The 288,358-nt window shown below is 36.1% G+C and overlaps 5 protein-coding genes across 7 annotated transcripts in view; 3 read left to right on the forward strand and 2 right to left on the reverse strand.

The window, feature by feature from the left end:
* The window catches only part of LOC145686711 (uncharacterized), a 22,037-nt gene extending 11,579 nt beyond the window's left edge, over positions 1–10,458 (forward strand). The window contains exons 5-10 of the mRNA XM_081760288.1: positions 206–272; positions 3,225–3,390; positions 3,905–4,095; positions 4,893–5,058; positions 7,653–7,792; positions 10,110–10,458. Coding sequence (XP_081616414.1) covers positions 206–272; positions 3,225–3,390; positions 3,905–4,095; positions 4,893–5,058; positions 7,653–7,792; positions 10,110–10,454 — 1,075 coding nt within the window. The 3' untranslated portion in view covers positions 10,455–10,458. The remainder of the gene's footprint in view (positions 1–205; positions 273–3,224; positions 3,391–3,904; positions 4,096–4,892; positions 5,059–7,652; positions 7,793–10,109) is intronic.
* A 91-nt stretch (positions 10,459–10,549) lies between these two features.
* Positions 10,550–11,770, forward strand: LOC145685599 (uncharacterized). The gene has a single exon (XM_081757987.1). It carries the CDS (start codon positions 10,550–10,552, stop codon positions 11,768–11,770), a length of 1,221 nt encoding a protein of 406 aa, XP_081614113.1.
* An 8,209-nt stretch (positions 11,771–19,979) lies between these two features.
* LOC145686712 (uncharacterized) lies at positions 19,980–139,830 on the forward strand. Of its 3 annotated transcripts, none has more exons than XM_081760289.1 (16): positions 19,980–20,139; positions 40,185–40,404; positions 48,393–48,599; positions 61,431–61,609; positions 70,410–71,359; positions 78,470–78,566; positions 90,277–90,420; positions 97,843–98,010; positions 99,731–99,850; positions 103,690–103,810; positions 108,366–108,527; positions 114,415–114,638; positions 119,545–119,715; positions 123,020–123,214; positions 132,002–132,174; positions 138,718–139,830. In XM_081760289.1, exons 1-16 carry the CDS (start codon positions 20,122–20,124, stop codon positions 138,830–138,832), a joined length of 3,264 nt encoding a protein of 1,087 aa, XP_081616415.1. In that variant the 5' UTR covers positions 19,980–20,121; the 3' UTR covers positions 138,833–139,830. The 3 variants fall into 3 exon arrangements, with proteins under 3 accessions (XP_081616415.1, XP_081616416.1, XP_081616417.1); XM_081760290.1 differs by lacking the exon at positions 19,980–20,139 and adding an exon at positions 29,823–29,877; XM_081760291.1 differs by lacking the exon at positions 19,980–20,139 and adding an exon at positions 31,399–31,419.
* Positions 139,831–142,427: 2,597 nt separating this feature from the next.
* On the reverse strand, positions 142,428–158,536 carry LOC145684920 (uncharacterized). Its single transcript, XM_081757272.1, has 6 exons — positions 158,436–158,536; positions 155,573–155,650; positions 148,575–148,610; positions 145,010–145,136; positions 144,017–144,081; positions 142,428–142,618 (listed from the first exon to the last, which is right to left on the reverse strand). Exons 1-6 carry the CDS (start codon positions 158,490–158,492, stop codon positions 142,598–142,600), a joined length of 384 nt encoding a protein of 127 aa, XP_081613398.1. The 5' UTR covers positions 158,493–158,536; the 3' UTR covers positions 142,428–142,597.
* Positions 158,537–191,373: 32,837 nt separating this feature from the next.
* LOC145684921 (uncharacterized) lies at positions 191,374–224,523 on the reverse strand. Its single transcript, XM_081757273.1, has 7 exons — positions 224,412–224,523; positions 215,869–215,940; positions 212,719–212,754; positions 208,578–208,704; positions 205,514–205,578; positions 198,656–198,705; positions 191,374–191,790 (listed from the first exon to the last, which is right to left on the reverse strand). Exons 1-6 carry the CDS (start codon positions 224,463–224,465, stop codon positions 198,685–198,687), a joined length of 375 nt encoding a protein of 124 aa, XP_081613399.1. The 5' UTR covers positions 224,466–224,523; the 3' UTR covers positions 191,374–191,790; positions 198,656–198,684.
* Positions 224,524–288,358: the final 63,835 nt, after the last annotated feature.

The raw sequence follows: 288,358 nt of genomic DNA on the forward strand, positions 1-288,358 counted from the left end.
ACGTTGAGTTGTATTAAATATTACAGTTCGTTTATTTGCCTGACTTAATGAAACTAAACATTCACTTCTTTCTTTAGTGCCAGTGTTACAAAATTTATAAACAAGTGTTTGTTTTTTTTCCCCTCCCCAATGGAGCGTCGTCTCTCAATATTGATTCAAGCTTCTATGGGAATTGCTTTGTGAAATTTCATTTTCTGTCTTACAGGATCAGTAGACAGTCATTCATTTCAATAAGTGAGGCGATTGTACGATTGTTTCCGGCTGAAAACAAGGTTTGTGTAAAATTCAGTTAGGTGAGGGAATTCTTGTATATTGCTATTTCTTCGTTTTTCTTTGCGTTCACTGGAAAAAATTTAAAAGTCGTGGAGTATTTTATGATTCTTTGAAGAGTGTTCGGAAACCATACTGACAACTTTTGGAGATAATAGCTGATGTACTTCTAAGCAAAAATGATCCCATAAGAATATGTTCAATTTTCAACGGTCTGATAGTTACAGGTTGGTAAATATTTTATACAAATTTGTTCAGGACAAAATTTTATTACTCATCCTGTATGTACTTTAGAGAGATGACGCATGGCGTATTTGAACGGCAATGAAAGTACCTTTCCACTGATGTATATATGACGATAGTGGAGTTGGAAGGGAAGTTGTGGAGGAAGAAAAAAAACTTTCTTCATTTTAATAGTAGTAGTTCGATTGTATAATGACAATTTTATTTTTTCTTTCTGTTACTGTAGTGTATATATATATATATATATATATATATATATATATATATATATATATATATACAGGGTGGTGCATTTAAAATTTACCACCCTCTATATCTTTGAAACGACTGCGAATATGAGAAAAGGCAAAAACACGTCTATCATTATTTTAAGGGGCTTGAATTTTGAGCTATAAAAAGTCCACCCCAGGTACCCCCTATGGAGGTACGTGGGTCAACTTGAAAATTTTAAATGGTAAAGGGGGTCGAGTGATATATCGTTGGAAAGATCTCGTCAAGAAAAATATTTTGCCGAAAGTTTCAAGTCCCTATGTTGACTCTGTTCTAAATGGCGGGAGTTCACATTTTGTGTCCATAAAGTCCGTTAGCAGCCAGTGTATCTTCGAAACGACTGTAAATATGAGAAAACACAAAAACACGTCCATCACAATTTAAGGAGCTTGAATTTTGAGCTTTAAAAGGCCCACCCCAGGTACCCCCCTATGGAGGTACGTGGGTCAACGTGAAAATTTGAAATGGCAAAGGGGGTCGAGTGATATATCGTTGGAAAGAATGTGAACCCGAGCCATTTTAGATGGAGTCAACATAGGGACTTGAAACTCTCGGTAAAATATTTCTCTTGTCGAGACCTTTCCAACGATATATCACTCGACCCCCTTTGCTATTTAAAATTTTCAATTTGACTCCAGATACCGCTATATGGGGTGTTTAGGGGGACCTTTTATAGCTGAAAATTCAAGCCCCTTAAAATAATGATGGACGTGTTTAGCGTTTTCTCATATTCGCAGTCGTTTCGAAGATATAGGGGGTGGCAAATTTTAAATGCACCATCCTATATATATATATATAATATAAATTTTGCGACATTATTCAGCATAAAAATTGAAGTTGATGCGTAATTTTTTGTCGTTCCTATTTGGCGACAGTGTTGGCAACCGTGTTCCTTGAAGCTCTTGGAAGAAAGATATTTTGTTCTGAAAATTAGCTTCACGAGGCTCCTTCCAACGCAACTATCGTCACATGCCATATACCCTTGGAAAGGCCATTCTGTCACCATTCAAATGCATCATACATGACCTTTAGAAAAAACACAGGATGAGTAATACATTTTTGTTTTGGAAAAATGTACAGAATGGTTACCAACTTGTAGGTGTCACGCCGCTGAGAATCGGATATGTGTAGAAGCTTTTTTGCTTAGAATTACATTAACTATCATCTGCCGATTTCGCCGGTGTAGTTTCTGAACACCCATTGAAAATTAGACTTAATTGTATTAATATTTATTTTATCATTGTCTTCAGAACAAGGAGAAATTTACAATTTAACTTACAAGTGAACGTTTTCCATAACTTATCAGAATACATTTTTCAATGCTCATTTTTTGAAGTACTAAAGGAATCCAGAAAAAAAAAAGAAATTCCAATATGTCTAATTTACAGCATATATATACAGTGAAACTTGTATAAGACGGAACGTCAAGGAACAAAATAATTTTCCGTTGTATGCAAATTCGAAAAGTTAAGTTCTGTAACAATAACTGCTGGTAAAAATAATCTCGTAGTAGTATACCTAGGTTAAAATGGTTGAGGTGAAAGATTAATTAACACAAAAATGTATTTACAACATAAGCTCAATTAACAAAGTGAACTTATTTGAATAAGACAGACGCTTAAAGTACAAACTACAAGTATGTATTATTTTATTATGTATTTCCTCTCACATTCCTCTTTACATTTTCACCGCCTTTTAAGGATTGTTTTCATTTTCTGGGTTTCAGTGTTGGAAATTTGCGTTTGCAACATTTGAAATGAACTTTATATTTTACAAACATTGTCTCTTTTTCTCTCTTCAATAATCGTATTGTGTCCTCCAAAGTAACAATAACATTTGTTTTTGCCGTATTTGTGCACAACACTGGGCACACAAACACGCCACACTGAAACCACATTTTCTGCAGCAGAAACAATGGAAATTTTCAACAACTGGTCTAAATTTCTACCATTTTTTTTTTCAAAAATGATCGAATTCTTGGAAATGCATGTGTAATGACGGAGTAGCAAGCAGTAAGTCTTTAATTTATAAAGAAAGTTTTGACAGTAGAAAAGTGCTTATGTGTGTATCAACAAAAACAGGTAACTTAAATAACAGAAACATTATCTCCATTCTTGTTCACGGCCGAAAGATCTTAACTATTGAAAACAGAAGTTCAGTAGTAACGCCAACGCAGAGACAGACAGACACTACAGTGCCCCTACTTTTCGAGCTGGCAATCAGTTAAGAGAAAAATCTTTACCATATGGCAAATCAGACAGAGTTGCCGGGACTAAAAACTATTCATCTTCGGCAAATTTCCGTTTTATATAAGTTTCGTTTTAAACAGGTTTCCATGTATTTTGTTTCTCTGTGGAAATAATATAGTTTGATTGTAATTTTGTGTTGTGCAATAGGATATCAGGACTGTATATTATAACAGTGATTTGTTTTTCAAATAGCATACTTACTACGTCCCCTATAAAGTTGCTCAAGGGAAGAAGGTTTTGGCAAGAGGGAAACTTTGGGACAGATATTGCAACACAAGAAGGTATTTGCGGCAAAGTGGAGTTTTGCCTTTGAGAAACCGGTGTGCAGCTACAACTTCTACCGAAGTCGATTTAGATGGTGCGTTCATAGTTCTTTCTCATTTATTTACTTTCATGTTCATAAATTCTGTATTATAATTTTATCAGTAAATCACGATGCATAGTGTTTTATGCTATCTTATATTCAGACAAGGGTACAAAACTTCCTAAAAGAGATGCGTGCCGATTTTTTACAACATGGTTACACATATTTATGTATTATGGTCAATCAACAGATTCACAGTTCAAGGGCACTACCTTCATTATAAATCAACAAATTTCCGTGAATTTGTGCAATCAGTATATCTGCTGTTCATCTGTGTGTAAAACTCTATCACTGCTTTCATATATTAACGGGACGTTTTGTAAATACATGTTCCGAACACCTCATATGACAATTGTGTTCAGAAGTATAATACTGTCTGTTTCACATGTTTATTAAAATGTTATTTCTTGTACTTCTGTCCTAGAAATTAATACATATGTATTTACGTATACTGAGTATGTACGTTTCTTTCACACTGAATTATGTAGATGGTGTCCTTTATTTTCAGAGTCCACTGATGAATTTGCCGAGGAAGCTCTCACGTGGTTGAGAAATAATATAGAGCCATGGGAGAAAGTGTGTGATCTGTGGAAACAAACGACATTAAATCGGAGAGCAAATTACATTCAGTCAGAGAAGGATATCAGCTCCTACTTCAAGGAATTTCCTGCTTTAAAACAGCCTCTTGGATACACACTTGTAAGTGTAGTGATATTGCTAAGAAGTTTACATCTTTCTATTATTATTTTGTGAATGTAACCGAAGAAAGAAAATACCTTTATGGGGCGGTGGCTCAGTGGTAGAGCGTTCACCTCCGGTGCTTGGGGTTCCGGGTTCAAACCCTGCTCCCGCCGTGTGGACTTTGTGGTGGACAAACACCGTGCTCATGGGTTTTCTCGGGTTCTCCCACTTTCTTCATTCCACCATTTCATTCATCTCTCATCATCACCGTCTCCTTTAGCCTAACCGGCATAACCGTGAGACGTAAAACTCAAAGATTTCATTTCATTTCATTTTGCCATATTTCTGCTAGGTGCTATGGTGGTCGTGTGATCACGTGACTGCTGTCAAGTACTCATACGAGAAAGTAGAGAACCTTGTGGAGAAATCACTGTTGGTATAGGTGCGGTCCTTGTGTCTTTCTCTATTTCTTATTCCACTTTCGTCTTTGCATTCCTGTATGACGACTCCATAAATGCGAAAGCGCTTGGAAGTTTGTTTTATATTTGCGTGTATTTTATCAGTTCCACTCTAAGTAATTGTTTTTTACATGCCTACTTTGGGATTTCTTTTTCAATCAGACATAGTATTTTCTGAAAATGAATGCCATTGATGTTCATAACTTGATTAAAAACGCTCTGTTGAAACAAAGATTATTTAATGAACTTCAAAGAAAACTATACTACCAAACTTTTGTATAAAGAGAAGAAAGCATAGAACATTATATCATCAAACAGCGTTAGGTATATGTGACAACAATTTCTTTTACTTTTCAGATAGACATTGATTTTGGCCAGTTATATCCTGGGAAAGATATAACATTTTTTTCAACGTGGAATGCAGACTTAAAGAAGATTCAGCATATACTTACCACGACCAAACAAACAACAAATGACGGAGCCACATTAGTAGAACTTTTGCTGCAGGAGAACATCAGTGAAGGTAATTATTTTTCTTATTAAAAGAAAATATTGCACTCAGATCTACTATAACTTGAACTTCCGTATGCGAAAGGTGTATGCCACAAAAACAACGGTTTTAAACAAGAAATTGATGTGTCTCAATATTTATGTAACAACAGTTTAACAGTCTGTCCCAGAACAGCTGTAAATATATCTTAAACTCGTTAGATTATTAATAAAACTTGCAATTTTATTAAAACTCTGACTTAAGACCGTGAACTACCAAAGCAAAATCGTGTATAATAATACCGTATTTCAGATTGCGGAAATCTCACTTTTATTATAAAGGTGGGTTGAAAATTTTTGCTTGTTGTTTAATATATCGGGTTATAGTGAACATAATTTGAAGAAGAAGAAAACAAGAGCATATTGACATCTAGGGTTCAGTTCTGAAACATTACTTGTTTACATAGTCACCTTTCACTTCCACGCACTTCTCCAACTGCGCATCATACCTTCAATGGCGTCGCGGTAGAATGCTTTGCCTATAGAGCAACACCACAATCGTATCGCACGGTGGACATTGTTCTCTGATAAATAGTGGGTTAAGTGTACATTCAGTTTAGGAAAGATGCAAAAGTCACTAAGTTTAAGATCAGGGCTGTATGGAGTGTAGTGTATCCAAGCTTTAATATTGTGTCGGTGGTCAACTTTCCGGTGAAGAAAGGCTCCATTCTCAGGTCTGACGCGCGTCAGTCGAACTTTCAACTTCTTTAGTGTTTTAGTGTTCGATGTACCGCTCGTATACCTTTGGGAAGAAACTCTGTGGACAACGCCATTCACAAGTCAGTATTACTTCTTCCTCACCCTGATCTTGCATAGAGCGTCTTTTACATCTATCCTAAACTGAAGGAACACTTTAAGGAAACGTACTATTTATCAGATGAGGATCTCCAGCGCTGTGATCGTGATGTCGCTTCAAAGGCTAGGAACTCTACCGTGACGACGCTACGGGAGAATTTGCGCCATTGGTGGAAGTGCATGGAAGTAAGTTATGACTGTGGAGAAATGGTGTACACATTGTTTATTATTTCATTAAGTATTGTTCACTATAATTATCAAAACGCAACACTGTTCAGCCTACTCCCGTAAGCAAAGAAAAGATCAATTACAGCTGCTCCGGCAATTTTCCCTTGTCTCCTTTTAGTCGTAAGTCCGAGCAGAATAAATCAAAATCTAGAAGAAAAATAAATGATAATTGTAAATCGACAACATATCGAGCACTTAAAAAAGCTCTGTTATTCTTTTGTTTCATTATTGAGCTCAGATCACGAGAAATATTTCAACTGCTGTGTAGTAATTGAACATTTTTCGTTTAATCTCCCAAAGAGTCTGAAATACTGACTTCAGTGACCAGTTTACATCCCTGAAATCAGTATTTACTTGAATAACAGTATATGAAGAAGATAGATTCAGTAGAGTTAATAAGCAGATATGAAATCCCTTTTGTAGCAGTGAATGAAACTAATGTTTAGAATTTGTGACGAAAGAGCTTTTCCGCAGCCTATAGTCTTTAACTTGTTGTTAATTGTCTATTTTGATTCATTAAGCTGTTCAATTTCTCTCTTTTTATCTGTATCTGTTGCAACTTCCCAAAGAGAAATACATACGTTGACTTTAACCTTTGGTTCTTGAAATAATATACTTCATGTACAGCTTTTATACACGTACTTATAGGCGATAGATAAGTATCGTATTAAGATTAGTTTTCACCATTATTTGGACCCAATATTTGCATATAAGAAACATCGCATTATCCCTTTGCCGAATCTGGGTGTAGTTACAAAAGATGATACTTTTTGTGTGTTTTTTTCAGACTGCTGTCCATTGCTTACAAAATGTAATTTCCTTTTTTCTTTGATTATTGAATTAAAGTAATATACCGTATTCATTGCGTGTCACAGAGCAAACCTCTGCAGGTATGAGAATGAATGCAGTAAGAAAGTTAGCACTTACATTCAAATAAATTAGTATAAGGTGGTCCAAAAGTGGGCGTACCCCCTTTAGTTTCAACAGTATAGTGTTAGTTATGTTAGAATGTCTGTACACAGCTACCTTGAAGTCGTAAGAGTCATAAACAAAGGTATGATCACCATCCATGTCATAACACAACTGAATTCTGCACAAAATTCTGGCAGATGTTTTGCGGAGATAATCCGGAGTCAATGAGGGTGAAGGCGTGTTCCACAGCTGCTCGTAATTCCTGCGTTGTGTGATATCGAGTGTTGCTTCATGAAAGCCCTGGGAGCATTGTCTGATATCGTCAGATCGGGACTTCTTGGAGGCCTGGCAAAGAGCTGGATGCACAACCTCTTCCAATCAAGCGGCCAGGAAACGTCTGATTCAGGAACTGATCTGATAACTGTTACCAAGCAGAAAACAAATGGATAGCAATGTTGCCAGACAATGCAAAGGAATGTTACCAGACAATGCCAAGCAGTGTTACCAAACAAATGTAGGTAAAACCAAAAACCGTCAGAAAACACCAATTAGAGGTACGCCCACTTCCGGACCTCGCTGTATAAGCGTAAATTAATTACCTACAAATGTTCTTGATATTTCATTCTTTTCCAGATGCCAGAACAGTCGTAATATTAATACTTCTTGGAAGATATTTCCCATCTGTGACCACGTGTATCAAAAGGAAAGACGGAGGTGGATTATGGAAACCTTCCAAATACGAGGCACAGCAAGGATTCCTTTTTCATGTCAGAGTATGTACCATTATGTAATATAATGTATTAATATCTACACTTGATTACAACGAAATATGTCTTTAACATTTAATTAGTGATTGGAGAATGGAGAACATTGCACGAAACCTTATCGAACAAACAAACAAACAAAAAAAATCAGCTTTTCTGGAAAAACTGCTATGCTCGAACAAAAATATTGTGTAAGCAAACACCATTTTCATCAAACCACGATCCACTCTGACTCACCACGTGTCACCATGATCTACTGATCTACTTCGACCTACTGACCGAATATGTCGAGAGTGGATCAAAGTGGAATGTGTTATATTGAGGACTACAATGAGTCAGTTGTTATTGTTGGGTTAGGGTAGTCATACGTAACAGTGGAACATGTAAATGTAACTCAAGATCCACTAAAGTATACTCAAAATTATCCCCACGTGATCCATAGCCACTGACCCGCTCCATCTTTGATGTGCATTCAATTGATATGATTACCATACCATATCAAGAGGATCATATTGGTGGTACATGGAAACAAAAAAAAGTTTGTTTAAGAAAAGGCCCCCTCGGGAAAGCACGCCCTTGGTGGAGTGAGTTATCAACCATATTTTGCAATATACATGACTCTTCTTCATGCAATTAGTAAAGCATATATCGGTGTATGTGACACGATTTGTATCTTACGAAGATATCGTGAACCTAAGTTGTGTAGATAGAAAGGAATATGCGTAAAATAGGAAAACACAATATTCATTAGTAGCCCCACGTGACGTAGTCGCTAACGCCCTCGCCTTTGGTGCGAGCGGTTCTGGGTTCGATTCCCGGTGGGATCACTCGATCAAAGAAATGTAACAGCTTTTTCAGGCCAATCATCCTGAGTGTTTTTCCTGGGTTGAGTGAGTTGTTTTGTTTTTTAATCGCGTCGGATAATATAAACACAGTGAACGATGCTAAAAATGCCGGGATGGTACCTAACACACAGGTCCCAGACCGCTTCCTTCCCCATCCATTCCTTTCTTGCTTCCCCTCTCTCGGATTGTGTGCTCTCCGAGGGACGACATCCCTCAAACGTGACGAACTTAAGGCCGACCTAAAAGTTACTCCTTCGTTGCTAGTACACTTATCTCCTTTGTTGGGCGACTGCGTTCGATTTCCCGGGGGGAAAGGGGAGGGGATTTTAGGATGTTATTCGTATTTTCGGTTCCACTGTAGGTTTATGCCTTATGAAGTTCCAGTGATGAAACCCTATATTCCAATAACAATAGTAAACGTAAAAATGCTGTAAAACTTTCGGTGAATGCTATGTAAACTTTCTAAAACATAAGTAGAGGTTAAATATGTTTATGGTCATGGATAAAATGTTTACTTGGCTCAAAACAGCTTTTTCCCAGTGTCTTTAAAAATGTTCTTCATTCAACCCTTCAAATATTGGAACTATGATAGCACTCCTTTCTTCATTTTATGGCATAAATAAGTAAGAAGTGTTTATACTCGAGGTAATGATATGTGTGTAATATCAATCTTATAAAAAATACTAAGCAGCACGTAGGGGAACTGCACCAACCTTTTCACGATCATTATTTTAAAAACTAATTCATTGATATTGTAGCATCCTTGCTTTTCAAATTTCCGCAAAGGTTTTTCTTTCTTCTTCCTGGAGATTTGTAACGTCAAGAATTGCGGTCATTGAGGTACAGGATATAAATTTATTTTATCTTTAAAATATCCGTGCTTACTTTATGTCTGGATGTGATCCCAAGTTTGCCAAATTTAATTGAAATATTTATTACTGTAAATGTAAACCATTAAGTGTAAGCTTAGGACAATTTTATTTATGTCGCAGTTATCTATTCACGTAACTACTGTCAAGTTTATAAGTGCAATAATTCAGATTGTTTTCTTTGTGATTATTCTCAAACCTTATACTAAAGGGTAGATTCCTCTAAGGAACTTTACTTAATTTTCCCAGAACTTTTCTTAATTGCATCGGATAATACAAACACAATGAACGGTATTAAAAATGTACAACTCAAGGGGTATAATAATACATTCGAGATACTGTCATATTAACCTATATTAGTTTTCAAGACATTTCATATCGCGCAAAAGTGATTCGCGTCAATTATGACCTCATTACATTACATTTCTAGTATAGAAGAATGCCTGAAAACAGTTGGTAGCAGTTTAATTGGATTGCTATATATATTATTGGTGCACCTCGTGTTTAAAATACAAGCTCATTTTAATTATACGTGTATTTGTAGTTTTTGGAATTTGATAACGTGTTAATAGGTGTGTAACGTGATAATAATTCTGTGTACATGACTTACAGGAAGCGTCCGATCTTCAAACAGAGTTAGAAAGGCATCATCTAAAGATGCAGCGCTTTGGTGCATCCCATCTAAAGGTGCAGCCCATGCCCGTCGTTGTCGCTTCAAAAATTGATGAACCTCAAGCCTTCTACGTGAGTATTGAGGATAATCTCTACAGAGTTGAAACTCCACTGAAAGCAATCGATAGCACATTCAAGACGTTTCAAGTACTGGATGCAGAATATCCGAAGGAATCGGAACAGGTGTGGACATTTGTGCAGAAACATATGTACAAAATTGAAAATGACTGCGACAAGAATTTTCCTTCAGTGAACACGCTTATCTCTGAAATATCAAAGATCTAGTACCGTGTAATGGCGGGAAAGGTTGTTTTCCGTTAATCATTTAGTTTGTAAAATAGTTTTTTCATGTATATACGTTCTTTTTAGTTTGTAAGAAGATGCCTAAGTGTTTTGTTTGTCATAGTGACTTAAGAACGAGTCAGTCTCTGTTACTTCATTTAAAATTTTGTCACAAATTAGGTGCCATGAGCCCCTTTCGTTGTGGGGAATCATTGTGTGGACGCGAATTTGATAACGCCAATTCATTCCGCAAACACTTGCTGAAACACGAAAGAACAAGTACGGGTGGTGATGGGAACCAGCCTTTTCGTGGATACCAAAATGAGGTGTGTCACATCAATGTTGAGAGACAGTTGTCTGATAATGGTGATATACCAATTGAAACTTCTGTGGAAAGCCTTTCTCTTGAGGATTACCGTGAGGCTGTAAAGGAGGAAGCCCTTCTTTTTATTACTAAACTGTATAGTCAATGTAACTTATCCAGAACTCATATACAAAACCTTTGCGACTGGGTACACGGGTTTATGGGCGGTAGTGTGATGCAACTGCTAAGAGAAAAAATTTTACAAACGCTTCGAGGAAATCATGTTGATGATAATACAGTAACTGAAGTAATGAACATGTTTAGTATAATGTCCAGTCCATTTTATAGCTTGGAAACCGAATATAGGCGATTTGGCATGTTAGAGACAATGGGCAGTTTGATAAAACCAATTGATTATGTTATTGGACAGAAATTATCTTCAAAGAGAAAGAAAGGCGAAGTTTCGGTGGAAACATTACAAGTGCTTGGAAAGTTTGTGCCTATGCGAAAAATGCTTAAACGATTTTTGGAGTTACCGAATGTTCTGTCAACGTTACTCCACTTCAAGAACAGTGCAGATCAAGAGACTGAAGTACTTTTCAGTAGTGTGCAAGGACTGCATTGGAGAAACGAGGTAACGGTTTCTGATGATCGTTTGATATTACCTTTATTTCTTTACTTTGACGATTATGAAATTAACAATCCTTTAAGTGGGCATGCTGGTACAAAAAAGATAGGGGTAGTTTATTATACAATTGCATGTATTCCACAGGAGTTTTTCGCGAAACTAGAGAACATATTTCTCGCCTTACTCTTTCATTCAAATGATAGAAAAACTTTCGGTAATAAAGCAACCTTTTCAATTCTTATTGAAGAGTTGCGTTTCCTAGAATGTGAAGGTATATGTGTAATGTATAATGGTTCAGAAGTACAGATTTATTTTAAGTTGTGTGCTATTACAGGTGACAATCTTGGATTGAATTCCGTTCTTGGCTTTACAGTCATTTTCTGCTAAGTACCCTTGCAGGTTTTGCCTTACATCAAAAACAGATTTACAGGCGCAGTCAAGAGAAAACATCCGGAATTTGCGGGACGTTGAGGATTATGAACTACATGTAATTCTCGGAGATGCTTCACAGACAGGAGTAAAAGGGAATAGCACTTGGAACATGTTGCCGAGTTTTCATGTTACCAAAAATTACAGTGTGGACGTGATGCATGATCTTTTGGAAGGGGTGGGGAACTATGATATGATGCATATTTTGAAGTACTACATCAACGAAACACGTCTTTTCACAATGGATATTTTAAACAGTAGGATTTCGGCCTTTGCAAGCATGTCAGATGATGTAAATAAGCCGGCACCTTTATCTTCTGAAAATCTTGAAAAGAATAAATTAAACTTGTCTGCTGCTGAAATGTTATTTCTCATAAGGTACTTTGGTTTGATAGTGGGTGACTTAATCCCCGAAGAAAATATCGTTTGGAAATTTTATATTCTGCTAAGAGAAATAACAGTCATATTAACATCAAAAGTTATTCACGTAAACACTTCTGAATTACTTTGTACATTAATTGAAGAACATCATGAGATATACAAATCTTTTTTTCAGGATACATTAAAACCTAAGCATCATCATATGGTTCACTATCCACGTTTAATGCGACATATAGGACCACTTGTTTTCACATGGTGTATGAGGTATGAATCCAAACACCAACCGTCCAAGATTGCTGCCCGTATTGCTTATTGTCGAAAGAATGTTCTAGAAACTATAGGTTTGAAACACCAATTGCAGATACGTTACAAGTTCTTTCAGAAAAACGGTTTTCATATTCAACAAGAAATTGGACCTGGAGCAAAGATATACCTTTCACAAGATCAGAATTTTCCATTGTTTTCAATGTGTTTACCTCCTTCGTTGTTGAAACTTTGTCGGTCAGTAGCTTGGTGCATATACAACGGATTTGTGTTCAAGTGTTGCATGGTAGTGTTCGAAATTCATGAAGATGGTTTAAACTTTTATAATATAAAAAAAAAATTGTTAGACGAAGAGTCGCACATTTTCCTTCTATGTAAGAAAATGAAAACAGTTGGCTATGACGGTCACTACTGTTCATATCATTTGTCTTTCACGCAAGAGTGGATCTGTATACCAGTAAATTTGAATTTTGCAGGGCCTCCTACGTATTATAAGATAATCGATAATGACAACATATATGTTTCTGTTTCGGTATGATTTTGTGTTGCATGTGGGGCAGTGTTTTCTAACATAATCGTAATAGGGCTCGAGCATAAGAAAATGTTTCCTAATCCATGTGATTTTCAGTCAAAAAATATTATATCCACTAGCAAAGCATTTGCAATGAAGCATACATTCCTGTACAACTAGATGTTTTGCCTGCATGATCCTATGGCCACCGAAGTAGAAACTAAACTTTTAAAAAACATGGTTGGCTCTATGTAAATTTTATACAGATTTTTTGTTCGGAAATGAAAAAGGTTACATATCGAGTGTAAGGAAAAGATCGCACAGCTTGGACAGAATCTGACTCTACAGCTGAAATGAAACGAAAATGTCTTACGATATTTTGTCCTCCGAGGTTCCCTTTTGAAGTGACAGACGGGTAAAATTTGGACTATGAGGTAACACCTTGCGGTACTATGTAGAAACACGTGATATCGGCTTTGGAGTTTAGTTTAAACTTCTTCGTTATCTAAGGTTTTCTAAATCAGTTTTTTTTATTTTATTTTAACAACAAAATGGCTAGATTTGAAACGGCATGTTTTGTCATGATCTGGGCACAGAAAGCTTCCGTTTGTACGACATTTATTCAATTTGACATTTTAAATGTACGTTTTCATCTCTTCACATTTTCCCGCCACATTTCAGACCTTTTGCTGCATCCGATATTCCACTCTTTTATTTAAAAAAAAAAAGAAGAAAAAGAAAAATGACAAAGAGCTTTGAAGTTAGGTACCTTCGTTTGAAGTACGGCACTTTCCTCTACTCCACTATAAACACCATTCCAAAGTCGCTGCTATCAAGTCTTGTTACCGACAACCCGTGCGATATTGCCATATCGACCCACCGGTCTCTCCCTTCCAAAAGGGGGCATTAAAGGACAACTATATAAAGACATTTTCGTATCGTTTTAGCTGTAGAATCAAGTCTGTCTGCCTGTACTACCTTTTCCTTACACCCGATATATATAAAACCGCTTTGGAAAAGGAATCCGTGTACCCAGTCGCAAAAGTTTGTATGGGTTCTGGTTCCTTTATAAGAATGTAACTTGGATTTGCTAATGAAAAGGATTTAGTGTTACCGAAATGGGTTTAAAACAAAAGTTAAACAATATTGCGTGAAAGGAAGGTAAATCGTTGTCTGCCATCTTTAATTCTAAGTTTTTTTTTTTTTTTTTAATTGGGAAGGATGTCATGTGACACTAAGTTTAAACTACTAAAAAGATATTTATGAAAGCAGTTTTTAATGGGTTGCTGCAATTCTAATCTAAATGTGTCAAAGTCAAGAACCGTATCTTGGGAAGGTGTCCGTCTTAAGAAAAAACATATGATGCCATTAAATTCCGATTAATATTATATGGTAGTATGATGTGTCGTACGTCGAAAAGAATAGCTTTTATTGATTACAAATACATTGCTAGTGGTCATAATATTTCTTCATTCAAAATCTCACTGAATTACATAAACCATTTACTATAACCTTTACTGAGTTTAAACTATACTTTGTTCTAATTTTAGAGTTGAAAATATGCTATTGGACGTAAGATTGAATCCAGGACGTCAGCCTGACGATTCCTGTTCTGATCCTTGGTGCACTAACAAAATTTTTACTCCTTAAAATGTAGATACTTGCAGGAGCTGCCCCAATTTCTTTGTTATACATTTTGTCTCCTCATTTTATTTTAAACTTATAAAAATAAGGAAAGGTTCTAGGAGAAATCGAATACTATTAAGGAATAAAAACCACAGGCGTGACGTCGCGAAAATCAAATGCCATTAACTTTAAAAAGAGATAGGTACGGAAACATGTAGCGAACCTATGATTTTATATTTATATTATGTGTTACGAAACGTTACGCTAACGATGGTTCTAATTATTGTCCCTTGTATTTAAGTATTTTATTTGTCCTTGTGCCTTTTTTTACAAGTCTTATTACTGCTTAGCAAATACTTTCGTATTATTGTTAGATGCAAATAATGCATATTGTACCAAGAAAATAATTTCTGAAAATGTAAAATAATAATAATTACTTCTAACGGAAATATTCGTCGTGAAATTGTGTCGTTTGTAATCCAGTCTCTGTGGGCATCTAATGTAAATTTTTGTTTGCGTTTATCATGTTAAATAATGTCATGTGTATGATGGAGTACCCAGTTTCCGCAGTGTCTGTACAGTAAAATTCCGGCAGATGGCTCCTCGTGCATCACTTGGTGGTCAATGCTTAAGCGACTTTGTGCTAGAAGATCACGTTTAATTTTTGCTTATATTTCCACTCGTGTGTTTCGTGATGGCAGTTTCGTTTGAGTGTTGTATACTGTTAAATCCTCGGCCCTTGAAGTTGATTTCCATTCTGAAGAAGAAGAAAATGTTACACGGTGCAGAGTTGGGTAAATCCGATGGAAAGTTAGTAGTATAATTTTTTTCACAGTCTTTACAGCAAGTCTCTACACAGCCTTTACAGTAATCCTCCCATGTTCTCTTCGTGGTACAAAATCCTATGCCGATTGACGGGTATCGTGAACAGACATTATTTTCAACCGATGTTCTGACGTTTGACCATGGCCTAAAGCATCTTTTCCAAATGTTGACTTCAACATTTCATGTGTTTCTGAAGCAGATTTTCTAGCTTTACCTAGTTTCATAAATTTCGTCACCTTCAATTTCGCTGTTACTCAGCGCATAACTGGGGGAAGATACGCTTAAAAACTAAATGCAACTTCCTAGGACAAAGCCGCTTAGGGCACTGACTCACAAAGGATGTACGAGGAATTGCTTGGTGGTGTTTAATCATTCTAGCTTAAACTTCACGAGCTGCAAAACTATTCTGAAAACTTTTCAGTACTCCGTTATATACGGTACACTTTAGAAAGAAAGAAAAAAAATTGAGAGATTAAATGACATTAGAAATACGCACTACCAACTCCAAAAAGCTTTTTCAAAAATAAGTAATAATAAAATGATAAGGAAAATTCAGTTGACATAGCGAAACACTAATTCAGTTCAATCTTCTAAGCTTTATTTTATGCATGTTTCCGTATTATTTATCAAACGTAGGAAGAAACACATTTATTATGATGTAGGTATTGACACTAAAGAACTACATGGTAGTTACAAAATTTTCCATTTAAAAAAAGCAGTCTTGTAACATGTTTTGTATTTTTTTTCATATTATTTACATTTTTAATGGAAACGGTTACCAAGTTTCAAAAGAATTGTGTATATTTGTTAAGTTGTACTCATTTTTTTTTATTCTTGGTTTTCTGTCTAAGATAAAACTTAGCAGTTTTGGTTGAAAAATGATTTATTGTATCACTATTAGGAATGTGGAAAATAAATTAAAAATAAGTGCAATATGATCTTACAACAATAAAGCATTAGTGTTAAATTCATTAATAATACAACGAATCAGCCATAAATCGTAATATAATATATTCATTATCAGTAAAATAGTAAGTCTGCTTCTAATGGAATAATACATATATATATTTGTTTTCTTCTGATTCCTGTTCTGTGTGAATCAGTTTTAGCACAAATACTTGCCACTAAATTTTCAAGTTTGAATTTAGAATGTGAAATGAATCAGCATTTAATTTCATTTGATATTCATTTACATGCTCCTTAATAGAATCAATATATTTCTTGCTTGTATGCATACCGAAGTCGTAAGGAAATGAACTTTAGAACACTAACTCCTCTACTATGATTGACAAAGTTGATGTACCATATTCCGCTCAAGGGAGTAAAACTTTCAAATTTGAATATTTCATAATTTTGTGTTGAAACGTAACGGATATGGTGGAGGCGGATTGTCTTGCCAAGAACGTTTTTCTTTGTAGTTTTAAGGACTTTACGAGGACCAGGGTGTTCAAAGTTCATTTTCCTGCGAATTCGAGTTCTGAATCACCGTGTATATATGTGTATTGTATTAAGTGAATCTTGATTCTTCAAAACTTCTAGTTTATGTAATTGGGGTAATTCTTAGTATCCAAATTAGAATTATATTTTGTCTAACAGTCTGGTTGTACACCTGACAGCATCTTCAGATAGAGAAAAATAGGATGGGAAAAGAATGGATTACAAAATTGAATACTTCGAGTTCTTCTCAATTTCCTTACCCACTATTTGCCATCTTATTTCCTCTCTCTGAAGATGGTGTCAGATGTACACTGAAACTGTAAGATGAAAAATAATTCTAATTTGGACACATCATCAATATGTGTCTTCCGTGTTCAGTTACTTGGAATAACTGTTATTTAGTAACATCCACATTTTATAAAATACGTGTAAAAATATTAAGAAAGAAATGTAAATCAAAAGTATGTTAATATAATAATATATGTCTGGTTTACTATTTTTTTAAACCGTATATTTTCATTGCATTGATTAAAAGATTTATATACTTTCATAACTGCATTATTGTAAAGTTCCTTTTTTGGTATTACTGTGCTGCATTTCTAATTTTTCTGTAGTGTATACTTGATTAAAGGAAAATAAAAGTAGTTGTTATAAATGCTGTGTAATTTCTAATCTACATTGCATACCACCTCAGTTCCATTCTTATAGAAACAACACTGCATGGTTACGATAGCTATAAACACACCACCTTGATTCTGCTTCATATCAAACTTCACAGAAGATAAGACAAAAGTATTATTCGAAACATTTCCATTAACGATTTAAAGAAGTATTGAAATGGTTACTGGAACTGTTTCTAATAATACCTCTGTCTTATCTTCTGTGAAGTTTAATATGAAGCAGAATCAAGGTGGTGTGTTTATGCGTGTTGTTTCTATAACAATTCCGAAATTGTTCCACACACTATGCTAGATTGTTATCTCAACAATCTCGCATGGTAACAGCAAACATACTTTATCTTCAATATTACAATACGGCATGGCTACCATAGCAATATAATATGGTTATAGTACCTATGCAGGTTGTTCCATTTACCATCTTACATGGCTGCTTCAACAAGACGTTCTTGTTTACATAGCCATACCGTATTGTAGATATAGTCATATAATATTGCAACTACAGCAATATAGTATGGTTACATCAAGTATAAAATTTGGTGCACCTACCCTGCTATATGGTTGTCTCAATACGACAGTATTGTTAAAATAGCCATACGGTATTGTAGGTACTGTAATTTAGTCTTGCAAATACAACAATATATAATGGTTACAATGACTATACGGTATGGTTGTCCACCTGTTGTCCAACCATCTAGTATTTTTGCAATACCTATACGGTATAGTATTCGAACGAATATGGTATTGTAGGCAGAGCTATAAAGGTATAGTTGGGATGTAGCTGTATTGTAATCTGCATGGTAATATTGACTATTAACTCCGATTATAGTTAAATTTGCAATACAGAAATATGGTACTATTGCACATATGTATGGTAACAATAACCCGGATTTAATAGCCATACCTGTATGCTATTACTGGCCATAAGCATAGCTGTCCCTATATAAGCAATACTATTCTGGTATTATTAACCATTTAATGGTTATGCCAACTATACCATTTTTTAGGGTGCAGAATTCTCTGAACAGCGATACTTATTTTATGATAACCTGGCACATATATCGGGTGATTCCGTTAGTCCGTACCAGGCCTTTAAATCGAAAACGGTCCGAGATATGTACAAACTGAAAAACACGTATCCCATTATTTGCAAAGGAAAACAGAGCGAAGGAAATAATTTCGTCCCAGGGTAACCCGCAGGGTCCCAGACGGGGTCTAACTCAAAATTGTCAAATGGAAAGAGGGGTCAAGTAGTATATCGCTTGAAAGCTTTTGTAAAGAGAAAGAAGCTACAAATAGTCCCGATCCTCTACGATCACCCTATGCATAATGGCGGCGGATCAAAATGTCATCAAAATTTGCATTGAAAACAATATGGCCACCCCTATAAATCTGAAACGGGCAGCCAGACGGAAAAACTGAAAAACAAGTGTCACCTGGTGTTCAAAGGACAACAGAGCGAAGGAAAAAGTTTCGTGCCAGGGTCCCCCGCAGGGTCCCAGACGGGGTCCAACTCAAAATTGTCAAATGGAAGGAGAGGACAAGTGGTATATCGCTTGAAAGCTCATATAAAAAGAAAGAAGCTACAACGAGTCCCGATTCTCTACGATCATCCTATGCAACATGGCGGCGGGTCAAAATGTCATCAAAAGTTGTATTGAAAACAATATGGCCACCCTTATAAATCTGAAACGGGCAGCCAGTCGTAAAAACTGAAAAACAAGTGTCTCATTATTTCAAAAGTACAACATATCACGGTAACCAGTTCTAGATATCCAGGTAGGGTCCACCTCCACGTTAGCAGTTGTTTGATTGTGCTGGAATTTTGCTGGAAGACCCTGAACATTTTGAACAGCTATATTTCCTTGGTGAATGTGCTAAGGACCCCATTCCGTAATGATTTGCATCAACGTAACGCAAAATTAGAGTTTTGTTTGTGATAATAGACAACAGGTTTTGGACCTTATACAGAGTCGTTCTGACGGGTGGTTAGTGTCCTAGTGAAGAGTTCGACTAACATATCTTTCCTGTAGTAGTCATACCTTTAGTATGAAGCTAATCATACGTCAAAACGACTCTGCATAAGGCGGAGTAAGTTATTACCGATTTTTACACGTTTTGCATTGATTCGTTCCTCGTAATTTGTGCGACGGCTGAATGAGTAGTAATGGTTCATTTTATCTAAAAGGCAGCGCACCCTAGATATTTTTTTATTGATACGCCTGCAAATTATATGATCGTTCCAAATATATATTCAGTTACTGAAAATGATTGAAAGATCATTTAGTACCAATCTTCGCAAAATTATGCGTACAGCAACACAACGCAACGCAAAATATGCAAAAGTCGGGCGTTTCGTTGACGCTACGGAATTTGGCGGAATTTGTTCGACAGATTCTGTGTAATGAATGACAGAGAAATATCTGGTTGAATTTACTGTAACAAAGGTGGAGGATTCTGAATTGGCCTGGTATCACTGCCCACGGGTGGTGTTTATTTTGTTATTTGTGAGGCGTTATTTTCAAAAGTTAATTGGATATAATAGAGAAGAAATATCAAGAAAAAAGTAATATTTATATTATTAAAGAATGGATCCGTTCACTCAAGTAAGTTAGATGTTATATTTGTTCTTTTATATTATCAATATGGATTAATAGCAACTACAAGCTTAAAAAAAAATGCTAATTGTGTGTCAGAAAAATTGCTTCATCCAGCTATGTATAGGCAGTTGTGATATACTCGAGCACAATGAAGAATGTTGGAATAATTATCATTCTATGTAATTGACTATACTATTTCTAAACCAGGAAAATTGTTTTCATGTAGGTTTACTTTGACAGAGCAAAACAAGTAGCTTTTGTATGGTTTAATTTTGCAGGAACTTCCCTGTCCTTAGCGCTCTCAGCGGTTACTTCTTAACGTAAATTTGTTAAAGGGCTAATCGAAGATTCAAATATTGCAATACGTTCCCAGTGTTTACTTGCCTTACACAGACTTGAGCAAACATAATGTATAGATCTATTTTAAGAGGGTACCATTATGAGTGTAGCCTTATATCTGCATACACTCACAAAATATGATACGCTTGAATTATGGAGCAGGCAAGGTTTGATAAATCTTTGTCCCAAACCAATTACAGGTTAATTATAATCGCGGGGGGCCAATACATATCATGAAGGTAAATACGGCCTTCAGAATCTAGTACCTTGTTTTTCACTAAATTGTGGTGAAGATAGAAAACAGCGAGTCCTGTAGGGCTTCTAACTCCTTTCGCTTGCTCAGCTATATTTTGTGAAGGGTTATAGTTAAGGAGCCGTACTTCCCATTTAGGGAAGGACGAGAAACGCCATACTTTCAGGCATTATTCATTGACTATCTAGGATGTTAAAAAGTAGGTAATAGACTGAGTTCTTGCCTTTGTACTTAGGGTGTTTAGGTAGTGCAACTGTAAGATGTATCCTCGTGCACGGGAGATGAGAAGTAGCTGTTCTTAACTATTACCAGTAACTTATTTATGCAGAAGATATATATCTAACTGAAGTAGTGAGTAATATAAGCCTTACCGTTACATATTCTCCGTAAAGAATGCGTACTCGAACACTTTAAATTCACTTCCTTCACGGTGAGAACTCTCGCTCTTGCGCCTCTAGTTCATTATCTTCTCCATGGAAATATACCCAGTAAAAATTACACTTGTATACATGAAACACTGGTTTCCTACATTTGGGTTTCGAGTAGAATAATGATGACTTTCGAAAAAATAGTTAGAATTTATGGAGTATGTTTAGTACAAGGGGTCCAGAAGCACGTAAAAAACACAAAATTTACAGGAGAAATGAATGATGCAAGTACTTAGACATAACATAACGTAACCAAATCTAACCTAACCTAACATAAACTACCTATGCTAACCTGAGCTAACATAAACTAACCTAATATTAGTAGAAATAAGCGAAATTCTGTATTTTTTTGGAAAATTATGCGGGACCCCTACACTAATATAACATAAACTAAACTAACCTAACCTATCCTAAACTAACCTAACCTAATCTAAACTAACCTAACCTACCCTAAACTAACCGAATGTGAACAGAAAATACCAAAATTCTGGTATTTTTTAGAGAAAAGAGCTGGACCCCTTCTGCTAAACATAGGCCGAATTTATTAATATGTATATGAGTACAAAACAGTTACTTAACAATCTTTATAGTGATTCAGGAAGAGGCCGAGCTTCTGCTGTTTGTGATTCTCCCTTTCAGAATTTATTTACATATTATAGGATGACGGGTAAATACTTAATATATGTAGATAACATAAAGTTACATGAGGTTATAAATACTTAATTAGTTCATAGTAAAAATAATAATAATAATAATGACGCATTAACATGGTATTGTCTCAATTTTTTAAATACTCGTTCAGCTGTTTTTTAAATTTGCTAAAAGTTTGTGGTTCTCTGATACCTAGGGGAAGGGCATTCCAGGCCTTAATACATTGGTACCTTGGTTACCATTGTTATTGAGGCTTAACAACAGGGTGAGTTGATTTAAATCAAGATTTAAATCACTTGATTTTTTAAATAAAAATCGTTGATTTAAATCGAATTCCGAAATAAATTAATTTAAAGTGAAAATAAGTAAAATCCCGTTTCTGTTATGTTATTTCAATTATGGAAGTTAATAATCATAATAGAGTGAGACTCAAATGTACAGTATAGTATGAAAACAAGTGTCATGCAGAGGATGATTAGGGAAAATCCCGTTTTGAACAGGTAATGGAACAATCCTGCTTTCTTCTTTTCGTAACATTGGGTTTGGGTTTTAAAATCGTTAACTATTCCAACGAGGAAATCATCATCGATATTTAAGACGAAAATTCTTTTTTGTGTGTGTCTGTTTGTTCCCAGGTAATAGGGCGTATTTAGAGGGGTCCTATCTTCTCTCCAATTTTTTTTATTATTTTTATAATATTACGCGAAATTTATGTATTTCATGCCGAAGCTAGTTCTGAGTTTTTAAAAATAGCCCCTGTCAAATATCAGTAACTTTTGTGAAAAAAGTGTCATTTTGATAAACGTTGCTGTACTTTTTCCTTAACGTTGCTGTACCTTTTAAATTATATCACCTATTTTTAGGTGATAGCGTAGAATCTTCATTATTTGATTAAAAAAGTACCAATAAGGCTTTTTACTTCGTTTTCTTCAAGACTGGTGCATTTTAGGACATGTAACATATGCTTTCACGCCTTTCTGCATTGAGGCATAGTGTGTGATGACGTCATACATTTAAAAAGTTATTTTTTGTTATGCGTATTATTATCATTTTTTGGCTGGTTACATTTTGCATTCGGAAGACTGAAATTTTGCACACTCGTTCAGTGCACCCCTTAATAATTTTCAGATGTTTTCAGACCTCTGCGTAGAAACAGCGGAGTCCAGAGGGGCAAAAAGTTTTTAAAAAAAGGATATTTTAACAAAAAAAAGCTTTTTTCGTGATTTTCCTGCCTCAGATGGAGACATATGAATGGTATCGTTTGAAAGGCTGTTCTGTTCTGAAGAAAATGATGTATGCTCGTAGAATAAATAGGGATGTATCAGGAAACTGTTACCTGAGAGCCTGTTTTATGCGGGAACCTGGGATATTTGGGGAATATTATTTTTCGCGGGCTTACTTTTGCACCTACAAGATTGAAATTTTTCATTTACTCAGTGGACCCCTCAGTATTTTTCAGATTTGTTTCAGATCTCTGCCTTAAAACAGGGGGAGGGGTCTACAGAGGTAAAAATTTAAAAAAAAAATAACAGAAAATTTCTTTTTTCGTGATTTACCCGTCCTAGATACATGATGGAGACATTTGAAGGGTACCGTTTTAAAATTTGCTTTATTCTGAAGAGAATAATGTACAAATCATGATCCTAGGATAAATAGAGATGTCTGAAGAAATTTTTGTTACATCCGGATCATCTGGGGTATTGTGGGAATGTTCTTAGCTCAATAGTTTCCTCACCCTTACTACTCAAGATAGAAGCTTGAAATTTTGCACACACATTTAGTACACCCCTTAGTATTTCCCAGTTGATTTTGAGATCTGTGCGTTAACACAGGGGAATCCAGAGACGATCAATGTTTTTTTTTTTTTTTTTTTTTTTTTTTTAAAAAAAAAGAGAAAAATGCCGATTACTCTCAAAATTTCCCGCTTCAGGGACATGATAGGGAAATGTGAATGTTACCGTTTGAAAAGCTGTTCTATTCTAAAGAGAGTGATGTACTTGGTATGTACCATTATCCTAGGATAAACACGGATGATGCTGTAGCTGCTTGACTGAAATTCTATAATTTTCCTTTAAAAAGAGCTATAATTTAAAAGGGTTAAAAAACATTGTTTGGGATTGATATAGGTTAATGATTTGGGATAATTCAAAATTCAACCCCAATGCTTTCACTTAAATGGCATAATTAGCATTTCATACTAATTCCTAATGCTTTTTCTTCAGGTCGCGACTTGTATTATACGAGGAGAAAGATTTGATTTAAATCAAAAAATAGATTTAAAACAAAAAAATCAACAAAAATGATTTTTAAAAAAAATCATGATTTTTTTCCACTCTGCTTAACAATAATTAAAAATGTATTACGCAAAAGTAAGTTGATACCCCAATGGGGTTCGGGGTTACCATGTGGTACCTAATTTCTGCTTTTTAAAAATATTTCACAACACATGTCTCTGAAATATAAAGAACGTTACAGATATCTGTTTACGAAAACCGCACCTCGCTACACCTTATGGTTACCGAAATGTGGGGAAATAAAAGGTTACACCTTGCAGATGTGGGGTTTACTAGATGATACAACTTCGAAAAACTAATTGCTGAGGCCTAACAACAAGCTCAAAAGTAGTTTCAATCCAAAACAAACACACATCCCTATGGGGTTTGGGCTTGAAAGCCATCGTTATTTTACCCGAAGCCCAAAAGTCCATACCCGACCGTGTAGTTTACTATCCTATACAATCCTCTTTTATACACACTCACTCGTTTTTTTTTAACCGTAAAATTACAATTTTTTATGATAGGTATTGTTAATCAGTACCAAAACGGATACTTACTACTGTAATAGAACAATTGTTTCTAAAGCATTAAGGCAAGTTGTATGAACACAGTTTGGTAGTCATTATGTCGTGAAACTCAGTTTTTATCTGCGGCAGCACGATGAAGGCAGTAGGTGATTTCCTTAAATAATTACCTGGTAGGCCTGGCTAGTTCGTGGTTGCTCAACTGCACAGGAAATAATACTTTACTTTGGGTGTTTTAAGTAGTCTTGATCACTGTTCTTTCACTCCAACAATTGTTCTTCAATAAATTCATCATCAACAATAGAAATATTAGCGGAGCTATTTTACCCTTTCCATTTTCTAGATATTTATATAACAATCACCAGATACAGCTCAGAGGCCATTTTATATTGGATATCCAACAACAACAATAACAATGGAAAGGATTTGGGAAGTTTAGTAGGTACAATCTCAGCATATACCTGGTAGGACAAGGGAACATCGTGGAAAACCCCCAGTCAGGATGGTTGGCAGTGGGAATCTAACCCGTGACCTCCCAAATGCGAAGCCAACCCTTTACTACTTGAGTTACTTTGCTTTTTGTGGATCTCTGTGCTATGTACTGATTGTTGACCACCTCTACTTGTTATACAATGGATACTTAGAATTAACGAATGCTATGACCAGGGCCGGATTTAGGCATGGGCCTGGGACCAGGGCGGCAAATTTTGAGGGGACGGCAATATTTAAAAACGATAAAACTATTGGAATTACATATATTACTAACGACTCAATAAAATAAGTGAAAGCCATTTTTTTAATGGCGTTGACTATAATGATATTGTAGCAAATATTGTCATAAGTCAGTTGGTTATTATGGTGGTTTGGTCAGTTGTCGGTAGATCTGCTGAAAAGGGCAGCAGTAGGCAGTTCGACACTCGTGCGTTCACAAATTGGCGTGTATTTATTTATTTATTAACAAATACCAGATACAGCCCTGAGGCCATTTTACACTGTCATGAAATGTCACTATCACAACTTAACCGATTTCTCACATCGAAAATAAGCATTTGCCTTAAGGGGGCAGACTACTAAATATTTTTGAAAAACTAATAATTTTTCTTTTGCCCGTTTTTCGTAAGTGGAAATAGGTAATAAAATGTAACTCACCACAATAATAGATAATGTTATTCTACATCTGAAAATACGAATCGGAAGAATTTTCAGTGTGGCCATCTATAGTAATTACAGTGTGATCAGAATTTGAATTACTCAAAAATCTAGGTAAAGGTAGCGACTAGAAAAATAAACTCAACGGTAATTGATGACTGATCATGCTGTCTATGTTTCTTGTTTACTACTTTTTAAATAATATTTCTATTTATTTTATAAACCTTACATAAATTATTACAAACTAAATAAGTTATTACAAAATAAAGATAAACATTATTTAAAAAGTAGTAAACAAGAAACATAGACAGCATGATAAGTCATCAATTACCGTTGAGTTTATTTTTCTAGTCGCTACCTTTACCTAGATTTTTGAGTAATTCAAATTCTGGTCACACTGTAATTTCTATGGATGGCAACACTGAAAATTCTTCCGATTCGTATTTTGCGGTGTAGAATAACATTATCTATTATTGTGGTATTTTAAATATTATTACCTCTTTCCACTTAGGAGAAACGGCCGAAAGAAAAATTATTAGTTTTTCAAAAATATTTAGTAGTCTGCAGCCTTAAAGTATTTTTTATGTACACAGCAACTAACTGGGCGCAGGAAAGATAATTTTCTACTCTGTCAAGAATGAAAAACTATTTCAGAGATCTACTCTTTCTCAGAAGAGACTGGTTCATCTAGCTGTTTTAGCCATCCCAAATGTCTTGACTGTTAAACTTGATATTGATGATGTTATTAGTGATTTAGCCAGTGTCAAAGCAAGACGTAAACAGTTTTGATACGTAAAAGTTTCAGAAACGTCATTTTGTAAATGTTTAGGTACAATAATATAACTCGTTATATCATTTAAGATTGTTTTATATTTTACCGCCTTTTACATCACGTAGGCAGAAGCCAGGTAAGCTTTAATGAATCTACTTCAAATGCTGGCCAGATATAGGAATTAAAATATACATTACATAAAATTAGTAATAAGAAAAGAAATAACTAGTAATAGTAATAATTATAAATTAGTAGCAAACGTAAAAGTGATATTTTAAGAAGTGGATCCAGGAGAATGGAAGTTTTGGAGAACGATGTAATTGGTGTGGTTAGGGGCGGCAATTTCGCTAGGGCCTATGGGCGCAAAACACGGAAATCCGGCCCTGACAATGACGACTTTAAGTGTCCTAATTTTTATCTTTAAAAGTACTATTTGAATTTTATATATATACTAGCCTTTGGCTAGCTGGGGGCTCCGCCCCCACGCCCCGGACTTTGCTCTGCCTACGGCCTCGCTTTTCTTATCTATCGGCCTTTGCATCAACAGTGAATTTTGTGAACTTACTCTTCATCTTCATATTTCCTGAATTTGCCCATCCGGGGACTTCACCCCCACACACTGTCTTTGCTCAGCCTACGGCCTCAATCCTCTTCAACTCATAATTCTACCATTTCTTTTCCTATTTCAACTAACTAAAAGATAAGATTTTGTATCCCAAGGAAACGCCCATTTAAATAGCAAGGGAATTTCTTCATCCCCCTTTAGACCCCTAAAAAGTTAAAAATATGCATTTTTGGCAATTTTTTGTCAGTCCTGGAAGGCTAGAATCATGCCAAATTTCGCCATTCTAATCCTACCGGAAGTACCTAAACATAAGAACATTTCTCATATAAATAACATGGGAAAGATTTTTCAGTTCCCTATAAAACCACTCTACGATTGGAAATTTTTATTTCTGATGATTCACTTAGGTAAGGCTAACGAGAACGTACAGCCATATCGAATTTCAAGTTTTTATTCCAATTCTAAGTACCTAAAACATGAGTTATAGGTCTAAAAAAAGGCCCATTTAAATAACATGGTGAAATTCTTCATCTCCTCTTTAGACCCCCTGAAAAATTAAAAATATTCATTTTTGGCAATTTTCCTATACGTTTGTCCCGAAAAGCTACAATCATGCCAAATTTAATCATTGTAGCCCTACAGGAAGTGCTCAATAATTTGGGGGTGTGAAAGGTGTTCCATATAAATAACATGGGAAAGATTTTTCAGTTCCTTATAAAACCACTCGAAAGTTGGATTTTGTTTCTTTTTTTTTTTTTAATTTTTACTGATTTACTTAGGTACGAATGCGTACGAGTATACCAAATTTTAAGTTTTTATTCCAATTCTAAGTACCTATAACATGAAATTATAGGTCCAAAAAAGGCCCATTTTAATAACATAGGGAAATTCTTTATCCCCTCTTTAGACCCCCTAAAATTAAAAATATTCTCTTTTGGTAATTTTCCTGTGGGTTACTTCCGGAAATCTACACTCATGCGAAATTTAATCATTGTAGCCCTACAGGAAGTGTTCAGTAATTTTTGTCAGCTCATGTAGTTTTATATATAGTCAGGATTGTGAAAACTACACCGCTCATGTTAATTGATTAGTTGATTTGTAATTATGTCCTTGGACTAAATTCCGTTTAGCCCCACCGCAATTACTTAGATTATAGTAAATCGAAAGAACCTAATCTAACCTAACCTAATGTAACAAAACGTAACTTAATGTGTGAGCTCCTTCGTGGCTAAGTGGTTAGTATACGCGCCTTTAGTATGGAGACCCGGGTTCGATTCTCGGCGGGAGAATATGTGTTTCGAATTCTACGTTAATCAGTAGGTCCCGTCTTATATAGCTTCGCTGCTGAAAGGGATGTTAAACTCAAAGCTGGTGGGAGTTAACGGAATTTAGCCACGTCCTTCTGACAGTAGTAAGGCTACATATAACAGCCTGAACCATGATAGCGTTCGCAGATTCCCACCGGGAATCGAATCTGTGTACCCGCTAGCACCGCTACCAAAGGCATACCAGCTAGCCACTTGACCAGGAAGACTCGCTCATATTAATTTGTACTTTACATATGTCTTCCATCTCTGAGCAACGAATTTCTTCTGTATATTTCCAAATTGTTGTTCCTGTAAAATAAACCTGCATATTTCTAAATAACACTTAGTGTAGTCAGTTGTGAATATTACAAAAGAATTTTCGTCTTAAATGTACATGGTGGTTTCCCCGTTGGAATAGTTAATGATTTAAAAACCGTATGTTACGAAGAGAAGAAAGCAGGATTCTTCCTTTACCCATTCGAAACGGGATTTTTCCTAATCATCCTCTGCATGATACTCTTTTTCATACTGTGCTTACATACAATTGAGTCTCATTGTATTATGATTATTATCTTCCATAATCGAAATAACAGAACAGAAACGGGATTTTACTTATTTTCACTTTAAATTAATTTATTTCGGAATTTGATTTAAATCAAGGATTTTTATTTTAAAAACTCAAGTGATTTAAATCGTGACTTAAATTAGACTGATTTAAATCAATCCGTCCTGAATATTTAACTTAATAACAGTAGGTATAGAACAATGATGGAATAACAGTAAAATCTGGACTGACGTGAACACGAATTCCGATTTTTGTCTGTCAAGTGGAGACCTCCAAAATCTGATAATGCTTAAGTAGTGAAACGTCAAAAATTACAGAAAACAAGGTATCGTTTAGAGTCCCCTTAGCAAGTGAGGAACTGGAGTTCAAATTGCCGCTACTTCAACAGTCAGAGTTTTCAATATTATTCCGCGATTAACTTCCCAGTAGAATTTTATGTATATATATATATGTTATATATCATTCAATGGGTGCATAATCTAAGAAGCACAACTGTACTATCTAGCCCTTGCTGTTTTCTGAATCTTTCTCTGTAAGGAAAAGCAAAGGTTTAAAACTAAATTCATTAAAAGATTATTTAATATTAATTCGTTTTATAATTAGGATTCTGAGTTAGTGGCAAGGTCATTGTAATAAACTTAGTATTTTCCAAATTGTTAGGTTGTCTTTATTATCCTACTCAGAGTAATTACTACTGGTTAATTGTGTTTTGAAATCTGTGAAGATAAGCAGAGGTGATAAAGAATTTTACTTGATAAACGCATGACGAAGCAGCTGATGAATCATTTGAAAAATAGGTTAAATGGAGCAAGGAAAAGTTAAACAACAACAGCCAGAATGTTTACTAATACATTCTTGAGTTTTGTTCCCATCAGTCGTGTCATTTTCTAGTCCTACATGAACAAATTAAGTGGGGTAATTGTAGAAGTTCTGAGGAGCAAAATTTCCATTATTTTTTGAAATTAAAATTATATATAGATACAGATAGATAGATAAATATTGATATATTTATAAATAGTTATCACGTTCAAACTTCCTTTGAACTTTAACCCTAGAAAGACCAGGGGGGGGGGATCAATTTTGCCCGCGAGTTCTTTTTTATTTAGTTTATATGGATTAATATGTATTTAGGATTCTATGTTTTTTTTTCTTATTGTTCCTGTTGATGGAAGGTTCATTTTAGCTTTTTTTTTTCAACTGGAATATACTGCATTGTTTTTTGGTAAAAAAATAATAATTCATGTTGTGGGCAGATTTGACCCCCCCTCCTTGGTCATAGGTGGTACCCATATTTTTTTTTCTCCAAAATTCCTTTCATTTGTTTTATATATATATATATATATATATTTAAAACCTGTGTTACTTTTTAAAAATGTTACTTGTCTCCTTTATAAAAACTCTTAGGCTTTCATAGAACTTAGGTTATAATACTGGTTTTCTACTGGTTTTATGCTGGTCTTTTGGTTTTCTACTGTTAACTTAGGTTATAATACTGGTTTTCTGTATAGTATTGTAAGAAATTTGGTATAACATATAAGGAGTTTTACGCACCGTATTGAACCTGTTTTTTACAAATAAAGGCACGATTCCTAGAAAAGTTTCTTTTTAGAAATTTAGTTCAACTTGTTGACTCAAATTGAACAAATTTACTCCGAAGCTACTTAAAACCAGCGCAGGCAAATTTGACCCCCCCCCCCCCCGTGGTCCTTCACGTAGCACATGCGAGCACGGCCTTTCTAAGGTTAAATATATTTACTTAATTTATATTAGTAACTACCTAGTACTACCATAAGTTCTGTTCCAAATGTCATCTATATAGATACTACAAATAATTCTAGATGTTGCAATACTTGAATATTATTCTGAATACTGATATTCAACTTTATTTTGCAAGTGAAAAAGATTCAGTAGCATCAATAAATAAAATGAGGTTGGGAGCAAATGAAAACAGAACAATTACCGAACGTGACACACCAACGATATTCAAGCTCCTGAGAAAGTCTGAACTTACTAAAATTTTGTCCAGAGGACTATTGCAAGATTTAATGAAGTTGACAACCAACGGTGGACCATTGTCTGACAGACCACGCATTATGCAAAATCAGAGTTGGAAAATGAACCGGTTCTTGTGAAAACGCTCCGGACCGGTTATGGGTTATGGCTGTTGTTCAGGAACCATTCTGTTTTTTTCAGGAAGTGGTTTTCGAACCGGTTGTAAATGTTAAGAGCAGAGTGGATCAATTCTTGAACCGGTTCTGAGTTTCGGCTGTTGTTCAAGGACCGTTTTCATATGAAATGGTTCTCGCTCCAGCTCTGAGAGTTAAGACAGGAGCGTTTCTTAAACTGGTTCTGATAGAATAGGAAAACGTCAGACCGGTTCTGACAGCGGTTCTTACAAGTTTGGGAAATATATATCGAAAACGAATATGAGCCCAGTGATACTGATACTAGATTTCGGTATGTATACACTTAGCCTTGAGTGATAGCCCTTATTTTTAATATTCCACTGAATGTAATTTGTCTTCTATTGATATTATGCATCTAAAAATCAATTTTTTGCTTTATTACATTTTCCTTTCTTTTCTTTTTTTTTTCTTTTTGTACTATACATCCATGTGTTATCTCGACATTATCTTATATTAGAGCTTTATCACAAATTTACCTTTCTCAAATTACTGTACTTCTCTTTTTCAATAGTATTGTGAATCTAATATGTGTTTATTACTTCATCTATTTTCCATTAATCTTAGTTTGTTCTATTCTATAACGTTAATTCTATATTATCATATATAATAATATACAGTTAACTAATGCTTGTATTTTAATTACAGCCATTATATTATCCTATTGCACACAAATATTTCATATATTTATTTGTATGTAAACGTAAACTGTACGCCTTCTATAACTGGAGTTATATAGTCGACTGAGAGAATAATTAAGAAACTAAATAATGGAATAAATAAATAAATAAATCAGTCCATCATTGCCTACAGAGGAAACAACGTCTGGTTGAAAAAGCAACGCAAGGTAGCATTGACTCTGATTACCCCTGATGACAAGCATGTTTGAAAAATATCAATTGATCAAACTGTTTGGTTGCATATGAAACAAATATCATTCACCGCCAATAAAAGTAAGCGATTAGACCCTGTAAGCTACAGAACGTAACATGTCGTTTAGTCCTTTTGTTGGAAAGCGCGCTTGCACCCTACAAACAATCCCTTTTTTCTTCTGACTCCGGTGCTTGGGGTCCCGGGTTCGATCCCAGCCCCCGCCAAGTGAACTTTGTGGTGGACAAACATCGTGTGCTGGGTTTTCTTGGGGTTCTCCCGTTTCTTCCCGCTTTCTTCATTCCACCATTTCATTCATTGCTTATCATCACCGTTTCCTTTAGCCTAACCAGCATAATCGTGGGACGCAAAACTCAAAGATTTCATTTCATTTTCCTTTTTTCTTCTGACTTCTCAGAAAGAGCATCAGAACCGGTTCTAGATTTTTCTTACATTTCAAAACTGGATCCACTTTTACCTCACATAAAAGACTAATACAAGAACCGGTCTCTGTAGTTTCTTGACATTTCAGAATTTGTTCTGGTCATTTCTTCATATTCCAGATCCGGTTCCACAACCACTTCGTAGTAAACCAAACAGATTCTTGAACCGGTTCCTGAACCATGGTCAAAAGGCAGAACCGGTTTTGAGAGCGATTCTTAAATGTAGGAAATATGTTGGACCGGTTCTAGTACCGGGGCATGATTTAGGGGGGCAGGAGGGGGCAATTGTCCCTCCCCCAAGAGTTTGAGGAATACATATACTTTAATAGATTGTCTACTAATATACTAGTACGAAACATGAAAGTTTTATGTCGGTGGTGCTCTTGCCCTCCTCAAGCGAAGTCTTAAATGACGCCCTTGATCCTGCTCAACAATGCTTGATTTTAAGGAATGAGTTTTTAAATTATCTTCGTAGTGCACAAGTTTCCTGTTTATTGAGCTGAGCGAAGCGAAGCTCTTATACTCGGGTTAGCCGTTTGGTTGTCCGCGAACTCCTCCTAGACCGTTTGGCCGATCTCAACCAAACTTAACACGCTGATAGAGTATGTCGTGCTGAGTGACAACATAGGTCGAAATCAAAAATGCGATGTACCATCGAGGAATAATCACCGAAAAACGCTTGCATAGACTTAACATGGGGAAAAAGTTTTCACGCGATTTTTTTGTCAACAATTAAAAATGGCATTTATTATTGCATAATGGCCAGGAATGATTACGTAGTTTAAGCTCGCTCAGCTCATTTCATTGCAATCGGGTACATCCATTGCATTCCTAGTAGTAATTTAACAAGATAAAATGGTTTTAACACTTCATATCAGTACTATTCTGACAGCGTTTGTAAATAATCTTGCAGAACAGTGTGGAGAATATCACTGTTCTTAGAAAACTTTTTTTTACGGTGTACAAGTATGCTGTTTACCTACTTGAAACGATATTTTGAACGCATCACATTATGGCTTGAAAAACGGTGCTGCCACTTCCGAAACACTTTTTATCAGTGTTGCTAACGTACGAAACTAATGATTTCATGAATACCTTATTTTTCTTACCGATTCGAGAACAAACTGGGTCGTTTCTCACAAACTGTTGTTGACGCATTAAGATTTGACGATACATGTATTTGTTTCCAGGAGATTTTGCCCTCTGCCACAAATCTAGGTAACAAAATGTTCCCATTCCGAAAGTGAGATTTTCTGAACGTTTCACTCTTTGCAATTCTAGATAAAATATTAGAGCGCTTAGTTCTGCTAGTGTCTTCCGCTGGAGTATCTGTTTTTGAACCACTGTTTCGTTTTCTTTCAACCATCTGGAGCTTTATTGTAGTACATGTTAGAATTTTTTCTTTGTTTACGGGTCTCCTCAGAAAAGTTACGAGCATAGTAACAACTAATTTAATGTAGTGACTTCCAAATAAGTATATTTCCACTGTACAACAGAGGTTTGCTATATGCAGTTGTCGGAACATCCACAACTAATATACGGTTAAAATATATATATATCTGGACTTCTTGTACACCTGCAAATAAAAGAACAAGATATTATTTTTCATTTATAACAAATTAAGAAGTTTGGTGCAGGCAGATGTTGGTTTAAAGCCCCACAACCTCGTCAAGGTCTCTATCTCTGTGAGGCCCTACGTTTGACTGAAGAGGGACGTAAGATCATATGCACCATACAGTCTTACGCCGGAGAACCAGATTCTAGCAAATTCCTTGATATTTCACTTAGCAAACCCTTTAGAATTCCTTTAATGCCAAAGATTTCGCTGCGATACTTTATCAAGTAACTTGCTAGTGGATGATGATGAGATGAAGGGTGAGGAATTCTAACAAATTCCTTGATATTTCACGACGTAAACCCTTTGGTATTCTTTCAATCCCAAAGATTTTGCTGCGATACTTTACCAAAGAATTTGTTATTTTCAGGGTGAAAAAGGGGGCAGAGAATGATGAAGTAGAAGGATGCTAATTTGTGTGTATAGAGGATTGTGGAAGATGAGAAATTAAGGAAATTTTAAAGAAAGTGTTAAGTGTAAGCCCGAAGAAAATGGAAATAAAAGAATGAAGTGCTGCTATGGTTATAAAAGAATATTGTTACAACAATACTTGTTTTTTAAATATTAAATTGTCTGTATCCAAAATTGCTTATCCGCTTTTTTTTCTTCATTATCACCGTTAAACATTCTATGATATAATTATCTCGGGAAGTTATAGTAATTGTCTGTCTATCTTGCTGTTAACAACTGTCAAGATTGCGTTAAAGAACAAATTTTCCGATTTATGTCAAATATTCTCATTTCTAACGAAAGTGATTTCTAGGAGTTACAGACAAATGTTGGCAGGAAAATCTTAACAATTGGCTTTAGATTTTGTTCTTCATGTTCTTATAAAGGGTGTCCCGTAAAGAATGCAACTTTTGGAATGCCCGCTACTTCTCTTCTAGTAAGTTGGCAGCACTGAACGTTACACGATTTTCATCTGTTGTCTTTGTGGTTAGTAGTCACGGAACGCCAAATAGTGCATGATCGTCATATGTTTTCTATACGGGTAGGAATCAGTGCTTCACGACAGAAGCGCGTGTTGTCATAACGAAAAACTTATTACAAATATGGTGAGTGTTGTAAAAGAGGCGTCATCTAGGTGTGGCAGGAGGGGAAATCCCCCCAAAAGTTTAAGGAATACATATACTTTAATCGATTGTCTACTAATATACTAGAACAAAACGTGAAAGTCGTATGTCGGTGATGCTCTTGCCCCCTCAAGCGCAGTCTGAAATGAGGCCCCTGTTCTGGTATCAGCAGGATTCGAAAAGGCCATCATGAAGCTTCAGTGACGGTATAGTAGATTGTAAGTTATGAAAGAGTTACAGATCTCCATTTTTGTAAACAAATTATAAAAATATCGGCAAATGTATATCAGTAAAATGTGTTTATACGATGTTCTGAAACCCCTTAGTCGCACTCTCTTAAAACATAAGTGTTGGATTTTTCAACAGGACTCTGCTGTCGCGCACAAGGCCAAATCAACGTAACAGTAACTTGCGAACAGGTTCTCCGAATTCACCAGCTATGCGGATTGATCGGCTGGGATAATATTGTGAAGAGTCGGGGGGAAAGAAAGAGAAGGAAATTTTGGGTATATTGTTTTTTATTTTTTTACCGAGGTCTGTAAAAAAAAATGGGAAAGACGAACATTTTTAGCTTGCATATATATTTTTTAGCAGTACTTCGTGACATACAGGGCCGGATCCACGATTTTCTAACGGAAGTCTACCAATAACTACCACTAATTTGCATTAAATATGATTTTTTGAATACCTTTAGGCATCTCTGGTGTGAATGAGGAATATTGCTTTGCTTGGTGAATCCTTTTCCTTCAGCCTTCAGGAAATCTACATAAACCAGGGTTGGCAAAAACCATGTTTTATTTTTTTGTTTTGTTTTGTTTTGTTTTGTTTAAACCATTACATATGGACAGAAATAAGTTTGTTTCGCCTTGAACGGGGTTATGCTGGAAGAAGTCACATAAGCTTAAAGCGGAATCAAAACCGCTTCTCGGCTTACATCCAAGAGAAATTATCCTCCATTTGGGACACTGGGACTAATTGGCCACAAATATGATGAGTCTGCAAACTCACTCACGAAGCACTCCTAATAAAGAATACGTTGTACTGATCTCTACATACTTGTAATATAATCGTCAAGAGTCGCTTCACAAGGACGAAAAGATAAACAGATGCACAAGTGGAACCATTATAATTTTATGGAGAAACAGCAAGTCCGCCACCGTACGTCGAGTAAGTGGAGTCTAAATATTGAGTTTGTTTAGAAGCTCTGTTTTATTAAGACTACGCACTGAAGGAACTCTCTGTTTGACAATGACAAGAAAAAAGTTGACAGAATCAAAACAGGATAAGTTTGAAGGACAGGCCATATTCCATATCGGTGAGCAATATTCGATTTTAGGAGATACAAAAGCTTTGAAGAAAATACTGAGTGATTTGAGATCGCGAATTTCAATATCTCATGAGTCCGTCAAGTTAGACTCGGTATATAAATTCCTCATTAAAAATACGGGGATCAGTTGTTTCAAATTTTCGTTTTAAGGGAAGAAGAAGAGAATTTTCTATATATTTCCTTCTTCACATTCAAATCGACATTGCCTATTGTTTGTAGTCTCGTCACTGGAAAATGGTTTAGTAGTTTGAAATGAGTTTTTAAACATAGTATCTTCTTTAATCTGGGATTTTATCAGTGAATTTGCTTAAAGAGCATATCGTAAGGGAATTCAAAATTCATGCCAAAAATAGAATATCTTAGAGAGTTTTTGTTATTGCACTTCATTGATATGCGTATCAGGGGGAGACGAGACTAAAATATTTTCTATAAACCTAATTAATGTTGTACAAGGAACGGGCATTTCGGCTATTTTGGAATAAAAATCAATGCGACTACATCACCTTTGTTTTTGTAGTATGTACATACTGCCTACCTAAACTATTGCTTTTGAAAAACAACGCTTTTTTTTTAAGCCTCCAGCGGAAACAAGACGGCAGAAAGTTTCGAAAAGTTACTATTTTCACTGTTAGCTTCTCATTTTAGATAATGTATATTTACAACGAAGGGACGTGGGGTGCACTTGCACCACTGTATCTCCCCTAAATCCGGCCCTGGTGACATAGTCGTTGAAAAGCTAAGTTTGAGCAGCAAATTTTGTACAGTATTTTGGTCCTGTATATAGTTGTATATCTATTTTTATTGCTGCCAGGGGCGAACATACACTCACATGCATAAAGTTTCTATTTTTCTATTCTGGTGGTTGAATGCCATGCTTCTTTGATGTTTAGAGTTTGTTTGGTTCGTTGAAGTGTAGCCTCCCTTTTTAGCACCGAAGCTATATGAGACGGACCTGTAGCTTCAAGTGGAATCCGAACCACCGTAATGCGTTCAAATTTCAATGCACTACTACTAGGAGTCAAACTATAGTACGTTCGCTGTATCTCTGGCTCTGACAGCTATGCGAAAAAGAAACCGAGGGTTTATACTACACTGACACCCACCCCGTCCCATAAGGCCCAATGAGTGGCCGAGATGTCACCGCGCTGGCATGGAAACCAGACGTTGTTGCCGCTCCGTATTCTTCCTTTTTTTTTTTTTTTGTGCATAAAAGTGCTTTGAGATCGTGTTTGGTTATTGCAACATTTTGTTTTTTTATTTTCTTTTTGTGTGTTTGAGTGTGCTGTTAAGAATAGTGTTGTTATTAATTGTTTACAGACAGTATACAATTAATATAAATAATTAATGTAAATTATAATTAGTATAAACAAACAGTAAAATGTCTTTCTCCCTCTATTAGTTAATTACAAATTGAGTACGCTTCACTTCTGAAAATGAAATTACTAAAGATACACTTTCTCAACACTAACGGCTATCAGATCGTGAAACTCCAAAATTTTCCTTCATATTTGGTGGAGTGGATGTACAATACTATTATCTTACGTTACAAATGCCCTTTAATCGTAAAAACTAATGTAAGAAAGAAAATTGCAACTAAAGATGGGAAAGAAAAACCAATTTCCAATATTTTAGTTCTTCCAAAAAAACATTGACTTTTTTTTTTCTTTTTTAAAAAATAACGTCCATTCAATAGTTCTTGTATCTCTGCCTCCTGAATTTGACGGGACCACTACGAATAGGGCAACCCAACCCTTGTTACGACGGTGGTTGGTGAATGTTGCCAGATTTTCGATGTCATTAGGTGAAAGAAGGAACGTTAGAAACGAGTGAAAATCTTTAGGTTTTACGTCCAACGATTATGCCGAGTAGGCTAAAGGAGACGGTGATGATGAGAAATGAATGAAAAGATGGCATGAAGAGAGTGGGAGGAAACGGGAGAACCCCGAGATAACCCACGCACACGGTGCTTGTCCATCGCAAAATTCACTTAGCGCGAGCTGGGATCGAACCAAAAACCCCATTCACCAGAGGTGAACTCTCTACCACTGAGTCATCGAAGAAAACAAGTGAGAAAGACATTAGGTTATTACTTTTTGTGATCAATTAACTAAAAAAAAAAAAATCTGGAGAAAGGTTTGAGAACTTATTTTCCCCTTTCAAACCGAGGGTCTTCTATTGTTTTGTTAGATATATATAGTATGTTGGCAAGGGACAGGGCCGTGGCGGTGTCTTGTGGATTTCCAGGAGTTGAGGTTTCCTTGTTCTGAAACCTAGCATACTAACCCAGTATTTGCCTGGAATGGTTTGAGAGACTAAAGGAACTTTCAGTCACGGCGACTGGCTCAGAGGTTTGAATCTTGAGTGTGATACGGAACTTTATTTCTATTTTATTACCCACCTCTTTGTTACTCTACAAAATTGTCTACTTCCTCCTTTCTGAAAATCGAAATATAAGTGGTGCAAAGAGTGCGTCACAAAACGCGGAGAAAGTTCCACTGATTCCCTTGTTTTTGTAATTTTTAAGTTTAGTTCAATGTCTCACGATTATGCACCGAGGCTAAGGGAGACTGTGGTGATGAGATAGATTGTAATGGTGGCATAAGGGAAATGGGAGGAAACGGGAATCCCGAGATAACCCATGCACACAGCATTTGTACACGACAAAACCCACACTTGGGAGCTGGGATCGAATCAGGAACCCGCGTCAGAGGTGAGCCATCAAGATGTGACAAGAGAATTTCAGTTTTATGTGAACAATGAATGCTTAAATGGTATTTTAAGTAGAAATGTGGCTTTAAATATGCGTACAAACTTTTAATAAAAACTCAATTTTACCAAATAAAACTCACTGGTCTGTTTTTTTGAAAGCTGGGTTTTTACGCATATTTAAAGCGTACCAGCTCAGCGCTGGTATCACGAGAGGATTCGAATCTCACTCAGGGTATGAGTGTTATATGTGATCATTAAACGATTAGTTTTTCATCATTGCTCTTCTCGTTGACCTACTGGCTAATTCCCGTGCTTTTGGTGCACAAAGGCCTATGTGAAAACATCACACACATTATAATGATTCATATCCCACTTTAAGTTGCCAGTCTTGTCCCATATAGCTTTGCAGCTGACAAAGGACGTAAATACCAGGCATTGAATCATCGTGTCATTTGGCTTAATGGCCACACTTGTGAGACGGTAAAACTGAAAAGTAAAATAAACATTGGAAGTATGCAGGAGATGTATACGGTCCCAAATTGCGGGAGAAATTATTGGTGCTGCTAGTTAAGTTTTCGTGTAATAATGCAATGTGAGCGTTTTCCATGTGAGTTTTTTGCTATTGTATCAACTATGACTCCGTTCTATCACTAATTAGTTCCGTAAGTGAGTGGTACGAATCGTTGCTCCAGTCGTTAAAAGTATTGTTAGTTCCGAAGGAAGTTCAGCAGTATAGCTGGGAAACTGTTGTAGTAGGCCCAAAGATGATTGAAATATAACGTTTTTCTTCTGTAGTTTTCGTCTAAATTAAGTTGTGTTCATTTTCGATTGCATGCTTTTATATAGAATGTGTGTGTCTAAATATAGCATTTTTTTAAACAAATTAGAATCATTGATAATGTAATCAATATTCTTTCTTGTATTTAGTTATTGTTGATGTCATTTCACCTATAATTTCTGTATGTACACTTCTTAATTATTTTTATCTTTTACATTATACAGCGTATGCTTGAAAGAGCCCAAGCGAGAAGAGAGCAGCTTAAAGCCAACCTAATGAATATAGAATCACCAGAGGTTAAAAAAATGCGCAGTCCACTAAAAGAAACTGCTTCAAATGAAGGATCTAAGAACACTACAGAGGCAGTTGAGCTTTTGCGTAGTGCTTCCAAGGAAGATAATACGTCGGTCGTGAGTGACAAAATAAATGCGGTTCAGTTTAAAGGTGAGATGAAAACTTATTTTATATTTCCGATTATTTATTTATTTTATTTTTTGTTATAATTGTATTTTAAGTGCATTTTGTAAATGTATTTTACTCAAGACGATTTGGTTGATTACCAGAAGTTGGCCATATATTTCGCCGTGTTCTGTACAGTACTTCTAACGAAATATCGCCTTAAAAGGAAACATGCGTAACAAAGGAAAATGATGTTTATTTGTGGTTAACAATATGTTCTGTATTTAAAATTAAAAAGGAGAACAGTTACTTGTTTGATTCGGCTTTATTTCTTGTAAAAATTGTTTTTTTTTTTTTTTTTTTTTTTTTTGTTTGTTTATTTGATTCTATTAAAGGTTGTGTATTTAAGAAAATAACTGAGTTAACGAAAGGATTAAAGATAATTGATATTGATGCTTTTGTTAAGTTAGAAATTAAAAAGGAAGAAAAAATTGGAGCATGGTGGCAAGCCTCGATATCCTTATTATCTTTGATCCTGTCTTAACTGAGTTGCTTTCCTAGTAAACGATATTAAAATTTTAGATAGTTGATGGATAAGCTAGTGTCACAATGCCTTTTATATAGCGCAGGAATTGAGTGCCCGGCAGTTAGAACTAGGGGCTACGATATTTGGTGGAGAAACAGTACTGGAATTGGTAGGTGGAACAAACACCGTTTTTGGTGGAAATATGTTGCACAATCCTAATATTTTTGCACCAAATTCCATGCGTCTAGAGCAGGGGTGTCACGGTGACTCATTGGAAGAGCGCTTACCTTTGGTGTGTGGGGTCCTTGGTTCGATCCCCGGCCAAGTAAGTTTGTGGTGTATAATATCCTGTCATGGGTTTCTCGGTTACTCCCCTTTCCTCCCACATTCTCATTCCACCAATTCTTCCATCCTTTTCTTGTCTTAATCATAATATTCCTCAGCTTGAAGGGCATAATCGTTGGACGTTAAACTGAAGTATTTCATTTTTTTCCATGCAGATTGATATTTGATTACTTGAGAAATATGTCTTTAATTGAAAATCGAAAAATGAAATGAATATCATAATTTGACATTTGATTTGTTGACATTTCAAGACGTTGGAAGAATGAAATAGAAATAAATTGAATTTGACAGTATTATTATCTCAATATTGAAAAATTTCAAACTATTTGTTTGCCACGACTACATTATACTGCGAGAAAGAGCGTTCAACACCTATAGACACCAAAGGAGATACCTTGTTTTCCGTCATACTCCAGGCCCGTTACTTAGTTGGACCTCCTCCGTTTTTTTTTTTTTTTTTTTTTTTTTTTTTTTTTTTTTTTTTTTTAACTACTTTCAAACCTAGTTTTGCTGATTGCTGCAGTCTGTATTTGCAGCTTGAAATATATTCCATTGTTCCTGCTTGTAAACTCATTGTGCCTCCAACCAGTGAGGATTTCATATTTTCTATGGGAGAGAGGATTTCAGTATATTGGGGTGAAAATAGTATTACGAAAATACTAGGAATCCACATTGAACATAATAGAATATATAGTCCTGGAGGGGGCATTTCGTGGCTCCAAGCCACCCCTTGAAATCATCACTGCCTCCTACTTCGTTATACAGTCGAAAAGTATTTTATAACCACGAACTTCATGCAGGTTCTTACTGGTGTTTTCTCCAGTTATAAGTTTCTAAGCATTGATCATTGACTCTGCCTCTGACAGATCAAGGTTTCTAAGGAAGCCCTTTATTTTATTAGAATTTCCACAATTGAATACTAATCGTCTCATCTTGTAATAACTAGATGTGGAGGACTGGTTCCCGTTGTTTCCTCGTACATTCCCGTAACGGTGTAATGCGCATGCTATACATGTAATATGTCGCATTTTGCTGTACAGATAATTCCGCGATCTGAACGTAGGCAGCATATATATTGCCTGGTCGGTTAGGAAAAGCAGACTTTGTCACTTTAATACTTTCTGGCCATAAAATTGTTGCAAGTGTCGTTCAACCCCTGCATCACTTGTAGGATGAGTTTTATCTATACAATATATCAAAAACATTGGCGTCACCGGATCACCAGTTAAGGAAGCAACCAGAATACTTAGTACATATTTTTTCTTAGTCTGTCGTTTCGTCCAGAATAAAACATAGTGGATAGTCCCCAAGAATTGAATTGCTCAGTAATTACGTGCTAGACAAGACGCACTAAGCATGCTTTCATCTGGGAGTGGGACCGACCACTTATTTATTTATTTATTTATTTATTTATTTATTTTCGAGAAAAAAAATCTCAGTAGTATGGTACACTTTATTTTAGTATGGTATACAGCTTGCAGAATGGCAAAAGCTATATTTGTAGCAAATTCAAAATTTTCGCCGTTGAACACTAGCAGAAGAAGTCAAACATTTAGGTATGAAGACTTGTTTTCTAAATATAAAACTTGAAACATATTTCGTACTTCGTATATGGGTACTAATCCTTGAGGCTTGGTAGTTCTCGCTCATATGAATCCTTGCATTATATGGTTCATATTGTATTATTTCACAATCTGTAACAATTCCTTCTTTTTCAACTCCTTTAAAAATCAATCTTAAGTTGGCAGCCGATAGCTGAGCCATTTTAGAACGACAAAAATGCGCCGGTAATGAAACAAAACACTCAACACTTTTAAATAAATGCGCTTGATACTGCCCTATAGAACAATTCTTTCAAAGGATGTAAAAATGAAACTTTGTGTGTGTACGTTCTTTAAACGGTTTTATATATATATATATATATATATATATATATATATATATATATATATATATATATATGTATATATATATATATATAATGTGAATACATTTTACTATACTGGATCTAGAACTATAAATGAAGAATGTAAGAGTGTTAAAGAATATGTGTGTAGAGAACTTACAAATAAGGAAAAATACAAATTCATATTTAAGTCGATAGCTTTTACTTGTTTTTCTCTGCTATAAAGTTTTCTGCTCGCCATTGATTCATTTGTTATGGATGAGATTTTTTCTAATATTGACTCTAGCTTTTTTTAATATATATTTTTATCAGAGATAATTCGCGATTTTACGTGCTTTAATCTTGATTAACAAAATTTCATAGTTTCAGCAAGTTTTTACAGTGTCGCATTAATATTTACATTCTCTGCAATCTAAGAGAGGATGGGGACTTTTATCATTTCTCCAGCTCATGCCTTGAGCTTACGTATCGATATCTTTTCTACTATGTTTTTACATTTCAAGGAAAATTACGTGCTCTGTCGTAGGTAATGTAAAAACGAAATAAATGAACATTAATGCTGTCGGGGAACGAGAAAGAACTGATACCTACGTTGGTACAATTTGTAAATATAACAGGAGGGGGGCACAGTGGCTCAGGGAGGGTGAGGTAGAGCGCTTACCTCTGGTGTGTGGGAATCCCTGATTGTCGATCCTCATCCAAGTAAGTTTGTGGTGGACAACTTCGTGTCCGTTTTTTTTTTTTTTTTTTGAATACTTCCGTTTCCTCTCATCAATTCTTCCACCATCATTCACTTGCCTTAATCATCTGTCTCCCTTAGCCTAAAGAGCATAATCGCGAGACGTACAACTAAAAGATTTCATTTGATTTTATGTAAAGATGATGAATGAAAACCTTAAAATTTGGTGCTTATTTAGTGAGAATTTCTTGATTGGATAGAGTTGGTTCATTTTGGTGGACACAGATTGCTCCATTGCTCCTTTTCTGACTGATTTACAGCACGTAATATATATACTTCTCCATATATGGTGCTGGTAGTTACGTGGTAAAGAAGTCGGCCACCTTTTCCACTGGATAGACTGTGTACAATTATAGTGATTACGAGATGTAAAAATGTTACAAGAATTTCTAAAATTTCATTAAATAAAGTGTGGGCTAAAAATTATAATTTTACTAATTAATACATAATAGCAATAATAATAACAAGTACGCAAACGAAAATGAATAAGTTAAAATCATAAAATTTATTATATTTCAATTGTTTACAGAATCATCGTATTTTCGTCTATGTGCAAACTTGAAAACATTGTTCAGGAACCACCCATCAAATTCTGTGATTTGATGAAGCACTAAAAATCTGACGATCTAATTATAATAGCATATTTCACACCTCATGTTTCTAAGCTGTAAGGAAGTACCCAAAAATGTATTAGTTTTTGGATGTACGCAGAACTTCGTTAATTAATTCTTGAATTGCTAATCTTTACACTCCTACTGTGTTCAAAAAATCAACCTATCGAAAAAGGTATCTGAAAATTATATGCTGCAGCAAAAGTCAAAGGAACTTACAAGTATATTCAGTAAAAACTTCTGGATACTAGCAGAACGGCCGTTCTTTGTATAGAAGTGGATAAAATTACTGGAAGATATTTAAAAAATACACAATATTTTGGTTTTCTGGTCGAAAGTCTCTTCGAATTCACTGCTGTTCCGTAATTCGAAAATTCACCTCAATAACGTTTCTAAAAGCGGGATCTAGTTAAATCGCTTTCTAGCACCCGAAAAAGGAAAATCAGTCAAGCTTCATGGAAGCTGCAGAGGAAAATCGGTATAATCCCTAAAGATTTTTCCGCAATTCTCCATTAACGTATCTATTCCGAACTCGAGGATGTAATTTATGTATCGAAAGGAACAAGAGTGAAATACAATGTGGTAGAGGATTTCAATGCTTCCTACACATGAAGGTTTTCGGAATGAAATTAGGAACAGATTGGTTCCGAAATTAGAACCAGGTTCGCAAACCGGCACTTCTCCGCAAGATTTCTAATGTTTTGAGCATATGAGACGAAAATACGATGATTCTGGAAACATTTGAAACATAAGTAAATTTTATAAGATTTTAATTTATTCATTTTCGTTTGCGTACTTGTATGTTATTATTATTGCTATTATACATTAATAAGTAAAATTATCATTTGTAGCCCACGCCTTATTTAATGAAATTTTAGAAATTCTTCTTAACATTTTTACATCTCGTATCACTATAATTGTACACAGTCTATCCAGTGGAAAAGGTGACCGACTTCTTTGCTACGTAACTACCAGCGCCATATATGGAGAAGTATATATACTACGTGCTGCAAATCGGTCAGAAAAGGAGCAATGGAGTAACATGCCAACATTAAATTCTGTTTCAAAGTGGGTGAAAGTGCAACAGAGACGTTTCAAGTAATTCAAACTATTTACGATAGTGATGCATTGAGCCGTAAGAACTTGTATAAGTACCGGTAGTATGCAAGATTTCGTGATAGTTGGAGAGCATTGAAGACGATCTAAGACCAGAACCAGCGGTGACTGTACAAACTGATGCAAATGTCCAAACAACGATGGAGATGATATGCAACCATCCTAGTGTATCTGCAAGGCTTATTGATCTAACCGAAAATTTGGTTTCGGTCTTTACATTGTCGTGTTATTATTTACATTCTCCGCAATCTAAAAGAGGATGGGGAACTTCATCATTTCTCCACTTTGTGCCTTCTTGAGCTTATGTTTCGATATCTTTTCTGCTATACTCTGACATTTTAAAATTACATGCACTGTCGTAGATAATGTAAGGACGAAATAAATGAACATTAATGCCATCGGAAACGAGATAGAACTGATACCCACATTGGTACAATTTTTAGGATAACAAGGAGAGCAGTTGTGCAGTGGTAGAGCTCTTACCTTTAGTGTGTGAGGTTCCTGGTTCGATTTCCAGCCAAGTAAGTCTGTGTTGGACAACATCGTGTACGTAGGTTTTCTCGGAATACTCCCATTTTCTCCCACATTCTCATTTCACACATTCTTCCATCGTCGTACACTTACCTTAATCGTCAGTCTCCCTTAGTCTAAGGGTCATAGTCGTGAGACGTTAAACTGAAATATTTAATTTTTTCTACAATATTATTAGTCTTTAACGGAAAAACATGTCCAAAGAAGAGGCATATACTAATCAGTAGATCGCATCAATTTAAACAAAATAATGTAGGTAATGTAATCTTCATGCGTAGTTTTGGAGATAAATAATTGTTTGTAATCCTAAAAATTGATACTGTACGGCAATTACGCTACATAGTAACGTGAAACTAATACTGAAGTATAGTGTCATCAGAGTCTTGAATATGGCACTAGCCAAGCGACAGTATACAGCTTGGCTAATGAGATATAACCCAAAATTACAATTGACTATAAGACTAATTTCTATTCAACTATAACATTGTTAAAATATAACATTTATATCACACAATAGATCATATCGAGATGAACAAAGTAACACTTGAGGGTAAATTCTCATGCTTATTTTTCGAAAAATGGAGCAAAACCAATTTTTATGGCGCTAAAAGGTATGCCATTCATTGCCGTAATAATTCAGGGTGTCTATCGGTCACGAAAGTCATGAAAAAGTCATGAAATCAGAAAACGGTTATAAGTCAAGAAAAAGTCACGAAATTTAGCTTTTGGGTCATGATTTTTTTCATCTGTACAAATATAAGTATAGACTGGAAAATGTTGTTTTTAAAACGTCAAAATTCACAACCAAAAATGTCTATGGTCGTCTTTAGACGCTACCAAATCGCAAGCAAAGCACATTTCTATCTCATGCATGAAAATTCGGCCCAATTCGTACCCAAATTTGCTCTTGAAAATGTTACTCAATTTTATGGCTTGCGAAACAAAAGGTCACGAAATTTCATTTTAGAATTTTAGTAGACACCCTGTAATTTGATAGTTTTAATTGTGCTGGTATAGATAGTCTAATGTTGTTAGTCTTCTTCTAATGATGCGTACATCCATATGAAACAAACACAGATACTTCTAACATTTAAGCACATGGTACTTGTAATATATAAAGAACCAAAGTGCAGAAGATGTAATTAGGAAGACGGGAAATTAAGATGTCTTTCCCCTGGGATGTTTGATTTTTTCTTAATAAATGAATATGTTGCATAAAGGTGCAAGAAGTGACTCAGATTAACAAAAAATTGGTTACTTAGCAATATATCCTCCCATGGGAAAACTAAACATTCTCTAGATGTATCGGAACAACGAGCTAATTCAGTCTCCAATGGTAAGGTAACAAGGGTGAAAGCGGGTGATAGAAATATGGTAAAATAACTAACTAACTCTATGGCCTATGGAACCCGGAGGTTCAATGCCGCGTTCACAAAAGCTCTACATTGTCTTCTATCCTTAGCTAATTGAATCCAGTTTCTACTTTGTATTCCTATCTCTGCGAGATCCATCTTAATATTGTCCTCCCATCTGCGCCTAGGTCTTCCTAATGGTCGTTTTCCGATGGGTCTTCCAGTCAAGACTTTGAAAGCGTTTCTACTTCTTCCATTCTAGCTACATGACCTGCCCACCTAAGCCTCCTAGACTTGACGATCCTAACAATGTTGGGTAAACCGTATAAATTATGTAGTTCCTCGTTATGAAGTTTCCGCCATTCCCCATTCCCGTTCCTCTTGAGTCCGAATATTCTTCTCAGGATCTTGTTCTCAAATACTTTCAGTCTATGTTCTTCCCTCAGAGTAAGAGACCATGTTTCACAACTATACAGAACAACAGGCATAATTATCGTTTTATATATTTTAAGCTTCAAATTCTTCGACAGAATTCGCGACGACAAGAGATTTTGAACAGAATAGTAACACGAATTCCCTGATACCACCAAAGAGCGTAACGTAAAAATAGGCACTAAAAAGAACAAGCACGTTTTATCAGATTTTATTGATAAAATCTGGCTACATGCCTTAGATGTGTATTTGGTTCTGGCAACAGTGACATACCATAGATACCACCCTTCTTTCAATCTCAACTTTTTCTTTCTTCCACTGTACTCTGCTCATTCTTTTTAGTATCCATTTTTTACGTTACGTTCATTTGGTAATTTCACGTTACGTTTATATTGCTAATTAATATTTTTTTGTTAATGTTGCTTTCTGTTTTAATTTATTTTTTCTAAATAAAGATGTGTTAATTCTGTTGCAGGTACCACAGTGGATAAAGTTTTCAGTGATGCGCAGGTAAACCAAAGCAAAGTCAAAGAAACGGGTAAAGAAAACATGGGCGAGGAAAAGAAGTTCATGTCAAGTGGAATCGTTCCTCTGGGCAAGACCCAAGTTACAAAGTCTATTCAGGGTAGACTTAAAAGACTTGCTGCGTTATATTCGGATACAGATTCTAATTCATATTCAGGTGGGTAAAGTAAAAGTCATTTTTTTAACACTTGTATTTTCTTTTCAATTCTTGTATTGTAAATAGTGCTGGCCCATTTAATGGACATAAAGCTTTTACTTATATTACCTCTCAGCATTATCAGTATCAGTGTTACAGTATTAGTAACGCCTAGCATGCAGAAAATTGAGGTTCAAGTCCCCAACCAGATCTTTCTGCTTCCCTCCAAAACTTTGGAAAGAACATTACCCAATTTAAGAGTTATTACACGGATCCCAATGAAAAATCGGGTATTTATGAAATAAAATACAGTTGCCAAGAAAGTTACATGGGCAAAACGAAAAGAAATCTGAAAGTCCGATTAAAGGAGCTTATTAGAAATTCAAAAGCGGAAAATCCGGTGTCAAGTTATTCGAAACATATAAAAGAAACTCACAGGGAAGAAGATTAAAAAAAAAATATTTGGAGCTAGAAATAAAGTAGAGAGACTGTTTTTTGAAAATTTATTTATTCATTTAAAGAGAAAGACGAAATTAAATTTAGACAAGGGATGATTGAGTGACGAGTGGAAGGCGGTGATTACAGAATTTTCACAGTATTGGCATGACAATAAAAATAATAACATGAGTTGGCACCTTTCCAACAAGGAGCAAGAAAGGCGCACAAATTGACTCCACCATATTTTAGTCTGCATCATCTTCGTCTGGAGATTATGACGTACTTAACAACGTGTTTCCTTACTACACAGCTCTTTCCTTGGTAAGTCCGTTCCATTTTTATTCCGTGATGTTTCTGTTCTTTTTCTTCCTGATTTTAACCTTCGTGACCAAGACTCCGAGGCAGAGTCGAAAGCTTAGACGTTTAAAAGAAAATTCAGGAATTACAAAAATCTGTAAGTAGGGTTATATTTTTATTTATTTAATTATTTTTTAATGAAAACCCTCTGGTTATTTACAATGCACGAAACAATATTTTAAATCTTTAAAAATTTGAGAAAGACAATCCTTTGATGTAGTTCTGTATAAAGATTTTTAAAAGTAAGGTGGCTAAATAGGTTTTCCTAATTGGAAAGCATATTTGGCAAAAGTTTTTATTCTTGGTGAGAAGTGTGTGTTGTTCGGATCACATATTAAACTGTAGGTCCACGTCTACTAAAACTTTCAATGTTGGAAGAAGCATGGAATATTAAGCAAACAGCGAGTTTTACGAGTATTGTTTATATGTACTCAGTGGCGAAGGGTGGTAAGAGGCCCTGAGGCCCGGCCTACCCTTTACTTTCAGAAATTATAATTTATAATTAATTCATTTTCCTTGCACAGAATGCATGATATTTTCTAAGTTGAAAAAAAAAAAAAAATGTTCGATAAAAAATCATGGTTGGCACCACTGCTGGGAGGCTCACCGAGTAGTGTCTCAGGCGACAGTAGAACTACCGCCAAGCTACTCAGAAAATCCCGCGAGAGAACGTGTTGCAAATGACGTTTTCTTCACCAGCGTATAACCTGCGAAAGAGACCGGCCTCAGCGCTTATCGACTTTCGTTTCTACCTACTAGTTTCTCTCGAGACCTTCGATTTCGATTCGATATATCAAACAAATAAAGAGCAAGATAACGTGTGCTCCATTCCGTTCCAACTTTGCTTAATTTTGCGGACTCTAACGCAACAACAAGAAATTCTAAAGGCACTACGCCTATTATCGCAAACTAATGCCCCTTTATTCCGTTGCGTTGGCGCAAACCTGTACGAAATCAGACTCGTTGAGTTCATTAGAAAGAGCGTATGTTTTTGAGATATTGTGAGTGATTTTTTTTCTTGCATTTGCAAAAGTGAATGAGAGAAAATGTCAGTAAATGGAGAATATGAATATATGTAATATAATTCCTATTAAAGAACCTTCTATGTCAGTGGTCTTTTGAAAATTAATGTGTTATTAAAGGAGCTGTTCGAGTTAAAAACAAGTTTGGTGCAATAGAAAGAGAAACAAAAAATAAGAGACTTGTATTTTTTTATATCTTGATAGGTCTTCTCGTTCAGCTTCTACAGTCATTTGTTTTTGATGAATCGTAAATCGTGACGTCATGGGTGGGATACGCGAGAAACTCAATGTGAGTCAGCAACCACTCCCTTGTAAGCAGCTGATAAACCTTTAATAGTTCATTGGATTTAATAGATTGTGTTTTGGATTTGTTAGCAGTCTTGAATTCTTGAGGGAAGTTTTTGTTAGTTGTTTTTCCTATAGCATTAGTATAAAAAAGAGTAGAGAGAGAGAGAGCAGTAATTACGTTTGTTGTGCGAAACAGTGTTTCTTCCAGACATGTTTTTAGGTGGCACTGTTTCCCGGAGCTCTGAGAGATTTCCCGGAGGAGACCAAAATAATACATCTATAATGTAATAAATATAATAGTACTGTGTAAAAATAATGTGCCTCTCCGAATACTAACTGTCCCTTCCCCCCCCCCCCGGATTTTTTTTCTGAAAGAAACACTAGTGTGAAGTAGAAAACACGTGTTAGTACAGCGCGTGCTCTGTCTGTGAAGTGAAGTAGAAATGCCTAACACCTGCTGTGTTTTCGGTTGTAATTCTTGTGCAATTGAAGCTGAGGACGTAAAGTATCTTTTCCTACGTTTCTATGTCGTTAGAAATCACCAGATCGATATAAATTATAGCCCAAGAAAATCAATGGGAAAATAATGTACCAAATAAAATCACTCATGTTCCAAACATCTTGAAGAGCCTGCCTTCGAGAAGTCAAGTTTACTGAAAGAAAAGTTAATGCCAATGGCGGATCTAGGCTGAGGCCGGGGGCCTAGCCCCCCCCCCCCCCCCAGTTTTCGAGTGACAAAATTGATTTAAGCTATTATTTAGATATTTTTGACTTTTTAGTAAACATGATATGCATATCATAGTCTGGGTTCTGACTCCCCCCCCCCCTCCTGAGTTTTTACCGTCTAGATCCACTTCTGCCTAATGCCAGGAGAATTATTTACACGCAAACTGAGAAAGAATGCTGTTCCAAGCAGGGATGAATTCAGGGGGTAGCCCGGGGGAGAATCTCTCCCCCGAAGAAAATTTATTCCCCCCCGGAGAAACTCAAAATTTCAGTTACAAAATGTAGAAATTACTTCACCCAATTATTTGTTTTTCTTTCCGTGCAAGTGCAGACGAAATCCGATCTCTCAATATGCATATAAATGACGCAGACCCATTCTATATAAATATTAAACATGCAATATCTAAGATAGAATACCAAAATATTCAATAAAACCTGTATTTCTTAACACTATGACCGAGTTAGGAATAACATGAAATTGTCAACTGTTGAAGAAAGGTTTGTATTTTAATAGATACTATACTCTCGCCCTATATTATACAGTATATTAGTAGGTAGCACTAGCACAGATTGAGATAGGAAAGATCTTTCGATCAATCCATATGATCTCTGATGTCAGCAGACTTCAGTTCTTGCATTATTTGAAATAGAGCTCCTAAATCCCATTTCTCGCACCGGAAGTAACAGACGTAAATGTATTTTACGATTGTTAAAGTAAACACACCTTTAAAATTAACCAAAAATTGGCTACTTACCAATGAATCCTCCCTTGAAAAATTTAAAGATTTTTACGTTTCGGAACTGTCAGCTGGTTCCATCCTCAGTGGCAAGATAAAAAGGATTAAAACGGGAAGGAGATCAAAGGAGTAAAACCAGGAATACATACCACTATATAAAAGTAAAGTACAAAAAAGATCCTGAGATGAACAGAGCAGAGTGAAAAAAAAGAATGAACTGAATAAAAAAGAACGCGGTGTCTATGTTCGGCCACTATTGCCAGACCCAAGTTCGATCAACATTGATAACGATTCTTTAATTCCCCGTTGTTTTTTATCTTTATTTTTATCTTTATTCTAATCGTTCTTTATTCATAAGTACAAACTTGCATTGAATCTTGATACTGGCAACGTTGATCGAACTTGGGTACCTACCTTTGATGCATACTTTGGATCTGACAATAGTGGCTTAACATAGACAACACGTTCTTTTTTATTCAGTTCATTCTTTTTTCACTCTGCTCTGTTCATCTTAGGATCTTTTTTGTACAGTACTTTTATATAGTGGTATGTATTCCTGGTTTTACTTCTTTTATCTCCTTTCCGTTTTAATCCTTTTTACCTTGCCACTGAGGAAGGAATCAGCTGAGAGTTCCGAAACGTCAAAATCTTTTTAAAAAGAATCAAGGGAGTATTCATTGATAAGTAGCCAATTTTTTGTTAATTTTAATATCCCCCCATGTGCCCACGTAATTATAAACACACCTTTCTTTAACTAAAAATAAGTCAGTTAAAGGGTGAGATTCAGAGGGCGTCATTTAGAGGGATCAGGGAGGAACAGTTATCCCTCCTGGGTTAGAGATTTATATAGAATTTATCAATATAATAGTAGCATATGAGTGAAAGATTGCTATTCAAGGTGACGAAGGAGGGGCAAGCGGGGCGACGGCCCCGGGCACCGAAGTAAGGGGCGCACGATTCGGGAGGGGAAAAGAAAAGAAAACAAGGAAAGGAAAAAAGTAATAAAAAGTGCTCAAAATCAAGGAAAATCAGGGTTTACTTTTTAAAATTTTCTCACGTTTCGCAGCTGGTCTGTCGACCTCTCATATGTACGAGGGTGCCGTCGTATACTCTCGCCCCAAGCGTTGATTTTCCACGACACGGCACTAATCCTACTGAACATTTCGTAAACTAAACTATTGATGTGTATGCAGTAAAGAAACCAAGGCTAATATACTTGATTTAGAATCAGAAGTGTGAGAAAGAATAATTACTTTTTATTAAGATATTCCTATGTATGTTTTAGGACAAAAAATATTTTAGTTGATTTGAATCTTTTTAAAAACTTCTACATTAGTAACAAACAGTAACTACTGAATATAGGAAAAATAATTAAAATAGCTTTTGTAAATAGTAGTTAAAGTTTAGTTTAAAATATTTGTGCCAGTCTTTATTTAATGTTTTAGATAAAATTAAACGATTGTTTTCTTTTTTAAATTATAATCTCGCATTGAATATTTATCAGCAATTAGTCTCAATATTAGCTAAGATGTGCATGTGAATGGAATTGTTAAATATGCTGCTTTCTTGCAAAAACACAGAATCCCCCCCGAGGAGTTCGCATTCCCCCCCGAGTGAAAATGTCTGAATTCAACACTGGTTCCAAGTATATTATTAAAAGGTTTAAAATCCGAGCCATTGATCAAGCACCGATCTATGTCCAGTTACCAACGTACAAATATCGTACAAGATGGTTGTAGTCAAGACGAGGCATTAGAGGGTAATAGAGACGATGTCACTCATGATTCTGAAGATACTGCTTTAGAAATAAGATATACAATGTGAATTAGGGAGTGAAATATACCGGCTTGTAGAAGGAATCAGTGACGATGACTGACTGTTCCTCAAGACACTGATTCATCGTTTAATTTCTCTGTATCATGTGACAATGATGACGAAAAGGGTGATGAGAGTTGTTCCGCGGACAACTATGCGAATAAAAGAAATTTAACCGGTGAAGTGTTTTCGTATTCTGGCAAACTTTACAGATGTAATTTCATTTTTGCCTCATATGTTACGCTCCTGTACATACCTTGAAGCACAAAATTATAGGGTCAGCGTTAAAAATTGCAACAAAACGTGAAAATGAACATACTTATGTTTGGGAATCGCAGGGTTTGCCCAAGTTGGCCCAGCCCGAAAAAACCCGCCGGGTTTTTTCGGGTTGGACCCACCTGAAAAAACCCACTTTAAAACCCACCTGGGTTTTTGACCTTTTTGTTAGTATATTATTGGTACAACTAAGGTGATCACATTGAAAGTGATTTTTATCAGATCTTGGACTTTCCTTGGGTGAATTTAGTGATGAGTAAATGCAAGACCAAGACCGGGGTGGTCTTGGTCTTGGTCTTGGTCTTGGTCTTGGTCTTGCACATCCAGTCTTGGTCTTGGTCTTGCTTGCAAGAGTCTTGCAAGTCTTGCTTTTAACAAATCCTATGCTTTTCAAAGGCAAATTATACTCTGGATATAAGAGATAATAAATTCTACAATGTGCCAATAGTAACGGAAATATAACGTATGTTTTTAAATATAATATAGTTTACCTTCTTATAAGTATGATGACAGTGTACAACATAGACGACGACCTTTATTTATTTATTTATTTTTTTTCAATGGATGCCCATGCTTCATTACTTATAAGACAAATCACAACGTTTCGAATCTGTTTATATCTTTTAACAGATGAAGCACTCCACTTTTTCCCAAACTGGGAAGGCTACCCCTGAGACGCATAAAAGAGAATCAAGACGGAACAGATTAGTGAAATACCATGAATTGCAAAATTATTTTTACACTCTAAAGGCGTCAGATTTTTTTCTTTTCGACCACGATTTGCTAATCTTTGTATTGAACAAATTTCTAATTGTTTTATTGATTCTAATATGTACTCTATGGGGCAGACACATGGACATTACGCAAAAGCGAGAAAAATGGAGGCTTTTGAAACATGGACATGAAGAAAAAAGGAGAGAATTAACTGAGTTGAATCGAAAACGAATGAGAAGGTATTAGAAATAGTAAAAGTAGGAGAGAAAAGAATGATTTTAGTTGTAATTAAGAGGAGGAAGAGGAACTGGTTGGGACATTTGCTGAGGAGGAACTGTATTATGAGAGACGTGCTAGAGGGTATAGTGGAAGGAAACAGAGGGAGAGGTGAAGGAGACTGTATTTGGAGGAAGACATTAAAACAGAAAATTGCTACCGCCAAGACGAAGAGACTAGTTTAATGCCACCATACATCGAAGCTTTTCAGTTCCAGCAAGTAATCTGCCAATAATGGCAGAGCAGCTATGATGATGATATTTTTAGAAATATTGGCCAAAAAAGAGAGAGAGAAAATTAAAATAATAATGATTATTAATCAAACGTCTTAATATTTTAGAATAATTTGAGTGAGATCTGAAAAAGACTCAACTGTCTGTCTTTTGTGTAAACTCAATTTATATCAATACTTTTGACCTATATTAGAAATACAAGATAACGGCATCAAACTCCAATGTACAAAATCACTCTCACTTGTGAATATGGGTTATTTATTGTATAATGTTATATCGCTCAATCCCCGATGTGCCGTATACCTAAGGAGGCTAAACGTTATATTGATAAACAGTTATTCAACGTATAAGCATCCGACTATGAAATCAAACTTGTGGTCATATGCACTAAGTTTTTGTCAATGTCATGAAAATGTTATTTCGATAATAAGCACAATTCGATATAAGCACACATTAAAAATTTCCAACGTATGCTTAAGCTCGGAGCCAAGGCCATACCCATGTAGTCGGCACCTGTGTTGTACGGAATTACTGATGTTCAATACTACATTTCTCTATAGTTTTGGAAGAGGAACACCACGAACGTGTTTTGAAATGAAACAATATATCTAAAGCCTGTGACAAACATCTTGGCATTTCAGCTAAACGAATAAAACGCAAGCTTTGACTCGACGTTGCCGAATGCTAAGAGGTGTAGCTATGGCTAAGCAGACGAACTACAGCGCGATCAGGTGGCAGAGGGTAGACGTGGATGTGTACAAAATAAACGTGGCAATACCGCTGGCCTCATTTGTTAGCAGCATTTAAAAGGAACTTGGAGCGCCGCGCCGCCTTCAATTGCCAAGATTTTTTTTTTCACGCCGTTTAGTTTAAAGTTCCACGATTTTGCACCGAGGCTAAGGGAGACGGTGATAATGAGAAATGAATAAAATAATGGAATGAAGAAAGTAGGATGAAACGGGAAAACTCGAGAAAACCCACGTGCACGGTGTTTGTCCACCAAAAAGCTGACATGGCGCAATCTGGGATCGAACAAGGGACCCCGTACACAAGAGGCAAACGTTCTACCACTGACCCGCTGCGGTCATAACATGTTTTAGTTTACTTTTTGCTTATCCGCTTCTTATGGACACAACTATTCTTCGTATGATTTCCCAAAATTCAATCATGCGCTGCCGTAAATGAATCAAATGATGACCAAAGTAAATCAGACACTGAAGTTCTTATACGTTGTACAATTCATATTATGCTCTCGGTCATCCAAACGCAGGAATGCATCGTAATTGAGTACCAATGATATATTTCTTTGTGTGCAACAAGCTTTGATTAGAATGACACCTGTGTAGTTTGATAACGAATAATAACTACAGAAAACGGGAACAACCAATTCAGAAAAAAAAAAAAAAAAAAAAAACACTGGACCTATATACTACAGGAGAAGCTCTACTCACATGGGTAGCATTGCTACTGCGAACACATTCACTCTAGCAAAATTTTTACTGAAGCCAAAAAGTTCAAGTGAAAGATGTAATGATTTTTTTCCTTCCTTTTTACATCTATCTAAAAAAGTAAGTAGTATCAGTACTTGTGCAAGAGTCTTAGTCTTGCAGGTATGGTCTTGGTCTTGGTCTTGCATGCAAGACTCTTGCAAAAACTTTTGCGCTCATCACTAGGCGAATTAGATGTTTTCATGTTAAAGTACACAAAAACATTCAACGTTAGACCTATATAAGGTTCTGAATGCATTGAACGGGTAAAAAATCTTACTTTAGCTTGAGGTAATTATAGAACAAATTAATGTATGGATTGTGTTTATAGCCTACTTGAAGTAAAATACGAAATTTTATATTTTAGAAAATACTTTCCGTGAATAGTATGCTCGCCAACTCGGTGACGCCGGGGGATGTTATCCCCCATACATTTGACAAGTTTAAGGCCATAGGTGCCTATGTAAATACATTTGTATTATTTCATACATTTGATGGTAACACAAGTATTCTTACGTAAAATTTTGTTTTCCAACAACTGTAATGTAGTTCCGTCATTACTTGCTACTCTTCAAATAAGCATTCTGTAGAATCAACACCAGCAATAGCGTAAAAATTCTTGTCAGATTTATGAAGCTTAGTGCTCGGAGTTCCGAAGACAATGTAGCCCTACTATTTCAAGTGCTGAATTCAAACTTCTCTACTAGTGGAAGTGTCGATGTACAGTAAAGAAAGCTACATTTTCGGAGAAAACACGTCGTGAAAGAAGTGCTCGGGAAATTCCCTCAATTGAATGCACAAAGCATCAAAAGTGAATACTTCAACAATAAAACTATTTCTTATAAGCTGCAAGATATTTAATTTCATTTAAGGCAGTTTGAAACACTTACTTTATAAAATGTGAATTATCTCTTTGTTAATTGTTTTAAATTCATTTTCAGGAAAGAACCGTCTTACTAGTACTAGGGAAATTCCCGTAATTGAATGCGCAAAGTATCGGAAGTGAACTTCAAAAACAAAACCATTTATTTTACGCTGTAAAATATTTGCCATGAATGATATCTTTGTTTTAATATATTTGGTATTCATATTTGGCGAACGTTACTAAAGGCTCCTGGGATGATTTGATCTACACTTGTTCGTTTGTCTGCCTGTACCACACAAACATTACAGTGTACAACTTTCGGTCTTTTAAGTTTAAATTTTCAGGGTACAAGCACGAGACACACCAAATTTCCTGTATAGATTTAAGCGGTATACCAAAGTAAAATTTCAAAATGGCGGCATTTTTTTTTTCAAAATAGCGGGTATCCACATTACAAGGCGCAATTTTGGGTCTTTTGAATAGAAATTTTCAGAGTAGAAGCACGAGACACTCTAAATTAGCTGTATATATATTTTGGCGGCCACCCAACGTAAAATTTCAAAATGGCAGCCATTTTTCAGCTAGAGGGTATCCACGCTACAGCGTGCAATTTTTGGACTTTTAAGTTTAAATTTTGAGGATAGAAGCAAGACGTTCTAAATTTGCCGTGTAGATTTTCTCGGCGATTCAGTGTAAAATTTCAAAATGGCACTCAGTTTTTCAAAACAGTAGTGAACAGAATATTGTTGCAATTTGCGACAAAGACAGTCTTGAAATACAAATCAAATTTTAACACTTTTACCCCAAAGACATTGAAATATTTCGAAAAAACCCAATTAACCCGAAAAAACCCATATGGGCCCAGGTGGGTTGGGCTTTTTCAAAAATACCCGGGTTTTTTCAAACCCTGGGGAATCGGAAGAATGATTAAAGAAAAGGTACTTAGGTGTTGCAGCAATCTCGTCCGCCATCTATTTACATATTGGTTTCGATTTTTTTTTTTTTTTTTTTTTGAAACGCTGAACTCATGCTTTATAGAATACGTTTTATAATATTATAAAAACATTTGTACAGCCCACCATCAGATATCATTTTCTACATGCAGATGATATTTGTAAGTCTTTGCAATCAGTTCTGGAAAAGGAAACCGCACTTAGAACGTGCCACCGCACCTCTCACAAACGAAATGCTTAGCACTGTGTAATATGTAAGCCTGCTGTCGCTCCTTGCCCACCTATGACGTCATCACAAAATCTTTCTTCCTCTGTTACTCGCTAACGACTGAACGTATCGCGATCAAAGAAACACCATTCCTTTTAGAATTTTCAACTCTACAAATGGAAATAAATTGTAAAAAATGTATTTCTAAGTCGAACTGCTCCTTTAAGGAACGAAGACTAACGCCTGTGTTGAAAATAGAACAAACAGAGGGCAAGAGAGTTCTGCATGCATTGGTACAATATATATATATATATATATATATATATATATATATATATATATATATATATATATGTGTGTGTGTGTGTGTGTAGTTGTTGAAATAAGGAGCAGCATATAAAAATATTTAAGTCTGATTCTGTTTTTAAAGGGGAATTAAGTGACCCACAAAATATCTTGATTGAATGCTTGTCATGTGTTTTGAACAATATAATTAAAGACAAAATTTTACAAGCAGAGTCTGTTTCAGTACATGTAGACTAAATAACATATGTTTCTTGTGAAGCGCAGATAATGTGATAGTCCATCTTCCCCACCCGATCACGCCAATTAAAACAATTAAATTGCATTATGGCGAATTAAGATCATCTATGAGTCACATACGTAAATTTCATTATGAAAATTGAGATCCGGATCGAATAAGTGTTGTCAATGAACTACAAATTGCATTAAATTTATGTGAATTCGTCTTCTTGTATTTCTGTAGTAAAATATTTATGTCTAACCTGTTTTATTTTACTATTATTATTATCATTATTATCGTTATTATTATTATTAGTAGTAGTAGTAGTAGAACATTGGGCCTACCCTCTTGAAACTATCACCCTTCGCCACTGTATGTACTTACTATATAACAATGTAAGCATCATCACATATAGTAAACAAGTAGACTATAAACATTTTCGTTAAAATGCTTCATTAGGTAAGAAAGAAGAAGAGTTAAGGAAAAAGGAAACAACAATTAAAGAATAAAAAAATAGCTCAGTAAAGGAAAAGAGTCGCACAGCGTTGCATATTTTACCACAGTTCAAATTATTACAATAGTGCAGTCGTACCTATATAATGACGAATTATTTTTCATTACTAAAATTATTTTCAATCACTACACATTTATTTCACTTAAGTAATACACTATATTTGGCATTAATATTAAGTAATTTTACATTTGCACTACGTACGTCTGTACTAGGTAATGGCTGACTTAGTTATCATCATAATTAGCTATAAACACTTACATGGCAACCAACCCATTACCATAACAACAGATCAATAACCAATTGCACGTAGTAACGCAAAGATAGACATCACCAAATCAACATTATTCATGACGTTAAAAATGACATTTCTTCTCCTTCTAATATAAAGCTTGTGCTTCATAGTATTGCACTTTTGCCCTAAATGATAAATAAAAATGAACAAAATAAATACATGATATACACATTATCGTTGTAAGTTAGACGTCTTCCTCGCACATTTTGAGATTATTGTAAAATACTCTTTTAGGGTAGAGCTTAAACAATACACGGGATTTTTTGGTCTTTCCCAATCACCTTTTATTATAGAAATCCTTCCTATGTACAATAATAACAATTACAGTCTCAAATACTGTTTTTTTGAGATTCGTTGGGAGACCGAGCGTCCTAGGATGATAGGATCCCAAGACTCTTGTGACCAAGAAGTGAATATAAAATACCTCTCAGAGACCGGATGTCCTCGAGAGGAGGATAAAACTTAAAGACCAGGCGTGTTAGAGAATGGTGAGGTTATTGCGAGGACCAGATATCCTAGCGTGGGGGAACTCTCGAAGACTAGCTTCTTAGAGTGTGGTGATGATGATCAGTCGGTGAAGATTGTTGCCTTTTGTGGTACTGTGGCTTCTTTCATCCTAAAATGTCAGCTGACTTCTTTGATTTTCGTTATTTGAAGATTGTTGATGACATCTTCGTGGTTGTCGTCTGAAGTTGTTTACAGCTAGCCAGGGTGGATTGATTTAAATCAGTCTGATTTAAATTACTAGATTTTTTAAAAATAAAAATCCTTGATTTAAATCAAATGCCGAAATAAATTAATTCAAAGTGAAACAAGTAAAATTTGGAATTTTAGTAGAAACCCTGCCAATGTTCAGCTGACTGCTTAATGACAGGTTTACTACTTTCGCTCTGACGCGTCTCATTTTTAACTTTCTCTATGTTATAAATAAACATAAAAGTTACGTTTATCAATCTCTGGGGAGAGTAGATGCTTTGATCTCATGTTAAACTGTAGATCGATGCCTTATATAGCCTCAATAATTAAGAGAGACGTTGAAGTCCAAATAAACAAGTAGATATTTTATACTATTTCATCTCTAATTGTCCAATTTAATGGTAATTCTTCTGTTATATTTCGATATTACAGAATTGATCGATACATCTTCACCAGAGAAACGTCCTCTGACTGTATTGCCTACAAGAACTGAAGTTGAGGAGTGTGGTCCCGGGAAGCCTCAACCACCTGAAAGAATTGCTAAGTTTAAGGCTCTTGCATCTAGAATCAATCAATGGGAGGATTTCATTGAAAATTCCGGCGGGCAGAAGGTAAGCTGCTATTGTAAAATATATTTCAAATTGCAAATAAAGCCTTATATGGTCCCAATAAATGTTTTAAGATTCCGTGGTAAGTCCAGTTTTATTCCTAAGATTTCAGTTATTTACATAGGTTCTCGACCTATAATGACAAAACACAAAATGATTGACATCACTGGTCATTTAATTACATTGGTCCTGTTTACCCGTAGGAGGTGTGTAATGGGAAGCCTACATAACTGCGTTTTCCGATGCCAAATGTAGTTACCGTGTCATAACCAAGATGTGTAGAGACCGTGGATTTATCGAATCGAGGAGTGGCGTAGTACGTGTGAACAAGAAAGGCAGGGGGTTGGGTGATTCGTGTGTGGCAGAAATAAAAATAAATAAATAAATAAAAAAGATCATTTCCGTCCTGCTACGAGCTGTGCACAAGCTACAGGTTGACATTGAAAAACAAGGCAACCTCCGGACGTGAGGAATGTCGAATTTTGTATAATTATATATACACACTGTGTATATTTTAATAAAAAATAACTACTTGTACTGTCCTTTAAAGGAAGAGAAGTAAATCTCAAATGAAAAACAAATGAAATTTTAATGTTTAACAACTAAATAAAAAAAAATCTACAGAATTTTTGTTCAGCTGGATAAAATAGTTTCTCATAGCTACAGCGCCTACAGAAAGCAGTGGCACGCCAACGCGGTAAATTTGAAAATGGATTCCATAACCCATTCCGAAAATCCAACACTACGAATTATCGGAGACGCTAGCAAGAAGAAGAAAAATGAAATGATATCTTTGAGTTTTACGTCCCACGGTTATGCCGGTTAGGCTAAAGGAGACAGTGATTATGAGAAATGAATGAAATGGTGGAATGAAGAAAGTGGGAGGAAACGGGAGAACCTCGAGAAAAGCCACGCACACGGTGTTTGTCCACCACAAAGTTCACTTAGGCAAGAAGAATAGTAAGCATATCATGCATCCAGGAGACTACATGAAAGGGTTCAAAAGCAAAGAAAAAAAGGAAATGGATACAAGCTTATATACACGGGAAACAACAGAAGACTGGCATTGGAATTGTCTTGGATAAAAATAGGAAGAGAACTGGTGGACATGAAGAGAGTAAGTGACATAATTATTATAGTCAAGCTCGTGCTAGAAGAAACCTTGAAGCGCTTATGCCCCTCAAGTTGGGTGTAATGAAGAGAGAAACCAAGAATTTTGGATGGAGCTAGATAATACTTTGCAGAATTATTCATTACATGAGAAGCTTGTCCTATCAAGAGATCTAAATGGGCATCAAGATATGAAAGAATACATGGAGGATATGGATTGGAAAACAGAAGTAAGTAAAGCAAGAACATGCGAGAAGTGGCGAAAGCATACGATCTGGCTTTCCTGAATACCTTCTATAAGAAGAAAGAACATTTCATTACGTATAAGAGTGGCACCGCAAGATCTCAGATCGACTTCGTCTTATGGAAGAGAAAAAACCTACAAAAGGACTGCAAAATAGTACCAGGTGAAATTGCAATGGAGCAACACCCGTCTCGTAGTAGGCAATATCTACGACAAAGAAAATAGGAAGAAGACGATAAAATGTTCCTGTTGGAACGAAGTGGTGGTAACTAGATGGGACAAGTGCTGAAAAGATTCGAAAGGAAATTACCACAGTCCAAGTACTGCAAATGAAGGAAGAGTTGCTCGTCGGAAAAAGAGTGTACCATAGTATCAGTACAGGGTTCCTACTGGTCATTGAAATAAGGGAAAATGGTGCAGGTCAGGGAAACTCAGGGGAAAAGACTGGAAATCAGGGAAATTTTATAAAATATATTTTTCTAACTTTAATTATACACCAATTTCAGCTTAGCCAGCCATTAATAATCACAGTGTGGAACATTGCTCAGATTTTTATAGGTGGTAAGTGGAATGTACGTATGAGCAATTGATTATTATTTATGTCTATAGAATAAATGTTCTCATACATAAATATTCACCGTTATTTATTCCTTATTTATATATCAACGTCATCCGACATCTGTCATGAAAGTCAAGGAATTTCCTGCTAAAGGTCAGGAGAAGTCAGGGAAATAGGTTTTTCCAAATCAGTAGGAACCCTGCAGTAGCACTTAGGAAAATAGCAAAAAAAGTTGTAGGAGAAACAAAAGGAGAGACTTTATTGATAAATACACCATCGTCAAAGGAATGTAGATTCCTGTGTTTGGTTGCAGTGCTAAGCCAGGAAAAGGTGCGACTAGGGTGGTATGTGGTACTTTATTTTTCGGTAACTACGTGAAATTTGCTGAGAAAGTAGCCCCGGCAACAGAGGCTGTGTTCCACACAGCTTTGCATGCCAAAAGTTCGGTTCATGGACTATGTTCCGCGTGTTAATGAACATTTTACTATATCCATGTTCAAGTCTTTTGTGTAGATGATTAATTTCTCAGTATAAATTGAATGTATTCGTTATCCCGAGCGTATACTACAGCTCTTTTATTTGATAGATTATGATGAGAATTCGCAATTGGTTATAAACTTGTATGTGTTATGGTAGTTTCCTAAACACCTTGTGGTCTTAATAATATATTATATTGTGTATAAATTAACGTAACTGTATTTTCAGTTCTCATGGTAAGTTGAATTTACCGTTGAGAATTGCCAATAAAAAGTTGTAGAACAAGTGTCAGAAAGACAATAAAATGGTCATTGGCACTCAGAAAAGATCGGTACAAACGGGAATTGGGATTTTAGTATTAGTCATCCAGCAGTATTTTTCTTCTATTCGATCTAATTTTGATCGGTATTTGTGACATGATTGTGCAATTTAGTCACCTTAAGGTGAAATAGGGTGGTAAGGAAGGATCATTTCTGTGTAAAATAACCTTGTATGATGATCTGTGCTCGCTCCTATTGCACCAGATTCATTTCCCGACTTTCTTGTTAGGTATCCATGTAAACTAGATCCCATCCTGGATATTCTCTGTGTTGTATAAGGACTAAGGCAAAGACGTCAATCAAACAATCGATTTCATTTTATTTTAGTTTGAAATTAAGAAATTGGAATTAGCGCTCCAATACTCAAATCTATCGTAATGAATGATATTGAGACACTCCACTATGCTTGTTATTGTACAACAGGATTACCCTTCATTCATATAAAGGTATATCGATATAGAACTTACGTGATTTCTGGTCAAAAATTGTGATACGTGGTTTTCACAGGCCTCTTTTGAAACTAACTTAATACCATTCAGGGAGTTTTGCAGAGACCGAAACAAATCAGTCTGGCGGTGCCACATTCGGGCTATACGGTAGATACATTAAAACCTCTCATCCAAGTTGTCCCAATTTTTGACGGGGCGTTAAAGATGTATGCGGTCTGGTATTGTCAGCATGGTATGCGACTCCCTTTCTGTTAACCAGTTCCGGTCGTTTCTTTTGAATTGCAGGTGCACTCGCGTTAATTGTCGACAGTACAGGTCCGAGTTTACCGTTCTGCCCAGCAACAACAGCTCGTGATGCATGATGCCTTTCCAATCACACCAAACGCACAACATAACCTTTTTGGGCATCAATGTGGGTTATGCCACAGAAGTTGTCCTCGCTTCGCCTGCGATCCTTTTCGCACATTGTTGTTAGAGGTTTCGTTACTCGTGATCAACTGCTTCAGAAATGGATCGAGTTCGTTATGTTTCAGTAGAAATTGGCAGATGGAAATTCGGTTGAGTAAATGTTTTTGAGTCACTTAAACGTAACCACCTTTTTCCAAAGGATTTAACAGTGTTTGTTGATAAATGTTTAGATCATTAGTTCGTTAGGTTTAGGTCGTAAGAGTAAATGTTCATGACTGTTTACATACTAGTCTTGCTTGACTTTTCCCAGAATTTAATCCACTTTTGTTGTGATTGGTCACTCACCGCGAGGAGCATCTTGCAGATCGAAACTTCCAGAACGAAAGCGACTGTTTTTTTTTTTTTTTGGGGGGGGGGGCGGAGGGTGTTGCTTTTTATAACGTGTCTGGCCCATAACCAACACAAATTTATTCACGGGCCTGTGCAGTATTTGCACCTTTATGGAAATAAAATTGTAAAATGTAGCACACTTTTGTAGGAAGTTCACTCAACTTCACGGCGCAATATCTTATGCCTATTTATAAGAATACCAACACTTCTTGCAGGCCTACTAGTTTCAGCTGTCAAAGGATATTAGGCCTGACTCGCTGCGACTCATGCACCCTAAGATTTGGGACACTAACGTCATCACGTGCGCAAAAGATTCTAAACATTTTAGAGTACTTGATATATGCAGATAATCTGTTTTGGGTGTACTAATTATCTATGTAGTTATTTCTCCGAGATCTCTAATGAAATTATAATTACTTTCAGACTTCCAAACTATGCTATGCATAAATGTCGGAAGTCTGTCTGTCTGTCGACAGGTATCAGAGCAAAAACAGTAACAAATATCGAGATGCGATTTTTTGCAACCGATTCAGCGTGCTAAGAATAGGATTTTTTCTCCTCCTTTAACCCTCTATTCAAACCGGAAGTGGTTTAAATTAGCTATTTCCGGTTTGAACGTTCATTCCCTTAGAATTGAAACAGAAACAGATAGCGAGAAGCGGTGCTTTGTAAACGATTCAGCGCCGCAAAGCAACATACCATGACTATCCGTAACACACTATCAAACCGGAAATGAAATGAAATGAAATCTTTAAGTTTAACGTGCCACGGTTAGGCTAAAGGAGACGGTGATAATGAGAAATGAGTGAAATGGTGAGATGAAGAAAGTGGGAGGAAATGGGAGAACCCCGAGAAAACCCACGAGCACGGTGTTTGCCCACCACAAAGTCCACACGGCGCGAGCTGGGATCGAACCAGGGACCCCAAGCACCGGAGGTGAACGCTCTACCACTGAGCCACCGCGCCCCCTCTATCAAACCGGAAGTTTCAAATTTACTACTACCACAGAAAATAATAAGACAGAGGTATAACGTAAACAGCCAAATGTCTACGCGATTTTGCAAGGGATCGCAGTAATCAAGCACCAGATGGCTCTGGCAGTTTCATGTACGAGATTGAATATTACGGGAATTTTTATATTTCAGCGCTCAATCGCAAAGCTTGCTACTTTACTTTGTCATAAGGAAAATAATTAAAAGAAGTTAAGTTCCATAAAACCGAAATTCGTGAAATAATAAATCATTTCAAAAGACTGCCAGAGCCATCTGGTGCTCGATTACTGCGATCCCTTGCTAAATCGCGTAGACGTTTGGCTATTTATGTTACATTTCTGTCTTGCATTTTCTCTGCGCTACTACTTTCGGTTTCAATACTTATTTCCATAGAGGCAAAATGGTAAGAGAGATCAAGATTTCTTTATGCAATCGATTCAGCGTGCCAAAATAGGTTCCTTCTTCTTCGTCAACACTCTATACAAGCAGGAAGTGGTTCAAATCAGCGATTTTCAGTTTTAACATTAATTTACCACCAAAAAAGAAACGCTGATAGATATCGATAAAGTTTTCTGCAATGTACTAACGTTTCAAGAGAATATATTCACACTCACAGCACTCTACCAAATTAACTATTTCCAGTTTCACCATTTATTCCAATAGAACATAAATGGTAGCAGATGGCGATAAGTTGTTTCCTGCAATCAATTCAGGATCTCGAGAGAACATATCACAACTTGCAACTCTGCCGAAACCGGTTGAAATTTACTATTATTTCCGGTTTCAGTACTGATTTCCACAGAACAGAAACGGTAAGAGATATAGAGATGCGTTTTTTTTACAATCGATTAAATTTCCCAAGAGTATGTTCTATCTCCTCCTTAACCATCTATTACAATCGAAAGGGGTTCAGATTACCAGTTTCTGGTTTCAACGCTTGTTGCCGTGTAATAAACATAGTAATAAATAGCGACAAGCGGTTTTGTGCAGTTGATCGGGGTCTCAAGAGAACTTATCTTCACATCCCGCAATACACTACCGATACCGGAAGTGGTTGAAAATTACTGTTATTTCAAGTTTCAGTACTGATTTCCATAGAATAAAAACGGTAAGAGTGTGGCGTTTACTCCATAGGATGGTAATCCAAATAGAGCAAACATCACATTAGATAGCCATTAATTGAATTTTTCTTCCGAGCGTTAACGAAGAAACAAGTTATCACAAAATGATATCTTCCTTCACCGCTAACTACACATAGAAGAAATGAAAATTAATTGAACACTTTAAAAATTCACTTGTATCAATATATTGCACCATGCACACAAGGCAAAGAACATGAGGCATAATCTCACAGACGCAACTGTAGCAAATGATACACAGGAATATAGGCGTATTTCTTTTATAAAATTATAATACATATCCTATACAATGAATAGGTCTTTTATGCCAAAAAAAAAAAAAAAATGTATTGTTAATCTAAAAGGCGAGATGATAACAGATACTAATTTTTTAACTTTCAAATCAATCCATTTCAGCAGCGTTGTTTTATACAGTGTTCTTAGTTGATATCTTCGCGCCCTAATGAATGCTGCTTCCCTCTTGTGCCCGCGGTTTCTCTCTTGTTCTCGCGGTTTGCGCGAGCTACGCCTACCAGATGACGTAGTCGCAGATAGGGCTGTGATTGGCTGCCGTTGGTTGCCAAGGCCATAGCCACATCGTCTGCAGGATGTTGCTATCCGTGCGAGAATGCATAGCGCTGGTGTAAATATAGCAAGTCTTTTTAAAATGAAAGGGAATTAAATTGTCTGAACTAAATACCGTACACCAAAAATAATGTACAAATGAGTTTATCACAAGAGAAGCTGTTTTTTGTAATTGAATCAGCATCCAAAGTATAGGCTCCATCTCCTCCGTTAACATCTATTCAAACCGGAAGCAGTTCAAATGAACTATTTTGTTTCAATATTAATTTACCATCAAAAACAGAAACGCTCATAGATATCGCTAAATAGTTTTCTGCAATATATTCAGCGTCTCAAAAGAATATATTATCACACCCGCTACACACTACCGATACCGGAAGTTAAAATTTATTATTATTTCCACTTTAAATAAACTCCATGGTTCTGGATAATCACAATAACATTTTAAAACACATTTTTCTGACCAGAACAAAATGAATTATTTAATAACTATACGATTTTTGTTACAGTTTTAAGGACCTAACGTCCTCTTCATCAGACATTGAGAAAAGACAGATGACAGCAAATCTTATATTTTCCTCAGCCATTAGTTAGCATATTCCTATGCTAACTAACGGTTGAGGAAGATATAATGTTTGATGAAGAGGACGTTAGGTCCTTGAAACTGTAACAAAAATCGTATAGTTATTAAATAATTCATTTTGTTCTGGTCAGAGAAATGTGTTTTAAAATGTTATTTCCACTTTCAATACTGATTTCCATAGAACAAAAATGGTAAGAGATATCAAGAAGCAGTGTTTTGCAATCGATTCAGCGTGCCACTAGTATCTTACGTCCCCCTCCGTTAACCCTCTATGTAAACCGGAAGTAGCTCAAATTAAGCATTTTCGGTTTCATCATTTATCACCGTAGTGCAGAAACGGTAATATTTTAGATAGCGACAAAGTTTTCTGCAACCGATATAGTATCTTGAAAGTATATATATATGGTCGCAACCTGCAACCAAAACAAATGTGGTTAAAATTTACTAGTACTTCCCCTTTGAAATCTGATTTCTTTAGAGCAAAAACTATAAGAGATATCGAGAAACGGTTTTTTGCAATCGGTTTAGCGTCCCAAGAATAGGTTCTGTTTCCCACCTTGACCCTTTTAAAACCGAAAGTGGTTCAAATTAACGATTCCTTATTTCAACATGTATCGCCATAGAACAAAAACAATATGGGATAGCGAGTAGGCCTAGTGGCTTTTTGATATAGATTCAGCGTCCGAGAGAGAGATTCTATCTTTGATCTTATTACTCTATTGCAACCAGTAGTTATAGATGTACTACTTCAAGTTTGAGTATTGAATTCGTGTAGTTTTGGAAGTCTATCCAAGTTTTACGCTATGAAACGAAACTCACTTGTTACGGTTGCTTTTGATTTTAAGATCCCTTTTCAGTATTGTGGCTATATGAAATATGAACTTATAGTTTAACGTAGAATTTGGATCATGTGGGCTTCCATTGGGATCCGAATCTTTCGTATCAATTGCAAGAACCCTTAATCTCTAATGCAAGGGGTCCTTGATTCGATTCCACACCATTTATGGTGGACAACATCGTGTCCATTGGTTTTTTCGGGGGTTTCCCGTTTCCTGTCACATTATTGCTTTACTAATTTTCTGATAATCATCCTCTGTCATTAATCGTCCGTCTCCCGGACTAAAACAAGATATAATGAGCCGCGTTGGCTCAGTGGTAGCGCGTTCACCTCTGGTGCGTACGGTCCCTGGTTCGATCCCAGCTCGCGCCAAGTGAACTTTGTGCTGGACAAAGTGCGTGATTTTCTCGGGGTTCTCCCGTTTCCACTCACTTTATTCATTCCACCATTGTATTCATTTCTCTTCGTCACCGTCTCCTATAGCCTGGGCGGCATAATCGTGGGACGTAAAACTGAAAGATTTAATTTCCTTTTAAAACGATATTTAATTCCATTTTAGAATTTTGAATGCAAAATGAGAAGCTGTTTTTCAAGTAACTTCTATAGTTCATATTTTTTAATGAGATTTATAACTTTTTAAAACTGTTATATATATTCTATAAATTGCAAAGTGTGTTGTATAAAAGTTTATTTATTTATTTATTTATTTATTTTCAATATAATCTTTCAGGGTACATCACCACCCACAAAACGCCAAATTACTACACAAAAGACACAAAGTCCAGTTCGTACAGATGTTAATCAGAACACACCACCATGGAAAGTAGCGGACTCAAGAAAGAATGTAGTAACTTCACAGTCAACTACTAATACAAATTGGGTTAAGTCACCTCAGAAGACCACCAATGCAAGTTGGATTAAGTCACCACAGAAGACCACCAATGCAAGTTGGATTAAGTCACCACAGAAGACCAATGACTCACAAAAGGTACAAACCAAACAAAAACCAGAACAGTCAATGGTGTGTAGATCGGAGCTTAAACTTGAGCTGAAGAGTGACACTGCAACTGTAGTTACCGCAGCGAGGGGCGCCGAGTCTGATCCTCCTAGAGAAGAATCAAAATCGAATTCTGGTGAATCTTCAGAAAAGCTTAACTTTGTATCAAAACAACATACTGCAAGTACTCTTGCTGAGAGTATAAAGAGCACTGATACAAAAGATGTATCACCTAGAAAACGACCATGGGCAGAGTTTGGATCACCGAAAAAGACACATACAGTTCAACTTGACTTGCAACGTGAGCGCATAATAAATTCCAATGCAGTAGATAATAGCAAAATGTCAAATGTAAAAACTCCTCCAAGGAAAGACACTACTGTAAGCATGATAGCACCGAAACCATTCACGTCGAAAGTTGGTTCTGGACCAGGGCCCAAACACTCCCCCGTAAAGATGACAACAGCCAGTTTAATTCGTGCCAAAGCATTAGAGCTGCTTCCTTCAACTGCGCAGCTTGATTCTTCTATTTCTGAACCTTCGACATCCTCAGAAGATTCTCCTCGTCGCTTGTATCCTGTCTTACCGAAAGAAGAAAATTCGCCTACGAAAGAGCAAATTTTCGCCCGTCAAGAGAGGCAAAAGTTGGAAGAGCGTGTTTCTGCAAGATCTAGTACTGAAAGGTAAGATTATATGTATGCAGAGGTTTTCGCGGATGCTGGTATCCGCATCAACATAGGTTTCTTTGCGGATAAAATAGGGGATATTCGTGTCAATTCTTCTTAACACTATTAATTATTGACGTCTTTTAAAGTATCTTACTCTTAAAGTGATTTCCCTTTTGAGTAGGGTGACCATAAAATTTTCAGCTGGAAACGGGACAAGTTCCGGCTTTTTAAAAATCATGAGAAATGAGAAACAGGTCAGTGCGTAAATTAGTTCCCGTTTACTTTAACAATACTTAATACATTTAGATTGTAATGTAACAGTGTATATAAGCTATAAAATTAAAACAGCGTTTAACTTACAACATAGTAGGACATGATGCTGCTATATGTAGGGAATTTCAATTCAATTCTTGCCTTTTTGTTATTATTAATAATTAATACCTTTACAAGGAGTAAAGGAGTTGGGTTTGTTATTTACGTCTTTCACTTTCATAAAACGGGACAAATACTACTTTTTTCCATCTACTGACGGGACGGCAGGGACACGCTTCTAAAACTGCACTGTCCCGGTCAAAACGGGACGTATGGTCGCCCTACTTTTGATCACCAGAACAAAATTGTGTTTCGCTGGATTTACTTTTAATACCCTTTCAAATATTTAGTGCTAGTATGGTTTTATGCCAATTTATTTTAGGTGTCTTATTCTTCTTTCTCAAAAGCGTTTCATCATTTCACCTTTGCGTTCTCGATAAAGACACTCATGTCATATGAGTAATTGGATTTAAAAAAAAAATGAATTAAAACTGCATCTAAGGGGACATTAAGTTAGAACTGTTTTTCCCATTCATTTCGTAATTTGTATCTGCTCGAATTTTAATTTGTTGATTGCTTGATTTGAAGTTTCGCGTCTCGTTCAGCACCGAGGCTACTATATGAGACGTGGACATACTGCTTGATGTGGAATCCAAACCATGAGCTCCGGCGGAAATTTGTCTCTCCGTACCGAAGGCGCGTGTGCTAACCACGAGGGAAAAATGAAATAATCCTTAAGTTTCACTTCCAACTTTTATGCTGGTTAGGCTAAAGCAGACGGTGATGATGAGAAATGAATGAAATGGTGGAGTGAAGAAAGTGGGAGGAAACGGGAGAACCCCGAGAAAATCCACACGCACGGTGTTTGTTCACCGCAAAACCTGGGATCGAACCAAGGACCCCATGCACCAGAGGTGAACACACAACACAGCCATCGCGGCCCCTTAACCACGAGGAGTTGTACTTCAGTTTTGTTCGTTTTGTTTGTTTATTCATTTATTTAATTTTTGAGTGTAATTAACTTACAATAGGAGAGATTGTATTTGATGTTTTGCTTGATTTTACAATTGGTATGTTCCTAACTATTTTTAAAAGAATACTTGTAACAGACAACTTGTATGTATTTGTTATCTTATTATCTGCAATGCGTGTGCGGATGTGAATAAAGTATTGTGGATTCAGATGCGAAATAGAGGTTATACGAATGCAATATTTTATATCCGCGCACACCTTTAATTATAGTATTTTAAACGATTGATCTTGCGTTCCATTATGATGTCTACCTGGACGCTTCTAAACCGGGAGTTCCTTCGTGGCTATGCGGTTAGCGTAAGTGCTTTTGACGTGGAAGACCCGGGTTCGATTCCCGACGGAAGATCAAGAGATTCGGATTCCACGTTAATCAGTAGGTCCCGTCTCATATAACCTCACTACTGAAAGGGACGTTAAAACTCGAAATAAACCCAACTCACCTCATTGGGGGCCGCGGTGGCTCAGTGGTAGAGCGTTTACCTCTGGTGCTTGGGGTCCCGAGTTCAAACCCTGCTCCCGCCAAATAAATTTCGTGGTGGACAAACACCGTGTGCGTGGGTTTTCTCGGGGTTCTCCCGTTTCCTCCCACTTTCTTCATTCCACCATTTTCATGCATTTCTCATCATCATCGTCTCCTTTAGCCTAACCGGCATAACCGTAGGACGTAAAACTCAAAGATTTCATTTAATTTCAACTCACCTCAGCTTCTCAACCGTTTCTCTGCTCTGTAATTTGTTCCTCCTACTTCTTCTGTTCCCAATTTGATGAAGCAATTATAATATACTTTGAGAGTGGGGTGTCATTATGTTTTCAGTATTGTCTGGTAAGTACTTCATTATATTTCAGAACAATTTATGGGAAAATGTAGGGTACACAATTCGATGTAAGGTTACAAAGGAAAAACAGAAGTAAATAATGTTGATAAGCGTATCGACCACCTGCACGTAAGTGTCGTCTTTGATTATTGCTCCTAGAGCACAACGACTTAATGGTTTGATTTCAATTCAGTATGTGGTGGTAAATAATTCTGTACCAAGGTACAGGGTTCCATTGGCCCCCGTCCCTGGTTGTAATATACTTGTCATTATACGTATTTGTACTAATATCAATTTTGTTCAATTTATTAGGTTATATTGACAATTTGTAATTGTCTGATGTGATTCTCTTGTTTTGATTGTCTGATGTGATATATATGTAAATAATACATCTTTAATAATTCGTAAATATCTCGTATTTATGCGATTCTAAGACTTTTGTCAATTTTTTGGTTCCAAAATCAAGGTGCGTCTTAGATTTGAGTTATGCAAATTTAGGGCAAATTAGATGGAGTTTTGCCAAAAATTGCTAATGCCATTAGTCACGATTCTGTAAAGAATGTGTATTATGTGTGTATTTGGCCATAAAAACTGGAAAAGCTGGAAAAGATAGTGATGCCGATGAGGAAACAGATGATGAACAGTAACGTGTCAGTGTTGTTTTTGCGAGTGTGAATGCAAAACAAGAAAGGAAAAAAGTTTAAATAATTGCTGAATAATTGTTTCTTTGTGTGTGTGTTATACATACTGGTATAATATACTAGTATAATATGATAATATGATACCGATAATGGATTGCTATAAAACTGACGCAAGCAAGTGTTGTACTGTAATTACATTAGGAAAAAAAATTCCAGTAGATGCACATGAATATACCGTAAATTTCAGCAGTAAGTTCAATGTTTCTTTATTTTCCCATAACATTATTTGTTTCCCCATGTTTATTATTATTATTTTTATTTTATTTTATTTTTTTCATTCTTTAAAATTAATGCAGCGTAGTTCTTTTCCATTTTCGCCAAGGGTGCGTCTTACATTTAAGGATTTTCCCCCAATTTTTTCTTCAAAAATTGGGGGTGCGTCTTAGATTCGCGTGAATACGGTAATTTTTTGTTTACTGTGTAATATTTAATGTACGATTAACTGTACTGTTTCAGTGTTCCCTGACACCTTCCTCAGCAAATTTGGGCAACTCATGCGCATCTCATCTCACTTTTCAGAATTTTCTCTTGCACTATTTTGTTAATACGATAATGTAAATTCTTTGCAGTGAAGTCTTCTTTTAAATGTGTTATTGGTGTGAGAAACTTACGCTGAAGATTTTTATGAAGATTTTTGTAGATTTGCACCAGTTTGTAGAAATTTTGTAGTTTGTAGACTTTAAACAGGTACTTTGTGAAGGTGTTGTTATAATCTTAGATTTATATCAAACGTTAATCATACATTCCAGTCATTGACTGGAAGACTAATCGGAAAACGACCATTAGGAAGACCTAGGCGCAGATGGGAGGACAATATTAAGATGGATCTCGCAGAGATTGGAGAAACTGGATGCAGTTAGCTAAGGATAGAAGTCAGTGGAGAGCTTTTGTTAACGCGGCATTGAACCTCCGGGTTCCATAGGCCATAGAGTTAGTTAGTTAGTTAGAGTTAATCATACATTAAACTTCGATGATTACACACTGCTTTAATGAGTCATATTGCTATTCAAAGCTAATAGTAAATACCTTGCCAAATTATAAGTGGTAATACAACAAGCCATAATAATGCATGATGATAAGCAGAACCGTCCTGTTTTACGGAACCTGGGGCAAAAGTAAATTGCAGTGCCAGTGTAAAAAGCTGAGAATTCCATATCTAACATGAGCAAATTATTTTGCATCATTTTTGAATTTTTGATGACTATGATAGTAATATTTCACTGTAATGATGCCATTTCGTGACATCAATCGCATACATTTGTAAAGTGGTGGTTACAAGGCGTTAACGGTAGGTTCTAATAGATACAAAAAAAAGATTGATCCGTCTATATGTGTCCGATTATATATGCACACCCCTGTTCACAGAATGGACCGATCCGAATGATGCTAACAGCAAGAGGAGGCCAAAGGCATGTTCACATGTGTGTGTGTGTGTGTGTGTGTGCATCATGGCTCCCAAGGTGAACCGATTTTAGGAAAGCTACGACGTAGTACTTTTTCACACCAAATTTTCTGTGGCTTAGATTCAAAAACAGTGCAGGGAAAATGGATGTGCACTAAGGTCAATGATTATGAAGAACATAATTAATCGACATGAACACCACGATGTTCCAGCACTTCGTTCACTCAGTCAAGGGAAGTAGAAAGAGATCGTGTACTGCTGTGTGCCACCTGTAGCTCTGAAGTTGTGGCGAATGACCCTACAGGAAAACCTTCCTACACAACGTGTTACAGCAAGACGATTGCACGTTGCACAGTCAACTGTGAACTGCAACCTAGGTGGCAAATTACAATTCCAAGTGGTGTTTAAAAGTCGTGGACATGTCCTTACTGCGGCCCATCGGAGGGAGAGAAAAACTCACTGCAAGCGCCTTTACGAACGCCATCTATCCGAGGAAAAGTGTAAGTTTGTTGCCACACTTCATGAAACATGGATTTATTTATCAGATTGTGGAAAAATTCGAGCCGTAGCGTATATCCTACGAGAAAAAAAAAAAAAAAAAAAAAAAAAAAAAAAAAAAAAAAAAAAAAAAAAAACTTGTCCTGATTTCATCCGTCAGTGCAAAGCAAGTTTCTCGAAGAAATTTCTGGTTGTCTTAGAATACTGCTATGAAGGCAAGTTAACAAATCGTCAGGTACCTAAAAACTGCAAACTCAACTCCACATTGTATCAGCAACATATCCTCACACCACTATATGCATAAAATCTGCCCCGTTTGTATGAAAATGCAATAAATCAAGTCTATATGCATATGGACAAGACCTCATCACATACATCCCGTTCAATAAAGAGATTTCTGCAACAGATGGCGGCAGACACTGGCATCCAGGTTGTTCCTTTTCAGGACATACCAGTGAAGTCACCTGATGCTAGTCCCTTGATTTATTGTGGGTTTAGCCTATTGAAAAGAGCAGTTGCTTCTCGTCGTGTCACCACTGCCCGTGACCTCTGGAAAGCCTGCCAGGAGGAGTGGCTTAAGATTCCTGTTCCTGTACATCAACGGAGCCTCCTACAATGGAAGTTACGGTGAAGAGCTATTGTCAAGATATATGGTCCTCACATCGAGGGCAGCCAATGGTGGTTCCCCGTTTTTCCTAAGATAGGTGAGACTTAAAAATCTTAAACATAGGCGGATCAACCTTCTGTATGGCAGTTTAATTATTTATAAAAATGTTAAAAGTTTATTATCCAAAGACGATAGCTTTTGTAATATCAATGTACTTATAAAATACAACATTTATATTGCCGATGGTACATTGAACGATTAAGGGCGGATAGTAAGCAGATTCCCCTAGGGAAATGGGGGAGGGGAGAACTGCCATATAGTACTATTTGGCATACCACTAGTTTTATCAGAAACACAAATAAAACTATATTATATTACAAATTTTTTGCTGACTATCAAACAGGAAGGAAAGTAGAAAGAAAGGAAATATTGAAGAAAAGAACAGTAATTAAGGAACATATACTCTGGTGCTATATGTCCGAAGTTTTATAGTTTTGTCACATTGAAATTAAAGAGAGTTCAGTGGCGGAAGATAAAAGTCGTTGGTTGATTGGTAAGGAAAAATTAGAACAGTCAATGAAGAGAGAAAAGAAAATATATATTAAATCGTAATAGAAATAAAAATAAAGCCATCACATTCATGACTTCAGAAATTGAATGTCTGGAAAAACTTTTTTAGAATAGCTCTTTTACTTTCAGACCTCCCTGAGGATCTCAATAAGGAAATCCAATATTTATTAAAAAGTGGATTGGAAAATGGTTTCCAAAAGTCTTTATTATTAAAATTGTACAAACAGGTACAACAGAAGATCGTCGGCACCCACCATTAACCAACAACAGATGCCGCAACTGACAAATGGATTGGTGTTCCTTTGGTTCCACATTCTTTGGCAAAAAATCAAGATGATTCTGCAAAGACACAACATCAAAATTTGAGAAGTCCCTCCTAAATCCATAGACAAATACATAACAAATTTTAAGGTATCTTTTACTGACCCTCTACAAAGCAGTGGCGTCTATCGGGTGAAATGTCAGTGTGATAAAGTGTATATAGGTCAAACAAAAAGGAATATTTGCACTAGAATAACTGAACATGTTCGTACTTCGAAGTCTCAGAACCCGTAACAGCTGTCTGGTCTAGCAATGCATCTTAGAGATTATAATCATAACATCACGGAGTCATGTTTAATTGAGAAAGCAAAAACAGCAACGGAACGAAAAATCAAAGAATCATATTACATCCATAAAGAGAAACCCATACTTAATTTGAATAGGGGAGAAATAAATATGATTTGGAGTAATCTTTTCACTACATACTTTCGCCATCGGGAAAGCAAGAAAAGAAAACAGTAAACAGCAGTGTACAATGACAGTGAGTGCGTATTCCCATGTGTTTAATTTTTGACAGATTTTTTTTTTTTTAATATCTTAATCCTTTTAATCTTTTTTTTTTTTTTAACCTTTCCATATTCTCCTTCATGTTTTAAATCCTTTTTGAATTTTAAGTAAGCTGATAAAGGAAGAAGGTTCTTCCGAAAGCGCTATTTGTTACATGTAGAAGAAAAATCTGATATATATATATATATATATATATATATATATATATATATATATATATATATATATATTGCGGGGAATATTAGCCTTTTTGCTTGTTTTTCAAAAATTAAGCCGTTGAAATATAAATATATGGTATCAGAAATAATAAAAAAAGTGCAGATAATTGTTATAATTGACATTTATTTATTTATAATGTAGCTCAGAGGATGCAGAATCTGATATAGATCCAAAAGAGATCGGTTTGAAGGCTGCAGATGATTCTTCAGAGGAGCAGATAGAGGACGGTAGTTCTTCGGTATGTAAGAAACATTCTTTTGTAAAAAGCAATATTGTTTTCCTAGCATGTCGAATTAATGGTGTGGATGGAATGTAAATGAAAAAGAATATAAATGTAATTTAAAAGTCATTTTGTATTTTTGGACATATTAATTGTTTTGATTGTGATTAAACTCGCCTTATTCTTTAGTGTCCTACTAAATATTGTTCAAAAAATTATGCTAAACGTCGAATTTTTGCTGACGCTCTCAGCATTGTCAAGACATAGAAAGTAAAGGTTTTATTTCTGCGTCTTGTAGGACTGTTGACGATCATCAAGTTGTCAATGTTATTCCAACTTTTGTCCAACGTGCCCATGTCGAAATTTAATTTTGAATCATTCGTTCGAATGAACAAGGTCCCATGGGAGCACTGTCGTTTAGTGGTAGAGCGCTTACCGCTGGTGCGTAGGATCTCTGATTCAATCCTCGTGCAAGTAAGTTTGTGATTGACAAGAAACGTGCCTGCCTGTGGGCTTTCTCGAGGTGCTTCCGTTTCCTCCCGCATCATCATTCATTCCACCGATTCGTCCATCATCAATCACTTGCCTTAATAATTCGTCTCCTTTATCCTCAAATGGATAATCGTGGGACGTTAAATAAAAAAAAATAATTTCGTTTCATTTAAACAAGATCTCGTAGGCCTGTTTTTCTATTTGTGATGACGATCTTTCTGATCACTTTCATTTTATCGGCGTCATGCTTTGTATCTTTAATGTGTTTAAATACATCGCTGTGTTTGGGATCCCGAGTATGTTCTATCAGTCGAGTGTATGTATTCATTTTCCTCATGCTTATATAAGTGTCTTGACTTGTACGTCATATTTCAAAAAGGATTACCGCATTGATTATGGCTGTTTTGAGCTAAAATTTTTCTAAGTCCAGCTTCGGGTTATCTTCGGAAACAGTAAAACCAAAGATGCCAGGTTCGAACCTCCAAGCCAACCTTCGCAATTTCTGCAATATACAGATTTTCGATTTTAAATTTATCACACCTTATTCTTCTCGTGCGAAGAACGGACACTTCTGTTAAAATTGTCTTAGGATATGTTTGACGCTTGTATTTGAACATTGTTACAGTACTTATTTCCTCAAGCGTTTCGAATTCTTTGATCTTAATTACCCTGGATCTAATTAATAGCCAGATTAGTGTTGAAAGTAGTCATAGTTGCGAAGCTATGAACTGTCACGTTAATTAATCATTCGCTAAGAAAATCAACTGTTTCGCATCTTTTAAAAGTACCTGTATCAACTTTCGTAAATGGAGATAGTGGTTTAGTGATGCAGATCTCGTCTTTGGCGTTTAATGCAACAGACAGTTCTCCCCACTTGTCTAATGACTAACACAGGGTCGTGGGTTCGATTCCTGGTGGAAGAGTGTTGAAATTTGAACGCATTACAGTGGTTTGGATCAACCTTAAACTGTAACTCTATGTCTCTTACAGCCTCGATACTGAAGAGACGCTGAATTCCAACCTAATTAACCAAACCTAGTTACCAGACTAGCGGGAACGGCTCTATATACAGCGTGTTTATAAAAAATATTATCATACTTTAAAGTGGTACTAGCTGAACCTGCGCTCTCTACACAGCGCATCATTCGCATATGAGCATAAATCTCCTTATCATTCCTTACAACATCTGTACATGTCCCTTTACAGACACAAGTGAAAGATGTATTGATTAAAAAAAAAAAAAAGCCAAGGGGTATTATAAAGGGGAGACTTTTTTCGATTATTTTTTCTCAATATCTCGCACCGTTTGCAAGATTTGAGCCTGCTTCCGGTTGGACTTTCTAATTCATGTATTACCAGTGTTTTCTTTCTTCTTGCATGCAGTTTATAATAAGCAAATACATTACATACACAATTAATTATAATGTCAGTTATATATGGTGTTCATTGGTCAAAACACTCCAAAAAAAAAAAAAAAAAAAAAGTTCATCTTAGACTGGAGAAATGTAGCCCAGTAAATAAAGGACCAAAAAGGGTGTCGAGCTGAAATAATTTAGAAAAAGCTGAAAATTTCAGGATTTATTTTTCATGTGATCTTAAATGAAATATCAAAAGTCCCCTAAAATCTCGTGTGCGCTTCATCCTCAAAATGGCGGCCAAAGATGGCGGCCGTCCGGAATGCGCATGTCTCCCGATTTTAGCTTGTAACTCTGAGACTATTTAAGATATTCCAATTCTGTAAAAGCACTTTTGTTCTAGAAGCTCAAATCTATGACTTTTCTTAATACTTCTTTCTCATAAAGTTTGACACAAAGCCACCATTTTCCATTAAAGTATAAAGTGATACATTTTGAAAGTCCTGCTCTTGGATTGGATGTAGAAAATCTCCAAAACCGTTAGGAATTCGCAAACAATGCTCGGAATAGTTTAGATTGAACATTTAATTAGCTTTGTTTTAAAAAAAGAATCACCTAAATCGGAATACAATTAGTCGAGAAATTCGATGTTTTAAATTAAATGTAGTTGGATAAAAATTAATCGCTATTAGTCCAGCACCTAAAGTTTCTTAATTCATAGTTGTGCTGGATTTATGGCATTCATGCCTTGGATTCCAAACTGAAATTTCTAAACTGTCATAAAACCTATGTGAATTTCATACCAAAATGGCGACCAAAGAGGACACTTGTCCGATATCCCCCCCCCCGCCCCAAAAAATGGATTATTATATTTTAATTCTGTAAAAAGCACTTTTATTATGAAAAATAAAAGCCCTATTCTGTAAATTTTGTTAAGAGTAATATAATTTTAAGTACATTGAAAACAGTGGCGGATAGTTGTTATGCAACCGGTGCTGCACACAGAATAACTAAGTTTGGTTGTATATTCATAAGGATACCAAATGGTCAATTTGCATTGAGTCTACTTGTAGACACACAACCCAGTTATGTAGTGTGCCTCACTGATTACATACCAACGAGCCACCATTGTTGAAAATTAAGTATCCGTTTTTACATCTTATTTGAACTCCCTTGTAAAGTAGATTCTTCATTGTAAATACAGTAGTCAAAAAGGGAGTAAAAAAGTTTTAAAAATATGTATTACACCTACCTTCTTTAATACATGAAAATTTCATGGTCTTCAGAGTCTTCAGGAATTAATATATATTTGAACAAATATTTCCCCGACAATTGAAAGAGAGTTTGGAACAAGTCAGTCCTGCCTTTCTAGATTCACATTTGCTGTCACAGTGTTTCTGTGTTCTTATCTTACATGGGCAAGATACAAGGTTCAGCAGATTGTCAGGATCAGCTTTCAATTTTATTGCACTGGAAGCAATTTACCTTCTATTAATTGCCACTAGAAACAATTTACTTTCTATTAATTGCCACCCCCATTTTGTTGGGTTCAAATAATTCCCCAATCATTGGTGTACTTGAAGGTAAACACATACACTGTGTTGAGAGGCAGCAGCACTTGTAAGAGGGAAATTTGCCAAATTGTATTTTGAGGATAGTTTTCTAGTCATTATCCTGTTGTAGGCTTATATCGAAGTTCGTCTAAAGAAATTTGATTGTGTTCTCCATACAACCGCGTAACCAATTTTTCTCCTATTTTAATGACTGTTTGGGGATCTAAATTGGGTTGGTGGAAGACTGTGACCGCTTTAGATAGTTCTTGCTACTTCTAAAGAATTTTGATGGCAGCCTTTGTTGAAAAAAGATGATGATGTGTTACACCCTGTGATAGCATGAAGACACCCTGTGAAAGATGTCCTTCAGTGACTCTAGTTTCCTTTGGATGTTGCCAATGTGGAAGCATTTCTATTCAATTTTGTTTGTTTTCGGCCTCACAAAGTACACTGTAGTGTCTGGAATTGTTCGAGCAATTAAGATGGCCGTCAGAGTCAGTTCCTACTACTACAGCAACAAAAGTATTTTATTTACTTAGATTAATAGCTGCGCTGACAATCAGAGCATCTGCATCTCTTTCAACTTCGTACACTGTAATGCTTGAAGAGTTAAAGTGGGTTTTGAAGAAATCAATCAAACGTCTTTTATTTTCAGAGTTCAGTAAAAAGGGTGCTTGCTCAAGTTTTCTGATGTCTTGATCATCTGTCTCCTGACCGAAAGGTCTAATTTCTACATGCTGTTCAGACACTGACGATCATTTTTTACAGAAACTTTCTAAGGCTTCACTCACTTCCATTGTAACTGGAAAAGATAAGACCGAGCCAGCCAATATCCCGCCCATAGCTCAATCCTCCGGAAGCTTTCATTGCCCTTATCAAACTCTGTTCAATTACCATATCTGTTGCACTTCCACTCCAAAAGCAATCCTTCCTTCGCACATCAAAGTATCTTTCAAGTTCTGCTGGTTTCAGTTTATTTCCCAATTCTTCCATCTGTTGCAGATAAAACTGTGTAGATTTCGCATAGTTCAAACGTCCTGCTGCTTAAAAGTTTGGAATCATGCATTTCACCGTATAAATATGAAAGTCCCAGTCTCCAGGACACTCCGCTCGAATATAAAGTATTATTAATCTTACTTGTTCCAAACTTTGAAGCCACAGTTCAGCTTTGACTCGGCTAGATAGGTCATAAGTATTTTAATGCCTGGATTATCCTTTAAGTCGTTTACGGTTTTTGTACCTATGGTCAACTCATAGATACTGAAACATATATTACTCTCTTCAAGGTCCCTAACTAAACTGCAAATCTGTTGATGGTGCTACATAAGTCAAAAAGTGCTTAGTGATCTCAGTGCTCTTGCATATGTAGTTCCATTTAACATGTGTACCACAGTATTTTGCGCATACAACAAGTCCCAAAGTTCTAATTAAAGTACCAGATAATATGTCCAACGACACCTAAGTATGACATTAGAAGGTGAAATCCCCCCTGTCTGACAACTAATTTAGCTAAATCACTATCTTGTTGAGCAGATGTTTTATTTCCATTGTCTTCCAATGCAGAAACTGTTCAAAAGTAACGATACAAGAATACCATCCCGCCTTCTTGCTTTCGTCACAAGTAAATAGAAAGGAAGTGTAAATTATACAGAAATTTTATGATTTCCAGTTGAGGAAAGGAACTGCAGTTATGCTGCTCATTTCAAACTGCCGGTGGTCATAGTGATAGTGAGCATGAAACCATTCCACCCTGGCTTAGGTGAATCTTTTATGAGATGCATGAGAAGTAAACTTCATCTGTGAAAATTAGCATATCGGAGATTTTGTACTATCATATTTTCTGCCGGTATCAAACTCTGTTTCAATATTTAAAAATTCATTGTTTGTTCGTTTGTTATAAAATTTAATATTCCTTCTAGTAAGAGCGGATACCATAACTGCTGAAGGCAGTGCAGCACGTTCTGTACGTAAATCTTGTCTATTTATTTTAGGTGTGCATATTTTAATCCCACCCATACTGTGGAAAGTACCGTGACCATCTAATGTTCTCGCTGTATTATCAAAAACAAACTGAATCAAATTTTGAGAATGATCGCTTTGGATTGGAATAATAGAACACATTCTAGAATGTTCATATCTTCTTACTTCAGCGTAGCTGGCTGATATTCCAAAACTACCGTATGCAAGTATATCTATCTATATATTGACGAAATCCATAGTATCGCAAACAGTAAACTCCAATTGCTAGATGGATTGGTGATATAAACGTACGAGGCCGACACATTGAAATAATTGAATGGCAGATCATGATATGCATCCGAGATAACATATTTGAATCACCTTTCTTACTTCTAGTTATATTTTCAACAAAAAATTTTAATAATTGTGGATCCTCGGGAGTAACTTTTTCCAATGAAGGAATTGTTTCTTTTTAGGCAGACGCGATACGAATGCATTGTTGATGCTTCTATTTTTAGACATGATCTGCTTTTCTTTTCTTGTTTGCTTCATTCTTTGAGATAAGAAGGCAGGGGTTTGCTGTTTACTTTCATACCACTATGAACCACATTAGCTTAAAATTTATGTATGTTTAGAATATAATAATATATAGACTACCAGCTGTTACGCTACTAAAAAGAAAAAAAAAAAGATTTAAAGGAACACAATATGGACAATTGACTGACAACAAAGCAGCTCTGTCCACCTATATTTTTCAAAAAAGTCGAATTTCTCGACTAATTGTATTCCGATTTGGATGATTCTTTTTTTAAAACAAAGCTAATTAAATGTTCAATCTAAACTATTCCGAGCATTGTTTGCGAATTCCTAACGGTTTTGGAGATTTTCTACATCCAATCCAAGAGCAGGACTTTCAAAATGTATCACTTTATACTTTAATGGAAAATGGTGGCTTTGTGTCAAACTTTACGAGAAAGAAGTATTAAGAGAAGTCATAGATTAGAGCTTCTAGAACAAAAGTGCTTTTACAGAATTGGAATATCTTAAATAGTCTCAGAGTTGTAAGCTAAAATCGGGAGACATGCGCATTCCGGACGGCCGCCATCTTTGGCCGCCATTTTGAGGATAAAGCGCACACGGGATTTTAGGGGACTTTTGATATTTCATTTAAGATCACATGAAAAACAAATCCTGAAATTTTCAGCTTTTTCTAAATTGTTTCAGCTCGCGGTCCTTTATTTACTGGGCTAAATGGTTATCCTTCCTTTTCCATTATTATTTCACCATAAAACAAACGCCTGAGACATATACAACCCCTATATACAACAGTGTGGTGTTGGAATGTATAATGCTTAGGATGTGATGCTTTTTTTTTTTTTTTAATTTCAACACTTCCAATGTACCCGTAAAAATGTAATAAAGAAATAGTGCCCATGTTTTTTTAAATATTCAATTAGAACTGGACAATCTACATGAAATTTGCAATCGATCAGTGAAAACGTCATCTTTCTAGAGCCTGTAGTTTCCGAGATCTCATTGTCGAAAGGATTGGACACAAGCATATAAACGTAGTTTAAAAGAGCTCCAAAGATGGCAGCACAATTCATTTGCATTTATTTCGGAGAAGGCTTATTAAAGGCAAAGGCGTTTGAACAATAATTTAAAAGGATAAACCTTGTGAAAATATTTCTTTATATAATTTATTTAAAGTACACTCTTTTAAAAATATTTGACTTTGTTATAAACGTGAAATCACAAATAACCGTAAATCAAATGTTTGAAAGCTAAGGTTATAGGTTAGAGCTCGGTCGCTCTTAATTGGTACTGTAGCATTTTAATAGATAGATTACGTTCCTTTGGATAATCGTATTTAAATGAAATTGGTCACATTTGAAAGAAAAACTCCAATATTTTTTACTATACCTCATAGACATTGAATGTGGGCTTTACGAGTGGCGACGCAGACATCAAGACGATATTCCCATTCATGCTACACACGCTCCAACATATCTGAAGAAATGGACTGGATGGCAACACTGATACGAACTTGCACTTGCAGGTTTTGAGGGAATAGGGATAAATAGACACAATCTTTTACGTAACCCCATGAAAAGAAGCCACAGATCGGCAAGTGAGGCGATCTTGGCGGCCACTTGTAGAAGACATTATCATCATTTCCAGCACGTCCAATCAATCTTCCTGGAAGCCACTCATTCAGATGTTCTCCACGATCTACAAAACCACGGTACTACTTCAAAATTGACGTTTGTGTAGGAGCCTGGTGTTGAAACCTTCGCCTAAAAGCACACTGAACCTGCACCAGACTCTGTGTGCTGTGATATTCCAAAATACACCAACTTCGTTCTTGAGGTCGCCATAACTCCTTAAAACATATTCTTTAATAACAACTCAACACAACGAAAGGAAATAAATTTACGTTAGCACAGTACGGCATAAAAAAGCTTCCTAAGTGACCCCCAGCAGAAACAGCAACTGCCTGCTAAATATCCAACAATGAACCCATATCGACTAATCACAAAGTAAACATGAGTGAATTTACTTTTATTGTGTTTGATCCCGTCTATTATTGACATGCAAAATAATATTCGAGTTTGTCTTTTAACTGTGACCAATTTCATTTAAATACAATTAATATCATTTAAAGTATGATAATATTTTTATGGACACACTGTATTATAAAAATGCCGAATAGTAAGTTTGATGACAGACCAGTGCTAATTTTTTAGTCATTATAATTAAAACAATTTGATTAACTTTATGCAAATATAGTTTGATTATTAGTTTCCGCAAGTGTAAATCATATTTTTAATTTACTTTTGTGCATTGTGCTATTGTCTTATTACTATAGTGAACGCAGAAATTACTAATAAAATTAGCGCCGTTACTTTCACTATGTTTCAATAACTATTCTTGCTAGTTAGTATTATTTTTATAGCCTATGAAAAGTGAATTACTTACGAGTTCATTAACCAGTTAGTATTAACAGTTCTGCAAAACTTGTATCGTTTAATTGTGGCTAAATACTTCTTTTCTGGAAAAAATTAGAGAAAAAATCAGTAGGATATCTTCAATGGCCCAGACAAAAAATCGATTCTTCGGAACATCTCTGTAGATATTAACATTGGGTCAATCCATGCAAAGTGATCGAGAAAAAAGAAAAATTGCCGCTCGACCTTTTCAAAAAAATCTATTTTTTTCATGAATGTTTATATTATATCAAGGTATTTCAAAACCACAATTAATTATTTTTTTTACAACATCCCATGGCGACGCAACGGCTGCCGCCATTTTGCGTTTTTTCGATTTTAGGCGTTTACGTTGTTTTGAATATCGCAGCATGTATTTGTCCTAACAAATTGAAAATTGCTGGACGTCTCCAACTCTTGCAGAGCTAAAACTTTGATCTCGTAATATTTTTGCCTAAAACCTTTAAAGGGGGTGAAATCAGGGTCTACAGTAACAACATTTTTGGACATTGAAAACATGTTTGGGAAGAGGAAACAACTGATGTAGAGGTCTGAATTAGTATGTGCATGTAGTCCGGGGTCATAAGTTAATATACAAAAATTTACAGACCTGTAGCTGCTCCCAAAGGTCTGAAAAAATCGTGAAGTTGGGGAATTATGCCAATTTAGCATATTTCACTGTCCAATATCTACAATGGACCTGGATAGAAAAATCTGAAATTTTGTAGTTAGTCCTTTAGTATACCATAACACACAACAAAGCGCGTTTTGTGTTTTTGAGCAGGAGGAGGTCAAAGTATTAAGTAATGACGTCATACTCTAGGAGGTATTTTGTTCATAAAATCTTTTTTGGACATTGAAATCATGTTTGGGAAGAGGAAACAACTTACGTAGAGGTCTGAATTTGTGAGTGCATGTAGTCCGGGGGTCATAAGTTAATATACACAAATTTACAGACCTGTAGCTGCTCCCAAAGGCCTGAAAAAAACATCGTAAAGGTAGGGAATTATGCCAATTTAGCATATTTCACTGTCCAATATCTCCAATGGGTCTGGATAAAAAAAAATGATATTTTAGGAGTAGTTAGTCCTTTAGTATACCATAACACACAACAAAGCGCGTTTTGTGTTTTTGAGCAGAAGGCAGTCAAAGTACTAAGTAACGACGTCATACTCTAGGAGGTGTTTTGTTCATAAAATCTACTTGAAATTTGTTGTTGTGAAGTAAAATAAAATAGCATGAACGGTTAGTCCAGTCAAGGCACCCAAGCTCGTTTCTTTCCTCTAGTTGTAACACTGTCTTATCAGACCAACAGCAGCACTGGTGAAAAACGCCGCTATCAGCAGAAGGAGAGGAAGGTCAAAATGCACCCTTGACAAAAAGAAGTCCGTAAGTATTCCTTGCTCTTGCTGCTTGGTATATCAATGATACTCAATCATGTATTCTTGTTTTAACTGTCAACTCATACAGGAGACTGTTGTCCTTTCTTTTGATTTACGTTCTCAAGTCAGTGAACACTTACTCGCTGTAAACACTGACAAATTTCCAATAGATTTTATGAACAAAACACCTCCTAGAGTATGACGTCATTACTTAGTACTTTGACCCCCTGCTGCTCAAAAACACAAAACGCGCTTTGTTGTGTGTTATGGTATACTAAAGGAGTAACTATTTACAAAATTTCAATTTTTTTTCTATCCAGGCCCATTGTAGATATTGGACAGTGAAATATGCTAAATTGGCATAATTCCCCAACTTTACGATTTTTTGTCAGACCTTTGGGAGCAGCTACAGGACTGTAAATTTTTGTGTATTAACTTACGTCCCCGGCCTACATGCACATACAAATTTAAACCTCTACGTAAGTTGTTTTCTCTTCCCAAACATGTTTTCAATGTCCAAAAATGTTAAGAGATCAAAGTTTTAGCTCTGCACGAGTTGGAGACGTCCAGCAATTTTCAATTTGTTAGGACAAATACATGCTGAGATATTCAAAACTACGTAAACGCCTAAAATCGTACAAACGCAAAATGGCGCCAGCCCCTGTGTCGCCATGGGTTGTAAAAAATAATTCATTGTGGTTTTGAAGTATCCTGATATAGGATAAACATTCATGAAAAAATTAGATTTTTTGGAGACGATCGAGCGGCACATGCTTGATCACTTAGAATGGATTGACTCTATTTCTTCTTTTAATGTTCAAATACCTGTAACTCACTCAGAAGCATTGTTTAAGTGTTCCCAGAGACCTTTATTGATTGCAAAGTATATAATGATTACTGCGGGTGGCAAAAGAAACCAATATGATAACCAAGCTCGGGAATCGAACTTGGAATCCGTTCAACACCCATGCTTTGGTAGCTTCGCTAATATCGACCTGAATACAGATAAAGCTGTCTACACACAAATGCTGTTTCCCTGATAATTGTGATGCGATTCAAACAAACGAAGTTTTGTTCCAACCTCACCACAAACGACTGCAATGAATCACTATATTAGAAGTTATAGAATAAGTAGCAACTTCAGCAAGATACGTTCACTGGAAAGAACGTAATATAAAGAAACCTATAATAGGCGAACTATGCACACAATATACAATGAGAATCAATGAATCCAATGCATCCACAATTCAATTTGAGTATATTTGACAAGTTTATAACAACTACATACTTAAGTTGTTTGGGTTCGGTTAACAAAATTTAAAAAAATGTTATTGAGTATTAATTAAATACAAAACGTGATACGAGTCCGATTACTCCATAGATAGTTGAGCATAAAGATATGCAGGTCTTACTATTTCGTGTCCAGAGATTGAGGAATAAAGTATCGCTCTTCTCGCTTCTCTCAACAGGCCCCGCCCACGGGTCTAGAACCCAGGCGTAAAATATAATCTCGGAATTCTTACAGCGTGCAATTTTTTTTTTTTTTTTTATTCATTTCGTCTGCATATGTACTCTCATAGGCTGGAGCTTTATCATAACGTATTAGCAGTGTCTGTGAGAGCACATTATCATCTCTTTTCCTACGGATAAGGATTAAACGTGAACAAACAGCATATTGTATTGTGAAAAGAAAGAAAATGCAGAAATGAAACGAAATAAACTTTTCTAAGTCCACTGCACAAAATAAAATGAATGTTCTCAAGAATTGCTTCATAATAAAGATCACTATAAATAAAGGTAGACTTATCCACTGCCATTTTACAACCAGTTCAACATATTTTATACTACTAAAAAGTTATTTCTTCGATTTGATGTGCTACATGTATATGAATTTCGCTCTGAATTAGCTTAATTCACTGTTAAAATAAATGTATTATACTGATCCAGATTATTTGCAATATTAAGAGATATATAATTAATTGATTGCTCCTATCTTGAAGGGAATTCGTGAACTGTCTGAGGCTGAGTCAGCAGTATTAGGAGAAATAGATGAGTATTTGAATGAAGCATTGAAGGATACATCTATGTCTGAAGACGGCCCCACTCCACCAAAAAATATGAGAGAAACAATCTCACCAGTAAAGGTATAACTTTTTGCATTTTGTTTAAGATGTTCTTTCTTTTGTGATGTTTCCTCACTCTATTGTTTAAGTGAAAATTGTATCTTTGGCTTATGTGAATAAGGAAAACTCAGTAAAAAACTCCCCAGCGATGACTGGCCTAAAATAAGTTATTAAACCTTTTCGACCGAATGTCCACTAAAATGTCTCGTAGAGCTGACGAGCACAAAATTTATGTATAGTCGCTAGTAAAATTATCTGCATTCCAGGGTTTGAAAAAACCCGGGTTTTTTTGAAAAAGCCCAACCCACCTAGGCCCATGTGGGTTTTTTCGGGTATTTTCGGGTTTAATCGGGTTTTTTCGGGTTTAATTGGGTTTTTTCGAAATATTTCAATGTCTTTGGGGTAAAAGTGTTAAAATGTGATTTATATTTCAAGATTATCATTGTCACAAATTGCAACAATTTTCTATTCACTGCTGTTTTGAAAAAATGGCCGCCATTTTGAAATTTTACGTCATTTTGAAATTCATAATATATACAGCTAATTTAGTGTGTCTCGCACTTATATTCTAAAAATTTCAACTTAAAACACCGAAAATTGCACTTTGTAGCGTGGATACCCGCTTTTTTCTTTAAAGCCACCATTTTGAAATTGTACTTTGGTATGCCGCCAAAATCTATACTGGAAATTTAGTGTGTCTCGTGCTTGTACCCTGAAAATTTAAACTTAAAACATCGAAGGTGGTACCCTGTAGTATGTGTGGTACAGGCAGACGAACGAACAAATGTAGATCGAATCATCCCAGAAGCCTCAGTGACGTTTCCCAAATATGAACACGAAATATATTAATTTAACAGCGTAAAATAAATGGTTTTATTTGAAGGTCACTTTCGATATTTTGTGCGTTTAATTAGGTGAAATTCTCGAGCATTTGTTGCAAGACGTTTCTTTCCAGAAAATTTATTTAAAACAATTAACAAAGATATAATTCATATTTTATAAAGTAAATGTTTCAAAATGTCTTAAATGAAATTAAATATCTTCCAGCGTAAAATAAATAGTTTTATTGTTGAAGTATTCAGTTCCGATGTTTTGTGCGTTCAGTTGCGGGGATTTCCCGAGCATCTCTTTCGCGACTTTTTTTTCCCCCCCTCGAAAATGCAGCTTTCTTTACTGTACATCGAAACTTCCACTAGTACGGAAGTTTGAATTCATCACTTGAAGTAGTAAGTGTTACGCAGTTTTCGGAACTCTGAGCATTAAGCTTCTTAAATTTGACAATTTTTACGCTATTGTTGGTGTTGATTCTAAAGAATGCTTATTTGAAGAGTACCAACAAATAGCTGAAATAAACTGTTATTGTGGGAAAACTAAATTTTACTGAAGAATACTTGTGCTACCATCAAAGGTAAGAAATAATACTAATAGTTTTACTAATGCACTACATATTTACTGGTAGTACCGGCACATATGGCTTTAAACTCGTCAAACGTAGGGGAGACCGGGGCACGTTGTCACAGTTGCAATTCTGAAAAAAGCGAAAACATTAGCGCGCCGGTGCTGCTTTCTTGATTATTCACTAGATGTCACAACTAACTGTACTCGTTTGTAGATGCGCGGGAACAACGGTGCTGCGTCAGTTGAACTTTGTTTTCAGAGCCATTTGTCTGTAGAAGCAAATATTTTTGTGTGTGTTATGTAGGTTACAAATAGAGCTTCAAAATGTGCTACTTTGAATGCGCCTAATCTTGTCGTTTGGTATAGATATTTTGTAAAAAGAGTAATGGCGACGCGTGGGACAAGTTGTCACAAATAAGAAGGGGCATGCTGTCACTGTGACAATGTGCCCCATTTTGTGTTATGTATGATACAAACGATAGGGTTATCTCTGTTTCGCAGACGGTGAGAATATACAAAAGAAAGACAGAGAGGAAAGAGACCAATGGAAGATCTACTAGTTGCAGCAAGAGCTATGAAAAGAAATAACCCCATATCAATACGTAGGCCTAAAGCTGCTAAAGAATTTCATGTCCACTACAGAACATTGGCAAGATTTTGTGCACGTGTTACAGATGGCGAACTACAGTTCGACCAATGCTCATTTACATTAGGTTACTCTTCGTAATACTAGGAAGAATTACTAGTATCATACCAAAACAAGCTTCGCACATATAATTTGGACTCACTACAAAAGAGGTTCGCGATTTGGCTTACAACTATGCAAAAGCGCTAGGATTGAAATGCCCAGAGTCGTGAAATGAAAAGGCCATTGCTGCCCAGACTGGTATCCGGTATTTCTGAAAAGACATGGTGCTCTTGCTATAAGAACTCCCCAAGCAAATAGTTTTGCACCTATAAACAATGTCAACGAAGGTCCAAAGAAGATTACGATTCTTTCTCAGGGGACGACGATACATTGTGTTTAGTTTATGGCGATCCATACAGTGCGAGTATACATGTAGCGAGAAGTGAATTCAGTGCATTCGATGTACGGAATCGGCCTACGAAAACTGAGGGAAGCAGAACTTGTTTTACGTGTGTATTAACTGTGACTCTGACGAACTCCAGGTATGGTACTTTATAGAAGCAAAAGGATAAACATTTTCAAACTAGTTTGCGGTGCGTACTAACAAAACGCAACTAAACTTCGTAATAATATTTACTCCTCTCCTAGCTATACAGTAGTTCTATCAGAGGAATTCTTTGCAATTCATAAACTACAATCAGAAACAACTTAAATGCAATTGGCTAATTTTGTGTAGGCCTATTGGAGACGTAGGCTATGATTTGATAATTTTGTTATGACCTTTCAGTTTGTAGTTTTGATTCCTCTATGAGTTAGTTCTGTTTTCATGGCAGTTTTGGTTTTCCTACAAAGCTTGATGTAACAATAAATATTTTAGGTTGAGAAAATATAAGCTACAGGTTCCTCTACTTTCTTTCCTATTTAACTAATATAGTTTCCCATTTCATTTAATTATGTTTTGATTCTCTTTCAGACGCTAAGTATTTAATGCTGGTAACATTTATAGTCTTTTTGCATTAGTAATAGTTGCATTAATAATACCTACCAATTTCTGGAAAGTGCCACAAGAATAACATGTGACAATTTGCCCCATATATTGTGACAACTTACCCCGCATATGGGGTACATTGTCACAACTGTATTGATCATAAAACATAGAACATAAGTCCAGTTCAGAGCGAGTTACATTGGACAGAGAAATATATGCTATGCACAAGATAACAAAGTATGTGTATACTAAAAATTATAATTTTCGGCCTTACACGAGCATCACAAGAAAATAAAACGTGAAAATTGTGACAATGTGTCCCGGTCTCCCCTATGAGGGATAACGTCCCTCGGCATAGCCGAGTCGGCGAGCACACTATTTACGGAAAGTATTTTCTAAAATATAAAATTGAATTTTTTCAAATAGGCTATAAGCATAATCAATACATTAATTTGTTATATAATTATCTCAAGCTAAGGTAAGTTTTTTTTTTTTCATTTATTCAGTGCATTCAGAACTTTATAAAGGTCTTATGTAGAATGTTGTTGTATACCTTAACGGGAAAGCATTTAATTCGCCCGAGGAAAGTCCAAAATTTGATAAAAATCACTTTCAATGTGATCAACTTAGTTGTAGCAATAATATATTAACAAAAAGCTCAAAACCCCAGGTGGGTTTTAAGGTGGGTTTTTTCAGGTGGGTCCAACCCGAAAAAACCCGGTGGGTTTTTTCGGGCTGGGCCCACTTGGGCAAACCCTGCTGCATTCCCTCTACTTATTCTCTTGCTAAGAACCATGAAACGTATTGAGCAATTTGAGTGCAGGCCTCAGTACGTTCATTACAGAAAATTACATTCTATGGGAATATTACTACAGTGAAACCTCTCTAAAGCGGACAGCCGTGGGGAATCAAAAATTGTCCGCTATAGAGAGGTGTCCGCCTTAGAGAGGTTTCAATATTTTCTTACGTAAATTAGTAACCAAGGTGATATGTAATCAGAAAAAATATTTTTGTATGAATCGTGTATTTACGAATATTACCAAAATGTTATGATTCCTGCATTATCCTCCGCCATCCAATACTCTATATTCGAAGCACAACATTGAAATAAGATGCTATAGTTCTCTGCACTTTACAGTTATCTCTACTTACTATGTTTTCAGTATGTCGCTTTAATTTGTGGGTTAATTGCAGTCCAGAAGTGTCTTTTTTGAGACAATATGCATACCTGCAGGCAAAAAAATACCAAACTTGTCTTCTGCTTGGTCAGAGATTCCAGAGAGACAGTAGCATAACATGTCATCCCAAACGTCGGGCAACTGTCAATCATTTTTGTGTCTAAAATAGCTTGGGTGGGAGTGGGATGCATGCAAAGGACATGAGAGTGTTGCTAAACAGAGACGCTTCATCTGGGTTGCTGAGCAGACAGATATTGCTTCCTTGGTGACACATATATAAAAAATGAATTTTTACTATACTTTATAACTTGTTTCCAGAGAAAGTGTCCGTAATACAGAGGTAAATAATAGCTATAAAAGACAGAAAATACTGTCCGTGTCCGTACTAGAGAGTGTCCGCTTTAGAGAGGTTTGCCAATATGTTTTTTCCTATTACAGTGTTTGGGGATTACAAAATATGTCCGTTACGGGAGGTGTCCGCTTTATAGAGGTGTCCGTTAGTAGAGGTTTCACTGTACTTACTTTCTGCTTCTTTTATAGAGGATGTGCAATTTAATTTTCGGTTTGACATTCGACTTGGTTAGTTTTATTCTGTTGATCACTTCTATATCCATTTTTTTGACACGATTATTATTATACGTACTTTGGTTTAGTGATAAGCAATTTAAGTGTGAGTGAAAGAAGATTCATAAAACAAATAAATAAATAAATAAATAAATAAACCATAACATCTAGTTTATAAACAGTCTATCAGTTTTCAACATTCCTGCAAAACTGACTCGTTAAATACCGTAGCTAATTATCAAAACTTTCGTTAAAAGAAACGTAAATTAAGTTTTATCGCCATGATGCCTTGCTTTTGCGTAAATTACACTTATACCAATATCAACTTTGCTAAAATTGGTCTTTTTCTCAATAGTTTCTTGTTAGGAAGATAAGAATTAGGAGAGAAGAGGCAGTATGCATTGTTGCTGTCGAATGAGCAAGAAATGTAGTTATAAATTATTCATCGGGTTTTAAAATACTACAATTCTATTGTGAAATAATGAAAGCTGGCTTCTAACATAGTTGCACGTACTGTGAGTGAACAAAACCAAAGTAGGGCCACGGTGGCTCAGTGGTAGAGCGTTCACCTCTGGTGAATGGAGTCCCTGGTTCGATCCCAGCTCGCGCCAAGTGAATTTTGTGGTGGACAAACACCGGGGTTTCCTCGGGGTTCTCCGTTTCCTCCTTTTTTCTTCATTCCACCATTTCATTCATTTTTTCATGATCACCGTCTCCTTTAGTCTACCCGGCATGATTTCATTTCATTTTAAAACCAAGGGAAGGGTTGTTCGCCACTCACTACAGCACTCTTCACGCTGTTGTAAATAGTTGAATGTTGAATCTTATCAAATGTTTGAATTACTATTACTTTTGTTGTTTGGAAATCATATGTTATAAATGATCCTGTTATGTTGTTACAATTATAAAATTATGACTTGTTAAAAAAGTTTAACGCCAGAGCTGCTGTCTCCAATGACGTGGTAGCTCGAAAGGAAATGCTTCCCGGAGCAATGAAATTTTTCCCCTTAAGGTATTTATCCAACAGTTCTTATCATGGGCTGCCAATATTTTCGCAGTACTAACATAACCACCGTTTATTGAAATTTCCCCGGAGGAATCTGAAATCAACACTGGCTGCCTCTATTATTGCAGAGTCTTTGGTTACAACGAAGCATGTGTTTTGTCCAACTATTACTTTCTTTAACTGCACAACAATTACATGGATTGCACTCTTTTGTATTATTTATGAAACAACAACGCATAAATTTTCAAATGCTGGTAATTGCTTCCAAGAAACATTCACACTGGGCAAAACGGTTTTGTTCGAGGTTTATTTACAGGGGTTTTAAATTTAATTTGTTATCACAAAAGTTTAGAATATAAAAACAAAAAATAATTTTATAAATTAAATGATACAGAAAATTCCTTTATTAAACATATATAAGTTGTAAAACAGAAAAAAGTACGTATTTCTTTAATTGAAAATGAAAAATAAAATCTTTCAGTTTTACGTCTTAGGCGAAAGGATGCGGAGGGAAGTGTATGATTGATGAAAGGAATTAATGAAATGAGAAAGTAAAGGAAACAAAACCCTGAAAAAACTCACAGACACACTGTTGTCTACTACAAAGACCTCAACCATTGTGTCCCCATTCTTCAGTTGTAGTTAAACCAATACTCGATTTGACTTATATACAATATTTCCTCATATGTGCATACGTACTATTCTGCTTTTACTTCGTAATTCTTAAACATTGCCAGGCCAATTTGTAAGTATTTGTAATAATAAAAACCTCGTTAGAGCAAAATCGCGTTCAATGTACAGCTATTCAAAACCTGATGAATCACTTGTAAAACTTCCGTATAAGCGATATGCGCATTTTCCATGCAGGCGACTGGAACCGTGATTGCTCAGTGATAGTGCGTTCACCTCTGATGCGTGAGGTCCTTTGTTCGATCCCAGCTCGCACGAAGTGGGCTTTGTGGTAGACAAACATCGTGTGTGGTGGGTTTTCTCGGGGTTCTTCTGTTTCCTTCTACTTTTTTTATTCTGCCATTTCATACGTTCTCATCATCAACGTCTCCTTTAGCGTACACGGCATAATCGTGGAACATAAAATTGAAAAAGTTAATTTGATTTTCAATAGACATCATGTTGAACCCATTATACAGGGTGCTCATTGTGCCGCGAAAATTTTGAATAAGCCATGGATTTCATATGCCATGTAGAGCCTGGAGTAAGCCGTGAATTTCGTTACGAAACAATGAAAATCTGGATTTGTTTTTTAAATTGATACAAAAACTTATCGGAAAATAGTAAAAGTCGTTTTGAGTATTCTTTTATTGTTGTGCAGCCAGTAAATGTTATTTTTATGAACTTTCCGACTGTGAAATGGAAAAATTTTGAACCTTGAAAATCTTTTAAAAGGCCGTGAATTCGATCATTTAGTTTGAATGGGAAACCTGTTATAGTTATCCTTACCTAAATTTTAGTATTCAACTCTCTTCATACATCTGTCTAGTAGTATCCAATATTTTCTGTGTATTCGAGAAAAAACGAAAGAAAATGTAAAGGTAACCAGTATTCCTCTCTGCAACTAAGCATTATTATTTAGAGAAGTTTTAAGATTATTCTTTGAATATTTTACTAATGTTTAAAAATATGTTTAATAATTATATGTTATGGTGATTTATTTATTTTTCAGAAAATATATTCATCCAGTAAAGAGACTCCTGTTACATCAATGAATAATGGGTCTTCTGAATCTGAGACTCCGCTTCGGTGTCCAGACTTGGCATCGTATAGATCCAACAAAACAGGATCAACCCCTCTTATGCATTCGCTTAGCACTTATCGGAGACAACAACATCAGGTACGCAAATTGATTTTATATGATCCATTCTAAAATTTCAGTTAGGGGACACAATGATTTAGTGGTAGAAGGGCACTTTGGACTCAGGCCAGAATTCTCATTCTACCACTTTTTTCGTAAGCTTTCATTAATCACCCGTGTCCTTCAGCAAGTAGGATATAGTGTTATAGGTAGTAGAACTATAAATTGCATTACATTGCTTTGTCCCTTTTATTACTGCCAAGGTGAGAAAAATATTCTGTAATATTTCGGTTACTGATTTTTCTTATGCGTCAAGTTAACAATTAAAGCTTCCTAGCATGCAAAGTGGAGGCCATCATGTTGTCTGAAGCCACTTTTGGGCAAATTCTTGTTCTTCGAGGCGAAACAATTCCACATTGTATCTACCTCCTGTTGGCTTTTGAAGCTTCGCCATTGCAGGAAGTGATCTGTGCAGCAGAACAAATAAGAATCCGAAGGTGCGAGGTCCAGACTACATGCAGGGTGGTGTCAGTTCAGTTCCTTCAAGTTCCTAAAGTTCATTTCGGATCGTTCGAGAGATGTGTGGCTTTGCGTTGTCTTGCTGCAGAAGGACTCGCTTTGCCTTCACCAATGCAGGGTAGTTTTAGTTCTTAGTGACATTCATCCACTCCAACTGTTGGAAATATAGATTGGCATTGATGATTGATCCTCCGGAACTATTATAGTGAATTACCGTCTCATAATTTCAGCAAACGCAGAGCATTATCATGTGTTCGAATTTCCCGTGTTTGGCACAGGTTCGGTACCTGGCCATTGTTTAGCCATTGTTTTGCACGTAAGCATTTCAGAAATATATCCGCTTTTCGCCGCACGTTGTTCTCTTCTGGAAACGCGTATCATGCAGGTTTTGCAGGAGTTACTTGAACATATACACACACATCTATGCTTGAACTGGTGTAAATTCGTAAAACAACATGACAGCTACAGATCATTTTCATCGAGATCGTAAAGATGATGAGCCACACTGGACTGTGAGATGTCGAGCTCGCCTGATAGCCCCCGGATGCCAGTCGTCAGATTTGTCTCAACGGCCTGACACATGACGTAGGATTCATGATTTTCGGCTTACCTGGCCTTGGCTGATGGGCGAGATTCTTGCAACCCGAGCGAGAAACCATGACTCTGAAAAGTGACGCTAAACTTATACAAACGAACTGAACGAAATTTCTGAAACCATCTAGTTATTGTGTCGTGAACAGCTGAACCTTTCGCACAACAAATGTTTTGTGTTGCCTCCGTTACGTTATAGTCTACTTCTAACTTTAAAGCAAAAATTATCACATTGATTTTATTGCACCATTATCTTTGCGATTGCCAAATCACATTCAGAATTTCCAGAACACAAGCTTACTACTGCCTGTACCCGTGCTAGCGAACATCTTTGACAGCTTGATCTGCTTCGATCATGCAATATATATGCCACAAATAATGCATATATGCCAATATTATAAAACTTATGACTTACCCTTATAATTTAGTGTTTATAAAAAAATATTGTATAATTCAATGAACAGGCTTGATGAGAAATTTACTAAAATTAAACTGAATATTATATATATATATATATATATATATATATATATATATATATATATATATATATATATATATATATATAAAATATGAAAGTAATAAAATGAATAAAACCTAGTAAGCAATGTAAAATAATATTGAGTATGAATATTATTGTACATTTTAGAACATAGAGACAACTCCTCGTAAACCACGAGTGCTGGAGAATCAACCTGTTGCCGAGAAGGCCGAGAGCTTACAAATTCAGGATGATATTCCCAAGAAAATTAAGAATTTTCATCAGGAGGTAAGTGTTTAATAATAATAATTATGATGTATGGACTTCCCTGATTTTTCTGTCAAATCAAACATGTTAATGTATGTAAAAGAATAGTAGATGCACTTTTATATATACACATCCATACGCTTTGGAAACAATAGATTTGAAATGTTACGAGCAAAAGCCTCCACTGAAAGCCTTATCATTTATTCTGACTTAAGAAATCAGAAGTTCATGTAGAAGTCATGTTCAGAAGAAGTTCATGTACATACTTGCGTGGTCAAGTAAATAATGCTTGTGCTTTGTATGCGGCTAGCCGCGGCTTCGATTTCTCGTGTGATGTGCTTGCCGTGAGCACCCGCGAAATAATTCGGTTACAATGTAAGAAGTAAGTCCTTTTCATGTAGCCTCGGAGCTGGTAAGAGACGGTAAACTCTATAGTCAGTCATCAACCGGAAGTCATCACTTTAGGAAAACAGACAATAATAATAATAATAATAATGATATGTAATGGACCGGTTTGATGCATTACAGCATTTTATGTTATTTTTCTGTTTGTGCCCTTATTCTTACCAAAGTAATCTTCAGAGTAAAGGATGACATAAAATTTATCTGTACCATAGAAATGCTGGCAAAATTGACTGTGAAACTAATGCCTGTTTTTATTCTTCTTCGCATGACAGTTGAAGTTTGATCGTTTTATGTTAGAAAGAAATAGTTTTGGCATGTATAAAATAGGTGGTTGAAGTGTGTGATGCATAAGTTTCTTGTAAAGCGATAATTTTATATATATTGCTTCTGGACGAAGTGTAGTAATATAAATAATGTCCAGCTAAATCTAAACGTCCGGAATACATAAAGATTCCGTGAATGAAATATATTCCTTTCCTCGTATTCGTATAGAAACTTTCTGTTTAATTTCGAATTAGGTCAAACAAATGGCGATAGCAGTCACAGTTGTAATATCAATTCTCAGGTATTAATTCTATTGTATAATGCGTCGACTTTATGCGTTAATGTAATTTCATGTCTGACGGGCTTCATGCTATTAAAGGAGATCATCTGTGAGATATTCCACGACGAAGAGTATTAATTATAATATATAAATATTTGAAGTGAATCGATGAATCAATGAAAATATATATGAAATAATATAGCTATGATAATTATACAGGGTGGGCCATAAGTCCCTTACCACCCCTTGTAAAATCCGTGTTCTTGAAAAATAGTGAACAACAACCATGTAGTAACATAGTAGGGCGAGGGGGAAGTCGGATTGTGATGGTGACCAAGATGGCGGCCATCTTGAATTCACGTCAAGATTTTTAAATGGGAACATGGTCATGCGGCACATCATTTTAGTCTAGAATTTAAAGACAAACACAATGGTGAAATCGGTGTGTTGATATCTTAATTTGTTCCAAAGTTACAGGCATTTCAAATTGCTAATTTTACCGTACTGTTTCTGGTGTTGCAGGTGAATAATTATGCCGCTAACGACAGCAGAGAGGAAGGAGTTGATCAGGGCATGGGGAGGAAGGAGTGCAAGGGCTGTAGCAGCTGAATTCAATGTCAGGCACCCAGATCGACATCCTGTGTCCCATGTTAGTGTCGCCCAACTCTTCCAGAAGTTCATGGATACTGGTTCCATAACAGATAAACCCAGGTGTGGAAGACCCACGACCGAAACAGATGAAGCCACATCAGTAGCAGTGCCGGCATCATTTGCTACATCACCACACCGCAGTACCCGTCGTCTGTCCATGGAATGTGGTGTCAGCCGTACATCCATCAGACGTATCTTACAGAAAAGCAAGTGGCATCCGCACAAATTGCAACTTCAACGTCATCTATCTGAAGATGACGCTGATCGTCGTGTGGAATTTTGTGACTGGGCCGTTGCACAGTTGCAAACGGATCCCACATTCCACACACAAATTTTATTTTCCGATGAGGCCAATTTTTATGTCACTGGGGAAGTGAATAAGCAAAACTGTCGGTATTGGTCCCCGACAAATCCTCAGTGGGTTGACCCTTGCAAAATGGTAGGTACAGGCAAATTAATGGTGTGGTGTGGTCTATGGGGCACCAAATTAATTGGTTCATTCATCATTCCTGGTACCCTCACTGCTGAACGGTATTTGGATGTGTTGCGTGATCTCATCTTCTTTTCCATATTGTTCGAGGACGGCACATTTCTACTCTTTTTCCAGCAGGATGGTGCCCCTTCGCATTACGGATTACAGGTCCGTACCTATCTGGATGAACAATTTCCTGGATGTTGGATCGGGCGTCGTGGTCCTATTGAATGGCCAACACGATCACCAGATCTTCGGCCTTGGATTTTTATCTGTGGGGTCTTCTGAAGGCAAAGGTATACGCCGAAAAGATCCGGGATCTTGAAGACCTGGAAGATGCAGCCTGTGCTTGTATTTCACCAGAAACTCTTTTGAGAGTCATGGACAATTGGGTTGAACGACTTACCTTGTGCATAACTCGGGATGGTGGCCACGTAGGGCACGTGCTCGCCATGCGTGACAGGTAAAATTAGCAATTTGAAATGCCTGTAACTTCTGAACAAATTAAGATATCAACACACCGATTTCACCATTGTGTTTGTCTTTAAATTCTAGACTAAAATGATGTGCCGCATGACTATGTTCCCGTTTAAAAGTCTTGACGTGAATTCAAGATGGCCGCCATCTTGGTCACCATCACAATCCGACTTCCCCCTCGCCCTACTATGTTACTACATAGTTCTTGTTCACTATTTTCCACGAACATGGATTTTACAAGGGGTGGTAAGGGACTTATGGCCCACCCTGTATATATTGAGTACGTAACTTGATGATTCTCCTTAAGCACTTGATAGCCAATGATGAATGTAAACATGAGTTGTGCGTCACGCTTTCCTTAAGTATACCTTTAGCGTCTTACCTTTATTTAATCATATGTCGAATCAGAAACTGTTATCGATCTTAATCTAATTGAGCTAAATAAAGAGTAATCTATTTGTATCGTATGTTGCTTTAGCTCTTTTATTTTCCATCTGTAATATAACTGCAACCACAAGTATTCCTGATGTCTTACAATGCTTCTTCTCCTGGTGTGGCTTTCCTGCGTGGTGCAACGTATCTGCAATCGACAGTCCGATGCTTGCAGCTGATGAAATAATCACTTTGTGATATAGCATATCATCAGCCAACAGATATAAGAAATCCAGAAAGAGTAGCATTACAAATAATTAATAATAATAATAATAATAATAATAATAATAATATCCATGTCATTGCTACTGACGCCACCATTAAACTGTAATCACTTATTCGTGCATTCAATTTCCAATTTTAATATTGATCTACATAGAACAAAAATGATTTTCTTCACCTTTCTTTTTTTTTCAAGCTGGAAGTTGCAGAAATCATCTACTTCCGGTTTTATCGTTGACTGCCATAGAGCGAAAACGATAATAACTTATATAGCAAGAAACAATATTCTGCAATCAGTTAACCGTCCCTAGAATATATTCCATCCTCATTATAATATCTACTAAAATTGGTAGTGCTAGAAACCTGTTGCCACTTTCGATTTCAGTATTGAGAGAATATCACCATACAAACCAAACTCCTTCGTGAGGTGTACACGCGACACTGCTACTTATTAAAATTAAATGTTTTAAAATGAAGCCGAAGAAGAAACTTTTGTGTCCGTATCATGTTATGTCATGTCAGTGATTCACAGGTAGATTTAGATGTGTATTTTACTTTATTATTATTTTCTCTGAGAAGTACTCTCTTTCAATCACGCTAAACGTTTAGTTTCATCAACTCTTCGTATTATTTATTTCTGTTTATTGTTTGTTCTAGGTTTTAGTTCAACAGACCATAATTTCTCAGGCAAGCAAAGCTATTAACATTTGCAATGCAACGAATGGAAGCTCTGGCTCAGCGCAAGAAGTTGAAGGAGAAAGGTTGCTCCTAATAGCAAGTAAGTGTTTTACTTTATTTTTTGTTCGTTCAAAAAAAGGGTTATTTCTTTCACTTCAATGTTATATCATTTTAAATTTAACAAATATACATTTGTACTATTATAAATGTGGAAAATTTTGAATAATTTTATTTAGTAGTACTCGATAATTAACCATATAGCTTATAAAATCCGCAGAGAGAAAAGCTTGCCGCTGGCTAATAACACTCCACCTAAGATCCTCCATTCTTCTTGATCTATTCTAGTGGCACGGTGGCTCAGTGGTAGAGCGCTTACCTCTACTGCGTGGGGTCCCTTGTTCGATCCCCGGTCAATTAAATTTGGAATGAAAAATTAAAATGAAATCTTTAAGTTTTACGTCCTATGGTTATGCCAGCTAGAGTATAGAACATGGTGATGGAAGGAAAATGATTGAAATATTGGAAGAGAAATGAAGAGAGAAAATGAAGAAAGTGGGAGGAAACGGGAGAACCCCGAGAAAACCCATATGCACGGTGTTTGTCCACCACAAAGTTCACTGTGCACGAGCTGGGATCGAACCAAGGACCCCCTGCACCAGAGGTGAACGCTCTATCATTGATCAAGCAAGTTTGTGAAGAGCATATCGTGTCCGTAGATTTCCTCGAGGTACTCCCGTTTCCTTCCACATTCTCATTCCACCTCTTCTTCCATCATCATTCACTTGCCTTAATCGTCCGTCTCCCTTAGCCTAAAGGACATAAAAACATGGGACTTTAAACTGAAAATAAATCATTTTATTTTTTCTTGATGTACCCAAAAGTCTCTTTCGCAAAATAGTAACATGACAGTTCACTGATAAAACTGTCAACTCTGGTGCTAGGGGTCTTTGGTTCGATCCTAGATCATACTAATTTGTGGTGGACAACATCGTGTCCGTGGATTCTCCCACTTCCTTTCACATTTTTTCACCAATTCTTGATATTCATTTACTTTTATTAATTGTTCTTCTTCTTTAAACTAAAGGGCATACCCATGAGACATAATAGATTTAATTTTTTTCTCTCTCGAAAAAAAAGTTCTAACTAGATCTCAATACATTCCTCACGTACATTCTTTTAAAGCGGTATCGCATCTCAGTTTGTTACAGAAAATCATATAAATGCAATACATCTATGATCATAATTTATTACCGAAATGATCTATTTTTGCGACAGATACTTTATATTCTTGCCCTTTCTTCATAACAGAACGATTTTTTTTAAAAATCATGTCCCTTGAAACCCAGACCTTTTCATGTAGGTGTTTGACGAGCGTTTTCAATAGCAATTCTTATGTTTCTATCTGTTTTCATTCCCGACAAGTACATTAAAAGATGTCGAATTTTGAATGTACTTTATGTTAAATATTTACTGATACTTCGTGAAGAACACAGTTGATTTGAAAACTTCTTACCTTAGGTGTTCGTAATGAGAAAATCAGTCGATTCTTGCTGTTTTCGTTTTAACCTAATTAGTATGGATAGGTTAAATTTACTATTGTCATTTCCATTAAGTGACAGCGAATCGCTACAGTTTTACTTGTTAACTAAACAAATTATATCAGCCGTGCGTAATTTACCTTTTTGTAAGTTCTTTTGTGTTGTCAATTGATGTGCAGTGTCCTGGGAGACTAATCCAGTTACGGTGGTAACGAATTTGAACATGGAAACAATCCGTGTTCTGAAAGTTACCTAGATTAGCATTATTTTGTTTTAAATGACGATCATCAACCGAAAATTCGCGGAAGAATGTGTAGAAATTAATTAATGTGGTCACCATAATATCAACGTACGCCACGTATATAGGTAACATTTATTAAGTTGTCTATTCCAGGGCTCATAGTGAGTCACTTTTTTAACTAAAAGTTAGTTTTTTTTTTTCAAGTTGGTCACTAAAAGTTACTTTTTTTAAAATTTGTCACTAAAAGTTACTTTTTTGGGAAGTAATGTGACTTTTTCGGGTGATTTATGTTTTGCATTGGCAGTTTTCTAAGAAAGATATAAAAATAAATGGAAAAAGGCATAAACTTGTTACTCATTACTCTTCTGAAAGCTTCAGTACTTGCTGCCACATGTGAAACTGACAGCTTTATTTTCACTTCAGCTTTTATTCTTTTTAAAGCACAGTGGATGGATGGTGGATGCTTAAGCTCTGGGATTGAGAACCCTTCTGTATCTATTCTTTCTTCTATCATAATAGTCTTTTAGTTTTCCCTCGTAATAGTTAACACTCCGCTCAACTTTGTGTGTGTGTGTTTCTGTGGTTCATTATGTTCGTCTTGTGTTATGCTTCTTGTATGTTCTTCTTAAGAGTAGGTGATGAATTTGAATATTTCATGGCTTTGAGAACGCTCAATGCTAAGTTAAATATAATGTCTGAAATGAAGAAATTCGGAAATAGGCCAGAACTGGTTCCACTTATCCAGAAGCTTCTTGCATCTGCTAAGTCTTTTTACCGTAACTACAAAGCATACTTAGAAAACCTAAGAAAGGAGGAAGCTCAAAAAGAAGTAAAGAAAAAAATGGAACAAAACAACAAAGACAGAAGTGATGGAGAAATTGACAAAGGTAAAAAAAAAGGGGGGGGCATGATGAGAGTTTGGTCACTTTATGGTCACTTGTTCGTGTGCTTTTGGTCACTTTATGGTCATTTTTTCGTGTTCTTTTGGACACTTTTCAGCTATTTACAAGAGACGAGACCGCTATGAGTCCTGCTATTCTGATCTTCTAACTTTTAAGGATAATAAAAATTTATTTCATTCCGGGTTTGGTTCGGCAAAAACTTGTTCCTTTCATATTAAACTTGTACAATGATATCTGTTAACTTGGCCCCATTCTTTATGGAAGCTGCATTTTCCCATAAGACTTGTATTGCTTTTGCTCTATATTTATTTTGACCACCTATCTAACTTGAAACTTGGCTGAGTTAAAGCAATGTTATTCTTATGCTGTTAATGCGGAATTCATCTCTGCATAATGGACACTTGCGTGATCTTCATTTCTTAGAAACCCTTTCAGAACATCTTTTACTTTGTATGTTTGGGTTGATCAGTAAACCCAAGGGAGAAAGGTTATAAACTACTCCTTGACATATTCCTAAAATAAAGCAGATTGTACTGTTGTCACATGAGAAGACAGAAGGTGCTGCTAAGCCTTCCCGTTCATATTGTGCATTGCAAAATACTTTGTAATTCAGTCCAGATTCATTGAGCTATGGGTGTTGTTTGTTTTCGTCACGTGTTCGGATTCTTTTCCTTCTTGCGGGCTTGCAAGAGATTGTCAACAAATGACGACCGGATTCATGATGTAAAGTGTTGAAAAGAAAGGAAAATAACAGCATAAGTATTTTTTTTCCATTCATTCATTCGTTAGTTCGTTCTGCTCCTTGCTAGTTAACACATGTAGCAGCTGTTTATAAATGAACGCCAGAATCACTTTTGGTGTTTCTCTACTATCAGGAGTGGATAGTGCGGTTATTCTGAGTCTCTTCTGGAACTAATGATTGTGTCTGGATTTCTCGTTAGAGATGGAAGGAAGAAAAGAATAGAGAATGTGTCGTAGCATTTCGTTGTTAATTAGCGTGTCGAAGTTACATTTAAAACCTAGTCTGAAAGTGACAAACTGATACTGATATATTACATACCTTGTTTTTATATCAAATACAGAATTTTGTTATACAGGGTGTTACAAAAGTTTGTCACGATATTTTGGGAATTGATTCCTCTAATCAAAATAAGAAAAAATGTTTATATGGACCTGTGGTCGGAAGTGCATAGTTTCGTAGTTATACGGTGTCGAAAACGTGAAAAAATAAACTTTAAAGGTCCATAATCCCACTACTGTAGGACCGATCGTAGTCAAGACATCATTGAGGAACTAGTATGTGAATTATAAAATATCTATCTTTCAGAGCCCCCGATACTTGCACAATCATTTTTAGAGAGGCTGTTTGGGAGTACTTGATCACTTTCCACCTACCTCTCTAAAAATTGGTGTTCAAGTACTGGAGCATTCTTAAACATGGATATTTGTATAATTTATTAAGTGCTAAAGTTCATTTGTTTTACGTTTTTGACACCCTATAACTCCAAAACTATCAATTTTTGAGCACAGGTTCATATGAACTTATTTCTTCTTTTGATGTGAGAAATACGTTCCCAAAATAGTGACACATTTCTGTAACACCCTGTATATCGTTTATAAAACACAAACTAATACGTAGATTATAATTAGTTACTGCAGAAAGGTTAACAGTACTATCTATAGTTTTTCTTTTAAAGTTTATTTTCTGTAACTTGATCATTTTTCAGTGGAACCGATGGTGGCCAACAAACAGGTACCATTATATTTAATAAATGGCCGCAATTTCCAATAGTTAACTTACTATGGACCCGCTTATTAGAAACGCGAGTCTTCTGTAAATAAATGGTACATACAAATGTTGAATCGTAAATCCCGTTTATTGTCCGGGCAATTGAAAAAACAAAAACAAATTTAGTAATAACATTATGCTACTACTGAAATTATATAACTAATATATGAATTGATTCTTTTCAGCGCTGAAGCGTAGAGCTTTGTTAAGCGAAATCGAGCGCTTGTCAACGGAAACGGCTTCAGGAGATAGAGACATATCTAATGAGTTGTCAGAGAAAGGTTCATTAACTATCAGTGAAATCACTTTACCTCTCAAGAAGACGTACTTAGAACAAATGCATAAAGGTAAGTAGTATTAGAGAAAGACTTTTTTCAAATGAGAAAATATATAAATTATTATAGTTTCAAGATATAAATTTAACATACCAGTTATGTACTGAACACAAACATAACTAATTTTTGATAGTAAATAACGACAACTCTACGCAGTTAGAGCAATCGCTAGTTTTAAAAATGCACATTTTGATATCCTGTCCTTGAATTATTTTTAGGCGGTAGTTTAAATCTTCGCTTTGTGTGATGATGTGGTAGAAACATGCTTAAAGTGAAGCATGTGTAATTCAAATTGAATTCATGTCTTCTCCGTCAGTTCACTTTGCGGAAAGCTCCCAATCTAAAAACTTGTCTCCTTTAACACATTCACATGAAATGTAAACGCTCGTTGTTGCTATGGCATCATCTTTTCTCATAGGACTTTCTTCTCAAATGCATGGAAGAACAACCAACACTCAATATTCGGAACAATTTGCTGACGCTTTGACTTAGTTCAGTTTCAAACGCAGCTGAATTCTCGTGAAAATTCATATAATACCCATTACAACAATAGCTTAAAGTATTAAAATAGGAGTTATTATGGAACATGGTGTAAAATGCGAAGGTTTTGTCAAAATTTTACGATTTTTTTAACGTGCGTAATCGTTTCTATAACTTTTTTAAACGAAAAAGTTTGCTACTTTTGCTCAGGTTAGATGTATTAAATTCGAAATTTAATGCTCAGTAGTATGGAGTAGAAAATGTAACTCATGAATATATAAGTTTTGAGAAATGATTCTAATTATTTTTAAATTCGTAAACAATATGATTCTCATTTTGAATGAGTTATTAGTAAATTTCAAATTTTTAATCTTTTTACTCCTTGGCATATACAGCTGTCTGTGAAACGGCGGGCTCACCAGATTGATAAATACACAACCTGTTGCGAAACGGTCTCAGCCAGCTGCGAGACGATCTCAGACATCGATATCTTTTTTCTGTAGTTCTAGCTTCATAGCAATATATAAAATAACCTGTCGTATGCTGGTTGAAAGCTGAAGAAACGATCTTTCGAGTGATATACATATATACTATAAAAATAGCATGTCAAAAGTTAAAAAATAATAATAATAATAATAATAATAATAATAGTTACTTACCAATAAATCCTTCCGTGGGGAAAATAAACACTCTCCACACGTTTCGGAACACCAAGTTAGTTTCGTCTTCAGTAGTAAGGTAACGAGGATAAAAACAGATGAGAAAACAAGGTGTAGAAAATGGAATACATACCACTAAATGAATAAATATAACTTAGAGGATGCTAAAATACCACAAGCAGTGCACAATGCCAAAGAATGAGCTAAGTTGAAGGAAGGATCCAAAATATACATCTAAGGTAGGTAACCAGATTCTATCAATATTGCCAAAATCCAGATTTAAAGCTGGTTAATATTTAGGAATACAGAATGATTCTTTAGTCTCCTGTTTTTCTTTGTTTTTGCTGAACCTATCACATTAACCTGCTTTATATTGTATGTTGTTTTAAGTGAAGAGTCAGTCTAACATGCAATTTTCTTGTAACTTTTTTGATTGTATGATGAGTGATTTTTGATTCACTTAAAACAATACACATGTTGTTTATGTAGATTAAAGAGAGAATAATAATTTTTGAGTGCTTGTTAGTGCTTGTTATTTAATTATAAATTTGCGTCCTGTAGCGTTCATTACCAATAATTTTACGTAATTTAAATTCCTTGGGATGATGTCACTCTTTTCCGTCCAAATATAATTTGTGTCGGGAGAAATTCCTAAACCTTCAGATGCATTATGCCAGTGTTTCTCCGTGACTTTGTAGCTATTAACACTTCAGTGTTCGAAAATGATTCTTACAGCTAGGTACAGCACTAGACTAATGTACTCATAGGACTGCTTGAATTCAAATAGAATAGTAAAAAATTATGCTTATTTTTTAGGAATACTTTTTCAATATTTTAACTGGTTCGACAGACTTGTTCACGAAGTAAGGATAAGTTGTGGAGAAATCCAGTAAGATGTGAAAATTTTCAGTTAGTATTACTCAGAAGTCGTAAGAGTTGTAATGAGCGTTATGTTAAGATGCCTTCTTATAAAAGAGTACTCAGATATTCTGTATTGTCAATCTTGTCAATATTTTTATTGAATAATGTGAAAATTTGGTTTGTTTGTTTGTTTTCTTGTTGGAGTTTAGCGTCCCATATCAGCACTGAAGCTAAACTTCAATAGTTTAAGAGTCTTCATCCCGGCGAAATTAAAATACCGCTAATTTTACAGTAATTATGTGATATCTTCAAATAGATAAAAGATAATTGAAATTTGGAACAAGAGTGCCCTAGACAATATTATTTTGCGTGAGGTACCTTTATCACAAGTCACCTGGTGGCTTTATGTTTTCAGCTGTTTAGAAACGCGAAAATAAATGCCGATTTTCAAAATGGATCGAAATCGAAATCAGATAAGTGGGTTGTGATAACGGTTTCTCATGTAAAATGATATTCTTCCACATTTGGATTATCTTTTATCTATTTGAAGATATCACATAATTAATGTAAAATTAGCGGTATTTTAATTTCGCCGGGATGAAGACTCTTAAGGTGGAATCCGAACCATCGCAATATATTTAATGTTCTCCCACTGTAAATTGAACCAGGCACCACCTGCAACACAGGCGGGTGTGGTTCCCACTACACCAATAGATAGGGTAATACCATTATGGATAACGATGTTTTAAACTTATTATTGACAACGCTGAATTTATAATGATTATGTAAAGGAATCTCAAAGACAGCTTTTATCAGGTCTCTTAATAGTAGTCAACTGACAATTTCCCCACCTTCACAACCTCATCCTTACTTTGCAAATAAATGTGTTCAATATAGTTAAAATGTTGAGGAAATAATTTCTTCAAATAGAAGATTTAGGTTAATTTTGCATCAGTAGTGCGTTTAATGAAGACATTCTTAAAATAGCATACTCTCTATTGGAGAATAAGCCAGTAGATCCTTGGATAGACAAATCGTTTAGAAAAGCGTCGAGTTTCATATCTGAAAGTCTGTTACGTCTTCAGTTAGATACAATCCTTTCTATTGTCACGTATTATACAAAATGTATGCACATTACAGCACCAACTAAAAATATCCTTGTGAAATACTAGCACTCGCTCTCGACGTTTTGGCAATCATTGCCAAACTGTTAACAGCTCTTATGTCCAGACTTGTACACAAGTTCTCCAAACTGCTGAATATGTAATTTATAGCAGCTGGTATATTCCAATGATCACCGGATTGACAATAACAATAATCTAGCCAACTGACTGTCTCATGGATTCGAAACTCGCTCAGGGCTTGGATGTTAGTATTGATCTTTCATCCAGTCATCTCATCCTGTTTAGCCTAAGGTAGCCTAAGGTACTAGGATTCTGTGAGCCACTCGCGTGAGCTTCAGCTGCTAGCTTTACATTGTCTTAAATGTACACCTTCACACATGCGCTTCGGTGCAAGTGAGCCGCGGCTCTAAAGTGCTGTGAAGATCACCTCGCCAGTAGCTGGCTCGAGCGGGCTGCTGGGGGGGGGGGGGGATAATACGCAGTCTTATAAGAGCCCTTCACACGTGAACATAACTCAGTTGGAATGGAGAAAAGTATACTTATATTTGGTGTTGAAAATTTTCTCATTTTGGCGTTACTCTGATGAAATGCACACTTTATACTATTATACAATTTGTCAAACGAAGATATAGAAATTCCAAAGTAACTGAAAATTTTCTTTCATCTTCTCTCAGTTTAGGAAACAGACTGTAAAATGAACATTCTTAAACTCTTGATCGCTTTATAGGATGAATCTACATTGTTCTATATTTTCTCCTTTTTTCTTGCAATTTATCGCCAAGATTAAAGTTGCAGCTTATTCTGGCTCTAGCACCTCTGCCATTTTGGTATCACGATCTTTTGAGCGGCTCACTGCCTTCACACTACAGGTTCACATGAGTGGCTTACAAGATCCTAGTGTGAAGGCAGCCTAAAGGTACATAATATTCAAAATAAATTTTAAAATAACCAGATTAGTGGTTACGAGTCCTAGTTCTTCCTCAACCATAGTTGTTTGTTGGTTTGATTTGATATTCAGTTTATTGTTCCTTTCAGCAGCCAGGCTATATGAGACGTGAGCCTACAGCTTAACGTGGGATCCGAACCCCATGAGCTCCTGCCGGGAATCGAACCTGGATCTCCCATGCCAAAGGTGTGTATGCTAACCTCTTAGCCACGAGGAACCTCTGTTGTTTGTGTATTGTTCGTATTTCGTCATCATAATTGATTTCTCATCGTCCCAGTGCGTTGATGTATATTTTCAATAATAATAATAATAATAAAATATTTTTAGCACGGGACTCCAGGGTTCCATTACCGGTGGGAGCTTGTATGTTTCGGATCCCACGTTAAGCTGTAGGCCCACTTGACATACATCCTTGCTGCTGAAAAGGACGCTAAACTTAAGTCTAATTTTCAATAAAAATGTTATGAAATACGATTGAAGGAATAATTTAGCTAAATCCTAATAGTAAACGGCAAATGTCTGTCTGTCGTCACGCTAATTTCTAGTAATAAACATAATAAACAGTCACTAATAACTAACTAACTAACTCTATGGCCTATGGAACCCGCAGGTTCAGTGCCGCGTTCACAAAAGCTCTCCACTGACTTCTATCCTTAGATAATTGCATCCAGTTTCTACTTTGTATTCCTATCTCTGCGAGATCCATCTTAATATTGTCCTCCCATCTGCACCTAGGTCTTCCTAATGGTCGTTTTCCGATTGGTCTTCCAGTCAAGACTTTGAAAGCGTTTCTACTTTCTTCCATTCTAGCTACATGACCTGCCCACCTAAGCCTCCTAGACTTGACGACCCTAACTGTGTTGGGTAAACCATATAAATTATGTAGTTCCTCGTTATGAAGTTTCATCCATTCCCCATTCCCGTTCCTCTTGGTTCCGAATATTCGTCTGAGGATCTTGTTCTCAAATATTTTCAGTCTATGTTCTTCCCTCAAAGTAAGTGACCATGTTTCGCAGCCATACAGAACAACAGGCATGATTATTGTTTTGTATATTTTAAGCTTCAAATTCCTCGACAGAATTCGCGACGAGAAGAGATTTTGAACCGAATAGTAACACGAATTCCCTGCTTTTAATCGACATTTAATTTCTTCGTGAATATGATTTTCCTCTGTTAATATTGATCCTAGATATTTGAAACTATCCACTTTATCAAAAGTATTATTTAATATTTTAACGCATCCATAATTTGCTGTATTCCAGTCCCGACGCACTTCCATGTATTTAGTTTTCTCTGTATTTACTTCTAAGCCCATGTCCCTGCAAGCGTTTAATAAGTTCTCTGCATTTCTTTCTATTGTTCTCCTAACATCCCCTATTAAAACAGTCACTAATAGATGTCGTTAACTGCGACAACCTTAAGAGATGTGCTGCGTGTTATCATTTGTTTATTCAATGATTTATATGAATAATTTGTTCTGTATAACGAAGTCATTGAATAATTGAGTTTGGAATTTGGGTAAGTTGACGAGCAAATTCAAAAGAATAAATTCGTTAAATGTAAACAATAAGAGCTTTCAGTTAAGCAAGATTTTAACCTAAAGAGTACATCGGCCCGAAGACTCGTAGGGCAAATAATAATAATAATAATAATAATAATAATAATAATAATAATAATAATAATAATACAACATTCATTATTATTATTATTATTATTATTATTAGGGTGTGAAGTTTGTCCTCAACTTGCTTCAAAGTATAACTTTGTAGCGATTTGTTTTCCCATTTTGTTTTGTTAAATACTTTTTTTTTCTTTTAAATATATTTCAGACGAATTCGTGCACCATTTCGTTTTTGTTGTTACATATAAGGAACAAGTTATAGCAACGCAAACAATGTGTACGGCGTACAAAATTCACCAAGGGATGGTCACGTTTCCCGGCCAGATACAGTTAAAGGATCTGAGTAGTGACTTCAAGATTAAGCTCGATGTTTATAGTTTTCAGACAAGGAAAACTGGACATACATTTGATTCGAAATCTACTCTTAAAAAGGTAAACATTTTTATTTTATTCTTATATCAGAATTTCGTGTGGACTTTTATTCTATGCTTTCTAACTCTTTGTTTCTTTCTGTGACTGATTTTTTCTAAATAGTAACTAATAAACAAAATAATCACGTGAGATATTGGATCTTACCAGTAAACATAATTTCTTCGCAGGCTACCGTCTATTGCCATGTTCTGGTTTTTAATTTATCTATGCTTATGGATCTTTGATTAATGATTCGTTACATTGAAAGTAGATTTCCCTAAATGCTGCTCAGTCTAGCGTTGGAACTACACGATGAGGCAAAAGTCCAGCACCATCCTTTTATTTTTGAAACGGCTTGAGAAAAGATGACGAACCTTTGGAAGTTGGTGATTGGGATGGGGGCGCACTAGATGGTAGCATTTGGTTTTTATATTCATTACTGATTAAAGTTAAGTGAAAAATAACTTCAGATTCGCATTTCTGGTGAAATTCTAGCGTAAAATCATGTGTCGCATGCTCCCTTCTCATTTGAAATATTGAACCTGAACTCAAAATGGCGGATTTCAGGATGGCCGCCATGATACCAAATGACACCATCTGGTGCGCCCCTTCCCCAATTACCCACATCCAAAGTTTTGCCATCTTTTCTCAAGTCGTTTCAAAAATAAAAGGATGGTGCTGGTCTTTTGCCTTACCCTGTACGTATAATATAAATAAAAATAAAATCTGGCAATGCAAACACCTTTATTACTAATCTGTGTTAGAGTTTCGGCTATAGATCATTGCTTTTATCAGAGACATTAAAGTAATATAGTAAGGAATGCAGAAGAATTAAAGATAGCGATAGATCAAGGAGGAATAAAAAAGGGGAAAAAAACTTTGATGTTTAGTCTACGTAGATGTTAGAGCGATGTTCCCGAGCATAAAAAGATGCATTTTGAAGGTAGTGGAAGAAGAAATGAAGGATGAAAACAAGAAAGTGGAAGAAAGAAAAATGATGAAAGCCAAAAATAAGATAATGTGGCAGTAATGTAATGCCGAAACTGACAGAGGTTAATAATAATAAATGTTTACTTTGTTCAGGTTTTATTTTTGTTTTAGGTTTCCTTAATAACTGGCATATAAATACCTCCAAATTGTCGTGTTACTTCATGTTCTTATAGGCGTGCGTATAACGTGACAGCAGCAGGAATCGTATTCTTTAGTTGGTGGGCGCGAGAAGTACCAAAAGTAAAGTTGAGTTTAGTGTAGTTGTAACACTGCAGCTCATGCAATAGCATTAGCTTGGCATTACTCGCCTCATGCGCGCACGTTCTGTGATACGAAAGGTTTGCATTTTGTTTAATTTTCACTTACTCTTGTTGATTTACTACTTACACTTTTGTTGATTTTATGGAATTTGCTTCGTTTAGTTTGTTTTCAACTACATTTTATTAGCAAGATAGAATCATAGTTATTACACAATGGGCAGAAAGGTCTCATAAATTTAGCAACATACCGATACAGAAGAAGGAATTTTGCGTTAAAGAGTTATTAAAAAAAATTAAAAAAAAAAAAGTGATTCTGAAGTTACATCTTACTGTTTTCTAGCGAATAATGTGTTAACTTACATAAATTGAAAGAATTTCATGGAAGATGAAAACAAAGATAATTTCTATAGTATTGAATTGAGGCCTGTCGTATACAACGAAAAGGCAGCTTAATCTGCTTTCATGCCCGAAAGGGGTTATTTCTTTCTCGTAACACAATAGTCAAACAAACAATACCCCGATACTTTCAGTTATCTTAATTAAAGTCAAACTTCTAGTTGTGTAAAACAGTATGGTTTTGAGTATCTATTTACGATCGCATTCAATATGAAGGTAGCATATAAGTCATAATCCGTCTGTTATCGAACTCAAAACATCTGTATGTTAAGCGCGTTAAGTTTTTAACCGGTATAACGTTATATAATATGAATTTCATACTTGCCTAATCAACGTAAGGTAGTAAACATAATTGGGCGTTATATTATCAGTTTCTAGGGAAGAGATTAAGCAGGTTGTTAACACTCATGTATATTTTACTCTTCTTGATGAATGTGCTTCACAATGAACAGTTAGACATAAGTGTATATAGAAGAGTTATTCGAGGTGTTTTGAACTAAATGTAATAGTAAATAATTGAATAAAGCAAGCGAATGCTGAGGAATAATAAATAATAAACGAATAAATAAACATAGCACGCGATATTAAATTGTCAAAGCATTGCAGTAGTATGTTCGTCGGTAAGGTATGTGAGGTTAAAGAAGCTACGTTTTCTGGCATGATTAGTAATGAGATCCACTCTGTTATTGTTATAATTTCGCTGGTGAATACCGGTACTCATTTCTGGTTGAATGGTGAATGAATGGAATCTTCAACATCTTTGACTGCTGATCAAAGACTGACAAAATGAATTATGTGTATGTATCTAAATGTTACCGTATTGCGATGAACTGTAACTTCTATTTCAGGTTAATACTGTAATTTCTCTTCCAGGCTAGAAAACTGATTTGAAAATGTTCATTCCAATTTTCTGGTATAATATATGTATGTACTGTCTGTACAAAATACGTTTTTTTTCTTCCTGAATTGTTATAACATTTTTTACAGCAGAATTAATTTACTGTAATCTATGTAATCGAATGTTAAGCATAGCTTAACTTCATGGCAGAAGCTCTCCCGGGGTGTCTATTGGTCAATAAAGTCACGAAAGTCATGAAAATGTCACGAAATCAGAAAACAGTCATGAAAGTCAAGAAATTTAGCTTTAGGGTCACGATTTTTTTTTATCTGTACGAATATAAATACAGACTGGAAAATTTTCTTGCATAAAACGTCAAAATTCACCGCCAGAAGTGTCTATGGTCTGCTTTAGACGCTACCAAATCGCAAGCAAATCACGCTTCTATCGCATGCATGAAAATTCTGCCTAATTCACATAAAAGTTCGCTCTTGAGATTGTCCTACAGCTGGCATCATTAAGCAGTGGCGATGCAAATCACATCGCATCGTCGAAACCACCTACGCATCTAACCAGTTTATTCAACTGTGAGAAGATATCAATCAACCTTTTATCACTCCAAGGAACAGCCTTTGAAAGTAGAGATAAGAGAAAAATAAGTGCTGAAGAATCTAGGTACTGTTATTAAGTTTTTGAGTGTTACGAAATTTGATGGTTTGGTAAAGAAAAGTCACGAAATTTCATTTTGAAATTTTAGTAGACACCCTGTCAATTTTGATGTACATTTTATTGGGGGTTGAAATGTCCTGTACTAATCACGTGTTAGGAAACTGAAATGTAATTTTCCAGTCATTTGAATCGGGTGGCGGCACGCAAACGTGGGCCTTTAATATTTTGCTGTGCGGGAACTGGCCTCGGTCAACAAACACGTGACGGAAAATACATTGCAATTTCTGAATTCGTATGAATTTTGGAAGCCAAGCCACGTTGCATAGTTTTTGAAACAAAAACGTATTTACGTTGAATGGATAAAGTTTAAAATTATCGAGGGGTCACGCTGGCTCAGTGATAGAGCGTTCACCTATGGTGCATAGGGTCCTTGGTTGGATTTCAGCACGCGCCAAGTGGGCTTTGTAATGGACAAACACCGTGCGCCTGGGTTTTCTCGGGGTTTCCCCACTTTCTTCATTCCACCATTTCATTCATTTCTCATTTTCACCGTCTCTTTTAGCCTAGCCGGTATAACCATGGGACGTAAAAATTAAAGATTTCACTTCATTTTAAAATTATCGAGGAAGAACATGTGAGAGTTGTTCAATTGAAATATAGATTGGTATCTAGAAACTTAAACTGTATGGTTTGGACAACGTACACTATATCATGACTGATGAAATTTCGAGAAAATCGACAGGAGTCAATTCATATTAATGGTTACGTGGATTTTTTTTATACATACATTGTGTATATTATCACGTATATTGGCAGCATAAAACTCTTTCTTAAAAATTTTAATTTCAGCCCGTTTGTGAATTGCAGATATCTTTGTTGAGCAGCGCGTGCCAATTAGTAACTTCACAGACATTAGCGTAAACTTATATGTCTTAGAACCGGATTATTCAAAAGCATTGCAACGAACACTATTTTCCTCGACGCTTTTTCTTTAATTTTATCTTTAAGTTTAGTGTCGAAAAACTGTATTTTTTAAAGCTGAAGTTTATAATGAAATTTTTATTATTATTATTATTATTATTATTATTATTATTATTATTATTATTATTATTATTATTATTATTAAAGATTATATGATTTTTTTAAAAAATGAAATTTGTAATTTTTCCGCAGTTACTTTGCATGAGAGAAGGGAAACTTTGCACGAAGCCTACTCATGTATTTGCTAACATCACCGGATGAACAGTGTTACCAACTCAATATGAAGTTATGTTTTTTGAAATGGAATGACCTAAATTTGATTTCAATATTCGCACTTGCAGTACATCTACTAGTTACAATAGAATAATAAGGTCGAAGATAGAATATATTCCTCGGACGCTGAATCTTTGTCGAGAAACCATTACTTGCTATCACATACTGTCTTTATTCTTTGACGATAATTAGCCTTCTTCCTACGACGGATGCTCACTAAAAAAGTGTTCTCTTCTCTCCTACACGTTTTAAAACATCTTCGTTTGCTACTCTCTCTGTCCGTTTTGTCCTCTCCATCTTCCTCCAACACCACATTTTGTAACTCTCTTAATGTTTCTTTTCTAACTTCGCAATGTCCAAGTCTCCGAACTTGTGTTATACCTTCAGAACCTGTGCTCTCTCTCTCTCTCTCTCTCTCTCTCTCTCTCTCTCTGTGTGTGTGTGTAAAATAATAATAATAATAATAATAAAATACAATAAAAAATTGTATCTGTTGTTATTCGTTTTGGTTCTATTACAGGATTCAAGTAAACGCCACTTGACTCCAATGAGATACCTGAAACAAGATTTTGGAACACCGATTGAGAGTCCTGCTGGTCCGTCAGTTGTCCGTACACCAAGTTTTAAAGTCAGTGGTTCTGTCGTTTTGACCTTGTCACAACTCCAGGCCAAACAATGGACATTGGATAAAGTAAGTGAGCCTCTAGTATAAACACAATATTTTAATGCTTAGCAATATGATCTCTGATTCGAAATAGGTCCGTAATTCAAAATATATTGCGTTTTTAAAAAATCAATTTATATTAAGGATTTTGGGAATGTTTTGTATTTGTAATAACTTTCCTTTTCCATTCAATGATTTATATTTGCGTCTTTTGTCAGCAGTGAGACTAAATGCAACCAAACCAACCACTGGAAATCGAAACAGGCCTTTTAGTTAGTGTGGAAAAATACAGGAAAATTAATTGATAAACTAGCAAGAAATCAAACTTCGGTTTTCCTCTCATTAGGCGGAAGTGTGAAATTCTATTCCCACCAGTGTAGCTTTATTCCTTCTCTGTGTGATTTCCAATATTGGTTGTTGGAATTTAGCGTACTGTTCAACACCCAAGTCTATATGAGACGTGATCTCACAGCTTAACGTAGAATCCGAACCACACGAGCTCTTACCGGGAATCGAATCGGGGTCTCCCACGTCGAAGGCCCGTACCCTAACCGTATAGTCATGAGGAACTTTATTTTGTTCCACAACATTAACGAGACAATTTTAAACATTTTCAGTGTCCGTAATTGGATGTGATACATAGCAAAAAATACGGTGTTCGAACAAGTTCCTGAGGACCATTTGCCTGTACTATTTTATTACCCTTGCACCCGTATCAGAAGTACGAAAGTGGGAACAGAAATAACCGGAATTTCCTGATGAAAAGCATGGACTTTTTTTAAATACGTCTTTTTATTAAATACAATTTTAATCACCCTCAAAGTACTCTCCTGACATCGGTAAAACACTTGCCTTTCAAGTATCTTTCCATCCGACGGAACAGGAAGTTCGCGGGAGCCAAATCTAGCGAATCGCTGCATGTGATGACTTCGTTGAAAAACTTTGGATAGTCTGTGATTGCGTCCTTCATTGCACGACAGGCTTCCATGCGACGATCCCTTTGCTCTTTGGTAAGAAGTCTGGACACAAACTTAGCAGCCACTCGTTACATTTCCAAATCGTTGTGCAAAACGCTTAATGGAGCTCCAGGATAACCTGATAAGTCTTCGAGTTTGTCGATCTTCCTTCCCTGATGAGATCACGGAGTTTGGTGTTGTTGTCCTCGCTTCGCACACTTGAAGAACGACCGAAATGGGACTGATCTTCGATGATCATTTCCCTCCTTTTAAACCGGGCAAACCATTCGTACGCTTGCGTTTTACTGAGGACATGCTCTGTGTAAGCTGTATGCATCATCACAACAGTTTCTGCTGCGTTCTTGCCAGGTAAAAAACAAAGCTTCACAGCCACACATTGTTCCTGAGAATCTGCCATTTCTTCGTGTCACGAGTGCACTACATACACACACAGAACTGCCAGAGAAACTACACACGTCGTTGACGGTTGACGCTACTTTGCATACTGATTCCGGAGAAATTCTTCCACAGCGCCCTAACGGCACAATCTCGTAGTACAAGTATACGATGCGCAGGAGTACGATTCTGGTTATTTTTGAGTCCCCCCTCGTATCTAATTACTGACGGTGAGAATTTGCATTAATTTTTATTTTTTGCTGTGAGCAAAGCTTTACGCGGTGTAACGTATTATATTTTATGTAATCCTTCATGAAAATAGCTCTGTGAACGTATTATTTTTTTTCCAACAGCATTTACATTAGTAGAATTGCTACTATCTCATATTTATTTGTACTAGGCACGTATTCCACATAAGATGGTACCACAGATACTCATGCAAACAAGGGCGCCCATCAGGGGGTCAAGGTGGGGCGCTTGTCCCCCGCAGAGGAAATTGTACTTCAGAATATCGAAAATCCAATAGATTTTTTATATTAGTTACAGCAAAATTTGAAACTATTTTTGAAACGTCGCTTATACTTGCCCCCCCTCCCCCTTTGGAAACCACAACATGGGCGCCCTTGCATGCAAATGTCAAAAAATGCATGTTCACACTACTATTTTAATGAAGGATTACAAGAAATATAATACTCTATGCTTTTCTTAGTATAAATATCATCCATGCAATGTAAAATGTTGCTTGTAGCAAAAAATAGTAACTAATACAAATTCTATCAGTTAATAGATATTTGTGATATAGGTACAAAAGTATTAAAAATAATACAATCAAGAGATATCCTCAGGGAATTGTTTTAATACTTTTTTACTGTGTAACAAAGGAGACATACGAGTTATCAAGTTAGTAGGCGCTAATTGTTATTGTAATAGACTTGGAAATTGATATAATCACATACTGATCGTTTCCACAGTAATTACGGTTTTGTTTCCACCGGAACACATGTGGCGTTTAGTTAAACTCAGAAACCTGGTGTGTGACACATCACTACGTCAAATACTTTTCTTTTCGCATTGCTTAACAATAGTACGGTAATTTATTTTTTTAAATTTTTATGGAATGAAGGAATTGTAAGGAATGAAGTGTTATCTGTTTGTGCGGTAAATGTTTCAAATTGTACACATACAAGTGAAAACTGCTCTGTAAATAAAATATTGGTGCACATAGACCACATAATATTCCAATGTAATTCGACAAAGAAATTCCAAAGTAGTTTAATAGGGTTATAATGGATATACCAAGGATAGGTCATTTTTCGATCAAAAACCTTCTTGCATTAGACATAAATTATTTCAATAAAAATTAATCTTGTTTCTGTACTGTAATAATTAGCGTTGTAAAATGTAAATTTTTGAAAAGATAAATTAAAATTAGGGTTTTTTACCGTAATTCTAGTAGTAAAAGTTTTTGTTATAAGGAAGTTGGATATTAATTTCCTTAATTAGGATGTATCTGGTAATTAACGCGATGAAGTCAGTACTGTTTCATGTTGAAATATGTTGATACTGTGTAGTGAGTTGTCTGAATATGATTTAGTGGCTGACATTGAAAGTCAGTTGTAAGGTTGGTATCGATAGCAATCCAGAATATGATCCTAAGTTGACGTAACAGATGATGATAATATCTTGATTGGTTACTTACTTTAAGACTTGGCTTATATTTGATTCATTGCGTGTTGTTATCCTGCTCTTGGTTTCTGTCCAAACATTTTGAAGTGTGATTAGCAAAAGTTGGTTGAAGACTGTGTATAGGTTAATACATGTTTAGAAACAAAATAGGTTATATATTAATTGTTTTTGTGTAATAATCGGATAACAGTTTTTTTAATAATACTTTTAATAGTTGTACATTATTTTTCAATAGTTTTCTTCCTTTTTTTCTTCTCTGATTATCTAAACTTTCTTTTATTTGTTATTTGTAGGTGCAGTATTCTTCCCCTTTGCAAGGTTACTTATATATGAAACTGAAACCTCAAATAGATATTCACGTAGAAGAGAAAGGCTTCCTTACTATGTTTGAGGACGTTGGTGGTTTCGGTGCCTGGCAACGAAGATGGTTCGTTCTCTCTGGGCACAGGCTTTCCTTCTGGCGTTATCCAGACGAGGAAAAAAATAAGGTACAGTATGACCCCAATTATCCGAACTCCAATCATCTCGATCGACACCAGAAAAAAAAAAAAAAACTTTTTAATATGAAAACTGTATGTATACATTCGTGAAAATATTTATTTCGTAAAATTCATAAATTTTAGCATTGGTTCTAATATATTTAATCAGAATATATTAGAATCTAATATATATATATTGGAATTGTTTGTAGTAAAATTGATCTTATTTTCTACATACATTGGACATATCTTTTCACTAAACAAACTCGATTTGAGATATTTATTTATCTTACAAAATAACCTTTTTTTCTTTGATGATTTCTTCTATTATCCGAATTATCTTTAGGAACTCTTTAATGCGAATCATTGGAGTAGAATATTTTTCCTTGAATGTAACGTACAAAATTTCATAAACACCAAGACACACTGTTGTTTATATTTTTATTGTATTTTTTTCATAAATACTGCCAGAATAAGATTCACTTTGGACATGAAGTGCTAATGCGGGGTGAATTTGATTTAAACAGCATCGGAAGTGGCACTGTTCATCTCAGCGACCCCAAAAACTATGGATTCGACACTACAGTGCCCGAGAATTATCCTGGCAGTGACGTAGACTTCGCTCTTGCTCAAATGCCATCCCACTGGTTATAGCAGACGCTTCGTTCAATTCAACGTCCAATCCCAGGAAAGAGAAAATGCGCGAACACAAATACCAACTTAAAAGCATGCTCCGTTCTCTATAACAGGAAAGCGAAAGGAAATGAACCGAAATGGGAGATTCGTTTTTGATAAATATACTTGTCCTCTTTGTATAACGATAACTGGAGCTCGAGGAGACATAAATGCTACATTTTTTTTTTGCTTTTATATTTATATAACTTTCATGAAGAATATGGTTTATTTTATATATGAATTTTATATTATAAGTATGTGGAAAATAATTTTAAATGATAGCCATTTATGTTTATTCTGTTCTAACAACAATCAGATTTCAACATGCTACAAACTTCCGTTCTATTGAAGATAGACACAAATATGCAGTGGACGAAATGGGAAGGGAAGTCCAAAGTTTATTTTAAAGAAACCCCCATGTCTTTACCTATCACGGCCCTTGAGTTAGAGGATGATATGTGAACGTGTTTTCTGGTCGCGGAAACAGCGTGGGGGTTAGTGAATGTAGCTTCGAAAAATATAACATTTACCAATAGGATATAAGAACAGCACTTCCAGGAAAAAGAAACAAATTAAAAAACAAAAGCGAAATGAAATGAACTGAAAAGCGCGTGTTTTCTTTCTGTACAGTCTGTGGTGACTGGTGAAAGTTGTCAATCCTTTGTTTTATTCTCGTTCTCGAAATTTTGTGTATAAGAATGGGTGATAGTACCTTAAAGAAAGGCAAGCCGTTGCATTGTGATGCAGGAGACATTGTTTTTAATGTTTACAACTTTTCTTGCAGCAAACAATAATAAATCTGACAATGTTCATGAAACCTCCCGAGCAACATGTGTAAGTGGGAGATCCGTGTGGCGAATTGTGAAAGAGAAGGCGTAAAGTCTGGACAACCCGTTGCAACACCCTGTAAAGCAAGGCCAAATACACAGAAAAGACAAACAAATTTTTAGTACGTCTGGTACGTAAAAATATACTGCACTTTTTGATTACAATATGCCACTTCCAGGGTTTCTAGATTATATTAAAAGCAAACTTTTCAGATAGGGAGCCACTTCAAAATCAGTGTAGAACACCAAAATGGCGCCTATTCAAGATGGCCGCCATCGACTTTTTAAAATTCACTATATCTCAAGTTCTATACTTCCGATTTCAATTTTCTTTTTTTTATTTAAAAGCTTATAAAAAGAGGAAACTTTTTTGTCATTACACATTTTTTCCTAAACCTTAAGGTTTCCACACACTTTTAAAAAAACTAAAAAAATCACCTTCTTCACAAAACATATTGTCTAATAACTTTTTTATAACTCGGAATTTCACTTTTCGACCTCAGTAGACAAAGAATAACCACTGTATCAGCTTTCCATCCAAGGCATGCAAGTTCCACTTCGTTGCCAAACTTCCTGGATAATAGGCGTTTAATAGGCGTTTACTTACGTATAAGTGATCGAGTGTATTTTCTAGTGAAATTCGCGGAAGTCTTATGTTAAAGATTTTGTGCGTATTTTTATTGAACCCATTTCAGTTCAATTAATGTTATTATTATTATTTGGCACTATTAATATAACACTGATTAATTATACGTGAAAAACTTTATTATTGAAGCTTAGGTTTTCCTTGTAGTCCTACACATCTTCATCGTGTGACTCACTGCTGGACACAGCTATTACTCTTTGACAAACAATTAAATGCTTGTAATGAACGATCGTACGAATGTCAGTGAAATTCATAGCTCTTGTTGTAAGGGTTCCCACATTATTGGCCCTCATTACAGTTTGCGCAAAATAGTGTGCAAGGAACTTTGGCCTTTAAACAAGAGCATCGAGCGCGACATGACACAGCACATTTGCACTTGACCAGTTCTGTACATGCTTCCCAAATAGAAGGCAGAGATGACCAAATTGGAGTCCATTCTCCATCAACCATAGTCCATCTCCATCCTTCCGGTCCTGGAATGTTGGCTCCAACTGAGCAGGCCCGACCCCAGACTTGTCCTGCCTGATATGCTGAACGGAGACAATGTTGTCTTAGTGCCTCTTTAGTTGGTGGTAGGCTTTGAAGATTTCGACCTTTTGAAGTAAAGAGAATTTTTCTCACACGGTTGACTGATAAGTCTTCGCTTTCTTTGTAGTACAACAAAACAACGAACTTCTCCAGAAGTTTCTTCAGATATAGAATCTTCCGGAACAGAGATAGCATGAAAGGCTTTTGTAGCCTCTGGGAATGATTTCCATACATTCCAGGAAGCCTTTTTCCCTTTCATAGCAAATGATGAAGTTACATCTGATCCGGTAAATGCATGGAATCCTCGCAAGGCAACAGCTTTATCTTCACCAATACTTTCAAAGATGGCGTTAATACTGATGAATCTTTGAGACTTGCCAACTCCAAAAAGAAGCCATAACTTCTCAAGACCGGCACTTTTCAGATTAATGAAAAATGAGATTGCCAAAACAACTACATCGGTATCTACTGTGTAAATTAATATTTTCTTTGCACCATGAAGAACACTATCTTGTGCGTGTATAAATATCCTTCCATCTGCTTCTTCCTGTTGTCTGCACTCGACTCCTTCATGTTTTTTCCAATCTAGATGAACGAATGATGCCATCAATCTCAGTGATTACGTGAGTCCAGCCAAACTTCAAAAGTGCTTGTTCTCCAAGTAACTTAAATAATTCTGTCTTGTTCTGACTGCATGAGAGAAAGTCATTCCATTTCTTGGGTACCATGTTTCCTGGTGCTACTTGGCGACGAATTACAGTACCTCTCTCGTCTCTCTAACAAACTTCTTTAGGCAAACTGTTGAGTAAGAATACCATGATATATGTACTCTTTTTGCTTGAAACTTTGCAACATCATTAAAAATTCTGTTTTTGAACTCCATGCCACAGTATTCTCCGAAAGTGCGTGATACTTTGGGTGGAGGGTATGTACTAGTGCTGAGCCATCGTAAATAATTGTGTCACAGAAACCTTCAAACTGTGGGGACTCAGTACTTTCTTCTAATATCTTTCTTAGCAGAGATTTCTGACATGCTCGCAAAACTCCATTTGAGGAAAGAGAGGGTGGAGCAGAAATGTTCTCATATTCAAAAAACTTGTCCCAATCTAACTCTCTGTTTTGGCTTACAATGAAAGCTCTAGAGAAAAGTTCAACATCATTTTGCAAGTCAGAAATAATTGCAGAGGAAATATTTTTCCGAACATATCCGAATATCTTTGTTCCAATCTTGCGCAGTGGAGCATATATACTAACATTTCCCTCTGTAGACAAAGGCTCTTTCACATAATTGTTGTATAATTCTAAAGCAGTTTCCTCTGCATTAACTAGAGCTTTCACTCTCTCTGTATCCATCACAACTTTTGTGTCCCAAACTACAAGATCGGAAGCGTTTAGTTCAAAAGGGTTTCCGAAATCAAGGAAGCTTTCTTTTAAGGCTTGTTTCTTGTACTGAAACTTTCTCTGGTAAGCAGCATATTGTTCATGGTGAGCCCTACGATCGGTCATGTTCGTTTTGTTCTGGGCCTCAAACTCATTTACGATTGTAACTAATTCTGGTCCAGCAAGCATCCATCTTGTTAACATTGCTGTGTCTTGCAATAGGCCTATGGCACCACCATCGCCTTTTATTACAGCATTAATTTGCTCATGAGCTTGGTCTACAGCGAGTGCAGAAAAGGGATTGTTTGTTTTGTGAATCACAAACTGGCCATTACAAAAGTATTTGTGTATAATGGGTGCTGTGTCTTTCTGTTCTTCCAAGTCTTTTATATGGACTGGCAACCAACGTGGATAGTGGTAATGGCCCATCAAGAAAAACCAAGGTGTTATCTTCTTTAGTGTTTGGATGAAAAGTTTATAGTTTCCTTGCCTAATCGACCTAACGAAACACAAGAGGAGTATCTCCAAGTTTAAAACTAAGATCCAAAATCGGAACGTTGGGCACTTGGAACGTTTTTCTTCAATCCATTGTTCAAATGCGACCTCTGGGTTTTCGTGTGCAAATGCATCCTTCAGTAGACTGTACAAAACAGCGGCTGTAATTTGATTAATTGTTCTTGCCTTTGTTACGTGAACAACTTTAAGAATTGCTTCTGATCCTGCTTCTGTCTTGATTCCAGAGTTTACCACTACATTAGTCCAGCCACTACCCTGGAGAATCTGCCCTAGCACTTTTAAAAATGCCTGTTCAATATGGAACGGTGCAAACATGACTACAAGCTTCGATTCACCATAAACTTCAGGCCAGTTCTACTGGATGGTTTTAGCCAAAGCAAACAAAGGCTGATCCACACATATGACAGGAATTTGTCCGGGATTTAGAAATGTTGTAATTTTATTTATTTGTTCCATCGCGTGTCTCAGCATTGATGGTGAAGAACTCTGGTTGAATAGTGGTAGAAGGGAACTACGAGCAAGTTCAACGGATGAAGTTTCTTCCCTTGAAGCATGGAAAGCTGCCCAGAAAATATCTAGAGATCCATCATTTCTTTCTGTAAGAACATGGTCTAGCCATTCTTGTTCCTTTCTCCATTCAGATCCAAATGTAGAAGTTGACATTCTGGAACAGGTGCTTTCGTTTGCTTTTGGTGCAGGTGGCTGCCTAGAAGGCAATGTTACAGATTTAACAACACTGTAGCTCTCTGGAAGTTCAGGCATTTTCCTCCTCCTTTCATCAACACACGAAATGTTGGAAGTAAATTTACGAGTTACTCCAACGTTTCCTTCGGCAGGGATTTGGAATATAGAAATTGCTGTTCCGTGGAAAGACGATTCTGATGTTACGCCTATACGCTTATACGTAAGTAAACGCCTATTATCCAGGAAGTTTGGCAACGAAGTGGAACTTGCATACCTTGGATGGAAAGCTGATACAGTGGTTATTCTTTGTCTACTGAGGTCGAAAAGTGAAATTCCGAGTTATAAAAAAGTTATTAGACAATATGTTTTGTGAAGAAAGTGATTTTTTTTAGTTTTTTCAAAAGTGTGTGGAAACCTTAAGGTTTAGGAAAAAATGTGTAATGACAAAAAAGTTTCCACTTTTTATAAGCTTATATAAAAAAGAAAATTGAAATCGGAAGTATAGAACTTGAGATATAGTGAATTTTAAAAAGTCGATGGCGGCCATCTTGAATAGGCGCCATTTTGGTGTTCTACACAGATTTTGAAGTGGCTCCCTATCTGAAAAGCTTTATTTTAATATAAGCTAGTAACCCTAGAAGTGGCATATTGTAATCAAAAAATGCAGCTTTTAGGTTGTATTTGGCACGTACCAGACGTACTATTTGATTCTTTCGATGAAGTAGTAGTTCGTAGAACAATTCACAATCTCTATGCTGAAGGTATTGTCGCCACCTTAAATAAATTATTGTGCGAACTTAAAAGAAGCATTTACTTCAAAGGTTCTGAGTGAGCATTGTAACATATACTGCACAAGTTGGAATTTAGGTTTTTAAAAAAAAAAAAACTATTGGAAATAGAAAACTGCTTCTTGAAAGGAAATATATTGTCTTTTGACGACATAAATATAGGGTCTAATCTTATTTTTTCTTTCTTTGTCGTAACAATGCACATATATAGGCTATATATGCTAGTATTATTCAAATACATTGTTATCTAAATTCTCTCTAGTTCGCTACCAGCATTATTTTAAACTGTAGTTACGAACGTGACGTGCGAAGCGTTCAGTGCGCCATCTAAGCACTATTTGTGAATAGCGTAAGTTGGTAGCCTTGCAACTGAGAGCGTTGACGTCACTGCCAAGATAGTTCTCGTCGACTGTAGTATCGGTCATTTTCGATGATTTTTGTATATATCTCTCTCCCCTAAATTGCGCCTTCAAAGTGAGGTGGTGAAAACCATCCCAGGCCCGAACCTCACCTATGTTGAAAATTTGATCGAGATCGGTCGGGTGGTTCAAGAGTTATTAAGTCACAAACATAGTCACTTTCTTTGATATATATATATATATATATATATATATATATATATATATATATATATATATATATATATATATATATACCAGTTCTGGCTACCAGCTATGGCAATTCTGTACCAGTTTTCTGATGACCCTCCTACTGTTTGCCACGGAACATTAGGAGTAACCTAACCCCAGGCCTCTAGCCTGCTACGGGGCTCTGTCTGGGAATCCTAACCACAGCCATTTAACCTGCTACGGGACTCTGTTGACCACTTAATTCTCCTCTGCTTGCTACGGAGCATTGGATCCTTAATTCCCCTCTGCTTAGCCTGTAGTTACGAACGTGACGTGGGCTCTGTAGAGATCCTGTCTGCGACCTTACGGTCAAAGACTACCTTTTACTAACCTTGTATACTAGAGAGATTATTTGTACAGTATTTTGTAAAATTACTTTTATAATAAAAACCGGTAGTGGAAGTCGATTCCGGACACACTTTTTATTAACGCTCTACCTATACCTATATGGGACAAAAGTTTATATATATATATATATATATATATATATATATATATATATATGAATAAGCTAAAACTAAATTTCCCAGTGTATAGATTGATTTTAAAGTAATAATTGTAGCATTTGGTTTAATTGCGTCTATAAGGGTTTCCGAAACTGTTCCAGTCATTTATTTCGCTGGTTAGTGGCTAGTGTGTGCGTGTTTGGTGCACGTGGTCCTGGGTTCAATTCTCAATAGAAGAACATTAAAATTTGTGGTTCGCATCCCACTTTAAATTGTAGGTCTAGCCTCGATGCTGAAAACGGACGCTAAACTTCAATAAACAACAGCAATTTTTCAACATGCAACTCACCCACACGAAGATTGGTGCTTTTAATGAGAACATCTTGTACTTTTAGTGCAGGAGTATAAACATTGAAAAATTGACCTCTTTAATAACTGTTACCCCTGAAAAATTGACCTCTTTAATAAGTTTTACATCCCGCGGTTATGCCGGCTAGGCTAAAGGAGACGGTGGTGATGAGAAATGAATAAAGTGGGAGGAAACGGAAGAACCCCGAGGAAACCCACGCACACGGTGTTTGTCCACCACAAAGCCCACGTGGCGCGAGCTGGGATCGAACCAGGGACCCCAAGCACCAGAGGTGAGCGCTTTACCACTGAGCCACCGTGTCCCCATTGATTGATTGGACTTTACACCACTCACCTATAAAGTAGCACAGGAATCACTGTTCGGGTTTTATCCAATGCGGGCACCTTTACTAAGAATCGAGATACAGAGCATGCACATTTGGTCACAAATGAGCAATTCCAATACGTATCTTCATTAAAAGTTACTAAATACAAATAGACGAAGTAGTAATTCGTATTTGAGCATGATGCTTCGTTAAGAGAAAGTGGATCGCAGTTCTGTGTAATCCTACTTATAGTTCTAAAGAAAACACCTCAGGTACTTTTTCCAAGAAGTAAAATGTCATTTTTTTAAAAGGTAAAACCACACCATGATTACCACACCATGATTTTTTTATTTACATATTGCAGTTCTATTTATGAATTAAGCACTATTTCTTAATCACACATCCGAAAGAGAAAATCTGGTTATTTAAATACACAGGTAAAATTTACAATTTACGAAAATGGTAAATTATTTTTGTTTCTCAAAATGTTATTCGTCCGCGGTTATAAAAAATATATTACTTCGTTATTTCGTAGTAACATCTAGGACGGGGCCGCAACTAGCTTACAAGCGAAAGTAGAGATTTGAGTTCTCGTCAGTCCAACATTCAAGGTTCTGCGATGGTTTATTGTAAAGCGTGGGACACTTCTAAATGGTACAGCCATATGGAGATTTACGGCTAAGGTGTACCATTTAGAAGTGTCCCCCGCTGTACCTACTGTTATTGTACCTACTGTTCCAAAAGTGTTTCATAAATGTAAAAATAGAGATTTATTGTTTTCTTCTTTTCATTTCTGAGATCCATGAACCGAAAGAAGGAGTAAATACATGTTATGAAATGTCACTCACGTTCTCTCGCAGCGCGCACTATTAAAATGTTTTTATCTGTTTGATAACATTAATTTCTTAAACGGAAGGAATAATCGTCTTTAGATGTAAAAGTAGCTTATATTATTGTTTACTTATTTATTGAAGTAATGTTACTACCCTGATGTATGTTTCAGGATCCACTGGGTTTCATAGATCTAAAAATTTGCTGCACCAAGATTGTTGCTCCTGTATCCAGAGATATATGTGCACGAGCTAATACCTTTCTTCTGGAAACTTCAAGAAAACCGTGTCCACGGGATTCTGATTCATTGATCATGATATGCAAACCAACTTTCACTATTATCAGGTAAGTTTTTTCTTTCAAGGAATGAGGCTGAGTTGAAACATTTTTGGCTCTTAGGGATTGTAGAATCCGGTTTCATTTTTATCGTAGATTTTTGGTGCATAAACAATGGACTTCTGTGGACGGGAAGTCCTAATTGTATAACAGTCACCATGACAAGTGTTTCTTTTGGGCCTATTTCGATCGCGGGTTGCTAAGAATGATTGCCGCCAGAGTATTCCTAAACCTTCCCATCTTGGATACATAAACCATAAGTCGTCTAAGTTTTAGGACCGAAATAAATTACAAGTACCTACATCAAATAAATGGGGGCCACGAAGACTTGCTGATAGTGGTCACTTCTGATGCGTGGTGTCTCTGGTTCGATTCCAGCTCAATCCAAGGACTTTGTGGTGGACAAACACTGTGTGCTGGGTTTTCTCGGGGTTCTTCCGTTTCCTTCCACTTTCTTTATTCCACCATTGTCTTCAGCTTCATTATCACCATCTCCTTTAGCCTCGGTGCATGGCCGTGTGACAAGCCAAAAAAAAAATGAAAAATATGCTTTTTAAATTATTATTGTTTCACCTTCATTATTTCCTTTGTACACACTTGTTCGCACTTTTTGGATCTCTCTCTAGATATTCAGTAGTCAAAAAATAAAAACACTCTTTTCATTGAGTCCTTATTTCTGAAGAAAAAAAAGTAAAAAGAAGATGAGGAAAGAAATATAAAAGTATAATCAACTAGGGGCCAAGTCTGGCGAAAGATGGTCAAATTGTCACATTTTCAAAAGGAACGAGTTGCCAGACTTTGTTATATCCTTCTTAGGAAGTCGAATTTTTTGTAGAAGCGTTTTCGCAAATTTGTCAGAACGTTAAACTCAGTTTAGTCAGAGTTCAAACCCTGCTCCCGCCAAGTGAACTTTGTAGTGGACAAACACCGTGTGTGGAGGTTTTCTCGGGGTTCTCCCGCTTTTTTCATTCCACCATTTTCATTCATCTCTCATCATCACCGTCTCCTTTAGCCTAACCGGCATAATCGTGGGACGTAAAACTCAAAGATTTCATTTCTTTTTTTTTTCTTTCTTCAATTTTGTCAGGCTTAGCAAGTCGAATTCTTTGCTTAGTAGAAACCTTTTCATTAATGTGCTAGAACGTTGAACTCACTATTTGTCCCTGCGGAACTAATTATTTGTGAATTACACCCTGCCAGGTATAGAAAATTATCGATATGGTCTTCACCCGAGACTTCTGACGTTCTAACCTTTTTGATTACTTCAATTACTTTAATCTCACGCAGTGAAATAGTACTTGGTCCCCAAACAGGTGCTGTAATTTGAAGTGTTGTCGACTCAATTTATCCAAGAGAACCAGTGGGAACATTCAGAATTAATTTTGTGTTGTAGCTACTCCTACCCTTATTTGGATTTTGTTTATGTTGATTTGAGCAGAGATTGTGTGTATCCAATTAAGACAGCATCGTATTCATTATATTTTGTATGCTCAACTAGAATACCTATTCGTTCTTATTTTCCGCTAATATGTGGATACGAGTATTCAAGGCAAGGAGTTTAGTAGTTCCGGATCCAGGAAGGTTTCTTGGAACTGGAGATATATATATGAAGATAACACAAGATTTAATAAAAGTTCAGCTCCGGATATCATTAATAAAAAATAAAATAATAATAATAAAAAAAACTAAACATACTATTATCAAAGTAAATGCATTTTAAATTAAAATAATCAAGAGTAGTAATTCAGAGCACAGCAGACAGGAGTTTATTACGGTTAGATTTTCACACTGTCATGAATTCTATTTAAAAAAAAAAAAAAAAACTCATTCGTGTGACGATCAGTACAATTCCAATGAAATAGTTACGTAGAAGAGGTAATCTGGAACGCCACGAATCAGTTTTCAGAATGGAACACCGATTTCAGAAACGTAATAGATATTAGACGAGTATGTGATAAGATTTACTTATATATTTTCTACCTCTTTGGACATGTGTAGTGATTTATTCAGATTCAGTACAAGATGATACGAAATATATAATATTGAACACATTAATCAATATTATTATGAAGGCTAGTATGAGAGATATTCCAAAAATTCGTGCTCTTGGGAAGAAAAATTAATAATATAGGACCATTTGTTATATTTTCAGAAACCCGGTTTATTGGCTACTTCTCTGCATAATCACACGTTGCATTCACCCACACAAACTTTTGTAATCTATAAGTCCACTTAAAAAAATAGTCCTGAAATTCAAGAGGTATCTTTTTTTTTTCAGTTCTGAATATACTGCGTTGATCATGTGTTTACAGCGTCACTGTTTCTACGTCATCGAAGGGGATATTTTCTTCCCTATAAGGGGATATTTGCTACAATGCTGTTCTTGCACATGGAAACTGCAAAGATGATCTTAATCGATTTCTGACGTATATACCTCTTTCCCAGTGGTGCACCTTTCGTAGATCGGTCTATGCTTTGTTGTTACATGAGAGGGTCCAGTTTCAATAATCATGTTTCATGACCCGTAACCAGCGTTGTCAAATTTCCTAGCCTGCTCGTAAAACGCTTGAGTAAATCTTTCGTGAATTATAGACGACGTGATATATATACACATATCTTTGCGACTTATATCTTTGGTATCATTGTTTGACACTTTATCATCCACTACTTGCGTTCAGCTGTCGCCAGTTGTCTAGTAGCATTCCAAAATTGTTTCCAGAGATCGAAGATAAACTTATGTACGTAGACCGAATCGATCTGGATAATTCTGGAAAAATTACCATATACCATATTCAATGGATGATTAAGTTTCTCTAAGAAGAAAAAGAAGCTAATTTTCATTGTTTGACTGTAGTTGAACAACACAAGTCGAAATTTGTAGTATTATGTTGGATTCAAAACACATGTTCGCTGCCGACATTGCACGCAAGATTCTGTAGACAGAAAGCACGCATGCTGGCCTTGAGAAACTGTAGGTGAACAACATCGTGTTCATGGTGTTTTCTCGCGTTTCCTCGCACATTCTCATCCCACAATCCTACAATTCTTTCATAATCACTTTCTCCTGAGTTTAAAGGGCATAATCGTGGGACATTAAAATATTTCATTTTATTTCTGCGTTTTATTATTATTTTATTAGATAAGGGATTCGTTTCTTTCTGTAACAATTATTCTTGTTAGAAGGCACTAAGTTAACTACTATCCATTTCATAAAGATAGGCCCCTGACTTGGCGGTGCTGCCGTGACGTCCAGTCAAAACTCATATTACATTGTCGTACCTCGTTGGAATTGTTGGAATGTTGTCTTTTCAATACTTAAGACATACAAATTTTCTTTGTACTGTGTAGTGAGAAAAAATAGAAATTAATGAAAAAGTGCGTATTTTTTCGTACTTTTTTGGTAAAACAATGTTTATAGGACTATATCTCGGAAAGGAAATAACATGAAATAATTTCCTGTGCACGATATGTAGATGCATATATTACCTGTAAGTTCTGAAAATTTCATTACTCAACACGTAGTAATTTTCTTGTTATTCAGTAAAAAGTGAGACATCATTATCTCTGAATTGCTGCGGTGTATTTACAATCTGAAAAAAACTTTTAGAAAGATCTTAAAGTAGCTTTTTCAACCAAACTGTTTTGACTTGTTTTAAAAGATAAACAATCACAAATATGACATTATGATTTTCTCAGCTTTGCGCCCTTTTGTATCGCAGCTTATACGGAGTGCTACGTTGCCACATTTTCCTGGCGCTATACACTCTCAGCCGGACGGGTATTTAAACTTGTCATGCACACTGTCCGGCACTTTTTAGATATTTTTAAAATTTTATGTCTTCACAGATTGAACCAATTTCTTAGAAATTAACAGGATATACAGTAAATGTGCCAAGTGTTCAAAATTAGAAAAGCGAACTCTTATTTTGTTTGGATTTGCATGTGATGATCCTCGAAAATTTGTTGCTTTTTGTCAGTTTTTCACTTACTGCACGCAGTACAAAATACACTTGCACAGAAACAAATACAAGCACAAACTTTATTATACGAACCTTAGTTGATATGTAATATTGAGTTTACACTTCACAGAAAATCTGTTTTCAGATCTAGGAGTCCCAGTACATCTCTTTAGTGTTGTACATTTCGAAGCACTTTCCCACGCAAAGTCCAACTTTATATATCAGGCAATAAACCAGGGATGTAAATAAGCAACAAAAGTTTACTCGCCCAAGAAAAAAGTTACTAGCCCACATCACATAATAAAAATAATTTACTTAACTTCCATATGATATTAAATACTCGCCCGCACCGATGAACCACACGCCCCGGGCGAGTGGTTATTTGCATTCCTGCAATAAACGCTAATATTTATTAAAAACTTCCTTTCACCTTGCGGATGCTACGTACTTGTAGTTTGGATTCCACGTTTATCAGTAGGTCCACGTCTCATATAGCCTCACTGCTGAACAGGACGTTCAATTCAAAATCAACTCAACTTTTTTTTTAACTATAAAACTTCATCGGTAAAAACAGCTGAAACACTTTATATGCGGAATACTCTGTAGATAGCCCAGCATTTTGATCAATTCCCGGAACACCACTAAACAGGGGTTTTGCGTTTACTTGAATTTTATCACTCCAAGCTACATCAGAATCTGTCTTTGAATAGGAGCGACACGCTTTTTTCTCTCTTTCCCGGCGCAGCCTCAGGTTCACTTGAAACCGAGTTACTACCTTGTTCACTCCCGAATACGCCACTGAGCACAGAATAATCAATGTCATTACTATTCATTACTAAATCATAACCGTCTGAGTCGGAGTCATTCATCAGTTCTGAAATTCCATTATCGCTAAAAGTTTTGCCTCTTCTTTTTATAATACCGCCGCTCGTAAAGGAATATTCATATATATATATATATATATATATATATATATATATATATATATATATGCGTGTGTAAGTTTTTGACGCCTACGAACCGAAGGGAAGTGTTGAAGACGTAATCAGTGCGACGTGATTAGACGCAAATACAGTCCTCGTCAGCTACTCATTGCATTGTTTTCTTTCGTTGAAAGAAAGCAAAGGACCCATTCTGTGTTACTGTACATTCGGCAGGGGAATTCAGCGCAGAACTTGGGTGAACATGTGATTGCCAAGGCTACATTTCTTTTTAACCTTTAACATGTTCGTAAGCTAGAAAGTGTGTATACTGATAGATCTTGAGGTAGAAATGGAGCCATTGTTAATAAGTGTTCAGGAAGATAGCAGGAGCAGCGATGAGTCAACAAACCCATTTTGAAAGTGAATGAAGTAAATAGATTAAGAGATGAGTTTTTGGATGTTTTACTTCAACGTTTTATTTTGATTACATTGAGATGTGTAATACATTATTATTATTTTTATGATGTTGTGAAAGATTATAATAAATACTTTTTCCTATTACATTCTTTATGAAGTAGGCTTCGCGCTACAGGCTTCCTGAACGCGACAACACTGTACGACAGTGGTGCCGCACTTCCACTTACTGTATGCTGTATCTTCATATAAGCGCCAAAGCGCGGGGAATTTAAAGGTTGGGCTGCAACATGGCTCACCGCTTAACGCAGAGAATATGTTGAAGTAAAAAAAAATTTTTAAAAATAAATACTCTACCAACTAAACCTTTTTTGTTAATAGATTCAAATATTTGGAACACTAGAATTCCGAATTTTCGAATAGTGTTTTGTACGTTTCTCTACCTACCATGGTAAAGGAGATCAGAGCGTCGTACATTTGATTTAATTACTCAAAAAGTATCAAGTGATGAAAATTGAATTTTTCACAACTCACAGTTAATGGATGCATCTACATATTGTACACAGTAAATTATTTCACGTGATCTCTTTTCTGAGATATAGTCCTATAAGCATTGATCTACCAAAAAAGTACGAAAAAATACGCACTTTTTCATTAATTTTTATTTTTTTCTCACTACATAGTACAAAGAAAATTTTTATGTCTTAAGTATTGAAAAGACAACATTCCAGCAATTTCAACGAGGTACGACAATGCAATATAAGTTTTGACTGAACGTCATGACAGCACCACGAAGTGAGGGGCCTATCTTTATGAAATGGATAGTAGGGCTGAAATTATTCTATCAAATAACATGGGGACGCGGTGTCTCAGTGGTAGAGCGTTCACCTCTGGTGCGTGGGGTCCTTGGCTCGATCCCAGCTCGCGTCTAGTAGACTGTGGTGGACCAACACCATGTTCGTGGGTTTTCTCGAGGTTCTTCCGTTTCCTCCCACTTTATTCATTCTACTATTGGATTCATTTCTCATCAGAACAGTTTGTTGCATTTGTTAAAATACTACCTTGTCTCTCGGGTGATTGTAAATCTATTGATGCACACTGTTCGTACCAAATGAGGAGATGTCTCACTTAACTGCTATAAGAATACACATGAGAAGATTCCAACATTTGGACTAAACCATTTTATAATATTTGTTATGTAATAATATTGAAAACTTCAATGTTTTTATTAATAATGTTATGATTTCTTCATTCAGGCATTTGTTATCTGCTGACACCAAAGAAGAACGTACTGAATGGTGCCAGGCACTGAACAGGGCTTTAACTATTTTGAGAACTTGGGGAACTTGTTCACAGGGCAGCCAAGAGTAACACTTCAATCGTTGCTTAGAAAGAGAGGAAAACCATAGACTTGAAGCCATCTAGTCACGGTGAATAGGTTACAACTCAGAAGCTGTCGTGCAGTTCCTTCGCATAATGCAAACGCTAATTCAGTAATACATCGGGGGAAAAAAAATCAGGTATTCCAGCACTAGAAGAACTGGATAATGAAATAGGAAAGACCAACAAATTAAACTATTGTTTTTAGTATTTATCACAAACTTTGTTATATTTATAGAACATATAAACATTGCAATATTATTAATCAATAACATATTACTTCTATCGATGAAAAATTGCATATAGTTGGTACTATTATATTGTTAGAAATGCATTCTATACGTAAAGATCATTGTGTCCTTTTTAAATTTTTTTCTGTTGTAATTTTGTTATAAGTTTGTTTCACATTACGATGATTCCTTTTGCGGACACATAGTTTAGAAGTATTTTTTTTTTAAATTTTTAAATAAAAAGGGTGAAAGTAGAATAGTGTACTAAGAATACTTTCATTTGTTCATATTATATGTATATATACATTCCATATTTCTTAAAATGGCACTTGTTTTTAATCACAGTGATTAATAACTTCATTTTCTGTGACTTACTAATCATTTTCTGTATATAATTTTAGAATTTCTTCTTTTCTTTGCTTTATATATATATAAAGGTAGCGTTTTCATCGTTGTATATTATTAATATTAGATTGCGTAAGTTTTTATATCTTCCATGTAATCCAAATCCAAATTGTGCCTTCAAGAAACGCAGTATTTTATAGTTATATGGAATAATGTTCATGAGAAGATTACGAAAAATATTTACATTTTTATAATATAATGTAATATAAATTTGTAGCATAATAAGTCAAATCTTTTCTATAAAAGAGCATAATTTTATGTGTTTTATCTTCAGGGAACGCAGTTCCAATTATCTTTAAATTCTGAGATCATAATATTGTAAAAATCTTACACAATAAATTAACAAAGATAAAATTTGTTCTTTCATTTCAATTTGTGATTTTTAATCATTTTATTTTCTAGCGACTAGACTAGACAAAAGTTTTGATACACATGTTGGTAGTTAGTACGTACAAGCAAGAATGAGCATGGGCATATTCGATACAGAGATATATGTACTCTAGTCCAGTGCACAAGCGACAGGTACAGACTATTCAAAATATCCGCTGCGAATAGCCACACAGACGTGTAAACGTGTTGGTCGTCATTACGCACTACTTCTAAAGAAAACGGTGTTATGGCTCACACACACAAGCCTTCCAGGAACTTAATATCAGTATGTCGCCTCAAGCAGACCTTGGCTTCCAATTTTGACCACAAATCAATACTCTAATTAGTTGAGATCAAGGCTGTCATCAGGTTGTTCGTCTGCCGTTATGAAGTTGGGAACATGCTGGAATGCCTTATGAGCCGAAGCTGAATCCTGTTTGGACACCCAGTGGGTATTGGCAAAGAGAGTATGACAGAACTTCATCTACAGGTGTCAGAACATCAGACTGGAAGTTTCGGCACGTTTTTACTCTAGTTTCGCAGAAGTGAAGCTTTGTGACTACGATATGAGACTCACTGTCATGACCCACATCATCACTATTGTGGGATGTTGTGCTCGTTCAACTTTAGGAGTGATCGCAGTGGGTTCCATGGACAACGTTGTATACATCCAGTTGTTTTGGGCATTCAGAGTGTCCGTAAACAAGATGTGATGTAAGTCACTTGTGAACCATTGAAGAAACTGTACTCTTACGACCGTGTTTCGCTGCGGAGTTAGGAAATGTCCTTTGCATCATTTGTAGGTCCGAACCCCTAGATTCTCACGCATTATCCGAGCTATGCTCCATAGGTAGTCTCATTTATTTTTCCCCGACACTTTGCTTCCGGCGCACGTTTCTGATGGCCTCTAGATTTTTTACGGTAGGTGGACGATTCGTAATAGTGAACGCCTGCTGGCATCTTTTATGGTCCGGTAGATAAACACACAAGTAATCTCCGGTGGCTGCAGGAGGTGGAATATCTCACTTGCCTCTTTGCTTGACTGAATCAGTCCACAACCGCTATTCTATTCTCGTTTGTACCTCCTCCATTTGAAACATTACGATCTCAAGCAATTTCACTTTATATTACCTCCACTTAACATGTCGCATGTTTACTTATGTTTGTATATTTGTTTTCATTGTCTTCATTCACTTTCACAAATATTTGCTATTTATTTTTAAAATTGGGGGTAAATCTAATTTTCTTAACTTTACATCTTTCTCTGTAACCAGTTTCCCTTTAAGACAACTGAGATATTAAAAGAGTAACATCCATCTATTTATTTAAGCATTTAAAGATAAAGTAATTGGATAAGTGCATGCGTGCTAGTTACTAGAGCTACTTTATATACGTAAACTCGTATAAACGTACACGTTCAAACATCCAAAAGCACAAAATCTGCCAACTCTTTCGAAACACTCCTCATTTTTTCCTCAATACATCTAAAGAAAACCTGGCACATAAAGCATAATATATGAAGATCTTTGTTTGCACATCTTGCAGAATAGAATTGATGGGTTATGTTCGTAGTTCAATAGTAATGTAATATTTCCTTCTCTTCCTGGTTTATGGGAAATGAAAAGTCCTTGGTATGTATTTCTGTGCAAGATCACAAGTAACAAACAATAAACGATTTTGTACTACATTTATTGAACGCTCAGGATAGAATCACTCAGCGAATTGACGATGTAATACACGTATAACTAAATTGATACAATGGAGTGCATATCTATTAACAGTAGCCAGCTCGTGGCGAGTTGCCTCTGTAGTATATGTGTGGTATACAAACACCGTGTGCATGGGTTTTCACGGGGTTCTCCCATTTCTTCATTCCACCATTTCATTCATTCTCATCACCGTTTCCTTTAACTTCTACATCCTGGCCAAAAGTGGTGATGATCCATCAAATATTTCTTGATTGTGTCTCTCCTGAGCGGACACATTGAGAAATTAAATATATAAATGAGTTTCTGGTAAACCAAGCGCCTTAAAAGATAAAGAAAAGGTTTTGTGATATGAACGATGAGAGGGGTTGCTGGCTTTTCTGAGGTGAAGTAGTCAAGCTGCGTTGTTGGTCCCTTGCTTACCTGTGACAGTTGAAAATTGAGAAGCCAGGTAATTCACGTTTGCTAGCTGATGTCTGTATTTTTAGTTTTGATCTTGTTTTCAATAAATCATGTTTTTTTTTTTTTTTTTTTTTTTAAATATAACGAAAACAATAAATAAATAAAAAGTATTACCAAAGAGGTATATTAATTTGAAAATCTTAACTATTGCCCAACTATGCATTGTGCCACCTTCAACTAGCAACCAACTATGTGATATACGCTGCAGCTTGATTGCTTCAATATATTAGGGAATCCATTTAGCTACCTGTCTTATCATCTTTTGCATTTTTCCATCTTGACCAGTCTTACAGATTTTTGACACTAATTTTGGAAGCAATTAAAGTAAGATCTTTACTTGTGATTTCATTTGATATTTCAATCGGCTTCTGTATGCAGTTTAAAATGGCCATGGGTTCTAATTAAAATAATGTCTTACCAGTATAAAATATTTTATTGTTGTTCAGAATTGAGCTAATATTACAGAATAATCGGAGATGATAATAATATTCTATTATACTTATATTGTATAACGAAGAACCATTATTATTGTTAGTAGCATTATTTGTAGGGGCTAGGTCTGCTTTTCTTCTCCATCCGACCAGCTAACGCTCGTATTTGCAAATCTGAAATTACAATATTAATATAAATATCTACTTTATCAGTAAAAAGTTAATAATATTAGAAATCATTTTTCCGGATTAAAGAAAATTATATAAAAAAATTAGATCCTTAAATTTGGCTATCCTTCAAATAAAAATAAAGTGTATCACATACGAAATGTGAACATTTTATTCCCGGAGTCGTCTGTAAAAGAAATTGTTTGTTATATTTTATATGTTTGTTCTATGTTAGCTATATTTTAACAGCTGGCTGTTATCTTCAAAGAAGTACTTTTATGAAGATATGGCACTGCCGGAAACGTTCCTCCAACTAATTTTTCAGTAGTCTGCCCAGTATGTTTGTCGCGGTGCCCTGGAAGTCCAAAATGTCATTATGTGTGTGTCCTTTACAAGCAAAGTGAAATTCTGTGTTATTATTAATATGTAGTAACATGATCATTACATTACCTTTTGTTTAAACGAAATTAATGTATACGTAATTTGGTGAAGTCATAATCTTGTTGAGAAAGTCATGAATTTTACTTAAGTAATTCCAGTGTCTTGGCCATACAGTCACTAGCACTTACAGCTGTTCCAGGTTTCTGACGCTTGTTTTCCGGCATCAGAGATTACATTCCTCTGTGTTCTATGTTATGTTCTGATATGTTCAAATGTACGCTAGATTTGATAGCAAACCAGTTTGCTCCATCTTTACAGAATAGCAGAGAAACATGTACGAGTTTCACTCTTGCCTTAAAACGAGTGTCATGAATGTGGAGCAGCAGTAAGTGTTCGCGAGTTCATGACCAAGAAAATTATCACTTCACGAAACTACGTTTAGTAGTATACACCATTTCGTTTAAACTCATCACCATATTGATACTCCGTAAATAAAATGGTCATACATCGTGTATGAAATATAATTAATTGAATAATATATAATGAAGTGAAGAAATAGCAAAACATCGTTATTAAAAGTGTAAAAGCATGTAATAGCAGAAATGTTATCCATGAGCTCAACTTTGTAGTAGATGTTATGACAGAAACGGTGCTTCCGTTGTATGAATCATGGGTTCAGTAGAGGATGTAGCCATTGGTGCAAATTCTTTCTTGACTTTGTTATCACATATAGATTGAGAATAGCCCAGCATACATATGGCTACAAAATAGTACTTTTTTGGCAAAACTAATCTTGCACAGAAAGCAACAATAGACCTATAAGCACAGTTTAACATCCAGAAAGAAGACCGATTAAATCTTTCGTTGATTTAACTTAGTAGCTAAATCTTTAAACACTAGTAGCTAATTTCTTCATTTGAGGAATGAAACAAAAGTATCCGATGTTGTTGAGCTCTTCTTTTGAAATTAACAGTAAAGCTATCAATGTTTATAAGAATTATGAAGTAAATTTTGTATACTTACATCATTTAATTTCTTTTTCTTGCAAAGCCATAGATTTGTAGCGTAGTCACAGCAATCACTGTCACCTTATTAGAAGTTAAACAAGAAAAATAAGTACATATAATAAATTTGAATAAGAATAAGCAATATTTAAATAGATAATTGTAATATTATTTTTTTTTAAATGAATACTAAAACAACGGAGAAAAATAAGGAATATAACTAATAATCTGGCAATAGGTTTGGGTAATTATGGTGGAAAATAAGTACTATTCGGGCAAAAGAATTAGCATGTTTCAGATGCTGATATTTCGAACTTTCGGCAACTTACAAATTCGAATGGAAACAGTTTTCTACACATATTTATTAAAACTGTTTTGTTTATTTAGTCTTAAGTCCACTTATTGTCCTGCCTTTTAGGCTTACAAACAAACCTTCTATAATCACTCTACACTGTAACAAAGGTGTTCGCAAAAATAAAAATTTGACACTTTTCTTCGTAGTATTTTCTTCTCCCGCCAGATGGTGCTCCACAAGTCATTTTTCAACCGAGTCCCAGATACCCCTTGTCGCTCTGCCCACGGGAACCGACAAAAACTCAAGAGACAAATATGCTAACCTACAAGCCCCTTATGATGGATCAAACGTGAATACAAATAAGATATACGATACTTGCTGTTGATACTAGCCAGCAGTTTCTGCAGCGTTGCCATCTCATAAAAAAGCGAAGCGGACTACATACGAAACTGATAACGGATGGATCTTACTACGTATTTACGTTTGTGAAAAATTTAGAGGAACTTCTATTATTAAAAGAAGACCATAAGCTATGAACTTATTAATGTAAATACAGTGTTACACCTATTTACTTTCTTTTATAATATTGTAGGGCTACCGTGGGCAGATCCGGTCGTCCACAAAATAAGCTATTGCTTTTTTCCTAAAGTAAACTTGTTATTTAAAAAGTAGGTAAGTTTATTGATTAAGAATATACTTAACGTATAGAAGTCTTACCTTGTGGAGTGGAACTAAAGCACTGCTTCGTAATTTCAATCATTTTAGGTCGTAACTCTTCATTGCCAACTTCCTTTTCTAGCATTTTCTCGTAAAGATCTTGTTCAGGACAGTCATCATCGTTTAGCTATTTAATTAAAAAGTTAATCTAATTAATTTAATATATCTAATATTGTTGTCAAATTTACGATAAACATTTCTCCTCCCTATAATTTTTGTATGGATTTTTAATAGGTTAGGTTAGGTTAGGTTAGGTACACTTCTTTTATGGTAAGCCTATTGGTTCTTAAGTTATAAAATTTAACACTCTTTCCTTCATTCTTTCGAACCCTTGCGGGTATTATAATACATTATTAGTCGCAGCTGTATGAGCCTAGTCGACTTTATCGCTATTATTGTTTAAAGTAAAAATAGATTATCAAAATGACCTGCCCATATTGGCGAAATGATCGATTATGAGTACACTTGCTTTAACTAATATTTGTGAAATTAGAGGAGGTTAGAGGCGCCGAATATGATTATTCTATACTAAATAGTTTTATAATTGTATCAAACATTAAAGTGGTCGAAAAGTAAAAATTGATTAAATATAAAATTGAAAAGAAATAAGAGCTTGACGCTCAAATACCTAAACCTATCTGTCTGTCCGGCAGCCATCTTGATCCTCTCATTTAACACTCTGCTATTTTACTTTTTTTGTGTGTATGTGTGTGTGTATGTGTTATCTGTTAACAAAATGACAATTGTTACAGAGAAGCCAAAGAAGCAAATCGAGTTACCAGCTGGTGTATCAAAAGTCTGGGGCTAAATACCAACTCTGTTATGATTTAAGATGAGGAGAAAATGGAAAAAGAGGAATGTTGCTGGAAATACAAAGATAACCAAGAAAGTTCTTTCGCTTTTTGTGGAGATTTGTATTCAATCGCCACTCACACCGTGAGTTGAATGCGAATGGAGATACGGCGAAGGGTCAGTTGTTGATTTGGGTATATCCAATATCCTACCTGGTTGTGGCAGTTCAGTTACACCGTAAACTTGCGTCAGGACAGCGTGAACATGGGACTTCTACGGAGCGTCATAAGGGCGTGTATGATGTACGAGTTCAAACTGGGGTCAAATGCGGCTGAAGCGGGGCGGAAGATACGCCAGGCCTTTGGTGAGGGTGTCGTGACTACGTAGACAGTGCAGCGGTGGTTTAATAAGTTTAAGGTCGGTGACGAAACACTCGACAACGCACCACGTCCTGGAAGATCAACACATGTACAAAATGAAGATCTTCAGGCAGAATATTTGAGGCGAACATGTGAGGAACTGAGACTACAATTTAGTGTGAGTGGAGAAACTATTCGGCAGCACCTCCATCAACTTGGGAAGCACTCCAAATTGGGTCGATAGGTCCCAAATGATTTTACTCCAAGCCAGAAGGCGACACGAGCAGACACCTGTGTTTCTTTGTTGTCTCGTCTGAGGAAGGAGCCATTTCTTGACATGTGACGAGAAGTGCGTCCTGTAAGAAGCTCCACAGCGCTGTCATCATTGGTTTGCATCCCATGAACCGGTTTCAAAACAGCCAAAACCAGTACTGCACCAGCAGGTCCTCCTTGTTTTTGGTGGACTGCTCGTGTCATCGTGCATCGGGAACTGCAACCAGCTGGTCAGAGTATCAATGCAACTATGTAGTGTCAGCAGTTGAGCTGTGTTCAAGAAAAACTCAAAACTCTGGAGCAAGCGCTTGTGAATCACAAAGGGGTTCTCCTGTTACAGGACAACGCTAAACCCCACGTTGCTAGGATGACCCGGGATACCATTCTACGTCTTGGATGGGAAACACTATTGCATCCGCCATACTGCCCGGATACTGCACCGTCCGATTATCACCTGTTCCATTCCTTGGACAATCACCTTAGAGGACACCAGTTCAATTCTTTAGTAAAGGGGCAAAATGCACTTTTGACACCTTGTTCGTTTCACGGCCCACCAAGTTCTAACGCGATAGAATCCATGGCCTTCCAGAACGTTGGCAGAAGGTCGTTGATGATGATAGGAACTATTTTTGATCTTCCAGATACGTCTTAGGTAACATATCGATGTTCGAAGATGCTGGGTGAAAAAGCAACAGAATTTTCTTGCTTACCTTTATAGATGGTTTCCAATCTAAAATAGTGAGTTTTATTTTTTTCAATTGCACAAGCCGTTTGGGTTTCACACTAGTAAGGCGTCTTATGTCAAATAAAAAAAGCAATGTTGCCAGTTCAGCAGGCGGTTCAAACGGAATGTAAGATCAGTGGCGTTACAAGTCGTTTCTGGGGCCCCGGGTGCAGGACAGCATTTTTTAGGGGTCCCAAATTAGCGAATAATTTTCAAGAATAACAATTTGAAACTTGAAGCACGATAGCTATATACTTTACTGCATTAACAATACAGGAACTGATAATATAAATATCTCAAAATAACAGGATAATTTAAGTACCGTATTCAGTGTAGTGATCGCGAGCAGTCGTGAAGCTTGACCTAGATCTAACAATTTCAGCACCCAAAAGAACGCAAGGGTGTGTCCCGGTCGTCGTGTTTATTTTTGTTATCGTTATTTTATAGTTTTGATATTATTTTCACTGTTTAATTCCAACAATTGTTAGTATTCGTGGTATCGTAGTATGCGTGTTATACTTCTGTAAGTGTTTTTTTTTCGTTCGCCGTGTCTTCTGAGTTTGGCAACATTGTCGGTGCACTTAATGCTGTTTCACGTTTCCTCAAGTGTGTTCGGAAGGCAGGTCCACGAACCGTTCCGAATTCTCCCGATGCATCTCACGGGATGCCAAGTAGTTCTATGATTAGTGTAGTGCCCAGGCTTCACGAGTTACTATAGTAAACTTAAGTAATATGTGCTTCAAGCACCAGATATGAAATCTTTTCGTCCGAGAGTCCCGGTACATTGCGCCGATTGTTACGAACCTGCGTAAGGGTACGGAAAACGTGTACATTGTTAGGTGAGGAAACTTTGAATCCATTTTCCAATAATAGGGCTACTGTATTGTTGTAATGGTGAGGGCCAGGCCGGTAGCCAGCCCAAAAAATTAGGGGGGTCGATACAACCATATTATAGTTCATTTGCAAGCCTACCGTGAAAATTTTAGGGGACTAGCAAAAATTTAGGGGGAGCCGGCCACCCTAGACCCCCCGTGGATACGGACCTGGTGAGTTCCATCCAAGAAAGCCTGTTGAACTCGCAACATTGCTCTTTCACTTAATAGAGGTCGCCTTACCAATGTTGAGCCGAAACAGCTGGTGCGACTGGAAAAACATCTAAAATTTTAGATTGAAAACCGCCTATTTCCAATGACTCCATTTTTTTGTGTGTCTTCACACATGACGAAGTTGGCCTATGACCCCGGATTTTTTATACACCCAGTATATTTTCGAAAAACAAAATTTTTTCGAAAATTAGTTTTATTTTACTTATTTACTTTTAAATCAATAATAATTAGAAATTAACATTGTGTGCAAGTTGGCACATCGTATTGTAAAGTGAAGAATTTAACTTCAAAATAAATATCTTAAGACTTACCGCTTGCAATTCTTTCATCACGCAATGCACCAAACACTGTGGAGAAAAATGAGAACAATGGAGATATTACTTACATGGCAGAATATATTGAACTAAAATACACACTACACTATCTAGGTATTGTTTTCAACAGGTTATATACAGTGGCGGATCTAGGCCAGGGCCGGGTGGGCCTAGTCCCCCCCCCTCAGTTTTTGATTGACAAAAATGATTTAAACTATTATTTATATATTTTTTAAAGTTTATAGTAAGCTCATGATATACCTATCATAGTCTGGATTCTGGCTGCCCCCCCAGTTTTTACCTTCTAAATCCGCCACTGGTTATATAGACAAAAATCATAGTCATAACAAAAAGGCAAATTTAAAATTCTGTGACAGACAACATAGACCAGCAGCCGAAGTATAGATGCTGGTATCTGGAGGTGACATCTTTTGAGTTTCCAAAGAATCTACCAGTGAGGGTTCAGCATTTTATCTACCATTTTAAAATGTATTACACTACCTCTTATAGACCTCTAATCATTTCAGAATAGTTACACAGAAGCTTTTGAATCGGTTAAAGATAATGCACCGGGTGGTGCACGAAAAACGGTCCGCCACAGACAGGCAGACTACGCATTATCATCTATTGTTGCGACAACATTTTTTATCGTCTATTTTTGCAACAACGTTTGTGTAGTGTCACCATCAGTTTTCAGTCACCATCTGTAAACACTTCACGCGAGTAACTATCACGATGTGGTGGACAAACATCGTGTGCGTGGGTTTTCTCGGGGTTCTCCCGCTTCCTCCCACTTTCTTCATTCCACCATTTCATTCATTACTCATCATCACCGTCTCCTTTAGCCTAACCGGCATAATCGTGGGACGTAAAACTCAAAGATTTCATTTCATTTTTTTCACTATCACGAATTCATGAAAGATTAACGGAAGAAAGGATTGTCAGCAAAGGATTATGGCTGCCGCGTTCGCCGGACCTGATCAGTTGTGACTTTTATCTGTGGAATAATCTAAATGGAAAAAAGTGTACGAAAATAATCCCAAAACATTAGTAGACATGAAGGACCATATTCGTAATGAGATTTTGGCAATTGATGCGGCAGAGTTGCGCAAAGTATAGATTTAGGATTTAGATTTCTGAGCTTTCGGCATCTATGGCCATTTAGCCCGTCAGGTTTGAGAGATGACGTCCCTCGGCGAGCACACTATCTTGGGAAAGGGAAGGAAGAAAGGATTGGAGAAGGAAGGAAGCGGCCTGAGACCTATAAGTTAGGTACCACCCCGGCATTTGCCTGGTGCAAATGAGGAAAACCCATAATAACTTGTTAGTGCGCGCACAAAAATGCATTGGTCATTTTCAGCATCTACTGTAAAAGACAGCACTTTAGTAAATAAAGTAAGTAAAGTAAGTGTATTTCACTAACCAAACCTTTGCGCTTTGTATGTATTTTTGTATATGCTTGTGGCGTGCCGGACTAGTTTTACGTGCGACACCGGTTATAAAGAAGGAGGATTGGAACTACGGTGACTCAGTGATAGAGTGTTCATCTCTGGTGCATGGGAGAACCTGGTTCAATCCCTGCTAGCGTCAAGTAAAATTTGTGGTAGACAAACACCGTGTGTATGGGTTTTCCGGTAATTTTCCCGTTTCCTTCCATTTTCTTTATTTCACTCATTGTCATAATCATCACCATCTCATTTAGCCTACGCTGCATAACAGTGGCACAGTGGGGCAAAAACAAAATAGACATTAAAATTTGATTTTTATTATTTTTTTTTCCTGGACTAAGTCATGTGTTAGTTGCCACCTGGGGCCATCAGAACTCGAGTGTGAAAAAAGCTGTTCATTGTAAGACTGTGGGACATTGTTGCAGTATGAGACAGTGTAGGAAAATTCTAAAATATTTAGTAAATTTTCATGTAAAAAAAAAAGTTTCTTTCTATTATTTTCTTGAGTTGAGTATGAATCTGAATGTTTTGTTCTGGTCAATGTACGGTGCGCGGTGGCTCAGTGGTAGAACGTTCACCTCTGGTGCTTGGGGTTCCTGGTTCGATTCCAGCTCGCGCCGTGTGGACTTTGTGGTGGACAAACACCGTGCTCATGGTATTTCTCGGAGTTTCTTCCGTTTCCTCCCACTTTCTTCATCCCACCATTTCACTCATCTCTTATCATCACCGTCTCCTTTAGCCTAACCGGCATAATCGTGGGACGTAAAACTGAAAGAACAAGTTAGTTCATTCGCATTCTTGCCATGTAAATAATCGAGAGGACATGGAATGCATTTCTATGGAAAATCTTTCTGAGGGTACGCATAACAATCACTTGAAGATGACGGTGATGACGCTGAAGATTTAGTAGATGATGAGGAAATGAATAGATCTGCGCATAATACCATCAAAATTGATTAGTACTAAGTATTTTAATATACATGTTCATATGTTTTAATTAATAGTTTTGACAACATCGCTTTCGTTTCATATTTCGTCACATTATTATTATTATTATTATTATTATTATTATTATTATTATTATTATTATTATTATTAATTAATTAATTAATTAATTAATTAATTAATTAAATATTATTTTTATCGATGCAGAAATGGTCATTTCAGGTTAGCACCAAGAAGTAAGTATGTATCGCTCATTATCTACATGAATATTTGGTAAAAAATATTGGGTAAACGTCTGAGGAACTATTTATGATTTTTAAAAAAGATAATAGGGGAAGATGGGGTAATAAGAGGCAAAAAGTAATTTAAAATGTTAATAGTTTTCAAGTCACATTCCTATTTCGATTCTGTTACTGGGCAACACAATAGAAAATTATTTTAAAAGTATTTCTTACCAATTTACAGGAAGACTGCGTTAAGAAAAAAACAGTTGTTGTCTCTTATTACCCCACACGGGGTAATAATAAGAGACGCTGCCCAGATTTTTTTTCATGCTGTGCCTTGTTATTAAATGGGCTTACAAGGGATATGCCTACGATGTGTTCTATTGCCCTACCATTTTACATGTTTTTGTCCTTGCTACTTTTCTGTCAGTTGCCATATGAAAATTAAGGTTAGTGAAAGTCGTACTTAAAAGTTGAATCCTTTTAATTACAAACTAAACAAATTACAGCCTTTCATAATTTATGAAGTTTTTCACTCATTCTGAACATTTTGGAATGACAAAATTACACATTGTAGTCACATAAACCTTTTTTATTTAAAAAGGTAGGGCCTACATCGTAAAACAACTCTTTATGCTACAGTGACTTCTTACACAGTGGACTATATAAAATTAAATAGGATATATCAAAATTAAAAATAGTCTGCGCGAATACTTTTAACAATAATGGAATGAAACTTTAAGCCCTAAAAACAGAAAATAGGTCTAGACCAAGACTTTTAAACTAAGCATTCTCTCTTTTTAATAAAATAAAGCCTCTTAATATTGACAAGTTCTGCTTTTTTAACAATGAACGGAACATTTCCTAATAAAATTACAGGACCATAAAAGATAAACAGAATATTCACTTCCTGAATATCATCATTAGGAGGCAAATGGAATTTTAATCTTCAGCTAGTGAACCTTGAAAGACCAAATGACTGTTTCTTATTACCCCGACAAAGAAAAAAATGGAGTAATAAGACACGCATTTTCTGGCAAGCTCATTTATCAGAGAAAAAACTGGAATAATTCAATTTTGAAGTATCACTAATACTGTACAAATTTATGCAACCACATTTTTAGAAACATTTATAACTAAGTTGTAAAAAAAAAATCTTCACGAAAAAGAATTACTTAGGTAACTAAAGTTTTTGGTAGACACTTTTTGAAAGGCACAAAAGAAGGTGAAGAAGTTGTCTAAAAGCAATGAACTTTTTTAGGCTTGTACACAGAAAAGTACAGTAAGCTGTAGATTTTTTTCCGGTTTTTCTGATGAAAACCAAACTACCAGTCATTTTCTCTCTTATTACCTCATCTTTCCCTATGTGTAAATATTTTATTCTTTTAAACATAATTATATCATTTATTTTTATCATTTGTGGATAGTTTTACGATTTTTTTTCTTGGAAGGCAATTCTTCATACATTGAAGGCATCATTAGAATATTGAAAATTAATTTTGAAATATAACACGATTTTCATTCTTTTCCACATTGTTGTTTCGTTATTCAACCTTTTAATATGATCAAATTTTCTTGTCCGACTTACGCATTGGCCCTCTGGGTGAAACTAGGGATTCGAATTTTTTAAGTTTCCAGCTCAATTTCTCAAAAGTTATTTAGTTTTAAGAATTTTTTTAAAAAATATTTTTGCCCTACTGTGTTTGCGTGGAACGTAAAACTGCGAAAGATATTTCATTTGAAGTATACGATGAGTAAGTAAACTTAAGTAAGTATAAGTAAACTGAAGTGAAGTGAAATGAAGTATAAAGTATGAAATGAAATGAAGTGAAATGAAGTAAAGTGAAGTATAAGTAAACTTCAAATTAGGAGTTTTGGAAATCTGAAACGATACCAAGTTTTATTAAAATCCTGAAGTTGCAAAATGAAATTTCCAACTTGAGCTCTGAGAACAAGTTCTATACAGCACCACATCGTGAGACTTTTGCATGTCAAGTTGTTTATGGTGTAAAAGGTGCAATTTTCATTTTTCCAATTTTCGCATTTCAATAAAATTGGGTATCACTTCAAATCTCTATTCTTTTCTGGCCGAACGAAGTGATAAATGTACGATAACTTAGCTCCACTTTTTTCACATTTAGACCTATGTTTTTGATGGATCAGAGAACTACCTGAATTGCTTCATTATCTAATAATTGTTAAGACATAAATCCAAGTTACATCATGAATTCATACAAATTATTAATAGCCTACATTTTCTTACAATGAAGCTGAGAGAACGTGCTTATCGTTTTTGCACCAACAACACTCTACCAAAACTCTACATTTTGCGCATCAGTATATTTGTTGATTGATTGGCTGATCTATCAAAATTACAATTCTTCCTCTGAATGCTGCTCACTGTTGATTTCCAGTATTTTCGTTGTACTGTACCAGGCCCGCAACCAGAGGGGGGCTGGCTCCCCCTAAACTTTTCCTGGACCCTCCAAACCTTAACACAAAATGCTATTATTAATACAAAAAAAAAAAAAAAAAAAAAACACACACACACAATTTAAGTATTGGTAAGAGAATGTTTAATGACTTGGGCTCCCCCTAACATATTCATGGCCCTCCCAAATCTCTGTGGCTGGTTGCGGGCTTGTACTGTACGTACTACTTTTTACCAAAAATCTTCTGAAACCTTCACTGGCGTAAACGGCATATCCGTGAGACATTAAATAACTTGATTTCATTCCAGTTCTTTCACTGAGAGTTTATTCTGAACTTAGACAAAGTAGCTTAATTAAATATGCCCATCTCTTTTTTTTTTTTTTTTTTTTGAATTCAAAATATTGTACTTGTTTATTCTTATATTTTCCTTTTTAAGTTAAAAATGCCCCATGACATTCTCTAATTTCTTTTAAGGTTTCCCTTACCCTGCCCTTGCACCACATTTAAATAGACATTAATAAAATCTACGAATAAACATAATGAAGATTCTCTTCCAATCGACATTTTGCTCTTGACTTGAGACGTGTTTCCTTTAGCCTAAAGGGCATAAACGTGGGACGTTAAAATAACAAAAATTCCAGTTAGGACAGGTTTCGCATTTTCCGATAAATTTCCGGCTAGACTTAGCGCCAAAAAGAAGTATTTCTACATTCAAGTTGATCTATAGTTCTTACCATATCTTAGTGTCAGGAATCAGTTTCCGAACGTTGTTGTCGGCACTTTTTAGAAACATCTTGCATATACAGGGTGTTTCAAAACAACACCGACAACGTTTGGGATGTGATTCCTGACACAAGACAAGACACCGATCACCGATGTAGTTTTGCCGTGAGTTTTATAGGTCATCACCACCTTCGACACAGTCCCTTGCAACACAACCAACACACTTACGTCTTTTGTTACGCTAGCACTACATAACCGAGCATCTCAAACTTGCTCTCTTTAGAAATAAGAGATGTCGTCCATTTCACACTGTGAACGTCTGCTCAGCTCATTGCACACTGTTGTTCTATTACTCCTCACGTAGTACGGAATTTTCCCTACCACACCACATCAACAGCCTGCGCTGTGGTCGCTATCTGACCGTTGTCAACCCAGACATCTAAAATGTTTTCAACTTCAAGTGTTTCCATTAAATTGATAAATGTCTATGAATTCAGCTGTGCAAGAGTAGGTTTCAGGCTAGCCCACCATAAGATAATTTATTATGATATACGATAATTGAAGCCGTAATGCTATATACGATAATGCCCTTGCAATAATAGGTGAATATACGATAATTTTACAATCCATTTTTTTGTTGGTTTTTGAATGTGTAAATAAATTGTAGACGTGCATTGAATAATTATAAGACATGCACATTGAGGTTTTTAACAGTTATTCCCGCTAAAATAAATCAATAATGATTTGAGAATTGGTAAATGGCAACACTGCATCAATTCTTTAAATTCAATTACGTTTACAAGGGAATGGAAATATTATTTGTGTTCAGAGTAGTGTTAAGGTTTTTCTTTAATGGGGAGGACAGTAACGCTGATTTGAAACTGAAGATTACTAGATAAGTTTATTGTATGTTATTGTTGTTATTAGTAGTAGTATACCTGTTTTTATAATTATCATGTGCATATCGAATATACGATAACTTTTTTTTTGTAATATACGATAATTTTAAAGATGAAAATCGATAATTTTGTTCTTTGAGGTTGGCAACTCTGATAGATTTCATGTTTGTCCTTATCCCATTTATAACACTTTCCATTCAAATGTAGTGTATTGTATACTATTATATATGTATTGTCATATTAGTAATTTCTGAGTTAATGATAAATCTATGATGATATATCCAATTAAGAAAGCTAGATCAATGTAGTGAAATGCTACTTACTTTTGGATTATTTTTGTTACCACATTTGTTGATTATATTCTCAACGTCCCGCTCTGATTGGAAGTCGCACACCTCATTCTGGAATATATGTATGAAGGAAAATAAAAATTTCCACATTAGTAATTATAAAATATTCACAACGAATATGTAAAAATTATATAATAGACTGAGAGAATTTTGAAAATAAACAAATACAGTTATAATACACACATTTCTGTGAACAAGCAAGTTTCAGAAGTGTGAAGATGCAAATAACAGACAGAGGCTGTGGTGGCTCAGTGGTAGAGCGTTCACCTCTGGTGCACGGGGTCCTTGGTTCGACCCCAGCTAGCGACAAGTGAGCTTTGTGGTGGGTAAACACCGTTTGCGTGTTTTTTTGGGTTCTCCCGTTTCCTCCTACTTTCTTCATTCCACACTTTCATTAATTTCTCATCATCACCGTCTCCTTTAGCCTAGCCGGCATAACGGTGGGACGTACCGGTAAAACTTAAACTTTTTTTTTTTTTTTTTGGCGAATAGCAGGCAGTTATGAGTAACACCAGAAAATGTATAGCTTGCTGAGATGTAAAAAGGCAAAAAAAAAAAAAAAAAAAAAAACTAGAAGAACCTAATAATTTATTTAATAATAGTTTAGAAATACTAGGTGGTTGATTTTCTATATTTCCAATGTTATAAATTGTATTTGAAATTCATGAAAAATATCAAGCAACTAAGCTTTGAGAAGAGGGTGGTAGTTTGAAATTAGTTTGCAACCGCTTCATTGTATATAGGCCTATTCGTACTCAACCAGTGTTTACGACGCAGAAGTTTACGTGATATGTACCACACTACTCACTTGTCAGCAGTTTTGTCATATATCTGTAAAAAATTTCAAATGTATGACGAGCTTGTCGCTATACAGAAATCGTCAACTTACGGCGAAATACAACGCAATAACACAAAGTTTTTATTTTTGAAAGTTTAAAATTGCTCCTCTGTGTTTGAATATTTGACAAAGCAAGAGTACCACCATATATGAAGTTTATTAAAATTCTAGGGGAGGAGATATAGATTTGGTTTTGGTTTTAGTAATGTACAGTGCTGTTGTATTTATTTCTATGTTCCAGATTAGAATCAGCAAAACAGTGAAAATATTGACAAGACACAGAACCCCAACACCAGTAAATTCCTGTCTGACCCATAGAATTATAAAACAACCACTAGAGACACAATCGGAATTTAAGTCTGTTAAAAACAAAACTTGTACAATGAAAAATATTACAGTCATTTGGTTTCGCTTGTATGATAAAAATAAGTCGCCTGTTGTTTGTTTCAGTGTGTAAGCAATGTCATCAAGTGAAAATCAAAACAAGATTTTTCACTAGAAGTCACTTAAAACATATCGATTATTCAAAAATACAACACTACTAATCAAGGGCGCCCATCAGGGGGGCAAGGTGGGGCGCTCGCCCCCCTAGAGGAAATTGTAGATCAGAATATCGAAAATCCAATAGAATTTTTACATTAGTTACAGCAAAATTTGAAACTATTTTTGAAACGTCGCTTATACTTGCCCCCCCCTTGGAAACCACAACATGGGCGCCCTTGCTACTAATGGATTACAAGAGCGCCATATTTTCGGAGTGTGAAATAATGCAGTGTTTTAATTGTTTTTATAAATTCACTTGAAAAGCTCTTTGAAAGTGGAGTTTAAAAAAAGCTATGCACATAAACACGAATATAAATGATATAAAGACATAATAAATATGCTAGGCTTCTGTACATCTCATATGATAACACGCTGCTACGTGCAAGCAAATTCAGATTTAATTTGACTTGTGCAGTTAATCTTGATAAAATGAAAAAATAATATATTTAATTGTGCCTAAGCGAAATATGTTAGTATGTTGTGTCTACGCAAAATATAATAATCTATAAAATAATTAAATAAAACACAATCTTCTACTAAATAAAAGAACATCATTTAACGTATATTTTAACCGTCACGAATATTCTAAACTCAATGTTCAAACTACCTGGAGGATGAGAGGTATTCTCCCTTTGTAATTAATAATAATGATAATTCCTTAAAGAGTTCTACAAATTAACAATGTTTCTATTCCTAAATAGTAATTATGTCTTGTTTAGAAAATGAATTACGTCATTGAAAAAAGCGCAAGTAACATAAAAATTTTACTGGTAAGTTAATTATTATGTATATCGAGAAAACCTTGATGCATGTTAATCAAACCAAACCAGTATTTTAGCATCTAACCTGCGCGCGGTCAGAAAATAAAGTTTCTGGCGGGAGTTCATGAAGGAAGGACTGTTCCAGTTTGATTGATTGGAGGGATTAATGACAAGTTTGATTAGGAAACATGAATAGTTCTTAACTTCAAGTTTGATTAATGAATATACATTGTTTTCAGGAAATTAACTATCAAGTACTGTATATGGTCATTTAGACTACAAAAATTGGACTGCTCATGTTTCTCAAAACGTTAGTTAGAATTTTTGTGTTCAAATTCTTGATCTAAGGAGAATTATGATTTTTTTTTTTCAATCTTTAGCACGTAGAATCAGTGACAATGTCTTACCATTACTTTCCACTGAGCCGTTTATAAATAAAAACACACTATTAAATAGCAGTTATTATATACATATTTGTAACAGTGGCGCCGATACTACGTATAGATTACTGTCCGAATAACGAATAATAATTCGACTAATATGCAAAATAATAATAATAATAATAATAATAATAATAATAATAATAATAATAATAATAATAATAATAATAATAATAATAATAATAATAATAATAATAATAATAATAATACTTAATCATTAATTTATTCTAATAAAAGGAAATATTGGTACTTACAGCTGACGAAATTGTACAAAATAACGCGATTGATCCTATGAGAAAAAACTGTTTCATGGCACTTGCTTGTAGCTGAATAATGGGAATACACTGCCAAGATGTTTGGGTATAACTACAATAATGACTTCTGTTTATAAAATCTTGAAAAACGCATCAAAAGAGGGAAAAAAAATCCATTTACGTTAGTAATTGACATTGTAAGTGGGAAGATGCAGGTGGGAGGTTTTTAATTGGAAACGGAAAACCAAGATGGAAGATGAAACACGCGTCGGGTCGTCCGTGTGTGAAGGACAGTGATTAAAAGACTTCATAATTTCCTTGCGACAATAATTTTCCACTAGCAGTCCCAGACTCTTGTCTTTTTTCTTTTTCTTTCTATTAAATCCTATCCTATTACATTATGATGGTTTTCCTTTTGACTGCGGAATTTTTGTTTGTTCTGTGGCGTAATCATTGCAGTTATTACTTTAAGTTTAAACTATGCATTGTTTTCTTTCATAAAATTTCCTATAAAAAACAATCGAGATGAAATTGTTAAAGATGACATAGCAAAACATTTTTAGAAATATTCAACTAATTACTGTAGAATAGTATAATAATTGTAAAATATTCTCAAAGTTAACAAGGCACGCAGTTTAAGAATCTGGATGTTTGTTGCAAAAGAGCAAAGATTACACCAACAGTTTTTAAGAAATAAAATTACAGTGAATGAATACAAAACAAACTAATGTCTCGTAGTTGTTAAATTACAGATGCGTAAAGTAAGGTATAGCTTAACTTTAGAACGTTTCTCCGTCAGGCCGTACCGTCCTAAAAGTCCTACCATATTTATCTATAAATTAGAGTATAAATTTGTGTACATCCACCAGGACAGAAAGTTTTTTTGGTGGAAAGAGTATGAACTCTAGTTTTAGCGCAAAAAATAATTAGTACAGTAATTGAAGCTCAAATTTTAATGAAAAAGGAACAAATTAGTAACAAGTTGAAAATTGGTACAGATGTAGGAAATGATGTTCTAAACAACATACTAAAAGTCTCCTGAAATCCCAGGTGACCTTCGCCGCCATATTGGAAAATAACCGCCGGAAGTGTCAAGTGAACAATACCCAGATACAAAATAGCAATATCTTCGTTATGGTTGAACATTAAGAGATAAACTTGGTGTCGTTTTATAGAACATAAATAACACAATATTTTTAAAATAAAAACAATTTTTCAAAAAACGCATACTTTTAGCAATATTTAGCTCTAAATTCTAAAATTCCTTAAAATTTTATTGAACTTAGGATGTAATTATTAACAAGTTAAAATTTGACATAGATATTGATAAAGATTATTTAAATAACATACTAAAATCCCACAACTTCTTCGTTTGCCATATTGTAAAATGTACAAATGTCCGAAGTAATTGAAAGACAATATTTTGTTAAGTGAAATACAAAATGTGGACCGGGCTAAATATTTGAGAAACTGTAAATAGAGTCGATCCGAAGCCAATTGGAATCAATGGTGGTGCAAGGGGGAAACATTACAACGTGTTTAAGGTTGTCCCCCGCCATCTTGGAATCAACTTGTTTATTTTAAATGGCAATATGGTCATGCGACATTATACAACATCCTCGCTCGAAGAGATACCCAATGGTAAGATTATTTTTCCAAAACCTACAACTGTTTTGAAGTTGTGAATAGATTTAGGATATGTTATATCTGAAATGCTGTGAAATGTGCTATGCGAAGTTTCGAATTGAAGGATAAAGTAAAAAGCAAGCTTTGTAACATCTCACATTACGTATTCTTTAATAATCAGGAAAAGAGAGAGCTAACACATATGAGACAATTACAATCACATGACATGTTCAGCATGTCCACCGTTCTGTTCTATGCACATCCTTAACCTTGAGACACAGTGCTTGTTCACTCTGCGAAGCATAGTTGGTTATATTTGTTCACAGACAGTAATAATTCTCCTTTTCAGGTAGCCAATGTCAATAATTTTACACTGGTAAACAATAGCTTTAAAGTGCCCACAAAGATAGAAATCCAACGGAGGTAGTTCGGGGACCTTGCTGGCCACTCAACTGGCCCATGCCGACCCATCCAACAACTGGTAAAGTGTTCATTGAACCATCGATTACATTAAGACCATAATGCCGCGGTGCCCCATCTTGTTGTCAAATTTGATGAAATCACCCTTCCTCGTCCAACAAGTGGCATAACAGTGTTTTCAAGCATATCTCCATATTGTGCAGCATCCAAGATCCCATCAATGAAAACAGGTCCAATAAGTTTTTCGCCCCATATTCCACACCACAGCATTACTTTACCTGCACCTTGCATCTTTGATGCATCTATCAAATTAAGATTTGTATTATCCCAATACTGGATGTTTTGGTTGCTTATCTCACCTGTTACAAAGAAATTTGTCTCATCACTAAAAACAATGCTATGAGGAAACACTCGGTTATGAGCTATCTGGGCCAACGCCTACTCATAAAACTCCATTGGTCTATGGGGCCGCGGTGGCTCAGTGGTAGAGCGTTCACTTCTGGTGCTTGGGGTTCCGGGTTCGATCGCAGCCCCCGCCAAGTGAACTTTGTGGTGGACAAACACCGTGTGCGTGGGTTTTCTCGGGGTTCTCCTGTTTCCTCCCACTTTCTTCATTCCACCATTTCATTCATCACTCATCATCACCGTCTCCTTTAGCCTAATCGGCATAACCGTGGGACGTTAAACTCAAAGATTTCATTTCATTTCCATTGGTCTATCTAAATCATCCTCTGGCAGTTTTTGTTTCAACTTTAAATTTTAGGGGTGCCACTTTTTCCTTTTTAACATTCTTTGAACAATTTTGACACTAACATTATGTTCACTTGATAGACGTCACACACTCTCCATCAGAGCCGTAGCTAGATATTTCGGCGCCCGGGGCGAAGTAGAATTCGGCGCCCCCTACACTCACTTTATCAATCATTATATATATATATATATATATATAAAAGAAAAGCAGCTTTTGTTGTTATGCTACGCTGAATTTTTATTAATCTTGGAAAGGCCATTGCAAAAACCAAAAACGATCATTATGTATCCTTTTTCAAATAAAAGCTGTTTTCAAGTCTCTTATTTTGGACTTTTTGTTAAACTTGACAAAATTACCTTTGGTTGTCTACAAATGCACTAGGAGAACAGTTATGGAAAGTTACTACTATTTACAACGTTTCATACTAGGGATGCACGCGAGACGCGAGAAGTCTCGTCTCGTCTCGCGTCTCGTCTCGCATTTGCGAGACGAGACACGAGACGAGACTGAAAATTTTATGCGAGACGCGAGACGAGACTAAACCATGCGAGACGAGACGCGAGACGAGACTCAGTTAAGTCTCGCACGAGAAGTCTCGCGAGACTTCTCGCAGTCTCGCAACATTTATGAATTACATGTAATTATATATTTAGTGATTTTACATTTATTGAATTTTCTAAGTTGAGCGTTAATGCCTCCAGGAACAAAAAAGTCATTGGGGCAATAGACATTTATGAGATTTATTATTATTCAAGGTTGATTTTCAGAATTAAAGCCTTCTTTAGTTTCTAAACATCATTAAAAAAGAAAAGCTTTGTAAATTGGAAATTTATTACAACATCGATTTCGGACTTTATTTTGCGACACAAACACATACACGCGGGCGCGCACGAATACATGAACTTCTGTTTTTTGGTCTGAAAAGCGAATAAGACTCCCTATTGCTGCGAAATGTGACATTTCTGTTGTTTCTGTCTTTTTCACATTACTACTAGTGATTTATGTTGGGGGATGGCGGGGAAATCCCCTCTCGTCAAAGTTTATCCCGGGTCCGGCTCGCAGAAATAACATGATATTTTTACATGGAATAAGTATTTTCTTTCTATATATTTATCAAAAACATCCCCCTCTAGTTCGGAAGTTTAATTCAAACACTGGTTTGGTAGGATGGCCCTATAGGTTTGATGCGAGATGATAGGAATGGCCCTATATCTGTCAGTAATTTTATTTTCTAGATCTGGCAACACTACATAAGTTGAAAGCGAAAGTTGATAAAATGCGATAATGCAACATTGCTAAAAGCGCGAACGAACCAAAAGAATTGGGTCGTATTGTGTTGTGAGGAGTTCTTTTGTTGTCTACAAGCGCTTTTGGTGGTATAAAAACATCTTTATAATGGAAAATCACCCTTCAAGGAAACGACCAAAACGTGTAAGAGCCAAATATTGCTGGAGACCTCTAAGCTGGAAAACAATGTTGGATCCAGCAACAATTTATGCTGGTTTTGCTGTAAATTATGCTATTAATAATCCTTTGGGGATCCCATGGTACCATCTGTACCATACGGGGTGTTTCATGGTACATTGCGATATAACTCTCCTATTTGAGCGTTTTCGTCCGTTTTTTTTTTTTTTTTTTTTAGTTTTTCAAGTCCAGAGGCATTGTAGAAAACCTTACGTATGGTTTCACACCTTCCTGCGTCGAGATATAGGAGGTGATGACGTCATAATTCTAAAATATATATATTTTCTTTTAATATTGAGGGGCCGGTCTATGTTCATTATTTTTTGGCGGGCTTATTTTTACACGTACAAGATTGAAATTTTGTACAAATATTTAGTACACCGAGTAGTATTTACCAGATTTTTTTCAGATTTCTGCGTTAAAACAGGGGGGATCCAGAGGGGTAAAAATTGAAAAAAGGGATATTTGAACAAAAAATCCCTTTCTTCGCGATTTTCCCGCCTTAAATACATGATGGAGACAAGTGAATGGTACCACCTGAAAGGCAGTTCCATTGTGAATGATCCTAGGGTAATTAGGGATGTCTCAGGGAATGTTTAAAAATTTTCCTCTGTATACGGGAATATGGGACATTGTCGGTATATATTTTTTTGGCGGGCTTACTTTTGCACCTGGAAAATTGGAATTCTGCATAAACATTCAGCCCACCTAGTAGTATTTATCAGATTTTATTCAGATCTCTGCGTTAAAACAGCGGGGTCCAGATGGGCTAAAAGTTGAAAAAAAGGATATGTAGACCCAAAAAAATCTCTTTTTTCGGGATTTTCCCGCCTTAGATACATGATGGAGACACGTGAGTCATACCGCCTAAAAGGCAGTTCTTCTAAGCTGAAGAGAATGATGGGCGAAACATGACCCTAGGGTAATTAGGGATGTCTCAGGAAATTTTTTACCTGAGATCATGGTGTTTTACGGTAATTTGGGGCATGGTGGGAATTCCTGATAAAATTTCTCCCGCCCTTACTATCCAAGATAGAAACTTGTAATTTGGCACACACATTTAGTATACCAAGTACTATTTATCAATTTTTTTAGATGGCTACGTTCACACAGGGCCGCTCCAGAGGGGCCCAAAGTGCGAGAAAAATTCCCTCCGTAATTTTCCCTTTGACAACATTTTTCCCGCTCCTGGTATATGGTATGAGCATGCAGGTGGTGGAAAGCCAGCTTCATTTTCAAGAGAATGAAGTATGAACCATGATCCTAGGATAAATAGTGACGATGCAGTAGCTACTTGACTGAAAGTCTAAAACATAGCCCAAAAACCCGGGTACCGGAAAGGGTTAATTTGACGAAAATTAATAGTCCAGGAATCAAATTCCAGCACAACTTTTCTTTTAATTTGGAGCGGAGGGGACACAAGTGCGGATACCATGTTGAACTCTAGGTTCCGTCTCCTTAGGATGTTATAAACATTCATCCCATGGAAAGCAATGGCCAACCACCAAGGATTCAGCTTGCCAAGTAAGTTCTGATTACTTCAGCCCCTATTCTACAACTGTTTGAAGTTCGAAAATATTATTGTTCCTCTCGTTTACCTTTATTTTTAACATTCCCGCACAAACAGCAGCTTGAATATGTCTCTTCACTCTTCTCACTTTCATATCTTCATTCTCACCGTCACACAGTGGGGCCAAACCAGGCAATTCTTAGCAAAAACTCGAAAAATGAAGTAAAAGATTGACTCGATATAATTTGTTATAATGAAACCTTAATAATGCACACATAAGATAGTGTGCAGGAAAAGACGTGATAGCAGTTTACAATGAACTCATGGGACGTATAAATTTAGTTATCCGCCGAAGCCGGAAAGGCGCTGCTTAGTGACAGAAGAAAGGAAATTGACTTTGAATGCGACTATTCCTACATTGCATGTAGATATTCAGTGGCTGGTAAAAATGGTGACACGTCCGATATGTATACCGACATTCGTTTTGCATATTTAGAATGTTGATGTGATGTGTAGTCAATAATCATATTTGAAATGATGCTAATATCTATCATATCCCTATGATAATCCCCTACTTAACATCATATTTGGAAAATGCTGTGGTACTGAAAGCATATAAACTATGGTCAAACGATAGAATGGCGTTTTAGTAGAAAATATGACATAATATGTCTGTGGTTTTTTAATATGTCGTAGCGGAAACATTGTTCTTACTGTACGCAAAGAGAAAACCTGCACATATTTGCTTTCTTGAGAAATATAGCGCATTAAAATGTTTGAGGAAAACCGCATTCTGGATGCAATGCTGTTTTTGAATTGAGCTGGAATGAATGTGAGAGCAAGTGTTAGGTTATTAGACGTGTGATCCCCATGCACGCAGTGACAAAGTTGAATATAGATCGATTCTGGAATTTTGAACCCAGATCTCGTTGGGGGGCTTCGCCCCAGGACCCATCTTGTTTCTAACATCTAGTCATACTTCTCTGGCATTCACTAACAGAACTAAACTCTAGTCAAACGTATTTGATTAATGGTGGCGACATTTTGAAACGCCAATGCTAAACCATCTATGGCCTATAAGGTAGAACTATATTCCAAATGGTGTTGATCAATTCAGTATTGTGTTTTTTGTGATGCGTGCACAGAAGTGACATTGGAATCAACTGTAATGAGCCTACGCTCGCTCCAGCTCAGAGTGTCCCAATCAAACCCTGAAATGAGCTCACGTAATACACGATGCAATACCGGTATATGAAACAACCTGAACAGGTTACTGATGCTTGTAAATCATAATGGGCCTTATGCAGAGTCGTTCTGACGCTTAATTAGTGCCATACTCAAGAGTTCAACTAACGTATGTTTCCTGCAGTAGTCAGACTTTTAGTATGACGCTAATCATACGACAAAACGACCCTGCATAAGGCGGCATATGTTTAATATATCTGATAATATATTCATATCGAGAACTTGTGATGAGATAATTTTTATGTATTGAAGCGTCCTTGCATCTTCATTGTCATAACGAATCCTCCACAACATTGAAATAATTTTGAGAAGCAAGAACTTCTCTTCAATTTTATTACTCTTCAGTTGTAAAATGAATAAGTACACTTTTTTCTTTCATGCGTAAGAATGTAAGCCAATCGTAAATTTCCAAATCAAAGCATATTGCCCATGCGTTTGTTTATGCCAATCACATAATCTGTTATATAATTTAGGCGCGAATATAAGGAATGTTTCCTTTTATGATGTAGAACTCTGTTTCTGATGAAATAATGTCGAAATAACATTATTGTAGCCACTGCACACACCGAAATAATTGGTTTCCTTTCAATTTTCTGCTTCATATTGCGAATTCTTATTTTTGCCAAGAATTCAGTGCTTTGGCCCCACTGTGCGTCAAGATTAATCTGATTGGGTAGAAAAACGTTTTGAATTAAGCAAACTCATCACTGTCAAAACACCGAACACGACTTTGCTCGTTTCTGATTATGAAAATGCTCCTGCGTACACTATAAGTCATTACTCGGCAGCTTGTATACCACATGTCATTAAGAATTCATAATTCATATAATTTCATATCATCTACAATAACTCTTTAAGTAATAAGTAAAAACTTGTTGTGACTTATTTAAACTCTTGGATTGCGAGCGAAGCGAGCAAGAAAATTTTTAAGAAATCTACGTATTTCATTGATAACCGACAGCAATATTGATCGAATAGGGCGCCAATACTTTCTGGGGGCGACTCGTCTTTTACTCATGTCCAACACTACTTTTTCTTTCTCCTTGCTCGTCCGGCGCCCCCTTGCTATCAGCGCCCGGGGCGGGCGCCCCGCTGGCCCCCCCCTTAGCTACGGCTCTGCTCTCCATAGGACTTTTCACCACTACACCCAACACACCTGCTGATGTGTCTGGATCAGTTGCATTTCGTGGTCGTCCTGATCGAGGTAAATCATCAACATATCCCTTTGCCATGAATTTGCGGATTAGTTTTCGTACAACACTGTCTGTCACCGGCTCGCGATTAGGATGTCGCTCTTTAAAGACAGATGCTATTGCTGAACTGCGTTTTCCAGCCAAAAGGAAGATTTCGATTCTTTCCTCTCGAGTTAGCATCCTGTCCCACCTACAAAAAAAAAAAAAAAAAAAAAAAAAAAAAAAAAAATGATAAAGAGTCAGTCGGTTCCCGTCTATACAATGTTCCACACATAACAAAATTTAAGTCTAAATCATAACACATTCTAGCCTAAATCCATTCATAACTTCAAAACCCTTGCAGATTTTGAAAAATGCTCTACCGTAGGATCTCTCGGCATTGGGCAAAATGTTCGATACAGGGCTAATACAAATCTTAATTAGATAGATGCTTCAAAGATGCAAGGTGCAGGTAAGGTAATGGTGTGGTGTAGAATATGGGGCGAAAAACTTATTGGACCTGTTCTCATTGATGGGACCTATTGGACCTATTTTCATTGATGGAACCTTGGATGCTGCACAATATGGAGATATGCTTAAAAACACTTTATGCCACTTTTTGTTGGAAGAGGAAGGGTGATTTCATCAAATTGGGAACAAGATAGGGTACCGAATTATGGTCGTAATGTTACCGATGGCTCAATGAACACTTTCCCGATTGTTAGATAGGTCGGCATGGATAAGTTGAGTGGCCTGCAAGGCCCCCGACCTAACTCTGTTGGATTTTTATCTTTGTGGGCACTTTAAAGCTATTGTTTACCAGTGTAAAGTTATTGACATTGGCTACCTGAATAGGAGAATTATTACTGTCTGTGAACAAATATAACCAACTATGCTTCGCAGAGTGCACAAGCACTGTGTCTCAAGGTTAAGGATGTGCATAGAACAGAACGGTGGACATGCTGAACATGTCATGTGATTGTAATTGTCTCATGTGTGTTAGCTCTCTCTTTTCCTGGTTATTAAAGAATACGTAATGTGAGATGTTACAAAGTGATCACGAAATTATAACCATAGAGATTCAGGCAAACCAAACAACCAAAGTAGCAGAGACATATAATATAAAGAAAACAAACTGGAATAAGTTTAAAGATAATTTAAAGTTACCACAAATAGAAGAAGATAGTAATATTACACAAATAATACAGGAAATAGAGTTAGTAACCAAAGAAGCACTAAAAGATGCTACCCCAACAAATAAGGAAATTAAGAAATACGAAGACTTTTGGAACCCCAAACTCCAGAGGTTGAAACGAATAGCAACATCAGCAAGAAAAAGCTACCAATCAACACTTCATCCCATTCTGAAGGAAAGGAGATTGGAAAAATACAGAATTGCTAAAAGGGAATACAAAGAAGAACTATTAGAGGCAAAAAAGAAAAGTTGGGATTTATTCCTAAAAAAGAATATAGAATCAGATCCATGGGGAACACCCTACAAACTAATTACACAAAAAGTCAACCCTCTAATATTGAGCACAGTTAAAAAACCTGATGGAATGCTAACTACGAACAGAGAGGAAACATTAACGGCATTAGCAAATAAGTTCTTCCCAAAGGATATAAAGGAGACAGATACGGAAAGTAACATCGAGTTAAGAAACAAAATGATGGAGGAAACCATTGATACTGTACCCGAAGAAGATCTGGTAACAAATGAGGAGATGGAAAAGATAATGAAGAAACTTAAAAACAAAAAAGCACCAGGAATAGATGGACTAAAGAATGAAATATACAAAAAGGCAAAAGATATTTGAACACCATATCTAGCTAGACTATTTAACTGGTTACTTAAGAAGCAACTTTTCCCAGATTCCTGGAAAGTTTCAAAGTTAAGTATCCTATCTAAAGGACCAGAAAAGGACGCCTCAGAAGTTGGATCTTATAGACCCATTTGCTTGCTTAAAAACATTTCCAAAATTTTTGAAAGAATAATCCTAAACAGGTTACAAAAATATAGAGACGTTAAGGATGATCAATTACAATATGGTTTTAGAACTGGAAAATCAACAGAAGACGCCATAAATAGATTAGTAGATAATATAAAGGAAAAAAGGTACGAACGAAAATATGTCTTAGCACTCTTTATAGATATTGAAGGAGCTTTTGACAATCTTTGGTTTCCCTCTCTTCTAGAAAATTTCAGAAAATTAAATTTGCCTAAATGCATAATAAACTTAATAAGAAATTACTTATTAAACAGGAAAATCATAATACCGAACGAAGAAGGAGACATAGAAATTGAGACCGAGAAAGGTTGCCCACAAGGTTCTATCCTGGGACCAACTTTATGGGACATTGAGCTACAACCATGCTTGGAAGTACTAAACAAGATGCAGGAAGTAGACATAGTTGTTGCATTTGCCGACGATATTGCAATAACAGCAAGTGGAAATAGCAGAAGAGAATTAGAAATTAAAACTGCAAAAATAATAGAACAATTAGACAAGTGGAGCAAAGATAGTAAACTAAAACTATCAACGAGCAAAACTAAATACCTAATTTTTGGAACAAAGTTACAACGAAACCCAATAATAAAGCTAAATAATATAAACATAAAAAGAGAACAAAAGATAAGATATCTGGGAATAATATTAGATGAAAAACTAAATTTTGATGCACATTTTAAATATATAACAACTAGAGGGAACAGCATAGCAAATAAATTAATTACGATAGCTAGAAACAAATACAAACTACCATTGAAAATAATAAATTTGTACCAAGAAACCATTTTAGCAGCTGCAATAACATATGCATCAAGTGTTTGGATTGGGAGAACATTAGAAAATAAAACATATAAGAATAGACTAAATAGACCACAAAGAAACATACTCATAAGATTAAGTGGAGCTTTTTCATCAACATCACATAGCTCATTAAGTATAATATTAGAATATAATTGCTCGAATATTAGAATTAGCTCGATTTGAAATCATGGCCTGATTAAACTGTAAAGCGAAAGCCATGAGAAATGTAAGCCGTACTGTGGAATACTTTTAGTGTTGCTCACGAGAGAGGACACTGCTTGCATCTCATCTCGTCTCGATAACGAGAGCACAATAGATTTTTTTTTTTAAATAAAAGGACAGCCTCAAATGTCGTGAGCACCAATATATGTATATACTGTAGTTTTTACCATCAAGGATGAGACCTGCACGGTCGTATTTCTGAACCTAAGCAGAAGCCCAACCCGGGGCTCGGCTCGGTTCAACTGAGCAAACAGCTCGAGCCGGCTCGGTTGGAATGAGCCATCGGCTCGGCTCAATTGAGCCGATGACCTGAGCCGACTCGTTCGGAATGGGATCGGCCCTGGTGAGCCATCGGTTTTTGCCGTCTCGGTTAGGTGAGGTGTTTACCATTAAAATTTACCATATTTTCCAATATTTTATCATATATATCTCGAATAACCCCTCCAACCATAATTATCAACATTAAATCTCCTTGTCTTTATATATGTGACTGTGTATAGCTGTGTTGAAATGGCTCCCATTATGAATGATTAATAAAAGGGATAATTCAAAATTGATCACTTTTCTGAATATCTTATCATAGGCTATGTGGAGAAATTACTAATTTTTCAGTATTAACATATTGGTTTATTAGTCTGTTTTTCTGTTAGTATCAATCATTATAAAGAATTCTAGTGACAAAAGAAATCATATTTAACTTTAAATTATCTTCATAATACTCTTTAATATAGACAGAATATTCCTATATTGTCTTTAGCTTTATAATTTTCCTATGGTATTTTTAAATTCCTCATATTTAGAATTTCTTGCGAGAAGAATAATCGTCATCTAGTTTCTACATATTATTATTATTATTATTATTATTATTATTATTATTATTATTATTATTATTATTATTATTATTATTATTATTATTATTATTATTAACAATATTATAAAAAGCCTATTCCGGATAACAATGTTGTTATTTGTATAATATGGGCAGCTCGTGGAAACATAATTGTATGCTACATTTTCTGACTTTCGAGTAAGTATGAAAAGAAAGTTTATCATTCCTATGCAATTCGATACAATGACACATACCAAACAAGTTTCCCTTCTGGTTTAATACCAATCCGGTCCACGTAATAACTTAATTTTACCAGAAGTGACAATTAACATGATGTTCGCTAAATCCTCTCGTATCATGGTAAAAACGAAATGAAATCTTTAAGTTTTATGTCCAACGGTTTTGCCGGTTAGGCTAAAGGAGACGGTGATGATGAGAGATGAGTGAAATGGTGGAATGAAGAAAGTGTGAGGAAACGGGAGAATCCAGAGAAAACCCACGAGCACGGTGTTTGTCCACCACAAAGTCCACACGGCGCGAGCTGTGATCGAACTAGGGACCCCAAGCACCGGAGGTGAACGCTCTACTACTGAGCTACCCCCACACACACACACATCATGGTAAATAAAGTGATGACTTCGCTTCTTCATATTTTGTATGGCGTTCTCTTTTATCTTATTCATTGGAGGCAAACGTTCTTAAACCAGCCATACACTGACGTATTTTTCCGCCGTAGCCATAAAATTTCATGCGCTAGTCTTGTTAGCAGCTGTCAATACGTTAGTGTATGGGACCTCGCGTAAGTTTACGCACCGAATTTTTATACGCTGGAAAAGTCTGGCTGCTTTTAACTTCGAGCGTAAATACGGCGCGTAAAAACGGCTCAGATGAAAGGGTTTTCGAGCAGCAGGTAGTCTCTTGCCCTTTCCACGGCCTTCTTCCTGGTCTGGTCTTATTGTTTTCAGAAGAGAAAACCTGTTCTTGTGTTGTCCTCGCGAATCGTTGCTGAAGTTTGCTGGTAGACTCACCAGATATCATCATTCTAATCTAATTTCAGTCTTTCCATACAAGATACGATTTTGGCTAAACTAATATTTCCTGTTGCACAAAACGAGACATTATTTCCTAATTAAAATTCATAATTAATTTTGAGTGCACAGAGAAAAAGGTATTTAAATCCAATACTTCCTAATCTGAATTCGCAAATTATCAGAGCTCCTCCGTGGCTATATAGTCAGCGCACACGTCCTCGGTGCGGGGAGCCCTGTTCGATCCTAGGCGGGAGTTCATGCGGTTCGGGTTCTACTTCTCATATCGGCTCGCTAAACTTATCGAACCTGATGCCTTTCGACTACGAATTTAAGATTTAATTTAATATTTGGACATTAGTTTCTTTTTTTTTTCACAGGTAAAGGCGCATATAAAGATGAAGTCACACCTTCAGAGTTACCCACGTTGTGATACTGAAATGAAATCTTTGAGTTCAACTTCCCACGATTATGCCCTTTAGACTAAAGGATACAATAATTAAGGCAAGTGAATGATGAGAGAATTGATGGAATGAAATGTGGGAGGAAACGAGAGTACCCTGAGAAAACCCACGGACATGATGTTGCCCACACAAACTTATTTGCACGGGGATTGAACCAGGGACCTCACGCAGCAGAAATAAGTGCTTTAGCACTGAGCCGCTGTGGCCCGCTATTGTGATATTTAAAAAAAAAGTATGACTGTCAATAGCATTTGACCAATTCTTGCCGAATTGAAAATTATCTATAAATCATATGTTGCTCCTACTATTGAGTATTGTTCTCCTATCTGGTCTATGGCCTGCCCTACTCATTTATAAAATTAAATTCCGTAATTAATTTCTTTTTAGCCATTGTATCCTACCGAGTACCTCACCTCCGAACACTTCCAAAAAATAACGTTTTAAAATCCCTCAATATCAAACCTCCCCTAGTGAGAAACAAAATTTCTGGCCTGATATTTTTCCAAAAAATATTAAATGGCCACATAACATATGAAGAGTTGTTAAGTCAGATCAATTTTCGCGTACCCGCTAGAACAACACGGTCTAGTGATCTCTTTTACACTCGAGCGGTGAGAATACTTTTGTCCAAAGGTCCCTTCTAAACAAAATTATCAGTACCTATAATCAGTTACAAGAAACTGTAGACGTTTTTTCAAGTGAGTATACTTTCAGATCATCTATAAATAAGCTATTTGTGTAAAGTCGCTGTTGTCTTGTACCATCTTGACCTCAAATTTTTATTAAATTATCAAATTGTTAAAATGTTTCAGAGTAAAATGGCCTAGTGCTGTATCTGAATCCTGTTATAAATAAATAAATAAATAAATAAATGATGCCACGCTATTTACAAAAATGAATAAAGAAAAAGAAAGAAAAGTGAAAAATAAGGTTAGCGCATCCAGCAGCAATGTTTCTTCCAGGCATACTTGCGGGAACATGGTTGCCTCCGGCCGAACACAAATAAATCTGATCCCAATAACAAAGATAAATTACATTTCACTCTTGTGCAGGACACTTCTTCACCAACTAACGCTTCCCTGAAAGCATCACCAGCATTAAAGCTATAGCTACCTACGAAGTAAGTTTAAATAGTAGTAATCCTGACCTCGAACAAGATACTATCCGATATTTCCCTGATAACACGGAGCAAATCATTGAGTTTGAATATCGAAATTCGATTACGATTCTTGCCATTTTGACAATGTGCTGCTTGTTATTTTAAGTACTTTCTCAACTTTACAAGAATTTATAGCGAAATAGGTTCAGAAAGTAACTATTTTTTTTCACGCGATCTTGACATTACTCGTAAAAAAAGAATTAATAAACCACGAGATATAATGTTTCTTTCTTGCTTCCCAGCCGTAAAAGTTCTGGTTCAATTCGAGATACCGGCCATGTTGAATATTTTTCAACATTGTATTATATCTCATCATGATGGGGATATGTTTACGAACACTTACCTGAAAAGTACAATAGATGTAAGCCCAAAAGAGATCATAACTAAGACCAGAATTGAAAATTACATCCAGAAAATACACTCATAAATTTATATTAACTTATTAAAGCATTTCTCAATCTCAGTGTTGGGAGTACTATCAAACCTTCCTAGATAAATATCAACTTAAGGTATATTGCCATAAAATATTATGTAACACTCAATACTTGTCATTTAAATAATTTATTTCACGAACAACTCAATCGTTGTAAGTAGTATATGCATCATTATTAGGAGAATTGACATAATTGTCGCAATCCGCTACTTAATAGTGTATATTTTTCATAGACATTACATATTGAACATAGTAGAAACTCATCTTCAAGACTGCTTCGTGTGGATGTTTCCATATTGCAGGCTATTAATTAAACATTTATTTATGAAATATGAACTATCACCTAAGGCGTTTTTCAGAAATTCGAAAAAAAAATTCTTCCTCAAGAGTAAGCTACCCGTTGTGGATCTTTCCAAGAAAAAATAGTTATGTCATATTGTCCGGTTATTAATAAACCATTTATTTATCAATTACGAACAAAATTAACTGACTCGTGTTTGAGAAAATATCTCGAAAAAACTCACAGGCAAGAGTAAACTAACCTTTTTGTATTTTTACCACAGAAATAACTTATGCCAGATAATAAAAGTGGTAATGAAATATTGATATACGAGCAGAATCGTTAGAGTCATTTTCGATAAAATCGCGTTTGTCTTTTTATTTTCATCTATCAGTGAACTTCCTTTATTTTGGGGGATAGGAAGAAAATTCGAAAACCTTCCCTTGGAAATCTGATAAAAGGATTAAGTTTAGAAACTTATCACCCAAATTTAAAGAAAATTATCCGATGTTGAGTTCGCCCTTACTACTCCTCAATTGATTTGTATGTATATGTGGAAACCTTCAAGTTCGGGTGGATTTTACCCTCATGTCACATACCCGACAGCAAGAACGAAGAAAAAAGTCATTAAATGTAGGGATGCATTCGAGTCGAGTCGAGTCGAGATTTAAGCCTGTCTCGACTCGACTCGAGAAAATGTTGTCTCGACTCGAAAATATGTTTCTGTCTCGACTCGTGTCTCGACTCGACAGTCTCTGTCTCGACTCGACTCGAATTCGAGTCGAGACGTCTCGAAATTCGAGTCGAGACAAAATGTACGAGTTAAAATATACGCACACATCAGCCAGACCATCATGACTACCTACCTAATTGTCAGTATGTCGACTTTTGGCATGGATAAAAACGGCGACACGCCTTGGCATACACGCAATGATCCTTGATAGGTCGCTGGAGAGAGCTGGCACCACATGTGCTCACTCAGCTCACCTAATTCCCGTAAATTCCGGGAACGGGGGCGATGTGTTCTGACGTGACGTTCAATCACATCCCACAAGGGACATCACTCAAATGTCCGGCTCCTATTTCAATGAAACTTTTTTTGCTGATAGAAGGCATGTATGCATCATTACTTGTGATGACAAATTTTTGCCATGGTGCATGTTTTCTATTTTTTTTAAATAACTTTTAAGAGTTGTGATGTGGTTATTAGAGATTACTACAGAAGTCCCTTACTACCCTTTGTAAACGGAGCGTTAATGAAGAAAAGTGAAGAAAAAACATGTGGATACATATAAGTCCTGGGGGGAAGTCGTATGGTAGATATGACCTTGATGGCAGCCATCTTGAAATCCGAAATTTTGAATTAAGGTCAAGTTTTCAAAATGGGAATAGGGTAATATGATACATAATTTCGGGCTAGAATTTCATTAGAAAAATAATGGTGAGGTTAGTTTCAAGATACACCCATTTGGGGGAAAGTTATAGGCATATTAATTGTTTTTACTTACTGTGTGCGTAAGTCCCTTCTTACTTTCGTCTCAAAATCTGTAAATCGATCGCAACGGCAGAGCCCGGTTTCGCACTAGTGTTTAGAAATCTTTAAACTCACTTGAGGCAATATTTGAGGATTATTGTATTGTATTTTGCCTTTAATTAAATTTGAACCCACTTTATGATCTTGTGTAAAGTATCACTAAAAGAGAATTTCTGTTTTTATGGAGAACGTAAGCATAGCAATTATAAAAGGTGAGTAAGGTGCGTATGTATTTATAAGAAAGTTTATTTTACGAGTCTTTTGTGGTTCCGCCAACCTATTCTTTAGTTGTTTTTTTTTTTCAAATTACTCATATCTCATAAATAAAAGAGCTATTATAAAATCTCTTACCACTATTCTTTAATACTTATAAAATTTTATTTATTGTAAAAGCACTGGCGAGATATTTCTTATCGCCCACTAAAATTATGGTGGAGCTCCTTCGTGGCTAACGGTTAGCATACTTGCCTTTGGCGTGGGAAACCTGGGCTTGATTCCCGGTGGGAGTTCATGTGGTTCGGATTCCACGTTAATCAGTAGGTCCACGTCTCACATAGCCTCGCTGCTGAACGGGACGTTAAACTCAGAATCAATTCAACTCAAAATTATGGTTTTGACTTTATTATGATGTCATTAGTTTAAACGCCCAACTGCCCAGTAATTATAAACATTGACTACATTATAAAATTGTAATTTGTGACGACTAAAATATCAGAAATTAAAGATTATTCTTTGGGTTTTGGAACATTTTGAAAAACGTGAAAAACTGGTACTGCACCGATACAACACACCTTTTGGATTGGTCATTGTGTAAAGTGATACAAACTAAAGAAGAATTACACTTTATGAAGTTGTATTAGGACTTATTATTTAGAAATAAACACCAAATAAGTGTAATAGTTCATATCCGTATCAAATACCAAGTTTATGATGAATCAACTACACAAAGTAGGATCCAAAAACGCTCATTGCAATTTGTTCCATCCTTCAGTCGAACCAGGAACTGAAACATAAAGAGTGACATTTTCTTTTTAAAGATACTTTGTCCAGCTAACTATTGTGAAGGTTTATGTCAGTAGAAGGAATTGCATTCCATTATACAAGCGCAGTTTCACAACTTAATGTACACATTACTAAATATCGAACACCCTTGTACATATGATTAGCGTACGCGTCTTTGGTGAGGGAGACCTAGGTTCGATTTCCGATGGGAACTCCTGTGGTTCTGAACCCACGTTAATTTGTAAGTTCACGTCTCATATAGCCTTGATGCTGAAACGGACACTAAACTCTAATCTAATACTAAATACAAATATTTAAAGAAAAATGATGACGCAGCAAGATGACATGAATTTGGCTATCAAATCCATTTTGTGTTTTCAGTTATTTTCTAGTAGTAGTTTTTCTAGGCATCCTTTGAAAAGACAGTGATGCAAATTTCGTAACTGCGAATTCCTGTTAGAAGCCATGAAATTATCCGATTAGATGCAAAAATTTCTCGTCCACTAACATAGATACCGTAAATTTACAATATCTAACAATAAATAATTTTGAAACATATCGCTTTCGAGGGAAAAAATGAAGTGAAATCTTTGAGTTTTACGTCCCACGATTATGTCGGTTAGGCTAAAGGAGAGGGGAGATGATGAGAAATTAGTGAAATCGTGGAATGAAGAAAGTGGGAGGAACGGAAGAACCCCGAGGAAACCCACGCACACGGTGTTTGTCCACCACAAAGTTCACTTGGTGCTAGGATCGAACCAGGGTCCCCAAGCACCAGAGGTGAACGATCTACCACTGAGCCACCGCGGCCCCGCTTTAGAGGGGCCATGACGTATAGTTGAACTCATTCTCTTTGTATGAAAGGCATTATTTATGGCCCCTGCATGATAGGATCACAAACAAAATTTAAAAATATTATGTGCACTTTCTTTTAACAAACATTATATTGTCTTTTATGGTGTGGAAGGGAATGTTATGTTCGAAAAAAAAGTCCTTAACACGATTCTTGTTGCTACACACTGCATGTTCCTAGCCACAGAAAAGATGCAGCGATAGGTAGGCTATTTTTCAATTGCTTTACATTAGCTTGATGTTTCAAGTCTTTTGTGTGTTTCTGAAGTTCACTTTTACCACAAAAGTGCTCAATATTAACATGTCTTACATAGCTTTGGTTCGATTCTCAACACGGACTGCAACTACCCGTTAAATTGTGCATCCGAAAGGCACTCTTTGTTAAACCTAGCTTATCACCGCTCATCTTAATAATATATATAACTTCACCGCGAAGCAAATGTTGCATTTCTCTCTTTCATCCTAACACAAAACAAAACTAACCACAGCTGTGACACGAAGGAGCTATTTCGAAAAGAAACAAGCTGTGTTTCATAGAGATGTGTACCAAATGATAGAAGTATAAAGTATTGTTTTCTTTCCTGTTTATTGATATCAGTTGGTGTTCTTAATGAGTTTACTCATTAGTTTAAAAAGAGGATATATGGAATTTGGACATATGTTGTACGTATTCTCCTGAGAAATTGATGAGACCAGAAAAATTATAAGGACAGATGAAATAGGTTTAAGCGCATCTACGTGACTTTATCAAATATTTATTTTCATAATGGTACCACGCGGAAAACTTGGTATAAGCCTACTTTTATCTTTGCCTCCCTCTGTTAGCTGATTTGTATCATATATATCAGATGGTTTTGATATTTCTTCTGATCATTAAAACAACAATGGTACCTGTGTGCGTGCAGAAATGCAAAAGCACAAGGTAACTTCCTATTTGTTTTGGAAACAACAAACCCATTTCACGTGTGCGAGAGAAATTGAGCACAGCGAGATCGGGTGTTTACTCATGGTCAGTTCGCAGGAGGAGTCCATGGTAAAAGATTTGACTATCTCGAAAACACTCGCAAAACCTTACAAATACAAAAGACTTCGCTTCAAAGAAAGTTTAGACACAGATGTTTCAATTTTCTTTTAGCATCTTTCTTCAGCAAAAGAGTCGGTTCATTGTATTCGAAAAAGGGAAGGGAGAAAGGGTGAATTTATATTTTATGTGGGGGGTAACGTTGTAAGTAGTATAAACAATACATACCGCTTTCGACTCTGTACTGAAGCACTTCCTTTAGCGGTATATCACTAGATCTATCTTGACCCTCATCCCACCTCAAGTTGTAAAGTAGAAAGGGACAGAAGTATTCAACATGACTGCGCACTTGAGTTTCAGTTTACAATACTAAAACCAGTGAGCAAGTAAACAGTCTCTTGTAGGATCGTGTTTTACTTCTTGAATTTATTTTTGAACATTTCTGTGAATTCAACCATTACTTTCGCTCCAACCCAGGGATGCCACATTTATGATTTCGTACTAGATTTAGTGATTTTACTATTGAACTAGTGATCTAGTACGTACTTTGGGTAAATAGGCACATTCTAGTGATTTTTTTTGCATTTTTTTCTGATGCAGACAAATGAGAAGGAAATGGTTCTTAAAATAAAAGGAAGAAGTATATTGCAGTTCAAAACAAATGTAGAAACCTTAAATTATTTTTTCTTTTCCCTCTGACTGAATGAAACCCCTGCTGTGTAACGACCTTAGGTAAACAACGGCTATCTTTGGTCCGCTACCTCCTTTTGTTAGCCGACATGAGATGGATTACTTTTTTTTCTGGAAGAAAGTGAAGAAATAATTATCCAGTACATTTACGTTTTGTCAGTCACACAGGCGCAGTCTGTACTTGTTTCCTAACGATTTTTTTTGCAACATAACATAAATGAAACATATGTACCAGAAAATAGAGGCAGTACAAACGGAAATTTTCATCTGTGACACATTTGATGAGAAATATAGTTAGATGTCACGTGCAAGCACTCTAAACATGTCCTATCCTGTAATTCTATTCGTATGTTTATGTAGGTGAGACTGAGAAATCAAGAAACAATAATAACTGGTTTCTTCCAGGGGAAAAATCTAAATGTGAAGGGGTGTTACACTGGGACTTTAATTGCGTCCTTTGTACAAGATTAACAAGCAATAGCAATTTTTAAATTTATTTTAGTTCTTGGGGAGAGGAAGATGGAAGCGAACCCTCGTAAGGACCTCTGCAAGGAAACATGAATACTATCCGCCACTGTTTGTTACATTACACAAAATAGTTTTATATATATATATATTGAGTTTTAGTCAGGGTTTTCATTCTGCAGGAGAGGGGGGATAGTAATACCTGACGAACATTTTCTATTCTCAGAGTGTTGCAATGATAGCATTTCCTCCATTATAACTTGGCCAAGCTAGTTGCATTATATGTAAGGATTAAGTTAGCCTAAAAAGCTTAAATTTCTATGGCTGTTTTACTCTGTAGCCATGTTTCTCATTTTCGGTCTACGGGACTCTGTGTCCGGAAATTTTCGATGGCTTCCAAGTCGGAAAATAAGTGTATCAAAGGCATATATATTATATCTATGGTTATATGAGGCATGGATCTACAGTTTAACGTGGGATACCGGTAACAACTTCATGAGCTTCCATCGTAAATCGAACCAGAGTCTCCCGCGATCAAGGCGTATGTGTTAACCATACAGCCACGAGGAAATTCACATAAGCACACACACATATATATTGTTGAGTTGATTTTGACTTTACCGTCTCTTTCAGCAGCGAGGATATATGAAATGTAGACCTACTGATTAACGTGGAATCCGAACTACATGAGCTCGCGCCGGGAATTGAACCCGAGTCTTCCACGGCAAAGACGCGTACACTAGCCGCGGAGTTCACACACACACACACAGAATCAGAGCCCTCACACACCAAATGTGAGAGCTGTGCCACTGAGTCACAGCGGCCACGGGGCTAGGTCGAGTCCACTTTACGTTCATAGTTTCTTAGTACATAAATGTTACGATTATGAAATAGATTTTCCTTAATGAGCTGCATAACAACAAAAGCTTTCGAAATGCATTAAACAATTAGCTCGATTTGAGTGTGAACTTAAAGTTATATCAGAGTGTAAATACGGATACGCACCAAAGCTCGAAAACTTAATACACTATTTCTCCTATATAGTCAGCATGTATCAAGCAATCGTTCAGCTTTCATTTGAGAGGATGGAAATCGAAGGCCCCTGAACAACTATGTTACTAATGTGCGGAATGTATTTATCTTACAGTGAACTGCTTTGATGCCAAGTGGCCAAACTCCAAAATTGAAATTTTCCAGGTGTGAAAGTTGAAGTTCAACATCTCATGAACAATCCATATTTCTTTTATGTTGGGAACCAAAACCATAACGACTGTATGTAGTTCATTGTTTTATAACTTAGTGTTTACAAAAATCCTTTTTAAAAATACCTATTCATAGAAGTGAATGGTACTTATCTGCACTAGTTCTTGGCATCCAAGCAGTCCATTTATTGTAATACTAGCTTAATATACCCATTCTTCGCATGGGGGCTGTATTTGGAAGTCAACATCTGTGGAAGTGTCACCATTCATTTCAGTGACCGCGAAAACTATGTATTTGACACTAGTATAATCAATATGGGCTATTTACACATGTCTCGGTATTCCTCACCCGCTGACACCCGGCCCGCATACAGTAGTAGCTGAATTTGCAAGTCATCGCTGATGGAAGTGTCACCATTGATCTCAGCGACCGTGAAAACTATGGATTTGACACTAATGTCGATCAATTTGGATTACTTTTACTACATGTCTCGCTAAACTCCACCCTGAGACCCCTTGGTTCCAATTTTGACAAAAACGCTTTGCCTTAGACTGGGACCTGGACCAAGGTATCCGTGACCAAAATTTGGTAACTCTCGGTCAACTTGTCTGGTCCCCATGTCGGTCCCAGTAAACGCCCCCCCCCCGAGTCCCTCTGGTTCGAAATTTAAAAAAACGCTTCGTCTTGATCTGGGGCCTGGACTAAGGTACCCGTGACCAAATTTTGGGAACTCTCGGTCCACTCGTCTGGTCCCCACGTCGCACACAGACAGACAGACAAACACACAAACCAACTCTTTATTTTATTTATATTAGGTAAGATATATTATGTAAAATAGTCTCGTATCATAATATGTGATGTACAACAAATGTTACATTATATATTATCCGTAGCTCGTGATATGCTGCAACATATTAAAGCCTCAGAATAGTTGGGCAAGCGAATAATCCAGAAGTTACGTAACCCTATTGCATTCATGGGAACGAAAACACAATAATTATAACTATGCTAAATTACTATAGACTACCAACTGCTCATTCAGAGAATTTATGAAGTTCACTTTATTGCAATAGTTTTATACAAACTAGATTTAGACTACGGATAATAGTTTTATACAAACTAGATAATCAATTATTATTATTATTATCATTATATTTGCAGTACAACCAAATACAACGACATTAAATTAGTTCTAATTAACTGAATTGAGCTGAAAATTAAATCTTGATCTTTAAAGATTAACTATTAATTTTATGCGTTCTGTACCTTTCTGAAGGAATAAATGCTGGAATTGGTTTCAAGGCTGTTTCTCAGTGAATACTTTCTTCAAAATAATATTAAAAATTATAGAAAGATTTTCGAGACATTCGAGTCGAGTCGAGATTTTTAAGAGTCGAAATACGTTTGTCTCGACTCGTCTCGAATTTTACAAAGTGTGTCTCGACTCGAATCTCAACTCGAATTCGAGTCGAGTCGAGTCGAGATTCGAGACATGTCTCGACTCGAGCGCATCCCTAATTAAATGTTTAAAACTTTTTTCAATGCAGTAAATTACTAAAGACTACATTTAAAGAAAACATGAAAATAAACAGTGATAAACTGGCAATAAACGAAAACCGGAGTAGAACTGAATTTAACCTGACCCCGCATGCTAACACCGGGCGGCGGTAATTTTGTTACCGGAAAATTCGTCATGGTAATTTCATCACCGGTAATTTTGTCACCAAAATATTACCATATAGGTAATTTCGTCACCGAAAATAATGTTACAATAATTTCATCACCAGTGTCTTTTAGAACATAATACAAGTACAATGAATGAATGAACTCGAAAAAGTTTTTGAAATTGTTTTCTTTAATCTTCAACTGAAGCAAAACTATGCAGCATAATCAAAATAGATTATTATTATTATTAAATAAAGAGTCACATATTTTAGATATCGTATTTGAGACAAGAGATAAAAGTTTCCAGTAATTCTATCACAGAAATATTGTCTTATAGGAAATTTTGTCACGGTTATTTCTTCACTTTTGTTGAATTAGAGACAAAGCAAACGATGAAACAGCTTACGTTATTTTAATAAAATTTAGAAAACAATTCAGTTGGTGTTGAACTCTGCAAAATTGAGTTTCTGGTACTCGACGCAAAAACAAGCACCAGTAGAAGAAAATAATGTCTGCTTGAGCAAATGTTAAAAGAACAGGCAACATGGGGCACTAATGGGTTCATTATTCACTATTTACAAATACAGTAAAACCTGTCTTCAACGGACCCTTTATTAAACGGAAAACTGTCTTAAACGGAAATATTTCACCGTCTCATGAATTTTGGAGAACAAAACGTGTAAAAAGTCCCTTCATTAAGCGGAAACTGTGTTACGCGGACAACGGAAAGAAAAATAAACATTTAACGGAAAATTCTGAGTTCCGGACTACAGCGTTTAAAAGATGTTTAGACATTTTGTGAGACATGTACATTACACTGTCTGCGATAAAATGCTAGTTCTTTTGTTAAATATTTCTGGACAGTGTTTACCTTCCCCAACCACTACTCATTTTCACCCCCACAAATTGTCCTTAATCCCCGCAACTTAATCAAAAATCATACGGAACGTCGGAAAGAAGAAAACGAGATAGAGGAAGAAGAGGAATACGATACCGAGTTCGAAGAAGAATGTAGAATAAATACATATCAAGATGCTCTCAGAAGTTTAAAGGAACTGCAAAAATTTGCCTTACGGAAAAATGATTCTGATTCACTTAGTATAATTTCTCAGGCTAAAGTGTATGCGGAAAGACAAACAGCCAAGCAGCAATGTACACAGAAAACCCTGCTTGGCTATTAGAAAAATAAAAAAAAAAAACGTGTGCATAGTATATTTTGTATTCATTTTATTTTTTTTTTTGTGTATTTATTCGTAGAAGAAAGAAGTACTGTAATCGAACAATGTACGTACAGTAATATATTTTCTCAGTATGCCCCTTTATAAGCATGTATTTTTTTAAAAGAGGAAAGGTCTACCTCCACTAAGCGGAAACCTGACTTTAACGGAAATTTTTGCAAGTCCCGCTCGATTCCGCTAAAGACAGGTTTCACTGTATTAAATTTCGCGAATATCAAAATTTCAGAACAGAAAATAGCAAACAAATATGGGAAGATACGCCAATCTGTTAATTTTCCCGCAGAATAGACGAAAAGTTTCATCGTTCTAGTACCCTCCTCTGAGCCCAAACTCTTGGCCTTCCAAGTTAACAGAGTCATTTGAAAAGAGTGGCCTTTTTTAGGAGCTATTAAAAGAATTATATTACATTTCAACTCTGAGTAAACATTGGCAAATTGTTATTGGATATATGTGAAGAGAACAAATTTCTATAAAGGAAGAAAAACGTATAAATATTTCTGGATGTTTCCTTTAAATATAGCCTTATGAAGCTATTAAAAAGTGAAACATGGATGGTGAACGCCAACTTTTCAATGGCTCAAAAAAAAAAAAAAAAAAAAGTGTATGTTATTTGAGGTGAGACTTCCTTTACTAGGTATACGCCCTAATGTAGACCAAGACACAAAATTCATATGAAGAACTGTTTCGTGCTGTGGTGCATCAGTGCAGTGAATTTAGTGAATATCCAAACCTGTAACTATGGTAATGGATTTTGATATAGCGTAAATGCTGGCTGTAAATGCAACTTTTGGAGATTCAACTCGTTTATAGCGTTACTTTTTTCACCTGACTCAGTCAACATGGAGGAAGGTCCAAGAGCTTGGACTCTTAGAACGGTACAAGAGCAATGAAAATTTTCGTCTATTTTGCGAGAAAATAAAGATTTGCATTTCTTCCAATAGGAGATGTGCATCGATTAATACAAGTGGCTTCGGAGGAAGAGCTGGAACTTCTGGACTATTTTGATAGCACTTACGTGTCAAACACGTATCGCTCGCTCTGGGAATATTTGTTTGCGTAATGTGCCCCGTCTATATCCCCCAGATAATTGGAATATGCACCAAGCTACCTTTAACAGAAATTCTAGGATAAATAATATTTGTGAATTGTGGAACTAGAAGTTTCATAATCTAGTAGGAATGTCCCACGCAACTATTTGGAAGCTTATTCATGAAATTCAACAAGTTGAAGCAACGGTTTCAGCTGTGCTTCATCAAGATGCTGTGGGGCAACCACCCAAACAGCAAACTAGAAGAGTGTTTCAAATTTTTCAGAAACGGCTCTAGTCTTTGTGCTTAACGTATAACACTGGAACTAAATGTTTGAAAAAAATTGCTTGTTGTTTCCTATAATGTTATGAATAGTAGAAAATGAACATGTAAACCATTTATTGCATTAATACAAGTTATATTTTGTTTGCTAATTTTCTGTTCTGAAATTTTAATATTGCCAAAACTTAATATTTGTAAATAGTGATATACACCGTATAAATCAATTACTGGCCCATTTTGCCTGTGCTTTAAACATTTGCTGAAACTGACATTATGTGATTTTACTGCTGTTTCTTCTTGCTTCGAGTATCCGAAACTTTGATTTTCCAGAGTCGAACACCAACTGAATTGTTTTCCAACTTTGATTAAGATAAGGTCAGCTGTTTCGGTCGTTTACTTTGTCTCTACTTAGTTCCACAAAGGTGAAAAAATGGCCATGACAAAATTTCCTGCATGCCAATATTTTGTGACAAAATTACAAGTGACGAAATTACTATGTCGAAATTTCCAGTGACGAAATAACCTACATGCTAATATTTTGGTGACAAAATTACCGGTGACGAAAATTCCGGTGATGAAATTACCTAAGTGTGCTGACACCCAACCTTTCAATAAATAAATATTTAAATGATTTTTAACAACTAGATAAAAACTAAATGGCAAGATAAACTTTGAAATAAAAGAAGGTGGGCGGAAGAAGCGGGGAGGATCCATTCAACTTACAAAAGCCGAGGTAACAAGGATCAAACTATTTCTAAAGAATGGGGCTGGAGGTAGTTGTATAAGTCTTGTTTTTCCTTTCTGGCCTATTTTTGAGCTCTGGATAAGGTAGTAAAAATTGGTATCCCGTGAGGGGATAATTTATTCTATTTGTTACTACTATATTCTTCGTTAATTTTGTAAGAAAGAAAAAAAACGAAAGCTGCAACCATTAATTAATCATATTTTCTTTAAATTGAATTTATCATTCAGTAGCCCACTTTTTAACGACGAAAGTCAACAGTCTAAAACATTGTATAGGCCTAACAAAAAAACTCAATCAATTATTCAACTATCGGAACACTCCTTTACTCCCTTATTCTTTGCAAACTGCAGTTTCAAACAATAGGCTTATTTCGGAAGGTAAGAGGAAACCACACATCAAGCTCGTTCAGATTGTATTAAATCATCATTGTGTCTGTTTAGAAATTTAATTGTTTGCAATCTACATCGTAAAAAATTGAATATAACTTTTTCCCTGTCCTGTGTCCTCCTCATCCTTCGAAGTACGATTTATATAAATATTTAGTGATCTCACAAGTAAACCTTACGTTTGGGTGAATCGAGTTGCTGACTGAGACACATATGAGAAAGTAGTACTAAATGTGGTCAGTATTTCAGTGAAGTTGTAGGTGCGAAGCTCCAGGGGTTTAGGAGATACAGCTACCAGAACATCACATGGAAGTACAGAATAGTCTTCATACAGTTGGAGGTAAAAGCTCTGTAAGACCTCTTGTAACGACAAAAGGTGAATAAGAAATATATGGGTACATATTAGGACTAGGGGGAAGTCATATGGTAAGGGTATACTTGACGGCGGCCATCTTGAAATCCGCCATTTTGAATTAAGGTTAAGTTTTCAAAATAGAAATAGGGTCATGTGATACATGATTTAAGGCTCAAATTTAATCAAAAGAACAATGGTGACGTTAATTTTGATTTACGCGCAATTGGTAAAAAGTTACAGGGAAATTAAATATTGTTGCAGCATATGTATTAGTCCTTTATCCCGCCTTGTAAATTTTGTGTTAATGATAATAATTAAATAAAAAGCAGATGGATAAATATTAGGTCTATTGTAAGAGTTGCCTTGATGGCGGCCATGTTCAAAACCGCCATTTTGAATCAGACAAAAGTTTTAAACAAAACGCATAACAGTGACACCTTATTAATAGCAAATTTTACCAACGGTACAACCATTTTTGCTTTATCATTAACCAGCACAAAATTAAATGGGAATAGAGTAATGCAATAGATGACTTCGGGCTAGAATGCTGGTTATATTTCTAATGATAAAGCAATAATTGTTTTACCGTTGGATTTATGGTAAAATTTGCTATTAATAAGGTGTCACTGTTATGCGTTTTGTTTAAAACTTTTGTCTGATTCAAAATGGCGGTTTTGAACATGGCCGCCATCAAGGCAACTCTTACAATAGACCTAATATTTATCCATCTGCTTTTTATTTAATTATTATCATTAACACAAAATTTACAAGGCGGGATAAAGGACTAATACATATGCTGCAACAATATTTAATTTCCCTGTAACTTTTTACCAATTGCGCGTAAATCAAAATTAACGTCACCATTGTTCTTTTGATTAAATTTGAGCCTTAAATCATGTATCACATGACCCTATTTCTATTTTGAAAACTTAACCTTAATTCAAAATGGCGGATTTCAAGATGGCCGCCGTCAAGTATACCCTTACCATATGACTTCCCCCTAGTCCTAATATGTACCCATATATTTGTTATTCACCTTTAGTCGTTACAAGAGGTCTTACAGGGCTTTTACCTCCAACTGTATGAAGACTATTCTGTACTTCCATGTGATGTTCTGGTAGCTGTATCTCCTAAACCCCTGGAGCTTCGCACCTACAACTTCACTGAAATACTGACCACATTTAGTACTACTTTCTCATATGTGTCTCAGTCAGCAACTCGATTCACCCAAACGTAAGGTTTACTTGTCAGATCACTAAGTACAATGATCTAAGATTGTACCAAAAATAAATCAAATGGATTGAGCTGCTTGGACGTAATTTAGATAAATGTGAATTTTTAATCCTCTTCGGCGTGGCTCCCAGTCTGTTTCTTCTATACTTTCTTTCTATTCTTTTACTTAACAACACAATGTTTATAGCACCTGCACTTAAAACCATGGCCTTAGATAGATCGATCTTGTTCAAACAACTTGAGTAAACTGGAAAACGACCATGTGCTCAAACAACAGGCAAGAGGAAGAGCGAAAAATTACCGCTTCTTTTTCTTCTTTTACGCGCCTATTTTTACGCTAGGTGTATGGGCCAACTTACGGACCGAAATTTACGACATCATTTTACGGACCGAAAATACGCGCTGAAAATACGCTAGTGTATGTTGCCCTTAAAAACTCACAGGTCTCGAAAGCCAAGTTGTAGTGTAAGTCCTATTGCTATTATTGCAATTAAAAATATCAATATCCAAAAGTGCCTGAAGTTCTTTTTTCACTTGGTTAGATATACTCACCTCAGGTAAGTAGACAGAAACAAGTGGAAAAGAAAGGGAAATGAAGGTCTTGAAAGTAAAACAGAGACAAATTTACCAGTCTTCAGAAGATACTGTCTACAATGCAGTGAGCAGAGAGGGTCGGTAGACCATACTGAGTCGGTGGGTCGCAGTGGGTCATGGTGGGTGGTGGGTCGCAGTGGGTCATGGTGGGTGGTGGGTCACAGTGGGTCATGGTGGGTGGTGGGTCGCAGTGGGTCACGGTGGGTGGTGGGTCACAGTGGGTCATGGTGGGTGGTGGGTCGCAGTGGGTCACGGGGGGTGGTGGGTCACAGTGGGTCACATGCTGTTGACCCACGACCCACTGACCCACTCAGAAAACTTGACCCACCGACCCACTGACCCACTCCAACTCTGAACCACCAATAGAACGTCCCAAGCTGTCTACTGCCGTCCTTTCTAGCAGATCCACTCACAACCGATCAAACCACCATAATAACCAACTCACTTATTACAATATTTGCTACGACTAATCTGCTACAATATTATCGTAGTCACGGTCATTTAAAAAATGACTATTGCTTATTTTATTGAGTCGTTGGTGAAACATGTATTTTCAATAGTTTTGAATGACGCTCCTCAAAATTTGCCGCCCTGGCCCAGGCACTCTAAATCCGGCCCTGGTCGAAGCATTATTCAACTGCTTCTTTTGAGAGAAGAGACTCATTTTCTACGAATAATCCCTCAGCGATTGGGTGGAAAAGTCCGTCGGACTCTTGAAAGATAGTCACAAAATGGTGTAAATATTGCACGAAACGCACTGATCGTCCAAAAATAACTTCTCTTAAGGACAAGTTCGCTAGAATAACAAGCAAACGAAATTGATGTTAACAGCTCCGGAAGAACCAATAGAACTATAGAAGATCCATTTCCAATCGGTATCAAATAGGACGGTGGTCCAGCGTCTTCAGATCTATGATATTGTAGGTAGGATTGCTGTAAAGAAACCATTCCTTCAAGCAGGAAATATACAAAAGATGCTTCAGGGCAAAAAAATAAAATCAAGACGAACGACGAAAAATGAAAGAGGGCACTCTGGATCGACGAATGTAAATTTCAACTTTTCGTCTTTCAATGCTAGAAATTTGTGCGTGTCGTCTCGAACAGCGCTTTCATCCCGACCATGCAATACCTAAAGCAAGACACGGAGATGGTAGCATCATTGTTTGGGAATGGTTTACAAACTAACAAGTTGTTAATTTAGTTCGAATTAACGGAACAATGGACTAAAACGTGTTTTGCAACGTTTAAGTGAGACATTTAATCCCATCATGAACGCCGATTCGGGACAGTAACTTTGTACTACTACCAAATTACCATCGCAAACATTCTCCCAAGCTATGCAGTAATTATCTGCAATACATAGAAGAAGCTTACATCAACAAATACCTAGGTAGAATAGTCACCGGCTTTGTCACCCATCGAGCTCTTATAAGATGAACTTGACAGGACAGTTCATAAATAGATACCAACGAATACTGAAGGTCTTTGGAGGGTTCTTACTGGAGTCGCAGAACTTCGCAAAGTTGGATAAATTAATTTTAAAAAATACCTGTAATTTGTAAAGTTCTTAACAGGCTAAGTAAGGATCGGCATTTTATTGAACGCAAACATACTAATAAACTTCTTTGTGGAAACAGGGCCATATGTTTTAATTTTTTAATTTCTTTTATATGATATTTATTTTCCAGAACAAGTCCAACAAACTGGAGTTTGTATGGATATATATCTTTTTTTTTTTTTTTTGAAAATTCTGAAAAATCAGTAGTGTGTTAGTGTACTCAGATTTTTGACAATGACTTAACATACTGGGTGTTCTAAAAATGACGCCTACGGACAACCCAGAGCTATTCTTCAGAATAAAGCGAAAATTCAATGAAAAAATGAACTAAAGATCCATAGTTCCAAAACAATGGAACCTACCGTAGTCGGGTTAAGACTTTATTAAGGAACTAAAGCCTGTGACAAACATCTTGGCATTTCAGCTAAACGAATAAAACGCAAGCTCTGACGCGACGTTGCCGAATGCTAAGGGGTGTGGCTATGGCTAAGCAGACAAACTACAGCGCGATCAGGTGGCAGAGGATAGACGTAGATGTGTACAAAATAAATATGGCAATACGGCTGGCCTCTCATTTGCTAGCAGCATTTAAAGGGAACTTTGAGCGCCGCCTTCAAATGCCAAGATGTTTTCACGCCGTTTAGTACGTGCCCTATCCAAATATCCATTTTTCAGAATCCTGTAGTACTTCCAGAACAATTTTTATTGAGGTAGATCGCGAGTACTTCAAATTATATGTCCGTAACCAAACTGTCTGCTAAAAATTGTTGCGTGAGTACTTTAGGATTCTGAAACATGTATGTTTGGATAGCTCACATTTAAGTTCCTAAGTGAAGTCTTGAATTGACTACGGTAGGTCCCATAGTTTTGGAGCTATGGACCTTTAAAGTCCTTTTTTTTTTTTTTTTTTTTTTTTTTTTTTTTTTTTTTTTTTTACATTTTCGGCAGCCTATAAGTCCGAAAGGAAGCATTTGTGCATCCAGGTTGGTCTATACTTTTTGTCTTATCTTGGTGTCAGGAGTCAGCTCCCAAACGTTGTCGGTTGTTTTGAAACACCTTGTATTCTATAATGGTATAGACCCTCAGGGGCCTTCTTCAACCATACTATAAGGAATCAAAAGTTTCACCATATGGCAATGTCACAGATTAACTTAGAACCATTAGCATTGCTGTACGAATCCATCAAGCAGTTTCATCGATTATTATGCTAATAGGTGGTGCTAGTGTGAACGCGTATCGACTTTAGCTGCTAACTGAAAAGAATTGACGTAACTGTTTGATAGATTAGTAGATTTACTCTTTATCTGCGACGTTACCACATAGTGCAGTTCGTATCTATAGACGAGAAGCCGAAAAATATACAATTATAAACATTTTTAACTTTATTTTGACTTGGGCATATGTCTCCACTCTGGCATCACCAAAACTCCTTTGTTTTTTAGGTTATATTTTAGGTCGTATCCGAAAATGAGTGCATGCATATTTTCAAAGATCCGTACTCTAGTGATTAGCTTTAAACCTTTTATAAAATTACTTTATTTACAAACGTAATATTTACGAACCATCTTTTGTCATGGACCATATCATCATTTATTGTTTACGTGAATCAAGTACTGAAGCTCTGGTCAATTGAGCACTGAAAAACTGCTAGTGCTAAGCGACGCTGTATACAACATGTGATGCATCAGATTATAAGTATTTTGGAGTAGTTATAATGATTGAAACACATCGATCAGAACTTTCAAACATAAGAAATTAAGATTTCTGAGCTTTTATAAACATTTTATTTCCAACTCATTGGAATTTAGTGGAATATTGATACAATCATAACTTATATGTCATTCCTAAGTAAATTACAAGGAACAGGATTTGCAATGCTTCAGTGAAATTTATTCCATATTGTTATTTTAAAACACAAAGTTGAATTATTACTATACAAAGGATGTTAATATACTGTACAAGGGTCAAAGAAATATAAGCACAAAAGAGAATTATTTTATTCAACTGTTTTTTCCTAAACATAGCTTCATCTACTGCTTACGTAGTAATTACACGTAGGGATATCATGGGCATCGTGTTGTTGTTCTTAATCTGAAAATATAATAAATAAATAAATAAATAAATTCTATGTCGAAAGACGAGACATATACAACTGAACAAAATGATATGCAAGAGCATAAAACCTCATGCGTAGTTTTTGAGAAAATGGAGAAAAGCTAATTTCTTCATAAACCTAAAAATAGATGTTGTACAAGAAGAATGTTTCTTATTGAAGCGAAACTGATATAGAAATATACTCTTATTACATTATTCATCATGATGCTAGTAAGAAGACAGTAAATAATATGGTAATCGAAATAAAATCTAAAATTATTATTAACTCTTAAATTTTGATTTCTGTTTAACTGATTGACAGTCTTAATTTTGCTGGAAGAAATTTTCTGATTTATGTACTGCATATGTAGCAAAATACATTATTAACAAACATAGTATACGTTGGTGTTTGTCTCTTCCTAACGGTGACACTACACATACTCCTTTACGCGAATACTGCCTGTAAAGAGTGTCCACATGTTCCTTTTAAGATTCACCCACAGACAAAACACTAGCAGTATAGTTTCATTTAAAAGGCCTTTTTTGGATCCAATGGTCATTTTGCATTACAAAAGAGCGTTCAATAAGTTCTGCACAGATGGCTATAATATTTTTGTCAGTTAGAATATGTTGATGAAATTTTATGTGAACCTGCTTTGATTCTTTTGCTTCAAAATTGTAATAATTGTTATTTACTATTGTTTAAAGGTAAACCAAAATGAACACTGAAGTAGACATGAGGATCGGACAATGGTCAGTAATGGAATTCCTGTTCAAAACCGATGCTTCTGGTTTATGAGGATCATATATTGGACTACGCCAGTACCCAAAGTTGGTTGCAGCGATTTTCCTTTTAAAAAATTCCTTTTCATATCAGCGCAGAAAATTATGGCTCCTTTTTCTGGGACCAGTGTGGTATCATTTTCATAGATATCTTGGAACATGTCACAATTAACAAGAAGCGTTATTGTTTGTCACTGGATAACGTACGACGTGCTCTTCAGACCAAGAGACCGGAGCTACAACGTAAGATCATCGAACTCCACCATGATAATGCCAAGTCTCACACAGCCATGATGACACAGCAGAAAATCATGAAAATTGGACGGGATCCCTCAGCCTCCCTATAGCCTGGACTTGGGTCCTTCAGATTTAGTTGGTGAGTACTTCAAGTTATGCGCCCGTAGCCAAATCCCCTCTACAAAAAATGTTGCAGGAGTACCTTAGGATTCTGAAACATGTATTTTTGGATAGGACACATATTAGTTCCTAAGTGAAGTCTTGACCCGACTTCAGTAGTTCCCATAGTTTTGGAGCTATGAACCTTTAAAGTTCAGTTTTTCATGTTTTTGACAGCCTATAACTCCGAAAGGAAGCATTTGTGCAATCAGGTTGGTCTATACTTTTCGCCTTATCTTGGTGTCAGGAATCACCTCCCAAACGTTGTCGGTGTTGTTTTGAAACACCCTGTATAATATAATAACATTATTTTCTTTAAGATAAGGCGTACTAATTCATGAACTCTAATTAATATCTTAAAGTCATTGACCATTTTGTTTCGTACTACAGAAACAACGAACTCCATACGCAGGCTGCTAGCCAGCCCCAAAATGTAGGGGGAGGCAGTAGAATTTAGGGGGCCGATCTAACTATATTATAGTTCATCACCATATTATAGTTCATTTGCAAGCCTACCGTGAAAAATTTAGGGGGGCAGTAAATATTTAGGGAGGGCGGCACCCCTAGACCCTCCTGGATACGGGCCTGCCCATACCAAACATAGCAAATCCTTTGTGAACTGCTTTTAAATTCAATGTCTATCAGAATTTTAATTTGATAACATTATTATTATTATTATTATTATTATTATTATTATTATTATTATTATTATTATTATTATTATTATTATTATTATAGAGTGAAAATTGGTCATGTAACTTCCAGTATTGGCTGTATAAAGAATGGTATACCTCAGGGATCTCCTTTAGGACCACTTCTTTTTTCATTATTTATTAATGACCTGACGGAAAAGGTTAAATTCTCAAATATATTATTATATGCTGATGATTTGAAGTTATTTAGAATAGTGAATAGCGAATACGATAACTACTTACTCCAAAAAGACTTGGATAGTATTAGTATATGGTGTAAAAATAATCTACTGAAAATAAACTGTAATAAAACTAAGTTTATTTCATATACCAATAAGACGCAATACTACAGTCATAGATGGAATATTCCTGCAGAAAGTTGAAAAGATTAAAGATTTAGGCATAACATTTGACATGAATATGAAATTCAATTATCATATTAATGACATAGTACATAGAACACGAAAGACTATAGGGTTTATATTTAGACAGTGGCCTGAGTTTAAAAATACAAATACATATGTCTATCTATTTAAGGTACTTGTAAGACCCAGATTAGAATTTGGTACAATTATATGGAATAATATATCCACAACATTATGTAGCAAAATTGTATCAGTTCAAAAATGTTTCATTAGGCTATTATGTAGAAATAAGAAAAAAGATTACTACTCTCATAGTTATGATTACTGGATCGAATACTGGGGGTTGCAAGAATTACATGTAAGAAGAAAAATGATAGAAAAAAACTTTATTCAGAAAATTTTAGATAATAGATATAGTAGTGAATACTGCCTACATAATATAGGTATAAGGGTACCAAGATATAATCTTAGAAAAGCATCGGAAGTGGTTCCCATGAATAAAAATTCTATAATCTTAAGAAAACTGACAAGTTCTTTTAATATATTATCGGGATAATTGTATTTATTGAACAGACGTATAGATTTTAATAGGTATGTATATTTTTATAGTATATTTGTATGTTTGACGATATCCTTGTTTTAAGGACAATTTTAAGAAAATTGACTAACTATTTTAATGAATAATGAAGTAATTATGTTTATCCAGACAAGATACAAGTCATAAAATTATGTATATATTATAAGATAGACAATGACCTCCTATCGTCGAAACAAATGTATTGTTAATATTAAAAGGAATATAAGATGTGTGTTATAATCCTTAGTTCTATGACTAAGTGCTGTATTTTTACTATCTGGCTGTTCATGGCACTAAAAATAAATATATTATTATTATTATTATTATTATTATTATTATTATCCTCAAAGTTGAACTACACAGTATTCGTAAAAATTATTAACAGAGACTACATTCTGAATACGTATTGCACTATTACACATGCTTTTCTGAAACTTACACATTTATTATTACTATAGTTTGTATCTGTAGCAGTGTTGGTAGGTTTCCTTAAGAAAATTTCCCTAGACTGACACTAAATTTTCCTTTTTCTTATCAAATTTTCCCTGGTGTGTTCAGTGTTTAATTCCTATGACAGAAGTTGTGATTAGATTAATTTAACTATATTAGGCTCTTCGTAAACTACAACACTTAAGTGCCAACCAGATTTGTTTTATTCATTTACTTTTTGATTCTACTTTTTTTACTTTTTTCCCGTTTCTTTTTTACAAATACAAAACACATACACATAAATACACGCTGCCAACAATGGATGCAAATTATGCTACTTTGAAAAAACACAAACTATTGCTAGTGTATTTATTCATTTCTGAACAAATAATAATAATAATAATAATACAAATTTTTATTGGTCAATCAGTGGATTTTCACGTTTTGTCAAAAATTTCTCTTTTCCCTTTTTGCTAAATTTACCTACGAAATTTCCCTATATTAGGGAAATTTCCCTCAATCTACAAACACTGATCTGTAGTATGAAACTCACAAGTAAACCTTACGTTTGGGTGAATCGAGTTGCTGACTGAGACACATATGAGAAAGTAGTACTAAATGTGGTCAGTATTTCAGTGAAGTTTTAGGTGCGAAGCTCCAGGGGTTTAGGAGGTACAGCTACCCATCACATGGAAGTACATAATAGTCTTCATACAGTTGGAGGTAAAAGCTCTGTAAGACCTCTTGTAACGACGAAAGATGAATAACATATATATGGGTACATATTAGGACTAGATGGAAGTCATATAGCAAGGGTATACCTGACGGCGGCCATCTTGAAATCCGCCATTTTGAATTAAGGTTAAGTTTTTAAAATAGGAATAGGGTCATGTGATACATGATTTAGAGCGCAAATTTAATCAGAAGAACAATGGTGACGTTAATTTTGATTTACGCGCAATTGGTAAAAAGTTACAGGGAAATTAAATATTGTTGCAGCATATGTATTAGTCCTTTACCTCACATTATAAATTTTGTGATAATGATAATAATTAAATAAAAAGCAGGTGGATACATATTAGGTCTATGGTAAGAGTTGCCTTGATGGCGGCCATGTTCAAATCCGCCATTTTGAATCAGACAAAAGTTTTAAACAAAACGCATAACAGTGACACCTTATTAATAGCAAATTTTACCATAACTCCAACGCTATAACCATTTTTGCTTTATCTTTAACCAGCACAAAATTAAATGGATCGCATCTTACGACTACTGCTTTGACGGAATTGTTAACGACAAATGTGTCAAGTGTAACTCGATTGCCTTTGTGAGGTGTGCTCACTGTGAGCAGAGCATTTGTGCAAGTCATGGACTCTTTTCTGAACTAAATATTGATTGTACTAAATGGATCAAAGTGGATGACCATGGAATAAATGGATAACCAAAGTGGAAAATTAAATGGATCGCTCCTTACGACTACTGCTTTGACGGAATTGTTAACGACAAATGTGTCAAGTGTAACTCGATTGCCTTTGTCAGGTGTGCTCACTGTGAGCAGAGCATTTGTGCAAGTCATGGACTCTTTTCTGAACTAAATATTGATTGTACTAATTGAGGTCTTTTCTGGAAGAAAGACCCAAGTTCAATTATGACTCAATTCCACTTTGGTCATTTTTCCTTAAGTTAGCAACTTGTTTATGCGATAACAAATGCTGGTTAATGATAAAGCAAAAATGGTTATACCGTTGGATTTATGGTAAAATTTGCTATTAATAAAGTGTCAATGTTATGCGTTTTGTTTAAAACTTTTGTCTGATTCAAAATGGCGGATTTGGACATGGCCGCCATCAAGGCAACTCTTACCATAGACCTAATATGTATCCACCTGCTTTTTATTTAATTATTAACATTATCACAAAATTTACAAGGTGGGGTAAAGGACTAATACACATGCTGCAACAATATTTAATTTCCCTGTAACTTTTTACCAATTGCGCGTAAATCAAAATTAACGTCACCATTGTTCTTCTGATTAAATTTGCGCCTTAAATCATGCATCACATGACCCTATTCCTATTTTAAAAACTTAACCTTAATTCAAAATGGCGGATTTCAAGATGGCCGCCGTTAGGTATACTCTTACTATATGACTTCCCCCTAGTCCTAATATATACCCATATATATGTTATTCAACTTTGGTCATTACAAGAGGTCTTACAGAGCTTTTACCTCCAACTGTATGAAGACTATTCTGTACTTCCATGTGATGTTCTGGTAGCTGTATCTCCTAAACCCCTGGAGCTTCGCACCTAAAACTTCACTGAAATACTGACCACATTTAGTACTACTTTCTCATATGTGTCTCAGCCAGCAACTCGATTCACCCAAACGTAAGGTTTACTTGTCAGTAACTGAAAGATAGAAAAGATACAAAAGACGCCCAGTAAATACTTTAAAACTGGATACGTTTTAAATGCTTTTAAGTAATATTAAACCTTGACACATTGAAAAATAGACGAGTATTAAATAACTAAAGCTGTAGTAAAAAGAAAAAATGTAGGCTATATGTCTATTTCAAAACATTTTAATAAAGGTTCTCAGATTCGGAATGAGATAAAGAATTACATAAGTCAACAAGTCAAATAGGTCTCACCCAGCTAGCTTTGTGGTGGACAAACACCGTGTGCGTGGGTTTTTTCGGGGGTCCTCCCGTTTCCTCCCATTTTCTTCATTCCACCATTTTCATTCATTTCTCACCATCACCGTCTCCTTCAGCCTGGTCGGCATAAGCGTGGGACATAAAACTTAAAAGATCTCAAATAGGTCTGCTGCGTATACTCCGGAAACTATGGGGGAAAATAGCACTATAAGGTAAATCGAAATCTGTAACTTCAAATCTTTAATAGTATTAATATAAGTAATCTAGTAAAAAGATCTTAATTTCTTTATATCTAACTCAGGGATGCAAATAAGCAACACAATTTTACTCGTCCAAGAAAAAAGCTATTAGCCCACACCCCACAATAGAAATGATTTACTTACCTTCGGTATGATACTAAATACTCGCCCGCACCGATGAACCACTCGTCCCCGGCGAATGCTTATTTGCATCCCTGATTTAACTGGTACGAAATTGTAAGAAAGGAAGTGAACATTTTCTTACTCTTGAGTTCTTATAGTTTTATTTGGTTATTAATCTGACCTACTGCTATTTTTGACAGATCGCTGCTCCTAGCACAACAAATAAATTATTATTATTATTATTATTATTATTATTATTATTATTATTATTATTATTATTATTATTATATAGTCAGTGGCGTATTTACGATTTTGTTTCGGGAGGGGCTTTTCCTCTTTCGGGGGGGGCTTTGCCTGAAAACGTGAAAATTCTGCAAGATATTTCATATACTTTACTATAGTAAGTAAGATTTCGGGGGGGGCTTAAGACCGGAAACCCCCCCCTAAATACGCCACTGTATATAGTAGTTGTAGTAGTACTAGCAGTCACATATTTATATCGTACCGCCTACCCTAATGCAGAAAATTTTCTTCTTAAAGCTGTCGTAACAATTACTGCAAATGTGTACTAATACTTAACGTAAATTTAATGACCATACCTTACTTTATACGCCAAAATCTTCATTTTTCACTCCTTTTTCTTACAAATCTGAAACAAAATAAGCATAAATTAACTTCTGATGCAAGAAAGTGAATATAGTATTCATTCAACAAAGAGAAAAAGTACATTATTTGTGGAGTGTTTCGTGTTGCACTCTAGTGTTGTGGTTAACACAGGCTCGGTGATACCGATTTTATTGTGTTGAGGGATGTAAAAATAACATTGCAGCGGTGTCACAAAACTAGGTGAAGAACGCGGCACGAAAAGAGAACAGTACCACGGGAACTTTCTATAGGATACTACGCGTTGGTAGTTACATTTCAGCTAGCATGATGAATGCATTCCATTCCGATGCTAATATGAAGTACTTTATTAGAGTGTTCAATGATGTTTTTCATTTGCTAAAAACAATAACTTAGCAAAGTTTTCACAGCAACCTTAAAATTCTGTGTATCAGGTAGATACACTATATTGTAATTTAATATTGTCTTTCAAGGATATCATAAGTATCTAATAACTGTCATTAAGAATTTGTATTAGATTTTACTTTTTGCTACGCTTACAGAGTATTACGTGGTATATTTGACATTTATACCAAGTAACGAATAATATGTTCTTTTTCCTGTAATCTTTCACGAAAATAGTTTTGTGAGAGTATGAATTTTCTGGCAACACTTACATAAGAGGTGCTACCATCTGTTGTCCCTATGTTTACCATGTTCCTCTTCTTCACTGACTACCAAGTGATTACAAAGTCCTCTTGTACCCGATGTATTACATACCGTATATGTTAATGAACTGTTGTTTCTTATTGTTTCAGGTGTTGATATACATCTAAATCATGACTAATGAGTCCACTTACACCATGGAAGAACGGATCGTAACGAGCACATGGGTTCATGGATAACCGCATACAGGAAAATCGATGTGGAATATTCAGCATGATTTCACTGTAAGGTTTCAGAAACCTTTCCCTCCAAAAGCAATAGTTTTACAGCGGGAGAAATAGCTCTTTGTAACTGGTTGCATAAAAGATAAGCCCCGCTTAGAACGACTATCAACATGACTGCAAACGTGTTTGAAGGCTGCAGCGTCTGTCGAACCTTCGCCAAAAAAAGTCCATCCGTAAGCGGTTATAGGAACTGGGTGTTCCATACTTGACATTACAAAAACAAATGACGAAGGATTTGCACGTAAAGACATTTAAACCTTCGTTTGTAAATGAATTGACTGGTAATGACATGCAGAAACTTCAACAGGCTTGTGGGCAAATGTTCAATGTCTTTACAACTCTTCCTTCAAGAGAAAAAGTGTTTTTCTTGGACGAGTGTGCAAATATATTGCAGTTCAAAGGCCAGAAACGTTTATTTCTGGAGTAAAGGAAGCCCACATTTTTATGAAGAGCTTGAACACAACCTACTATATGTCATGGTCTGGGCTACAATGTCTGCAACACACTTGGTAAGTCCATATTTCTTTGACGGTGCTGTGAATCACATTAGAATCTCGCCATATTACTTGATTGGTTTATTCCATATCTGCAAGATATCGGGAACTGCTCAGTCGTGTATGGTTCCAGCAGGATGGGGCACCAGCCCATTACGTTGTTGCCGTTAGAGAGTATCTCAATGAGGTATTATTTCCTGATAAATGGATTGGACGTGGTTCTGTCCATTTGCCTGCACCTTTGGAATGGCCACTCCGGAGTCCTTATCTGTCATCTTGCGACAATGCATTATGGGGGTTCATTAAGCAAAAGATTGCTGCCACATGTTACGAGACAGTTGACGAACTTAATTATGCTGTTCGGCGTGGATTTAATGCCATCACGGCAACAATATTGAGGAGAACTTCACATTGTACATGGAGGAGAATCATACTCTGTTGGGGCGGCGCGGTGGCTCAGTGGTAGAGCGTTCACCTCCGGTGCTTGGGGTCCCTGGTTCGATCCCAGCTCGCGCCTTGTGGACTTTGTCGTGGACAAACACCGTGCTCGTGGGTTTTCTCTGGGTTCTCCCATTTCCTCCCACTTTCTTCATTCCACCATTTCACTCATCTCTCACCATCACCGTCTCCTTTAGCCTTGCCAGCATAAGCGTGGGACGTAAAACTTACGGATTTCATTTCCTTTTTTCATACTCTGTTATGAAAACGATGGTGTAAACACAGACAATCTGGAATAAATAGTAAAGAATAGTAACATTACCTAAAAAGTTGTCCTCTGCTATGATCCCACATTAATACAATGCGACCATTCATGAATATGTGGATGCGCGATATTTAGTAAATAGACTTTGTGATCACTGTTTATTTCGTTATTTGTAACCATTTATAAATAATGCATGCTACACTCTATTGTCCTTTATAACAGTAATGTCCGTTTAATAAAACAGAAAATGTGTTTTCTTTTTTAGTAGTGTTTAACAATTACCTTTGCAGGATGTTACGAAAATGAACCTACGGGACTATCGTAGGCTGGTCAATACTTTACTGAGGAACTGATATGTGAACTATCCAAATATTCACGTTTAAGAATGCTCCAGTACTTGCACACCAATTTTTAGAGAGGTAGGTGGAGAGTGATCAAGTACTTCCAAACAGCCTTTCTAAAAATGATTGTGCAAATACCGGAAATTCTGAAAGATAGATATTTGGATAGTTCACATACTAGTTCCTCAATGATGTCTTAACCCGACTACAATCGGTCCTATAGCAGGGGCGGCCGGTGGATTGTGGTTTCGGGTGTTGCAGTACGAACGATAATACACAGAAGATATAAAGTTAACTCATTGACTAATCAGCATAATTTTAGATGCAAATGCTATGTGACATGTTAAATAAAATTATGTTTTTAAAAAATAAAAAATGCAGAACATTTTATCCGATTAATCGCCTTAATTAATTAGTATGTTCATTCTCCTCTCTTTGATTGGAGCAAATCTGTCTAATACATGCTGGTTGAACTCTGGTATTCTTATTGTCAGGTCTTTTTCGATGGAAAGCATAACCAATGGTGATAACCTTTCTTCGGACATTCAATTCCTTGAAAGTGTCAATTCTTTCTCATGTGGAAAAAAAAAAAACTTTTCGTCTTTTGCTGACGCCATAGGTACCGGTACTGTTAATGTTAATTTCAAAGCTTTGTAGATTTACTAAATATTTTTTTCTAGATTATTGCGAACGATTCATTCTAGCAAACTCAGTCCTTGACAGTGATCCGAATTCCTCTTCAGCGTGACTGAAGAGAGTTCGTAGCAGAGATTAGTGTTATAAAAAAATGTACATTAAACACACTTTATTCACAGTTTATTCTGGAAAATTTAAAATAAATTGAGGAAATGTATCTGGTGCAAACAACACTACTGCATAAGATATCCTGTAAATTTAAACTGGATTTATTTTTTTCGAACACTCTCCTGAATTGCCCTTTGCTTGTTTTGTCTGTCTTAATTGCCAATTTTTCCTCAGTTGAGAGCTGGTCAATGTTTTTTGTAAGTTATTTACAGAAGTCATGATATACAATTCATTCAGAATTTGTAGGTTATTTACAGAATTAAAGCACACACAATAAAATTAAACCTAATAATTAAAAACCAAACCAGCTGATACAAAAGAGGTACTGGTATATGAATTCCGAATGTCACATATTCATACATCAACACACACACATGTGCGTAAAAGAAAAAAAACTACATTCAAAATCATCCGTCTTGCTTGTTACGCAATGCACGATGAAAACAATATACAATGCACATGAGGCGAAACAATGCTTACCAATGTGATATGTTCTGGAAAGGAAACCTCGAAACCCGCCAGATGTAGGATCAGCATGTAACAGAAGCCAAAAAAATCAAACAACATTAAAAAAAAAAAAAACAGCACTGCCAGTTCTACACCCAGAAATGTTAACTGGGAGGGGTCCAAAGTATTTGAGGGAGGTCTAATACGTCTACATAATATGGAACCTGTCTTATACTGCACCCGAAAAGACCATAAGTAATTCTTAATTACTGTCACCTATATTTTTAGAAAAAATGATAGAACGATTATTTTTATAAGAAAAGAAGAGTACATGATGAGGCGTAAAATAAAATATTTAGCCTACATCAATCGTTTCTGTGTTAATAAGGTATAGTTTATTAAGAAAGTCTACAAATGTTAGTCAAGTTTCGAAATTTTTGGGAGGTCCGGACCCGGTGGACCCCCTTGTGGCTACGCCCCTGAGCATTGCTAACTAGTCCCAAATTCAATGTGGCGTTCCCTATCATACAGTTTTATGTGGAAATTATCAAGAGTATAAAATATACTTATTTTATAAAAGAAATATCTTTATACTAAAATACTATCCATAGTGGGGGAGAGGAGGCGAGCGATTCTACATACAGACTTATTAATATTTGATTCACAAATTACTGTAGAAGAAGCCTCCATTATCAATATAAGCTAAGAATTAACTTGTAAATCCGGGTCTACTTTCATTTGTTTTCTCCTCTACTAGATATTTTCTTTCCTATTTTGTAATTTTGCAATCACTTTTTTTAATTGTCATTATATTGATTTGCTTCAGCATGGTCCCGTAATTTAAAAATATGAATGCATAAAAACAAATTCTATTTGTTAATTGCTAGTGAAAGAAAATTCGGAAATCTTATTTAGCGTGAAAAACCTTCTCGTTCACTGGAAACCGTGCTGTTGCAGAAGCACTGCAACGACCAGTCCCTTTAACTTCTGAGATAGGGGAAAGGAGACTTAACATTTCCTCCAATATCCGCGCTGAAGGAACCTGGTCGTTGCATGCTCGCTGCAACACAATGTAAATTAGAGACTCTGTGACGGATTATTTTTCGCTTTTTAAAACGGATTAACGGAACGGACAGTTACAGAAGTTAAAAAAAAAAAAAATGTTATTTAAAGTGTATATATGCAAGTATTAAAAAGTATTTTTTCTGTTCTTTACTACTATTGATAATATTTTTTTTTTCTTGAAATACTTTGGTCGTTGCGCAACGCTGCAACACTAACACTAGCCACCACTGTTCTACAGTAGTAGAACTATGAACCTTTAAAGTTAATCTTTTCACGTTTTGGATATCCTATAACTACTAACAATGCACTTCCGACCACAGGTCGATATGAACATTTTTTTCTTATTTTGATGTGAGGAATCTATTCCCAAAATATTGTTACAAATTTTTCTTGCACCCTGCATGTAAGATAGCACCAACAGTATATTACTCTCATCGTGTACGATGGTTGATTTAGCGACTACCAGTTTAATACTTTACTTCAAAGTGCGATGGAGTTGAGGTACTACCAAATTTGTGTCAAACCTTAACACTATTCGGGTAATATAGAGCCATTGTATTGAATTAACACAGTCATGTTTTTTACTATGTAGTTCTTGAAAACTTTACATTTTGCAACAAATTTTCCTTCCAGTGGTGGCAGAATAACAACAATGATAAAGATGATTCTTGATTTTGACTCATTACATTCGTATTCATTAAAAAAAAAAAAAAAAAGTACAATTTTAGGTGCAAACACATTCTTCTGGGCGTTATTTTTCTCTTCCGAGTAATATTGAAGAACTTCTCGCAATGACTCACAGATGGCAGCATTAGCTCTGAAGCGAGTAGTATGTATCCATTTTTCGTTATGACGCTTTGCACTGTTGTCAGGATATTTGTTGTTAAATTTTTTTAAAAAACGAAAATAATACGGTGGTAATTAAAAATTTGCTGAAAAGCATATAAAGGCGACAAAAATACATAATGACACGAAAATTGCTTTAGGGGAGTCAACTTCATCAATTTCAACTATTACCAAGTGGACACCTAAGTTTAAGCCGTGAAAGCCTGGAAGATGACCCGCGAAACTGATGCTTGACTAAAAACGTTTCAGAATGCAACTTTTAAAGAACAACTAAGACTGATCAAGGAATCAATAGATTTTATGCGTCTATTCGTATCCATTGATGAAGTATGGGTACGATTACACTTTAGAAGGACACTCGCCAAAACAATGTAAACATCCAAGAATGTAATATGGGTGTGAAGTCTGCTCTAAACATTGGTTACTTTATATATATATATATATATATATATATATATATATATATATATATATATATATATACATACATAAAAAGTATTTTTCACTGGTTAACCATCACTGCTGAACACTATGTGTACAACTTTTGGATAATAAGAGCAACTACATGGAAAGATCAAATCAGGGGCGGATCCAGGACGGACTTCTGGGGGGGGCGGTGGGTTGTAATACTTATACTTAGAGCTACTTTTAAGAGCTCCAAACTCTGGGATGGGTTTTATTTATATATAAAATTATTAAAAGTTTCCTTTTCTGGGGGGGGGGGCGATTGGGGCGACTGGATCAAATAAGCTTTATCAAAGAAGTAACTCACCTTGCATTAAAACAATGCTTGTTCAACCATTCTTTCCATAGCTGAAACAATACATTAATGGACTTCGAGTTTTGTCAGACGCAGAGCTTAAACTATGTGGAGAAGAATTTTGCAACCTGAAGAAATCTGTTTTTCGTGATGGCATAAAGGCTTCAAAATATAGTCGCACCAAGTGTAGAAGTATCAAAGGAGGTTATATTAAAAAAAAAAAAAAAAGTTTTCAAGAGACAAATCAATATTTTGTACCTCATTCCGAGATGTTCTCTATCATTCTCTTGTTCTTATAATAATAATATGTTTTGGACAAAATTTTATATATTTAAATTAGAATCATTCAATAAAATGTGTTGATTTTATGACGGATCAAAAAAGTTTTATGCATTTGAAATACACATTGACTTGAAATATGTATTCAAAACTAATTCCACTTACTTCTGGTAAACGCTTCTTCTTACATTCCCAAAGAGCAGATGCATAGTCACAGCAACTCATGTCACCTGTTGAAAAATAAGTAAATATAATTTAGATTGTAATAGTGAAGATTCTAAAATTAGAAGTTTCATTAATAACTTACTCCAATATTACTACAAGAATATCAGTAGAACTTTTCGTTAAAAATTTGTAGTAAAATTATAATGAACAATTGACAAGCTTCATGTCAGAACACCAATATTAAATTACAGTGAGCCATGAAAATTGATATTACACTAACTATAGTTCTATCTAATTGTATGCATTGAGATACCCAAAAAATCAATCGCCGCAGAAACATGTAATCTCCTTTCGATTAATTTAGGAAAGCGAAACTCAGTATATAAACTTGTTATTAAAAATAAGTGAACACGTCCCAGCGTTAAGAGGTCAAAGGAAAGGAGGCGTTTCACTATATTATTTTCGCCGTACTGCAAGCGGCGTTATCTTTGTGTTTGCGTTCGTTTCATGAAAAAATGATAGAACAATTTTAAATGAATTTTGATACATGACTAATACCTTCCTCGTGCTAGGTGTTATTATCATGACACTTTGATTAAAGGACATATCTAAGAGTGTATGAGATTTTATCATTACATTTTTATTCAAATGCCTATTTCAGGGAGCAAAGTTCAAATATTGCACGTAAGTCTATTCTTTCCGTGCAAAGAACGGACGTTTCCGCTATTACTAATATAAAGCTAAAGGAATTTTAGTGAACACTATTTCACAAACATGAGTAAGGTAAACGCACCGGATTTCGACAGGTTAAGGACCTTTTTCAAAATCAATTGCCTATTGTGACCATACTATTGGGCCTATTGGGACCATAAAACATAATAATAAAACATAATTGGCCCATTTTTTTCCTTGAAATGTACAGTCTCTACTAATACTAAAAGTTACTTCAAGGCTCAAATGCTAATGTTAAAATTTTTTATGAAACTGGAACTCGCCAATGGAACCCGAATTCGACACACTTCACCTGGTTTCGACAGTTGCGGTATCTGAATTCGGCACCTTCAATTATATCCATGTAAAATATTAAGTCGGCATTATTATTAGTAGTAATCTCTTCTCAGCTTCAAATATTGTTTTATTATTATGCAGAAATTATCAGACGGGCAAAAGAACACAACTTAAGTGTTCTGAACTGAGTAGTTATTTCGATGATCCTCAATTCGACATGCTGGAACCTGATTTCGACATTCCATGTCGAACTGAGGTTACAACTATCGGAGAATTATGCAACAAATAGCTTTATGAAAGACTTTGAACATACTTGTACGTTTAGATATTCAGTTAAAATTATATTTGCACTACTGAGCATGAATTCGACAACCTTGTCGAAATCCGGTTCACGTTACAAATAAAGGCTCGTGTTTTCGACAACCTCCCGTTGATGTTACATCACAACCTTTGTCCTCACAGAAGAAAACAAAACGCACTGATTGAAACTCCTTTACAACATTAAAGTACCATTATTTGCTTGAAGCAAACCTAACTTTAATAAAAGTCTTACGGAAATAGCTTGCCTTATGATTTCCTTAAGATTATTTGTTTTACTCGAAGAGTGTATCATACACACAACAATGTACTTCTTTTCTCCATACGTATGACTCATCTACTGTAAGCATGCTTTTGACACGAGAAAAGACACTCCCATAATGTTGCCACTTCTATTCACGATCGCAGGGATGACATCTTACGCTTATTTCACAACATTTAAACACAGGTATGTCGAATTCGGGTGCCTGTCGAATTCAGGCGCGTTTACCTTATACTGATGAAGTGGTATACACTGAAGCCATTTAAAACATAATAAATTTGCTTTCGAAGGGAGCATGGGTATGCTGGTCCGTATACATTTTGTTGAATAAAAGAGGTCCTTATTTGGAAAAAAACTGTAACACTGATGTAAGTGAAAGATTATGGAAAAATTCGTGGATTGAGAATGCATCCATTGTATCATGGATCATCTAAAACCGCTTTGTTGATCATGTGTTTGTCATCTTTCCACTAGAAATAAAGACTCTATCACTGGCCCCTAGATATACCTTGATTTTCAACATTTTCCAAAGTAGAGGAGACAGTAGAACTCTTCTTTAGCGTGAGGGGCCGCGGTGGCTCAGTGGTAGAGCGTTCACGTCTGGTGCATGTGGTCCCTGGTTCGATCCCAGCTCGCACTAAGTAAATCTTGTTGTGGACAAACACCGTGTGCATGGATTTCCTCGAGGTTCTCCCGTTTCCTCCCACTTTCTTCATCCCACCATTTCACTCATTTCTCATCATCATTGTCTCCTTTAGCCTAACCGGCATAATCGTGGGACGTAAAAATTAAAGATTTCGTTTCATTTTTTCTTGTTTCGGGGGTCTGGAAGGGGGAGAAGAGAAAAAGGACTTAAGTAATACGCCTATTGATTGTCAAGAAACAGGTGTGAGAAAGCATTTTTAGCTAAGTGCTGACTTTAGGAAATATCATTTAAGATGATTTTGGGAAAACTCATTTTGGAATTTCAAAAATTTTGTATAATAACACTCATGAAATAGGGTGAATGTTTCACTTTTGTGGGCAGGAAATTATCAAAACTTCGTCAGAAAATTTAATTAGTGACAATTGCTAAAATTCTCGAAATCAACCAAATTTTTAAACTCGTTTTCTATCATAGTGAATAGATAATTGTGTATTATTAATATTATTTGCTATCGATCAAAGAATGGCAACCTATTTGTTATTTTGTTTGAATTGAACTGAATTGAATCATATCTTTTTTAAAAAAACTCTAGATGACTTTATAGAACGAAAAAGCAGTTTGTTTTGAAATGTGGACATCTAAGGAATATAAAATAATGGACATTATACTGTTCTCTAAATTATAGGTCTACTTATACATTCTGCATTCATAGATTTGAAATTTTTGAACCAGAAATATTCTTGAGTATCAAGCCTTAATGTTTGGTAATTCACACACTGGAATTCTTCACTTAATTTAGTGTGTTTCATTACTATTTGTTTCATATTTACCTTTTGGTACCTCATCGAAGCAGTCATGTGTAAGCTGAATCAACTGCGGCCTCAAGTCCTCGTTTCCAATTTCTCTTTCCAACAGAGCCTCGTATAAATCAGGGTTTGGACAATCATCAGTGTCCAGCTATAACAACAAAATAGATTGTTTATTGTATTATGGATGATTTAGGACCATTTTGCTTTCAGTACCCATTATCAGTGGCGTAGCAAAGGGGCATTTCAAGGTTTTAATTCCCTTCCCCGTTGAGCAAAATATTATGCAAAAATAAGCATTTACTCATATTAAGATACGTATACAAACACTTAAAATTACATGAACTTGGAAATATGAGCCCCTTCCACTCGACGAACTTCTGCGTACGGCACTGGCCATTACAATACGTTATATAAAAGAAGAAAGAAAACGCGCAAGGTTAGACAGGTATACAGGTATATTTATTAACTCTATTAATAGATGATCGTGTACGTATTTACGGTATCATTTAAGTTAAAAACTGTACAACGATTTTAAATGGGTTTGAGTTTCAACATGACAACAGAAATATTTCGTCGATGTTTCCACGAACAGGTAAATATCACATTCACCATGAATCACGAACCGACGAATCTGCAAAATCTTGATTTCGAGAAAAACAACGTTGAAAGTCGTAAATTTTGCGCAACTTACGAATTACTTATATATATATATATATATATATATATATATATATATATATATATATATATATATATATATTAGAGGCAAACTTAATGGAAACTTCATCATACGCTGTTAGAACAAAGTACGAGTTATTCGAATATAAACAGGAACACAAAATTCAACATGTTAACTTTTCGCTCATTTGCCAGTTCGTAATGCATGATAGTTGGGATGTTCATTAATTCGTGTTCGTGAAAATATGGACGATATACACTTCCCGAGATGCTTAATTACTTTCATAACACATATTCGAAACAAGGCAGTGGCCCTGCGCGGCGTAACTCTCTTGTCTTTGGTGCGAGCGGTCTCGGTTCGATTCCCGGTGTGGTTACTCGGTCGAAAAAGTGTAAAAGCTTTTTCGGGTCAGCCATCTTGAGTGAGATTTTTCCTGGGTTTCCTTCATTCATACCAGGAAAATGCCGGGATGGTACCTAACATAATGGTGCCAGGCAGCTTCCTTCCTTCCCTTTCATCGAATAGTGTGCTCGCCGAGAAATGTCATCTCTCTTATACGTGACGGGCTAAATTACCTTAGATGATGACAACCCACAAATCTAATTTCGTAATCCTAATCCTAATCGAGACACGGCAGCCTGAAATCTTGTCTCGTAGGAAACTAGGGAACTATCACATAGCCTAGCCCAGCTTGTGTGCATATTTTAAACTCGATCAAGAAGACAACATATGATTATCGTTTGCACATATGTATTCAGGAATTTATTTCGAGGGGAGGCAAAAGCTTTTCAGAGATATCCAAATTTAATAAGAGGATAAATTATATTAAAATTTATAAAATCGCCCCTAAAACTAGACTAAATTTACAGAAAAATCGGAATTTCTGCGACTCCACCCTCTGCGTACGTCCCTGATTGTTTGCATTTTCCTCTATAATCACTTTCATTTTCCATGTGCACTGCTTTCCCTAGGTTATTTTTTTCTAAGGATGAAAATTGTCAATTTTCACAAGTGCCAACTTATAGAATAATTAAAACCATATACACGGTGTAGAACAACATCATTGATCCAGTGGCTAGCGTGTATACCTCTCGTGTACGAGGTCCTGATTTCGATTCCCGTTGGAAGAATATCATAGATCGTACTTTGAAGTACAGGCCCTAACGTATGTAGCCTCGCGTCCCGGGTTTGACTCCCGGTGGGAACAATCGTCGGAAAGAATTAATAGTTTTCAGACCAGTCATCCTGAGTGAGGTTTTTCCTGGGTTTTCCTCGTTCACACGAAGCAAATGCCCGGAGAGCACCTCATATAATTCCAGACCGCTTCCTTTCTTTCTTCCTCTTCAATTCCCTGGGCAGTGTGATCACCGAGAGACGTCATCACTCATACGTAATGGACTAACATGGCCATAGATGCCGAAAGCCCAGAAATTTAATTCATAATCCTAAATCTATGTAATTTCGCTGCTGACGAATGACGTAAATTCAAATTAACCAATCAAACTCTTAAAATATGTATGTTCCCACAAAATTATAACCAACTAGAGGTATTACTCTAAATGATATTCGATTGTCTAATTCCGTCTATTATTTTGATTTTTATATTATTCTTGGTGTTCCATGTATGCCATTTAAAGGATCCAGTTACTAAGGAGAATCGAAGTGAAATTCCAGAATTATTTCTTTCATTTCGATTTAACTAGGAGAAGACTGTCAGCTGATGAAATCACACAGTCTAACCGGGTTTAGGTACGTAGATGGACTCCATCCATTCAACACTTCAATATGTAAATCTACTATGAAAAACTATGCTAAATTAAATATTTTTTTTTTAAATAATAAAGATTCAAATTAAGGATGGTATTTGTGAGCTATAGAAAGATAGCAAAATTTATATGTTCATTAATTTAAATCAATACCACATTCAACATGACTACAATACTGTAGAAGCAATAGGTTTAAAGTTACCTTTCATTCAGCATAATGCGTCAAAGCCCAAGGCTCATCACACAATGGACAAATAGACAAACTGGAAAAGGTCTAGTTCCAAATACAGGACCAACTTATTATCCAGACACTGAGACATCTGATCAATACTTCTATCCTCGGTTGAAAATTATTTTAGGAGGTGTGCTTTTGACGCTGAGATGCCAAAATCATTACTTACACAGTAGGTCTGTAGTAGTGGTCTGCATGGGCTCGGGCCGAGCCCGCGGGTCTAAGTGCGACCTAGTCTGCAGGCCGGGCTCGGGCCTACAAAGCACATATCACTTCGGGCCCGGGCAGGGCTCAGGTCGCGAATTTTTAAATATACAACCATATTTCTCGGGCCTCTTCGGACCTAATTTTGTAAATATACTGTACAACGATATATATTGCACCATTTTTTCTGGAGAACTTTTAAATCACAACTGCAAAATTAAACCTCTAATTGCTGTAAATAAAAATACAATTTTGCGTTAATTATTAAGTTTCTGTAATTCGGGCTTATTTCAGGCTCATTTGATTATTACACAAGCTCGGGCCAGGCTCGGCCTAAATGCTAAAATATATTTCGGACTTGGGTTGGGGCTCACATTGTAAATTCACGGGCCGGGCCGGATGCGGGCTAAAAATTCCGGCCCGTGCAGACCTCTAGTCTGTAGCCAGAATAGTAAGACAGGGACGCTGAGAATTTTTGATGGTGCTACCTTGAGTTCATCTTACATTCATAGTTTTGTAAGTGCATGGGTGCTATTATTATGAAATACGATTTTCTTTAATGAGTTACATAGAGACCAAACTATTTGAAATTCATTGACTAAAGTTTAATGTTATTTCAGCAGCTTCCAAAATTATTTTCTTTTTACAGCAACACAGGTGAATTTCTGATAACAAGAAATGACTAAATCCACCATCCTTCAACGATACAAGAAATTCTTGTCAAGCCAATAACGGTAAAAATCATAACAGAGTTATCAAGTTAAAAAGAAAAATATCCTTCCCTTAAGGAAGCCATGCGCTAGTAGAAATAACTATTTAAATTAGGATCTGTATCCTACCCAACAACCAAACTGAAATTTTTCGTTTGCAACGAAATAATCTGTAAGATTTTTCTTGACTTCTTATTCTTTTGAACATTTTTTAAATCTAAGTTTTAAGGAATACTGAAAGCGGTTTGCAGAGGAGCTTACCCTTACTCTAGCTTCAGATCTATTATAAACATCTCTAGTTTTAATAGCAATCTTCGAACATTTGAGTGGTCTGGAACGGATACAATACCTTGAAAAGTAATTCCGCTACGAAAAAGTAAGTTCAACAAATTACTTCGCATTATTGCACATTTTGCCAAAATTGTTGGTGAGGGTAATTTGTCAATCTACCTTCACGAAACACCGCGTCTTTCACATTGATGCACGAAATGTGTGTTTAGATATCCTTTTCAGGGTCATTTTTAGACTGAAAAGAAAAGTAGAGAAAAGGAAAGAAAAGCAAAAAACTTACCCCTTTTAGTTTCCTCATAATACACTGTGAGATGCACTGAAATAGAGGTAAACAGAATAAAAACATTAAAGTTTGTTTAAGGTAAATATATTGCAACAATAATATAAATACCAATATATATACTAACAAGGGCGCCCATGTTGTGGTTTCCAAGGGACAAGCAACCTTTCAAATATAGTTTCAGATTTTGCTGTAACTAATGTAAAAATTCTATCGGGTTTTCGATATTCCCAAGTACAATTTCCTCTTAGGGGGGCGAGCGCCCCCCTTGCCCCCCTGATGGGCGCCCTTGTATACTAATATCCATAAAGTATTGCCACAGTTTTGTTTATTGCGTCTCTGTGTGTATGATGCAAAGTGCATCAACTTCGCGTCCCACGGCATGAATAAACTAGCGGAATAATTAATTGGAATGTAGTCATAGGTTAATATGCCAGTCTTTTTCCATGAACATAACTCATGTATCGTTAAGTTATCTAATTTAGACAATAAGAAAACAATCAAATATCTTTTCACAACACAATCAATCAAAAGTCTCGATTATACACGGTGTTTCAAAACAACACCGACAACGTTTGGGAAGTAATTCCTGACACGAAGATGAGACAAAAGGTATAGACCAACCTGGGTGCAGAAATCCGTCATTTCGGAGTTATAAGCCACCGAAAACATGAAAAATGAACTTTAAAGGTTCATAGTTCCAATACTATGGAATCTACCATAGTCAGATCAAAACTTCACTTAGGAACTAGTATGCCCCCTATCCAAATGTTCATCTTTCAGAATGCTGCGCTACTTTCGCAACAATTTTTATAGAAGGAGTTGATGAATACTTCAAATTATATGCCCGTAGCCGAACTTCTATAAAAATTGTTGCATGAGCACCGCAGGATTCTGAACCATGTATTTTTGGAATATTAGTATATTAGTTCCTTAGTGGTCTTGACCTGACTACGTTAGGTTCCATAATATTGCAACTATGAACCCTTAAAGTTAATATTTTTCATGTTTTCGGCAGCCTATAACTCCGAAATGACGGATTTCTGCACTCAGATTGGTCTATACTTTTTGTCTTACCCTCGTTTTAGGAAACACCTCCCAAATGTTGTCGGTGTTGTTTTGGAACACCCTGTATTATATGTCTGAATTCGATAAAACCAAGAGATATTATGAAGTACATTCTCTAAATTCATCCTTTTCTTCAAACGCCAAATATTGAACCCGGAACTCCACGTACACCAGGTCCCACACCAGTACACCGAATGTAAATGTGTTAGCAGTTAGGCTGCAAAGCAGCTCATGTTATATTGTAATGCTATTTGAAATTCACATTTTATGTGTGTACACAGTGAACAATTTAAATTGAAATTGTTTGCCCTGTAATATCACTAGTGTCATTCTAACAGACAGTTGTATTTTTTCACTCTATTGCATATTTCAAATCTATATATTAAGCAGAAATTTACAACACTATATTAATTATTCAAAATACTATTAAGTATTTTGAATAAATATAAATGAAGTTATAAGGGATTGAAAACTTGACTTTTTAAAAAAAGGTTTAATTTCGAAAAAAGTGTTTTGGTTCACGAACAGCGTTACGAAACACAGTGGTGCCCCCCCCTCATGTCGATGACGCACCCCCCCCCCTCAATTGCCTATCCGTAGGTGTTCTTCAATGAAAAAAAATCTTTTCGATTAATTTATACACCCTCTCGAACATATTTATATAGATTTTAACCCCCCCAAATATTTCAATGACGCAGTTTGCGTCATAGCCCCCCCTTGTGGGCACCCCTGCGAAACAGATTCAGTTCTGACCCGAGGGTCCATTGTGTATATACACTCACTGAATTGTGATCACCCCTCCACAAGGAAGTGTGGCCAGCAGCAGAGCTGATTACATGACCACCCAGACTAGTAGTATTTCAGAGAAAGAACACACTCGAGGCTACTTGTTAGCAGACAGTACTCTGTCATAATGGGAGGTGGGAAGGATTTACTCTCACTTTAATAGGGTATGATTGTGGGTATCCGAGCAATAGGTACGTCAATAACCCACACAGTAATACTTGCCGGATGAGCCCGTTCCTATGTAATGAAGGTGTACAAGGAGTGGGAAGAAAATGGGGTAACGGTCTCCAAGTGACGGAAATGCAGTACGGAAGTTCAAAATGTGGGATGAGCGTAACGTCAAACAGCTTTTGATAACCAAACGAACCATCAGTGTCAGGAATTACGTGATCAATACAATGGTGAATGCACAACACCCATATCCCATGCAACTATACAGTCACTGGCACGCATGGAGTTCCACAGCAGACGACCCACTCGCCACCCACTCCTTACGACTAGTAACCGCCGACTTAGTCTCGCTTGGGCACAGGAACATGATAACTGGATCATAGATGGTTGGAAAATGTCCGATAAATCAACTGCTACTTTGTGCCACTCCTTTCGGAAGGCGTGTGCATGTGTGGCGCCAATAGCACGAAGCTATGAACCCCATGTACATGGTGCGTATTGAACAGACAGGAGGGGGCGTCTGTATAGTTTGGGGATGCGTCTGCTGGTATGAACTTGGAACTTTGGTGGGCATCGACCACAGCGAGACATCCGTTGTGTACCTGTATATGTTAGTGGATCACGTACACCCTACAATGCAACACTTTTACCCACACGAAGACGACAATGCACGGTGTCACCAAGCCAGAACTGTACTTGCTTGGCTTAAGGAAAATTCCACGGAGCTGTAGCATATGAATTGGCCTCCTAACTCACCGGATCTTAATCCTACAGAATATTTATGAGATGTCTAGAAGCGAGCTCTTCGCACCACGACTCCTGTACCGACATCTGTGGGCTCATTGTGTGATGCCATCAGGAACATCTGGTGTCAGATCCCCGTAGAAACATATCAGCAACTATCAGAATCCATGCCACGCCCATCTAGACTGTCCTCTGACTAAAAGGTGGACCAACACATGTTAGGTAGGTGATCGCAATTCAGTGAGCACTCAGTGTACGTAAACAAGCGTAACATATTAGAACTTCCTATTGGCTATATAAAGTTAATTTACATTGTGTATTTTAATTGAAAGCAAATTAGACCTGCAATCAACATAATAAGGAAGATAAAACGAGACTTACCTCACCATTGGTTTTACAATCTTTAATCACTTGCTTTGTTTCATCTGATATTTGGAAGTTGCAACCATGTGGCTGTAAGATAAATGATAAAATATCAATTAGCTTTAGTAATTTTATTTGTTATTATCTATACTAAGTAAACTATGTATTGTAATAAGTATTGTGTTTACATAACAATATTTTGACACAAGTATTCAAACAATATTTAATTTTATGTTGCCATCCATAGTAAATAGCACTTATTTAACTCTGTAGCTCTAACTTAAAGAATACAGTATGCATGACCAACCTAACGCACTCATGTTTCCTAGGTAGCACATGCAAAGTAGGAAGCGGCAGCAGATAACCATCATCCTCATAGGTATTCTGCCATTATTGGCAAGTCACTTGCCGCAGTTGAGAAACTTCAATGCTCCACAGTCTTTCACTAACCTCTTTATCTTCACATACATTTTTTCTGTTTTGATGTTGTCTATCAACTATAGCCTCCTTCGTCCCCTCCGTCTCTTTCCTGCCACCATACCCTCTAGCACATCCCTCATGATACAGTTCCTTCTTAGCCAGTTTCTCTTCCTCTTCTTAATAATATCTAAAATTGTTCTTTTCTTTCCCACCATTTCTAACACCCTCTCATTCGTTTTCCACTCGACGCAGCTAATTCTCTTCACTCTCCCCCCCACACACATTTTAAAAACTTCCAGTCGTTTTTCATTATTTTATCATTTTCATCGCAGCAGATAAAAGTAATTGAAATTACTGATCTGAAGTTCTTGAGTGGAATGTGGTTTTGTGGGCTTTCCATCCTCTTGAGTTGAGTTGAGTTGATTTTGAGTTTAACGTCCCGTTCAGCAGCGAGGCTACATGAGACGTGGACCTACTGATTAAAGTGGAATCCGAACCACATGAGCTCACGCCGGGAATTGAACCAGGGCCTCAGACGCCAATTCCATCCTCTTGTGTAGACGGATGGCAAGGTATGTTTTACAAGTACTTCAATGGAAGAGTTAGCGATGCATAGAAACGATTATTTTTCTAAGATGATTTGGAGAAAAACGGAATAGCGCTCCAATGAGTGATAGATTTCAGCGCGTGAATACCACTTTGCCCTATCGACTTAAGAAGTTACCATATATTTCTGAATCCAAGATGACCTCCCATTTTTTTTTTTTAAATAAACAATTATTAAACAATAATTTTAGGAATGATTTTTAAAAAATGGATCAAAAGATTGCGATCTTGGCCAAGAATTTTAGGAATAATACCAAAATGCATCAAAAGGTTGTGATCTTGACCAATAATTAGTTTTTGGATCAGGGTTCACAAAATTTTTGAACGGCCTCTAAATTGGGTTTTCGTATTTTCTACGGAATAAGTACATCATACTGAGTTAACTGATAGTTTGGATTTGGCTACACTGTATGTAGTTCTCCAGATATAAGGCCTACAAGAAAATTTTTGATTGAAATGTAATGGATTTTTTGATGCAAAATTGAATCAGGGGCCACAGAAAATTTTTCAACGGCACCTAAATCGAGTTTTTTTTTTTTTTTTTAAACGGAATAAGTACATCATACTGAGTTAAATAACAGTTTGGGTTTGGCTACACCATATGTAGTTCTCCAGATGTAAGGCCTACAAAATAATAATAATAATAATAATAATAATAATAATAATAATAATAATAATAATAATAATAATAATAATAATAATAATTCAAATTTATTAAATCTTTTGATCCAGAAATACATCTATAGTATGTGGTATAGAACTTACAATAAAACTAACTAAAATTGAAATCAGATACAGACGTTCCTTAGTCTTCATCCTCTTCAAATCTGCGAATGTTCAAAATTAAAACGGTAGACGTGGAAGAGGGTAAAAAGAGCTATATTTTTCGGCACGAAATTAAGAGGGGAAAAAACGTCGTCTTGGATTCCATAATATACGGTAGTGTCAAAAGGGGAGTCCTATGCCAGCAGCGTCTTTTCAGATTTTGCTTGATGGAGGGGGGGAGGGGGAGAAAAACGCTAGAGTCAGTAGACTTTCAGGGTTTTCATTAGTATATTATTATCTTATGGATTTAAATGTTTACAAATGCCAAACTCAGAGGGAGGCAATTATCCTGCCTATGTACCCCAAATGACGTCCCTGTCCACGCCCAGACTAACTATATTTTTTGACGAAATTGAGCTAAAGTGTGAGAGTTTTATCTTAACCGAATGAAACAAGTCTGTAGACTGCAGCTTCTTTAGTTTGCCAAGAGACGGAGTAAATTGTTGTGACGAGTGATAAAATTTTCAGTTCGCAACACAAACGTCACAATTTATATTTCGTCCAACAAGTAGTTAATTTGGAATGAGAACTCCCAAATAGTAGTTTTAAGGATGTAAAGTAGATAAACGATTAGATCAATGGACTGGAGCCTATTACTTTCCCCCGAGATGAGCCGATTAGAACTCGAGCATTTCCGATTTCTACTCAGCTGTTGCGGCCAGCGTAGGGTGCGGACTTGTCCCCTTGAGGAACGCCGTTGGTATTAGTAAATATATACATACGTATATATTTTCAACGAACTTTAAAAATTCCTTACTGAATTCTCTATATCTGTGTGTGTGCGAGTGTGTGTGTGTGTTATTTGCGATTTTTTCAATTTTGAGTCCTTTATTCGATAGAGCATCAAAAACTATCTGAAAGAAGTGATGGAATTTTTCGAGTCACTCTTACCGTTCCCGAGATATTAGCCAAAAAAGTCCCGATTTTAGGAGATTTAAAAGAGTCATATCTTGGGAACCTTAGGTCATACAGAGATGATATTGCGAATTTTTCAATTTTGAGCTCTCCATTTCGAGCACATGTTTTGTAAAACAACATATCGTAGAACGTTTTAACAGAACTCTTAAACAAAACATGTGTGGAAAATTTAGTACTCAAGGAAATTGTAAATGGATAGACATATTACAAGAATTGTTTAATGAGTATCATAATGAAGTACATAGAGCAATTGATATAAGGCCTGTACAAGTTAATAAGAAAAAATAATTCTTTTTAAGTGCATTCTGGCAATGCTCTCGGAGCATTCTCAACTTTTTATAAATATTGTTTTAGAAAAAAATTTGACTTTTGTAAGTCTTGTAAAATATTCTTAGAAATTAAACATGTAAGGTTGCACATTGAAATCATGCAGTATTTTCAAATTAAGGGAGTTAGGAATAAGGAACTGGTTACAGCATACCCAGTAAAACTTCAAAAGTAAATAATAACCGTAAAAAAAAACTTTGAAAAATCATGCTTTTATTAAATATACTAAAGAGTTTTGTGGGAAATATTTTAATGCTAAATTAACATTTCTAATGACCAGCTTAGACAGCCATGATTTCAAGTTCTTTCTCCTGCGGTGGGTGGGAAGGGATTTCAATACACAGAGGGTGAAACAAGTACTGAAAAAATATTAGTAATTCTTCAGGTGAGATGATTTTGAGTTTAAGGTCCCGTTCAGCAGCGAGGCTATAGCAGACGTGGACCTACTGATTAACTTAGAATCCGAGCCACATGAGTTCGTGCCGGGAATCGAACCTGCCTCTTACACTTCAAAGGCACGTAGGCTAAAAGCTCTACTGATAATTCTTCCTTAAAATCCTTCAGTTTAACGTCCCTTGGCTAAGGGAGACGACGATTAAAGCAAGTGAATGATGATGGAAGAATTAGTGGAATGAGAATATAGGAGGAGACGGGAATACACCGAGAAAACCCACGGACACGATTTTGTCCTCCATAAACTTAATTGGCCGCTGATCTAACCAGGGACCCCATGCGTCATTAAGTAAGCGCTTTACCACTGAGCCACCGTCCCCCCTCCCTTTCCATGCATTGTAGCGAATCATTGTCCTAGTGTTCAGAAAATCTAGAGATGCGCACGAGTCGAGACATGTGTCGAATCTCGACTCGATTGGACTCGAATTCGAGTCGAGATTCGAGACAAGACACACTTTGCAAAATTCGAGACGAGTCGAGACTGCTCGTAAAAATCTCGACTTAACTCGAATGTCTCAAAAATCTTTCTATAATTTTTAATATTATTTTGAAGAAAGTATTCACTGAGAAACAGCCTTGAAACCAATTTCAGCATTTATTATTTTAGAAAAGTACAGCACGCATAAACTTAATAGTTAATCTTTCGAGACCAAGATTTAATTTTCAGCTCAATTCACTTAATTAAGACTAATAAATAATGTCGTGACTAGTGTTGTAAAATTTTGAACCTGTCGTTAAAAAAAACAGATTTTTCAAGTTTCTTTTCGGAAAATTTGGAAAAATTGGTTTTCGGGGCCGCTGAGATGAACAGTGACTCTTTCGATGCCGTTTAAATCCAAATTCAGGCCCATAACTTGGGGAGGAAGAGAGATATATATAAAAATGATTGAAAATGGCAATATTAGTGTCAAATCCATAGTTTTCAGGGTCGCTGAGATGAACAGTGACATTTCCGATGCCATTTAAATCCAAATTCATTCCCGAAACTTGGGAGCGGCGGAGAGGGGAGATATATATATAAAAATGATCGAAAATGGCAGTGATCGATATTGGTGTCGAATCCATAGTTTTGGTTATCGCTGAGATGAACAGTAATACTTCCAATGCCGTTTAAATCCACATTCAACGCCGCAACTTGGAGAAGGGAGAAGGGTAGATATATAAAAATGATCGAAAATGACCAATTTAGTGTCGAATCGATAGTTTTCGTGGTCGCTGAAATGAACAGTGCCACTTCCGAAGCCGTTTAAATCCACATTCAGCCCTCATTAGTACTCCTATAGGGGGAGCGTAACATGTAAATAATTGAAAATGACCGATACTAGTGTCGAATTCATAGTTTTGGGGTTCTAATTCATTGGTGACAGTTTTGGTGCCCTTTATGTCCAAAATGAAACATATTCAACCCATGCGAAGAACGGGTATTTGCTACTCTTTAATGAACGGAAGTTTCACATGATAAATTCTTTAATATATTTCTCGCTGCTCAAATTTACACACTTGTGCGTAACCAGAAATCAGAAAACTAAAAAGTAAAATTAAAACTTATTTCTTTAAGTATTTTTCCTGCTAGCTAGCGAAATACATTGTACTGTATATATGCTGCAGAGACGTCACAGCAAATAAGATTAGCATCAGGCGAAGAAATAGTTTTTAAATTATATTTTCCGGTTTTTGCCAATATTTCCGAACAAAAGATTCTTTCGGGTTTGAAATTTCCGGAAATTTTACACAGCACAAGGAAGATACGCATCGCCATAAAAAAAATACAGGGTGTTTCAAAACAACACCGACAACGTTCGGGAGGTGATTCCTGACATCAAGATAAGACGAAAAGTATAGACCAACCTGATTGTACAAATGCTTCCTTTCAGGGCTATAGGCTGTCGAAAACATTAAAAAATCAACTTTGAAGGACCATACCTCCGAAACTATGAGACTTACCGTAGTCGGGTCAAGACTTCACTTAGGAACTAATATGTGCTCTATCCAAAAATACATTTTTCAGAATCCTAAGGTACTCACACAACAATTTTTGGAGAGGGAGTTTTGCTACGGTGTTATAATTTGAAGTACTCACAAACTACCTGTATAAAAATTGTTATTGAAGTACCGCAGGATTCTGAAACCTGGATATTTGGATAGGGCACTACTAGTTCCTAAATAGAGTCTTGACCCGACTACGGTAAGTCTCATAGTTTCATAGCTATGGACCTTTAAAGTTCAGTATTTCATGTTTTCGACAGCCTATAACTCCGAAAGGAAGCATTTGTGCACCCAGGTTGATCTATACTTTTCGTCTTATCTTGGTGTCAGGAATCACCTCCCAAACGTTGTCGGTGTTGTTTTGAAACACCCTGTATATTTGACTTTAACATATCGGTATTAACTAAAATGATTCTAACCCCGTTATTTTACCACTTCCCTGCCATAAAGAGGGAATTTCATAAGATTGCTTAAGACAATTTAAATGCGTCTATATTAATTAATCTAACAAGGATTATATTTTAGTATCTTTTGTAGCCATAACTCTATTTTATCACGGTGCTAACTTTAAAAGAGTGGTGCACATATATTTGTTGCCATAAAATTTTCCCTATTCTAATACAAGAAACATAAGCCCTTAATGATCTTAACTGTAAACTAGTAAATATAAAATGGTTTTCATTTTAAAAGCATTGCATAGTATTCGAAAATTTCAATTTTTCCCAAATGTTTCGTTTTTTTCTACGCTCGGGAAAAAAGGGTAAAAAACTGTTTTTTTACCCAACATTTCCGGTTTTTTCCCAGTCCTTCACAACACTAGTTGTGACGGAAACGTGACCACTGAAGTTGTCTTTAAAACAGGGATGTATCAAATCCCTTTGACATGGAAAAACTTCTGTTATTTGGCAGCAGTGTTTTTTCAGTAATGCGCGCTGAAAAAGAAAGAAAAACCAATGTGTTTACTTTTCCGGACAGAAACCAAAATTTTCCGGTTATTTCAGCCCCCAAAATCACTAGCTGTAACACTAAGGCCAGGAGTATGATGAAGTGGTTCGAGGAACACATGAGCAAGTTCCAAGTGATGTGCTGGCGCCCCTACTCGCCGGATCTGGATCCAATCGAACACATCTGTGATGTGATTGAACGTGACGTCAGAGCGCATCACCCCCTTCCCCGGAATTTACGGGAATTAGGCGACCTGTGTATGCACATGTGGTGCCAACTCTCTCCAGCGACTTACAAAGGATCATTGCGTCCATGCCAAGACGCGTCGCTGTTGTTATCCGTGCCAAGTGGATATACTGACAATTAGGTAGATACTCGTAGTCATAAAGTTCTGGCTGATGTGTACGTATATTTTAACTCGTTTATTTTGTCTCGACTCGAATTTCGAGACGTCTCGTCTTGAATTCGAGTCGAGTCGAGGCAGAACTGTCGAGTTGAGAAAGGATTAAATCTCGACTCGACTCGACTCGACTCGACTCGCGTCATCCCTAAGAAAATCTTTAGCCTTCAACCTAGTGCTTTTAATCGTAGTTTCATTTCCTCATTTTACCTTACCAATTGTTTTCTCCTGTCGATAAAAGCATCGTTTTAAAATGTTTTGTTTTTGGGGTTATTGCAATTTGAGTAAACACAGTGACGTCAGTGATGCCGACTTAAAATATTATAAAATCGGATAGACAGGAATTTCCATTTTGCTCCTAAATTTTCCACGTTCTACAAATTTATCAAAGTTTATAAAATAAAAACTGAAACTATTGAATGTTACTAAGTTTATTCATTATAAGTGTGTTCATACTTTACGTTAATCAAATAGTTTATTAAGTACTAGCAGCGTTCACCCCGCTTCGCTGCGGTCACCCCGGAACGCAATAAACTTTGTTACTTAGATAATTTTTACTTTTTCGCTTTCAAGTGATATGATAAAAACCATAGAAGATTGCAGTAAATGTTAACATTATATCGCCTGTCATTTATGTTAACCCGCCCCGCTTCGCTGCGGTCACCCCGGAACGCAATAAACTTTGTTACTTAGATAATTTTTACTTTTTCGCTTTCAAATTGCAGTAAATGTTAACATTATAGCGCCTGTCATTTATGTTAACCCGCCGAGTGACACGGTCATGCGGGTTGCATATAAATACGTTTATTTTTATACCTATGATGAACTAACAAAGGATTTGTACGTTATGGACACTTGAATGGTCAATTATCTCAAGACACTGGTAATTAAAAATTAAAGTGATATGATAAAAACCATCTAGGGTCCAAATCCTAATAACCCCCCAAAAATGAAAGAAATTGGTTCAGCCGTATTAGCGTGATGAGCTAACAAAGGATTTGTGCGTTCTCTTTTATATAATAGATTTAAAAAAAAAATAATAATTGAAAGTGTTGGCGGAAACAAGTACATTTTGTTGTTAGTATTTCCTCCACGTTTTTGTGTCGTAAACTTCTACGGAACGTAACGAACCAAAAAGACAAGTTCGTTTCCCCAGTAATTTCGTGTGGAACGTTTTGGAAGTTGGGTGTCTCTTGTTTAGTAATCTTTTAAAATACCAGAATCCCTTGTGTATAAGTTTCTTGGCTTTTTTTAAAAAAAAAAGTTCTTAGGTAATTGTAAAAATTCCTTTCATTAGATTTTGATTTTCTGTTTAGCATCCCTTTCAACATCGAGGCAATATGAGACGTGACCTACAGATTAGCGTAGAATTCGAACCACATGAGCTCTTGTCGGGAATCGAACCCGGGTCTGTTACGTCAAAAGCAAAGCGCTAACTGCTTAGCCACGATGGAGCTCAAATAACTTTCATACTAGAAGGCGTTTTACAGGAACAAAATTTGACAATTATCACTGATTTTTCTCATGGGTTTACATCACTGAGTGGCGGGTTGTAAGAGAAGTTACATCCGTAAAAAGCTAAGGGAATAGCTAAAGGGTCACTACAAGCTAAGGGAATAAAATTTTGCGTAATATCCTAAACGAGCCGCCATTAAACGAACAAATCATGAAGTATACTTACCCCAGCAGAAACAGTGAAGGTGATCGCAAGTAGTAGAAGAAGAGAGACCCTCATTTTAGTACTAACAATGAGACTACTCCAGCAGAAACAACAGGGAGCGTCTGACTGTATACTACAATAAAAACCAAATAGGGAGGGGTAATTGCAAATGCTGGCCTTTTATACTGGATATAAAGATGGTCGCACTACAAGTAGTTTGACGTGACAAATTACAGCAGTAGTCTTCAATCAAAAAGAAGAAGAAAAGGACAAATTGTTGCTAGTTGTTTCGTCGTAGTGAGACAGAATTATCGCCAGATGTCACCTTTAACTATTCTTTCTCAATATTAAGTGCTACTGTGCATCCCATCCGGTTTCCCTTCAGAATGATTACGAAACGATTGAGAGTCAACTAGTATTGTGCAGATTTTACTTCATAATTAACCTTCGCGTGCTGATGACAAATTTCTAATTTTTCTTGTAGTACCTAAACAAGAAATCATCGTTCCATGCATCTTTCATAGAATTGCTGTTCTTTTTTTTTTTTTTAAGTACTTCCAAGGTCACTTTAATAGTTTATTAAAATATACTTAAAATATGTACTGACCATTAAGATACAAGAACAATAAAGTAATTACATACATGTAATAACAAAACTCTGGAAAGAAAGAAAAAGACGAGCTTACACGGTTTTCATTTGGTTACAACAAACAAGTTTGTTTACATGATGTTTGAAGTTGCCTACATTATATTTAAGGGAAATGTAATTTTTTTTTTCCTAATGCCTACACGTAAAACGTATGTTAAGACGATTTATTTATATAACTATGGTATTTTTTTTTAAATAACAGTTTTCACCTTTCCAAATAATTCAATCGTTGAGTTCGAAACCGGTCATCTCCATCGAAGTTATTAATTTGAGAGGAGTGACAAACAAAACTAAATTATTCAATATGTATCTGATATATAGGTGTCTTGCGACAGTCCTATAAGCGACAGGAACTGTTAACTGTCCTATGAGCGACCGATTCGATCTGTTAATTGTCCTATGAGTCACCGATTCGTTCATACGAAGATGATCGAAGAAGATAAGGTTCTCTCTTCTTTAACTTGTTTCATGCTAATGTGATTCAGAACTTAACAAAATGTATTATGAAAAATTTCGCTCTGCCTGAATTTAATATGTGAGAATGCTCTCATTACATTAAGAATCTTTTATACGTTTTTCCTAATATTATATTTTTGAATTAATTTCTATGAATACATTGACTCTATCAAGGGGAAAACTAACTAAATACATTTAGAGTAACTCCGCCTTTGTCTATGATTTTAATATAATTAAAAATTTCATGTTAAAATGATACGGAGCATAAGTTTAGATTGAATATGTTTATGGCATAAGAAAGAAATCAGAAAAAGGTAGGGGTGCCCGAAGAAAATTTTCTAGGGAGGGGCATCTCCATGGTTGCTGTATTACGTTTGGTATATCTGGTATTTAATATATGTGGTTTGCTATATTACGTATACGTTTTTGTGAGCCAGGGGGCGACCCCTACCTTCCCATCGGGCGCTCATGGAGAAAAGGTGTTCACCACTTGAGGATATCAAAGAAATCTAAAACACGGTGTATTCGAAGAAAGTTACGTAAGTTACAAATCTCTCGCAGGACTTAACAGTTCGTCTAGTTATGAGGGATTATTTCAGATTGCTACACTACGAGCTCTTATGTAGGGCTATAAGTTAAAACAAGGGAGGAAGACAAATTAAGCAACTAGTTTACGTTTTAGTAGCTTGCAATAGGGGGGAAGGTAGTTTAAAGAGTTTGTTTACCTTTTGGATTGTTTAGAGTGAACTGCATTGTAATTGGTGAGATTGGTTGAAAATAGCCAATCAGATGAAAGGGATCTCAAAAGCTATCGTTTATCATTGACTTTTTTTTTTTTCATTTTATTCATAGAGTCTTAGGAAGTCTAAAAAGTAGATATATGGCGAAACTGTTACACGTTTAAGTTTTTCAAAATAAAATATATTACTGTGCTTAGTGAGTAAGTAGATTTGAATCAAATTAAGTACAGAAACCAAAGCTTTTGAAGAAAGGGGATCGTACAACTGGATTTTCAATAATTACTTAGGAATATACTTTTCATGGAAATATCCCTGTTGCCTCGTTAAGTTATTTGATATGTTTTATGTCAAATCTAACTCAAAATTAAAATAAGTTTTATTTGCACTCACAGTAGAGGAAAAATATATTTGACGAACAGTATCACTGGCACGTACATATTTCATACCAAGGTTGTTCGGCCGCTAATAACGCCAGAGGCAAACATATTTTACGAGATGGAATCATATTATCTTCCGTCATCTCATTTTCTTTCGCTAATAGGACTGTCGCTTCTGGAACTAATTCGATATATAGGGTTATTTTCATTTTTGGAAAGTAGGAAAATGTCAGTTCTACGGTCCGAAAATGAAAACAGCCCTATATGTCAGATGCGTATTGACTATTTTAGTTCCGTTTTTCACCCCTCTCAAATTGGCTTCGATGGAGATGACCGGTTTTCGAACTCAACGATTCAATTACATTGCAACCAGAATCATTGGTAAAGGCGCAGATGTGGCAGAGTATGCAGCTAGGGGATAAGACTCTCCACTGATATATGTAGTTCTACGTTTTTCATTAGTATATTATTTAGTGGAGGATGTAGCCCGGTTCCGGGAGAACCTAGGCCTCCAGTTTTTTCAGTAACAAAAATAATTGAAGTTATTATTTATGTATATTTGAAAATTTATAGTAAACTCATGGTATACCTATCATAGCTACGTTCTGGCTGTCCCCCCAGTTATTACCTTCTAGACACGCCACTGATATTATTATACCAGTGATTAAAATACATATAAATCCCAAACTCCCTCCTAAAAGACACGCCTGGTCTCTCCCATTTAGAGTATTTTTTTCAATATTAATCTTGGCTTCAACCAGTTGTACGGAAAAATTAGAAAAAGGATTAAGGAAGCAATTTTAGTAAAGATAATAAGGCTTTTATTTACAGCATATTACACTAAAACAGCTTATTAAGGGTCTTCACTACAGCGAAATTAAACTTCTTCTAATTTTAGAGTTTTTCTGCAACATCTTCAAAACAAATAAAAATATTCAAAAAGCAGAAACGTAGTGAAGTAGAGAATACGATTTTGCATGTGATACCGTTATCACAACTCATCGGTCTGCTTTCTATTTGCTACTGTAGATAGATTTAGCTTTTTTTTTTTTTTTTTTTTTGCGGGTTCTGTAAATAGTGGCATACCAAAAGCAGATAGGTGAATTGTGGTAAAGGTATCACATGCAAAATCGTATTGTATACTTTACTACGTTTCTGCTTTTTGAATATTTTTTTATTTGTTTTGAAGATGTTACAGAAAAACTGTAAAATTAGCGGTAATTTAATTTCGCTGTAGTGAAAATCCTTAAGTAGCCATCTTTCTAAGTCCGACTTATTTTAGTAAAATTGTATCTTCAAGAAAGATATTCATTATTTGGCACGTTCAGTGCACAAGGAAAAAATGAAATCTTTCAGTTGAACATCCCACGATACATACTCGTTTGGCTAAGGGAGGCGACGATTAAGGCAAATGAATGATGATGGAAGAATTGGTGGAATGAGAATATGGGAGGAAATGGGAATACACCGAAAAAAACCCACGGACACGATTGTTGTCCTCCATAAACTTACTTGGTCGGGGATCGAACCAGGGACCCCACACATCAAAGGTAAGCGCTCTTCCTTTGAGCCACCGCATCCCCTCAGTGCACAAGGAAATGAAAAAATTAAGCAAAACATATTTCCACCACTATTTCCTGCTGCATTTGTTTTTGTGGGTTCCAAAAGACATGAGCTAAATGGAAGTTAGAGTGGTTACGTTTACTGTTGATTGAATATTATAATGAAAGAGAGAATTATAATTTATGTTTAAACAGTGGGGCCCACCCCCCGCATGTCCATGACGCACCCCCCTCAATTGTCTATCCGTAGGTGTTCTTCCATGAAAAAAAAATCTTTTCGATTAATTTTTACACCCCCTCAAACATATTTATATAGATTTTTACCCCCCCCCCCCCAATATTTCAATGACGCAGTTAGTGTCATAGCCTCCATTTGTGGGCACCCTTGGTTTAAAATTCCAAATGAAGGAACTTTAAAGATTCAATTAATTAAATATTAGGAAAGTAAGGAAACGTATTTTCCATGAAGTGAAACACCCACCGAGCTATCTCACCTTTACCTAGCAGAGATATTGTTTGAAGCCGAAAAAAAAATATATTTTTTGGAACCTTACATTTAAGTTGACAGCGGACGTGACGAAATACTTTATTTGTTTCATCTATTAAGTCCACTTTGGATCATTTTGGACATATTACATCGTTACGATTTCTATCTGAAGTTCGTTTCAAAGTTGAGAAGATTTGTGCTTACATATTGTAGCTAAATGACTCCTATAATGAACAGAACAGTGTTAACTCTTCCATTTTCTTAAGCCCCTCGTACAAATTTTATGTTCTGTTTCTCATAATTTGGTAACTGGACTTGAGTCCCTTTTTGTACTTTCAACGCCCTATTTGTTACTAAACACCCGTCCATCTTGAAACCTCGCGGCACTGAAGCAATGTTATTCTTATACTGTTAATGTTAATTTGATATCTGTATATTGGACAGCTAGCTGAACATTGTAAATGGTGTCCCATAAAGAATGCAACTTTTGAAATGCCCGCCATTTTTGTTCTCTTTAGTTGGCAGCACTCAACGTCACACGATTTTCATCTGTTGTCTTTGTGGTTAGTAATCACGGATCTCCGAATAGCGCATGATCGTCATTTGTTTTCTGTACGAATGGAGCACTTCACGGCGGAACAGCGTGTTTTCATAGTGAAAACTTATTATAAATGTGGTGAATGTTGTATAGACACTGCTCGCAAACTCAGATGATGATGATGTGCTATCAGGCGCTTCGTGACTAGTATACTAACCACAAAGAGAATAGATAAAATTCGTGTAGCGTTCAGTGCTACCAACTTACTAGAACAGAAATGAAGGACATTTCAAAAGTTGTGTTCTCGATGGGACACCCTTTATATGATACCATATACGAAACTGTTGTTGTTCGTAGACAAGCAAACCCAAAAGAGAAATTAAAGAAGTTTGTCGAATGACGGTAACTGCTGCAAAAATTCAGGAAGAGATGGTACTATTTATTGTCTTTTAGTCTAATGTGCATACAGTGAAGTAACTAGGAAGGGGGGGGGGCAAAAGAGGCTCGCCCCGGGCAACGAATTAGGGGGCGCTAAACTGAGCAAATGTTTATTTTTACTATAAGATAAGGAAAAAAGTTTTAGCAAGCTAAAGATGATTTAAAAAAAATGTCTCTGAAACTTAACAGGACAACACCAACCTTAGGATTATATCCATAGAGCATAAGTTAGCTTCAAAGCTGTCTTTTAAGGACATTGTAAAAATCTTTGCAGCCAAAAGAGCCCTCAAATTTAAATTTTAGTTCCAGCTTTTTGTACTTCTATTTAACTTACATCGATTTTAGACATTTGCAAAATGTTCGAGTATAATACTCGAGACAACACCTTGAATGTTTATCATAATTGAATATTCTATTCTAAAGCAACAGACTGTTGATTCATTCTACGCATATGCACATCCCGATATAATTCCAAGAACATTGTGATTTACAGTTATTATGATAAGACTATAAGAATATGTCAAGTATAGAGTCTATTACTTTCAGGTTATTTGGCAATCAAATATTAATTAGTTTGGTGTTTTATCTTGTACTAAAAATTGAATTATATACTGCAATTTTGAAATCAAGCTTTACCACTTGAAGAAAAAATAGAATAGGAGAATTATTGTGTGATGCTAATATCAGATGTAGTCGGGGAGCATTTTAGTTTGGTTGGTCAGAGAGGGGTGCAGGCTCGTATCCAGGGGGTCTAGGGGGCGCCCGTCTCCCCTAAATTTTTGCTGGCTCCCCTTAAAATTTTCACGGTAGGCTTGAAAATGAACTATAAAATGGTGATGAACTATAATATGGTTGGATTACCCCCCTAACTTCAGCCGGCCCCCATATTTTTGGGCTGGCTACCGGCCTGGAGGGTGCCTAAGGCGAGTTCTTGCCCCGGACGACAACTCGCCTACTTGTCTCACTGTGTGCATGAGAAGATCGACAACATGAAGCCTGTCTACATACACTGCAAGAAATGTAGTACTCTAATTCAGACGGATTTGTTGGGCTACTGATATTCTTCATGTTCCTCATGTGTTGTATGTAAGTCATTTCAAATTTATAATAAACTAGCAAATATCCTCGTGTATTGTTGCGGGCAATATTTTACTTCTTTTTTCTGGACCTGATTTCAGAAATGTATTCTGTGAAATCTAATAAACTTATGTTTTATCAGACATGCGCTTCAAAAAATTAACTTTGAAAGTTTAGTTTTCACGCAGTGTTTCCACACTCTACTGCTAAGAGCCAGCAGGGAGCAGTTAAGGAAAATGGCGTTGGCTATAGAACAGAGATTTTTCTGTGTGCTTGATTATCATGTAAAAAAGTCTTTGATTAGTGTGTAACAGGGTTTCCCTACCAAGTGCTTCTACTATTTGAAGTCCGTCTCAATATAAAAAAAAAAAAAAAAAAAATCGTAAGCAATTAGAAAGAATACAGGCAAAAGTTTGGAAATTTCTAGCCAATAAAGAAACTCCTTTATCCTACTGGTGTCTTCCTGTTCTGCCCAATAACCCTTGAACACTGTAACACATTTTTTTAAAATCTAATATTATATTTAGGCAGAACAGTAATTCCTGTTCTGCCCAATGACTCTCGAGCACTCTGAACACATTTTTATCTAATCTTACAAGGTCTGTATGATAAGTAATGAGACTCGCCGCGCCGCGGCGCGCGTGTCGCTGGAGCGGGTTTGTCGGTGATGGAGGATGTAGGGGGGGGTCCGAGCAAAGCAACGCACCGCGCGTCAGTTGGCTCCGAGCCTTAGTGGAGCGCGGACAAGCCTTGGACAAAGCCCTTGTGAACATTCTTGTCACGGCGGAAAATCAACAAACATGGAGGGTTCCATCGAACAGCGTTATGCGATCAAATTTTGCGTTCGCCTGGGGAAAACGGCTACTCAGACGCTTTCTCTCATCACGGAGGCCTACAAAGAGGAAGCCCTATCCAAAGCCCAGGTGTTTCGTTGGCACAGTGCGTTCCGGAACGGCCGGGAAAGCGTTGAGGATCTGGAGAGGGCTGGACGCCCGACAACAGTGACTACGGACGAAACTGTGGCAAAAGTGAGGGATCTCCTGAACTCAGACCGTCGATTATCGTTGAGATTGATTGCTGATGAACTCGATATGAACCACACAACAGTGCACAAGATTGTGACGGAACAATTGGGAATGAGAAAAATCTGTGCGAAACTGGTGCCGCGAGTGTTGACTGACGAACAAAAGCAACGACGTGTTGATTGTTGTCAGGAACTGTTGAACCTCATGAACAGTGACCCTAACTTTGAAGATGACGTCATAACAGGTGACGAGTCGTGGGTGTTCCAGTACGACCCTGAAACGAAACGTCAAAGCGCGGAGTGGCACACTCCTGCGTCCCCGCGCCCCAAGAAGGCCAGAATGTCGAAGTCAAAGGTGAAAACAATGTTGATTGTTTTTTTTTTGACAATGTGGGGGTGGTCCACAAGGAGTTTGTACCCCAAGGACAAGCCGTCAACGCCGCCTTCTACAAACAAGTCCTTGAGAGACTGCACAGGAGCGTCAAGCGGAAAAGACCGGCGATCGCTAGCCGGTGGAAGTTGCATCACGACAATGCCCCTGCCCACACCGCCTTCTTAGTGACCTCCTTTTTGACCCGGATTGGGGTGGAAGTCCTTCCACAACCACCCTACAACCCAGATGTGAGCCCGGCCGACTTCTTCCTCTTCCCGAAGCTGAAGCCACGCTTGAAAGGAACCCGTTTTGCAGACGTCACAGCCATCCAAGCAGCCGTGACCACATTTCTAAAGGACATGCCGGCTGCTGACTTCCAGGGGGCGTTTGCAGCGTGGAAACATCGATTGCAGAAGTGCATCGACGCAAGAGGAGAGTACTTCGAAAGCTTTTAAGTCCCTGTACAGATCAGATCAATAAAACAATGTTTCCAGACCTGGTCTCATTACTTATCATACAAACCCTGTATCTTTAGGCAGGACAAGAATTCCTGTTCTGCCTAATTCCCTTTCTGCCTCATCTTCGCAAGAAGGGATATTTAGATTTTAGGGAAATTAATACTAATTATTTTCCCCGACAGTTGCAGTTGTTTTTAGGAGCTCTTGATTGTCATTTGAGTATAAGTGTCAACAGAGTGAAGAAGTCAGGGTGCAAGTTTAAAACCCAATCAAAGTTTTGAGCGTGTACCATTTGGATATTAGTGTCAACACTATAAAGTCAAAATGGCAGTATTTGTAAATTCAAAGTATGGTGGAAAAATTTTATGTTATGAAAGGTGTTTATACTGTATTTAAGGCAGAATAGAAATCAAGAGTTACTGAAAGTGTAGACATGGCTGTAAGACTTCAATTGTTCTCGTTTGTGAATATGTTTCATCAAAAAATAGTTTTCATTCCTATGAAGCAGAAAAGATGGCAATTTAAAGCAGAAGGTTAATAGACGAAATGAAGACAGCAGTATCCGAAACACCTTTCGAAGCAGTCCCAAAGATTTATAGACGGACAAAAATATTTGCTTATGTTGATCGTTCCCGGTATTCGAAACTGGCTCTGATTGTCTCGACTTTTCTTAGTCCTTGGTAATGTAACAATGCTATATCTCGTTCTACATTGTTAGAACAGGGAGCGTAGTCCTGGGGGATCGGAAGGAATCCCGCCACTTCAAAATTTTGGGAGAAATTTTTCCCACTAAAATCTTACTGGTGTATGTGAGTAAAGTGACGCTGACACTATTGTCAAAAGCCCGCAAATTAATTACAGTAATTCATATGTATTTCATGTTATTAATGGTTGAACTAATATGGAATGAAATAAAATCATCAAGTTTTACGTCCCACGAAGAGTTGAAAGGAATTAAGTTTATAGTTTTACGTGTCACTTGCGTCCTTCTAGTTACAAAGTTGAAACGTATAAAGAATACATTAGAATAGACAATCAATTTATTGAAATATTGTGTAAGGTTAAAGATAGACCTTATGGGAAGTAAATTTTTTGAACATGATTGTTTGACTTATTTTTTCGTAAAGAATTACAGTATATATTTAGAGCACTTAATTTAAAGGGTTCTGCGATTATGTTTGAAAATCAATTGAAAATAAATTATAATAAATTTCCCTCAAATTTAAATATCCCTTTTGCGAGAATTAGACAGAACAGGAATTCCTGTTCTGTCTAAAGATAAGATTAGATAAAAAAATGTGTTACAAAGTGGTAGAGGGTTATTAGACAAAACACGAATTAGGCACAACAGGATGGAACCATCCTACTTACGACAGCTATAAAACCAACATTTAGAACTTTCATCTTCCAACGTTAGAACAAAGACGTCTTACGATTGATTTATTATTCATTCAGAAAATAACTCAAAATATTTTGGACTGTCCTACTTAGTTTCTTCATTGAATTTTCATGTTCCTTCATTAAAAACGCGTAAAAATATTCTCTATTATTGTAAAAAGTTGAAAACTAATATAGTCCTATTGATGAAATCACCAATTTGGAGAACCACAGCTTTGTATAATAGAATGTGTGTAAATAACAATGAATTGGATATATGTCACATGTTTCCTAAGAAATTTAGAAATGCCGTTATCGAGAGTTCCGAATATGTGATTATGTAATCTTCAACACTGTAATTGGGCTACAGCCTCTTGTGTTGACAATAAATAAATAAATATAGCAGAGACTCACTTACGGGGAAGGGCATTCGTAAGTGGTTATGAACATTCCAGAGATTCGGGTTGCATCTGTAAAGGAAAATCGACTAGCTTGATATTGACTGCAACATTCTACGAAAGGTTCGGCAGGAGATAGACTATGGGCTTGATGTGTGCCGTGTTAGGCGAGGTGCTCACATACTATATGAGGAGCCTAGTATCAAAATCTGCCACATCCATTTCGCTTAGTTTCGAGTAATCTCGCAAAACGTGCAGTGAAGCTTCATATACACGCATACAAAGTTCCATATTTCAACTAGTTTTTTTAGTATGAAATATTAGGATTTTAAACAAAATTCTGTTTCCATGCAATTCCTTTAGATCAAACATATAACAAGCGATATATAACTCAATTTCGGTAACAAAAAAAAAAAATGATTTGGCGGCTTTTGATTAGGCCTCTCATATTTTAAATAATACGTACACAATGATTAGTTATTTCATTACAAGCTGTCACATTATAGTCTATAATATGTTTTACTTCATCATCATCATCATAGGTATTCTGCCTTTATTGGCAGGTCAGTTGCCGCAGCTGAGAAGCTTCCATGCTCCACGGTCCTCCGCTAACCTTTTCGTCTTCGCGTATGATCTTTCTGTTTTAATATCATCCATTAATTGTAGTCTCTTTCGCCCCCTCCCTCTCTTTCCCACCACCATACCCTCTAGGACGTCCCTCATAATACAATCTCTTCTTAGGCAATGTCCCAACCAGTTTCTCTTCCTCTTCCTAATAATATCTAAAAGTGTTCTTTTCTCACCCACCATTTCTAACACTCTCGCATTCGTTTTCCGCTCGACCCAACTAATTCTTTCTATTCTTCTCCACACCCACATTTCGAAGGCTTCCAGTCGATTTTCGTCACCTTTACGTAATGTCCACGTTTCCGCCCCATACAGTACAACACTCCACACGAAGCATTTTATGAGTCTGTTTTACTTCAAAATACACTTATTTTCTATAATTTGGCCAAGACAGGTTTCACTTCATTGTGAATGATATACGGTAATTAGGATGTAGTGTTTTTCTACTTGTCCAAAGAACCTTCAAATAGTGTTTAAGCTGTGTTATTTGAAGAGAAGCAAAGGAAAAAACATTTTTTTTACATCGTTACACAGATATGGACTGCCACTGCAAGGTTTTTCGTGTTCGAAATCAACTTGTCTTCCACACTTTTAGGCAGACCTTGCTGTGAAACTGAGCACTTCTCTCCTCGCCCCCAAAAGGTCCATATGATTTCTTTTTTTATTATCGTGGTGTTAAGAGCTACCTCCCATACTTTGTTGGCGTTATTTTGAAACACCATGTACTTGATACCATCTCTTTAACAGTATAGGTTTGAGTGATTGTAATTCTGCATCATTGATGCCAGCTTGACATTTATAATGAGTTGAGGATCGCGGATGATTTATGGCAGAGCAGTAAGTGACCGACTGACCCCATATACTATATTCAATTCATGTACTTTGAGATAATCCATAAGTTATACCAATTGAGTCACCAACCAGAGATACAAGACAATCATTTTTGCTTCACTGACTTTTTTCACTCTTACTACGAAGTCTTATCTTAGAGGTAAAAGGAATTACGGTAGTTCACAAACGCGAAACATGGTTATAAGTCCTTTTCTATTCGTGGAAAGAAGAAAGCGATACATTTACACTTTTTCTTAGCTTTACTCATCCTTGTTTTAATCCTCTCGATTTGAAACATATACATCTACAGTTACGTTTTTAGGACATTTTTAGCTTGTTTCACTTGCACCCCTTTCGTAAACTCTACGGACGTCCTCCCCTTCTCACCGCTCGTTAGTCTAACTCATTTTGCGATTCCAAGCACATCATTGAATTCAATTTTATCTTCAATAATAATATTCTCACACTTATATATATATAGTAAAACCACGATTATCCGCGGAATTGGATGGCAAGGTCACCGCGGATCCACTACTGATAAGAAAGCCAACAGTCTTCCCTGTTTTCCACCATTCTAGATCCACACAAACGCGTTCTTTTATATATTAGCAAGATTACTGTTAAGGAAAGGCAACAGTCTTCCCTGTATCCCAGACCACACAAACATGTTCTTTTGTATATTAGTAAGGATTACTGCTAAGGGAAAACAAACCATTCGAGACACACATAAACACGCTCTTTTATATATTAGTAAGGATTACTGATACAGAAAAGCAACAGTTTCTCTGTTACCCACCATTCCAGACACACATAAACACGTTCTCTTAAATATACGTACTGATTACTGATAAGGAAAAGCAAGTTTCCTTGTTTCCCACCATTCTACACACACACAAACACATTCTTTTATATATTAGTAAGGATTACTGACAAGTAAAAGCAACAGTTTCCCTGTTTCCCACAATTGCAGACACATACAAACGCGTTCTTTTATATATTAGTAAGGATTACTGACAAGTAAAAGCAACAGTTTCCCTGTTTCCCACAATTCCAGACACATATAAACGCGTTCTTTTATATATTAGTAATGATTACTGATAAGGAAAAGCAACAGTTTCCCTGTTTCAGACCACATCAGACACACACAAACATGTTCTTTTATATATTAGTAAAGCTTACTGATAAGAAAAAGCAACAGTTTCCACGTTTCCCACCATTCCAGACACATGAAAACGCGTTCTTTTATATATTAGTAAGAATTACTGATAAGAGAAGGCAACAGTCTTCCTTGTCTTCCACCATTCCAGACACATACAAACGCGTTCTTTTATATAATAGTAAGGATTACTGACAAGTAAAAGCAACAGTTTCCCTGTTTCTCACAATTGTAGACACATACAAACGCGTTCTTTTATATATTAGTAAGGATACTGATAAGGAAAAGCAACAGTTTTCCACAATTCCAGACACATACAAACGCGTTCTTTTATATATTAGTAATGATTACTGATAAGGAAAAGCAACAGTTTCCCAGTTTTCCACAATTCCAGACACAAACAAACGCGTTATTTAAATATTAGTAATGATTACTGATAAGGAAAGGCAACAGTCTTCCCTGTCTTCCACCATTCCAGATCCACAGAAACGCGTTCTTTTATATATTAGTAAGATTACTGATAAGGAAAGGCAACAGTTTCCCACCATTCCAGACACACACAGATGCGTTCTTTTATATAGCCTATTAGTAAAAATTACGGATAAGGAAGAGCAATAGTTTCCCCGTTTCCCACCATTCCAGACACACATACACATTCTTTTGTATATAATTCTTTGTGTCACTCTAGAAAGATTATACTTATATTTTATACTTATATACTTATCCTTATATATATACTTATATACTTATATATGCTTTATGTACTTCACTTTGATTTGAGACTTTCAAATTTCATCCTACTTTTCACTAAAAAGTATCTGTAATTCAAGAAAGAAATAATTATATATGATTGAAATTCGTCATAAAATGGTCCATGACAAACACTTTACGATTTCATATCGTGAAGGTCAGATCCACCGATATTATATCAGAGCGGTGCTTGAGAGATTGACCGTAGAAATTGAAATTCCGATTAGAGATAATTTCACAGCCTTGGTTTATTACAAGTGTAAATTCCTTAGTTAGTAGAGAGGAGGGCGTGGATCATGGGTCAGAGTTGATGACGATGGGTTTTAGTGGGTGGTGACGATGGGTCACGTTGGATCGTAAGTCATAGTGGATGATAGATTATGGGTCAAGTTTTCATTGAGCCACACCATCTCTGCAAGGAGACCTTTAGCGGAGGTTAAACTCGGGACTACAAGCTCAGAAAGCACAAGCACTAAGCTACTCAAACACGCACGCTTACTTCTCAAATTTGCGTTTTATTTCGAGAAATGTCTTAAGAACATTAATATCTTGCCCTTGGTACAAATAATAATAATTGTACCCGCCTCAACACAGATTTAACGGAGAATGAATCTGTGTATATGAAACCTTGATTCGTTTGCTATTCGAAGACACACTAATGTCTAACCAAAGTGACACCACTTCTCGTCAACCGTGACACTTATTTCCCTCCCCGTCTACGTCATAATAATTTCTCTTCTTTCATCACGTAATACTGTTTCGTAACTTCCTGTAAAATACACGTAAACTATTTATGTTGTTAGCAAATAGTAAATAATTACTGTGGGCTGACATGCGTCTTTTACACGTGCATTACGCACGCGTGCCTTTTTTTAAAATTATTTTAAATTCACTACAATAACTCGAAAATTCAACATCACAAATTGCTAAATTATTTGGCAATCATTACAAGAGGTTTTTTTTTCTTTAAGATCAAATTGTATTTTTCTTAATTCTAATTATAGACTATAACTTCTAATTGAGGCATTCAGAACACAAGGGAGTTAAGTCACATTGCATTTCGTTTTTTTTTTTCTAATCCAATAGATCATTGGCTCCCAAACTGGAGGCCTCCCTCTAGGACACGTGGAAGATGATGAAGGGAGAACAGGCTACTGAAATAAAGTGAACTGTGAAATTATAACCTTCGCCAAATTATTTGGCATTATGCGAAACTTTAATAACTTTAAATTATTTTACATTTAGGTTAAGTACAAAATGCGATTTGATGAAAATAAGAATATTTTATTATAATAAGTTAATATTTTGTACAGAAACCTTTTGCTTTAACAACTGTAGTTATTCTTCTTGGTAGAGTCAATACTAAACAGCAACATGCTTATGTAGTAGTCACTACGGAATCAATAATCTGTTTCAGTGATTTCATTGACCTAATAGATTGCACGTTACTCTTACGCTTCAGTACCGACCAAAGATATTCAATGGGTTGAAATCCGGTGACTGAGGAGACCAATCCAGAAGAACCACCTCATCTTCACTCGCGATTGTTGACACAACGCGTTGTCTTCCTGGAAACGGACTCGACCCATGTTGTCCCGAACATTTTATTGAAAAACGGTTCCAGCGCAGTTTTCAGTACGTGGATCAGAAGTGAAAATGGAATTCCAGAGCTAAGACCCTAACAACACAATTACCTAGCAAGCATATGCCTATCATGTTCCCTCAGGTACATGGGAATGTGTGCAGTATGTGTCTTATGTACCTCTGAGAGAGAAATCACATGGATGGCAAGTGATACTCACAGTCTATGTCCGCTCCTAGGCACATGCCTGACATGTACCTGAAGAACATGCCTAGTATGTTCTAGGGGTGTTCTCATGCCATAAACGTCAATGAACCACAAAATTACACCTCCAAAATATGTTAAATAGTCTATATGCGTAATGTTTTCACATTAAGGTGAGTCTGAAAAATCACTTTAAACAAGTAAAAAAAAAAGTACCCGAGGGTGAGTGCGAACCATCAACCTTTGGATTACTAGCAGCACGCTCTTTCGACTTAGCCACGGAGGCGATTAAGAGAACATCGTTTATAGAGGGATAAATTGTTGAGGTCTTTTGAATTTGGCTAATCAGAGTGCTCCTTTAACAGCGTATATTCGACGATAACCGTTTGGGATCAGATAAAATCTAATCGTCATGTAATTTTATAACAAAATGACTAGTGCCTATTTACTTTATTTCATGGTTCTTCCATATTCACTTTCAAATGATCGGCGACAGTTGCCATCTAATAAAGTTGATGGGTTTGTTGCTTCTAGTACACAATCGCTTAGAAAAAGAAGCAACAAATGCATCAAATATGGGAGATGAATTTAGAACACCTAAATGGCGCATACCTAGCACATATTGTACTGTTAGGGCATCTGAAACAGTATGTACCTAAAGGACATACCTAGAACATGACAGATATATGTCCCAAGTGACGACATAAAAACAAATGACTGTTAGAGTGCGAAACTGAGCCAGGTATATAAATGCTATATTTGTGGTACATAGTTGCAAATATCAATTAGGTGTAACAAGTACCTAAAACTATAGGTAGCTGAAATACATACTTAACACATGAATATCATATGTGCCAAGTGTCAGGTACCTAAAAAGTAGCTGAGACACCTAAATGGCACATGCCTAGCACATATTGTGCTGTTAGGGGAGGATGCTAAGGGAATAAAATCTTATCCCGATAAGTCACGAGAACAGGGCGCATGCAAATTTTCTTGCAGTCGACTAACTAAAACGCTACGTTTGTGTAGAGCAAAATATCACTAAAATACTGAGCCATTATCGAAAATTCGGAAAATTCATTTTCAGAATATTCGTAAGAGTATTCGTAAACCATCTTGACCTGGATTCAATTTGTTTTGTGATCTTGACTATTTTCTTGAGAACGGTGTCCTTATGTTCTGAAAGGGAATGAAACAAAGTATAAAACGTAAACTTCTTCATATGTTGTTAAATATTATATATATTGCGTTTATTATCACAAAATGCAGGGTACATTCAGATATCTTTATTTGAAATTATTATTATAGTAGGGATTATATTGTGGTGAAATAATAGTGCAGTGAGGCTAACAACCAATCGCTGGTCATCGACCCACTGGTAGTCAGGTGGGTTTGTTTACATCTACTTTTTTCTAAAGCTGGAAACAGAATAGTGATGTATGTTGAACTATAGCATAAATGCAAAGAATTTTGCAGGATAATTTACGTATTCAATTCCGGCATTCTTTTTTCTTCTTTTTCTTTTTTCTGTTTTTCTTTTTTTCTTTTTTCCAAAGGATTCCGATGATGGCCGCAAGTTGAACAAAATCTTCCAATAATGGAAGGATCAACTTTTCTTCGCCCATAATTTACGAAATATTATACGATAATTTTAGTTTAAACATGTTTAATTTTCATGTAATTTGGTAAATATTTTCTTAGAATCTTCCGAGTCATCACTCTGGATAGACTTAAGATCACTGAAGAACAAAGGTACTAAAACGCTCAGTTTGAAATTCAGGATCTCATTCAAAGGAAGTTTGGGATATCAAGAGAATAAAGAGTAAGAAAATATTACAAAACAGATTTTTTTTTTAAATAACGTTCCACGCTTATGCACGGATGTTAAGGAAGATTATGATAATGAAAATGATTGAATGAAGAAAGTGATAGTAAATGGGAGAACCCTGAAAGAAATCACGCAGACAATGTTTTGTCTACTGCAAAGCCCACTTGGTAGATGCTGGGATCGAACCAGGGACTCTATACACCAGAGGTGGGCTCTCTACCACTGAGCCACCGCAACTCCACAGGTTTTAAAATAAATAAAATGATGTTATATTTGTAAAATGTGATGGAAATCGAAGCAACTTAAGAGTTGGTAGGCTATCATAAAAATGGTTAATGCAAAATTTATATGTAGAGTTTTGTTTTAACACAATTACATTTTGTGCGGCAAAATTTGTCCTGTTAAAATTATAGTGAAATGCTACTTGTATTCGCACAAGAAAGGTAAACGCTATACTTAGTTATTCGTTTCTACAAGTATTAAGATTTAGAAAATATCTAGATCTTCACATCACCCCTTACTTTCATGGGTTGAAGTCTCCCCACTGGTTCTCGCTTTTGGAGTAGCGGATCCCGGGCTCAATTCCCGGTGGGAAAAGATTGAGGTTTCAACTCATTACGATGGTTCGGACTCCATCTTAAACTGTAGGCCCTTGGTGTTGGAAAGGGACACTAAACTTTAACGAACACCAACAACGTTTTTTGTATCAAAATTTACCCCTAATCAGTTTAGAATAATTCTTAGGTGATCTAAACCTCCGGCCTTGCTGGTGTAGTGACTAGCGCATACGCCTTCTGTGCATGTGGCCCCGGGTTCGATTTCCCGTTGGAGAAGACCAAAGAATTAATTTCCCAATCATTCACTCTCATTAACCATCTGTCTCCTTTAGTATAAAGGATACAACCATGAAACGTTAAACTAAGAAATTTCATTTCATTAGGTCAAGGGCATCAATCCCTCCGGGAACACCGGGGACATGTCCCCCCAATATTTGTAAAACAGTTTTCGTCCCCCCCCCCCAATATTTTAAGTACCTTAGGCTAACTCTGGCCAAAATGAGGTCCAATCACGTAGCAGTTCGCTACGTTCACAAAACAATGTTAAACAAAGTGAATATTTAAAAAGTAGTACAAAATGTTGTTTCCAATTGTGAAAAAAGAAAGTCAATTTTGGCACTATGAAGGTGAAGATTGAGTAAAGTGACAAACTGTTGAGTTGATTTTAACGTCCCGTTCAGCAGTGAGGCTATATGAGACGTGGACCCACTGATGAACGTGGAATCCGAGCCACATGAGCTCGCACGGGGAATAGAACGTGGGCCTCCCACACCAGAGGCGCATGTGATAACCGCTTAGCCACAAAGCACGAAGGAGCTTACAACCTGTTTGTGTTCAGATAGCAAGCAGCAAAGCTAGTTTAGTTTAGCTTTAAAGAACACAACATAATTTTCAATTATACATTGTTAAGCCTCATTTACATTGGTTGTAGGCTTGTAGGCCTAAAACCTGTTTTCAAAACTTTATTTTTTCTGGGTATTCACTTTACACTACCTTTTATGATTATTTTATTTTTGACACACTTAGTATCTTTTAAGTTTAACTAAAATTGTAAAATAAGGTTGAATTGTATTGTTTGAATAAACAAACAAACTGAAAAGTGTGTGTGTATTTTTTTGTTATTTTGTACCACATTTTCAAAACAAAAAAAAAGAAAAGAAAGCTAGAGTAAACATAAAATATCAAAAGTAAACATAAAATACAAAAAAAAAAAAAATAATTTGTTTTTTAAGTCAAAAATACTTTAAAATGCAATGTACGAATATTGTTTTTCAAAAATTTTTCGGGACTGGACTCCCGAAACACCCTTTCCTGTGGGTATTCCACACACCCCAGTCTCCCCGGTGGCCTGTCCCCCCAAAGTTTAAGTGCTGCTGATGCTATAGGTGACAATAAAGTCATTTGAAAGTCAAATTATGGAACTTACCGCAGTCCCAAAGGGATACTTGCTAGTAATTTACTTGCAGTTGTATATTATTTTCATCTGTTTCTCCCTTACTAGTGGGGTTCGTAGAAAATAGTGGGTTCTGTTGATAACCCACTATTCAACCTTGAAGTAACAACAAATTGAACGTAAGAAAATCGCACATCTGTGGTAGTATCTGGGAGTTGCGTTAGAGAGCAGCACTATCTTTAAAATATATTCTGATAGCTTTGCCCTCTCGTGTCATATTTTGAAACTTGTTCCCTTATAGTAGATTTTGATCATGTGCCCATATTTAGACTGATGGGAGAAGAATAACTTTTATTTTTACGAAAAACTCCTAGCATATGTTCAAATTTTCGTCTAATATACTTCACGTATGTTGTATGAAGTTACAAGTGACTTTCATCTTTTTATGTTACATTCTTACGTTTGTTGTGACAAAGAGAATAGAGAAAATTTTCGAAAAGTATAATGAATTACGATTGCCTGTTGAACTCTTTTTCTCTTTTTTTTTATGTACTGTTATGACGGAAAGAATTAATATAAAATAATATATTTCTATGAATTTGGTATCTCGAAAGAAAAACCTTTTTCCAAGACCATGTTCAATATACTCCACACTCTGAGCCATTAAAAAAAGTGCCACCGCCTCAATATCAATATCAATAAATACAAGGGTAAAAAAATTGAGAGTGAAAACGCAAATACGTCGAGGTTAAAAACTAACACACACACACACACACACACACACACACACACACACATATATATATATATATATATATATATATATATATATATATATATATATATATATATATATATATATATATATATATATATATATATATATATATAGGGTGTCCCAAAAAAAGGGGCAATATTTTGGGAAATGGTAGTATGAGTGATTCTAAGCAAAAGAAAATGAAAATGAAATCTTTGAGTTTTACGTCCCACGGTTATGCCGGTTAGGCTAAAGGAGACGGTGATAATGAGAGATGAGTGAAATGGTGGAATGAAGAAAGTGGGAGGAAACGGGAGTACCCCGAGAAAACCCACGAGCACGGTGTTTGTCCACCACAAAGTTCACTTGGCGGGGGCTGGGATCGAACCCGGGACCCCAAGCACCAGAGGTGAACGCTCTACCACTGAGCCACCGCGCCCCCTCTAAGCAAAAGAGTTCATATGAACATAGGTCCTTATCTTAACGGTTTGAGAGCTACAGGTTGTGAAACTTTTACTTTATATTACGTATTGTTCACCCTGTAGTTATTCTACAGAGGTGCCACATAGCGGATTTGAAAGGTGATGGAATAACCTTTCCAACGATATGCAATATGTGGCAGTGGTATCTTTGGAAAAGAAGTTATTGAGGGATATTTGGAATCAGTGCTGCCACCCAATTTCCTTAAGTACCCTTAACTTTTTCAAACTTCCGTCAATATCTTCTCTTCCAAAGACAACACTGCCACTTGCTGCATACTGTTGGAAAGGTCATTCCATCACGTTTCAAATCCGCTGTCTTACCTCTGTAAAATAGTTACAGGGTAAACAATATGCAACAAGGTCAAAATGATTCATAACCTGTAGCTCTCAAACCGTTGAGATTAGGACCTGTGTTCATGTGAGCTTTTTTGCTTAGAATCACTCATGTGTGTGTGTGTGTGTGTAATAAATAATACGTGTGCGTGTGTGTGTGTGTGTGTGTGTGTGTGTGTGTGTGTGTGTGTAATAAATATTACGCACATTAAATTTTAAACGGAACAAAACACGATTGGTTATTACTTACAGTGTGGAAAGGAGTACTATAAAGATAAGACCAAAGGTGGGAGTGAAACGATGACATAAAATGATCGAAAACGACCGATATTAGCATCGAATCCATAGTTTTCGGGATCGCTTAAATGAATAGCAACTCTCGATGCTGTTGAAATTCAAGATAAGCCTTCATTAGCGTCGTTTTGGGAGTAAAAATGGTGACACGTAAAAAATAATCGTAAACGACCAATATTACTGTCGAATCCATAGTTTTCGGTGCACCTAAGTTAAGAATCAAACACGAAGTCCTGTTTTCGATTTTTAGTTCAGGGGAATTAGTAGGAGATCAAAATACGTATATGCGCACGTTCTGTTTGTTAAGAACATATGACATGTATGCAACCAACATTATAGATCGTTAATGCGTCTTACATAACAACAGAGGATAAATATCTGGAAAATGAAATGTCATTCTTCTTTTCTCAGTTTTTATCCAGGTTCTGAACTAAGATTCTGCAATGTTGAGTGCTTATAGATAGTATAATAATTTAAATATTATAATAAGTTCATAAATAAATCAAAATATTGACCTCATTGGAACTGCAAAATAACAAAAACGTTAGATTAGAATAGCATTGTTCGCTTTTTTCTTGACCTATTAATTTTCAAGTTACAATAATGAACAATAAATAACCTTTAATATACAGTGATCTATTGTTGAAACATTTGTCTGTTGACCTCACGAAATCACCTCACGTTTTATGTCTATTTAGAGTTTGTAGTTTATTCTGATCACCGATTGTCTGGAAGTTTCATTTTGTGCGATTAAACGGTGCAGCATATTAGTTGTTCATTTGTAAGGAATGAATAAATCTTTTGCGAAAACCCCACACATTCTTCCAATGGACCACTATGTAAGTGATGTTTGGGTGTTTTTAAAAGCAGGACGTAGTGGAAAATGTGTGCGTAAAAGAAAAATAGTCTGAATGCATTTTATTCTATTAGTTTGTTAAGAAATATCTAACTTGATTAGAGAAACTGCCCACGCAACGGGATGCTCCAGAAGTACCGCTTATGACAGTGAAGATCAAATACCGGCCCTAGCGGCGGATCCAGGATATGATCAAGGGAGGGGCTAAACCATAGTTTGCCGCTTTATTCTGTAGAAAGAATGTAGGATTGAATCCTATTTTATCCAGTGTATACCTGAGTATCAAGTATACTGTGTAATGTATAATGTGTATACTTGAATCGAAACGACTTCTATAAAAACAAGAGACTTAGGAATGTTAAAAAAAATGCATAAAAAGATTGAAATCTTGGCCAAATAATTAGATTTTGGATCTGGAGCCACAAAATTTTTTAACGGCCTCTAAATTGAGTTTTCGTAAGTTTTTTTTTTTTCGGAATAAGCACAACATATTGAGTTAAATGATAGTTTGGGTTTGGCTATACTACATGTAGTTCTCCAGATATAAGGTGTACAAGAAAATTTTTATTTCAAATATAATGGATCTTTTGATCCAAATATGAAATAAGATCCTTAATAATCTGTTTATCAAGCTTATTCTGCAAGGTACAGACCATTTATTTTTTTTAAAAAAAAAAATGCAGATTTCAATTGGTTACTTTTAAATGTTGTTGAATGTCCCAATAGTACTACTCATACGAAACAAGAAACAGGATACGCAAATTGGAACGAAGGTTCAGCCTATAACTTCCGCACATTCAGTGAACCGTAGCCTATATAAGGGAAGACAAGATGAAAATAGCCCCCGAGTATGGTTCTTATTTTCTCTTGGCCCATAGTGCCTTGTAAATTGATTAGGATTAGGAATTAAACTTCTGGGCATCTATGGCCATTTAGCCCGTCTCTTATATGAGGGATGACGTCCCTCGGCGAGCACACTATCCGAAGAAAGGGAAGGAAGAAAGGATTGGGGAAGGAAGGAAGCGACCATTATGTTAGGTACCATCCCGGCATTTGCTTGGTGTGAATGGGGGAAACCCAGAAAAAAATTCACTCAAGATGGCTGGCTTTGAAAAGCTGTTACACTTTTTCGAACGAGTAATCCCACCGGGAATCAAAACCGTGACCGCTCGCTGCCTTATAAATTGAATCTTTAGTTTTAAGAAGAGAATTAAGACCAAAAAGAAAGAAAAGAAAAGAAAAATGATTTTCTGTGCTTTACATTATCTCCTGCATTATTTCCAACCTTCGCCCTGTAAGTCAGTAGTACAGTATATAGTTCTGGAGTTCCAGTACACACTTGGTGGTTATTGAATGAAATCTCTACTACTTATACAGTTTTTTCTTCAATTTCACAACATTTTGTTATTGGACTTATTCCCTTCTTAAATCGGACGATTGATTGGACATCATTGGTTTGTAACATTCGAAAGGAAGTTAAACATGATTCTTTCTTTAAAACAACAACGAAACTTCCTACAAGCCTGAATCAATAAGAAAATTACTTTTCTTATTGTTTAAAAACAATCTTTGTGCACGGCTTTTAAAAAAAGGCATGGGGAGCACTTTCATATACTTATAAACTGATTGTACATGAGAGCGCTCCCCATGTTTTCCTTTTTAGACACGAATGTTATCATATACTTATAAATTCGAGTATATATACCGAACGAAGTGGCTCAAGTGGTAGAGCGTTGGCTTCGCATTCGTGGGTTCGAATCTCGCTGCCGACCATCCTGACTGAGGTTTTCCAGAGTTTCCCTCAGTCCTACCAGGCAAATGCCGGGATGGTTCCCACTAAACAGGCCCTGGCCGATACCTTCCCAAATCCTTTCCATTGTTATTATTGTTCTTGGATATCCAGTGTAAAATGGCCTCTGAGCTGTATCTGGTGATTGTTAAATAAATAAAATAAAAATAAATAAAATTGATTGTATATGAAAGCGCTCCCATGCTTTCCTTTTTAGTCACAAATGCTCTCATATACTTACATACACTGGCTTCCTGATTTAGGCATGTTTGTTTATTTAGTAACAATGATGTCTTTTAAGATAAAAGGAAGAAGACTTATTTTCAAACCTAGGATCACACATATCAAAAAACGTGTGTGAAATGTATGATTTCATTAATTGAAATATTCCATTCTATTAATAGTGCATTAAGTACATTACACAACTACACTTTAACCATCTTTGAAAATTATTTATCTACATCTATTTATTTTTCATCTATCTTGATTAAAATGTGTATTCTAAGGGACGGAGAAGGAGTTCAAATTGTATGCGAAAAATAGAGTATTCCAGAGCACCTGAGCACAGGAAGAACAATTTCGATAATTAAATTTCTCACTAAAATAATGAGTCACATTCGTCGTTAAGATCACGAAAAACTACGTAGCTTAAAAAAAAAATGCATTTTTGGGATAAGTCCATTGGAGGATGGGCAACGCTGGTATTTTGTTGCTCTAAAGACGTATGTTATAAAGAGGGTAGCCTTTAGATCACAAAGAAGCGTAAATTAAGTTACACCTATTTGTGATCGGGATTTTTCACCAAGACAATGTAAGTTGATTTATGCCTATCTCATTTTTAATTTTTATTTTTCCATCAATAAAGAGCTCTAAGTTTGTTTGCCGGTACCAGGACAAACAAAGGCTTGCTTATTCAACAATAAACTTTTTCTGTATGTGTGCATCTTGATTCAAACGACGACGAATGTACTTGTTTGAAACGTTGCACTGGCAGTACGCTTTCAAGATTGCCGTGATTAATCCAATGTTGGTAGTTCACTTTGTTCCGTTCGTTGAAGTGTTAAGATGGATGTTCTACTGCAATGAAATGACGGATCCATTCTTCAGAACTACGTTGTGTGAAAAAAAAAAAAAAACTAGTTTCATTACTGGATCATTAGTGAAAATGTGGTATGACAGCAAATGGTATTATAGACATGTGTTGAACACTGCCGCAAATACTTTGCAAGAGTTTTGTAAGCCAGAATCCCAATATAGTTCAAGTTCGGGGTCATCTGCAGATGATCTTCCATTGATTCCAAGTAAAGCTCTCTAGCGTAGTGATGCCATGCCTTCTGTCTCCACATATCCAGAAATTGTAGAAGAAAGCCCAACGGATTGTTCAAAACTCTGTACGTTATCGACAGTTGTTGTGAATCTCAGTTAACTGCTAGTCAAGGAGTGTCGTAACCTTAAAAATACAACACCAAGCTTTTACAGAGAAGAAATCGGAAGCGATGAAGATAGCTGGTATGAAACTGGTGATGATGAAGATAAAGATCCATCTTACATGGGAACTTGTAGTGCGAAAATTTGCGATGAAGATGCTGTAGACACCTGCGAGCAATCTAAAAAACATTTTCGCCATCTACACCTACGGAGAAAGTATTCCCTTCACTTCAATCAATCACCTATGAAGCTTCTTAAGCACGTTTCCTTGTCCAAGGAGAACAAGGAAACGTACTTAAGAAGAGCGCAGAATCATTAGGATCAACTTCTTCTGAAGTATCAACTGTTAACATGTTGAACAAGTACTTCGTTTGAAGGTTCATCCCGAGAAAAAAAGGAAGGAGACAAGAAGAGGGTAAATAAAGAATTAATTGCTAAGCAATGCCGATTAACTGCGAAACCATACATAAAACTAATAAAAATGAATTCAGTGCCGCCACACACAGTTGGTACTCGATGCATTGGAACATTTTGCCAGAGAAGTGGGAGAAGATGTTCTGTTTTCAGTGATGAAGAAACAAAGGAAATACATCATTTTAGGGTCTGGGGAATCTCCAACTTCAAAGGGAATACATAGCTAGACATGTTTCTTCTTCTAATCCCAAACAGAAGACAGAAAAGCATAAGCATAATGGCAAATGGAAAAGTAATATCTTTTATTTTCTCGTTTTGAGAACGGATGCAGTGAACAAAATAAAAATTCAATTGTCGCTGGTATGTTTCTCTACACATTGCAAAACTTCACCAATGTGGAGGAAATTATTCATTTTTTGAGGCGTTACATGGACTTAACGAGAGAAATTCAGCACACCATGCTATTTCAACGGCTATTAAAATATCGTGCCATTTCTTTGTACCTTCACAGCTTGTCCCTATCTTCAGAATGTATAGACGTAAACAGCCATACAATGTTAAATCTCTAGAGTATAATGATTTCATGGACTTCAAGTGCTCGTCCAAGAATCCTTGGGAGTAGGAAGGACGACGAACAAGTTGAATTAATTTGAGTTTAACTTTCCATTCAGCAACGAGGCTATATGAAACGGGACCAACTGATTAACGTGGAACACGAACTATATTAGCTCCCGCCGGGAATCGAACCCGGGTCTCCCACACCAAAGACGCGTAAGCTAACCGCTTAGCCACGAAGGAGCTCCACAATAAGCAAGGAGATGTCAACTGGACTGAAATGGACGAGTTAAATTTTCGAAAGGAGGCACCTGAAAAAAAATCTTTTTCAAAACCAATCCAATGCAGGAGTCTTACAGAACGATTACTTTGAAACACCGACAGGTTTCACGTAAAGGCAGTAGCATAAATCTTCAACATCTTAACAATGAAGCTCGGAAGACATCAGAGGCAAAATACCAAGACTTGCACTCACTGTGTTCGGGTTCAGTGCCTATTACCACGTACCAGAATTTGTAGCATTTTACCTGTTTCTTCATCATTAGAAAATTAGTTGGAGATATTATTGAGGTTTTTATATCTTTTATAAATTATAATATATTGAGATACTTTCTTTCGTGAGATCAGAGTAGAACTGTTTTTATTTGCATAGATCTAAGTAAAGTATATAGCCAAAGCAAATTTTCTTTTTGTGTTAAATTTTTGTATTAAAGCATTATCAAAATTGTACTTTTGAATTTCTAGTGTGAAATTATAGATTACAGTAATAATAATAATAATAATAATAATAATAATAATAATAATAATAATAATAATAATAATAATAATAATAATAATAATAATAATAATAATAATAATAATATGGAACTTTATGATGGAAAAACACCGCATACGTGTATCATTTTCCAGGGCACTCCGTTTTCCTCCCACTCTGCTCATAGCACCAATCATCTCACTATTCATCCAGCCTGACAGAAGTTTCTAATGTCTTTAAAAGAGTAGACTGTGAATTCAAAAACAATCTTAAATGAAAGTTAGCGTTGATTTCTGTAAGCAAAGTTAGAGAATTACATCAATATTTGTGTATTCATTATCTTACGCTACGTAAATCATACAAAATTAGGTATATATTGTTGGTAAGTGGACGTATTATATGGAAACTCCGTATATTATTTACAGGTAGGCGTAACTTGATAATGCGTGGATTGAGTTCAGATTAAGATGTTTACAAAAGGGCGTATCTCAAATAACAGCCATTTTTTCGAGGGCGACATAGTTATAATCACAACGTATATTGCAACACTTAGAGGATTAGTTCTTAAGCCTCAAAGCCAATTTTGGACGAATAAAGTGTGATAAGCAATTAATGAGAAACTTTTGAATCACTACAGAAACTTTTCTCGTGCTCTACTGGAAAAGTGCAAAATTGAGTTACAACCTTTCGTGATCTTGACATTTCAGTGCTTTCGAAAAACTCGGTTCTAAAGGGATATATATATATATATATATATATATATATATATATATATATATATATATATATATATATATATATATTGTCAACTTCAAGTCAACGTTTTCTCTCTCATCATCACGGAAATATGGTGGAAAAATTAAGATTTTGTAACTAACTGAAGTTTATGCACATACAGGGTGTTTCAAAACAACACCGGCAACGTTTGGGAGGTGGTTTCTGACACCAAGATAAGACAAAATGCATATGTTGGGAGCAATGTTCGAAAACGGCCATTGGCCGAAGAAAGTGATCAATTCTAAGTTTGGACAGATGCAATTATCCAAAGTACGAAGAAGTCTATCATTTCGGGGTTTGGTCGCTTAATAGTATCCAAAGCTAGGTTTGGATAATTACAGTTCATCCAAAGCTCAATTTAGTTATTTCCAGTTGTTCTTGCGAGATGTCATTGCAATTTTTTATTCGTGGCGCATGCGCATTCGGAGAATATAGGGAGGGTAAAGCAGAAGTCAGTCTTCAGTCAGGCGGTAGCTTTATGTGTTAACGTGTATGCTTTCTTTGCCACTCACAATTGTTTATTCGTTGAAGTGAAATTGAAGACCGTGCACAACAATGAGTATGGTTGCAGCAGAAGACTTCAAAGCAAAACTAGACGACTACGTTCGAGCTAGTACAGCAGATAATACGTTCTTGTTATCTCCAGAGAAGTACAATGAATTGCTGTTGGAGGTGAAGGCTTCGCAAGAGAAAAAGAAAAGAGGTGAGTCACTGACGTCACTGGACTATCGTCACCTGAAGAGATATGATGTTTTAAGTATTGGTGGGGTTGAGAAACTTATCGAAAAACGTAAAGATGGTGATAGTGTTATTAGGTATTTCTGTCACACCGGAGAATTATACAGTGTCATTCATAAAGCTCACATTGACACTGGCCACAAACGTTTGAGATGCTTGGACAAAGAACTTAAGCTAAAGTACTGTAATGTAACACGAGAGATCATCAATATTTATCTCAAATTGTGTGGGCAGTGTCAGTTGAAAAAGAAGCAAAAGTGCAAAGGACTGACTGTTAAACCTATTCTCAGTAATCTGCTTAATTCTAGGGGTCAGGTTGATCTTATCGACATGCAGAGTGAACCGGACAAAGGATACAAGTTCATATTAAATTATCAGGATCATCTCACAAAGTTTCTGTTTTTGCGCCCATTAAAGACAAAAAGAGCATCAGAAGTTGCTTATCATCTGATGGATATATTTTGCATTATTGGTGCACCTTGTATTCTTCAAAGTGATAACGGACGTGAGTTCGCAGCTGAAGTTACAAGTGAGCTGGCCTCAGTGTTTGGGTCGAAAATAGTGCACGGCAAGCCGCGCCACTCTCAGTCTCAAGGAAGTGTTGAGAGAGCGAACCAAGATGTTCGAGACATTCTTATTACATGGATGGCAGAAAATAGCTGTTCGTCTTGGGCTGAGGGTCTTCGTTTTGTCCAGATGAAGAAAAACAGGTCCTTCCATAGGGGCATTAACCGGAGCCCCTACGAGGCTTTGTTTGGCGTTCCCATGAGAAATGGACTTTCGGATTCATCTCTTCCATGTGATTTATTACGAGACTTGACCAATGAGGAAGATCTACAAGAAATATTGGCTCGTGATCCACATTGTGACACCATGCAGGAAGGGGAAGGCTCAGGACAGGATGTACAGAATTCATTGACTCGTGATCCACACTGTGACACCATGCAGGAAGAGGAAGGTTCAGGACAGGATGTACAGAATTTATTGACTCGTGATCCACACTGTGACACCATGCAGGAAGAGGAAGGCTCAGGACAGGATGTACAGTATTCATTGACTCGTGATGTACAAGAAGACACTTCAGGACAGGACGCACAGCATTCATTCGTTCGTGATTCCCTTAATAATCTTCGGCAGGAAAGAGAGACTTTTCCAGAATTTCCAGCTTCTTTAGAGACCATCAACACTGCAATTGTGGAAGCAAATGAATCTCCATGTCCGTGCGCAAATCAAGAAAAAAGATGCAACATCTGCACAAGAAGTGAGAGTATACGAGAGGCACGTGAGGGATCCAAAATACATTTAAAGCGACAAGCAAATGAAATGTTAATGGCGTCAAGTAAAAAATTCCCTCGTGCAGACGTAGGACAAACTGTTCTAATCAAAATCCCAGAATTGGACAGAGGCAGAGCTGCTCCGAGGAACGTCATGGCTGTGGTTATGGGGAGAAACGATAACGATCTCTACCAGTTGGGGACTTCTTCGGGAATTATTAGAAAGCTGTACGCGCGCAATGAGTTCCAGTTCGCAGATGAACAGTTTCTTCAGATCAGTGATGTTCCGCAGAGAGACATTTCACTTAGAAGTGTAGCTGAAGCAGAAACACACTCCAGGCAGGGGTTTATTAAGTGCGGCTGCAGGAACTTCTGTTTGAACAAAAAATGTAATTGTGTAAAGAAGGGTGTAAAGTGTAACTCAAAGTGTCATTCCTCAAGTGCGTGTAGGAACAAGTAACTGGACAGTTGACCTATTACAATGTACTTGAAGAGCCTGTATATGTGGCGAATCTGCATTTCAGTTATTCCATTTTATAACTGTAAGTTCATTATATTTTTTCGCACTTACAGCTTAAAATTTTCAGCACACGTTTTTCAAATTCTTCACTGTTTCATTGTGTTAATAACTGAACTTAAAACATTTAACGCACTTTGCTGTTAATGCTTAATTAATTATTGTACTTATTTTTATATGGTGCATATTTTCTAAAAGTCTTCTAAAAAAGAAAGTAAGCTGAATTAGAAGGAATTAATACGAAGAACTATTTTTATTCATATACGAATTTCATACTTCTTATTTGACAGAATTTTGTGATATACATTTTCATTTCTTAAACATTGAAAAATAAAAATCTTGTAAAATGTGTAAAATGTGAAAAAATTAATAAATTTTTTTCTTATTTTCCTTTCTAAATTGAGCTTTGGATGAACTGTAATTATCCAAACCTAGCTTTGGATACTATTAAGCGACCAAACCCCGAAATGATAGACTTCTTCGTACTTTGGATAATTGCATCTGTCCAAACTTAGAATTGATCACTTTCTTCGGCCAATGGCCGTTTTCGAACATTGCTCCCAACACATACACCAACCTGGGTGCACAAATGGTTCCTTTCAGAAGTACAGGCTGCCAAAAACATGAAAAAATGAACTTTAAAGGCCTATAGGTCCAAAACTATGGGACCTACCGTAGTCGGGTCAAGATTTCACTTAGGAACTAATATGTCTCTATTCAAAAAATCCATGTTTCAGAATCCTAAGGTACTCACGCAACAATTTTTATAGAGGGAGTTTGGCTACGGGTATATAATTTTAAGTAATGGCCAAGTACAGCTATAAAAATTGTTGCGGAAGTACCGCAGGATTCTGAAAGTTAGACATTTGGATAGGATACCTTCTAGTTTCTAAGTGAAGTCTTGACCCGACTATGGCGCAGGATTCTGAAAGTTAGACATTTGGATAGGATACCTTCTAGTTTCTAAGTGAAGTCTTGACCCGACTATGGTAGGTCCCATAGTTTTGGAGCTATAGACCTTTAAAGTTCATTTTCTCATGTTTTCGGCAGCCTATAACTCAGAAAGGAAGCATTTGTGCACCCAGGTTGGTCTATACTTTTGTCTTATCTTGGTGTCAGGAACCACCTTCCAAACGTTGTCGGCGTTGTTTTGAAACACCCTGTATATAAAATAAGCGGTCTCTAAAGAATATTTAACTTGACTTCCAAATCCTGTTACGAATATCCTAAGGGGGAAGAAGCAAACAAGGGTCTATAAAAAAAAAATTCACTTTACAGTTACAAATTTTAGAACTAAACAACTCCGTCCTGAGTAGATGATTAGCATACACGTTTTCGGAGTGGAAGAAGCGAGATCAGTTCTCACTGGAAGCTCACGTGATTCGCATCCCACATTAACGTGTAGGCCCACATCTTAAATAGCCTCGGTGCTGAAAGGAATGGTAAACTTTAATCCATCCAACCAACCAATTTTAGAACCAAGTATGTCTAAATTATATTTAAATTATATTCCTTTTCTTTCTACTATGAATATGTGATAATTATCAGGATCACACTAGAAAACCCTATAAGATGTTAGTACGTTCGTCCGTTACTTCAAACGAGAACTTGAATAAAAACGAATTTCTCAATTGTTTTCTTTCCTTTTTTGCAACAGACAGCTAGAGCAAGTACCTTAGCCCAGTTCGTTAATGGAGTCAATCCTGTAACATCTTCATAGGTAACGGTGGCTATCAATGTCCCGTTTAAAATCTATAACATTTCCTAGGTTGTGTGCAACCTTCTCAATAGCAAAGAAATGTTGGTTGCCTATAATCACAGGATATATATATATATATATATATATATATATATATATATATATATATATATATATATATATATATATATATATATATATATATATCTTTTATTATTGCAAATTATCTGAGCCAAGTTCGTTAATGAGTTCAATCCGTTAACATCCTCACGAATGATGGTGGATATTCATATAGAAATACATTACAAATCAAAATTATGGACCTGATTTCAGAAAGTTATTCTGAGAAATCTAATAAACATATGTTATTGTGTGACATGCGCTTCGAAAGGTCAATTTTCAAAGTTTAGTTTCCACGCAGTGTTTCCACATTCTACCGCTAAAAAGGTTCGGCAGGAGATAGACTATCAACTCGATGTGTGGCGTGTTACGCGATGTGCTCACGTAGAACACGGTGATATGTTAGAAGAAAACTTTCATAGTTTACGTTTCCTAGTATATGTCGCACAATAACATATGATTATTGGATTTCACAGAATACATTTATGAAATCGGTTCCATCATTTAGACTTGCCCTGTATATGCCGAGGTCAGAATTTTTTTTAGGTTAAAAGATAACATATTTTGAAGTTAACATATTTTTTGGTTAAACCTCATAAAAATATTGGTGAAGTTAAAACCTCACATACTTGGGCTATGCGAGGGTATAGGGCAGGGCACAAAATTTTCGGTCGCCATTGGTCTAGAAATTTAGAGCTGGCGACTGCTGTTCAATAGGAATGGTTTCTCCCTAAATTCACAGTGCTGCTCAGTTTGTTTTGCACTGAGTGAGAAAAAAACACGGAAAGTGAAGTCTGCACAACGTTGTAATTCTTCCCTCCTTTCCCACTCTCATTCGTAAACTTAATTACGAGATTCTCGAATTTGCTTCCAATTGTCACATTTTGTGCAGTTTTACCTATGAGAACTGCTTCATGTGAGAGAGGCTTACTGCCTGCAGAAATTCACTGAAGACTGACATCCTGGATGATTTGCTGACAATTTCCATCAATGGTTCTTCACTTAAGGACTTTGATCCGAAAACTGCAGTTTACAACTGGTACTTCAGTGCAGAGAGAGAGCGTTACACAAACGTGAAGTCTTAAGATAATATATTTTTAACATGGATATGAATTGTCCACTTCAAAATTATCCTGAATCTGATTGTCTACTTTTGAAAGTTATGCCCTGATGTAATCTCTTTGTCAAACCAAAGGCCGTGGGAGTGTGTGTGTGGGGAAGGGGGGCTCATAATTTTACGCGAGACACACTGGCGACCATCGTTTTTGGATTGGCGAGTGCGTCTGACTGAACTTTTTGCGCCCTGGTATAGGGTATATATAGGGTGTTTCAGAACAACACCGAGAACGTTTGGGAAGTGATTCCTGACACCAAGGTAAGACAAAAAGTATAGACCAACCTGGGTGCACAAATGCTTTCTTTCGGAGTTATAGGCTGCCGAAAACACGAAAAAATTAATTTCAAAGACCCATAGCTCCAAAACTATGGGACCTACCGTAGTCGGATCAAGACTTCACATAGGAACTTATATGTGCCCTATCCAAAAATACATGTTTCAGAATCTAAGGTACTCACGCAACATTTTTTATAGAGGCAGTTTACCTACGGGTATATAATTTGAAGTACTCAAAAACTACCTCTATAAAAACTGTTGCGGAAGTACTGCAGGATTTTGAATTATGGATATTTGGATAGCGCACATATTAGTTCCTAAATAGTCTTGACCCGACTACGGTAGGTCCCATAGTATTAGAGCTATGGGCCTTTAAAGTTCATTTTCTCGTGTTTTCGGCAGTCTACAACTCCGAAAGGAAGCATTTGTGCATCCAGGTTAGTCTATACTTTTCGTCTTATCTTGGTGTCAGGAATCAGCTCCCAAATGTCGGTGTTGTTTTGAAACACCCTGTATAATACCGCTTCAATTCCAGCATAGATTCATTCATAAGCGTAAGTATCGCGTTGTCTTCTTTACAGGAGTTAATAACTAATGCCCAACTAATCATTCAATTTGTAAGAATTCAATTTGTAACACTTATCTTGGATCGGATTTTTATCATCTCAGTTTTATTAAAATGCGTTTATCCTTAAAACAGTGGTTCTCAATCTAATTCCTATCACGGCCTTCATTTTATCACATCCTCTTGCCAGCGATTCCCGTATAGTTTCTGGTCTGTCATTAGCTTGTGTGGGATTTTTAATATATCTATTTCGAAGATCTCACCATATCCATGTATTTCTTGTAGAATCCGTTTCTTGTATTTCCAGTAACTTCCCTAAAAACGAATGGATTAAAATCAAATTTGGTCAGTTCATTCATATTACAAATATCGAATCCGATCCGTCATATTGTTTCAAAATGGAGGCCGTTTGAAAATTTTAAAACTTCATAACTCCCTTAATTTTGGGTCATATGATTAAAAAAATAAAGTGATTAGTAATTTTGGTTAAAAATAGTTGGACAGTTGTTTAAAAATTTATTGAGTATTTTTAATGACTTGATCATGCGCGTCACGAAGATTGAACCGGACATTGCTGAACTAGTGAAATCACACCATACTCAGGTATCTCATGAGATTTCAATTTTAAATGTATTTCAGTATGTAGGTTTTGTTGCATTTGTATTTTTCTGGTATTTCAATATGCAGTTCTCATTAGTTTCATATCGTACCTCTTTCATTTAAATCAATTTTTAAACAACTATGCATCTGTTGAAAACGTTCAGTAGACCTATTTTTTTATTGTTCTTAACAGTATGTAAAAAAAAAAAAAAATATGCCTATCAGATCGAAATTCAAAATAATATTTAAAAATGTTTTTCGGTATTAGATTCTAATTATATTTATCTCTCTCTCTTGTCTTCGCGATCCCCATGAAATCCTCTCGCGACCCTCCTTTTGGTGGCGACCCTCGGGTAGAGAAACCTTACCTTAGAAGAAAGAGGAATTAAAATACCAGCCAAAAGTAGAGCATCTCACAGTGATGATGTATTTACAGTCAGTTTTGTTGAACATTGTATAAATGTCTATCATAAACAATTTGGGAATCCATCGCTTCTAATTATTTTTCTATGCATGAAATGATACGCTCTATTAAGAATTGGTAAATGAACGAACGGGTTGTCGCAGCATTTTGTTTTAAGCATTCCCTTGTCCCTTATGTGAAAGGAGAAAATCAGTGGAAAAGGTCGCCCTCTAAGGAACACGAGAGGGGAGCAGCGTCGTGTCGCGTCGTGCTCCAGTGCATAACACGCTCACTGCACACACCCGTGTAAATTAACAAACTTGCACCATCTTTCATTGTTTAGCTCCTAATAATGACAGTCGAGCAGCACACAACAATCACATAGAAGCCTCCCATTTATTTATCATTCCTTGTTAAGAAAATGGACAGAAAATGTAAAGAAAAATAATGGACAGAAAAATAAATAATGAAATATACAGGATGTATCAAAAGTCTGTTATAAATAAAGCCACGAAAAAATGAAAAGAGGGGAAAGTTGTTAGAAATAAGTCATTTTCAGTCTAAAATTCGATCGTAGTAAGCGTTTGGGCTCCACATCGGCAACACACACACACACACACACACACACACACATAAAAAAAAAAAAAGCAACGCGTCACAGGCATAGGAGCATGTAAAAATCTTCTAGGGAACTTGCTCGTTGTTTAGTGACGGAACGTAGAATACTTCGAAACCGTTATTGTTAGTAAACCAAGGGCCAAGAGAACAATCTGCTGAACTGGCAAGGAAACAGACAATGGGCAAGGGAACAGCCAAGGACCTAGGGAAGACACAAGAGCCAAAGGATCAGTCTGTTGAACTGGCAAGGGAACAGCCAAGGGTCCGAGGAACAACCTGCTGAACTGGCAAGGAGCAAGGGAACAGATAAGGACCAAGGGATTACCCTGCTGAACTGGCAAGAAAACAGCCAAGGGCCAAGGGAACAGCCTGTTGAACGGGCAACTAAACAGCCAAGGGCCAAGGGAACAGCCTGCTGACCTGGCAAGGAAACAGCCATGGGCCAAGGGAATTGTCTGCTGAACTGGCAAGGAAACTGCCAAGGGAACAGCCTACTGAACTAGCAAGGAAACAGCCAAGGGCCAAGGGGACAGCCTGCTGAACTGGCAAGGAAACAGTATAGGGCCAATGGAATTGTCTGCTGAACTGGCAAGGAAACAGCCAAGGGCCAAGGGAATTGTCTGCTGAACTGGCAAGGAAACTGCCAAGGGAACAGCCTACTGAACTAGCAAGGAAACAGCCAAGGGCCAAGGGGACAGCCTGCTGAACTGGCAAGGAAACAGTATAGGGCCAAGAGAATTGTCTGCTGAACTGGCAAGGAAACGACCAAGGGCCAAGGGAACTGCCTGCTTGACTAGCAAGGAAACAGCCAAGGGCCAAGGGAACAGCCTGATGAACTTGCAAGGAAACAGTATATGACCAAGGGAATTGTCTGCTGATCTGCCAAGGAAACAGTATAGGGTCAAGGGAATTGTCTGCTGAACTGGCAAGGAAACTGCTAAGGGAACAGCCTGCTGACCTGGCAAGGAAACAGACATGGGCCAAGGGAACAGCCTGCTGAACGTGCAAGAAAACAGTATATGGCCAAGGGAATTGTCTGCTGAACTGGCAAGGTAACAGTATAGGGCCAAGGGAATTGTCTGCTGAACTGGCAAGGAAACAGCCAAGGACCAAGGGAACAGTCTGCTGAACTAGCAAGAAAACAGCCAAAGGCCAAGGGAACAGCCTGATGAACTTGCAAGGAAACAGTATATGACCAAGGGAATTGTCTGCTGATCTGGCAAGGAAACAGTATAGGGCCAAGGGAATTGTCTGCTGAACTGGAAAGGAAACAGGCAAGGGCCAAGGGAATTGTCTGCTGACCTGGCAAGGAAACAGGCAAGGGCCAAGGGAACAGCCTGCTGACCTGGCAAGGAAACAGACATGGGCCAAGTGAACAGCCTGCTGACCTGGCAAGGAAACAGACATGGGCCAAGGGAACAGCCTGCTGACCTGGCAAGGAAACAGACATGGGCCAAGGGAACAGCCTGCTGAACGTGCAAGAAAACAGTATATGGCCAAGGGAATTGTCTGCTGAACTGGCAAGGTAACAGTATAGGGCCAAGGGAATTGTCTGCTGAACTGGCAAGGAAACAGCCAAGGACCAAGGGAACAGTCTGCTGAACTAGCAAGAAAACAGCCAAAGGCCAAGGGAACAGCCTGATGAACTTGCAAGGAAACAGTATATGACCAAGGGAATTGTCTGCTGATCTAGCAAGGAAACAGTATAGGGCCAAGGGAATTGTCTGCTGAACTGGCAAGGAAACAGGCAAGGGCCAAGGGAATTGTCTGCTGACCTGGCAAGGAAACAGGCAAGGGCCAAGGGAACAGCCTGCTGACCTGGCAAGGAAACAGACATGGGCCAAGTGAACAGCCTGCTGACCTGGCAAGGAAACAGACATGGGCCAAGGGAACAGCCTGCTGACCTGGCAAGGAAACAGCCAAGGGCCAAGGGAACAGCCTGCTGAACTACCAGGAAAACAGCCTGCTGAACTGGCAAGAAAACAGCCAAGCGAACTGCCTGCTGAACTGGTAAGGAAACAGCCAAGAACCAAGGTCTAAGTGCAAGGGCGCCGATCCTGGGTTGGCCGAGGGCTCGGCCCCCCAGAATTCATGTGGGCCCCTTGTATTTTTATGAATATGTATTTTTATATGTATTTTATCTTGTTATATGTATTGTTATATGTATTTTTATGAATGGACCCCCCTAAGTTACAGAGAAATCGTCGCCCTTGCCCAAGGGAGCAGGCTGCTGAACTGCCAAGGGAACAGACAAGTGCCAAGAGATCAGTCTGCTGAACTGGCAAGGGAACAGCTAAGAGGCAAAGGAGCAGTCTGTTGAATTGGCAAAGAAACAGATTAGAAGAAAACAGCCTGCTGAACTGTCAAGGATCATCAAGGGTCGAGGGAACAGCCTGCTGAACTGACAACGTTGCTTTTTCGTTTAACATATAAAGCCCAAACGGATAGTGCGATTGCAAAAAATTCCACTATTTTAGATTATAAATACCTATTTTCAACAACTATTCTTCTATCATTTTCTTCGGAATTTTTTAATCATAAGAAAATTGGCTTATTACCTGGATTTCTGGCACACCTGTATAAGTGACTAGCTGAAAGACCTATTCTTTTTACGGAAAGTATAGGTTCTTGAAAAATGTTTGAAATTTAACCGCTCCCTCCTTTTAGGATGCTTATTTGAATCGAAAGGTAATGATTAAAAAAAAAAAAAACTCGACACAAGCGCCATTTTCAAAAGTTCATTTCAAACGATGCAAGTCTCAAAGAGTGGTGCAAATTCTGAGGAATGTTGTTGTGAAAAGTGTGGGGATTATTTTTGATGAAAAAGCAAACAAGCAGTGTTTTCTGAATGTATTCTGTGTGTTGATTTCCAAATATTTTATTTGCAACTCTCGATTTTGGTATTATATGCTTCAAATAGTTAAAATCAAAATGGTGGCCATCTGAAATGAGGTCCTAATAAATTTGGAAGGATCAGAAAGAAAATAGTGATTTTTGTGTCAAACATTATGTTTTTAGGTATGTTGAATCCAAATGTTATTTTTCTAAATTGAAATTTTAGGCTATTTGCCCCAAATTGCTGAAAAACAAAATGGCGGATATCCGAAATGAGGTTCTAATAACTTGTAGAAAGAATATAGTGATCTTGATGTCAAATATAATGTTCCTGGATATGAAAGTTCCAAATTGTATCATATCTTCGAATACATGCTTACCTTCGAAAAACCTGGTGACCAAACTCTCTGATCTAGCTCCTGGATTCCAATGGTATTTTGGTATGATATGATTTTCAGTTGTGTGCTGCTGTTGCCGATCGGGGAACAGGTCATGAATAGTAATACATCTTTCGGCATTGTCAAACACAATGTAATATTAGCATGGGTTTACCATGGGAAACATTATGATCATGAGTTTCCTCGAGAATTCAGGTTTCCTTCTACGTTACCATTCCACGAATTCTCTCATAATCATCCGTCTTTTTTAGCCTAAATGACATAATCGTGGGACGTTAGACTTCATTTCATTTTTACACGTACTTAGCTAATACTGCGGCTGATCGGTTTCGAGTATCATCTGTGAATCATGGAAGTTTTTTTTGTTTTTTCATTTGTGGCAGTGTTCAAAGTTGCTACCTTTGCTATTTTATGAAGTAGTATTGAAACAAAAGAAGAACTGAAAATTTCATACCATATTTCGTTAAATATCTCCTCTGCTACAGAGTTGCTTACATCATTTTGAATTCAATTGGAGGTTCTAACAAATGTAGTTGCGTTCAACAAATGGTTTGGAGCAATAAAATTCAGCAGTTTAATGTAGTTGCTCTTGTTTATTGACCTGCTACACTCTCTATGTCTTCTATGTTTCCATCCCTGTTTCACTATGGAAAACTTCTGGCAGTAATCAGACATTCACATTTTCCGTTGTTTTTTTTTTTTCATTAGGTTTAACTATCTAATAGCGATATTGGTAGTCTACTTGAACGTCAATCCTTGTGTAATTGAATGTCTTTAAGAAGTACTTGGATGTAAACGGTTCTGGGGCTATTCACGAGACTCGCTACTTACCAAAAAAAAAAAAAAAAAAAAAAAGTCACCAAATTCTGAGACATTTCGAACGTCTTTTCATTAACAAAATAAACATGACTGTTATGATAATTTATCACTTGATGAGCACCTAATTAACCGTTTTGTAGAACTATGGCGACTCCTTAGAAAATGCCTAGCGTAAGATTTTATTTTAGTTTTAAATTCCTAAAGCTGAGGGATAGATCTGCCATTTAAAATAATCATATATTATCATAAAATCCAGTGAACCAAAATGACCTCAACTTCACTTAATCTATCATACACTATTTCGTTCACTTCTGTGCAAAACAAAATTTCCGAATTTGTGAACCTGGAGCAGGTATTACTCACTTGCTCCGTTGTCGCTTTATTTGCGCACGTTTAACTAACAGTATGGAAACTTAACTTTTCCTGATTTTTATATGAAAGGAAGTGATACATAATACCACATTCAACGTTTTCACCACGGATGAACAAATTGTTTTATTCCTTAGCAATTTAAAATTACATAAACAAACTGAACTGTATGATGAGCTAAATTCCATTGTGCTCAATACACTGATAAGAACAGGTCAAACGCACTTCTTCCTTTGCTTAGTCGCTATGTTCGTGTATGCTCGGTTTCATTGGGAAGAAAACCTCACTCTCAGCACCGATAGCAGCACGACAGGCGACATGGAGCTTGCTCGTAGTAATGGACGTTTCTTCCCCCTTGAAAACAAATTTTATAATAATTTAAATCTTACTTAGACAGGCACAAAAGGAAGGGGAAACAGGATATTCCATCTGTTCCATAAAGAATTAGCCACTGCTGGATTCAGATATGAATTTTCATCCCCTGCCCTACAAAGTAACGTAATTTACAGATAAGTAATAATAATAATAATAATAATAATAATAATAATAATAATAATAATAATAATAATAATAATAATTTGTTTTCTATAACTGCTTGTATTTGTCCAATACATCATTGAAACCTTATACAACACACAGTATATAGAGAATTAATCTCATTTGTGATTTTTAGTTTTATCTCTATGTAGGTTATCCACATATTAAAATGCTAAGTTTATATGTTTGCTGTAAATTCCTTTGAACAATTAGGTCTTGAAAACCACAGGCTCTAGAAACGTTTCGTTTTCACTAGTTGGTTCCAAATTTTATATACATTTATAACCTCTTATTGATTTTTTTTATATGACGTTATTATCCTTGAGCCCATAAGATTAACATTGTCGCTAAGGCTTTCGTAAGATTGATGCTTGTGTTAGGCAACCACTCGAAGGATTACGTATAGCAGGTTGACGGAGCGCTTTGCTTTGACTAAAACTATTGCATGCTAGCAACTTCAAAGGCCTGTAGAGCCGCATTGAGGCATATTCGGATTTGGATTTTGAAAAAAAAATAATCAATTTGGCATCATCTATCACTTCTCCACGTTTGCCACAAATTCATCTCAACATCTACAGGCACGTAGCCAGGATTTCGTGATGGGGGGGAGGGGTCCGTGACATGAAATACTGTGGTCATCACACCAGGGGCTCGATCATTCTAAACAATTTTACTTGAACATATATTAGTTCGTTTAGCCAGGATTTCGTAACGGAGGGGAGGGGGAGTGACAAAATTCTGAAGGCCCAGGAGCCCGATCAATCTAAACTACTTTACTATCAACATTTATTGGTTTGTGAGGATATGTGGGTAAGTATCTTAATAAACTATAAAAAAATCTCGACTAAAAAAAAACGTATTGAAAAAAAAAAAAAACGTATTTTACATCCTTCCTCTGTTTATTCAAATATAACAATTTTTCTTTCATTATGACCTCACTAATTATAAAAAGTACATATTCACTATTATAAAAAGTACATACTCAATAATGTCTTGTAAAATGTTTTGCAATATCTGCGTTCCTTTTTCTGTTGAATCAAATGTTAACAGAACTTTCTTTCCGTATATATTTTTGTTTTTATTTTTCCGTCAACTACTGTCTGTTTCAAATGACAGGTTAAAGAGCAGTAGAAAATTGTATTTGAAATAACATGTTTGATATTGCAAGGATGCGATGACGAAAAATTATGATAAAATATGTCCACGCTGTTACACAACGGCACTATGCTTTCGGAAGATTGAAATCTCCCTGACCACTTGCAGAAATTGTGAGAATTCCGCAACTTTTCTAGAAATTTCAAATTTCCTGACTCTTCCAGTATATATCGCTCACCTCGCAACCATGTATTGCAAGTAATACAAATTTCCTCATAAGAAAGAGTAACCAAAAGCTTCCTGTAGTTTATTTTTAACGCTGATCCTTCTTTTTCTCATTTCATTTTGTTTTATCCTTCCCTAATTTTTTTCACTTCTGGTCTCGAAGGGGGGGGGTCCGGACCCCCCGGACCCTCCCTTGGCTACGTGCCTGACATCTATATATGTATTAAAATGCTACGTTTATATGTAAACATAAATTCACTCACTTTGTGAGTCCTCTCGTTCTTAATTTGTGTCTGTAAAGGAATATGTATAGATATAATGAGGAAGTGCGAAGGACATTCAAACTCATTAGAAAGGGTATGTATAAAAATATAGCGCAGCTAGCATGTATACAAGTGACTGATATTGTGTGGGATTGTATCATGGAATAAACGGTTCCACCGTTTGAAATTAAATATCGAATATACTTTACACGCTATCACGTAGTTATTACCTATCTCGAACAGGGTTTTTATCATTTCACTTTTATTAAAATGCGAAGGGTCAAAATTTGTGCGAAAGTATCTCACTATCCTGTCAAAGTCAGGAAGATGAAACTTTATATATAAACTCAATGCAAATAGGGTGGCCAGTTTCCCAGCGTTTTTTAAAAATCTTCAATTTAAGGGGAGGGGGACATTTCCTATACTTTTTTCTTCACATTGAAAGCAATAGTGTCTATTCTATTGTTTTTGATCACATTACAGGAAATGGTGGAACAGTTTGAAATTAATTTTGGAACCGTGTCATTTTTATTAAAAAGTGCTTCCTAAAAGAATAGAGGGGTTCAACATTTATCCCTAATAGAGTACTTTTTTTTTTAATCATTCAGCTTTCATTTAAATGAACGTCCACAGGGGCGGGGGAAGGTAATCAAATATTTCCCATAAACATATTTTCCTGTGATGCGGCTGCTGATTTAGGTTGAATGGAATAGGAATAGAAATTCCCTGGCGTGGAAAAGCTCTTCTCGAATTCATCTTTATCTCGTCGTATTGTCAACATTGAAACCGTTACTTTCACAGGCTACTAAACAATACTGATAAGTTGTAATGCAATTAGTGCACATACATTTTTGCATTTATTAAGATCACGCTGGTGAATCTGATAAGATTGTATGGTACAATATTAGGATCACGCTAGTGGGTCTTATAAGGTTGTAATGTTATTAGGATCATGCTAGTGGGTCTTATAAGGTTGTAATGTTATTAGGATCACGCTAGTGGGTCTTATAAGGTTGTAATGTTATTAGGATCAAGCTAATGGGTCTTAGAAGGTTGTAATGTTATTAGGATCACGCTAGTGGGTCTTGTAAGGTTGTAATGTTATTAGGATCACGCTAGTGGGTCTTAAACGGTTGTAATGTTATTAGAATCACGCTAGTGGGTCTTATAAGGTTGTAATGTTATTAGGATCACGCTAGTGGGTCTTATAAGGTTGTAATGTTATTAGGATCACGCTGCGTACAGTGCATGTTGTCTGTGAAGTGAGGTAGAAATGCCTAACACGTGCTGTGTTTTCGGTTGTAATTCTCGTGCGATTAAAGCTGGGGGACATAAAATATCTTTTTTTACGTTTCCAAGTCATGAGAAATCACCAGATCGATATAAATCAAGGCCGGATTAAGGGGATGCTTAGGAGTGCTATAGTACCGGGCCTCCAGGTGGACAAGGGCCTTCATTCTGACCAAAATCTCAACTGGCTCTCAAACAAGAATCATGAAGATACAATCTTCATCATAAAATAAAATATGACCAAAAACATCAATCAAATTCCCTTAACTTTCCTACTGTACTTTCACAGAAGTATATTAGGTGAAGTCAGCAGGGACCATATGTTCTTGCTAGTCTCGGGCCTCCAGATGGGTCAATCCAGCTCTGATATAAATTATGGCTCAAGAAAATCAATAGGAAATCTTTTATGCTAAATAAAAACACTCGTGTTTTTTCCAAACATTTTGAAGAGTCCGACTTCAAGCAGTTATGTATACTGAAAAAAATATAATGTCAGGAGAATCATTATACGCAAACTGAGCGGAGCCATTGAACAAGCGCCGATGTATGTCCAATTGCCAGTAAAGAAAAAAGTCGTACAAGATGCGATTGTCGGTTGTAGTCAAGGCGAGGCATTAGAGGGTAATAGCGACGATGTCACTCATGATTCTGAAGGTACCGTTTTAGAAGCAAATGTAAATACAACTGCTATACAATGTGAATTGGGGAGTGAAATATATCGGCTTGTAAAAAGAATCATTGACAATGACAGTGTTCCTCAGGACATTGATTCATTTTTTTAATTTTTCTGTATCAAGTGACAATAATGACGAAACGGATAACGAGGGTTGTTCCGCGGAGAACGATGCGAATAAAACAAATGTAACCGATCAAGTATTTTTTTGTATTCTGGCAAACTTTACAGATGTTATTTCTTGTTTGCCACATATGCCACGAAATTTTTACCTAGGTAGTTTCTTTAGTAAAACGCTGAACTTATGCTTTGTAAGAAAAACTGCGTTTTATATTAGAAAAACTTTTGTGCAGTCCATCATCAGGTATTACTATTTTTTACACGCAGATGACATTTCTAAGTCTTTGCAATCAGTTCTGGAAAAGGAAATCGCACTTTAGAACGTACCACCGTACCACTCATAAACGAAATGGTTGGCACTGTGGTATGGAAGACTGCTCTCGCAGCTTGACCACGGATGACGTTATCACAAAATCCTTTTCTCTCTGTTACTCGCGAACGATTGAACGTATCGCGAACAAACAAACACCATTTCCTTTTTAGAATTTTCAACTCAACAAATGGATATAATTTATAAAAAAATCATTTCTAAGTCGAACTGCTCCTTTAACCTCAAATAGATAGGCCTATAAAATTTTTCGGTTAAACCTCAAAAATTAATGTTGAGGTTAAAATTTCACGTCCTTGCGATATGGAAAGATATATAAGCCTAGAGTGTTGGTGTTATTTAGCACCAGTTTAACCTGAAGGAGATATAATATTTTTCGGATAAACCTCAAATATTATTGGTGAGGTTGAAATCGCAAAAACTTGAAATATTAGAGGATATATAAAGCCTAGAGTGTTGGATGTTGTTTAGTATCAGTTTAACCACAGATATAATATATTTCGGTTAGATCTCAAAAATTATTGGTGAGGTTAAGATCTCATGTACTTAAGAGATGAGAGGATACCGGTATATATTGCTTAGATTATTGATGTTGTTTAGCTTCTGTTTAACCTTAAATACATATAATTTTTTTTAGTTAAATCTCAAAAATTATTAGTAAGGTTAAAATCTCACGTACTTGAGATATGAGGGGATATATAAAGTCTAGAATATTGATGTTGTTTAGCATGTTTAAAATTTTTCAGTTAAACCTAAAAAAATATTGATGAGGTTAAAACCTGATATACTTGCGATATCACAGGATATATAAAACCTGGAGTATTGATGCTTTTAGAATCAGTTTAACTTCAAACTTATATAAGATTATTCCATTAAACCTAAAAAAATATTGATGAGGTTTAAAATCTTACGTGCTTAAAGTAGGATATATATAAAGCTTAGAGTATTGATGTTATTTAACCTCGGTTTAACCCCAAGTAGATATAAGATTTTTCGGTTAAACCTCAAAATTTGCTGGTGAGATTAAAATTTTACGTACTTGAGTTATGAGAGGATATATATAAAGCCTAGAGGGTAGGTGTTATTTAGCATCAGTTTAATCTCAAATAGATTTTTTTTTTTTTTTTTTTTTTTTTTTAGTAAAATCTCAAAAATTATTGGTGAGATTAAAATCACACGTACTCGAGATACGAGAAGTTAATGCGATAAAGCCTAGAGTATTGATGTTGTTTAGCGTCAGTTCAATTTCAAATAGATAAAAGATTTTTCGGTAAAAACTCAAAAATTATTAGTGAGGTTAAAATCTGACGTACTTGGGATATGAGAGGATATATATAAAACCTAGAGTATTGATGCTGTTTAACATTAATTTAACCTCAAATAGGTATGAGATTTCTTGGTTAAGCCTCAAGAATTATTGGTAAGGTTAAAATCTGACGTACTTGAAATATGAGAGAATATACAAAGCCTAGAGTATTGATGTTTAGCATCTGTTTAAACTGAAATAGATATAAGATTTTTCGGATAAACCTCAAATATTATTGGTGAGGTTAAAATTTCAAGTACTTGAGATATGAGAAGATACATTTTAAGTCTAGAGTATTGATGTAGTTTAACATCAGTTTAACCTCAAATATATATAAGATTTTTCGATTAACTTCATGGTGATGTTATAATCTTACGTACTTGAGATATAAGAGGATATATATTAAAGCCTAGAGTATTGATGTAGTTTTTTAGTTTAACCTATATATATTAAAACCTAGAGTATTGATGTAGTTTCACGTTAGTTTAACCTCAAATAGATAAAAGATTTTTTGGTTAATCCTGAAAAATATTGATGAGGTTAAAATTTTACATGCTTGGGATGTGAGGGGGTATAAAAAGCCTAAAGTATTGTTGTTTGGAATCAGCTCAAATTTTAGTTTCGTGTAATCCTATTTAGTATCTGTACCAGACTTTATTATATCTACCAATAGGAAGGGAGTATTTAGAACGTGGTAAGACTCAGAACATTATCTAGTTAAATACGAATTTGTACGAAAACAACACACATTATCACGCACTCCACACTAAAAAAAAATAAAAACATACCTTTGTTTTATAAAAACCAACAAAGTGTGAGGTCTGTAGATCTTTTACACGTTTGATAATAATAATAACAAGCTATTTCCCAAATTCTTCAACCTCAGTCCCGTCAAACATTCTGCTGTCGTAACTCAATTGTTTCGCTGGCTACTTTTTTTCTACAAGGGGATCCCATTCCATTCTCACGCTGTAATTAAGTTTTAAAAAAAATGCCCTCCGGGAAATATTTCCCCCTTCTTCAACGATATAAAAAAAAGTTCTTAAACCAACATAAGCAACAAGAACAAAAAAAGAAAAAAAGCTTTTATTATAGTTATTTAAGAGGTTGAGTGTTAGCAGCTTTGGTGGCATGCAATTCCTTGAAATGGTTACTCCTTTAAGTGATGTACAGGCTGAAGATTTGATGAGTGAAATAGGGCTTTCTAAGAACATAGCGGATAAGTCGTCCATATATGCATTGCACATCGGCATTTCTTTTACTTGGATGGACGCGGATTGAGTAATCCCGTTATTGCATATCAATCTTTTGACTCTTCGGATCCGGTTTCCTTCCATACAATTAGTTTTTTTTTTTTCTTTTTAATGATTATTATGCAGATCTTCACTTATATTCCACATATATTCTTCATTAGCTTCACTTAGTACAACTTAAATTTAGAGATTCCGTAAAACTATCAGAATATTATCGATTAACTCAGGCAAGCACCCAGAAATTTTTGTTAGGTGGGGTCCAATACTAAGTCACAATACGTCTATGTAGTACTGACCTGGTGAGACAAGCAAGCAGGAATTTATTTCAGAAGGCACCCAAAACATTAGGGAGAATCCATAATCATTATGAGAATAAACAATAATTTTACGAATGATAAAAAAAATGCATCAAAAGATTGCGATCTGGGCCAATAATTAGTTTTTGAATCAGGGGCCACAAAATTTTTGAACGGCCCCTAAATCGAGTTTTCATATTTTCTACGGAATAAGTACATCATACTGAGTTAAGTGATAGTTTGGGTTTGGTTACACTACATGTAGTTCTCCAGATATAAGGCGTACAAAAAATTGAAATATATTGGATCCTTTGATCCAATTATATTAAAATTTGTAAAATCACTCTCAAAATTGGACTAATTTTACAGAAAAGACAGGATTTCGGGGGAGGGGGGGAACGGGTCCGAATCCCCAGGCCCACACTTGCGTATATTCTTGAATCCGGTGTTATTCTGCACCTGGAAAGACGATAAGTCTTTATTAAGTATTTCCACCTATATTCTCAGGGGAAAAAATGTAGAACTAAATTGTTTTTATAAGAAAAGATAGGGTACGGATGAAATGTAAATTCAAATCTTTAAACAACATTAATCATTTCTTCGTTAAACAAATGTAGCTAGATTTATTAAGAAAGTATACAAACGTATGTCGAACGCAAAGGTAAAATCGATGTTAAAGATTCTTAGAAGACAAGAATTAATCATCTGATACAAAATCTGTATCAGATTCGCATCTATTATAGAGACTTAAAATTTTACATATATATATATATATATATATATAAATCCAACAGAAAGCAACTTTATTGTAGCTCACGGTGCGGGCGAGTATTTAATATCATACCGAAGGTAAGTAAATGATTTCTATTGTGTGATGTGCGCTCGTAGCTTTTTTCTTGGGCGAGTAAAATTTTGTTCCTTATTTGCATCCCTGCTCTAGCTATAGTCCCAGAAGGTTATTTAATCACACTTTAACACAAGAAGTTACTAATTAAAAGTGCTTCGAAGAAACGTCAAAAGTTTCTACCTTTTCAGGGACAATCGCAATTTTATCTGTAAAAACTCCAGCAACTTATAAGACTTATCGATGCCTATAACGAGAATATCCGAATCTGTGGCAATCTGTATCGGTTGGAGTTTATAGTGACCACGCAAGGACTCCTGAAGCTTGGACTATACACCAATCATAGAACTGTTTTGCCTCACGTGTGATTCATCGGAAGAATTCGGTACGATTCGTGAGCTATCGTCCAAACGTACACGTAAGAAAACGTGAAACAACAGAAGTGTACCAACAATGTTGCCAAACTTAGAAAACATGGCTAACGGGCGACATAAAAAACAGCACTTAGAGGACTATAACACGAACACTAATAATTATTCGAGTTAAACAACAATAATAGTAAGAATATAAAATAACAACAAAAGAAAATTTAGCGGTAATCCGACAACATTGTACTCACAGGAGATGTTCTCCGTGTAGCGCGAGAGACAACACTGGCAAAACCGCATGGATGGAGGTTGACGCCCGTGACACACCGTCGCGTTCTATTGCGTGTTGAAATTAATAAAACTATGTCAAGCTTCACGACTCCATGCGATCACTATAGTATATATTTTCAACACCGAGGCTATATAACACATAGGCCTACAATTTAGGAGGGGATCCAAACCACCGTAGTTCGCTCAATTTCAAGGCTATCCCACCGGGAATCGAACTCCGAACCCTGTATACCATAAGGACTCACGCTAGCTACTAGATTAACGGGAGAGCGCAGACCTATAGCCAGGGACGTACGGAGGGGGGGGGACACGGGGGTCCGAACCCCCCCGAAATTTCGACTTTTTAAAAATTTAGCCTAATTTTAGGGGCAATTTTAGCAATTTTAATATAAAATAGCTTCATATTTAGTTTGGACCCCCCCGAAATAAATTCCTGGGTACGCTACTGCCTATAGCTATTACTCATGCTCGATACTTGTGTATGTTTGTTTAGTCCAGAGGCGTATCCGCTGGGTTGTCCTGATCTGGATAAATCTTCGTAAACTCTCCTGTAAATAATATACTGTATTTGTTTTGTCTGCATTAGGATCACACTTGCAGGGACCACCTGGTCCGGATATCCCTGCAATCTTTCAACTTTGAAGGTCTAGAAGTCAACAAAACAAGTGATGCATTTAAACCGATTAGCAAATTAAAAAAAGAGAGAGAGAGATGCAGCTAGGAGCAGTGGCGGATCTAGAAGGTAAAAACTGGGGGCGGGCAGCCAGAACGCAGACTTTGATAGCTATATAATGAGTCTACAATTTTTGATTGGTCGTGCAGAAGTTTCAAGCTTAACTCCCTCTTTATGGTATTATGGCTAGGTTAGACGTTGACATTGTGAATCTCAAATATTGCTTTACACGTTGCATAACAGAAAAACTGAAACTGTATCTAACGTTTCAAAAATTTTCCAATAAAAGAATAAACAGCAACGTTTTCTATAAACTTTCAAAAAATATTGATAATAGTTTCAATTATTGTTATAGCCTAGGCTCCCCCTGCCCAGAACTAAATCCGCCACTGGCTAGGAGGTACTGCTTCATAAAATTTAACCACTTAATAAAATATTTAGATCTTATTTAATATTTGTTCGGGATAAAAAAAAAAATCGAGAGAATATACAAATTCCTGCATTCAATCCAAGGCCCCTCTCCTGTGTGAGAAATGAAGAAAGAAAAAAAAAACAGATTGTTTCTATCTTTTCCTTCTCTTTGCTTTTATGAACTTATTACAACTGTGGCGGTCGTCCGTTGTAAACGCGGTAGCGCCCGAGGGGCAACCATGTTCCTATTTGTTGTTGTTCCAATCGTGAGTATAATTTAAAGCTAACAATTCAATCATCTTTTAACCTACGTGCGCTTCACATTAAAAGAAGAAGAAACGTTCCGTCAAGACGAGTTCGGGATGAAATAAAAATAGGTTACCAGTTAGTTAACTTCGCTTATACGGTTCTTACCTTATATTTTCGTTGGCAGGCACGGGCTCACAAATGCAAGTCACCGGAACTGGAACAGTGATTCTTGTCTTGTTTACAATATGGAACTGGAACTATATAGTGAAGGATGTTTTTATATGGTAAAGGTAATATATTGGTTTACATTTTGCTTTGAATATCTGGGTAATGTGTCCGCTTAATGCTTGCACTATATATGTGATATTCTTAACCGTCGTTCACTTTTATCCAGTTTAGTGACGGCTCTTAAGAGAAATCACAAGGTAAAATTTTCTCTTTTCAAATTAAGGTAAAAGCACTTACCTAATGTAACAATTCTGGTATACAGTAATTAGTATATTGGGCAAAGTTCTCTTCCGTGAGTTTTTAACTATGAATTTTTTTTTTCTTCGTTGAAGATCCTTCACTGCTCTAGTTCATTCATTTCCACTTGCCATGTAGTTCTAAACCATAAGCAAAAGAAACTGTTTACCGTACCCAATGGCGTATTTAGGATTTTGTTTGGGGTGTTATGCACAACACGGAGAAGCAGGGAGGGCAATTGCCCACCTGAGTTTGAGAATTAAATACCTATATTTTAATTTATGCATAAATTAAAGTTTTAATGGCAAGAATTGCAAACTGGTGAATCTTATGTGATATGATACACATAAAAATTTAGCACTGAATATAACCTTTCATTCCATTTATGGAAGAAAAAGGAAGCATCCTCTTGGTCTACCTAATTTCCCGGGCCACCTATCTCCCTCTCTTGATTTTCTTTAATTCAAACATTTAACTTTCTTTATAACTAAAGAATTAAATATTGCTTTGTTATAGTAAATAAAGTGTCGTTTTATTGATATCCATGCAAGTTGGTGTAGAACACCAGTTTCGCTTAGCAGCTCCTTTTAGTTTTTGGTGTTATTGACAACGGCTGACTTGAATCACAACTAACAACGGTAGAAAGTATGATAGGAGAAACGAAAGAAACAACTAAGAAAAAGGAACAGAAGAGTAGAATGGACGAAAGAAAGAAAATAAGAACGCAGTTCTTACATGGAATGAAATTTGACAAAAACAGTATTATTTCTAAACAAAGAGCATAAGAAAATAGAAAGTCAATGAAATTCTTAGATATGGAAAGAAGGATTATTGTTGTATGTGGAATGCGAAAAACTATTTATTTCGAGGTGGCTTGAGTCCTATAGCCCCTTCTAAATACGCCACTGACCGTACCCCTGTCCTAAAGGCCTTATACCTTCTCGTGCTCTGCTCCGTAACTGGCTTTCTCCTTTTGGGAGAAATACACACACAGAGAGAGACACGAACTGAGTACGTAATCAACCCTACTTTTAATTCTATCACAAGCGCAATTTAATAATAATAATAATAATAATAATAATAATAATAATAATAATAATAATAATAATAATAATAATAATAATAATAATAATAATAAGTTCATATTGCCTAAGTAGAAGGAATATAGCTTCAGGCACAAATGTAAATTTTTAGAGATTCAACTATTAACTTGCTTGTGAAGGATATTTTTTCATTAGATGCAAAAATCAAGTAGTCGGCTTCTCTTACTGCTCCGCAATATTATGTCCTGTCCATTACTAAAAGATTGAGTAATTTACCTTCGTACGTAGGAACAGTGGCGGATCTAAAAGATAAAAACTGGGGGAGGGGGGCAGCCAGACCCCAGACTATGATAGGTGTATCATGAATTTACAATTTTCCATGGATCCTGCAGAAGTTTCCAACTTAACTCTCTTCTAATGGATATTATTGTCATGTTGGATGTTGACATTGTGGACCTCAAGTATTGTTTTACACATTGCATAACAAAAAAAAAAAAAAAAAAAAAACAGCAATTAAAAGTGTATCTAATGTTTCAAAAATTTTGAAATAAAGAATAAAAGGCAACACTTACTATAAACACACACACACACACACACACACACACACATATATATATATATATATATATATATATATATATATATATATATATATATATATATATATATATATATACTATGTGATCAAAAGTATCCGGACACCCCCAAAACATACGTTTTTCATATTAGGTGCATTGTGCTGCCACCTACTGCCAGGTACTCATTATCAGCGACCTCAGAAGACATTAGACATCGTGAGAAAGCAGAATGGGGCGCTCCGCGGAACTCATGGACTTTGAACGTGGTCAGGTGATTGGGTGTCACTTGTGTCAGAAGTCTGTACGCGATATTTCCACACTCTTAAACATCCCTAGGTCCACTGTGTCTGATGTGATAGTGAAGTGGAAACGTGAAGGGACACGTACAGGCCGACCTCGTCTCTTGAATGACAGAGACCGCCGACAGTTCAAGAGGGTCGTAAAATGTAATAGGCAGACATCTATCCAGACCATCACACAGGAATTCCAAACTGCATCAGGATCCACTCCAAGTACTATGACAGGCCTGAAGTGAGAAAACTTGGATTTCATGGTCGAGCGGCTGCTCATAAGCCACACATCATGTAGGTAAATGCTAAACAACGCCTTGCTTGGTGTAAGGAGCGTAAACATTAGACAATTGAACAGTGGAAAAACGTTGTGTGGAGTGACGAATCACGGTACACAATCTGGCGATCCGATGGCAGGGTGTGGGTATAGCGAATGCCCGGTGAACGTCATCTGTCAGCGTGTGAAGTACCAACAATAAAATTCGGAGTTGGTGGTGTTGTGGTGTGGTCGTGTTTTTCTTGGACCCCATGTTGTTTTGCGTGGCTCTCTCACAGCGCAGGCCTACATTAATGTTTTAAGCACCTTCTTGCTTCCCACTGTTGAAAAGCAATTCGGGGATGGCTATTGCATCTTTCAGCACGATCGAGCACTTGTTCATATTGCACGGCCTGTGGCGGAGTGGTTACACGAGCATAACATCCCTGTAATGAACTGGCCTGCACAGAATCCTGTCTTTAATCCAAAAAAAAACACCATTGGGATGTTTTGGAACGCCTACTTCGTGCCAGGCCTCACAGACCTACATCGATACCTGTCCTCAGTTCAGCACTCCGTGAAGAATGGGCTGCCATTCCCCAGGAAACCTTCCAGCACCTGATTGAAAGTATGCCTGCGAGAGTGGAAGCTGTCGTGAAGGCTAAGGGTGGGCCAACACCATATTGAATTCTAACAGTACCGATAGAGGGCGCCACGAACTTGTAAGTCATTTTCAGCCAGGTGTCGGGATACTTTTGATCACATAATATACATACATATATACATACATACATACATACATATATATATATATATATATATATATATATATATATATATATATATATATATATATATATATATATATATATATATATATATAAAAGCTTCAACTACTCTTGTCGCTCAAAAAACTGGGAGGGTCTGGCCCCTGGGCCCCAGGTTAGATCCGCCACCGCCTATGAAGTGAAGTACATCTTTTTTTTTTCCCTTTCTTTTCTCTCTTTATTTCCTTTGCTTTCTTGAATATGAGTAAAACACGGAGTTTACGTTCAGGCTACCTTTTTTGAATATTCATTCTTCTACCAGATGGTCCATCAAACCAGAATTTTTGAGGATGACTGACTATGACTATGAAAGCACTGTTTTAGATTCTTGAAATGGAATTTCTCATTTTACGTTCCTCGTTTAAGACCTGGAGGCTGAAGGTGACTCATGACTAATGAAAGTGAATGATGATAAAATAATTGATGGAATGCGAATATGGGAGGAGGCGGGAGAACCGCGAGAAAACCCACGGACACTATGTTCTCCACCACAAATTTCGTGTGGGCTACTACTTGCTTATTAAATATACTTATAATTGTTATATGTCTAGCTACTTGCACAATTATCCTATATGTTTCCATTTCTTTATAAAGAGGGCACAGTGGCTTAATGGTAGAGCGTCTAGCTCTGGTGTGTGAGGTGCCTGGTTCAATTCCAGGCCAAGTATGTTTTGCTGGACAACAATGTGTCAAGGGAGTTTTCTCGGTTACTCCATTTTCCTCCCACTTTCTCATTCCACCAATTCTTTCATCATCATTCACTTGTTTAAACCATCTTTTCCTTTATCTTAAAGGATTTCATTGTATGACGTTAAACTGAAATATTTCATTTTCAATTTCTTTAAAGACAGTGGCATGAAGTGTCATCAAATAGGGGAAATGATGTGGGATGCAGTTCTAGTAGTATTGTTTTATAGAGCCATTTCTACATTGGTTTGTCGCAGCTTTCCTTCCACTGCCACTTTTGCCTAACCTGAGCCAGGCTTTTTATTGTCTTGTAATTTTGTTCACTACATCTTGTATTACTTGGTCAGTATACAAATTCTTCTGGTTCTTTGTCCTTCTGTCATTCTCTCCACATGCAATAGTACAGGGTGACCCAACAAAATCACCCACATTTTAAAGGCTAATGAAACGAAATGTATTTCAGATAAAAGATTGTTTACTAAAAAAAAAGTATAAAATGGTATTGGAAATAGTTTGCAATAACTTTGTTTTGATTTGTTCTGTTCTCACTATAGGAAGTCCCCCGGCTGCAGCCTGCTTCCTTGCAGAACGTTCTGAGGGACTGCAAAATAGACTGCCTCACAGCCTCTACATTCCAGCGGTGAACCTGTTCTTAGAAAGTTCTCGACTCACTATTAATGCAAGATAATCTTCCGATCAAGAACATTTTCACTACGTGGAACAGCAAACTTTAAGCGAAAAGTTTTTGCACTGTAATCATAGAACTGTTGGTTTAAAAAAATCAACTGGCTAAGCCATAATGACGACTGAAATTGTCAGGAGAGGTGAGTGGAAGCTATGACTCCCACTTTTCTTGCCTCTCCACTGAAAGCATTACAGACCATTTTATTGGGTGTTATTTACAATAATTTTATTGTCAATTGCTGTGTAAAATCAACATTTAATAGAACAAAATAATTACAATCTGTTTTCAATACCATTTTAAATTTTTGAATAAACAAGGGTTTATTTCCAATACTTGTAGTTTTATTAACGTTCCAAATGTGGTATTTTTAATTGGATCACCCTGCCTCCATGTCTCATAAATATCTTCAATCCTATTTCTTCTCCCCAAACTATACTCCTTTCTACTCCTACCATTTCGAACATCCTTTTAATTGATACCTTATCCATCCTGCTAATGGTCAGCATTCTTCTATAGCTTCACATTTCGGAGGGTTAGTTGCAGAAAAAGTTAAATACATAGTAACTCGCCCAGACCGTAACACTGTAAGCTATGGACATATTAAAATATCTAGTAATGCACAGCAAAAAATGAGGTGTTGAAATAACACAAAATGACTACCACTTTAGCGTGTTACTTGTGTGTCAATTCAACACCAAGACATCGCCTTCAGAGCATATATATATAAAAAAAAACTCGTTACTGGCTGTGAGTATTTGCATCGTTTTTTACTGTTTGGTATGAGTAAAACTTTGCGAAATACATTTCGCATTTATGGTGACATTCTATGTTTTCTGTAATCGGTCACAATAATATTGTTGTACACCTGTGAATCACCTGACAACAGTTACACAGATAGCAGTGCTTCCATCTATTTTATTTGTTATTATTGTGTCTTAGCACGTATGAACAGAAGATGGCAGAACTGTGCTTATGTAACTGTTGTCAGACGATTCACAGGTTTACAACAATATTATTGTTATCGGTAACAGGAAACATAGAACATTATTCGTTACTTGGCACAAGTGCCAAATATATTTCGCAAAGTTTTGCTGATATTAAACGATAAATACGAATGCAAATTCTCTCAGGTAGTACCGAGTTATTTTTGATATGCTCAGAAGGCGATGTGCTTGGTCCAGAATTAACACACAAGCAACACGCTAAAGTGGTAATCATTTTGTATTGTTTCAATACCTCATTTTTACAGTGTGCTTTCTATGAAGTGGATAGTTTCAAAGGATCAACATCAATAGACCAAAACCATATCTACGAAGAAATTAAATTTCAAGTGAAAGTAGGGAATTCATGTTATTATTTGCTACAAAATCTTTTATCTTCGCGAATTATGTCGAAGAATATGAAGTTTGGAATATATAAAACGATAATCGTGCATGTTGTACTGTATGGTTGCAAAACATTGTCGCTTACTCTGAGGGAAGAAACCAGACTGAAAGTATTTGAAAACAAAATCTCGAGGCGAATATTAGGATCCAAGAGGAACGGGAATAGGAAATAGCGGAAACTTCATAACAAGAAACTGCATAATTTATACCATTTACCTAACATTGTTAGGGTCTTTAAGGCTACGAGACTCAGGTGGGCAGGGCATGTAACCAGAATGAAAGTTGAAGTGATGTTATAGGCACCCAAGGAATGTATGAAAATTTTAGGAGTAGTTCTATATTAGTTCAGCTTCCAAAATTGTAACTGCAAACCCAAACGAGAAAAGACCATTAGAAAGACCTAGATGGAGATAGGAGCACAATATTAAGATGGACCTCGCAGAAATAGGAATACAAGGTAGACACTGGATCTAATTGGATAAGGACAGAAGTCAATGGAGAGCTTTTGTGAGCGAGATATTGAGCCTCCGGGTTCCATAGGCTATAGAGTTAGTTTTCTGTTTCCCTTCTTCTCTTTATATTAGGGTATATTCCCAAGTTTCGCAGAATCGGAGCTGGAGAAAGGAGAAACATGGTGGAGGACGGGTTAAGCAAAAATAAGAAGGGTTAAGAAAAACGAAAGAAGCTTTCTTGTTCATTTAAAGACATTGTTCACAGTTTAACAGGGTTATAACAACTTGAAAGAAGTTCTTGACGGTTAAGAAATGTTTGTTTGTCGACTGTATGTCTTGTGTAGCTAAATCGTGGGACACAATCGTTGGCGTGAGGGCTAGGCGAATGAAACGAAAATTATGACGTAACATTGTCATGTGGTAAAGGAGTGTGAATGAGCAATAATGGGTGAGTTGCTTCTTTCGTGTATAAACTGACGTAAATATGTGCAAAGATCTGCAACACTGCATTTAAAAACAGCGTTTAAAAGGAAACTCTTGGAGGAGCCTTCCAACACCATAAACGCTGTTCCTTAGCATGCATTTAAAAGGAAACTCAGGAAGAGCCCTCAAACACCATAAACGCTGTTCCTTAGCAAGCATTTAAAAGGAAACTCGGGGAGGAGCCTTCAAACACCATAAACGCTGTTCCTTAGCATGCATTTAAAAGGAAACTCGGGGAGGAGCCTTAAAACAGCATAAACACTGTCCCTTAGTATAAGCTAAGTTACTCAGAAGCTAGCTGGCTGGAACTTGGGGAATCGATTACTTACTTGTATATTTGTAAATTTAATTGGAAGAGAGTGTGAGATATTACTCGAACTCACTTACAAAGGAGCGAAAGGCGAAATTTTTTCTTTTTTCTTTTTAAATCTTTAGCAGCAGCTTTTCAATTTATTTTGCATCTCAGTATGCACAACTTTTCTAGTTAGGATTAAAAGTTGTCCTTAATTTTGAGCAATTCTAGCCTTAGGGTCGTTTTAAAGAGAAGCATTTGTTTTAAGATATCTCTTCCGAAGATATCTCGATATAAAGCACATATTATTAACTGATTCTACATAAATGTATCACCAATTTATATATTACAGGGATGCAAATAACCACTCGCCCACTCGCCCGCTTCATTAGTGCGGGCGAGTATTTAATATCGTACCGAAGGTGAGTAAATGATTTTTATTGTGGGATGTGGGCTAGTAGATATTTTCGTGGCCTAGTAAAATTTTGTTGCTTATTTGCTTCCCTGATATTGTAGATATTGATAAATGAATCGTTAGTTCTTACATAATTATTTGCATGGCTGAAGTCCAAATTATGACTATCTAAACGTACAGACTCTTCTAATTATAAGTAGCTTTTCTTATCAGATCTCATTTTGGTACAACATAGCACTGCAACCAAATCAATTCAAGAACTTGAAAAATAGAGCATATGCCCAAGAAATGGTACAAAATATGCTATGACATCACATTACTGGCATTTATAATTTTTTTTGTTTGTTTTGTAATGTACCATTACAGTTGAAAGTAATGGCAATTTTTTTTACGCACCCTGTACCTAGTAATTTTTTTTTTATTCAATTTCGGTTTAGTTACACAATTTATTTACTCTCTTTACTTCGAATTAAATATAATGAACCCAAAGGTTTCGTTAGTAACCATATTCCCACTGTATAATATATTTATTTATATTTTGATTAAGTGTAAATCCCATTTACGGATATATAACTTGAATAGTTACAAGGTTTACCATTCTGACGTCATACCGAAACATAGTTCCGTTATTGGATATAAATTTCCTTAATTTCAGACCAATGTAGAATTTAGTCAGGTACCTAATCTTTCCCTCACCCCCTCTCACTAGTCCATAGTCACTTTCAGATCCGGTTATATCTGGATTTGCCAAATTTCTATTTGCTTTGTAATTTCCGCGGCTAAAGTTTTCGTTCTGATTGGAGGAATTCTCCTACCTCTGGCTTTTTTCGGCGCAATGTTATGAGAACAATCGAAGACACCTTGCAAGGAGCAGCTTGTGAATTTTGTGCTACATATTTTTCGGGAAGAATTCCAATTTCCAAGGACAACTAAGGTAACATATAATGTAATTCAATAGTTAAAGATTTACAACGGAATAGGAGCCCGAAAAATCCGCAAATTTTGGTAAAGAAGCTGCAATTCAGTGAAATAACAAATTCCAGTTCTGTTTACTAGGAAGCCATGTTTGCTGCCTATCGAGAATAGACAACAGTGAAAGAGTGACTTTATTTTTTTTATTTCAAATTCAAGTAGGGATTAGGGAAATTACGACCTGTTTGGTGCATGTTGTTCGTGTATTAAGTAAATGTGACTTTCTATTATTTATTCAGTAATCGCATGTACGTAGGTTTGATGGTTGTAAAGTGAATAATAATAATGGCAGCTTAAGTTAGCTTAAAAGGGCTCCTATCCCCTTTTCCAAATTGAACCAGTTCTAGCGGGGGAATGGGTTAGTTATTGTTCGTTTTAGGGCCTTTTCCCCTTTCAGGGGAAGGGTCCCTCCATAAACCTCGTTAAGGTTCCCCCAGGGCATCAACTTTTGGCAATCATTATGTAAACAATTGGTCAGGTCAATTAGACCTAGTGTTTACCTTTCTCATTTTACCCCCTTTAAATTAAATAGAGCCGACTATGTATATATCGACAAGGGAGTAATGTATTTTAAATTTAATGTGTTAGGTTATTTTCGTCAACATGCATGTAACTAAATGGTGCATGTTTAGTTTAGTTAGTTGTCTTTATGTATAGTACTAACAGTGGTGTATGTAGTTAGTAGTTTTGTGTGAGTGTGTGAATTTTCGATTTGGACAGTGTATAAATATGCTTTAATTTAGTACCATTTTTCTAACATAAATAAACCAGAGTAAATATTAAATTTCTGATTAATGAGTACAAGTATACATTTCAGTACACGGTAAATTATGCCTCCACTACAGCGCCATAGTGTCAGTTTTCGGTAGTCAATTGTTTGTTGACAGTACGACATCGCATGACTTAGTGATTTAGATTGTTTGATTTTGGACAGTTATTCTCAAATTACTTCCCGTGGACATGGTTTTCGGTTCGGATGAGTATACCTTCGTATAAAATAGCATGAGATCTTACTGTACTGAAAACTTCAGCTTGCTAGGTCCAGTAGTTAATGAATAATCCGCTGAAATAAAGAACACCTATTTTCTTAATAGAAGTAAAGCCCATATGCTGTTACTGTTTGTTTAAAAATGTAGTATTAAATTCTTTTTTCCCGTGGCTGTCGAAAATTCCATTGTTGCTTCAGTTTTATCAACAAATCAGAAATAGATTAATCATTGACAATTTAACTTTCCGTAAATACATGTATGATTTTTTTTTAAACCTGCAAGGTAAATACAATTTGGGTGCTTCGAAATAAAGAGTACGTGGTTCGATGAATGTGATCGTGTGGTGGTTTGAGCGTGATAGATTGTGATAGTTATATATATATATATATATATATATATTTATTACTGCGTAATGTAGATATGTGTATGGCCTGCGTGTAAAATGTACGAAATAGGGTGTTTATAAAATATTACTTCGTGCGAAAATTAGTAGATAATGAATGAATGTAATGATATGTTAATAATATGATATATAATATGAACGAGATGACGACCCCTATATTTAAATGGATAGGCCTAGTGAATTTTATATAGTGAAAATATGAACATGTTTACGAAGAAAGAAAAAAAAAATCTCTCGCGTTTTGACTTCCACACCAGTGCATTCATCCAACCGAGTTTGCTACTTGAATGTAAATTATAGTTGGGAATTGTGTGTTACTTTGCATTTATGTACCTCATAATAACAGCCCCAGATCTTAAGCCTTTCAATAGATAGAGTAGTATCATGTGGGACTTACTTCTAAAGGATGACAGAAATGATAGTTAAGAAAACCAACTGCTATATCCTGTGATCATCGAAAAGTACAGGTTTTGGTCATTTGTACCTTTAGCATTCATAGCCTCTCCGAGATTTTTTTTTGTTGCTTACCTTATTTATTTATTGTGCAGTGTTCATATAGCTCAGTTCGGACTATCCGATTAAATTAACTGCTACTAAATATAGCGTACCCGGATGTCGACCCCTAGTCCCCTTAAGTATTTTCGTTTCTTTTCTTAGTTTAATTAGATGAGGGAAATTAACGACATCCCAGACTGTGGCGTGTCTGCGTAGGGTAGCTATCGGTGATGTTTTGGTTATTGAAATCACCGATCCAAAATTCAGTTTATTTAATTTTTTTTTTAATTTTGGCAAATCACTAATTAGGGATATCTTAGCTATTACTCTAATTTCATTACTATTCTGAAATCTTCTAGTTTCCAAGTGGTCGGATGATTTTTTTTTCTTTTGAAATCCTAAATTAACGCCTTCTCTAACCTTCCGGACGATTTTCGGGACCCTGTTGGTTTGGGCCGGATACGGTTACTAGATAATAATTTTACAAGCAATAACTTGTGAAGTTATTATTTACAAGACACAGACTTGCTCCTTGGCAGCAGGGCGCTCCTTGAGTCTACGTATTTGAGTAGACCACCCCTTTTGGCATTTTAATAATATTTTGGCTAAGGATTTGTTGAGAGTGAAATTCGACTTCTGTCTTTGTAGCGTTAGTTATTTCTCACTTAAGTCTTTGGCGCCCCTATTCTTCGTCTTCTTTCTTTTCTATCTCTATCTCTGTCTTCATTACTTAGAGATTTTTTTTCAAATTTTTCAACCTTGGCCCCCCCCCTCCGGTTTCTGAAACTCATAAAACATACAATATTCATTTCACTTATTTCGATCGTATGTACTAACTGAGACATCGAAGGATGCAATTCGTGGAGGTATTGCAGCACAACTCAGGACCATTTTCGCGATATTCAATCCACCACGGGAGAAATTGACGGGAAGGTACACTATGCTTTCAGATTCCTAGAAACCTTCGTTATTCATTGATCATACAACTTATATCAATTGATTACTGATTTCTGGTTTTTATTTCTATTGATCGGTCATATAGTGTGTATGTATTAATAGTTTGGGCCCACTAGTTTCGAATAACGTTGATTTTTTTTATATACATATATATATGTACTTACATAGTTTTAAGAGTTACGTGCCTGCTCTATTTGTTGCATTTTCCACCTCTTATATCAACTCATTAAATAACACCAGCTATTTTTTTTGTATATATACGCGGATCTTTAGTAAATTGAAAATGATTATTGATTATCGGGTTTATTCATATGAAATACAATGTTGCAACCTTATGAAGGAAAAAAGGTGAATTTTGATAGTCAGGGTTTTTGTTTTGTCTTTGAGCCAAATAAATATAAATATTTATAAAATATGAATACTTGTCGAATATGAACGGTTATGTAGAATTTAAACGTCGACGAAATATTAAAGTGAAGTTTATTGTATGGATTGATATGAATATATATATATATATGCGAGTATGTATGTAATGGGCTCGATATTTACCCTGGTCTCGTTAGGTTGCCATAGATTTTTGACACCCGGTATTAATTAACTATTTGTGATATATAGTATTCCCGCGTAAATTGTCATAAATTACTTTTGTTGAGTTGTTATTAATTTCTGTAACTATTAAAGTGGAATATAATGTTAACTACTGCATGTGAATAAAACAAGTAGCGGGTCGTAAGATAAATAAGAATAACCCTAATCCTTACCCAAATTTACTTTGCGAGTGAAATTAGCAACCTACGAAACAGTGCGCCCCTCCAACGACTTTTTCCATCGGTAAACATGAAACAAATCCTTCCCCTGCGATCGGAAACCAAACTATTCAATATTTAGAATCTTTTGACTACAAGATCTATACTAGGAAAAAATTAGTGACCTTAAATTCAACGAACTGAAATCTGTTTAATAAGTTAAAGTGAATACCGGAACATGGAAATAGGTTCCCAATATCTGTGACTGGATTTGATAATTTTTCTTTAATATTAACAAACTTTGAAATTTTAGATCAAGTGCGTCGAGTGACAAAGTGAAAAATATAAACATATATGTGATATGAAGTAGTTAGTTGTCTATAGTTAAAACAAAACCAATTGAATACTCTCATGGACACAAACCACAGTGCGTAAAGAGAGTTAAGGAAAAAAAGGGGAGCTATTATCGACGTAAAAACAAAGACTCATAAAACTGTCGATATGTCTCCTATTGAGACAAAAACTCAATAAAATATTACTAAAGTTTTTTTTTTTTTGAATGATTAACCAATTATTTTTTCTCTTTTGCCTGCAACGATATGTATTCATTGCATTGAATTTTAAATATATCTTGACCCTTGAAGTTTTTTTTTTCTTCTTTTTTCTTGTTTCGTCTTTGGTTTAATTCTTTTTCATGTAATTCAACTTTTAATATATATATATAAAAGGAGAAATGTGTTATTTGATCTTGTTGCAAGTAGCGAATTTCTGTGCATGTTTATGAAACATTCTTTTCATGTATTAAATTTTCTTGTTATGTCAAACTAAACCTTCTTCTATTGAAATGTAATAAATGTATATAGCAATGTAGTTAGGTTAGTTTAATTTAACTAAATACAACCCGAAGTATACATTGTCCTGTATGAATGTGTGTGTGAGTGAAATGTAGGTTTAGTATTAAGTGCATCCATTATCTTGTCATACATGTGTAATTTATTATAATTATTGGTAGTTATCAATTGAACTCATTGAATGTTAATACTAACTTAAGTTGGCTCTATGAAGGAAGAAAAAAGGACTGAAGTAGCCTGAGCGAATGATCATCATGAGAGAACTGTGAAAGTCAAAATCTTCGACACATATGTGATACTCTGATTTTTTTTTTTTTTCCTGTGGTCGTTTCTAACATGCCATCAACTTCGTCGTTCATTTTTCAAATATTGAATATTAGTCTAAACTTTCTGGAAATATTGAATAAACGGTAAAATTAAACTTTCTCATCTATCTCCGAGCTAGATTGGGATAATTCGGTAGTTGGGGTCAAATGGATCTAGATCGGGGATGTATGGGTTAACATGTGTCTATCTTTGATCACCCTAATACCAGACATTCACCCAATAGCTATTGGAAATGATCCCAATTAGATAATTATTCACTTTCCTTTACCATATTCCTCAAAATATCCAGTAACAATTTCCTCTTTAGCACCTTCTTACTTTACCTCTTTCCTCTTCTATCTTCCTCTTCCTTTCTTCATCTTCTTCTTCTATTTTTTTTAATAAAACTGAAAGGGGGGTCGTGACTGGGAATTCTATATGTAATAAACACGGTCATGTATTTATTTATTTTATTTTATTTTCTTTAGAAGTCCGATAAA

Source organism: Thermobia domestica, chromosome 5 (genome assembly GCF_964235325.1).
Source record: "Thermobia domestica chromosome 5, izTheDome1.hap1.1, whole genome shotgun sequence".
NCBI lineage: Eukaryota > Metazoa > Arthropoda > Insecta > Zygentoma > Lepismatidae > Thermobia > Thermobia domestica.

What these genes read in the sequence shown, in the direction of transcription:
- LOC145685599 (XM_081757987.1), top strand. Translation starts at nt 10,550, where the DNA reads ATGCCTAAGTGTTTTGTTTGTCATAGTGACTTAAGAACGAGTCAGTCT.
- LOC145686712 (XM_081760289.1), top strand. An exon ending in TAGAGGACGGTAGTTCTTCG is followed by an intron (nt 78,567 to 90,276) that starts GTATGTAAGAAA and finishes CCTATCTTGAAG; the next exon opens with GGAATTCGTGAACTGTCTGA. An exon ending in CCAACTTTCACTATTATCAG is followed by an intron (nt 132,175 to 138,717) that starts GTAAGTTTTTTC and finishes TTCTTCATTCAG; the next exon opens with GCATTTGTTATCTGCTGACA.
- LOC145684921 (XM_081757273.1), bottom strand. Translation starts at nt 224,465, where the DNA reads ATGAGGGTCTCTCTTCTTCTACTACTTGCGATCACCTTCACTGTTTCT. An exon ending in ATTGTAAAACCAATGGTGAG is followed by an intron (nt 212,755 to 215,868) that starts GTAAGTCTCGTT and finishes CCTCTATTTCAG; the next exon opens with TGCATCTCACAGTGTATTAT. An exon ending in AGAAGAAGCGTTTACCAGAA is followed by an intron (nt 198,706 to 205,513) that starts GTAAGTGGAATT and finishes ATTTTGTTTCAG; the next exon opens with ATTTGTAAGAAAAAGGAGTG.
- LOC145684920 (XM_081757272.1), bottom strand. Translation starts at nt 158,492, where the DNA reads ATGAAACAGTTTTTTCTCATAGGATCAATCGCGTTATTTTGTACAATT. An exon ending in TGATGAAAGAATTGCAAGCG is followed by an intron (nt 145,137 to 148,574) that starts GTAAGTCTTAAG and finishes TTAATTAAATAG; the next exon opens with CTAAACGATGATGACTGTCC. An exon ending in AGAAAAAGAAATTAAATGAT is followed by an intron (nt 142,619 to 144,016) that starts GTAAGTATACAA and finishes TTGTAATTTCAG; the next exon opens with ATTTGCAAATACGAGCGTTA.